The sequence below is a fragment of the Macaca thibetana genome, chromosome 2 (genome assembly GCF_024542745.1).
Source record: "Macaca thibetana thibetana isolate TM-01 chromosome 2, ASM2454274v1, whole genome shotgun sequence".
NCBI lineage: Eukaryota > Metazoa > Chordata > Mammalia > Primates > Cercopithecidae > Macaca > Macaca thibetana.
Genome location: NC_065579.1, coordinates 80,716,066 through 81,004,423, shown reverse-complemented (window position 1 = coordinate 81,004,423; position 288,358 = coordinate 80,716,066). Strand labels below are relative to the sequence as shown.

The 288,358-nt window shown below is 40.4% G+C and overlaps 1 protein-coding gene and 1 non-coding gene across 10 annotated transcripts; both read left to right on the top strand.

Moving 5' to 3' along the window:
- Positions 1-77,427: 77,427 nt before the first annotated feature.
- Positions 77,428-261,379, top strand: TBL1XR1 (TBL1X/Y related 1). Of its 9 annotated transcripts, none has more exons than XM_050778293.1 (16): positions 77,791-77,813; positions 181,489-181,564; positions 216,343-216,445; positions 227,483-227,628; positions 229,643-229,865; positions 230,754-230,886; positions 231,231-231,372; positions 233,846-233,909; positions 233,998-234,095; positions 235,208-235,268; positions 243,167-243,288; positions 243,446-243,520; positions 247,348-247,475; positions 248,561-248,726; positions 255,624-255,725; positions 256,583-261,379. In XM_050778293.1, exons 3-16 carry the CDS (start codon positions 216,388-216,390, stop codon positions 256,607-256,609), a joined length of 1,545 nt encoding a protein of 514 aa, XP_050634250.1. In that variant the 5' UTR covers positions 77,791-77,813; positions 181,489-181,564; positions 216,343-216,387; the 3' UTR covers positions 256,610-261,379. The 9 variants fall into 9 exon arrangements, with proteins under 9 accessions (XP_050634255.1, XP_050634252.1, XP_050634250.1 ...); XM_050778292.1 differs by lacking the exon at positions 77,791-77,813 and adding an exon at positions 78,465-78,593; XM_050778294.1 differs by lacking the exon at positions 77,791-77,813 and adding an exon at positions 108,091-109,788.
- Positions 152,249-152,352, top strand: LOC126949412 (U6 spliceosomal RNA). Its single transcript, XR_007723718.1, has one exon. It is a non-coding gene; the product is annotated as a U6 spliceosomal RNA (small nuclear RNA).
- Positions 261,380-288,358: the final 26,979 nt, after the last annotated feature.

The following is a 288,358-nucleotide window of genomic DNA, read 5'->3' as shown; positions in this document are numbered from 1 at the left end:
GGGAGCTCAAGAGTACAAAACATTTTCTGGAAGCAATGCTTTCTTTCTTTTTAGTAGGTTCATCAGGTAATCTGCTGGCGTGAAACTTACAGGCAGAAAACTTACATCCAACAAGGATAAAGGAGGCTTTAGAAATACATAGAGGAAATGGAGGGTCCAGGTAATGAAAGCTAGTTGCTATGGACTCAGTGAATGTACCTCCCTCCCTCCATCCTCTGTAATAATCCTGCTAAGGCCCTCGAGTGAATGAAAGTGAAACAATCTTATCATACCCAACAAAAACACAGGGAGGCAGGAATTTAATTTCAAGCCATCATTCTTCACCCTCACCAGGAAGAATAAATCAACATTTGACAACCCTATACTAACTTCATCCAAAGAACAGATGTTATTAACTGTATTTTCCGATTTGCTTAAATAACAAACAATAGTGAACTCATAGAGCATTTGCTATATACCATACAACGTTCTACATGATTTTCCCATATTAACTCAGAAGTTTGAGTTAAGGTAGGTATAATTATTATTCTCACTTTACAGACAAGGAAACAAAAGCACAAATATATTTTACATGCGTGTAAGTAGAGTAAATATATTTTGGTTAGCATAAAAAATGTCATCTTCTAGAGATTCTTTGTTGATGGTATGCTGAATGATAGTTGTTGATGAAGTGTGGTCACTCATCAGTTTTCTCTCACCTAAAATTACACTCCTCTGAAACGAACCTGCTTCTTTTTTTTTTTTTTTTTTTTTTTTTTTTTTTTTGAGATGGAGTCTCGCTCTGTCGCCCAGGCTGGAGTGCAGTGGCCGGATCTCGGCTCACTGCAAGCTCCGCCTCCCAGGTTCACACCATTCTGCTGCCTCAGCCTCCCGAGTAGCTGGGACTACAGGCGCCCGCCACCTTGCCCGGCTAATTTTTTGTATTTTTAGTAGAGAGGGGGTTTCACCATATTAGCCAGGATGGTCTCCATCTCCTGGCCTCATGATCCGCCCGTCTTGGCCTCCCAAAGTGCTGGGATTACAGGCTTGAGCCACCGCGCCCGGCCATGAACCTGCTTCTTTAGTGGGAAAAACTGTCTCCGGACACGGTGGCTCGAGCCTGTAATCCCACACTTTGGGACGCTTAGGCAGGCAGATCACCTGAGGTCGGGAATTCGAGACCAGCCTGACCATGTGGGTTTAGTAGAGACAGAAACCCTGTCTCTACTAAAAATACAAAATTAGCCAGGCATGGTAGCTCACGCCTGTAATCCCAGCTACTCAGGAGGCTGAGGCAGGAGAATCGCTTGAACCCAGAAGGTGGAGGTTGCGGTGAGCCAAGATCACGCCATTGCACTCCACCCTGGGCAACAAGAGCAAAACTCTGTCTCAAAAAAAATAAAAAACAAATAATAATAATAATACAAAAAATTAGCCAGGTGTGGTGGCCGGCACCTACAATTACAGCTCCTTGGGAGGCTGAGGCAGGAGAATCGCTTGAACCCAGGAGGCGGAGGTTGCAGTGAGCTGAGATCGCACCATTGCCCTCCAGCCTGGGTGACAGAGCCAGACTCCATTCCCTCCCCCCGCCCAAAAAAAAAAACCTGAAGTACTAATATCAATCTTTGTTTTAGGAAAAATGAGTATTTAAATATTTATCTTTCAAAATATGTACTTAATACAAATTAATAGTTAACCAAGAACCCCCCAAAAAAGGTTCATAGGATTTTAACCATTTTAGTTAGGAGAGAACTGTACTAATGGAATTTATGTGTACTCTGTTTAAATAATTTCAAAGATTTTTATAACTTTTTAGTGTCAAAGCAAAACTATTGTGTTGCATTGTCACATTGTTTTATGGTAGCTAAGTCTACCATTGAAATGTTGAAATAGTTTCGCTTGTCAATTCAAGGTTGAAGAGTCAGTACAGCTTCTCTTTTTTAAGTAATATTGTTTTTTGTCTATGCTATATGTGACCAAGATTTATAATTTTCTCTATCCTCACTTTCTTCTGCTTTGGGGTAGCAAAGTGATTAAAAACAAAACAAAACAAAGATGTGGGTGGGGTGTGGGCGCTGTGGCTCATGCCTGTAATTTCAACATTTTGGGAGGCTGAAGCGGGTGGATCACCTGAGGTCAGGAGTTCAAGACCAACCTGGCCAACATAGAGAGACCCTGTCTCTACTAAAAATACAAAAATCAGCAGGGCATGATGGCAGGTGCCTGTAACCCTAGCTACTCCGGAGGCTGAGGCGGGAAAATCACTTGAACCCAGGAGGCAGAGGTTGCAGTGAGCTGACATCTCACCATTGCACTCCAGCCTGGGTGACAGAGTGAGACTCTGTCTCAAAACGAAACAAACAAACAAAAAGAAACAAAGATGTTAACTAAATTTCTTAGCAATCTCCCATGGCAGATAAAATGATGTGAATGTCATTGGGTGGGACTTTTAGGAAATCTCTTTAAAAGAAGTATACTCTCAGCTAACAAATGTTTTCCATTGCCTTTTCTCTTCTGTCTTTGAGCGTGGACATGATGGCAGAGGTGGTGCAGGGAGCTTGTGTTCATGAGGCAATAAACACACACTAAGGATGGCTGAGTGGAAGCAGAGAAGGAGCCTGGATTGGGAGCCACCATGCCAGCCCTGAAATGCCTAGCTCCAGACACATAATGGGGAGAAAATAAAAGTCTTAATTTCTTTTTCTTTTTTTTCTTTTTGAAACGAAGTCTCGCTCTTGTCCCCCAGGCGGGAGTGCAATGGTGCAATCTCGGCTCACTGCAACCTCTGCCTCCCGGGTTCAAGCGATTCTCCTGCCTCAGCCTCCCGAGTAGCTGGGATTACAGGCACCTGCCACCACACCCGGCTAATTTTTGTATTTTTAGTAGAGATGGGGTTTCACCATGTTGGCCAGGCTGGTCTTGAACTCCTGACTTCAGGTGATCCGCCCGCCTTGGCCTTCCACAGTGCTGGGATTGCAGGCGTGAGCCACCGCACCTGGTCTAAAAGTCTTAATTTCTTTAAAATTCTGTTTTTCTGCCTTCTCTTACAGCCAAATGAAGTTTCTAAATTGAAGTGATTAGATAAATAGCAGCAGAGGCTATAGAGGTTTTTAGCATCTTGAAGCTTAAAAATTGGGATAGGTCGGGCCGGGCGCGGTGGCTCACACCTGTACCCCCAGCACTTTGGGAGGCCGAGGCAGGCGGATCACCAGGTCAGGATATCGAGACCATCCTGGCTAACACGGTGAAAACCCATCTCTACTACAAATACAAAAAATTAGCCGGATGTGGTAGCAGGCGCCCGTAGTCCCAGCTAGTTGGAAGGCAGGAGAATGGTGTGAGCCCGGGAGGCAGAGGTTGCAGTGAGCCAAGATCACACTACTGCACTCCAGCCTGGTTGACAGAGCAAGACACCATCTCAAAAAAATAAAAAATAAAAATCGGGATAGGTCTACAAAGTATGGTTAAACATTCTGTTCTACAGCCACGAGGTATTTTCAAACAGTATCTGAAATTAAATCATCTGTTGGCGAATCAGATCAATCATTCAAAAATAAGATTCAGTTACTAAGAAAAGAAAAAACACTAAATGCTACCATCCACTCTCCATTTATTTCAATAAAATTAATTTGGACAGAGAAAAGAAGACATGCACTGATTTTTTTCTTTGAAAATGGACAAGAAGTACATAAAGTATTTTGATATTTTTTAAATGATGAATTCTTGTGCTCAGATATATGCATATAGGTAGTATTGCTCATTCAGGTGAATGGGTTTTAACTTTAACAAAGGAAGCAGTAGAAACTTCTCAATTGTAGAATTGAAAAAAATATATAAAAAGTATTGGTAAGAAGGAGATTTTAGGCCATGCCAGTGTCTCATGCCTGTAATCCCAACATTTTGGGAGATCAAGGCAGGTGAATCACTTGAGCTCAGGAGCTCGAGACTAGCCTGAGCAACATGGTGAAACCTCATTTCTTCCAAAAATACAAAACATTAGCTGGGCATGGTGGTGTGACCCGGTGGTCCCAGCTACTCGGAAGGCTGAGGTGGGAGGATTGCTTAAGCCTGGGAGGCACAGGTTGTAGTGAACTGAGATCACGCCACTGCACTCCAGCCTAGGTGACAGAGTGAGAGCTCATCTCAAAAAAAAAAAAAAAAGAGAGAGAGAGAGATTTTAAAAATATATACAAATATATATTTCATACTAATGATAATAGCTATTATTTAAAATGTACCAATAATAAGCCAAGTTCGATAGTAGATCTTGGAGCGTGGAGGCAGGCCTTTTGACTTACTCCCAAATCTGGGCTTTATTTCTTTAAATCACTGGTGACAGCATAAGAATCCTGTATTTGAGGAAATGTATTCAGTGGATTCATTAATGTATTGCTGAGTTTCTTCTTCTCTTCTCCCCATATTTTCAAGAAAATCTTCATTCCAAAAAGTGATGAGATTTTGAGAGGCATTTTTATGCCACTAATAATTTTCTCAATGATAGGTCCTAACCACAACTCTATCATTTTCTATATCTGTATAACAAATTACCACAAACTTAGTGGCTTGAACAATACCCATTTATCACCTCAAACTTTCTGTAAGGTGAAAGTCTGGTGTGGCATACTGGGTTACCTGTTTGGGGCCTCACAAGGCTGAAATCAGGGTGTCAATCAAGCCACGTCCTCATCTCAAGATTAGGACTTTCTTCCAAGCTCCCTTACAGGGCTGGTAAAAGTTAAGTTCCTTGCAATATAGGACTGCAGTCATTTTCTGGCTGGCTGTTGACCCGGGTGTGCCCTCAAGTTCTTGAGATCACCCACACGTTCCAGCCATGTGCCCGCCTTCTCTCACAACCTGGCAGTTGGCTTGTCTTCAATCCCGCAGGAGAGTTCACTGATGCTTCACCTTCCTGGTTTTTTTTTTTTTAGACAGAGTCTCCTACTATCACCCAGCCTGGAGTGCAGTGGCACAATCTCAGCTCACTGCAACCTCCACCTCCTGGGTTAGAGCGATTCTCCTGCCTCAGCCTCCCGAGTAGCTGGGATTACAGGTGCGCACGGCCTACCTTCTTTTAAAGAGATCATTTGATTAAGCCAGGTCCTCCCGGGACCATCTCCCTTGCGATAAAGTCAGGGTGAACCAATTAGTAACCTCATCATGGGGATCTGTGGAATCACCAGCGATGAATCCATCACAGTCACTGTTCCCACTCACACTCCGGAGAAGGGGGTTTTAGAGGGCACGTGTATTAGGGGACAGAATGCTGGGGACCATCTCAAAATCCTTCCTAACCCAACAACCTAGAGCATTTTGTTGCTTGAAATTATCATGATTACTTTAAATTCACAGCCCTGAAGAGGGTGGCAATGCCCAGATTCTGACCTAATTATCAAGAAGTGTCATTATCAGCACCGCACTGTCACCACTGTTTTGAAGTTAGATATTCAACACTTGAGGATGTCAATTCCTTCAAACTAGAATAAAAACAGATGCACTGTTGCTACTGCATCCTTCTATATAGATGTCATAAGCAATGCACTTTCAGACCTCCGCCCTTGGGGCTGGCACCGACGAGTTTCCTCATCAGGCCAGTTCTGCTGCATGGTCTGGAACCGGCAGCAATGGTGGCAACTCTCTCATTAGGGTAGTGCTTCAGTATGGCTCTAGATCTTATTTATGGAGACTTAGCCATTTACTCCAGCCTTCTCAATTATCCCATCAACTACCTAACATCTTTTATTAAATCTATTTCAGCTAAAATTAGCCAGGGTGAACTCTGTTATTTGAAAACAAGAGCCTTGACCAATATAGTAATTAATAGCAGATGTGGTGATGGGCAACAGACCTTTCAAGCAATGCTCATGTGATGTGGTCAGGTTAAAAGGCAGCGAGGATCCAGACCACGGCAGCAGAGGAGAGAGCGTTACCTAAATGATCACTTGGCCATGTGGAATGAGGAGCCTATCAAAGACAAGCATTTCAGGGAGCAAATAATCATAGTTATACAAGAGACAAGAAGAAGAAGGCATGTGGAAGATTAAGCTGGATGCTTCTAATTGTTATGAGAACAAAAAGACAGTGGGATGGTTAATGTGATATGTCATTGGCTAGGCTACAGTTCCAATATATTTGGTCAAATGCTAGTCTGGATGTTACTGTGATAGGTTTTTTGGTTTTGTCTTTTGTTTTTGAGATAGAGTCTCACTCTGTCTCACCCAGGCTGGAGTGCAGTGGCACCATCTCAGCTCACTGCAACATCTGCTTCCCAGGTTCCAGCAATTCTCCTGCCTTGGCCTCCCAAGTAGCTGGGATTACAGGCACCTGCCACCACACCTGGCTAATTGTTTGTATTTTTAGTAGAGTTGGGGTTTTGCCATGTTGGCCAGGCTGGTATTGAACTCCTGACCTCAGGTGATCCTCCTGCCTCGGGCCTCCCAAAGTACTGGGATTACAGACGTGAGCCACCACACCCACCCTGTGATGGTATTTTTAAAGATGAGGTTAACGTTTAGATTGCTAAGCCTGTAAATGCGGCACTTTGGGAGGCCAAGGTGGGTGGATCACTTGAGGTCAGGAGTTCAAGATCAGCCTGATCAACATGGTGAAACCCTGTCCTTACCAAAAATACAAAAATTAGCTGGGTGTGGTGGCAGGGACCTGTAATCCCAGCTACTTGGGAGACTGAAGCAGGAGAACTGCTTGAACCTGGGAGGCAGAGGTTGCAGTGAGCCGAGATCGCGCCTTTGCACTTTAGCCTGGGTGACAAAGTGAAACTTTAAAAAAAAAAAAAAAAAGAGAGAGAGAGAGAGATGCCTATGATCAGGTAACTGAGAGGAAAAATATTCCAGGTAACTGGAATATTCCAGGTAATTTCCTCTCAGGTAACTGAGAGGAAAAAAAATAACTGTTGGCTCCATTGCACATAGCAACACTAAGAAGCACCCTATAGGAACGTCTGTGTTATAAAAGGTTTTTTTTGGTTGTTTTTTTTTTTTTGAGACAGAGTCTCGCTCTGTCTCCCAGGCTGGAGTGCAGTGGTGCGATCTCAGCTCAGTGTAACCTCTGCCCACTGTAACTTCCACCTCCCAGGCTCAAGAAATTCTCCTGCCTCAGCCTCCCAAGTAGCTGGGACTACAGGCGCGCACCACCACGCCCGGCCAAATTTTGTATTTTTAGTAAAGACAGGATTTCACCGTGTTAGTCAGGATGGTCTCAATCTCCTAACCTCGTGATCCGCCCGCCTCGGCCTCCCAAAGTGCTGGGATTACAGGCGTGAGCCACCGCGCCCGGCTATAGAAGTATTTCTCTACATCCATCATGTAGCAGCCATTTCTTTGTCACTTTTTAACGTAGCTCAATAACCCCACTTGCAGAAGTGGACTGCCATAGCATGCTAGTCCCACTCAGGGGTGACCTGATGGTCAGTGTAGAAAAATAAATATTCCCAACGGGCAGAACTTAAAACAGTACATCTCATAATCCATTTATCTGGAAAGAAACACGAGTTGCAGGTCAACATTAATTTGTAGCCAATAGCTAATAATTTCACTGGATAGTCAGGGACTTGGGAGGAATAACATTGGAGGATTGGTGATAAAGAGAACTGGAGCAAAACCCTCTCAGCCAAAGTCTAGAGTTGGAGAATAGTTGTGTCACATGTAAAGACCCATATAGATGGGCACTGTGCGAATAATTTTCAACAGATGGTTGAACAAGACCAATGACCGGATAAAAAAAAATGTGGTATATATACACCATGGAATACTATTCAGCCATAAAAAAAATAATCATAATGTATTTTGTAACAATTCGAATGGAGCTGGAGGCCACTATTCTAAAGTGAACTAGCTCAGGAATGGAAAACCAAATACCATATATTCTCACTTATAAGTTGGAGCTAAGCCATAGGTATGCAAAGGCATACAGACTGGTGTAATGGACTTTGGAGACTCAGAATGCAGAGGTTGGGAGATGGGTGAGGGATAAAAGACTTCATATAGGGGCTGGGCACGTTGGCTCACACCTTTAATCCCAGTACTTTGGGAAGTTGAGGCGGGCAGATCACCTGAGGTCAGGAGTTTCAGACCAGCCTGACCAACGTGGAGAAACCCCATCTCTACTAAGAATGCAAAATTAGCTGGGCATGGTGTCTTGCGCCTGTAATCCTGGCTACTTGAGAGGCTGAGGCAGGAGAGTCGCTTGAACTGGGGAGGCAGAGGTTGTGGTGAGTCGAGATAGCGCCATTGCACTCCAGCCTGGGCAACAAGAGCCAAACTCCGTCATGTGAGCCACCACGCCCGGCTGAAATCAATATAGTTTAGATACGGATTTGTCTACCTGGTCTACCAAGCTTCTGCCGGCAACACCATCTGTAGACTTACCAAGTGCTTTACTCACTGTCACTGCAATTTACATAACATTGCTTCTGACCAGGGATCTTACTGAATAGCAAAATATTAGGACAATGAGTTGAAGCATTTAGGATGCACTAAGATTTCTAACCAGAAGCAGTTGGCTTCATAAAACAGTGAAGTGACCTACTGAAGATTTAGTTTTGGTGCCTATTGGGAAATATCTTAGAAAGTTCAGACACCATCCTGTAGAATACAGTATATGCTAGAAAACAGCCACCAATATGTGGTGTTTTCTCTTCCATGGCCAAAACACATAAGCACTTCTTAGGAACTAAGAAGTGAAAATAGGAGTGACATTTCTCACTATTTCCTGAATGGCCCACTAACAAAATTTTTATTTCATATCCTTTGATACACAATGTGGCCACTGAATAATACATTCCTTTTTTTTTTTTTTTTTTTTTTTTTTTTTTTTGAGACAGGATATTGCTGTGTCACCCAAGCTGGAGTACAGCGGCACAATCACAGCTCACTGTAACCTGGAATTCCTGAGCACAAGTGATTGTCCCACTTCAGCCTCCCAGGTAGCTAGGACTACAGGTGCATGCCACCACACCTAGCTAATTTTTTAATTTTTTGTAGAGATGGAGATCTCACCATGTTGCCCAAGCTGGTCTTGAACTCCTGACCTCAAGTGATCCTCCTGCCTCAGCCTCCCAAAGTACTGGGATTGCAGTCACTCAGCTAGAATATTTCTTTTAACACAAGTTTTTCTGTAAGGTACTTCTTATTTAGTATTGCCATATCCATTCATAAACGTTGATGAAAACTAGAGGTTCCACATATAGGCAGGACTACTACAGGCTCAAATCCCAAGGAATGAAAGTTTGGGTTACTGCACACTAGATAAAGAACCCCAATTAGGTGAATCGATACTGATCTGAAGATAAAAGTAATATGGGGGCCGGGCGAGGTGACTCTTACACCTGTAATCCCAGCACTTTGAGAGGCCAAGGTGGGCAGATCACTCGAGGTCAGGAGTTTGAGACCAGCTTGACCAACCTGGTGAAACCCCGTCTCTACTGAAAATAGCAAAATTAGCCAGGTGTGGTGGCAGGCACCTGTAATCTCAGCTACTTAGGTGGCTGAGACAGGAGAATCACTCGAACCCGGGAGGCGGAGGTTGCAGTGAGCCAAGATGGCACCATTGCACTCCAGCCTGTGCAACAGAGCGAGACTCCGTCTCAAAAAAAAAAAGTAATATGGAATGGTTAGTTGATGAAGAAAGTTATAATCATCAACTAAAGATCATTTCCAGAAAATACAATGGATTTTCTGTTTTACCCTTGATTTATTTACTATGTTTTATGGTATTTATTTTATAATTTAGCCCACATATTATAAAATATCAAGGCAGAATTAAGAAAACATAATCATCACTACATATATTAGTCCTAGAAAAGATTTTACTCAATAAGAGTCTTAGAGTCTTCTTGCTTGTGGAGAGAATGAGGTTTTTTTGTTTCATGAGAGATTATCAGCTTGTTAGATAAGAACATAGTTTTTATTGCTATTTTTGTTGTAAGTTTGGAAAATAGATGTATATCCAGACAGAGTGAACTCTACGGGACATCTGTTTTTTGTGACTGCTGAAAATATCTTAAATACTCTTCTGGATTTCTTACTTTGTAAATCTCATTTTCCCCAGTTTGAATCCCCAAAACTATATTCTTACAGACTCTTGCAAATAGTGAAAGACATTATGTGGTTTCTGCTATGTGGGGAAATGGGGTCTGCACAGGGAATTCCTTTTTCGATGATGGGAAGGGCACCAGAGGTAGAGGTAGTGATGGAGCCTTCCTATTTAACCCTTGCTACATATTTGAGAGTGAAAGCAGGTGATAATTTCTTTTTTTTGGATACGGAGTTTTGCTCTTGTTGCCCAGGTTGGAGTGCAGTGGTGCAATCTCAGCTCACTGCAACCTCTGCCTTCCGGGTTCAAGTGATTCTTCTGCCTCAGCCTCCCAAGTAGCTGGGATTACAGGCATGCGCCACCACACCTGGCTAATTTTTGTATTTTTAGTAGAGACAGGTTTCACCATGTTGGTCAGGCTGGTCTCGAACTCCTGACCTCAAATGATCCGCCTGCCTTGGCCTACCAAAGTGCTGTCATTACAGGCATGATCCACTGCATCCAGCCTGCTATTAATAATTTCAAGGGCAAACCAGGACTGTACTAAACAGATGAGCCTCACAGTCACCTTAATAATACGATTTACTTACTACCATTTGCTGCTTAAATTAGTGAGAATAGACTTACTTGTTTTTTTTTGTTTGTTTTTTGTTTTGTTTGTTTTTGTTTTGAGACAGACTCTCACTCTGTTGCCCAGGCTGAAGTGCAGTGGTGTGATCTCAGCTCACAGCAACCTCCACTTCCCAGGTTCAAGCGATTCTCCTGCCTCAGCCTCCTGAGTAGCTGGGATTACAGATGTCTGCCACCACGCCCGGCTACTTTTTGTATTTTTAGTAGAGACGGGGTTTCACCATGTTGGTCAGGCTGGTCTCGAACTCCTGACCTCGTGATCCACCCACCTCGGCCTCCCAAAGTGCTGGGATTACAGGCGTGAGCCACGGCACCCGGCCAACTTACTTGTTTTTAACTAAAAACCTTAACCAACATAACTTAGGATTTTTAGTATTACAACATTATTTAACAATATAGGCTGAGTGCAGTGGCTCACACCTATAATCTCAGCACTTTGGGAGACCAAGATGGGAGGACTGCTTGGGGCCAGAAGTTTGAGACCAACCTGGGAAACATAGTAGGACATTGCCTCTATTAAAAATTTTAATGGCAAATTACTTTTGCACCAACCTGATATATAGGTGGATCATGTTTGCTTTGTTGTGCCTACGACACAGGAGAAAATATTCTATTCTACATATTTATAAAGCAAATTCAGATTAATTTAAATTCATAGAATCTATTATATCAATAATAGTTGACTTAATGTAGCCATATGCTTGTTGCCTAAAGAACCATGACTTACACTGATGTTATGTGTTGTTAATGAAGCCTACAAAATGGAAACAAAGTATCTCATAATGTTTTTACAAACGGATTCACTGACATATATATGAGTTGAGGTTGTTAAATAAAAGTATTAATAGGCCAGGCATGGTGCCTCCTGCCTGTAATCCCAGCACTTTGAAAGGCTGAGACAGGAGGATCATTTGAGCTCAGGAGTTCAAGACCAGCCTAGGCAACATAGTGAGACCCCATCTCTAAAAAAAAAAATTTTCTGGCCGGGCGCGGTGGCTCACGCCTGTAATCCCAGCACTTTGGGAGGCCAAGGCGGGCAGATCACGAAGTCAGGAGATCGAGACCATTCTGGTTAACATGGTGAAACCTCATCTCTACTAAAAATACAAAGAAAAAAAAACTAGTGGTGGCGGTTGCCTGTAATCCCAGCTAATCAGGAGGCTGAGGCAGGAGAATGGCGTGAACCTGGGAGGTGGAGCTTGCAGTGAGCTGAGATCGCGCCACTGTACCCCAGCCTGGGTAACAGAGCGAGACTTCGTCTCAAAAAAAAAAAAAAAATTTTCTTTTTTTAATTAGCTGGGGGTGGTGGTACACACCTGTGGTTCCAGCTACTTGGGAGGCTGAGGTGAGAGGATTGCTTATGCCTGGGAAGTTGAGGCTGCAATGAGCCACTACACTCTAGCCTGGGTGACAAAGTGAGACCGTGTCTTAAAAATATATACATATGGCCAGGCGCGGTGGCTCACGCCTGTGATCCCAGCACTTTGGGAGGCTGAGGTTGGTGGATCACAAGGTCAAGAGATCAAGACCATCCTGGCCAACATGGTGAAACCCCATCTCTGCAAAAAAAAATACAAAAATTAACTGGGCATGGTGGTGTGCACCTGTAGTCCCAGCTACTCGGGAGGCTGAGGCAGGAGAATTGCTTGAACCTGAGAAGCAGAGGTTACAGTGAGCCGAGATTGCGCCCCTGCACTCCAGCCTGGTGACAGAGTGAGATTTCGTCTCAAAAAAAAAAAAGAAAAATTTATATATTTATATATATATATACACACACACACACTCATATATATATGTATTACTAGAACAAAATTTATACTTTAAGAAATCTATAAGTTGACATGTATTAAAATTGTCATCATCTAATTTCTGTGCTGTAAATATAAATTATTTTGTGATATTTATATAGCTATATGTCTATTGTTCTTTGCTATAAATAAAAGCATCTGTCCTATAATACTATTAATGTCAGAAATCCAAGAAGAATTAAACATCAGTCTCATTTATCATTCCAATGTCTTCATTAAAACCACGTTATTGAAGACTTACTGGCACTTTACTTCCTCATTCAGCAATTCATATGGGCACTGTGCTAGTAGCTGATACTGTAATGAGCAAACAGACATGATCCTTTAGACATAATTGTGAGTCTAGTAGTCTCAGAAAAGAAATGCATTAATTAAATTATAATACAAATAAATATAACTACAAACAGTAATGAGTTCCCTGAGAAAAATGCTACATGCTCTGGGATCTAGATTATGTAGGGAGTCAGGGAAGAGCTTCTTGAGGATGTGGTATTAGAACTGAGACCTGAAAATGACTAAGCAATAACTAAGTGTTAGAATGTATTAAAGAGGCTGCTCTAGACATAGAGGAAAGCATGTAAACAGCCTGTGAAGCAAAACTGGGCATACGTTTTAGTTCAAGGCACTGAAAGGAGACTGTGTGGTCGCAGATGAGAGCAAGAGAGAGGGGGACAAGTGGGGGCTCTCGAGGCAGCTACCACTGCCACAGGGCACTACAGAGGCTTTGCCCAGGTCGTCTCTCCAGTCCTGGGGGATTGGATGGGTCAGTAACAACATTAAACACAATACCAAGAAGAGAAATTAGGTTCGGAGATGACAGACAGTGCAGGAATTCCATCAGAAAAAGTAAAAGCAAAGAGAGATGGAGAGGGAAATCCAAGCCAAAGTCCTTGTGCTACAGCCGAAAACTAGGAGTCCAGACACTAAAAACAGCAAAACCAAAGACGAACATGAAGTTTAGATCAAGCTGTCAAACCAAACATATCTATCTTTTTATTCTTTCTCTCCCAAATCCCTTTAGTCTACCAAAAAAAAAAAAAAGTTTAAATTTTCCTTTGGCTGGGTGCAGTAGCTCACGTCTGTAATCCCAGCACTTTGGGAGGCCAAAGCAGGTGGATTGCTTGAGCCCAGGAGTTCAAGACCAGCCTGGGCACACAGCAAAACCCTGTCTCTACAAAATATACAAAAAGTAGCCAGGCATGGTGGCAGGTGCCTGGAGTCCCAGCTACTGGGGAGGCTGAAGTGGGAGGATCACCTGAGCCCAGGGAGGTCAAGGCTGCAGTGAGCCATGATTTCGTGACTACATTCCAGCCAAGTTAATAGAGTGAAACCTTGTCTCAAAAAGAAAAGAAAAGAAGAGAGAGAGAGAGAGAGAAAGGAAAGGAAGGAAGGAAGGAAGGAAGGAAGGAAGGAAGGAAGGAAGGAAGGAAGGAAGAAAGAAAGAAAGAAAGAAAGAAAGAAAGAAGAAAGAAAGAAAGAAAGAAAGAAAGAAAGAAAGAAAGAAAGAAAGAAAGGAAGGAAGCCAGCCAGCCAGCCTGTAATCCCAGCACTTTGGGAGGCCGAGGCGGGCGGATCACAAGGTCAGGAGATCAAGACCACGGTGAAACCCCGTCTCTAATAAAAATACAAAAAATTAGCCGGGCGCGGTTGTGGGCTCCTGTAGTCCCAGCTACTCGGGAGGCTGAGGCAGGAGAATGGCGTGAACCCGGGAGGCGGAGCTTGCAGTGAGCCGAGATCACGCCACTGCACTCCAGCCTGGGCGACAGAGCGAGACTCCGTCTCAAAAAAAAAAAAAAAAAGAAAGAAAGAAAGAAAGAGAGAGAGAGAGAGAAAGGAAGGAAGGAAGGAAGAAAGAAAGAAGGAAAGAAAGAAAGAGAAAGAAAGAAAGAAAGAAAGAAAGAAAGAAAGAAAGAAAGAAAGAAAGAAAGAAAGAAAGAAAGAAAGAAAGAAAGAAAGAGAGAGAGAGAAAGGAAGAAAGAAAGAAAGAAACATTTCTCTTATAAAGGGTAATCTTATAAGGGGTAATTGTGCTTAAAAACAAACAAAAATGTACCATCATCTGACCAGAAATTTGAGGAAGAAACAAAGTGATGTGAAATTAAAGGGAAATAGCCAATAACTAAAAACAAAACAAAAGAAAAAACCCACCCAGTCTACAGCACACACAGAAGAGTATTTCAGCGAAGTTGTATTTTACAAACAAAAATTGTTTGTAATTTGCATTGACAAGGTATTTATTTTCCCTGCACTCTTTTGCACATTTAAAATGTTGTATATTCTGCATGTATTACACTGGGAATAGTTTCAGGAGGCCCAGCTGGGTCTGCTAGAGGGTTAGTACACCTGGAAAAACAACCCTGGGCAATTGATCTCCAATTCGCCTCTTCTGACAGTAAGCATTCAGGAATGTGCTAGGGTGGTCACGAGTTAGTTTGCATTTGGTGACCATTAGAAATGTAACCAAAGGATCCAGGACAGTTGAAAGTGATCAAGAAGGAGTAAAGCCTCTGAGACAATGGCAAGAAGAGCTCTTAAGGACCCCCAAGAGTTCTATCCGCTGGGCGCGGTCGCTCACGCCTGTAATCCCAGCACTTTGGTAGGCCAAGGAGAGTGGATCACCTGAGGTCTGGAGTTCGAGACCAGCCTGACCAACATGTGAAACCCCGTCTCTACTAAAAATACAAAAATTAGCTGGGCATGGCGGCACAATGCCTGTAGTCCCAGGCTGAGACAGGAGAATTGCTTGAACCTAGGAGGTGGAGGCTGCAGTGAGCCGAGATCGCGCCATCACATTCTAGCTGAGGGACAAGGGTGAGACTTAATCTCAGGAAAAAAAAAAAAAAGAGTTACATCCATCAACAGGTGGTACCGCCAGCAGCAAGACACCTCTGTGGGAGAGGGCAACCAGGTGACTGTCCCCTCCAACAGGGAGATTGCTGCTGTGCCTTTTGCTCCCCATAGCTGTCTGGATATAGTAACTTATATCTTTTCTATTTCCATTCAAGGTATTTGTGTTATTTACCTGGCACACTTCACTGTCTTCCAACTAACAAAATCATCTTTATGAAAATTTCACCATTACCTATTTTTAAAAATAAATGAATAGGCCAGGCATGATGGCTCATGCCTGTAATCCCAGTGCTTTGGGAGGCTGAGGCAGGCAGATCACTTGAGGTCAGGAGTTTGAGACCAGTATGGACAACATGGCAAAACCCATCTCTACTAAAACTACAAAAATTAGCCGGGTGCGGTGGCACACGCCTGTAATCCCAGCTACTTGGGAGACTGAAGCAGGAGAATCGCTTGAGCCCAGAGGCGGAGGTGGCACTGAGCCAAGATCACCACTATACTCCAGCCTGGGCAACAGAGCGAGACTATGTCTCAAAAATAAATAAATAAATAAATAAATAAATATCCTTGAAGAGTTCTTGAGAATAAGGCCACATGCCATAAGCATCCAGCACAACTGATTTTTCCTCAACATTGGAACAGTCTGATATTTCTTTGATTAAACACCTGATGAAATGTTTAGCTTATGTTTAGAAGCCATGCTATAGAAACACATCTATGTCTTTAATCATTACTGTCACACTAAATGTGGTGAATGCTTTTACTACAAGAGGCACATGCTCATTCTGGGACAAAGCTCACTGAGTTGAATGACAGGCAAAATCATCCACCATATTTTAAAACTTTTTTCTTTAAATGTTTACCCTATAATCTAATTGAATTCTAGAAAATTAAATAAGAGTATAATATACTTCAACTGTAAAAATAAGAGTCATAGGCCAGGAGTGGTGGCTCAAGCCTGTAATCCCAGCACTTTGGGCGGCCAAGGTAGGTGGATCACTTGAGGTCAGGAGTTTGAGACCAGCCAGGCCAACATGGTGAAACTCCCTCTCTACTAAAAAGTATAAAGGCCAGGCTCAGTGGCTCATGCCTGTAATCCCAGCACTCTGGGAGGCCGAGGTGGGTGGATCACAAGGTCAGGAGATCCAGACCACGGTGAAACCCCGTCTCTACTAAAAAATACAAAAAAATACAAAACAAAAAAAAAAAAAAATTAGCCGGGCGTGGTAGAGGGCGCCTGTAGTCCCAGCTACTCAGGAGGCTTAGGCAGGAGAATGGCGTGAATCCAGGAGGCGGAGCTTGCAGTGAGCCGAGATTGCGCCACTGCACTCCAGCCTGGGGGACAGAGCAAGACTCCATCTCAAAAAAAAAAAAAAAAGTATAAAAATTAGTGGGCAAGGTGGTGCACGCCTGGAGTCCCAGCTATTCAGGAGGCTGAGGCAGAAGAATCGCTTGAACCTGGGAGGTAGAGGTTGCAGTGAGCCGGGGTCACACCACTGCACTCCAGCCTGGGCGACAGAGCAAGACTCCATCTCTCCCAAAAAAGAACCATTCCAGGTATGCTCTAAGTTCAGAGGCAACAAAAATGAAAAGTAGAGTAGCTTTCACACAATTGTCAGAGTAATTCATTAAATTGTGAGTCTTAGATAAGCCATGTGAGTCAGAGTTTTTCCTCTTCCACTACAATTAGTAAAGGACAGCTACTGCTGCTTTTCCCCCCACCGCCCAAAGTGAACAAGCTGCCTGGAGTGTGAGTGTAATGAGTGTTGAGCTAGAGAAAGAAGGGGACTGAAGTGACTGCAGACCTCCACAGTGAGGAAAGGAAGAAAAGGGAAAAGGAGAGGAGATAAATCAGGCACTCATCTCTAGGATAAACCTTTAAGATACTAGGCTGGGTGCTGTGGTTCACACCTGTAATCCTAGCACTTTGGGAGGCCGAGACAGAAGCTCAGGAGTTCGAGACCAGCACGGGCAACATAGCAAGACCTCATCTCGCTAAAAACAAAGATTTTAAAAATTAGCTGGGTATGGTGGCACACACCTGTAGTCCCAGCTACTATGGAGGCTAAGGTGAGAGGATCACTTGAGCCCAGGAGATCGAGACTACAGGGAGCTATGATCGCACCACTGCACTCCAGTCTGAAGTGGAGTGCAAGAGACAGAGACCCTGTCTCACAAAACAAACAAACAAACAAAAACCACTAGGGTTTCTAGCTTTCTCTCTTGAAATACTTGTTATAGGTGAACCTCTCACCATATCATGAGGACACTCAATTAGCTATGTAGAGTAATCCCTGTGGAGAAGAACTAACTCCTTTCACCAGTAATGGGCCCCATTTTGCCAGACATGTGAGTTGAGCAACTCAGAAGCACTTTTTCCAGCCGCAATAAAGCCTTCAGATGACTGCAATCTTTTTTTTTTTTTCTTCTTGAGACGGAGTCTTGCTCTGTCACCCAGGCTGGAGTGCAGTGGTGCCATCTCAGCTCACTGCAAGCTCCGCCTCCTGGGTTCAGGTCATTCTCCTGCCTCAGCCTCCTGAGTAGCTCAGACTACAGGTACCTGCCACCATGCCCAGCTAATATTTTTGTATTTTTTTTAGTAGAGACGGGGTTTCACCATGTTATCCAGGATGGTCTCGATCTCCTGACCTCATAATCCACCCACCTTGGCCTCCCAAAGTGCTGGGATTACAGGCGTGAGTCACTGCGCCTGGCCGATGACTGCAATCTTGACTGCAATCTTGTGATAGACCCCAAGATACAAATGCTCAGTTAAGCCACTTGCAATTTCCTGACCCCATAAAAGCTGTGATTTTTTTAAAAATGTCTATTGTGGCTGGGCAAGTGGCTCATGCCTGTAATCCCAGCAGTTTGGGAGGCTGAGGCAGGAAGATTGCTTAAGCCCGGGAGTTTGAGACCAGACTGGGAAAGATGGCAAGACCTCATCTTTACAAAAAATTGTTAAAATTAGCCAGGCATGGTGGCACACACCTGTAGTCCCGGCTACTCAGGAAACTGAGGCGTAAGGATCCCTTGAGCCTAGGAGTTCAAGGCTGCAGTGAGCTGTGATTGTACCAGTGCACTGCTTCCTGGGCAACAGAGCAAGACTCCATTTCTTAAAAAAAAAAAAAAAAAAAAGTCCATTGTTGTTTTCAGCCACTAAATTTTTATCTAATTTGTTATCCAGCAGTAGATAACTAATACATATTTTGAAGCTTACACTTTATTTTACGGAAATAATCTTAAGTATTATGGGCAGCTAGCTAAATAATCCTTCTAAGGCTGTTGTCTTTATGTCTGGCATTGCAACTTGAAGTCTGCAGGAAAGCTGTTGGAAAAAAAATACTGGGGTGCGGGGTGTAAGGACTAATTGGAACTCACAATTACAATCTGGATGAACTAGAAGTTAGACCAGTCACTCTGCACCTCCAAAGTTAATGAAGAGTTTTCTGCAAAAGAAGTTGGCACCCGGGCCGGGCATGGTGGTTCATAACTGTAATCCAAGCACTTTGGGAGGCTGAGGCAGGTGGATCACCTGAGGTCAGGAGTTCAAGACCAGCCTGACCAACACGGAGAAACCCTGTCTCTACTAAAAATACAAAATTAGCCAGGCGTGGTGGCACATACCTGTAATCCCAGCTACTTGGGAGGCTGAGGCAGGAGAATCGTTTGAACCTGGGAGGCAGAGGTTGTGGTGAGCCGAGATCACGCCATTGCACTCCAGCCTGGGCAACAAGGGTGAAACTCCATCTCAAAAGAAAGAAGGAAAGAAGGAAAGAAGGAAAGGAAAGGAAAGGAAAGGAAAGGAAGGAAGGAAGGAAGGAAGGAAGGAAGGAAGGAAGGAGGGAGGGAGGGAGGGAGGGGGAGGGAGGGAGGGAGGGAGGGAGGGAGGGAGGGAGGGAAGGAAGGAAGGAAGGAAGGAAGGAAGGAAGGAAGGAAGGAAGGAAGGAAGGAAGGAAGGAAGGAAGGGAGAAAAAAAGAGAAAGAAAGTTTCACAATGGTACAGAGTTAATTCATAAAGAAGACATAACAAAACCAAATGTGTATGCATCTCAGAAATCCACTATTATAGTCACATTATAGTCAATATATAGTCAATTATAGTCACTATAATCCACATTATAGTCAATGTCAACACTTCTAGCTCACTTGTGGTGTAACAAGTAGGAAGTAAGCAATGATAAAGGATAGGTATATAGTAAAGACAGAGAAGACTTGAACAACAGAATTAATCACCATGACAAAGTTAAACATTATACCCAACGACTGCGGAACAGGCATTCTTTATAAGGGCTTATGGTATGTTCACCACAAAAGAGCTTATACTGGGCCACAAGACACATCTCAATAAATGTTAAAAGAAATGAAATCACACAAAGTATGTTCTCTGACCACAGTGGAATTAAACTGTAAAATAACAACAAAAACATATGTGGAATATTCCCAAATATTTGGAAATTAAATAACATACTTCCAGATAACTTAGGGGTCAAAGAAGAAATTGCAAGGGAAAAGAGAGAGGTATTTAAACTGAATTATAATAAAAGCACAGTATATCAAACCGTTTAGGATGTAGCTAAATCAGTGAGCAGGAGCCAGGTGCGGTAGCTCATGCCTGTAATCGCACAACTTTGGGAGGCTGAAGTGGGAGGATTATTTAAGGCCCAGAGTTTGAGACCAGCCTGGGTAACCCCATCTCTACCAAAAAAAAAATAAATAAATAAATAAAGTAAAATTAATGACAAAGGAGAAATGTACAGTTTTAAGTATATTAAAAAGTGAGGTTTTGGCCGGGCGCGGTGGCTCAAGCCTGTAATCCCAGCACTTTGGGAGGCCGAGACGGGCGGATCACGAGGTCAGGAGATCGAGATCATCCTGGCTAACACAGTGAAACCCCGTCTCTACTAAAAAATACAAAAAACTAGCCAGGCGAGGTGGCGGGCGCCTGTAGTCCCAGCTACTCGGGAGGCTGAGGCAGGAGAATGGCGTGAACCCGGGAGACGGAGCTTGCAGTGAGCCGAGATCCGGCCACTGCACTCCAGCCTGGGCGACAGAGCGAGACTCCGTCTCCAGAAAAAAAAAAAAAAAAAAAAAAAAAAAAAAGTGAGGTTTTATAACAATAATTCAATATTCCACCTTATGAAGTTAAAAAAAGAAGACGAAATGAAACTTAAAAGAGAGAAAATAAGTCAAGCGCAGTGGCTCATGCCTGTAATCCCAGTACTTTAGGAGGCTAAGGGGGTAGGATTACTTGAGACCAGGAATTCGAGACCAACCTAGACAACATAGCGAGACCCTGTCTCTATGAAAACAAAACAAACAAACAAAAAATGCAAAAATTAGCCAGCCATGGTGGCACATCCCTGTAGTCCCAGCTACTCAGGAAGCTGAGGCATGAGGACACTTAAGCCCGGGAGGTCAAGGCTGCAGTGAGCCTTGATTTGCCACTGCACTCAAGCCTGTGTGATAGGGTGAGATACCACCTCTAAAAAAAAAGAGAGAGTCCAGGAGCAGTGGCTCACGCCTGTAATCCCAGCACTTTGGGAGGCCAAGGTGGGCAGATCACCTGAGGTCGGGAGTTCAAGATCACCTGACCAACATGGAAAAATCTCATCTCTATGAAAAATACAAAATTAGCCGGGCGTGGTGGTGCATGCCTGTAATCCCAGCTACTTGGGAGGCTAAGGCAGGAGAATCACTTGAACCTGGGAGGCAGAGGTTGCGGTGAACTGAGATTACACCATTGCACTCCAGCCTGGGCAACGAGAATGAAACTCCATCTCAAAAAATAAAAATAAGAACAGATATCAATGAACTAGAAAACAGAAAAATATTTTTTTTAAATCCACAAAACCAAATGCTGGAATTTAAAGAAATCAGTAAAAGTAATGAACTCATGAATGGACTAGAGAGAGAGGGGAGGAGAGAGAAGAGAGGAGACAGGTTGTGACATTGGAAATGAAAGACTGGACATTACTACAAATCCTACAGACATTTAAAGGATAATAACAGAATACTGTGAAAATCAGTATGCCTATAAATTTGACAACCTAGAGGAAATGGAAAAATTCCTTGAAGAAAACAAACTGCCAAAACCAATACAGGAAGATAGAAGAAAACTGAATACACCTTTTATCTATTAAAGAAATTAAATTTGTAACACAAAACCTTCCCACAAACAGAACTCTTGAGCCCAAATGACTTTACTGGCGAATTCTATCAAACACTTAAGGAAGAAATAATACTAATCTTACAGAACTCTCATCTTATAAACATTACTATTATTTAATCCTCCCACTCATTTTATAAGCATTACCATGATACCAAAACCAGATAAAATATTACTCAAACAGAAAACAATATTCCTTATGAATATAAACACAAAACCTATAGCTAAGAAGTACATTTCAAAATTGCAAAGAAATACAAGTGACGTTTATACAATGAATACAATATTTAAAAATTGAAAATTAGGTTGCAGAACATAGGAAAACTATGATCTTATCAGTAGATGTAAAATAAGAACTGACAAAATTCAATACCTATTCACAATTTTAAAATAATAATTCAGTAAACTGGGAAAAGAAGGTAACTTCTTAAATTTGATAAGAACATTTGTAAAAGCCCCCAGGTAACATATTAAACTTAATGATAAAAGATGGATTGTTCTCTCCAGTTTGTAAAAAAGGCTAAGATGACAATTCTTAAATTTCTAGTCGACAGTGTACTGGGGGTTCTCGCTTGGTAATAAAATAAGGCAAAGAAAATAAAAAAGCATATGGATTGAAAAGGAGTAGGTAAAACTGCCAATTTGCAGATGACACAATCAGGTATTTAGGAAATCTGAAGGAATATTTTTTAAAATTAATAGAACTCGTAAGTTAATTTGGCAAAATAGCAAAATACAGGTTGATATACTAAATTCATGTGTATTTATACATACTAGCAACAAGTAATTGGAAAATAAAAAGTAAATAAAACCATTTCAAATGGCACAAAACACATAAAATAACTTAAAAGTGTCGGTGGGGTGCAGTGGCTCACGCCTGTAATCCCAGCACTTTGGGAGGCCGAGGCGGGCGGATCACGAGGTCAGGAGATCAAGACCATCCTGGCTAACAAGGTGAAACCCCGTCTCTACTAAAAATACAAAAAACAATTAGCCAGGCGTGGTGGCGAGAGCCTGTAGTCCCAGCTACTCGGGAGGCTGAGGCAGGAGAATGGCGTGAACCCAGGAGGCGGAGCTTGCAGTGAGCTGAGATCGGGCCACTGCACTCCAGCCTGGGGAACAGAGTGAGACTCCGTCTCAAAAAAAACAAAAACAAACCAAGAAAAAACTTAAAAGTATTTGTAAGACCTATATACTGAAAACTATAAAACATTGTGGAAAGGAGATTAGAGAAATCCTAAATAAATGGAGAGGTACACCATGTTCATGACTTGCAAGATTAAATATTGTTTTTTTTGGGTTTTTTTGTTTTTTTTTTTTTTTGAGACGGAGTCTTGCTCTGTCGCCCAGGCTGGAGTGCAGTGGCCGGATCTCAGCTCACTGCAAGCTCCGCCTCCTGGGTTCCTGCCATTCTCCTGTCTCAGCCTCCCGAGTAGCTGGGACTACAGGCGCCCGCCACCTCGCCCGGCTAGTTTTTTTGTATTTTTTTTAGTAGAGACGGGGTTTCACCGTGTTAGCCAAGATGGTCTCGATCTCCTGACCTCGTGATCTGCCCGTCTCAGCCTCCCAAAGTGCTGGGAAAAATATTGTTATGATGTTAATTTTCTCAAAGTTACTTACAGATTTAAAGCAATCTCAATCAAAACCTGAGATGTTTTTGCATAAATTGATAAGCTGATAGGACTAATACCACCTGATTTCAAGACCTACTACAAAGCAAAAGGAGCTGGGTGCGGCGGCTCACGCCTGTAAACCCAGCACTTTGGGAGGCTGAGGTGGGCAGATCAATGAGGTCAAGAGTTCGAGACCAGCCTGGCCAACATGGTGAAACCCCATCTCTACTAAAAACAAAAAATTAGTTGGGCATGGTGGCATGTGCCTGTAATTCCAGCTACTAGAGAGGCTGAGGCAGTAGAATCACTTGAACCCAGAAGGCGGAGATTGCAGTGAGCAGAAATCACATCACTCACTGCATTCCAGCCTGGGTGACAAACAGCAAAACTCCATCTCAAACACAAACAAACAAAAAGACCACAGAGCAAAAGTCTAATATTGGTGTAAAGATGGGCGTATGGGATTAATGAATCAAAATCAAAATGGAAAGTCCAGAAACAGACCCATAAATACATAGTCAGTTATCTTTTTTACAAAGATGCCAAAGTAATTCAAAAGAGAAAGGTCAGTTTGTCTTTTCAACAAAATTGCTGAAACAACTGAATATCCACATCTCCAAGCAACTGGGGGGAAAAGAACCTTGAATAATCTCTCACATAATACACAAAAAGCACTAACCAGCCGGGCATAGTGGCTCACGCCTATAATCCCAGCACTTTGGGAGGCCAAGGCGGGCAGATCACGAGGTCAGGAGATCGAGACCATCCTGGCTAACACAGTGAAACCCCGTCTCTATTAAAAATATAAAAAATTAGCCGGGCGTGGTGGCGGGCGCCTGTAGTCCTAGCTACTCGGGAGGCTGAGGCAGGATAATGGCATGAACCCAGGAGGCGGAACTTGCCGTGAGCTGAGATCACGCCACTGCACTCCAGCCTGGGTGACAGAGCGAGACTCTGTCAAAAAAAAAAAAAAAAAAAAAAAAAAAAGCACTAACCATTAAAAAATTATAAATTGTACTTCATCAAAATTGAATTTTTCTATTTTTTAAAAGACACTACTTTTTCAAAAACACAAAAACAAAAAAACACTATAAAAGTGAAGCCACAGACAGGGAAAAACTATTTGCAGCACAAATAAAGGACTTGCAACCAAGATCTTTACAAATCAATAAAAAGAAGACAAATAACTCAATTTGAGAATGGGCAAAAGATTTGAACAGGCAAACAGGAAAATATATGAATGACCTCAAAGCACTTGGACATATTAGAGAAGTGCATGTTTAAAACATATTGAAATACATGCCCACTAAAAAGGGGAATTTTTTGTTCGTTTGTTTTGAGATGGAGTTTCGCTCTCATTGCCCAGGCTGGAGTGCAATGGTGCTATCTCAGCTCACGGCAACTTCCACCTCCTGGGTTCAAGTGATTCTCCTGCCTCAGCTTCCCAAGTAGCTGGGATTACAGGTGCACACCACCACACCAGCTAATTTTTGTATTTTTAGTAGTGACGGAGTTATACCATGTTGACCAGGCTGGTCTTGATCTCCTGACCTCAGGTGATCCACCTGCCTCAGCCTTCCAAAGTGCTGGGATTATAGGCGTGAGCCACCGTGCCCGGCCGGTCAAAATTTTTTTAAATTTTTTCCTTAACTGCCCCTTGTGGAGCAGGGCTAAGTCATGGGCAGTGTGCTCAGGGTAGCTAAAATGGCCAAAATTTAAAAGCCTAACAATAACAAATGTTAATGTCCATCAACTGATAAGGTGATCAGCAAATTGTGGTATATCCATGTAATGAAATATTACTCAGAAATAAAAAGGAACAAACTGGCCTCCACTTGGGAGGCAGAGATTGCAGTGAGCCCAAACTGCATCATTGCACTCTAGCCTGGGCAAAAAGAGCAGAACTCTGTCTCAAAAAAAAAAAAAAAAAAAAAAAAAAAAAAAAAAGGAACAAACTACTGCTATATGCAATAGCACGGATGATTCACACAGATAGTATGGTAGTATGGTTAGCAAAAAAAGCAAGACACAAAAGACTACATATGATATGATCTACTTATATGAAGTCCTAGAAAATGTAAAGCTAATCTGTGGTAATAAATGTCACTGCTCAATGGTTTGGAAGATGGAGGAGGATTGATTGCACCAAGGCAAAAGGAAACTTTGAAGTTGATAAAATGTTCTATATCTTGTTCAGAGTGGTTGTTATATGGGCATATACATTTGTCAAAATCCATCTAACTATGTACTTAAAATATAACTATTTTACTGTGTGCACATTATGCCTCCATAAAGCTGATTTGTTTAAAATAAAACTCTCATCTTACAAGTGAAAAAAATGTGTCTCTGAAATTCAATAGGTGGGATAAATATAGAATGGACTCAGTAGGAGATCAAATCAGTTAACTAAAATACCCAAAGTAATATTTCTTAGCCAAAAAAGAATACTTGATTAGCAATATCAAGTATTACAGAACAGTTGAATACTTCAGATAATTAAAAAGATTCCATTAATATGGAACTCTAGAAAGGAGTTAATAGGAGCTCTAGAAAGAGGAAACAGAAATAAAGAATAGGGAATTTTTTAGAAGAAAAGTACAATTTCCCAGAACTGAAGAAAGTCAGTGAGCTTCACACTCCAAGTACCACTGGTTGCAAATAAAGCAGAACAAATGAAAAGACAATTTTTTTTTTGAGACAGAGTTTTTTTCTGTTGCCCAGGCTGGAGTGCAGGGGCATGATCTTGGCTCACTGCAACCTCCACCTCCTGAGTTCAAATGAATCTCCTGCCTCAACCTCCCAAGCAGCTGGGATTACAGGAGCGCACCATCACACCTGGATAATTTTTGTATTTTTAATAGAGACAGGGTTTTGCCATGTTGGCCAGGCTGGTCTCGGACTCCTGACCCCAAGTGATCTGCTCGCCTTGGCCTCCCAAAGTGCTGGTATTACAGGCGTGAGCCACCGTGCCCAGTGGAAAAAAAAAAATTGTTTTTAACCAACAGAAATGCTGGTGAAATTTCAGGATCCTCAGGAAAACCAGAAAATTCTAGACACAGTTTACAAAGGAACAAGGACTTGACTGGAATCAGATTTTATATTGACAGCATTGATTTTCGGAAGATAAGCAATGTCTTCAGTATTTTAAGATTAAAAAAAAACATGATTTGAAGTCTAATTTTTTTTTCTTTTAATTTTTATTTTTAGAGATAGTCTTGCTGACCAGACTGGCCTCAAACTTCTGGGCTCAAGCGATCCCCCTGCTCAGCCTACCGAGTACCTGCAACTACAGGCGTGTTCCACTGTACCTGGCTGAAGTCTAAAATTTTGAATCAAGTCTAAGCAGCATTTATTTATGATGGTAGAATAAAGATGTTTTCAGACATACAAAATCTTTCCATCTCCACTTGGTTTACTGCCACCTGATCTCTCTGCTTCTGGTCTTGTCTCAGCCCATACTCTCTCCGCTTTGCAGCTGGATGATCTTTTTGTCAGGCAAATTGCATCATTAACTCCTCAAGGAATTTACTTTCCACACTGGCTCCAGGCACTCTTTTTTCACACCAGCTACTTCTGGTCGCACGCGAGCCCTTCCTTCTCCACCCTTTCTCTCTGGGTTATGGTCTCTGAGTCTCTAGAAGGTACCATGGTCCCTTCTGATTCCCTCTGCAAAAGATGCTGTTCTGGCTCATTCTTCATCTTCCTTCAGGTCTTAGTCTTGATGTTATTTCCACAGAAAAGTATTCCACGCGCCCCCACTCCCATTCGCATCACTCCATCAGATTAGGTTTAACCCCTTTGTTAGTGACCCTAATAGCACCTGTACTTTTTACTTATAATTATAGTAATTGTATTATACAGCTATAATTTGTATAATTATTTGTTTTATGTCTTTTTTCTCAATAGGCAGTAAGCTCGTTTAACCTACAGCTCTGTGGGTGAGAATGCTGTCTATCTGTTCCCAATATCTAATTTCTTTTTCTTTTTCGTGTGTGTGTATGTGTGTGTTTGACAAGTGCTCACTGTCACCCAGGCTGGAGTGCGATAGCACAATCATAGCTCCATGCAGCCTCAAGCTCCTGGGCTCAAGCAATCCTCCAGCTTCAGCCTCCTGAGCAGCAAGGACTACAGGTATGAGCCATCATGTTCAGGAAATTTCACATTTTTTTAATAGAGATGAGGTCTCCCTATGTTGTCCAGGCTGGGCTTGAACTCCTGGGCTCAAGGGATCTTCCTGCCTTGTCCTCCCAAAGTGCTGGGATTATGGACATGAGCCACTGTGCCCAGCCCAGCCTCAATATCTGCTTTCCACTTCTCCAGTAACAGACTGGATTTTCCAGTCTCTCTTGGCTACGTGACTAAGTGCTAGCTAATGAGGTGTGAGCAGAAGCAACATGTACAACTTGTGGGTTGTTCTATTAAAGGAAGCAGGTTTGATCTTTACTTCTCCACTTCTCCTTCCTGCTGGCTAGTTAACCATTATAAACCTTACTAAAGTAGACTGGGCACAGTGGCTCATGCCTGTAATCCCAGCACTTCAGGAGGCCAGGGCCGGTAGATTACCCAAGCTCAGGAGTTTGAGATCAGCCTGGCCAACATGGCGAAACCCCGTCTCTACTAAAAATACAAAAATCAGCTGGGTGTTGTGGCAGGCACCTGTAATCTCAGCTACTCGGGAGGCTGAGGCAGGAGAATCGCTTGAACCTAGGAGGTTGCAGTGAGCCGAGATCATGCCACTGCACTCCAGCCTGGGTGATAGAGCAAGACTCTGTCTCAAAAAAACAACATCAACAACAAAAAGAAACCTTACTAAGGTCAATGCCTTAAGGATGGATAATCAATAAGGCAGGAACAAGTATCTCTGACCAAAGGGCCACCTCATACCCATCCTAGAATAATATTCTTGAACTATTACATGAGTTTCAAAAAGAAAAATACTCCAGATTATATTGCCAGAGCCCAGCCTCCCTCCTGAAAAATAGTACCCTTATCCCCAAAGAAAGAACTCTAGAATCACCTCTCATATCACTGATGGTTCTTTATATGCTTTTTCCTTTCATTCACGGGTACTATAAATATTTATTATATTCAATGATCTATTTATATAACCTTTCAATTTTTTATTATCCAGTTAGCTGGATGCCCTCTATAAGACCTGCTGCTTCCATGTTATCAATCTTAAATTATAATGGGGAAAGAAGACATACCCACAAAATGCCTTCTTACACTTGGAGTCCTAAAGGTGTCCTTTTCCAAGGAGAGATGGGCCATCCATGCTGAAACAAGCAAAATACAAGTCAGTATGGAAAGTTTCTTATTGTATCTTGAGTTTCAAGGGGGACTGGTAAGGACAACTTCACACGTACTTTAGGTGGCCAGTTGCACAAATAGAATTATGTACGGAACATTGCACTGGCCTCTTAAGTGATCTACCTGTTTCCACTATGAGCCCCTCAAATCTGTCTGCCAGAAAGATCTTTCTAAAATGCAAAGGATCAAGTTGCTTAAAATCTTCTTTTTTGGGGGGCCGGGGGGTGGGGGACCGAGTTTCACTCTCGTTGCCCAGGCTGGAGTGCAATGGCTCCATCTTGGCTCACCACAACCTCTGCCTCCTGGGTTCAAGCAATTCTCCTGCCTCAGCCTCCCGAGTAGCTGGGATTACAGGCGTGTGCCCCCACACTCGGCTGATTTTTATATTTTTGGTAGAGACGGGGTTTTGCCATGTTGGCCAGGCTGGTCTTGAACTTCCGACCTCAGGTGATCTGCTCACCTTGGCCTCCCAAAGTGCGGGGATTATAGGCATGAACCACTGCGCCCGGACTTTTTTCTTTTTTTCTTTTTTTTTTTGAGACGGAGTCGTGCTCTGTTGCCCAGGCTGGAGTGCAGTTGTGCCATCTCAGCTCACAACAACCTCCGCCTAGTCGGTTCAAGCGATTCTTTTGCCTCAGCCTCCCGAGTAGCTGGGACTACAGGCGTGCACCACCACGCCAAGCTAATTTTTGTTTTTTTGTTTTGTTTTGTTTTGCTTTTGAGATGGAGTCTCGCTTTGTCACCCAGGCTGGAGTGCAGTGGCACAATCTTGGCTTACTGCAACCTCTGCCTCTCGAGTTCACGCCATTCTCCTGCCTCAGCCTTGCGAGTAGCTGGAACTACAGGCACCCACCACCACGTCCAGCTAATTTTTCGTATTTTTAGTAGAGACAGGGTTTCACCGTGTTAGCCAGGATGCTCTCGATCTCTTGACCTCATGATCCACCCGCCTCGGCCTCCCAAAGTGCTAGGATTACAGGTGTAAGCCACCGCATCCAGCTAATTTTTGTATTTTAAGTACAGACGGGATTTCACTATGTTGGCCAGCTGGTCTTGAACTCCTGACCTCGTGATCTGCCCCCCTCGGCCTCCCAAAGTGCTGGGATTACAGGTGTGAGCCACTGTGCCTGGGCCCCCCACTTAAAATCTTTCATTGGATTTCCACTGCTCTTGGGAAAACACCAAAATCCTCCCTGTGGCCTGAGAGCCCCCTTGAGACCCTAAGCTTCCTATGCCTCCCTCTCTTGTGCTCACTGAGTGCCTCTCACATTTGTCTTTCTTCAGTTCCTTCCAAACTACTATCTTCTTCCTTTTGAAGAGCCTTTACAAAGGTTATTTCTTTTGCTTGAAATAGTCTTTCTTTCTCATGCCTCTCTCAATTTATTTAACTCCTACTCAAATGTCACATTTTTAGGGAAGTAAGCCTCTTCAGACTTATTTGCATTCCCCATCATGTACATTTATATGATTACACTTTTTCATAGAACTTTTACAGTCGTAATTTTCTGTGTATTTGTAAGCATATTTGATTCAGGTATGGCCACAAGGCTCATGACAGGAAGGACCATGTCTGTTTTGCTCACAATTGTCTCTTATGCTTATGAGGGGATTTAATAAATATTGGTTGAATAAAATGAATAAATGAATGAATGAAATATAATTTGTAAGGTAAGGATAAAAGGCCTGTTCTTAGAGCCTGGAATTTTCTTCATTGTTTGAGCCTGATGAAGTAACATGAATTGGGAAATGCATTAAGGATTTCTGGAATTTTTTTTTGGAGGGGGACGGGGTTTCACTCTTATTGCCCAGGCTGGAGTGCAGTGGCACGATCTCAGCTCACGGCAACCTCCGCCTCCCAGGTTTAAGCAATTCTCCTGCCTCAGCCTCCTGAGTAGCTGGGATGAGAGGTGCCCGACACCACGCCCAGCTATTTTTTTCGTATTTTTAGTAGAGATGAGGTTTCACTATGTTGGCCAGGCTGGTCTCGAACTTCTGACCTCAGGCAATCTACAGCCTCGGCCTCCCAAAGTGCTAGGACTACAGGCATGAGCAACTGCACCCAGCCGATTTCTGGAATTTGATTGTTGAGCCTGAAATGTATGTTTATAAGGCTCCATTTCTCTTTCCTTCTTTCTGTCTTCCTTTCTTTCTTTCTCTCTTTCTTTCTTTCTGTCTTTCTTTTCTGAGATGGAGCTTGCTCTGTCACCCAGGCTGGAGGGCAGTGGTGCAGTCTCGGCTCATTGCAACCTCTGCCTCTCGGGTTCAAGCGATCCTCCTGCCTCAGCCTCCCAAGTAACTGGGATTACAGGCATGTGCCACCACTCCCAGTTGATTTTTGTATTTTTAGTAGAGATGAGGCTTCACCATATTGTCCAGGCTGGTCTCAAACTCCTGACCTCAAGTGATCTGCCCACCTTGGCCTCCCAAAGTGCTGAGATTACAGGCATGAGCCACCATGCCTAGCCATCAGGCTCCATTTCTATTTGTAACTACCAACTAGAAACAATATGAAAGAGCAGTGGCCCTATAAAAATGTTAGCCAAGGCCGGGTGCGGTGGCTCACGCCTGTAATCCCAGCACTTTGGGAGGCCGAGACGGGCGGATCACAAGGTCAGGAGATCGAGACCATCCTGGCTAACACGGTGAAACCCCGTCTCTACTAAAAGTACAAAAAACTAGCCGGGCGAGGTGGCGGGCGCCTGTAGTCCCAGCTACTCGGGAGGCTGAGGCAGGAGAATGGCGCGAACCCGGGAGGCGGAGCTTGTAGTGAGCCGAGTTGGCGCCACTGCACTCCAGCCTGGGTGACAGAGCAAAAGACTCCGTCTCAAAAAACAAAAAAAAAAAATGTTAGCCAAATGCCTACTTGTGTACATACTATCCTGGAGTACAAACTCAAGTGTGGCAAAAGAGAGGGAGAGGCTTACATGAGGACAGATAGCATAGTATGGTGGTTACGAGCTCAGCCTTTGGAACCCAACTCTCTGGTTTTGAATCTCCGCCCCATTGTTTATGAGCTATTATTCTTAGGGAGTTTCCTGTTTTCTCTGTGCCTCAGTTTTCCCAGCTACAACATGGAGCTAAACAGTGCCTCATAGGCTTATGAGAATTCAGTCATTTCACATTAGCAAAGTGCTTCGAAGATTTCCTGCAAGAGGACAAGCGCTACATAAGTGTGAAATAAATAACACACACTTCATGGGCGTTGCTGTTCCCGGAGAGGTAAAAATATATTAGTAGTCACAATAGTCAAGTACTACATATATAAATGCCACTTCAGAGGGTATAGGTCAGGCCTACTCCCTTCTCACCATCCTCAATCCATTGTCTTGGGTTAAGGAATTGTGTCACCAAGACTTTCTTGTTAGATACACATGTTTTCCGGGAGCTCTAAACAGGGAGCTATTACCACAGCTTCAGCAAGGTCTAAGCGTAAGGTCTAGGATGATTCATTTCAATATACAGAAGTCAGAAAGAAGTAGTTCATTTACGGCCAGGCGCGGCAGCTCACGCCTGTAATTTGGGAGGCCAAGGCAGGCAGATCACGAGGTCAGGTGTGCGAGACCAGCCTGGCCAGCATGGTGAAACACCGTCTCTACTAAAAATACAAAAAATTAGCCGGGCGTAGTGGCGCGTGCACTGTAATCCCAGCTACTCGAGAGGCTGAGGCAGGAGAATCACTTGAACTCAGGGAGCAGAGGTTGTGGTGAGTGGAGATTGTGCCATTGCACTCCAGCCTGGGCGACAAAGCATGACTCTCTCAAAAAATAGTAATAATAATAAATAAGAAGTAGTTCATTTAATCTAACAAATATTTACTGAGAATTTCTGAGACTGGCTAGCTGTTTGCCATTTGCCATGTTCTTGCCCTCCTGGGCACACTGCTGGCTTGCACAGCCCAGGTGCCTTGAATCTAGGAAGGGACTATGAAGAGCTCTCTCCAGTGCGTTGTGAGCAGGGCGATGGGAGGCACTCGCGGGCCATGGCAGTTGACAGGTGTGCTTTCTACATCCACTGTCTTTTGTCCCTTATCTGAGGCTCTGCTGGAGGGCTCTGACGTCCTGAGTATTGCAAAGACTTCGGAAAGGTCGCTAAATGACTGCACAGAGCAGAGCTTCCACCTCCCCTAATTCCAATCTGAGGTTTCTCTGTTATCTGAGTTTAAATTGGAGCCTAGGTGTCGTTTTAATGGGGCTTCATCACCAAGCAGCGCAATGAATGGTATTACTCTGTGTTTACAATTAGCTTTGGGCTGGGCATGGTGGCTCATGCCTATAATCCCAGCACTTTGGGAGGCCAAGGCGGGCAGATTGCTTGAGCACTCATGGCAAAACCTCGTCTGTACAAAAAATTAAACAAAAATAGCTGGAGTGGTGATGCATGCCTGTAGTCCTAGCTGCTTGAGAGGCTAGGTGGAAGAATTGAATCACCTGAGCCCGAGAGGCTGAGGCTGCTATGAGCTATGGTTGTGCCATTGCACTCCAGCCTGGACAACACAGTGAGACCCTGTCTCAAAATAAACAAAAGACCAGGCATGGTGGTGGGCACCTGTAATCGCAGCTACTCTGGAGGCTGAGTCAGGATAATCACTTGAACCCGGGAGGCTTGAACCTAGACAGGGCTGGGATTACAGGCACGTGCCACGAAACCCAGCTAATTTTTGTATTTTTAGTAGAGACGGGGTTTTGCTTTGTTGGCCAGGCCGGTCTCAAACTCCTGACCTCAAGCGATCCTCCTGCCTTGGCCTCCCAAAGTGCTGGGATTACAGGCGTGAGCCACCATGCCTGACTGACTCACTATATTTCAAAGGTCCTTTTCTCAAAGACATACCAAAAACACACACACAATTACTACCACACAACTTCTTCCACACCCCCAGGATTCCGGGAGAAAGGAGCAAAGCTGGCATGGTTTCTGTCTGCTCCATTCACTTGAGAAGGAAGGTCTCTGCACTTTGGGGGAATTACGGTAGTTTCCCCTCACAAAAGGGGGAGAACTTTTGGTTTATGGCTTTTTAACTTCATGACAGTTTTCTCTTTCCCTGTGGAAAGAAAATTAAATCCTATCTCTTCCACTCCAACCCCTCAAATAGTAAATTGAGGCTATCAAGACAATTCCAATTCTAGGTTTCTTTTTGCTATAAGGGCTTAAATTGGAGCCCTTGAGTATACTTTCTTTGCTGAGAAGTATTACGAATTATTTCATATCTAACACTAGCTTTGTTATTGAGGCTATAGATAAATGACTCTCAGCAACAGCAACCTTTGGGACCTCTGTTCTGGAATATCACATTTGTAGTAAAGTACAACCTAGAAAACAACTCAGCACCTTAAAAGCCTTCTAAAATGGCTTGATTTTATTGTATTACTAATCCTGGGCCAAAGAGTTTATTGCATCAGATGATACAAATTAGAATGCGCGGCAGAAGAGAATACTGTGCAAGGATAATCATCCATTACTGGGCTGATATTTGATAGAAAGTGTTAATTCATTTTCATTGTTAAGTATTCATTGAAAATGCAGATACTATCATGATAGTATGATCTTTGAATCAAGGGCTCAGATTTTTGTTAGAATCTCATGATTAAACATGTCTTAACTGATAGATTGAAATAATAAAGCTTGTTTCACTTAAGGTAATATGTTTTCTGGTCTCAAATCCTTGTTTCCTCCTTTTGTCCTTTAAGCATTAATAAGTATAATCTGGCCGGGCGCGGTGGCTCATGCCTGTAATCCCAGCACTTTGGGACCCTGAGGTGGGCGGATCAATTGAGGTCAAGAGTTCGAGACCAGTCTGGTCAACATGGTGAAACCCCATCTATACTAAAAATACAAAAATTAGCTGGGCATGGGGGCAGGCGCCTGTAGTCCCAGATATTCAGGAGGCTGAGGCAGGAGAATCACTTGAACCCAGGAGGGCAGAGGTTGCAGTAAGCCAAGAAGATCAGTGCAGCCTGGCGACAGAGTGAGACTCTCTGTCTCAAAAAAAAAAAAAAGAAAAAAGATATCATCTTCATTTTATGATAACAATAAAGAAAATTAAATTCCATTACTATTTATTTTTTAAATTAGGCATAGATTCTAAGTTTCCACTCTGAATCACTAACTTTGTTCTTTTTCCATGGAGGTGTAAAGATTAATAAGGGGCCGGAAGCAGTGGCTCAGGCCTGTAATCCCAGCACTTTAGGAGGCTGAAGCAGGTGGGTCACTTGAGGCCAAGAGTTTGAGACCAGCCTGGGCAACATGGCGAAAACTTGTCTCTACTGAAAATATAAAAATTAGCCAGGCATTGGTGGTACACACCTGTAATCCCAGCTACTTGGGAGGCTGAGTCAGGAGAATCACTTGAACCCGGGAAGCGGAGGTTGCAGTGAGCCGAGATCGCACCACTGTACTCCAGCCTGGGCTACAGAATGAGACTCCATCTCAAGAAAGAAAAAAAGAAAAAAAAAAGTTAATAAGGAACTGAAGAGAGTTAGAAATATCTTATTTGTACTTATTTAAGAATGAAAAATGAAAATACTACATATGCTTTCTAAGCCTAGCTCCATTGAACTGATGCTCGAAAGCAGAGGTCTTAGATAAACCTTGTGTTCTAAATTAGTATTGGTTGACTGGCTGTACCTTTGAATCAGTGTATTATATTTCACTTTCCAAAAAACAGCTGCATTTTAATAAGCCTTTTATGTTAGTATGTTCCCCATAGAGAGTTAGACCTGCCAAGTGTGTGTGTATTTTTCTAGCATCTATAAGACTATCTGAAATAAAATCGTAGATTTTAGGAACTACAAGTTACTTGGAACTTTTCAATTGTAATCTAGGCAGCTTATTTGCCATTTGTCCTGTGCATCTGCTTGAACAACAAGAAAAATTTCAATCAGACTTTGAAAAAGAATAAAATGTAATTTTTAAAACCAACACTTTATTAAATTGGACAACAGGTAAATCAATAAGTAGCAGAAAGACTATTTTATTATCTTGGTTTTAATTGCTTCTTAAAAATGGTTCAAGAGTTTTCTATTTATTTATTTATTTTTTGGGGACAGAGTCTTGCTCTGTTGCCCACGCTGGAGTGCAGTGGCGGCATCTTGGCTCACTGCAGCCCCTGCCTCTCAGGTTCAAGTGATTCTCCTGCCTCAGCCTCCCGAGTAGCTGGGATTACAGGCATGCCCTGCCATGCCCTGGTATACCCTGCTATCTGTTTTGCATTTTTATTAGAGAGGGGGTTTCACCAAGTTGGCCAGGCTCGTCTTGAACTCCTGACCTCAGGTGATTCACCCGCCTCAGCCTCCCAAAGTGCTGGGATTACAGGCAAGAGTTTTGGTTTTGTTTTTTGTTTTTGTTTTTTTTTTTTGAGATGGAGTTCCACACTCGTTGCCTAGGCTGGAGTGCAATAGTGCTCTCTCCACTGCAACCTCCGCCTCTAGGGTTCAAGCAATTCTCCTGCCTCAGCCTCCCAAGTAGCAGGGATTACAATCATGCGCCACTGTGCCCGGCTAATTTTTTTGTATTTTTAGTAGAGTGGGGGTTTCACCATGTTGGCCAGGCTGGTCTTGAACTCCTGACCTCAGGTGATCCATCCGCCATGGCCTCCCAAAGTGCTGGGATTACAGGCGTGAGTCACTGCTCTTGGCCCAGAGTTTTGTTTTTAATTAATGTATTGTTTTTTAATCTCTCTGTTTTTCCTACACCTTTTTTTTTTTTTTTTTTTTTTTTTAGACTGAGCCTTACTTCATCACCTAGGCTGGAGTGCAGTGGTGCAACCTTGGCTCACTGCAACCTCCACCTCCTGGGTTCAAGCAATTCTCGTGCCTCAGCCTCTTGAGGATTACAGGCCTCTGGGATTACAGGCATGTGCCACCATGCCCTGCTAAATTTTTGTATTTTCATTTTAGTAAAGACGGGGTTTCACCATGTTGGTCAGGCTCGTCTCGAACTCCTGACCTTGTGATCCACCCGCCTCGGCCTCCCAAAGTGCTGGGATTACAGACATGAGCACAGTTTTTCCTGTACTATTAAACACAAACTTCCTGGACCACAGGGAAGACCATAGGGGATTTAAGGGAGTGGAAAGGGGAGCATAAAAGATGAATGAGCTCCAGTAGGAGAGGCCTTGGGGGCAACTGGGGCTAGTGGGTTCCCGTCTGCAATGCACTGGAAGCACTCAGGGAGTTTTTGAAAATGCAGAGTCTCGAGTCCTACTACGGAGATTTAGACTCAAAAGTTGTAAGTCATGACCCAAAACATATATTAAATTTCTCTGGTAATTCTGATGATCATCTGACCTGTTGCACCTCCATTTTAGTTCAGTTCTTCCACTCTACAGGGCAAATGACCGGAAATGGCTTTCACAAAATTAATTAGTAATCAGAATTGAGGTTGGAATCCAAGTATCCATATGCCTCGGATTCCCTTATCCATATTCCTTCAACGTTACCATACTCGAGAGAGAGAGTAATGAAGGGCCAACAGGCTGAACACTGAGAAATGCAGAGGACCTGATGGGGGCGGTGGCTCACGCCTGTAATCTCAGCACTTTGAGAGGCTGAGGCGGATGGATCACGAGGTCAAGAGATCGAGACCATCCTGGCCAACATGGTGAAACCCCGTCTCTACTAAAAATACAAAAATTAGCCGGGCGTGGTGGCCAGCGCCTGTAGTCCCAGCTACTCAGGAGACTGAGGCGGGAGAATCACTTGAACCCGGGAGGCAGAGATTGCAGTGAGCCAAGATTGCACCACTGCACTCCAGTTTGGGTGAGAGAGCGAGACTCCATCTCAAAAGAAAAAAAAAAAGAAAGAAATACAGAGGACCTACCTACGTGCCTTTACTTTGAATAGTCCTGATAGCCTGTTCTGAAGAATCTGACTCAGCAATTCCACTGGGATATTTACGGTAGTGAAAATTGGAAACAACTTAATTGACCAACAATACGGATACTGAATATATAAATTATAGAACATAGTTATGGTACAAGGGAAAAACATGTGGCCATTAAGAATGATGATACAGATGTATACTTTTAGCATGAAAATATAGTCACAATACATATACACACAGAGGAAAAATTTCTGAAGTATATACATCAAAATATTGACAGCGGGTTTCTCTGGGTAATTGAGATCATAGGAATTTTTTCAAAAGTTTACTAACCATATTTCACATATTTTCACAACAAATAATCAACACATACACACAACACATTCACATATGAAACCAGAGGTTTTTTTGGTTTTGGCAATTTGTTACAGTTCATTGATTCTTTGTTGAACCAAATACCAACCCAAACAAGAATAAAGATGATGAGAAGGTTACAGGTCTTTTCCCTTACATGCTTTTCTGTGAGCTCTTAAGGGTTTCATAAAACTGAAATAAAATTATGCACCATGTCTATATTTGAATTGATTGTATATTTGTTGAATGTCTGTGCTTATGTGAAGACTCTTCCTAGCATATAAATGTGAGTATCATAATAAATGTTCATTTTTCTTTCCCTTAGGGATTTGATTAGTGGTTTCAGAGGACATGGAACAGAGGGCTACAATAATAAAAAGGTATAGCAGTTTTTTGTAAGAGGAAAGGAGTGAGATTCTGAAATTGACCCAATATTAGATCTACAGCTCTACCAAAGATCTTACTGTCTACTGTGCTTATTAATAATTTAGCTATAGTGCTACACAAAGGAAGTGGTTTGTATTTACTGAGAAAATACTGAAACCTCCATTGAAGATAAGGTTATATGGTCTAGCAATAAAAATGTGTGTATGTGCAATATATTACTATATTTTCCGAGTTGACTGCAGCCCTAGTAAGTCAAAGGTGGTTATTTCTTCTGTGAGACAGGGTTGTGATGGAAAGAACATTTGATCATTTTATGATTTTAATCTTGTCTCTGCTACTGACTAGTTCTGTGATCTTGGGTAACAGCAACATGTAAAGTTCAGGGTTCAAAACAAATCTGGCTCTCTCTATAGAAAGTGCTCCATTTAGATATGTGCATACCTATACAAGTTTAAGTACATATGTATATATGCAATATTTAGCCACAAGCTAAATATACAAAGTTCTTATATTCATATACCGGCCAGGCGTGATGGCTCACGCCTGTAATCCCAGCACTTTGGGAGGCCGAGGTGCGTGGATCACCTGAGGTCAGGAGTTCAAGACCAGCCTGGCCAACAGGGCAAAACCCCTTCTCTACTAAAAATACAAAAATCAGCTGGGTGTGGTGGCAGGCACCTGTGATTCCAGCTACTTGGGAGGCTGAGGCAAGAGACTTGCTTGAACCCAGGGGGCGGAGGTTGCAGTGAGCCAAGATCACGCCACTGTACTCCAGTCTGGGTGACAGAGTGAAACTCCATCTCAAATATATATATACACATATACTAAGAATTTCAGAGTCCATGATCTAGATGTTATTTTTTAAAGGCCATCTAAAAATAGAATATCTTTAATTAGGTTAGAGCCCTGGAACATTAAAAGTTAAACATTAAAAATATAGGAATGGTCCAGGCTCAGTATCTCATGCCTGTAATCCCAGAACTTTGAGAGGCCGAGACAGGCAGATCACCTGAGGTCAGGAGTTCGAGACCAGCATGGCCAACATGGTGAAACCCCGTCTCTACTAAAAATACAAAAACTAGGCCGGGCGCGGTGGCTCAAGCCTGTAATCCCAGCACTTTGGGAGGCCGAGACGGGCGGATCACGAGGTCAGGAGATCGAGACCATCCTGGCTAACACGGTGAAACACCGTCTCTACTAAAAAATACAAAAAACTAGCCGGGCGAGGTGGCGGGCGCCTGTAGTCCCAGCTACTTGGGAGGCTGAGGCAGGAGAATGGCGTGAACCCGGGAGGCGGAGCTTGCAGTGAGCTGAGATCCGGCCACTGCACTCCAGCCTGGGTGACAGAGCAAGACTCCGTCTCAAAAAAAAAAAAAAACAAAAACCAGCTGGGCACAGTGGTGCATGCCTGTAATCCCAGCTAGTTGGGAGGCTGAAGCAGGCTAATTGCTTGAACCTGGGAGTGGAGGTTGCAGTGAGCTGAGATGATGCCACTGCACTCCAGCCTGGATGACAGTACAAGACTCCATCTCAAAAAAAAATAATAATTATTTTATATACATATATATGTGTGTGTGTGTATATATATATATATATAGAGAGAGAGAGAGAGAGAGAGAGGAATGACAGCACAAGGTGCTTTTTATAATACCTGCTTCTTCCTGCCTTAGAACTATTTTGCTAGTTTTCTAATGGTGAGGACACCCATGCTGAAGCATGAGGCAAATTACTAAGCTGGACTGTTGTGCAGTGACGTTGGCTTTATGTTTTTGGAGTATAGTTCTATCTACCTCTAACACACCTGGGTGTATTCTAGTCCCATGGTTGCAATAGTGATAATAACTAGCATTTGTTTAGTGCTTATTGCTTGTCAAGCCCTGTGGTAAATATTTTACATGCATCAACTCATGTACTCTTAATTGTATTGATTAGGAAATGAAGCACTGAAAGGTTAATTGACTTGCCTAAATTTACTCAGCCAGTAAGAGGCAGAGCCAAGATTCAAATGTAGATCATCTGACTCCAAAGCCACACCCTTCTCCACTCCCTGCACAGCCTTATCTATGAGATCCCTGCCAAGTTCTATGAGGAGACAGGTCAGGTCTCTCATACTCACATCTTATTCACAGAGCCTGGTTCTGGGTTTATGCACAATTAACATCCCTAAATAATGAATAAATGATATTGGTATTTCTCAGATCAGTTGCAAGATACTTTGCCAATGACTTGTTTCAAATGGTAAAGGATCAAAGTTTGTAAACTGTCAACCAAAAAATAAAATAGCAGAATCAAGGTTGACTGGGAAATTGAGTCATACTTTACTCATTTGCCTTCTGATGTGGTAATAAACAAGCAAAATATGTTGGTGGCTTAGCAGGAAAGAGTTTATTTCTCACTTACACCAAGTCCTCTGAGCAGGTCAGCAGGTCACCTGTCCTCCTTACAGTGTCTTGATACACAGGCGCCTTTGTCCGAAGGCAAGAGTTCAGAAAAGAAGCTTTAAGATCAGGTGGGGCTCCACTCCTCAGCCTGAAATGACATGTCAATGATGCATTGTTTCCACTCAGAACTTACTGGCCAGAATTAGTCACAACTAACTAAGCATGGGATCTGAGAAGTGCAGTCTTCCATGTGCCCTAGGACGAGAGGAGAACTAGACATGGATAAGCCCTAATGGCGGCTTCTATAGAGAGAGAGGAATGGATACTTCATGGGTGCTGGGATTATTCTTGACATTAGAAAGGCCTATTGAAGTGTGTCACCCATTGACCAGTGTTGCCTTCAGAGTAGGAGACAAAGAGAGAGGAGAGGGAGGGATAATTTAAAATGTGCAGGGAAGGCTGGGTGCCGTGGCTCACGCCTGTAATCCCAGCACTTTGGGAGGCCAAGATGGGTAGATCGCTTGAGGTCAGGAGTTCAAAACCAGGTTGGTCAACATGGTGAAACTCCATCTCGACTAAAAATACAAAAATTAGCCAGGCATGGTGGCGTGTGCTTGTAATTCCAGCTACTTGGAAGGCTGAGGTAGGAGAATCGCTTGAACCCAGGAGGTGGAGGTTGGAGTGAGCCTAGATCATGCCACTGTACTCCAGCCTGAATGACAGAGTGAGACTCTGTCTCAAAAAAAGAAAAAGAAAAACATTTGCAGGGAAAAGTTGTTACCATACTACCTTTCTGCTCATGAGCAGAAACTTGCAGTTTGTCATACACACATGCAGAATGAAGAAAATTACCTCATCATGTACAAACAAAATATTTTAGAAGGGGTAAAGAGCCAAATATAAAAAGAAACCTATAAAGGTATTTTCTAACACAGAGAAAAGCATGATTATTACCTTAGGCTAGGGAAGCCCATCTTAAGCAACACAAAGTATAAAACCTATAGAGAAAAAAAGAGTGTTGTTTTTCTTTTTTTGAGACAGAGTCGCGCAGGCTGGATACAGTGGTGCCATCTCAGCTCACTGCAAGTTCCGCCTCCCGGTTTCAAGTAATTCTCCCGCCTCAGCTTCCACAGTAGCTGGGATTACAGGCACATGCCACCACAACCAGCTAATTTTTGTATTTTTGGTAGAGACCAGGTTTCACCATGTTGGTCAGGCTGGTCTCAAACTCCTGACCTCATGATCCACCTGCCTCGGCCTCCCCAAGTACTGGGATTACAGGCATGAGCCACCGCACCTGGCCTAAAAGAGTGATTTTTTTTTTTTTTTTTTTTTTGAGACGGAGTCTCGCTCTGTCGCCCAGGCTGGAGTGCAGTGGCACCATCTTGGCTCACTGCAAGCTCTGCCTCCCGGGCCCACGCCATTCTCCTGCCTCAGCCTCCCGGGTAGCTGGGACCACAGGTGCCCGCCACCACGCCCGGCTAATTTTTTGTATTTTTAGTAGAGACGAGGTTTCACCGTGTTAGCCAGGAAGGTCTCGATCTCCTGACCTTGTGATCCGCCCGCCTCAGCCTCCCAAAGTGCTGGGATTACAGGCGTGAGCCACCACGCCCGGCTGATTTTTTTTAACTATATGAAAATTAAAGCTTATCTTTGACAGAAGACACCACAAAGTTGAAAGACAATTGATATACTGGGAGAATATATTTGCAACTTGTTCAACGGAAAAAAATAATTAATGTTCAAAATACGTAAGGAACCCTAAACATTAAAAAAGACCAAAAAAGGCCAGGCACGGTAGCTCACGCCTGTAATTCCAACATTTTGGGAGGTTGAGGTGGGCGGATCACCTGAGTTGGGGAGTTTGAGACCAGCCTGGACAACATGGTGAAAACCTGTCTCTACTAGAAATACAAAAATTAGCCGGGCGTGGTGGCGGGTGCCTGCAATCCCAGCTACTAGGGAGGCTGAGGCAGGAGAATCGCTTGAATCCGGGAGGCGGAGGTTGCAGTGAGCTGAGATCGCGCCATTGCACTCCAGCCTGAGCGACAGTGCGAGACTCCATCTCAAAAAAAAAAAAAAAAACAAAAGACCAAAAAAAAAAAAAAAAAAAAAAAACCCAAAAATCAATGCTCTACAGAGGAAATACCAAAGGCCAATTAGCTTACAAAGAGATGCTTTACCTCAGTAATAAGAAAAAAAAAAAAAAAATTAAAACAGCAATGAAATAGATGGCAAAAACCAAAATGATTAATAGGAGTCTAAGAAACACCATACAGAATTATACCAGGCCCGGCATGGTGGCTCACGCCTGTAATCCCAGCACTTTGGGAGGCCAAGGCGGGCGGATCATGAGGTCAGGAGTACGAGACTAGCCTGACCAACATAGTGAAACCCAGTCTCTCCTAAAAGTACAAAAATTAGCCGGGAGTGGTGGCGCACACCTATAGTCCCAGTTACTTGGGAGATTGAGGCAGGGAGAATCACTTGAACCCAGGAGGCAGAGGTTGCAGTGAGCCGAGATCGCGCCATTGTACTCCAGCCTGGGTGACAGAGAGGGACTCTGTCTCAAAAAAAAAAAAAAAATTAAATTAATAATTAGACCTTCCCTTACAGTGTTGGTGAGAATATAGATGGCAGTGCCTCTTTCTGAGGGCTACTTGGCAGTAGTTCTTTTTTTTTTTTTTTTTTTTTTTTTTTTTTTTTTTTTGAGACGGAGTCTCGCTCTGTCACCCAGGCTGGAGTGCTGTGGCCGGATCTCAGCTCGCTGCAAGCTCCGCCTCCCGGGTTCCCGCCATTCTCCTGCCTCAGCCTCCCGAGTAGCCGGGACTACAGGCGCCCGCCACCTCGCCCGGCTAGTTTTTTTTTTTTTTTGTATTTTTTAGTAGAGACGGGGTTTCACCGTGTTAGCCAGGATGGTCTCGATCTCCTGACCTCGTGATCCGCCCATCTCGGCCTCCCAAAGTGCTGGGATTACAGGCTTGAGCCACCGCGCCCGGCGGCAGTAGTTCTTAAGATGCATATTCTCTTTAACCCAGCTCTAGCTTTTTATCTTACAGAAATTTGTATGTACACAAAAATGTATGGGCAGGATATTCATTGAAGCATTATTCATAGTAGGAAAAAATGAAAAAACAGCCTAAATGCTCAGCAATAGTGGAGTGTGAACTAAATTATAGTGCATCTATGCCATAGACTCTTACACAAAGCAGTAAAAAAGAATGAGAGGGATATAATTAGAAACTTCAGGAAAAACAAAAGCAAAACTCCATAAGAAAAGGTATGATGCTAATATTTTTAAACGTGCCATGATTTTGAGCAATTGGTAGATCGGAACAGGGAGAATTCATTGTATTCATTCTTTTGACTATTACCAGTGTTGTCATATTGGAACAATAGAGCAGGAAATAACATCACAAGGTTTATCTCTGCAGTGAATAATATTTACATAGTCATGATAACTTAAATGCTATTTATTACTTTTCATCTTTTAGAATCAACCTATAGTCTGAACACAGTGGCTCTAGCGCTTTGGGAGGCTGAGGCAGGCAGATCACTTGAGCTCAGGAGTTTGAGACCAGCCTGGGCAACATAGTGAGACCTCATCTCCACCAAAAATTAAAAATAAAATTTAGCCGGGGGTGATAGTGTGTGCCTGTAGTCCCAGCTACTCAGGAGGCCAAGGTGGAAGGATTGCTTGAGCCCAGGAGATTGAGACCACAGTGAGCCATGATTGCACCACTTCACTTTAGCCTGGGTGACAGAATGAGACCCTGTCTCAAAAACAAAAACAAAAACAAAACAAGAATCAACCTATAAAACCTTAACCACTTAAGGTTTAAAATATCCAAAATGTTGGTTGGGTGCAGTGGCTCACATCTGTAATCCCAGCACTTTGGGAGGACAAGGCGGGCGGATCACAAGGTCAGGAGATCGAGACCATCCTGGCTAACACGGTGAAACCCCGTCTCTACTAAAAATACAAAAATTAGCCAGGTGTGGTGGCGGGTGCCTGTAATCCAGCACTTTCAGGGGCCGAGGCAGGCAGATCATCTAAGGTTGGGAGTTCGAGACCAGCCTGACCAACATGGCGAAACCCAGTCTCTACTAAAACTACAAAAATTAGCCGGGCATAGTGGCACGTGCCTGTAATCCCAGCTACTCGGGAGGTTTAAACAAGAGAATCGCTTAAACTCGGTAGGCGGAGGTTGCGGTGAGCCAAGATTGCGCCATTGCACTCCAGCCTGGGCAACAAGAGCAAAACTCCGTCTCAAAAAAAAAAAATTGTTATCAACCATAACAATAATGCAGTAAAAGTAACACTGGCATAATGCAGTGGGCTAGGAAGCAAGATGGCTTTGTGTAAGGATGTGCCAGATAGTGCTTACCAGGGAAGATACAGAGGGAGCAAATAATAGATTAGAGTAGAACTCAGCTCTCATTAATACATTTGTATGCCTTGACATTCTCCTTTATCTTTATTTGACATTGTAAGGAATAGCACAGAAACTTAGAGGACATTAAGGTGTTTTTAGGGTTTAATTTTCTTTTTTTTTTTTTTGAGACAGGGTCTCACTCTGTCAACCAGGCTGGAGTGCAGTGGCATGGTCTTGGCTCACTGCAACCTCCTCCAGGATTCAAGCAATTCTCCTACCTCAGCCTCTTGAGTAGCTGGGATTACAGGTGCCTGCCACCATATCCAGCTAATTTTTTTTTTTTTTTTTTTTTTTTTTTTTTTTTGAGACGGAGTCTCGCTCTGTCGCCCAGCCCAGGCTGGAGTGCAGTGGCGCAATCTCGGCTCACTGCAAGCTCCGCCTCCCGGGTTCACGCCATTCTCCTGCCTCAGCCTCCTGAGTAGCTGGGACTACAGGCGCCCACAACCGCGCCCGGCTAATTTTTTGTATTTTTAGTAGAGACGGGGTTTCACCGTGGTCTCGATCTCCTGACCTTGTGATCCGCCCGCCTCGGCCTCCCAAAGTGCTGGGATTACAGGCGTGAGCCACCGCGCCTGGCCTTTTTTTTTTTTTTTGTATTTTTAGTAGAGACAGGGTTTCACCATATTGGTCAGGCTGGTCTCGAACTCCCGACCTCAAGTGATCCACCTGCCTTGGTCTCCCAAAGTGCTGGGATTAAAGGCATAAGCCACCGTACCCAGCCTAAGGTGTTTTTAAATAGTAAATAGGTAGTTGACTATCAGATCAAATGTTTTTCCTTTTTTAATGCTACCACTTTTAGCTATGACTCAAGACAATTGGCTTTTTGGTAAGGATAATAATATATTATAATTGGGGCTTAGAGATTATATTAGATAATTAAGTGCTCTTTAAATCATATTAGCATAATGTTACTTTTCTGTTTTTCTCATTTGGTATTATATTAAATATTATAGAAATTTCAAATGTGTTACTTTAATAGATATTGATCTGAATGGGGAAATTAAAGAGGGACACTGGATTCTTTATATAGATACACTTGGGAACATTTTAAAAATATATTTTAATGATGATCCTACTCTATACACCTAAAATGGAAAATAGACAGGATTTTCCAGATAATTAGATTAAAAAATACATTCACATGTATATCAAGATATTTAGGTCTTTGAGGGCTTTTTTTTTTTTTTTTTTTTGATACGGAGTCTCACTCCATCTCCCGGGCTGGAGTGCAGTGGTGCGATCTCGGCTCACTGCAACCTCTGCCTCCTGGGTTCAAGCAATTCTCTTGCCTCAGCCTCCAGAGTAGCTGGGATTACAGGCGCGTGCCACCACGCCTGGATAATTTTTGTATTTTTAGAAGAGACAGGGTTTCACCATGTTGGTCAGGATGGTCTTGATCTCTTGACCTCGTGATCTGCCCGCCTCGGCCTCCCAAAGGCTGGGGTTACAGCTGTGAGCCACTGAGCCTGGCCCTCTTTTACTTAAAAACTAGAAATTTGGCCAGGTGCTTCCTAGCATCTGGAGGCTGCTAGAGACTCTGCTGACTTCAAGGGCTGCCCATCACCAGCAACAAGGGAAAAAGCCAATAGTGGTTGCCATCTCTCTTCTGCCTTCCAAATCTCTCACCAGTATATCTGATTGGCAGAACTCAAGCTATGTCTGAAACTGTGCTGGCAAGGGAGCATGAGAAATGTTCCCAGGTTTCCAGCCCCTGCAAAACAGGGGAGATAAAAGAGTGTAAAATGTGCCAGATGCCGATAGACGATATCTGGTTCACTTGTGTATTAACAAATCAATAAGAGTAGCTCTGTTTGACTACAATAGAAACATTAAATATGTATAAAGAAGACTGATTATTGGTTAAAGAGAGTTGGAGAAAGGGGGAAGGAAGGGAGAGAGAGAAAGCTAAACCTATAGATGGAATAGATTAACAGGTAATTACTAGAGATCTATTATGACCTTAAAGCAGGAAAATTACAACATTAAAAGCAGTCCTTCAGGACAGTGAGATAATAGATTTTGTGTTTGTGTGGTGTTGGAATGGAAAAAAAGAGGAAGTAGAGAAATCTTTTAAGAGACAATTTTAGGAATCCACCAGTGAGAGGCTACTAAGATTAGCGTAAAAGTGGTAAAGCCAGGCGCGGTGGCTCACGCCTGTAATCCCAGCACTTTGGGAGGCTGAGGTGGGCAGATCACGACGTCAGGAGTTCGAGACCAGCCTGGCCAACATAGTGAAACCCTGTCTGTACTAAAAATGTAAAAATTAGCCAGGCATGGTGGCAGACGCCTGTAATCCCAGCTACTTGGGAGGCTGAGGCAGGAGAATCGCTTGAACTCGGGAGGCAGAGGTTGCAGTGAGCCAAGATCAAACCATTGTACTCCAGCCCGGGCGGCAGAGTGAGACTCCATCTCAAAACAAAGTGCTAAGAGTGGAGACCAATGGGCATATGTGAGAGATACAGCCCCTAGGTCCAGAAAAAGAAACTTGTCCCTAGAATATTCTAGTGTCTATCATCTGTAGCCACATTCTCTGACTGATCTGTGGCTCCAACTTCAGTCTCCCGGGGAGCAGCAAGCCAGCTATGCAGAGCTGGCCCAATCACATCTCACAGCCTCTCCAATCAGCTCCATCAGCAAATCATCTTTTCCTGATAAAGAGCCCGGGTCTGCTTCTGCATTTTTATCTCCTTTCCAACTTCTTTGGAGTAATTACACTAACTATGGAAATGAGGTAAGGTGACCCTAGGAATTCATCAGGTTCCCCTCTTGCCCATTGCCTAAAGTAGAGCGACAAACTCCTTTGTCGCACTCCAACATTCTTACAATGAACTCCATCTTCTACTCCAACCCAACTGGAACACGACTTCAGTCATGCTGATCTTACCATTTCCTGCATTCACTCATTCATTCATTCACATGCTCTTCAATCAACAAATACTTATTGAGGAGCTACTCTGCACCAGGCCCTGCTGAGGATTTAGAAGTTAAACAGCAGAACGATAACAAAAAATCCCTGCATTATGGAGCTTACCTTCTAGTATAGAGTGTGTTAGGAGGTTAAGTGCAGGGCTTGAGTCTAGGAGTTTGAGACCAACCTGGGAAAATAGTGAGACTATGTCTCAAAAAAAAAAAAAAAAAAATTAGTGGGATATAATGGCACATGCCTATAGTCCTACCTACTAGGGAGGCTGAGGTGGGAGGGTTGCTTGAGCCCAGGAGTTCAAGGTTACAGTGAGCTATGATTGTACCACCACACTCCAACTTAGTGACAGTGAGATCTTGTCTTTCAAAAAAAAAAGAAGAAGAAGGTAAGTGCAGGGAAGAAAAATGCTATAATGCCATCTTCATCTTCATGGAGTTACTTCTCTCTCTCTGTTTTTTTTTCTTTGGTTGTTGTTCTTGTTAGCTTCCAAACCCAATCTTCTTCTCAACATTCAGAGCATATTTTCTTTGTATTCTGTGCCTTGCGTAACCCCTTCGGCACCACAACCCATCCTGTTCAATGCCTCTTATTGTCTGTCGTATCTCTGTGTGCTATTCATGACACAACACTCCCCTCTTCCAAAAAGGGTTGTATAGAATCAATGTGGTCACATGTAAACATAGGAGCTCGAGAATTTTTCTTGTAAATGTTCAGTGAGATCATGACTTCTGTAGCAAGAATCTAATTGATGTATCTGGAGTAATAAAGTAAAACTTGGAAACAAAAGATAAAGTGACTAATATTAGAAATTCAGGGTTAGGACGGGAGGCGGAGGTTGCAGTGAGCTGAAATCATGCTACTGCACTCCAGCCTGGGCAACACAGTGAGACTCTGTCAAAGAAGGAAAGGAAAGGAAAGGAATGGAAAGGAAGGGGAAGGGGAAGGAAGGGAAGGGAAGGGAAAGGAAGAAGGAAGGAAGGAAACGAAGGAAGGAAAGAAAGAAAGAGAGGGTTAGGAAAGTGAAGAGATAGGGTCAAAGCCGAATTGGGACAGATTTATAAGAGATGAAGAGGCCTTTTTAATGAAACCATAGAGACAGGAGAAAAAAGTGATAGAAGGATTTATCTGGAGGAGAATATTTTGAGAGCAACATTGTGAGTGGAATACTTAAAAGAAAGAACATGAGGATGTAGATAGGGAAGAGGTGGAGCAACATCTGAAGGAAAAGAAAACACAGTTCTGTTTATAATAGTGTCCCATGGGTCACTTGAGGTCAGGAGTTCAAGACCAGCCTGGCCAACATAGTGAAACCCCATCTCTACTAAAAATACAAAAATTAGCCAGGTGTGGTGGCATGCATCTGTAATCCCAGCTACTCAAGAGGCTGAGGCATAAGAATCTCTTGAACCAGGGATGCAAAGGTTGCGGTGAGCCGAAATCGTGCCACTGCACTCCAGCCTGGGTGACACAGCAATACTCTGTCTCAAGAAAAAATAATAATAATAATAGCATCCTAAGGAGCTGAATATTTATGACCAGGGCAAAGCTAATCAGAGACATCCTTTGGACCAATTCTCAGATTTGGTTGATGAGAAAAATCCACTGGTGTGTTTTTAGGAAACAAACTCCTACCTCTACCTCTAAACCAACTGAGTCAGACTCCCCAGAGGAAAATCTAAGGAATTTATGTTTTTATTTAATACATATTCTAAGTGATCCTTTTTTTTTTTGAGACGGAGTCTCACTCTGTTGCCCTGGTGCCATCTCGGCTCACTGCAGGCTCCGCCTCCTGGGTTCACGCCATTCTCCTGCCTCAGCCTCCCGAGTAGCTGGGACTACAGGCGCCGCCACCACGCCCGGCTAGTTTTTTGTATTTTTTAGTAGAGACGGGGTTTCACCGTGTTAGCCAGAATGGTCTCGATCTCCTGACCTCATGATCCGCCCGTCTAAGTGATTCTTTTGATTGGCAAACACGGCTTAACAAAGCTTATGGCATTGGGTATCAGATTTCACTATCTTTTTTTTTGGAGACAGAGTCCTGCTCTGTCACCTATGCTGGAGTACAGTGGCACGATATTGGCTCACTGCAGCCTCCATCTCCCGGGTTCGAGCAATTCTCCTGCCTTAGCCTCCCGAGTAGCTGGGATTACAGCGGTACACCGCCATACCCGGCTAATTTTTCTATTTTTACTAGAGACAGGTTTTCACTATGTTAGCCAGGCTGGCCTTGAACTCCTGTCCTCAAGTGATCCGTCCACCTCGGCCTTCCAAAGTGCTAGGATTACAGGCAGGAGCCACCATACTCAGTCAGATTCTAGTGTCAAGTCCCTGCCAATTTATACAATGGACCCTCAAATAACACAGGTTTGAACTGCCCTGGCCCACTTATATGTATTTTTTTCAATCAAGCATCAATTAAAAATACAGTATTCCCAGGATGCGAAACCCACATATATGGAGAGCCAGATCCCTGGCGTATACCAAGGGATGACTGTATTTGGAAGTTGTGGTTGATGCTATTGGTTGACTGACCCAACACTCATTTCAAACTCCCTTGCCATTTTCACTATCCAGTCTGGAATAGCCAAATACTCACTTTCCCAGATACCTTTGCTGCTAGGCATGTCCATGTGACACATATTTGTCAATTAGAGGTAAGTTGAAGTTTCCTGGAGGCTTCTGAGAATGCTTGTGTTTTCTTGGTGTAATAGAGTGATGTAGGCCGAATGCAGTCGTTCACGCCTTTAATCCCAGCACTTTGGAGGCTGAGGCAGAAGGATCTCTTGAGGTCAGGAGTTTGAGACCACCTGACCAACAGGTGAAGCCCTGTCTCTATTAAAAATACAAAATAGCCAGGCGTGGGACGCACACCTGTAATCCCAGCTACTCGCGGGGCTGAGGCAGGAGAATTGCCTGAACCCAGGAGGCGGAGGTTGCAGTGAGCCAATATGGTGCCACTGTATTCCATCCTGGGTGACAGAGAGAGACTCTTTAAAAAAAAAAAAAAATAAACACCCAGTGATTCGGGAGGCTGACAAAGGTGGATCACCTGAGGTCAGGAGTTTGAGACCAGCCCGGCCAACATGGTGAAACCCCGTCTCAACTAAAAATACAAAAACTAGCCGGGCACGTTGGCAGGTGCCTGTAATCGCTGCTACTCGGGAGGCTTAGGTGGGAAAATCGCTTAAACCTGGGAGGTGGTGATTGCAGTGAGCTGAGATCACACCATTGCACTCCAGCCTGGGCAACCAGAGCGAGACTCCATCTCAAAAAAAAAAAAAGAGTGATGTGACTGACAGCACCCTATGCGTTATTCCTGGCTTGAAGGTAGGTATAGTGCCTCTCTAACCACAGCAACGAGGTAAGAGTGAAGAAAACAGTACAAAGGATGAGTCAAGAAAGACATTACCCTAATATTGTGAATATAGATTGCTAGAAGTAGGAGTAGGAGGAAGAGGAGGAGGAAGAAGAGCAACAACAACTCTATTTTTTTTTTTGAGACGGAGTCTTTGCTCTGTCGCCCAGGCTGGAGTGCAGTGGCGCCAACTCGGCTCACTACAAGCTCCGCCTCCTGGGTTTACGCCATTCTCCTGCCTCAGCCTCCCGAGTAGCTGGGACTACAGGCGCCCGCCACCTCGCCCGGCTGGTTTTTTGTACTTTTAGTAGAGACGGGGTTTCACCGTGTCAGCCAGGATGGTCTCGATCTCCTGACCTTGTGATCCGCCCGTCTCGGCCTCCCAAAGTGCTGGGATTACAGGCGTGAGCCACCGCGCCCGGCCAACAACTCTATTTTTTAAAGCCATTTAAAAAATTGGTTTTCCCGCCGGGCGTGCTGGCTCACACCTGTAATCCCAGCACTTTGGGAGGCCAAGGCGGGCAGATCACCTGAGGTGTGAAGTTTGAGACCATCCTGACCAACATGGAGAAAACCTGTCTCTACTAAAAATACGAAATTAGCTGGGTGTGGTGGCCTGTAAACCCAGCTGCTCTGGAGGCTAAGCCAGGAGAATTGCTTGAACCCAGGAGGCGGAGGTTGCGGTAAGCCGGAGATCGCGCCATTGCACTCCAGCCCGGGCAACAACAGCGAAACTCCGTCTCAAAAAAAAAAAAAAAAAAAAAAAAAAAAAAGATTTTGTGCTAGCCAGTGATGTCACCTGTGCTTTTAGACACCAGGAAATTAGATTTTAAGAAGCTGAAGGGGAAGGGCGCGGTGGCTCACACCTGTAATCACAGTAATTTTGGAAGACTGAGGTGGATGGGTTACCTGAGGTCAGGAGTTGGAGACCAGCATAGCCAACATGGTGAAACCCCATCCCTACTGAAAATACAAAAATTAGCCGGGCACGGTGGCGTGCACCTGTAATCCCAGCAACTCGGAAGGCTAAAACAGGAGAATTGCTTAAACCCTGTAGGAGGAGGTTGCAGTGAGCGGAGATTGTGCCATTGCACTGCAGCCTGGGTGACAGCAAGACTCCAACTCAAAAAATAAATAAAATAAATTGAAGGGAAAAATAAGTCAGATGCTAAATAAATAAATAAAATAAATTGAAGGGAAAAATAAGTCAAAGGTCTAAAATTCTACAGGAAGGATTATCTTAAAAGCCTTTAAAAAGCGACATTTTCAAATCAACAAATATTTATTGATCACTACTACCAGGGGCTGTAATTCTCACAAGGAATAATCTGTGGAGGGCGGAAAAGGAGATGAGCACTCAGGTACCCAGCTACAATTTACTGAACATCTACTGTGAGAAACAATATGATTCATAATGTATTATAATATTTATAATATTTACAAATACTCTGCAAGGAACGTGTTACCTCCAGTTAACAAAGAGATTAAATGTTTAGACTGGTTAAGTAAATTGCTCAAAGACTCACAGCTCATGAGGAAATCAGAGCTCCAGCCCCATTCTTCTTGCATTATTGAATCTGCCTGGTAAGGCAAAAAGGGAAGTTTGCTCTGTTCTGCTTCTCCCATATGTACTCAAGAACATCAAGAGTTCATTTGTATCTATTTGTCCCCTAAAACAGGCAACTATTAACAGCTGACTGCAAAGGAATAAAATTGGTTTCATCTTTGAAACTGAGAATATCTGCTAAACTTTGTAGGAGAACCAATTAATTGAATGAAAGGCTTACCATCATCATCCCTTCTATATTTAAAATCTCCTGAACTGTCAGGAACTGGTCTCGGCCCGTCTCGGCCTCCCAAAGTGCTGGGATTACAGGCTTGAGCCACCGCGCCCGGCCAGATCAATTTTTTAATGTTGAAAATAACTTAGTTGTACAATGTGTTTAGAAGCTTAAAATATTGGCTGGGCACAGGGGCTTACGCCTATACTCCCAGCACTTTGGGAGGCCGAGGTGGGTGGATCACAAGGTCAGGAGTTTGAGACCAGCCTGGCCTACATGGTGAAACCCTGTCTCTACTAAAAATACAAAAATAAGCCAGGCATGGTGGCGTGCGCCTGTAATCCCAGCTACTCGGGAGGCTGAGGCAGGAGAGTTGCTTGAACCCAGGAGGCAGAGTTTGTGGTGAGGCGACATTGTGCCACTGCACTTCAGCCTGGGCGACAGAGCAAGACTCCGTCTCAAAAAAACAAGCTTAAAACGTTTTTTGGTTTTTGTTATGTTTTGTTTTTGAGACAGGGTCTTGCTGTCGCCCAGTCTGGAGTGCAGTGGCTCAATTCTCCCACCTAAATAGCTGGAACTACAGGCGCACATCACCATGCCCAGCTAATTTTTTAATTTTTTGTAGAGACAGGGGTCTCCCTAAGTTGCCCAGGCTGGTGTCAAACTCCTGGGCTCAAGCGATCCTCCAGCTTTGGCCTCCCAAAATGCTGAGCTTACAGACATGAGCCACTGTGCCTGCCCTAGTAGTTTAAAATGTTAAGTAGATACAATTATAATCTAAGAGTTTTTCTTTAAACATTTAATAAGTTACACAATAGATTAAAATGGTTATTTAAAACTAAATAAAACTGAAGACCTTATCAATTATATACTGATGAGCTTTGGCATATACATATACATATGAATACATATATATTCAATTTGAGTGAATATATGTTAAGCATATATATTTATATATGTTAAACATCTGCTTTCTTCTCAATAGTAAATTCTTTTTTGTTTTTTTTTTTTGAGACAGAGTCTTGCTCTGTCACCCAGGCTGGAGTGCAGTGGCACGATCTCAGCTCACTGCAACCTCCACCTCCTGGGTTCAAGCCATTCTCCTGGCTCAGCCTCCCCAGTAGCTGGGATTACAGGTATGCACTACTGCGCCCAGCTAATTTTTGTATTTTTAGTAGAGACAGGGTTTCACCATGTTGGCCAGACTGGTTTTGAACTCCTGACCTTGTGATCTGCCCGCCTCAGCCTCCCAAAATGCTGGGATAGCAGGCATGAGCCACCATGCCTGGCCTGTTAGTTAATTCTTGACTGAATTATTGGAATATTAAATTTCAAATCCACATTTACCTATCTAAATTCAACTCACATGTTTTAGTTAAAAATAATAAAGCCAATGAGGTCACAAGATGGGAGTGGTCTAGGAATTAAGTCTTCAGAAATTCACTGCCTCTGGTACTTGAGGTAGCAGCACAGGAGGTAGTTTTAGTCAAAGAAGTTCATTGCACTGAAAGAACCACATAGTTAACCATACCCTATTTCCTGTATATTTCTGGATGGTGAAAATATCCAATAAACTGAACATGAAGATTATATTATAACAACTTTTATTGTATACAACACTTGCTTTCTTGAAAGTTGTCCTTGCTTTCCTGAAAGTTATCCATGCTTTCCTTTCAGTGGCAAAACAAAACAAAAGACTATGTTTAGAAGTAAATAATGGTGAAATTTGGTCCATTCACATCTCTCCCTACACGGAAAATTTTGAGAAACTCATAACACATCTTTAATCAGTTATTTGCTTTGTACAGAGACACATGTAGTACAGAGACACATGTATATAGAATTCTTCAAAATTCTCTTGTTACCTGCAGGGCTGCCTTGCTGTTGGGGTGGACCCAGAACAAGCAGTGTGATGAAGGTTGCAATGGGGCTGGGATCCAGCCGGCTCCCTCTGGCCAAGCCCTGATTTCTGGTCCAAGAGGAGGAAGGTGTACTTGGTTCTAATCAGTCCACGTAGAGGACTGGCTGTGTTGCCTGAGGCTCTCTAGGGCTCTGCTCTCATGAATAAGGATGAAGGAAGTAGCCTACAAAAAGACTTTCTTACAGGGGCATGGGGCCTATGGGCTTTGGCCCTCATGGGCTTTGTACATTTTTTTTTGAGACGGAGTCTCACTCTGTTGCCTAGGCTGGAGTGCAGTGGCATGATCTCAGCTCACTGTAACCTCTGCCTCCTGGGTTCAAGCAATTATCTCCCTCAGCCTCCCAAGTAGGTGGGATTACAGGTGCCTGCCACTATGCCCGGCTGATTTTTTTGTATTAGAGACGGGGTTTCACCATCTTGGCCAGACTGGTCTTGAACTCCTGACCTCATGATCCATCTGCCTTGGGCTCCAAAAGTGCTGGGATTACAGGCATGAGCCACCTTGCCCAGCCTAGTACATTCTTTTTTTGAGATGGAGTCTTGCTCTGTCACCCGGGCTGGAGTGCAGTGGCACAATCTCGACTCACTGCAACCTTTACCTCCTGAGTTCAAGCAATCCTCCTGCCTCAGCCTCCAAAGTAGCTGGGATTACAGGCATGCAGTACCACACCCAGCTATTTTTTGTATTTTTAGGGTTTCACTATGTTGGTCAGGCTGGTCTTGAACTCCTGACTGCAGGTGATCCACCTGCCTCGGCCTCCCAAAGTGCTGGGACTACAGGTGTGAGCTGCCACTCCCAGCTTCTGTACATTTTTTTTTTTTTTTTTTTTGAGACGGAGTTTCACTCTTTTTGCCCAGGTTGGAGCGCAATGGTGCGATCTCAGCTCACCACAACCTCCACCCCCCACGTTCAAGCGATTCTCCTGCTTCAGCCTCCTGAGTAGCTGGGATTACAGGCATGTGCCACCATGCCCGGTTAATTTTGTATTCTTAGAAAAGAGGAGGTTTCTCCATGTTGGTCAGGCTGGTCTCGAACTCCCGACCTCAGGTGATCTACCCATCTCAGCCTCCCAAAGGACTGTGATTACAGGCATGAGCCACTGCACCCAGCCCTTTTGTACATTTTTGAACGCACAGATCTAAGACTACAGAGAGCAGGGCCGTAGCATGTGTGTTTTGCTAAAGAGAGTGGGATGGAGTGTAATCAAGTACTAGCTATGCTTGCACACTTCTCAGCCAGTGAGCACTGATACAATTCTGCTGGCCCTCAAAGAACATAACCTTATTTGTCAATCAAAAATCTGGCCTCAATCGGGCACGGTGGCTCACACCTGTAATCCTAGCACTTTAGGAGGCCAAGGCAGGCAGAAAACCTGAGGTAGGGGAAGTCGAGACAAGCCTGACCAACATGGAGAAACTTTGTCTCTACAAAAAATACAAAACTAGCTGGGTGTGGTGGTTCATGCCTGTAATCCCCGCTACTTGAGAGGCTGAGACAGGAGAATTGCTTGAACCCGGGAGGTGGAGGGTGTGAGTTGAGATCGTACCATTGCACTCCAGCCTGGGCAACAAGAGCAAAGCTCCATCTCAAAAAAAAAAAAAAAAGAAAGAAAGAAAGAAAAAAGAAAAAAAATCTGGCCTCAAATAGAACCCTGGCCAATAATATTTTATGGCTCTGATGGGAAAAATATTTAATAATTTGTACTCTTCACAACTCCTTATAATCCCTCTTGACCCTAATTACTGCCTGAACTAGAATCCCAGGGTGTGAAAAAGTGAAGGATCCTTTGAGATCAAGCCCATCATCCTCTCGCCTTCTGCGTGACAGAACTGTGGCCACTTTGTGCTTTCTTCCCCACTTAATTCTTCTGATATCTGTTCACATTTTGCATCATTCACAACCTCCTGAGCAAGAAAATATGAGCAAGAAAATCTTGTTCCCTGAAGATCTTGCTCTGCATAGCTCCCAGCCCAAACTAAAGAGTATAAGAGAAAGAAAATAAGAAACCTACACGCTTTGAGAACTTAAAGTATTGTTGTCATTCATTATATATTATTTGTACACCACACAAACCTTTTGTTTCATTAGTAAAAAATATTTCTTTGAGAGTAAGGGTTGTGTTTTTAAAATTATCTTTTAATATACATGGAATGTAGTACAGTATCATGAATGCCCAGGAGTTTAATAAATTGTTTGTTGGTGATGAGCAGGTCTATTCCCTGGCCTACCAGGAATATCCCACATAATCATCCCAGACAGATGAGAATCCATCCTTGCTGTTAAAGATCTCCAGGGAGAGAGAATCTAAACCTTCTTCCATAACTCATTTCAGTGTCTAATAAGCCTTAGTGTCTGCTGGAAGATTCTTCCCAAGAAGGTGGCATTTAGGAATGCTACATAGTAAATGCTAGAAGGCACTGGAGCCAGTCACTTGGATTACTACTAGGAACTACCCTGGGAGGAGGGAGAAGTGTGGGAGCCTAGGTGGGTGCTGCTGGGGAAGGCAGTCAGATGAGGAAGAAAAAGGGCAGAAGTAGGTTTCTTTCCTGCTCAGAGAAAATGGCATCATACACACTTAGTAGTAGAGTTGTCCAGTGTTAATAGGATTTGAGATGGGCAGTAGTCAGAAAGCTGTAGAGTTGGGAGAGCTCTATAATGGTGGAAGGCAAGTCTGCCATTGGCTCCCCAGCTTTTTATACCCCTCCCTGAAGCAGTCTCCCTATGAAGATAAAATTGCTGTTACTATTCTATTCCCCATTATTATTTCATGGACACCAGGGTTTTCTGTTAATAGAAAAGGAATCCACAGGCCAGATGAGGTGGCTCACGCCTGTAATCCCAGCACTTTGGGAGGCCAAGTTGGGTGGATCCCCTGAGATCAGGAGTTCAAGATCAGCCTGACCAACATGGTGAAACCCTATCTCTACTAAAAATACAAAAAAATGAGCCGGGTGTGATGGCGGGCGCCTGTAATCCCAGCTACTCAGGAGGTTGAGGCAGGAGAATCTCTTGAATCTGGGAGGCGGAGGTTGCAGTGAGTTGAGATCGTGCCATTGCACTCCAGCCTGGGCAAGAGCAAAACTCTGTCGTGGGGTGGGGGGCGGAGGGGGGGAGGAATCTGCATAGCCTAGCTGTGCAAAAAGTGATCTGAATACTTCCTCTGCAAGGATGCATGTGCAGGAGTGTGCATGCACACACATGTGTGTGAAGAAGGTTGGCTGGCGTGCGCCCCCACACCCAGTTAATTTTTGTTAGAGTGACAGGAGGTGAATAAAGGAAGGGTTAGTAGGAAACTTGCAACCTCTCTGGTCAAAGCAGACACAGACAAGGGATTCTGATTAGGGCTGAAAATCAGACCTGAGGTTCAAAGAGAGGAACTGCAAATTCAGTGAAAGCCTAGAAGAGGAAGGGGGAAGGCCAAGTGCAGGGAGAATAAGTGAGGAAGTACAGGCCAGAGAAAGTAGGACTGTTCAGATATCTGCACTGGAAGAGGTGACACGAAGTTTTGTCTCCAGGAAAATAGGTTGGCAAGATCCAGTTCAGAAGTAGGCTTCAGCCCTCTGGTTAGGATATAGGACAGGGCTTCCAACCACCCTCTGTCCATGTGCTTCCTGGACTACAGGAAGGGCAACAGGAATGCTGTGATCAGGGAATCTAGGTAGAAGGAAGGCAGGGGAGGTGGTCCGGCCTCCCTACTGGGGCTTAGGATGAAATGTAACTGGATGGAGTAAGTACTGCTGGATAGATTTGAGGAAATATTTAGATTGGGAACAACCAAAACAAGTTTCTTTTTTTTTTTTTTTTGAGACTGAGTCTGGCTCTGTCGCCCAGGCTGGAGTGCAGTGGCCGGATCTCAGCTCACTGCAAGCTCCGCCTCCCGGGTTTACGCCATTCTCCTGCCTCAGCCTCCCGAGTAGCTGGGACCACAGGCGCCCGCCACTTCGCCTGGCTAGTTTTTTGTATTTTTTAGTAGAGACGGTGTTTCACCGTGTTAGCCAGGATGGTCTTGATCTCCTGACCTCGTGATCCGCCCGTCTCGGCCTCCCAAAGTGCTGGGATTACAGGCTTGAGCCACCACGCCCGGCCAAAAACAAGTTTCAAATTCTGTTAGGCCCTGATGGTTTGGAGGAGAAAACACAGCCTGCAACAAGCTGGAAGCTTGCTTTGAGGTAGCTGAGAGCAGGGGAAGATTGGGCACATAAGGCCAGCAGAAGGGATTGGTACCTCAGTGACCACCAAGAAATTAGTCACTTAGGAGAACTAGGTCATTTTGGGTGAAGAATGACCTGGTTCATCATACCTTAGTGTATCTTTCTCGAGATCCCCACAAAATCAGAGAGCATTTGATTGGAGAAGGGTGGGAAGCAGTGGATTTCAAAAACTAGGATAATACATCAAGCCCTAGTGATGTGAAGAACGTGGAGAGGAAGTGTAGGTGGAAGCGAGTGAGTCATAAACAGTGGTTTGTGAACCTTCTAAAGACTGTCGACCACTTGGAATAGAACAAAGGCTGTGTACTGTTTCAACCCTTATTTCATATTGGCCCCCGCAAGTCATATTCTATAGCTCTGCAGGAACCTGATGTTATTTTGCCCAAATTCTAAATGATTTATTTTATGAATGCTGAATCACAAAACTATGGTTGAAGAAAAGAACCTCCACATAAAAGAAATGAATCCCGGCAGGGCATGGTGGCTCACGCCTATAATCCCAGCACTTCGGGAGGCTGAGGCAGGTGGATCACAAGGTTAGGAGATCGAGACCATCCTGGCTAACACGGTGAAACCCTGTCTCTACTAAAAATATAAAAAATTAGCCGGGCGTGGTGGCGGGTGCCTGTAGTCCCAGCTACTCGGGAGGCTGAGGCAGAAGAATGGCATGAACCCAGGAGGTGGAGCTTGCAGTGAGCTTAGATCACGCCACTGCACTCCAGTCTGGGAGACACAGCGAGACTCCATCTCAAAAAAAAAAAAAAAAAAAAAGAAAGAAAAGAAATGAATCCCTAACCTGTACCCTACATTTTTATTTTTCTTCCTCTTGTGTGTACCTATGTGTGTGTGTGTGTGTGTGTGTGTGTGTGTACTATTGATTAGGATCTATTCCAGATATCAGCATTTTCTTTAAAACACAAGGTTTTTTTGTTTGTTTTTTTTTGAGACGGAGTGTCACTCTGTCGTCCAGGCTGGAGTTCAGTTGGCATGATTTCAAGTCACTGCAACCTCTGCATCCCAGGCACTTCTCCTGCCTCAGCTTCCCGTGTAGCTGGGATTACAAGCATCCACCACCATGCCCAGCTAATTTTTGTATTTTTAGCAGAGATGAGGTTTTACCATGTTGGCCAGGCTAATCTCAAACTCCTGACCTCAGATGATCTACCCACCTTGGCCTCCCAAAGTGCTGGGATTACAGGCATGAGCCACCATGCCCGGCAAACCACAAGTTTTGAGAAACTTTTAGGTCAAAAACTTGAATTCAAATCCAAAGCCGGGCAGAGCCCTAAATACCATTCCTACTTTTCTTGGCAAAGAAATTTTCAAATTTCTCTGGCATATTTCTGTGAAAAGTAATACAATACAATTTATTAAACTTTTTGGTTATAGTGGTCCTTTTGTTAACATCTGCTTATATGCTATTATGTGCCTCGTTTCGATCAAATCAAGCTCATTGGAGGTGTTTATCAAATGCAAGCCTGACCTGTCTCTGCCGATACAGTATTGAACTTTCCTTAACACTTAACTAGCTCAAATATTTCCTCTATAAATCCAGAATATAGGTATATAGATTTTTAAGTTAAGACTATTCACTGTAGAAAACAATGTTTTGACGAGGTACAGTGGCTCACACCTGTAATTCCAGCACTTTGGAAGGCCAAGGCAGGAAGATCATTTGAGCCAGGAGTTTGAGACCAGCCTTGGCAACATGGAGAAACTCCGCCTCTACAAAACAAACAAAAAAAATTAGCCAGGCTTGGTGGCATGTACCTGTAGTCCCAGCTATTTGAGAGGCTGAGGTTGGAGGATCACCTGAGCCTGGGGAGGTGGAGGCTGCAGTGAGCCATGATTGCGCCTCTGCACTCCAGCCTGAGGGACACAGTGAGATTCTGTCTCAAGAAAAAAAAGACAAAAAAGAAAGAAAAGAAAACAATGCTTTACCACGTGTTAATTTAGGCTAAAGAAATTGCTAGGGTACGGGGATGGATCTTACTCATTACTAATATTCTAATCTCACATTAAAAAAGAAACCTAACAGGCTGGGCGCGGTGGCTCACGCCTGTAATCACAACACTTTGAGAGGCCGAGGCGGGTGGATCACAAGGTCAAGAGATCGAGACCATCCTGACCAACATGGTGAAACCCCGTCTCTACTAAAAATACAAAAATTAGCTGGGAGTGGTGGTGGACACCTGTAGTTCCAGCTACTCAGAAGGCTGAGGCAGGAGAATCACTTGAACCCGGAAGGCGGAGGCTGCAGTGAGCTGACATCACGCCACTGCACTCCAACCTGGTGACAGAGTGAGACACCGTCTCAAAATTAGTAAATAAAGAAATATATAAATAAATAAAATTAAAATTTTAAAAAAATTATAGTAAAAGGAATCCTAGGCCGGGCACAGTGGCTCACTCCTGTAATCCGAGCACTTTGGGAGGCCAAGGCGGGAGGATCACCTGAGGTTGGGAGTTCGAGACCAGCCTGACCAATATGGAGAAACCTCGTCTCTACTAAAAATACAAAATTAGCCCGGTGCGGTGGCGGGTGCCTGTAATCCCAGCTACTCGGGAGGCTGAGGCAGGAGAATCGCTTGAACCTGAGAGGCGGAAGTTGCAGTGAGCCAAAATCATGCCATTGAACTCCAGCCTGGGCAACAAGAGTGAAACTCCGTCTCAAAAAAAAAAAAAGAAAGAAAAAAGAAAACTCTTTTGTCCTTTGTCTTACACCAATAACCTTCCCCTGTATTCCGTTACAAGTGGCCTCTCTGACACGTTAACTCACATTAAATGTATTGTAAAGTTCTTTTTTTTTTTTTTTTTTTTTTTTTTTTTTTTTGAGACAGAGTTTCACTCTTGTTGCCCAGGCTAGAGTGTAATGGCGCAATCTTGGCTCACTGCAATCTCCGCCTCCCGGGTTCAAGTGATTCTCCTGCCTCAGCCTCCCGAGTAGCTGGGATTACAGGCGTGTGCCATCATGCTGGGCTAATTTTTGTATTTTTAGTAGAGACGGGGTTTCTCCATGTTGGTCAGGCTGGTCTTGAACTCCTGACCTCAGGTGATCCACCCACCTCAGCCTCCCAAAGTGCTGGGATTATAGGCGTGAACCACTGCACCCGGCCTTAATGTACTGTAAAGTTCTAATAAGTATTTGGAAGTCATGGCTTTCTGTCAATTCTCAGGTAAAGAAGTGTTTTATAAGTTCCCTCCCCTCCTCTCACCTCCTGGCCTTAAAGCCATTTATTTTTGTTTTTTTGTTTTTTTTTAGAGGGAGTCTCGCGCTGTCGCCCAGGCTGGAAGGCAGTGGCCGGATCTCAGCTCACTGCAAGCTCCGCCTCCCGGGTTTGCGCCATTCTCCTGCCTCAGCCTCCCGAGTAGCTGGGACTACAGGCACCCGCCACCTCGCCCGGCTAGTTTTTTGTATTTTTTAGTAGAGATGGGGTTTCACCGTGTTAGCCAGGATGGTCTCGATCTCCTGACCTCGTGATCCGCCCGTCTCGGCCTCCCAAAGTGCTGGGATTACAGGCTTGAGCCACCGTGCCCGGCAAGCCATTTATTTTTGTTATTTAAGAATAGCTTTAGGGCTTAGTAGCTCAAATTTAAGGTGGGAAGAGAAGACTTTGGCCAGGCTGGTCTTGAACTCCTGACCTTAGATGATCTGCCCGCCTGACCTCAAAAAGTACTGGGATTACAGGCGTGAGTGAGCCACCACGCCCGGTTTTACAACTGTGTATTCTTATTGCAAAGCCAGGCTCTGTAAAGATGGCATTTTATCTGAGAGTCAGGTTTACCAACAGGTAAAATTCTTCTTACTGAGGGCAAGCTCTTCCCAAAGACATTGAGATAATCCATTTTTGGCTACTAAGAGAGAGGTTGCTACTCCATTTTCCCTGGAATAGAGTAATGCTGGGTTTCATTGCTCTTCAATATTGTCTTGGACATCAGTTCCCAAATGGAATGTGGCATGAAACATAATTCTTGCAGAGTTGCTCATGCGTGCAGCTATGTGTGGCATAAAAATCCCCAGAGCAAACCTTCAGGTCGCCAAATAGTGTTAGTCCTAAAGTACCTCAGTGGAACATACCTCAAATTTTATGAAGCATCACCACAATCAGAACTTTATGCCCCTTTCCTCATCTGACTGCCTCTCTCATTGCTTGGGAGGCCCTACTTCAAGTTAAATGGCCAGCACTACAAGGGAGGGCAGGATTAGACTCAGGTAAAGTGGGGAGGTTTACAGATTATTTCTTTAGGGCAGAAATCAGCAACTCTAACCCATAGGCCAAATCCAATGGAAGCTGGAGCTCCAAATAACGTATATTTTTTAAATGGATGGGGGAAGGGGAAGAGGGAGACAACAGAGAACGTGGCCTACAGAGCTTCAAATAGTTACCATCTGGCCCTTTACAGTAAAAGTTTGCTGGCCCCAGCTTCTGAGCCCTCACACCTCCCTTTCTCTGCCTCACGCCTCTTTAACCCCTCTTCATGCTCTCAGCTCCTGGTTTATTTACTCCACAATTAGAGGGAATCCTCCTACCCAAAGGCAAACCCATTGAACTGACAGCCTTTTCCCAGCTAGAGGGAGGGGCCGCTGTTCTGGTTCTTCTCCTTTTCCCCTGCTCACTTTCCCCTGACTATGGGGCCATGGAACAGAGCTGCCCTTCCCCAGGCACCCAGGCAGTGGGTATTGCAGTTCTCAGTGCCTGGGGGAAGGGGTTCCCATCAGCCAGGGGCTTCTGGAGACTCTTGTGTACCCTCTGCAAAAACATTGGAGAGCTCTGCTCCTTGGGTGAACCCCTTTGGGTTATGACACCTGTGGTCCTAAGAGAGGATTTATAAGAACTCTGGGCTCACCTTCGTGACCCATAATGCTCTCTGGATGCCAGCCCTTCATCGGTTTTCCTTCTCCCTTGCCAGGTTTGGATTTGTTTGTAGTATAGAGTGGTAGTTAAACGCATGACCTCATCTAACTAGAAAAATATCCACCTCTGACATTTACTAGCTAAGGAACCTTTGTCGTTTAATCCATGTGGGTTGGGTTTCCTCATCTGTGGAGAGGAGATAATAGTAGTCCCTACTTCATGGCCAGGTGTGGTAGTTCACACCTGTAATCCCTGCACGTTGGGAGGCCAAGGCGGGCGAATCACCTGAGGTCGAGAGTTCAAGACCAGCCGGACCAACATGGAGAAACCCCGTCTCTACTAAAAATACAAAATTAGCTGGGGGTGGTAGTGCATGCCTGTAATCCCAGCTACTCGGGAGGCTGAGGCAGGAGAATAGCTTGCACCTGGGAGGCAGAGGTTGTGGTGAGCTGAGATCTTGTCATTTTATTCCAGCCTGGGCAACAAGAGCAAAACTCTGTCTCAAAAAAAAAAAAAACAAAACAAAAAAAACAAAAAAGTCCCTGCTCCAGGCTGCCTTGAGGTTTACATGAGTTAATCTGCATGAAAGTGTTTTGAACAAGTCCTAACACATAGTAAGTACTCAAGACAGTGCTAGCTCTCACTATTGTTTGGGGTTTTGAGGTTAAGCTGTGTCCTGGCTGGTCTTGGCCCAGCTCTCCATATCCTTAGGCTATTATATAGCTCGAGGGGAGGTGAGCTCTCAAACTGAAGCCAGGCCACCCAATAAGGTAGGCAGAACTGTGAAACAGATGAAATGTTAGGAGAGGCTTCCACTTCCCCTACTCTTTGTGTCTTCCTGCAGAGAATAATGACTAAAAACACCTTGCTTTTGTATGGAGGTTATGATCTGCTTTCACAAACATTTAATTTGACACATGCAACAGCCCCAGTACATAGACATTACACGGCAGGCAACTGCAAATGTTGACTGAGGGAAATGAACTGTGGGCTGCCAATTTGCTGTATGATTAGGTGTGGGGTACCCTCTGCTCTCTGTTCTGATTGGTTGCATGGCATACAGAACTAGTCAGTAAGTATTTTGACGATCCACTCTGGAAATATGTTGTTAATGTTGTGCCTACTTTATCAGTGTGGAAACTGCGTTTCTCAGCCATTTGATGCCTAAGAACACACAACAGTGAAGGTAGTGTATCTAAAACCCAGTTTCTCTGGCCTATAATCTATCCCTGTGGCTGTTACACCTATTGCTAAATATGCACAAAATCAAGTTTGTTTTGTTCAGTGGCAATAATTAACTCAGTACTGGCATGCACTGTCTTCCTAGTTTGTTGCTCAATGAAGACCCACAATATTAGAAGGCTATCTAGGCCGGGCGCGGTGGCTCAAGCCTGTAATCCCAGCACTTTGGGAGGCCGAGATGGGCGGATCACGAGGTCAGGAGATCGAGACCATCCTGGCTAACACGGTGAAACCCCGTCTCTACTAAGAAATACAAAAAAAAACTAGCCGGGCGAGGTGGCGGGCGCCTGTAGTCCCAGCTACTCGGGAGGCTGAGGCCGGAGAATGGCATGAACCCGGGAGGCGGAGCTTGCAGTGAGCTGAGATCCGGCCACTGCACTCCAGCCTGGGCTACAGAGCGAGACTCCGTCTCAAAAAAAAAAAAAAAAAAAGAAGGCTATCTATAAAGGGGAGTGTCTTTGTTTTGTGTTGCTGTAACAGAACACCGGAAACTGGGTAATTTATAAAGAAAAGAGGTTAATTTAGCTCAGGATTCTGCAGGCTGGGAAATTCAAGAAGCATGGTGCCAGCATTTGCTGTTGAGGACTTTCATGCTGCATCATAACGTGGAGAAACGTCAAAGGGAAGTGGACACGGGGGAAGAAGTAAAGCCCTGACGGGCATCTTTCTTTATAAAAACCTGTTCTTGAGAGAACTACTCCATTCCTCTCTCGAGAGAGAGCAAAAACTCACTCACTGCCCGCAGAACAACGCAGAGCCATTCATCAGGAATCTACCCCGAAGAGCCAAGCACCTCCCACTAGACACCACTTTCCAACACAACCCATTGTGGATCAAATTTATAAACATGAGTTCTGGTGTGGACAAACCATATTCAAACCATAGCAAAGAGAATGCTCTTATGCCCAGGAAGAGCTCTCTGCAGTCTTTGCAGGTTCCCCCTTTCCTCAGAGAACAAGTGATTTACAAGATTATAGGAAGGATGTGAGCGAGTACAAGTGCTCAGCAACTTTCCCTCTCTTTTTGAAGGAGCCTTGTCTCAGGACACATACTTTCTCTTGCCTTCTGCCCCTAGATAAGCAGTTTCCCTGGGAGGGAAGGGCTGCCTATGGCTAGGTAGGACAAGTTTAGTGGGAGGGAACTACCAGAAAGTCCAGCTGGGCATGGTGGCTCATGCCTGTAATTCCAGAGCTTTAAGGGGCTGAGGTGGGCAGATCGTTTGAGCAGGAGTTCGAGACCAGCCTGGGCAACAAAGCAAGATCCCATCTCTACAAAAAAATACAAAAATTAGATGGGTGTGGTGGTGCATGCCTGTAGTCCCACCTACTTGGGAGGCTGAGGTGGGAGAGTTTCTTGAGCCCAGAAGGCAGAGGTTGCAGTGAGCCGAGATCACGGCACTGAATTCCATCCTGAGTTACAGAATGAGACCCTTTCTCAAAACCAGGAAAAAAAAAAAAAAAAAAAGTCCATTTGGTTGCATATCCAAACTTTGATCTAAAAAAAAATTAAACACAAAAGATCAAGCAATAAAATAAAAACATTTTACCAAATAGAGACACAATTTACCAAACTGTGTTCCACAGAATGCAATCTTTGCATGATCTTGAAAGGCATGTCTTTAAGAAGTGTTCAATAGGCTGATAAGATTTTTATTTATTTTTATTTTTTTGAGACGGAGTTTCACTCTTGTTGTCCAGGCTGGACTGCAATGGCGTGATCTCAGCTCACCGCAACCTCCGCCTCCAGAGTTCAAGGATTCTCCTGTCTTAGCTTTGTGGCTGATAAGAGTTTTACAAAGCAAGATTTATCAGTCTTTTATATGCTAAAAAGCAGTACAGACCTCTAGAAGGTGAATTTAACATTTATTAGCAGGATGTGGTGGTGCACAATCCCTGGGTGTTGTGGCCTGTAATCTCAGCTATGCAGGAGGCTAAGGCAGGAGAATTGCTTGAACCCAGGAGGTGGAGGTTGCAGTGAGCCAAGATTGCACCACTGTACTCCAGCCTGGGCGACAAGAGGGAAACTTTGTCTTCAAAAACAACAACAAGGAAAATAAAAACATGTGACATTTCCCAAACATCCTTAATGTTAGAACCCTTTACTTCCAGAGGCACAGACTATGTGCCCATTATGAGTGGAACACAGTTTGGGAAATGCTGACATAAGAAAATGATAGTTGTTAGAATGGCTGTTACCTGACCAACAGATATTTGGGACAATCTCAGAAAGTGTATTTGGCTCACTTTCTAGAAGCTATAATAATATTGGGGGTGCGGTGGGGGTGGTTGGAATTGCAGAGCCAGCCACAGACATGAGCAATATACAATTAATTTATATAAGAACTGAAGGAGGGGCCGGGCGCGGTGGCTCAAGCCTGTAATCCCAGCACTTTGGGAGGCCGAGACGGGCGGATCACGAGGTCAGGAGATCGAGACCATCCTGGCTAACACGGTGAAACCCCGTCTCTACTAAAAATACAAAAAACTAGCCGGGCGAGGTGGCGAGCACCTGTAGTCCCAGCTACTCGGGAGGCTGAGGCAGGAGAATGGCGTGAACCCGGGAGGCGGAGCTTGCAGTGAGCTGAGATCCGGCCACTGCACTCCAGCCCGGGCGACAGAGCGAGACTCCGTCTCAAAAAAAAAAAAAAAAAAAAAAAAAAAGAACTGAAGGAGGAAAACATTTTTCAAGAGGAAAACAATACAAAGATTCAGGATAAAATGGAGTACTATACAAGTTGAGCTCAGTCACATGTCTCAGCAATCTGGTAGAAGGGGTGCAAGTTCATATCATTTCCAAGCGGTGCACCCTGAATCTGTGGGCCTGAACTGTGGCAAGACCATCCCATGTGAAGGCAGGACCTTAGTGTTCCCACTGGCTGGCATAAGGAGGGTTCAGCACCTCTTAGCAGCTTTGAGAAAACTGCCCTGATGTCTGCATCTCCAGCCAGAACCACTCAGGTAATAAGCTACTCAGTCCACTGGAAAGGTGTCTGCTATAATCTGAATGTGTGTAGCCTCCCAAAATCCATATGTTGAAATACTAATCCCCAAGGTGATGATATTAAGACTTGGAGCTGGCCGGGCGCGGTGGCTCAAGCCTGTAATCCCAGCACTTTGGGAGGCCGAGACGGGCGGATCACAAGGTCAGGAGATCGAGACCATCCTCGCTAACACGGTGAAACCCCGTCTCTACTAAAAAATGCAAAAAAACTAGCCGGGCGGGTTGGCGGGCGCCTGTAGTCCCAGCTACTCGGGAGGCTGAGGTAGGAGAATGGCGTAAACCTGGGAGGTGGAGCTTGCAGTGAGCTGAGATCCGGCCACTGCACCCCAGCCTGGGCGACAGAGCAAGACTCCGTCTCAAAAAAAAAAAAAAAAAAAAAAAGACTTGGAGCTCTTTGGGGAGCTCTCATGAATGGGATTAGTGCCTTTATAAAAGAGGCACGAGGGAGATTGCTTGCCCCTTTTATCATGTGAGGACACAGCAGAAAGGTGCCATCTATTAACCAGGAAATAGGCCCTGACTAGGCCCCGAATCTGCCAGTGCCTTGATCTTTGACCTCACAGCCTCCAGAACTAGAAGAAATAAATTTCTGTTATATAGAAGTCACCTAGTTTATGTGCTTTGTGATAGCACTCCCAACTGACTAAGACAGCAACTCAGCTCACCTGGGCCAGCAGAATTATTTATTTAAGGCATTAGGATTTTTTTTTAGCCTTAGGAGAGCATAAAGTCAAAGAGAGAAAACAAATCAAACCCATCATCTTACTGTATTTACTTATTTGTTTGTTTATTTGTCAGACAGGGTCTCTCTGCACCCAGGCTGGAGCATAGTGGCGCAAACATGGCTCACTATAACCTCGACCTCCCGGCTCCATTGATCCTCCCACCTCAGGCTCCCCAGTAGCTGGGACTACAGGCATGCACCACCACAGCCAGCTAATTTTAGTATTTTTTTGTAGAGATGGGATTTTGTCATGTTGCCCAGGCTGGTCTTGAATTCCTGGGCTCAAGTGATCTGCCCGCCTTGGCCTCTCAAAGTGCTGGGATTACAGGTGTAAGCCACTGTGTATGGCCACTACTGTTTTCACTTATGTTTAGAAATACTTGTGCATATTTGTATTTGGTATTTTAACTATTTGTGATCTTTTACATAATTTGACATTTTGGGATTTCTAACAAGTTATCCTTGTGAAACCGGTTTTAAACACCGAAGTGAGAACTGTAATTTAGATTCGTCATTTTACGTGAAAATATATGAGAATTTTATGAAATCTGTAAACATTTTTGTAATGTTCAAGAGAACTTGATTCATAATATTTTATAATTTATCATATTTATGAGCATTACTTAACTACTTGTGATTCTTTTGTTTGTTGAGCAACTGAAGTATTTTAAAAAGACTGAATACATTAAATGAATTAATGTAGTTTAATAATTCAAGGAAATTTCATTAACCAAATTGCAAACATTCTCTTAAAAAAGACAGTTAGATTTGTATCCTGAATTTCAAAGCTCAAAGGAAAACTAGGTTTTCAAATTTGTAATAAATGAAATGGAATTACTATATATTGTCTTCTTTGCCCACAAAACCTGTCTTCAAGAATACCCTATACCGGCTGGGTGCAGTGGTTCATACCTGTTATCCCAGCACTTTGGGAGGCCAATGTGGGTAGATCACCTGAGCTCAGGAGTTCAAGACCAGCCTGGCCCACATGGTGAAACCCTGTCTCTACCAAAAATACAAAAAAATTAGCCGGGTGTGGTGGTGTGTGCCTGTAGTCCCAGCTACTCAGGAGAATGAGGCAGGATAATTGTTTGAACCCAAAAGGATGAAGGTGCAGTGACCCGAGATCATGCCACTGTACTCCAGCCTTGGCGACAGAGTGAGACTGCCTCCGGCCCCCACCCACCACACACAGAATACCCTATACCTGGGCCGGGCACGGTGGCTCACACCTGTAATCCCAGCATGTTGGGAGGCTGAGGCAGACAGATCACCTGAGGTCAGGAGTTTGAGACCAGCCTGGCCAACATGGTGAAATCTTGTCTCTACTAAAAATGCAAAAATTAGCTGGGTGTGGTGGCAGGCACCTGTAATCTCAGCTACTCGGGAGGCTGAGGCAGGAGACTTGCTTGTACCAGAGGGGGCGGAGGTTGCAGTGAGCCGAGAATATGCCACCGTACTCCAGCCTGGGCAACAAGAGCGAAATTCCATCTCACACACACAAAAAAAGAATACCCTATACCTAAATTGCCATGAGGCAGCAGGGGTAGTGATGGTGAGAGGGGTAGGGAGTGAGTGAGATAAAGGTCTTCCTTTCGTAATCAGTAGATACACTAATAGTATCAAAGCATACAACAGATGGAATCCAACAGATTGATTGTAACTATGCCTGCATTCAGCAAACATTTTTCTAGATTCTAGCTTAAGATATGTGGGTCATATAAATGTGATTAAGATGTGGTTCTTCTCCTCAAACAGTTTCTCCTTTTTTCCATTTTGCATTTCTCTGCTCTTCTCATTCATTGAAGTACTTTTTAGCAAACACTTGAATTTTCCTGCCTTGATCTGCTTATTTTTATTCATTGGAAAAGCAGATACTACACTTGGCCTTGAGTTCAAATCCTTGTTTTGCCATTTGCAGCATGACCTTAGACAAACCATGTGTTCTTATTACTTCAGTTTCTTCATCAATCAAATAAAGATAATAATATTATTTACCTGTTATGGACTACATGTTTGTGCTTCTCCAGAATTCATATATGGAAACATTAGCCCCAAATGGTATGGTATTAGGAGGTGGGGCCTTCAGAAGGTAATTAGATCAGAGCCTACATGATGGGATTAGTAATCTTGTAAGAAGAGGCATGAGAGAGCTTGCTTCCTGTCTTTCTGTTTTACACCACTTTCATATAGCAAGAAAATGGTCAGCAGCACCCAGGAAGAGGCCCTCACCATAACTTGATCATGCTGGCATTTCGCTATCAGACTTCCCAATTTCCAGAACTGTGAGAAATAAATGTGTGTTTTTTTGTTTTGTTTTTGTTTGTTTGGTTTTTTGAGACGGAGTTTTGCTCTTGTTGCCCAGGCTAGAGTGCAATGGCGCGATCTCAGCTCACTGCAACTGCCGCCTCCTGGGTTCAAGCACTTCTCCTGCCTCAGCCTCCCACGTAGCTGGGATTACGGGCATGCACCACCATGCCCAGCTCATTTTTGTATTTTTAGTAGAGATGGGGTTTCACCATGTTGGCCAGGCTGGTCTCAAACTCCTGACCTCAGGTGATCCGTCCGCCTGGGCCTCCCAAAGTGCTGGGATTACAGGTGTGAGCCACTGCGCCTGGTCAAGTGTTTGTTCTTTAAGCCACCGAGTCTATGGTATTTTTGTTACAGCAATCTAAATTGACTGAGGCATTACCTTTTCAGGTTGTTGAGAAAATTAGAGACAATTACATATTAATATGCCTTGAAAAGGGTTGACAACATGCTTAATAAATGGTAGCAAATAACATTATGTGGTGGCTCACGCCTGTAATCCCAGCACTTTGGGAGGCCGAGGCGGGTGGATCACGAGGTCAGGAGATTGAGACCATCCTGGCTAACACAGTGAAACACCGTCTCTACTAAAAATACAAAAAATTAGCCGGGCGTGGTGGCAGGTGCCTGTAGACCCAGCTACTCGGGAGGCTGAGGCTGGAGAATGGCGGGAACCCAGGAAGCAGAGCTTGCAGTGAGCCAAGATGGTGCCACTGCACCTCCAGCCTGGGTGACAGAGCAAGACTCCATCACAAAACAAAACAAAACAAAACAAAACAAAACAAAAGCATTATCTATGGTTTCCGTCAATGTCCTTATGGTTAGAAAGTCAGCTTATGCTGACCCATGATTTCATATGTTTAGGCTTTTTACTACATCAAGAGCAGAAGAGCACTGGAAAGAAAACATTTGAGGTAGGAGACAACTGAGGTGACAGAGAACTCAATGCTTTTTTACTTATATTCACTCTCTAGGTGATTGCATCCAGGTCCATGATTTCAAATATCACTGCTTTACTAATAAGTCTCAAAGTTTTATCTCCTGTTCCAGTAGCACCTCTGAACATCTGGCCACCTATTTAACATCATCATGAGGATGTATAATGGGCGCACCAAATGCTAAAACAAAACTCTTGATAGTCGCCTCATAAACTAGGTCTTCTTCTACCTTTCCCATCTCAGTAAATGGCAATTCCATTCTTCTACTTGTTTGGTCTAAAATCTTGGAATAATTTTGTTGTTGTTCTTTGTTTTTGAGATGGAGTTTCGCTCTTGTCACGCAGGCTGGAGTGCAATGGCGCGATCTTGGCTCACTGCAACCTCTGCCTCCCAGGTTCCCGCCATTCTCCAGCCTCAGCCTCCTGAGTAGCCAGGGTTACAAACGTGTGCCATGACACCTGACTAATTTTTTTGTATTATTAGTAGAGATGGGGTTTCACCATGTTGACCAGGCTGGTCTCGAAATCCGGACCTCAGGTGATCCACCTGCCTTAGCCTTCCAAAGTGCTGGGATTATTACTTGTGTGAGCCACTGTGCAGGGTCCCCACTTAAGCTTTTTAAAGTGTTGGGATTACAGGCGTGAGCCACCACACCCAGCCTCAGTTGGTCCTTTAAAATGAAAGGTGGTTCAAGTCACTTCTTTGCTCAAAGCCTCCCGGTGGCTTTCTATGACTTGAGAAGAAAAAGGCATCTTACTCCAGAATGCCAGTCACATAAGATAATACCCTTTTACCTTGTTTAAGCCATTTATATATATATTTTTTTACAGCGGTCAAACAATAGCCTAATACAGACCTATTTTTGAAAGTCTGTCTGTGCTCCCAACCCTCACCCAATGTGGGACTGGAATGTAAGCCTCATGAAGAGTAGGGGCTGTTTTTGGTTCACTGAAACAGTGCCTGGCACACTACACATTCAATCAACACTGAATGAATGAGGAGCAAAACCATCAACATAATACTAGGCCTTGAGTGCTTCCCTGAGGAAGTATGTGGCTGGTCAGTATAAGTAAGTGATTATACAGTAACATGCTGTGTGTGTGGTTGGTTTTCTGTTTTGACTGAATCACAATCGCAGGATACAACCTGCTATTTTCATTATCTGAGAGGCATAAATACTTGTAAGATAGTTGTATGTTTCTTTTGTAATTTAAATGAAGACTCTCAAGTAAAGTTTATTGTTGTCATAGAAGCATGGAAAACTGTGACAAGGTTCACACTGATGAGGAAAGGTCACAAGCAACATGCTATGCATTGAAGGAGAAAAGCAGCTTGTGTACTGAGATCTCGAGATGTGTGGTTGGCATGTGCCTCATCTCGGAAGAACCACAAAGAATTGCACAAGGTAAGTCAAAATGAAACGGAAACATCACAGGGTATCAGCAAGACGCCTGGGGGTAAACGCTACAGATGTAAAGCCACTGAATTCCAGGGTGAGTAAAGAATATAAAATGAGTTACAGCACTAGGAGAATATTTTGGGTATCAAATGTCTTTTTTATACAGTTAAGTTTGTTTTAAATACTTTATGTAGATGAGCTAATGTAAACAATTTAAAACATCATGATGATTTAAAAGTACATATAGTAATGAGACCCTGTAGTCCTGGGATTGAACAGCTTAACTTTAAAAAATATTTCATGTCTTGAGCGATGAAAGTTGCAAAGGTGTAGGCTATCTTGCCATGCCATACCCCTTTGGGAAAATATTACTGAAATAAAACAAGTCAGGATTTGTTTAGCCATTTTATAATACATATGTAACTTCTGATAACAGTTACTGGTATGAAATTTCTCTTCATTAAGTAATTAGCTAGAAAGTTCAAGAGATAACTTTTTTTTTTTTTTTTTTGAATCAGAGTCTCGCTCTGTCTCCCAGGCTGGAGTGCAGGGGCGCAATCTCGGTTCACTGCAACCTTCCCCTCCAGGGTTCAAGTGATTCTCCTGCCTCAGCCTCCCAAGTAGCTGGGATTATAGGCACCCGCCACCACGCCCGACTAACATTTTGCGTTTTTAGTACAGATGAAGTTTCATCATGTTGGCCAGGCTGGTCTTGAACTCCTGACCTCGTGATCCGCCGGCCTCAGCCTCCCAAAGTGCTAGGATTACAGGTGTGAGCCACGGCACCCAGTAGAGAACTTCTTAATGTGCTCCTTTGCTTTGCAATTTGTTAATAACACAGTAATCTCTCCTTTCTAGAAACACATTAACATTTAATTCAAAGTGTAATGGGAGTTTTAGATTAGGACACAGTATTGAATATTAGTAACAACAGTTCCTTCTTTGTCCTTTCCTCATCCAGTGAGTCTAATCATTGCTTGTATTTTGGTGCAGCCCTGATCCTTTATGCTGGATATGTTGGGACAGCTAGAGGGTGATGGGACAATACATGTGATCTCTGAGTGATGGTTTATTTCTCTGAGTATTTAACGTTGAAGCCACACTGTTGTTTCAGATAGTTTCCAGAATATAAAATCAAAGGGATCAAAATGTGATGTGATTTAAAACCCCCTTTGCTGGAGGAATCAAGGCCTTTCCACATTTGGGTGCCCCCATTTTTTCTGTTTGTTTGTTTAAAAGCACTCCAGGTCGCTGGGCACGGTGGCTCACACCTGCAATCCCAACACTGGGAGGCTGAGGCGGGTAGATCACCTGAGGTCAGGAGTTTGAGACCAGCCTGACCAACACGGAGAAACCCCATCTCTGCTAAAAATACAAAATTAGCCGGGCGTGGTGGCACACGCCTGTAATCCCAACTACTCGGGAGGCTGAGGCAGAAGAATCACTTGAACCCGGGAGGCGGAGGTTGCAGTGAGCCGAGATTCTGCCATTGCACTCCAACCTGGGTGACAAGAGCGAAACGTCGTCTCAAAGAAAAAAAAAGTACTCCTGCTCTCTCTTCAATTAGTGTGATCCAACAGTGGTGAGTAAAGTACATTTTACTGCAATGAATTTATAAGTCCCCAGACTCGATGATCTTCATATTAAAATGCAGTCATTTATGCACAGAAATGTCTTGTAAACTATAGGGATATAAACAAATGCATGGATTATTATCATTGTTAGGAGGCTCAACTAACGCTGAACAACTTTAGGAGGCAGCTTGGTGTAGGGTATAAGAACTTCAGGCTGGAAGGCCTGATCCTATGAACCTGAAGGAGGGTGTCTCCTCCCTTGTGGAATAAGGGATAGAGGTCATTTAGGGGAAGGAGAAAGCGTGGGGTAGGCAGCTTTGAATATGACGCTTAAGAACTGTATGGCTGAGAAGTCCTCATTCACTGAAAGTGGGGTTTGATTTTACGGTCACTGCTGTATGGAGAAGACCCGCCCGTGGTAGCACAATATGAAACTTAAAAAATAATCTAAGCCAATAGATAGATATGTTTCATTGAGTGGCTCCACCGAGATAGTTTATTTATTGAAGACAGGGTATGTTTAGTGATATCTATGCCATTAATCAATTAAAAAAAAAAAAAAAAAGGAAGATACTATACTCTTCTCAATTCTGAAATAAAGTCTTCTGAAAGGTGTTAGTTTTGAGGTAAACAAGCCTCAGCTTTAGAAGCCTATTGAAATGCAAAACTTGCTTTGTGCGGTTTCCCTGTACACTCTGCATAGTGTTTTGGAAACCTGCAGTTATCTAAATTCCCATCGGGTGACATTGTTTAATCCAACATTCCCACTTTCATACATCAAAATAGCTCTAAGGCCACACCACTGATATGCTTTGAACTCTCTTTCTGGTGGTTGGAAGGGAGTTTCCAATCCCACTCCCTTTCCTCTGATGGTTTTCCTGCTCCCTGCCCCACTAGGTCATTCAGGAAAGGCCTCTGGCAGCTCCCCCAAGCAAGGGCTCCTGGGGGAAAGAGACATTGACCTTAGCCAAGAAACCACCTGTCTAATCACTGAACGTTTTAGGCCACCAGGAGTCCACACTGGTGCAAGTTACAAGTAGTGTGTGTGTGTGTCGCAAAACTTTAGGCTTCTGATACTGAGAGGAAATGATAGTCGCTTTAAAGTGATCGCTACATCTATTTTCAAATATTGTGATGAGAGCAGGAAAACAGTACCCTTCACCTTTAAGAAAAAGCTGCAAATATTATTTTGCTTTGAAGGCAGTAATAACCGAAATAACAAAAAGGTTTCAAGTCGTATCTTAATTAAAAGGGTGGCTGCTTCTCCAGTCCTGAGCTTATACAGAGCTCTAAGAAGCGCCCCACCCCATCTTTCTGAAAGTCTTAGAAAGATTACCACCCCATTTGCTTTAAAACCTGAAGTGCCTCCCTTCTTTAAAAACGACCCCCCTCAATCATACTGCCCACATTATCACTTATCAAAGGTACACTTTATAAACAGCCTTGCTGTGCTTCACACATGCAAAAAGTATACAAAGTGGATAAACTTCTACTGTGGATGCCACCGTGGAGGTATATGTTTAGTAAACATTTAGTTACATTATTTTATTTTTGTGAAATAAGAACTGATCGACCAAACCTTTCAAACAGACCCACCAGATGATAAATACCACCATATGCTTGATTCACAGTACATTTGGGCATAAACACTTCAATTACAGCTTTGTGTTTAGTATCAAAAATCCTTTCTTGTGTGCGTGTTTTCTCTCCAGATCCCGTGCTCTGGATCACATTTTGAAAGTCGCTTAATACAGATAAAGCACCTTTCCAGGTACGCTTCCGAGAACCATATGTATTTACGCACACAAAGGTGTGCACAGAGATTTTCACAAACAAATGTCCATATGATGCCGCGCCGCGCTCCCGCACATGCCCGCCGCGTGTGCGCCCAGCCCCCAGCGCCGCCGGGCCGCCCCCCGGACACGCGGAAGCCCGCGGCCTCCTTGGGAAACTTCGCCAGCGGCTCCACCCCGGCCACCGCGCGGGCCTCCCCGCCCCCACCCGTCTCGGGCCCAGCGGCCCACACCCGAGCACACTCAGGCCAGCCCGCGGCGGTGGGGGCGGGGCGGGCGGCCCGGGGCCCCGAGGCGCCTTTGAGTGCCCGCGGGGCTCGCCTGATTTTTAAAAAGAATGCGCCGCACAGCCCAGCCCCCAGCGCCGCCGGAGCGGGCCGGGAGGGAGAGGAGCGCGGCCGCTGGAGCCCCCCCCGCCGCGCCGCCGCCGCCACCGCCTCCCCGCGTCCGCGGCGCCCCTCCCCCGCCGGCCCCTCCCCCGCGCGCCCGCCCGCTCGCCCCCCCGCCCGGCGCAGGCCGCTCGGGTTTGTTTTGCTGCGCGGCCGCCGCCGCCGCCGCCGCGGGCCTCGCGAGCTCATTTGTGCCTGGCTGGTCCCCATTCCTCTCTCCCTAGTGTTGAGTGTCTGAGCCGTTGGCTGCTCCGAACCGTTTGGCTCTTTCCCTTAGTAACAGCTTTTACCTTCTGCCTCAATTCCTCTCCCCGCTCGCGCCCTTCCCCCGCGCGCCGCCTCCCCCCGCCGCCGGCCGCGTGCGCCCCCGCCCCTCCCCCAGCGGCGGGAGCACCTCCGCTCGCCACCTGGGGACCCGCGCCGCGCTCCCCGCCCCCGCCCTCCCGGCGCCCATCCCCCGCGCCCTCCGCTCGCTGGGGTTATAATTGCCTCTCACCCCCCGGAGGGGTTATTTTGGGGGTGGTTGGAGGCGGTGGCGGCGGCGGCGAGGAGGGGAATTTCCTAGTGCCTCCATTCCCGGGAGGGGGGAGCGGCGTTGGAGGCCACCGTTTCCAGGTAAGCGCTGGGGGCCGGACCCTGGAGTGGGGGCGGTCGCGGGCCTGGGCGGGGGGCGCGGGCCAGAGGCGGCCGGGGGCGCTGGGCCGCGGGGGATGGGCGCGAGTGGAACATGCATTTTTCAACTTGGCCCTTGGGGGAACTGGGCTTGCGTGGGGGGAGGGAAGGCAGGGAGGGCACTTGGGGCGCCCCCATCCCCCCGTTTTCCTCTCTCAGGTTTCTTTGAAATGCTCACGTGCCTGCCCACCCCCTACCCTTTCCTGGTCTCGGGGGATCCTCACCCTAATTATGTTGTCCCCGAAAATGTGCACCTCGGCCTTCTCCCCCTCTTCCTCCCTTCGTGCATTTACACCCCCTTTTTGTGCGTGTGTGTATGGGGGGGGGGAGGTTTTAGGAAAGGATTTGCAGCAAATTGAATCAAGGAGCCATCATGAGGCCGACTCCTTTATAGCCTATTTTTAGCAGAGGAGAAGGAGCTTTTCGGTGTATGCTATTTTGTGAAACCTCGGGCGGCAATGGAAATCTCCCCTCCCCAGGCGCGTCCCCGGCCCGGGCGCGGCGACCCCGGCCGGCGTGCTAGGGGCTGCGGGCGGCTGTTGGGGCCGCGCGTCCGGGGCGGGGGCGCCGGCAGGGGGAGGGGCGCGCGGCAGCCAGGCCTTGCTCCGGGACGTGTTTATTTGTAACTTAGTGCTTTCTATCGTCTTAAGGAGGTATTTGGTGGAGATTCTTTGAAGTTGGGTTCAGGAGTGTAGAATTGGCAAAGTTATTGTCAGCTTCCTGGTAAGTTTTGGGTGGCACAGAGTCACGTTATTTTCTGACAGTGTAAAGGCCACGTTGTGAGGGTGGTTTCTCGGTAACTTCCTCTTTGCAACCGATTTAATTTTTTGGACAGAAGCAGACTTTTATTTAAGTGGAATATTAATCTTAAATGGCAGCTCGAGGGAAGCCATCCATGCGTTAACGTGTTCAGTATTTTTGGAAGTTCTTAATTTGCTGAAACAGGCATCACTTCGCAGTGGTAACCGGGATTAAATTTAGGTTGTGAAAATGGTGTGTTTCATGTAAAATTTGGGTTGTGGCTTTGAAAAAATGCTCTCTTTGTTGGATTGTCTTAAGTGTCTCTAAGATAATTTGGTGATTACAAATAAGAAATGTTGGAAACTAGTTAGAAATTAGGTGTTCTCAATGTCTGGAGTTTACTTAAAATCTTGGACTGTGCAGGCACCGGGGGTGAAGAGTTTTAGTACCTATGTGATTTGCAGTTGACTTAGGAAAGTTTACTGTTCACTTTCTTGTTTTCCAAACAGGAACCGTATGCTGATCTAAACAAACTTGTTAATAAAATGTAGTGGGTGAAAATGACAGGTTATTTTTAGTCTGAATTTTAAGACTGAATGGTTTCTCCACCCCCCACCTCATGTAATTAAGTGATCTTCTTCCCCCTCCTTTTTTTCCTAAAGGCTCCTTCTCCAGTTTGGATAATAATAAGGCCCTCGTGGTGTCTTCATCCACTTACCTGAAACAACTTGGAATAAATAATTTTGATTACACGTTGAAGATAACAATGAGTGACTGTTTGGGTTTTCCAGTGTGATTCATTTTCATTTTTGTTAAAATAAGACCCATGCTACATTGATGTATTTTAGTAATGCTGACTTCCTGGGATTGTATGTTCTCACCATTTTAATAAGTTTATAGTCTGAGGCACCTTTGTCTCCCCGAAAACATGGTGTATGTTGGGTGGTGTCCTGGGAGTTGATGGCAAGCTTCCCAAATTGTTGAGAGTTCTAGAAATAGTTAGCATTTACCTGTGGGGGAGGGGCTGCAGGAAGAAACTATGCCTGAGAGCAGTTAGGCGTGTGATGTGTGATTAGGCTTCTTGCTATTAAATCCGGGTTTTCTTGTTTGGAATATTTTTTTTTTCAGCCCTATCCTGCACTGAGATGTACGTAATCACAATCATTAAATTCATAAGTAACTATTTTTTGACGTTTGAGTTGTTAGAATCAGACCTGCAGTACAGAAAAAATACTGAACTGTATGTGGGATGAAAACTACGTGCCTGGGAAAAGTTTTTCTTAGTGTTAAGGAACTCAATAAAGTGACATGTTAATGGCATAAAAATTGTTGCAAAGCTCACCGTAAGTTTATAAGACATTTTTCTTTTAACATATACCAGCTTTGGGTATTAATGTGGGAGACACTGGTGGTAAATGGAGTGGCCCCTTGCAGAGATGATGTTTTTGCGTTGGTTGCTTCAAAGAAGTGTTAAGCATTTTAATACGTACGTCCAAGAATCTTTTTGATATTTGTATTCTCGACACCTAATTAAAGGTTTTGCATGATTATCATGACACCAGTCTCCCGAAAGAACTAGAGCTAACTGCTTCCTGTGTTCTAGGAGCCTTTCAAGCTCACATGTAGAAAGGGCAGAAGATAATATGAACATAGGGGTTACTGATAAAAGGAAATATATTAATAGACCTTTTGAACATCAACCTGTTGATTAAATCCATCAGTGCAGTATACATACAACCTTGTCAGACAAGTAGGTGACAAAGGAATCTCCCTTGTTTGTACAATTTGTAGCAGTACTGTTACAAAGAATTTCTGACCTGACACATTTTGATGAAGTTGGTTGAAATAGTTTGTTGGGTTTGTTCAATTTTGGTGTCATTTATATAAAAAGAATAGAGAAGAATGAATGGTAGGAAGTCAGGGGAGAGGTATGGCAGAAACATTGGCATTCACTAAAACTTGTATTTTTCTAGTGCATGTGAATTGGACTCATTTCACAACATTTACAGTATAAGTCACTGAAATGCGAAAAAGGAAAGCAGCTAACATGAGACATTTATACTTTATGCTCAGACATTCTAATGGTAGAGGAGGGCTAGGACCCTAGAGCTGTGTAGTAAAGAATTGTTGAGTATGGTTCAGTTTAGGTGCCACCAAGGTGGTATCTCATGCTCTGCCACCAATAGAAACCTGAAGTTAAAAAGAAAGGACTCTGTGAGAGAGCTGATACTGGAGAGATTTGGCTGTTTACCCCTCTGGGATTGGGTTCGGTAAGAGTGCAATTGATTGCCCTGTTACCACAGAGCCAGAGGAGAGGGACTAGGTGCTCAGGGCTATGCTCTAGGAGGTGTGAGATGCTTTCTATGCCGTTTATACATACCCAGGCTGATCCTATGAGGTAGGTAGTGTTGGGCTTTTTTTGTGGATGATGAAACAGAGGTGCAAAGAAGTTAATTCACTTGTTCAAGGCCACAAAATGATTAAATGAACACTAGGATTCAAACCTGGGTCTGTCTTAGATGACTGAATCTGCGGAATTTTTCCCAGCTGTTTTGTTAGTCTTGATCTGTGTAGATATCCTTCCAAAACCTTGTGTTTCTGATCAAGTTTATGATCTATAGTTGAGCATCTGTACTAACTGGGTCAGGTGATTGCATGGTTAAATGAAATTCATAGAACTCATATCATTGTGTTGAACTCCCTAGCACTATTTAATAAGATGCAGTCCTACTGGGCACGGTGGCTCATGCCTGTAATCCCAGCACTTTGGAAGGCTGAGGCGGGCAGATCACGAGGTCAAGAGATCGAGACCATCTTGGCCAACATGGTGAAACCCCGTCTTCTACGTCTCTACTAAAAATACAAAAATTAGCCAGGCATGGTGGCGGGTGCCAATAGTCCCAGCTACTCGGGAGCCTGAGGTGGGAGAATCTGGGAGAACCTGGGAGGTGGAGGTTGCAGTGAGCCAAGATCACGCTACTGCACTCCACCCTGGGCGATAGAGGGAGACACCCTCTCAAAAACAAACAAAAAACTAGTGTAGGAAAAATCATTGAAATCTTTGTGTTGTAGCATAGTGGTTACAGTGAGTTCAAACTCAGGCTCTATCCCTTACTAGCTGTGATGTTGGGGTAGTAGCTCCTCATGCGTTTTATTTATTTTTTTAAATTTTTATTATATTTTATTTTTTTGAGATGGAGTTTTACTCTGTTGCCCAGGCTGGAGTGCAGTGGTGCGATCTTGGCTCATTGCAGCCTCCACCTCCTGGGGTCAGGTAATTCTCCTGCCTCAGCCTCCTGAGTAGCTGGGATTACAGGTGTCCGCCACCACTCCTGGCTAATTTTTGTATCTTTAGTAGAGGTGGAGTTTCACCATGTTGGCCAGGCTGGTCTTGAACTCCTGACCTCATGTTCCACCTGCCTCGGCCTTCCAAAGTGCTGGGATTACAGTCGTGAGCCACCACGCCAGGCAAACTCTTTAAATAAAAAGGGAACTCTTTCAAGGCTTGGGTCCCGCAGAACCTAGGGTTTGCCTTTTAGGCTGTAGTGATTACTTTGAGTAGGTGGTTTTATTTTATTTTTTCTGACCTTTTACCTGTGTGTTCTTTTCCATATTGTCAGCTGCTGTCAAGATAGTTGTCCTTGGAAGTTCTGTTCCTCTATGAGCCTTGTCTTATGTTCACTTCCCATTTTTAACCATACTTAATTTAGCACTACTGTTTACTAATCGTCAAAGTTCTATGTATCAGGACTACACAGGTACTTTGACAAGTACTGTGACAGTCTGAGTGCTGATGCCCTGAATTTAACAGTGAGAAAATTGAGGCTTAGGTAGTGGGGGACAGAGCAGGAATTTAGTCCCAGTTTGTGTGAATTCTAGGCCAGTGTTGTTACCTAGCAGTCTGTCTTCTCAATGAATGAATGGTTGTAGGTCTGGATTATTAAGTTTTTATTTGGTTGCCCTGAGCAACCTTTCTTACTCATTTTATCTTCTGTAACTACTGACAGTGTAATTTATTTAAAGTACTGGTTTCATCTTGTCAGTTCCCCTGCTGGAGAACCCATAATGGATTCTCTTTGCCAACTGGGCTGAATTTATATGCTTCAGTCTGGCTTTTAAGAAGGTTCCATTCTACCTATTCAGCTTTATTTCCCACTCTTCCCCAACTGGAATTCTTGCCGGCCTCTCAAATACTGTAGTTTTTGCCGTAGTCACTACTTTGCTTTTGTGCATGCTGTTCTTCCCTTTGTCCTTCTTACAGCCTAGTTTCAGTCCCCCTTCTTCCATGAATCCTTTTCTGGCCATCCTGACTCAGGATATTTCTTCTCTGAGATTCCATTGCATTTAGTGAAGATCACAAATCCCATAACTGTTTATTTTTTTGTTGCCCCAACTACAATGTTACATTTCTTGAAGGGATGGACCTTTTTCCTTCTAGCATTTGGCAGAGTTCTTAATACCATTTTCGTGTTAAAATGGGTTGTGAGGGCCTGTGTTAAAATGGGAGCAGCGACAGCCCTCTTCCAATGTCATGTGGCAGCATCTTCTTTTTGAGTTAGACCTTAAAAGATTTAGGTGTACTATAGTCACATTTAACTGTTCATTTGAATTTAATGCTGCCAGAGTTGCAAAGGAAGAAAAACTTGCTCTTAGTTCTTAGAGTTGATGAACATGGATGGTTTTGGCTGGGCACGGTGGCTCATGCCTGTAATCCCTGCACTTTGGGAGGCCCAGGCGGGTGGATCACTTGAGGTCGGGAGTTTGAGACCAGCCTGGCTAACATAAAACACGTCTCGGCCGGGCGCGGTGGCTCACGCCTGTAATCCTAGCACTTCGGGAGGCGGAGGCGGGTGGATCACCTGAGGTCAGGAGTTTGAGACCAGCCTGATCAACATGGAGAAACCTCATCTCTACGAAAAATACAAAATTAGCCAGGCGTGGTAGCACATGCCTTTAATCCCAGCTACTCAGGAGGCTGAGGCAGGAGAATTTCTTGAACCCAGGAGACAGAGGTTGCAGTGAGCCGAGATCGTGCAATTGCACTCTAGCCTGGGCAACAGGAGCAAAACTCTGTCTCAAAAAAGCAACTACAACAACAACAACAAAACACGTCTCTACTAAAAATACAAAAAATTAGCTGGGAGTGGTGGCGCATGCCTGTCATCCCAGCTACTCAGGAGGCTGAGGCAGGAGACTCACTTGAACCTGGGAAGCGGAAGTTGCAGTGAGCTGACGTCGTGCCACTGTACTCCAGCCTGGCCAACAAGAGCAAAAACACGGTCTCAAAAAAAAAAAAAAAAAAAAAAAAAGAAAATGGATGGTTTTGCCCTTTTAATTCTGGAATAGTAGCCACAGTATTGGGGGAAAACCTAGTCTAGTTAGGAATTGTGTCACAGTAAGTTGACTATCTGGTTATATATGTGTCAGGTAGTCAGGTATAATGATGCTTAAGATTTTGTACTTTTTTTTTTTTTTTTTGAGACAGAGTTTCACTCTTGTTGCCCAGGTTGGAGCGCAAGGGCACATTCTTGGCTCACCGAAACCTCCGCCTCCCAGGTTTAAGCGATTCTCCTGCCTCAGCCTCCTGAGTAGCTGGGATTACAGGCATCCGCTTACACGTCCAGCTAGGACTTTATTTTCTTAATCTGTTAGATTTTTTTCCCTCCTTATTTCCTCAGTAGTGTACCTAAGTTAAGATAGTGTTTTTAGATCTCACGGTTTTACAGCATTCTGACTGCACTGGAGTTTCATTTGAACCATTACTATTAATATTAACATTTAGTATAGGGCATATGTATTATACAATGTAAATGAGTTTAATTTACCAAAAGAATGTCTCTTAACCATCTCCCTTCAGTAAGTTTTTATGATAAGACTGTGCTGTATTGGTTCCAGCTAACCAGGGTAATTGACTATAAAGGCAACTAATTTGATGTTACATCCTTTTGAAGTTTTAATTTTTTTTTTTTTTTTTTTTTTTTTTGAGATGGAGTCTTGCTCTGTCGTCCAGGCTGAATGCAATCTCAGCTCACTACAGTCTCCGCCCCCCAGATTCAAGCAATTCTCCTGCCTCAGCCTCCCAAATAGCAGGGATTACAGGTGCCAGCCACCACGCCTGGCTAATTTTTTTGTAATTTTAGTAGAGATGGGGTTTTACCATGTTGGCTAGGCTGGTCTCGAACTCCTGACCTCAGGTAATCCACCCACCTTGGCCTCCCAAAGTGCTGGGACTATAGGCGTGTGCCACCATGCCCAGCTAATTTTTGTATTTTTAGTAGAGATGGGATATCACCTTGTTGGCCAGGCTGGTCTTAAACTCTGGGTCTCGTGATCTGCCCGCCTCGGCTTCCCAGAGTGCACCCGGCCTGAAATTGTTATTTTTTATTTTTTGAGACAAAGGCTCACTATGTTGCCTAAGCTGGAGTGCAGTGGCATCATCTTGGCTCACTGCAACCTCCACCGCCTGGGTTCAAGCGATTCTACTGCCTCAGTCTCCTGAGTAGCTGGGACTACAGGAACGTGCCACCCATGCCGGGCTAACTTTTTTATATTTTCAGTATAGATAGGGTTTCATTATGTTGGCCAGGCTGGTCTCCAACCCCTGACCTGGTGATCCACCCACCTCGGCCTCCCCAAGTGCTGGGATTACAGGTGTGAGCCACCGCACCTGGCCAAAATTTTTAATATTTATGTATGGAATGTAAGCTTTTCAGCATGATTTTCAATCAAACAAAATGAGTTAGATTGAAAGCTCTGCTTTCTGAGAGCTTAGATTTATAACTCGGAATTAATACAGACTGTAAGGGTCACGCTGAAAGGTTAATACATTTTAGTAAACATGGAGTATCCAGATTCAGGAGATCTTTATGAAATGAATAGGTTTGAGGGATGAGGGAGGAGGAATACCTGTTGAACATTTAAACTGGGAAGCTTGCCACCTATTTTCCCCTTTATCGAAGGTTTTAGGAGGTAGAATTTAAAAACAGAAAAGGGAACAAGAGTCAGAGATGGTCATTCCAGTATCTTAATAGAGTAATTTCTTTTTTTTTTTTTTGATGGAGGTTTGCTCTTGTTTCCCAGGCTGGAGTACAGTGGTGCAATTTCAGCTCACTGCAACCTCTGCCTTCCAGATTCAAGCAGTTCTCCTGCCTCAGCCTCCCAAGTAGCTGGGATTACAGGCATGTGCCACCATGCCCACCTAATTTTGTATTTTTAGTAGAGATGGAATTTCGCCATGTTGGCCAGGCTGGTTTGAACCTCTGACCTCAGGTGATCCACCTGCCTTGGCCTCCCAAAGTGCTGGTGGGATTACAGGCGTGAGCCACTGTGCCCGACCAGTAATTCTTTTTTATATGAAATTGTACTCTGGGCTGGGCGCGGTGGCTCACGCCTGTAATCCCAGCACTTTGGGAGGCCGAGTGGGCGGATCACGAGGTCAGGAGGAGTTCGAGACCAGCCTGACCAACATGGTGAAACCCCATTTCTACTAAAAATACAAATATTAGCCGGGCGTGGTGGCACGTGCCTGTAATCCCAAATACTCAGCAGGCTGTGGCAGGAGAATAGCCTGAACCCAGGAGGTGGAGGTTGCCGTGAGCGGAGATCGTGCCACTGCATTCCTGCCTGGGCAATAAAGCGTGAGACTTCCATCTCACACACACAAAAAGGAAATTGTACTCTGGAGTTTCAAGCTTTTTTTTTTTTTTTTTTTTTTTTTTTTTTAGTGTTTAAAATTTTTGATTACCTTAAAATGGTGGATTTTTTTTTTTTAAACTTTTTAACAAACTAGATTATCAGTCTATTTGAGATCTTCAGTATTTTGTCTGAGATCTGATATGGAATCAATAAGTGCTTTTTTTCCTGATACCTTTTGTGTTTCTCTTTTCTTTTCATTGTGTCTTTTTCAGCATAGTGGAGAGCAGGACATTGTAAAGAGACAATCAGTGACTCAGTTTTTGAGTGGATGCTTTTGTTTTTTGTTCTTAGTTTGCATCTGCTTGAATGGGGTAGCATTTTAACATGGGTCTAATATTAAGCAAACAAGTATTTTTAAACCAATTCTTTGTAAAGCTAGGGTTACATGAGCTTCTATAAATGTGTATTAAGATGATCAGATGAAATGTTACCTGAAGTTCTCTTATTTGTGCATATACTTGAATGAGTATACTCGATACTTCAGTTTCTTAAGATTCTAGGATTCTTTTGTTTTTTGTTTTTTGTTTTTTTTTGTTTTTTTTTTGAGATGGAGTCTTTCTCTGTTGTCCAGGCTGGAGTGCAATAGCACAATCTTGGCTCACTGCAACCTCTGCCTCCCGGGTTCAAGCGATTCTCCCTGCCTCAGTCTCCTGAGCAGCTGGGATTACAGGTGCCCACCACCACACCTGCCTAATTTTTGTATTTTTAGTAGAGATAGGGTTTTGCCATGTTGGCCAGGCTAATCTCTAACTCCTGACTTTTTAAGTGATCTGCCAGCCTCAGCCTCCCAAAGTGCTGGGATTACAGGCGTGAGCCACCGTGCCTGGCCAGGATTTCAATTTTATAAGTTTTAGGGGGATCTACGTGGAAAATTTTTTTAGAGTATTTAAGTACTAAAAATCTACAGCCTTTCATAGAATAATAGTCTGGAAAGTATGTGACATGAGCATAAGCAAACACCTTGCCAGTTGGGGTATAGTAATAGCATATTTTGGTGGTTACCTTCAATTGTGAATAGAACACAGTTTCAGGTTAGGGAGAGGTGTTTTATTCTTTTCCTTTAATTTGAATAGGCTCATTGGGAAGAGTATACACTAATCTTGTTACAGTTTTGTTTAGTGGCTATCATATGTCATTAAACTCACAGTATAAGGCAATTGACTCATCTGCTTTGGGTTTCTGAAATAAGGTAATGAGAATAGATAATGAATTTCTTTATCCTTTTTTTCCTTTTTTTGCAATTACCTTTTTATGGGGTAGAACTTATTAAAAATAAGGATTTTAGGATACTATTTATAGCTGTAGCAGTGTTCCTTGGTATTCATTCATATAAAAATGTAACATGATACATGCTTAAGATTTTTCCCCTAGTAAAATGTTGGGTTTTCTTTAAATTACTGTACTTTGTCCTCTTTAGTAACTGATATACATTCGTAAAATTATAGACCGGGGTCAGGAGTACAGTCTGTTACTGTATTGTGTTCTTGTGCCAGAAAACCCCAGGTGTATCATGGGAATACATCTTTGACCTTGGACTTTCGTGAGTCCTGCTAGCAGAGGTCACTAGTATTGACACCTGGTGAGAGATGCCTTTGCGTGAATTGTTCTTTTATTTATTTATTTATTTGTTTGTTTGTTTATTTGAGGCAGGGTCTTGCTCTGTCACCCAGGCTGGAATGCAGTGGTGTGAACATGACTCACTTTAGCCTCCAACTCCTGGGCTTAAGCAGTCCTCCCACCTCAGCCTCCTGAGTAGCTAGGACTACAGATAAGCAGCACCATGCCCAGCCAATTTATTTATTTTTAATTTTTTGTAGAGACAGGATCTCACTATGTTGCCCAGGCTGGTCTTGCACTCCTGGGCTCAAGCAGTCCTCCTGCCTCCCAAAGTGTTGGGATTATTGGTGTAAGCTGCTGCACCCAGCCAATGCTTCTTTTATATATTTATTTAGATTTGGTGTTTGATTTTTTGCTAATATTTAAAGGACCTTCTCAAAGATACTTTTAAATGAAAAGACAAAGGGTCAGAAAATACCGTATGGTTGGCTGCTGTTTGTTTGTTTGTTTGTTTGGAGACAGTCTCTGTCACCCAGATCTGGAGTGCATTGGTATGATCTCAGATCACGATGACCTCTGCCTCTTAGGTCCAAGTGGTGCTCCTGCCTCAGCCTCCCAAGTAGCTCGATTACAGGCTTGTGCCACCATGCTCGGCTAATTTTTTTGTACTTAAGTAGAAACGAGGTTTCGCCATGTTGGCCAGGCTGGTCTTGAACTTCTGACCTCAAGTGATCCACTCTCCTCAGCCTCCCAGAGTGCTGGAATTAGTGGCGTGAGCCACTGCCCCTGGCTGGTTGGCTGCTATTTTAACTTAAGGGATAGAAGACTGGAAAGGACACAAGCAATACAGTGTGTATGAGTATGTGTGTGTTTATATATGCTTGTCATGTGCTTAGAGTGACTAGAAAGCTGTGAAAGAGACTAATAACAATGGTGTTGGGGTGGGCAGATTATGTAGTCACATGTGGGAGAGACTTATTTTCATGTGTGACTTTTTGAACTGTTTATGTTTGTATTATTTTGAAAAAATAATAATTGAAAAATCGAGGCATCTGGTTAAGCTTTAAAAATCTTTATTTCTTTGGATTTGGATAGGATGGTCAAAAGAAAGGGGAAAACGATGTTAATTTCTCTTGTGCTTTTCAGTCAGTCCTTAAAGAGCTGAAACTGTTTATTTCTTTTTTTTTTTTTTTTTTTTTTTTGAGACGGAGTCTCGCTCTGTGGCCCAGGCTGGAGTGCAGTGGCGCGATCTCAGCTCACTGCAAGCCCTGCCTCCCAGGTTCACGCCATTCTCCTGCCTCAGACTCCTGAGTAGCTGGGACTACAGGTGCCCGCCACCTCGCCCGGCTAGTTTTTTGTATTTTTTAGTAGAGACGGGGTTTCACCGTGTTAGCCAGGATGGTCTCGATCTCCTGACCTCGTGATCCGCCCGTCTCGGCCTCCCAAAGTGCTGGGATTACAGGCTTGAGCCACCGCGCCCGGCCCGAAACTGTTTATTTCTGTAAACACTTATTTTCATTTTTCAGAGTTGGTGGCAGAATTAGAGTAGTTGTATGATTAACAAGTGTTGTTTCTGTTTCATGACTGGATCATTAGACCAGTGGTGAACCAGTGATTTTTTTTTTTTTGAAACGGAGTCTTGCTCTGTGGCCCAGGCTGGAGCTCAGTGGTGCGATCTCGGCTCACTGCAAGCTCCGCCTCCCGGGTTCACGCCGTTCTCCTGCCTCAGCCTCTTGAGTAGCTGGGACTACAGGCACCCACCACCGCGCCCGGCTAATTTTTTGTATTTTTAGCAGAGACGGGGTTTCACCGTGGTCTCGATCTCCTGACCTTGTGATCCTCCCACCTCGGCCTCCCAAAGTGTTGGGATTACAGGCGTGAGCCACTGCGCCCTGCCGGATTATTTTTTTTTTTAAGCCACAGTCTTGCTCTGTCTTATCCAGTCTGGAGTGCGGTGGTGCAGTCTTGGCTTACTGCAGCCTCTGCCTCCAAGGTTCAAGTGATTCTCCTGTCTCAGCCTCCCAAGTAGCTGAGACTACAGATGTGTGCCACCATACCTGGCTAATTTTGTATTTTTAGTGCAGACGGGATTTCACCATATTGGACAAGCTGGTCTTGAACTCCTGACCTAAGGTGATCCACTGGCCTTGGCCTCCCAAAGTGCTGAGATTACAGGCGTGAGCCACTGTGCCTGGGAAACTGGTGAATTTTGAACCCTATCCAAGCCTGATACTTAGAAAATAATTTAGTGCAAACTTTAGGAGATTTTGGTTATCCAGAAGTACATACATTTTGTTTTATTTCAAAGGTATTGCTTTGCCAAGGATTTGGACATTAGGTGAATATCGGGGTTCTCATAGTAGTTGATTTTAATAATTATAGTATTTGGCACAATGGAATTTGTGGAACTATGGCTTCTGATACTGCACAGATCCTCTCATGACTTACTTAGATGTATGTGTTATTGATGTCAAGGTGACAGACAGATACATTCGATTTTGATGCTATTTTTGGTTGCAGTTGGTGTCATTGGTAATTGTGTCACTTGCAGCTTTTCATTGGCTATTTAGTTTACCAGTAAAGGGGCTTGCCTTCTAGTTGTGCTTATTTTCAACTTCAGCTGGAGCAACCTTAGAGAAAGGGAGCACCTGTTTTTGTGCACAGAACTCTGCTCTACTGTGACTTGACACTAGCCTTCCTTTGAGGGCAGTGGCGTGGCCCTCTTCTCAGCAGTAACAGGAGACTAGGTAGGAGAATCTTAGTCTCATTTTTGGCAGTGAATTCTCAGTATGTTACTGTGGTGAAGAGCTGGTCTCGAACTCCTGACTTCAGGTGAACCACTTGCCTCGGCCTCCCGAAGTGCTGGGATTACAGGCGTGAGCCACTGCTCCTGGCTGATTAGATGTTTCAAGAAAAAAAAAAAAGAAAAAGATTTGTACCTTTCTTAAAAATAAAGTTTTTTGGCCGGGTGCAGTGGCTCATGCCTGTAATCCCAGCACTTTGGAAGGCTGAGGTGGGTGGATCACCTGAGGTCAGGAGTTTGAGAAAAAAATTCACAGGATGTGGTGGCGGGCGCCTGTAATCCCAGCTATGGAGGCTGAGGCAGGAGAATCACTTGAACCTGGGAGGCGAAGGTTGCACTGAGCCAAGATGGTGCCACTGCACTCCAGTCTGGGTGAAAGAGTGAAACTCCGTCTCAAAAAAATTTTTGCTTTCTGGAGTGGAATCCCTACTTTTCTCCAGGCAACACTGCTCTGGTTGACAACTGACAACTGCTTTGATCAGTCACTTCAAATATATATGTTAAATTTTATACAAACGTTAACATAGATTCTCACTAAAAATCCATATGGCACGACACAGGGTATGTATACATGCAAAAATAACTGAAAGGTTTTCAGGAACTTATGCATACATATTTTCTATACTCTTCATTTAAAAACATGCTTTTATAAACCTGAATGAATTTTATTACTTTTATTCAGTGAATTTAGAAAATACTCGTTCAAAGGAGTATAGAATTGTATTTTTCTACTTTTATGGATTTAGAGTCAGTACTCGATGAGAAACATCGATGTTCTGAATGATAGAGCATGGATGAGTTACATTTATTGGTGCTAATGTCTTTAGGTCGTATTCTGAAGCTTTATGAGGATTCTGAAGTTCTGGTGCCTCGATTTTGTAAGGCATACATAAGAAGTAAGATACAAATGATAAGGAATTTTGATTGCTCTTAAAGGTAAATTTAGTTTTGGAGGGAAAAATCTGAACAGCTGTGGCTTAGGAACCCTGAATGCTTCTTATAAAGGACGGTAATTAGAAACAGAAGAATGACCATTATATAAAGTTTCTTACATCCCATTAGAGAAGAAGTTTGGATAATTACATTGTTAAAAAAATTTACATGCTGTAACATGTTGCCTGCATGAAGTTACACTATTTGATTGAAGATTAAGCATTAAGCCTCTTTCCGTGACAGTCTTAAAATTAACATCCTCGCCTGTGGTGACCACTAGTCATCTGTTTCTAGCACAAGCCTCTCCTTGATTGAGAGTTATTTGTTGCCTCATTTCACTAGGCAGATCCTTCCTTGAAGACAGGTGTCTGTCACCCATCTTGACCCTCAGCATCTGGTACAGTGCCTGGCACTCTTTAGCCTTTCCCTTGTTGAGTTGAATCCCATGAGGCTCTGACTGAGGTATAGGTTTGCTAGTACAGTAGACTCTTGTTGCTTTTGTGGGTGATTCACATATGCAAAACTGGAAAGGAGATACATCCAGTTTCACAAATTAATGGTGCTTTGGACTTACTGTGTTCCTGCTGTCAGAGTTTTCTTCTTCTTCTTTTTTTTTTTTTGAGACGGAGTCTTGCTCTGTTGCCCAGGCTGGAGTGCAGTGATACGATCTCAGCTCACTGCAAGCTCTGCCTCCTGGGTTCACGCCATCCTCCTGCCTCAGCCTCCCAAGTAGCTGGGACTACAGGCACCTGCCACCACGCCTGGCTGATTTTTTTTGTATATTTAGTAGAGACGGGGTTTCACTGTGCTAGCCAGGGTTGTCTTGCATTCGTGACCTCGTGATCCACCCGGCTCGGCCTCCCAAAGTGCTGGAATTACAGGCGTGAGCCACCACTCCCAGCTGAATTTTTTCTTTTTTTGAGACAGGATCTTACTCTGTCACCCAGGCTGGAGGGCAGTGGCACAGTCATGGCTCACTGAAGTCCTGACCTCCCTGGGCTCAGGTGATCCTCTCACCTCAGCCTCCTGTCTGGGACTACAGGTACATGCCACCATTCCCGGCTCATTTTTGTGTGTTTTGGTAGCGATGGGGTCTCACTATGTTGCCCAGACTGGTCTTGAACTCCTGGGCTCAAGTGATCCACCTGCTGTGGCTTCCCAAACTGGTGGGATAACAGGCATGAGCCAGCGGGACTGGCTGTGCTGTAAGAATTTTGAGGGTCTACCCTGCTGTTTGGTTTTTGTCATCTGCAGAATCCTATTGGCTTGATAACAGTATAGTACTTGCTAGGAGAAACAAGGAATATACTCAAAATGTGGGTAAAAGATTCAAAGACCTTGCTTGGCCTGACCGTAGCAGTTAAACCTGAATTGGGGTGTTGTTTGGACTTGCCCACTTCTTCCTAATATTTATGTACTCTGCAGTCTCTTTAGACCCTTCATCATGTGTTTCCTTTGTTTTTTTTTTTTTCCCTAACTTGAACCCTTACTTTTACCTGATACTGAAATATGATTCTTGCCTGACTTTTTTTCTGATTCATGGTCTTGAATACCCAGTCCATACATCTACTGTTGCCCTTCTCTTTGACTGTGGTTTTCCCTCAGAGGTCAAAGGATGTGTACACTCTGTGCCCTTTGTCTCTTTAAACCAGTTGCACAAGTGATTCTGCGGCTCAGATTGGTTCTTTCCGACCTCCTCCTCTCCTGATCTGCTAGCATGGAATCTATCACGATCTAGTATAGGGACATCTTGTATTTTCCTATGTTTTCTTTTTTTTTTTTTTTGAGACGGAGTCTTGCTCTGTCACCCAGACTGGGGTGCAGTGGCCGGATCTCAGCTCATTGCAAGCTCCACCTCCTGGGTTTACGCCATTCTCCTGCCTCAGGCTGCCGAGTAGCTGGGATTACAGGCGTCCGCCACCTCGCCCGGGTAGTTTTTTTGTACTTTTTAGTAGAGATGGGGTTTCACCGTGTTCGCCAGGATGGTCTCGATCTCCTGACCTCGTGATCCGCCCGTCTCGGCCTCCCAAAGTGCTGGGATTACAGGCTTGAGCCACCGCACCCGGCCATTTCCCTGTTTTCTACTGTTGAATGTAGGCTGGCAGGGGTGTTAGGTTTTTTTTTTTTTTTTTTTTTTTTTTAAGGCAAAGTTTGGCTCTGTCACTCAGGCTGGAGTGCAGTGGCGTGCTCTTGGCTCACTGTAACCTCCACCTCCCAAGTTCAGGCGATTCTCGTGCCTCAGCCTCCTGAGTTGCTGGGATTACAGGAGTGTGACACCACGCTTGGCTAATTTTTGTATTACTAGTAGGGATGGGGTTTCACCATGTTGGCCAGGCTGGTCTGGAACACCTGGCCTCAAGCGATCCACCCACCTTGGCCTCCCAGAGTGCTGAGATTACACCTACGCCAGTTCAGGTTTTCATTTAATGACAATGAGTTGTGATAAGACAGAGTTGGAAAATATAGGAGGTTCAGTGTTGGAAGAAATAGGAGTAGGTGATGGCAACACTGAGTTGTCAGAGTGAGCTGGGGCAACATTCTCTACTTCTAGCTAACTGATGAAAATATCCAGGATAGCAGGTCTGGGGCCCAGTGCCATGGGTCATGCCTCTAATCCTAGCACTTGGTTGGATCACCTGAGGTCAGGAGTTCAAGATGAGGCTGGCCAACATGTTGAAACCCCGTCTCCACTAAAAATACAAAAAAATGCTGGGCGCGGTGGCTCAAGCCTGTAATCCCAGCACTTTGGGAGGCCGAGACGGGCAGATCACGAGGTCAGGAGATCGAGACCATCCTGGCTAACACGGTGAAACCCCTTCTCTACTAAGAAATACGAAAAACTAGCTGGGCGAGGTGGCAGGCGCGTATAGTCCCAGCTACTCGGGAGGCTGAGGCAGGAGAATCCCTTGAACCCAGGAGGTGGAGGTTGCAGTGAGCCGATATCACGCCATCGCACTCCAGCCTGGTCAACGAGAGCAAAGCTCCGTCTCAAAAAAAAAAAAAAATATCCAAGGTAATCTGAGATCTTGGATATTTAGAGACATATGATTGTGATGAGGGATCTTGGTAGATTTGATTCTGTTATCATTTGGAACTTTCCAGAGTAAAGGATGACGCCTTTGTCTTTGAGCCACTTTCTAGAAACCAGAATTTATTGTCAGAGAATATAGGATTTTCTTTTTTAAAACTTTGAACTTAAAATGATTGCAACAATATTTTAGCGATATTCTAAAAAATATTTAAAAATATAAGTTTTAGAAATTCGTTAGCAGATGAAAAAAACTCCAATGATAGTAACATTTAAATGAGTAACGTTTTCGTTTTCCTCTGAATGTTGTTAAAACAGACAAGGTACTATTAAATGGGGGGGGGAATGAACGTATTATGTGCTTTTCCCTTTTTTACCCTTTATCTACTTGTCTGTAGATTAAAGTAGGTATTTTTTTTTTTTGAGACAGCTTCTCGCTCTGCCGCCCAGGCTGGAGTGCAGTGGCCGGATCTCAGCTCACTGCAAGCTCCACCTCCCGGGTTTACGCCATTCTCCTGCCTCAGCCTCCCGAGTAGTTGGGACTACAGGCGCCCACCACCTTGCCAGGCTAGTTTTTTTTTTTTTTTTTTTTTAGTAGAGACAGGGTTTCACTGTGTTAGCCAGGATGGTCTGGATCTCCTGACCTCGTGATCCGCCCGCCTCGGCCTCCCAAAGTGCTGGGATTACAGGCTTGAGCCACCGCGCCCGGCCCTAAAGTAGGTATTTTAATCTTTTGTATCTCTGGGCTCTGTTTCTTGTAGTGGGTAGCTTTTTTTGTTATTTGTTTTGTTTTGAGACAGAGCAGGCTGGAGTACAGTGGTGCGATCTCAGCTCACTGCAACCTACGCCTCCGGAGTTCAGGCAATTCCCCTGCTCTAGTAGCTGGGATTACAGGCACGTGCCACCATGCCCGGGTAATTTTTTGTATTTTAGTAGAGATGGGGTTTCACCATGTTGGTCAGGATGGTCTCGAATTCCTGACCCTCGTGATTGCCTGCCTTGGGCTCCCAAAGTGCTGGGATTACAGACATGAGCCACCCCGCCCAGCCTGTAGTGGGTGTGTTTTCTAATTCGTTGCTACTCTACTTGGTTTGTTCTCTTTTTTGTGTCAGCTATGCTGGTGAATCTGGCTGCCTTATTTATCTAGCCTCATTTGCGTTTCTTGCGTTTTCTTCCAATGACTCGTGTATTTTGCTAGTAGATGTATTGGTTGGTTGGCTCCTTTGTTCTGACAAATCAACATAGAAGTGACTTGTTACAGTGAGAACTGGTAATGACAGGAACCATAACAGCATACTAATGGTCTTTGATAAATATGGTGAATGCACATGGTAGAATAATTTAAAGGTCTTGGTTGGAAGCCCTCCCAAGAGTAGTTTGCAAGTTTGAGGTCGGGTTTAGGAATAACTTCTGCAACCTTTAGCTTCACTCCTGGGAGAAACTTTGGATACATTTTACTTGCCTCTCTTGAGCTTCAGTTCCCATATTTGCAAAATGCCATGATTTATCTCTTAAGAATTTAGTTAGAATAAAATAGATACCATAAGTTAAAAGAATACTTGGTTGTGCTCCAACGTGTGTCTGTATCCGGAATAGGCTCATATGTAATTGGTAAATAGGAGAATTATGTCAGTACAACAAGGACATTGCTCTGATTCATATGTGATTTTCCCCAACATATTCATGTTTTGCATCAGGTAACAATAGTCGAGCTCAAAGTGCATTAAGAGCTGAATGAAGCCATGGTGGCCACTTATGAATTCTTCCTGTTGGCCTAATTTGGCCATGTTTTTAGTCTTTGAAGTTTTTGGAAGGGCTTATTGTGCGATTCTCCCCCATCTCTTCGCAACTCCAAGTATGTGTGTGTGTGTGTGTGTGTGTGTGTGTGTGTGTGTGTGAGAGAGATGGAATTTTGCTCTTATTGCCCAGGCTGGAGTGTAATGGCATGATCTCGGCTCACTGCAACCTCAGCCTCCCAGGTTCAAGCAGTTCTCCTGCCTCCGCCTCCCGAGTAGCTGGGATTACAGGCACCTGCCATCATGCTCAGCCAAGTTTTGTATTTTTAGTAGAGACGGGGTTTCACTGTGTTAGCCAGGATGGTCTCGATCTCCTGATCTCAGGTGATCCACCAGCCTCGGCCTCCCAAAGTGCTGGGGTTATAGGTGTGAGCCACTGCACCTGGCTGGTAATCATGTTATAAAAGAAACCACAGCAGTTCCATGGGTGAAGAATATTTATACTGTACCCAATTTGATCCTGAAACCTTTTCAACAACTTGTCTTAAAATATTGACCCATCTCCTTTATTTTTCCAATCGATGGCTGGATTGCTGTATAATTAGGGGTTCTCCATGTTGGTCAAGCTGGTCTCGAACTCCTGACTTCAGGTGATCCGCCTGCCTTGGTCTCCCAAAGTGCCGGGATTACCCGCTTAGTAACTTTTCACCCGAAAGTTGTATCGTTATTAGGAACTTAATATTAAACATTTTTATTCACATTGCTTTTGTTAATATTTTGGTTTCAAAGTGGCGTAGGGATGGTCTTCCTTTTCTTTTTTCTCATAAAATGCCTGTTACTTTTAGCATATGACCCTATAAAGTGAAATTTACCGAGAATGCATATACTGTTTTATAGAATGCGCAGAAGAAACATTTATACTTATTTTAAAAATCTGGTACTACTTTAGATGCCCAGTAAGTGTCATTTTTTTCTCTTTCCCCTTCCTCTAAGGGTTTTTGATCACACTCAGTATAAAGTTCAAACATCTTAGCCTATGAGGGTCCCTCCTCCCCAACCTCTGCTGTGTGATCTGGCCCCTGGCCACCTCACAAACCTTATCTTGTTTCACCTTGTTCACCGTGCCCAGCTCTTCCAGCTCCACACCCACTGAACAAGCTTATTCCTGTCTCAGCGTCTTAATTGCTTTGTTCTTTGCCTCATACTCTTCTGCCCTGAGATTATTATATAGCTGATTCTTTTATGTCATTCACTCTCAGTTCCAATGCCAACATCTCAGAGAGGTTACACTGAAATTACTGCCCACCCACGGCAGTTTTCAGCCATAAGACCCTTATTCTCCACGTTGCAGTTTTGTCTTTCTGAAGTAACTTTGATCATCGTTTTTTTTTTAAACTGCCCTCCAGAATTTAAACTGCATGAGAACAGGGATGGGCTCTACTTTATGTGTCATTCTGTCTGCAGCTACCTAGAACAGGACCTAGCAGGTTCGTAATAAATACTTGAGAGGATTGTTGTCTTAGATGTGTTTTCATGATTAGCTGGTAGTCTTAAATTGGTTCATCCTTATAATTAGAATACTGGAAATAATTTATTAAAAGGTCAACATATAGGGGCGGGTCAGAAGAGGTGGTACTAAATGTTTAAATTTGGAAGCTCAGGGACGTATGTGAGTGCTGTACTTAAAGATGACAGTCGAGTCAAATAATAGCAAAAACAGGTAAATGGATAATTGATGGACCAGTCTGAAAATGTGCTTTGTACTGATACTCATAAATGAGAAGTTAATGTTTTATTTTTATTTATTTTTATTTTTTTGAGTCTCACTCTGTCGCCTAGGCTGGAATGCAATGGCACGACCTCAGATCACTGCAACCTCTGCCTCCTGGGTTCAAGTGATTCTCCTTCCTCAGCCTCTTAAGTAGCTGGGATTATGGGCGCGTGTCACCATACTCAGTTAATTTTTGTGTTTTTAGTAGAGATGGGGTTTCACCATGTTGGTCAGGCTGGTCTCGAGCTCCTGACCTCGTGATCCTCCTGCCTTGGCCTCCCCAAGTGCATGGGTCAGAACTCCTTTAGTTGTATGATAGAAACCTCATGCAAATTTTTGGCTTAAGTTAAAAAGGGGATTCATTGGCATTGGCATATGGAATCCAAAAGTGGACTGAATGATTGGGAAGATCATTGAGTCAGCTGGGATTTAGGAGCAACCAGAACCAGACCCATTTGGATGCTACCAGTAATCTCTGTCAACAGCCCTGCTTTTTTCCTTTTTTTTTTTTTTTTTTGGGACGGAGTCTCGCTCTGTCGCCCAGGCTGGAGTGCAGTGGCCAGATCTCAGCTCACTGCAAGCTCCGCCTCCCGGGTTCTCGCCATTCTCCTGCCTCAGCCTCCCGAGTAGCTGGGACCACAGGCGCTGCCACCTCGCCCGGCTAATTTTTTGTGTTTTTAGTAGAGACGGGGTTTTGCCGTGTTAGCCAGGATGGTCTCGATCTCCTGACCTTGTGATCCGCCCGTCTCGGCCTCCCAAAGTGCTGGGATTACAGGCTTGAGCCACCGCGCCCGGCCGCTTTTTTCCATTTTTTAAAAACTGAGATGACTTCCCTTTGTTGCCCATGCTGGAGTATAGTGGTGTGATCACTGCTCACTGCAGCCTTGACCTCCTGGGCTCAAGGAATCCTCCCACCTCAACCTCCTCAGTAGCTGGGACTACAGATGTGCCCCACCATAGCCATCTAATTTTTTTATTTTGAGACGGAGTTTTTCTCTTGTTGCCCAGGCTGGAGTGCAATGGCGCAATCTCCACTCACTGCAACCTCCGCCTCCCAGGTTCAAGCGACTTTCCTGCCTCAGCCTCCCAAATAGCTGGGATTACAGGCATGCACCACCACGCCTGGCTGATTTTTTTGTGTTTTTAGTAGAGATGGGGTTTCTCCATGTTGACCAGGCTGGTCTCGAACTCCTGACCTCAGGTGATCTATCCGCCTTGGCCTCCCAAAGTGCTGGGATGAGCCAACGTGTCCGGCCCTCATTTTTTTTTTTGGAGACAAAGTCTTGCTTTCTTGCCCAGATTTGAGTGCAGTGGCGTGATCTTGGCTTGCCGTAACCTCCACCTCCCGGGGTTCAAGTGATTCTCCTACTTCTGCCTCTCATGTACCTGGGACTACAGGTGAGCACCACTACGCCTGGCTAACGCTTGTGTTTTCAGTACAGACAGTGTTTCACCATTTTGGCCCGGCTGGTCTTGAACTTCTGTCCTCGGGTGATCCGCCTGCTTCCCAAGTGCTGGGATTACAGGTGTGAGCCACCTCGCCTGGCGGAATTTGCCTTCTCAAAATGATATACACAGTAAAAAATTTGATGCTATTCATTTTGATTTGCTTTTTAACATTCTGCTAATTTTACAAGCTAATGGGAACTGACATTTGAAGGCCTTTGTTAGGAAATTATCAACAGATTCATTATACAAATTTAGGTTATGTTTTAATCTCTGAGGAATATAATAACCACCTCCATCCTAATCAAACTTTTTTTTTTTTTTTTTTTTTAGATGGAGTCTCACTTTGTCACCCAGGCTGGAGTGCAGTGGTGTGATGTCAACTCACTGTAACCCCTGCCTCAACCTCCCAAGTAGCTGGGACTACAGGTGTGTGCCACTGTGCCTGGTTAATTTTTGTATACTTAGTAGAGACAGGGTTTCACCACGTTGGCCAGGCTGGTCTTGAACTCCTGACTTCAGGTGATTCACCCGCCTCGGCCTCCCAAAGTGCTGGGATTACAGTTGTGAGCCACCGTGCCCAGCCATAATCAAACATTTAAATAATATTATCAGTTAAGAAAATTAACCGGTGGCTCGCACATGTATTCCCAGCACTTTGGGAGGCCGAGGTGGGTGGATCCCCTGAGGTCAGGAGTTCGGGACCAGCCTGGCCAACATGGTGAAATCCCATCTCTATTAAAAATACAAACATTAGCCAGGCGTGGTGGCTCAAGCCTGTAATCCCAGCTACTCGGGAGGCTCAGACAGGAGAATTGCCTGAGCCGAGGAGGCGGAGGTGTCGCAGTGAGCCAATCGCACCACTGCACTCCAGCCTGGGCGACAGAGCAAGACTCTATCTCAAAAACAAAAAACAAGAAAATTAGCAAGTTACATATTCTGAACAAGTTACTATTTTAATACTGCATCAGGTCACCAAAATAAGTAAATGGGTTGCCATGTAGAATAAACCTTTTATGACTTAAGAGATGTGTTTCTGGATTTCAGTTGCTTCATCTTTAACACATTGTGTTGAATCTCTGAGAGGTTTTTTCTGGACCTAATGCTCTTTAACCCTATTATTGCATATATAATTAAAAAATTAAGTGTGTTCACCCAAATTACAGGGAGTATGTACAATACTGATCTCTGCCTGCACTGGTTATTCTTAAAACATTTGCGTTTTCCAGGCACCTTGTCAATTTTGAATACATTAGTCTTAAAATATTTTTTAGATATCTGAAGAGGAAACTTGTATTTTATTCATTAAACTTGCGAGTTCAGGTGAATTTGTTACATTCTGTTTCATGGAAGAGATCATTAAAATAATATCACCAAACACATTTTTGAGAATGATTTTTTTCCTTTAAAATCTTTATTTTCATGGTGTGATTCCTGAATGTCAAAGCCAATTCTTCAGCAGCTAAGCTCTTATTTTGCTTTGTCTTAGAAATTGTGTACTAAAAATGTTTGTTAAGTACTATGAGAAAATGTTACTTACATTTATAATCTTTTAAATATTAAAATAAGTTTCAGGAGCTGCTTATATTAAGTGCTAATTGAGAACCAGTGTACATTAAAATAATTTACCATAAAAAATAAGACGAGAAGAAGGCAAGTATCAGGGAGTAAAGATGCCAAACAGCTTTGTCTTTTCTGGCAAACAGTTTGGTTTATGTCTAGCATACAGTTTTTAAGTTGGTAAGTGATGAGAAGGAGCTAGAAATTGGTAAGCAGGGCTCATATCATAAAGTGGCTTCTTTGCTGTGCCTAAGGACATTCCTCTGACAGTAAAGGGAACTAGCGAAGGATTTTAAACAGAACGGCAGGATTATGTTTCAGCCTTGGATATGTAGTATGTGAAGGATGAGATGAGGGTTTGGGAGGGAAGGGCCTTAGCTCTGGACAGGGGAGAAAGTTGAGCTGGTGGTAGTGTAATAGGTGTGAACGACACCAGTAATTCTTGGAGTATTGCAAACTAGTTCATGTTTCTGAATTCAGCAAAAAAAGCAATTGGAGATTCACAAGAGAATGGTATTGAAAACAGCTAAGCATCCGGGTCTCCTTTCTGACTTGCTACTGCTTCTTTTTTTTCTGGGGAACAGGAGTAGGAAGATTGGGAGTTTGTTGGGATGGGGAATTAATTTGCTTCTGAATAACTAATGGACAAAAGCTAAAGCAGGAGGGTGTGCAATGGGGAAGTTGCTATTGAGAATGAAGCATCCTTTCTCATAATAACCTTTTTTTTTTTTTTTGAGACAGAGTCTCACTCTGTCACCCAGGCTGGAGTGCAGTGCCGTGATCTCAGCTCACTGCAAGCTCCGCCTCCTGGGTTCATGCCATTCTCTTGCCTCAGCCTCCCCAGTAGCTGGGACTACAGGCGCCCACCACCATGCCCGGCTAATTTTTTTGTATTTTTAGTAGAGACGGGGTTTCACTGTGTTAGCCAGGATGGTCTCGATTTCCTGACCTCGTGATCCGTCCGCCTCGGCCTCCCAAAGTGCTGGGATTACAGGCGTGAGGCACTGCACCCGGCCTGTCATCATAATAACCTTAACCAAGGGATAAGTTAATTAAGTTGGATGCTTATTTGAGAATAGTCACGTGAAAAATCAATTGGTATAAGTAGTTCATGAAGTTGCTAGTGGATGTAATTTTTGAATTTCAGGTTAGTCCCTTTTTCATATATTTTGACAACATTTCTTTTTTTTTTTTTTTTTTTTTGAAACGGAGTCTCGCTCTGTTCCCCTGGCTGGAGTGCAGTGGCGCGATCTCGGCTCACTGCAAGCTCCGCCTCCTGGGTTCCCGCCATTCTCCTGCCTCAGCCTCCCAAGTAGCTGGGACTACAGGTGCCTGCAACCGCGCCCGGCTAATTTTTTGTATTTTTGGTAGAGACGGGGTTTCACCGTCGTCTCGATCTCCTGACCTTGTGATCCGCCCACCTCGACCTCCCAAAGTGCTGGGATTACAGGCGTGAGCCACCGCGCCCGGCTTTATTTTGGCAACATTTCTAAAGATTTTACGTTAATATAAAAGTCATTAGAATCTCTTTGATAACATTGGAGTGTTAATCTGGATTAAATAATGTATAATTGATTATAGTTTAAAAATACTAACATTTGAAATAATTTTAGACTTAACAAAGTTGCAAAATATTACAAAGTTGCAGTGTACCCTCACTTTGCTTCCTCAGTGTTATAGTCTTACCTAACCATGGTGTATTTATCAAACCTAAGAAATGAATATTGATATAATACTAAACGATTAGGTTTTATTTCGATTTCCCTAGTTTTTTTCCACGAATGTCTTTTTTTCTGTTCCAGTAGCCAATCCAGGTTCTCATGTTGCATTTGTCTCCTTAGTCTCCTCTGACCTGTAACAGTTTCTCAGTCTTTCCCCTTTTTCATGACCTGGACAATTTTAAAGGGTTCTGGTTTGTCTCATATTTATAATGATTATACTGAGGTTATGGGTAGAACACCATAGAGTTGATGTGCCTGTCTCATCACATCGTACCAAACAGGGGGCACTTATTGGTAAATCTTAATCTTGGTGATGTTAATTTTATCTCTTGGTTAAGATAATGTGTGCCAAGTTCCTTCGCTCTGAAATTACTGTTTTTCGCTTCTCAGCCTGCTCATTAGTGAGTCTACTAATCTAGCCCTCATGCAAGGCAAAGGGACGTTAAGTTCTACATGCTAGAGGGAAAGCATTGAAAAATTTGTGGACATATGTTAAAATCACCATGGTAATTAAGAAATATAGTGTTGTGTTTTGTTTGAAATGGAGTTTTGCTCTTGTTGCCCAGGCTGGAGTGCAGTGGCGCGATCTTGGCTCACTGCAACCTCCGCCTCCCAGGTTCAAGCGATTCTCCTGTCTCAGACTGTGGAGTAGCTGGGATTACAGGCATGCACCACCCCGCCTGGCTAATTTTGTGTGTTTTAGTAGATACGAGGTTTCTCCATGTTGGTCAGGCTGGTCTCAAACTCCTGACCTCAGGTGATCCGCCCGTCTCGGCCTCCCAAAGTGCTGGGATTACAGGTGTGAGCCACCGCGCCCCGTCGAAGACATATGTTAAAACCACCATGGTAATTAAGAAATACTTTGGGGAGATACTTTGAGGCTGTGAAGATAGCCATTTTTTCCTTGAAAGTTTTATCCAATAATTTTGGCATTCATCAGTGGATCTCGTCTGTAGCAATACTTACTATGGCTGTTCTCTTCTCTTTTCTCTTCTCTTCTCTTCTCTTCTCTTCTCTTCTCTTTTCTCTCTTCTCTTTCTCCTCTCTTTCTTGAGATGAGGGTCTTGCCTTGTCACTCAGGCAGGAGTGCAGGGGCGCTGTCATGGCTCACTAACCTTCAGCTCCTGGGCTCATGCGATCCTCCTGCCTTGGCCTCTCAAAATGCTGGGATTAGAGGCATGAACCACTGCATCTGGCCGATGACTGTGGTTTTCTAATGGTGTGATTTTTCTAGTTTCCTTATTCCTTTTTACATGCATTAATTGGATTTTCTTTTCTTTACAGGAGATTTGTTCCTTTTCTCCTGTTTGTTTACTTATTTATTCACTCATTCCATGATTTATGTCAGTGTGGACTTGTGGATATTTTTGTTCTTTGGTTTATAATATTTTTTTTTTGAGACGGGAGTTTCGCTTTGTCTCCCAGGCTGGAGTGCAGTGGCGTGATCTTGGCTCACTGCAGCCTCTGCCTCCCGGGTTCAAGTGATTCTCCTGCTTCAGCCTCCCAAGTAGTTGGGATTACAGGTGTGTGCCACCACGCCCAGTTAATTTTTTGTATTTTTAGTAGAGACAGGGTTTCACCATGTTAGCCAGGTTGGTCTCGATCTCCTGACCTATCTGCCTGCCTCGGCCTCCCAAAGTGCTGGGATTACAGGTGTGAGCCATTGCGTCCGACCATTCTTTGGGTTATAATTTTTTTTTATTTTTTTTGAGACGGAATGTCGCTCTGTCGCCCAGGCTGGAGTGCAGTGGCGCCATCTCGGCTCACTGCAAGCTCTGCCTCCCGCGTACACGCCATTCTCCTGCCTCAGCCTCCCGAGTAGCTGGTACTACAGGCACCCACCACCACGCCTGGCTAATTTTTCTTGTGTTTTTAGTAGAGATGGGGTTTCAATGTGTTAACCAGGATGGTCTTGATCTCCTGACCTCGTGATCCACCCGCCTCGGCCTCCCAAAGTGCTAGTGTGAGCCACTGCACCCGGCCAACAGCAAACTTTTATTCTAATTCAGGAGGTTGTGTCTTCATATGGATTTTATGTATGTATATATGTATTTATTTATTGAGATGGAGTTTCACTCTCGTTCCTCAGGCTGGAGTGCAGTGGCGCGATCTCAGTTCAATGCAACCTCTGTCTCCTGGGTTCAAGCAGTTCTCCTGCCTCAGCCTCCTGAGTAGCTGGGATTACAGGCATGTGCCACCACACCTGGCTAATTTTGTAGTTTGAGTAGAGATGGGGTTTCTCCATGTTGGTCAGGTGTGTCTCGAACTTCTGACCTCAGGTGATCTGCTTGCCTCGGCCTTCCAAAGTGCTGGGATTATAGGCATGAGCCACTGCGCCTGGCCTGGATTTTATAAGGTATCAGTATTTGCTTGTATGTGATGGTATAATAGTTTTTTCTTAAGGCTTTTGAACCACAGTTATTTACTCAGTGGGCTTCAAAAAGGTGTTTGCTACATGCCAGCATTGTTAGAACTAGGGATCCAGGGGCAGGTAAGACATGATCATTGGCTTGGCACAGTGGCTCATGCCTGCAATCCCAGCACTTTGGGAGGCTGAGGTGGGTGGATAGCTTAAGCTCGGGAGTTTGAGACCAGCTTGGGCAACATGGTGAGACCTCGTCTCAACAAAAAATACAAAAATTAGCTGGGCATGGTGGTGCATACCTGTATTTCCAGCTACTTGGTGGGCAGAGACAGGAAGATTGCTTGAGCTGGGGAAGTGGAGACTGCAGTGAGCTGAGATCACAACACTGTACTCCAACCCGAGTGACACAGTGAGACCCTGCCTCAAAACAACAACAACAAAAAAAACCCATTGATCTCAAGGACTTCAGAATGTAGATGTGAGAAAGACCTTTTCCCCTGCCCTGATTCTGTTTCATTGAGTGCCTATTATGTGTCAGGCACTGTGCCATGTCAACAGGAAATAATAAGAGCTGGGTAAGCATACTACAGGCTGTTTTTAGGAGCACACGGGACGGGTTATTAACCCAGTGTTGTGCCAGGTGGAGTGTAGAGCAAATCTTGAAAGATGACTAGATCATTGCTAGATATGGGGATGTGGAGGGGTGGGGGAAGAAGGACATTCCAAAAAGAGGAATATCAATGGAAAGACAGCCAGGGGTAGTAATTTGTGAGTTAGGTCTAGAGGTAAGTGTTTGTGTGTGGGACGGTTGGTGTGGGAGTTGGAGGTAGTGATGACAGGATCTCAGGTCATGAGAGGCTTGTGGATAAGCCAAAGCTTTGGAAAGTTGAGGGACCTAGTGAAGGAATTTCAGTGGAACTGCAGTGTAATCAGATAATCTTGGCAGCACCTTGGGGGATTGAGGAGGCTCTTGTCATGATAGAGGTGAGAAGTGGAAGTCTTAACTAGGAACAGTGAAACAGTGGTTCTCGACTTGTGTGCATTAGAATCACCTGGAGGGCTTGTTAAAACACAGACTGCTCAGCCCTGCCCCCCAATTTCTGATTCAGCAGGTCCTAGACTGGGACCTGAGAATGTGCATTTTCAGCAGTTTCCCAGGTGATGCTGAAACTGCTGATATAAGGAGTATTTTGGAGCCGCTGGGTGCGATAAAGGGAGTGAATTAGGCGGAAGGATTTAAGTAAGTGGTCATTGTGGATCTCTTCATCTCCTGATCTGTTTGTTGGCAGTGCTTGTGCATCATTTTCGGTCTTCATCTCATTTATATCTTTTAGAGCTGCTGACTTTTTTGACCAGTGAAGAAAGAGGGAGGGATTAATGTTTGGAAACATTTATATGGGTATGTGTGCAATTTGTCCTGTGTATTACCTTTGGAAAAATTGCACCACTCCATTACTGGAAATCTTTGTCATTTCTCTGCTGAGCTTCAGTTATAACATTGGTTTTGTATACATGTAGTGCATAGTTTACAAAATGTTCTAATATGGTAGCATTATTTTGAATAGTTTCTTATTCTGTATATCTGTCATGATCATGCTTTTCTTAGCTTTGACTCTTTAGTGTCTCCTGGAACCCTTGTGATCGTAACTGAAATGTAAATTTTATTGTTTTTTATAACTGTGAATCTTAACATAATGAAATAGTGCTTTTTAAAAAGCAGAGATAATTGTAAAATTCAAAGATTTATCCACTTTTGTGGATGTAAGGTGATTATAATTTATTTCTCCTTTAGGCTAATGATTACAAAAGGTATAAATTCTAGATTTAAAGTCTAAAGAATTTATCCATGGAGTTTGGTCTTCGCTGATGTTGGAACATATTGAAGTGATAAATCCCCACTTTACTGCTATTGATTAATGAACAACATTAAGAAAATAATAAAATGTAATTACTGTTACCACCTTAACAACTGAAATGGAGTTTTCATTTTTGTAAATATGTGGTCAAGCTTTAGAGATTCAATAATCCTAAAATAATAAGAAAAAAAGTCAATCACTTCATTTAAGATGATTGACCTAGAGGGTAGTTGGATTGCTAAGGTAAAGTAAGGATGAGCCAACATTTGTTCCCCCTCTCCAAATCTGTATTTTCCTATTATGGAAAACCATAAAATGGCTAAAGATTTCAATGAAGTGAATACTTTAATTGTAAATCAAATAATGCAGCTTTTGGGTTTAATAAGTAAATGTAATTCAGAAGTGATGGGCTTTTTATTTTAATACTTAAATATTTTGTAAAGTATGTGTTTATTGTAGCATTAAATGTATACAAGTTTGTAGAGAGAAAAGTTCAGTATGTTCATTATGTTCACATCCTTTCATGAACACCAACTGAAGCAGTAACAATTGATTGTGAAATATGGTGTGTTTGGAGTCTTTAGAAAATGGTTCATGGCTGGGCGTGGTAGCTCAAGCCCGTAATCCCAGCACTTTGGGAGGCCCAGGTGGGCGGATCACTTCAGGTCAGGAGTTCAAGATCCAGCCTGGCCAATATGGTGAAACGCCACCTCTACTAAAAATTAAAAAAATTAGCTGGGTGTGGTGGCGGGTGCCTGTAATCCCTGCTATTCAGAGACTGAGGCAGGAGAATTGCTTGAACACGGGAGGCGGAGGTTGCAGTGAGCTGAGTTTGGACCACTGCACTCCAGTCTGGGCAACAAGAGCAAAACTCCGTCTCCAAAAAAAAAAAAAAAGGGTTTATATATTTCCGTGTTTTCTTTTTTTTTTTCTTTCTTTTATTTTTTTTGAGACGGAGTCTCGATCTGTTGCCCAGGCTGGAGTGCAGTGGCGCGATCTCGGCTCACTGCCAGCTCCGCCTCCCGGGTTCACGCCATTCTCCTGCCTCAGCCTCCCGAGTAGCTGGGACTACAGCTGCCTACCACCAGGCCCGCCTAATTTTTTGTATTTTTAGTAGAGACAGGGTTTCACCGTGTTAGCCAGGATGGTCTCGATCTCCTGACCTCATGATCCACCCGCCTCGGCCTCCCAAAGTGCTGGGATTACAGGCGTGAGCCACCACGCCCGGCCTCCGTGTTTTCTTTTTAACTTGAAGTAGTAATATATATCTTAGAATTTTGTGTGCCTAAATGAACACTTTAATTAAAAAAGGATTCATAAGTTATTTTTAATTTACCTATGACAGAAACCTAGTTTCTGTTATATAACATGGCCTGATTTCTATTGTTTATATATTTATCTCATTACATGGAAGAATTTAGCTTAACTGAAAAGATGCTGAAAGTTTTTGGTTATTTCCCATTTATTATTTGAAAGTCCAGAGTAGTAATTATAAAACTTGTATTGGAGTTTTTGTCCTATAACACTTTAAGAGACCTAATCTTTTTTTTTTTTTTTTTTTTTTTTTTTTGGGGACGGAGTTTTGTTCTTGTTGCCCAGGCTATAGTGCAATGGCGTGATCTCGGCTCACTGCAACCTCCACCTCCTGTGTTCAAGAGATTCTCCTGTCTCAGCCTCCTGAGTATCTGGGATTACAGGCATACACCCCCACACCTGGCTAATTTTTTATTTTTAGTAGAGATAGGGTTTCTCCATGTTGGTCAGGCTGGTCTCGAACTCCTGGCCTTAGGTTATCCACCTGCCTTGGCCTCCCAAAGTGCTGGGATTACATGTGTAATCCCAGCAGTGACCCACTGCGCTGGGCCTAAGAGACTTAATTTTTAAAGAGCAGTTTTAGGTTCACAATAAAATTGAGAGAAAGACACAGAGGTTTCCCATACGCTCTGCCTAGTGTCCCCCATTATCAACATGCTGCACCAGAGTGGTACATTGGTTACAGTTGATGAACCTAAGTTGATATCTTTATCACCCAAAGTCCATAGTTTACATTAGATTTTACTCTTGGTGTTGTACATTCTGTGTGTTTGAAAAATGTATAACGACATTTGCATCTAGCCTTATAGTAGAGAGGATTTTCATTGCCCTAAACATTTTTTGTGCTTCACCTATTCATCCCTTCCCCTACTTCCTGGCAACCTTCTGGCTGCCTCCATAATTTTGCCTTTTCCAGAATGTCATATAATTGGAATCATGCAGTATGTAGCCTTTTAGATTGACTTCTTTCATGTAGTAATATGCATTTAAGGTTCCTCCATGTCCTTTCATGGTTTGATAGCTCATTTCTTTTTAGTGTAGAATAATATTCCATTGTCTGCATGTACCAAGCTTATTTATCAACTTTGACGTACTGAAGGGCGTCTTGATTACTTCCAAGTTTTGGCAGTTATAGATAAAGCTATTATAGACATCCATGTACCGGTTTTTGTGTGGACATAAGATTTAAATTTGTTGGGTAGATACCAAGGAATGTGTTTGCTGGATTGTATGGTAAGAGTATGTTTAGTTTTCGTAAGAAAGCGTTAAACTGTCTTCCACGGTGGCTGTGCCGTTTTGCAGTTGCACCAGCAATGAATGAGAGTCCTCTTGCTCCACATCCTCACCAGCATCTGGTGTTTTCAGTGTTCCAGGTTTTGACGACTCTAATAGGTGTGTAGTGATACTTCATTATTGTTTAAATTTGCACTCCCCTGTTGGTGTATGTAGTAAGTCCATTCTCACATTGCTATAAACAACAGCCTAAAACCGGGTAATTTATATAGAAAAGAGGTTTAGTTGACTCACAGTTATGCATGACTGGGGAGGCCTCAGGAAACTTACAATCATGGCAGAAGGGGAAGCAGGCACTTCTAACATGGCAGCAGACAAGAGAGTGTGAAGGAGGAGGAGGAGGAAGAACCCCATATAAAACCATCAGATTTCGTGAGAACTCACCATCATCAGAACAGGATGGGGGACGCTGTCCCCATGATCCATTCACCTCCCACGAGGTCCTTCCTTCAACACCTGGGGATTACAAGATGAGATTTGAATGGGAACACAAAGCCAAACCATATCAGTATATGATGTGGAACATCTTTTCACATGCATATTTACATATGTATGTGTTCTTTGAATAAGGTTTCTGTTTAATGTTCTTGGCCTATTTTTAAAATAGGATTGTATGTTTCCTTATTGGTGAGTTTTTAAGAGTTTTTAATATATTTTTCCTTTATTGTATTTTATTTATCTCATTATTATTGTTACTATTTTTAGAGATGGGAGTTTCACCATGTTGCCCAAGCTGGTCTCAAACTCCTGAGCTCAGCTGATCCACCTGCCTTGGCCTCCCAAAGTGCTGGGATTACAGGTGTGACCAGGTGTGCCTGGCCTATGATCCATTTTTTTTGGACAGGCTCTGTTGCCCAGGCTGGAGTGCAGTGAGGTTGTCTTGGCTTCCTGCAACCTCCACCTCCCAGCCTCAAGCAATTCTCCCGCCTCAGCCTCCTGAGTAGCTGGGTCTACAGGGGCATACCACCATGCCCAGCTAATTTTTTGTAGAGATAGGCTTTTGCCATGTTGCCCAGGTTGGTCTTGAACTCCTGGCCTCAAGTGATCCTCTTACTCAGCCTCCCAAAGTGGTGGGATTACAGGTGTGAGCCACTGAACTTGGCTCTGTGATCCATTTTGAGTTAGTTTTCGTGAAGAGTGTGAGGGCTGAGTCTAGATTGTTTTTTGCATGTGGATATTTAGTTATTCCAGCACTATTTGTTGAATAGACTGTCTTTGCTCCATTGTATTGTCTTTGTTACTTTGTCAGAGATCCGTTTTCTATGTGTAGATGTATTCTGGGCTATTTTGTTTCACTGATCTATTTGTTCTTTCACTAATACCATATTGTCTTGATAACTGTAGCTTTTTAGGAAGTCTTGAGGTCAAGTAGGGCAAATCTTTTCACTTTGTTCTTCTCTCCTTCAAAACTTCATATAAACCTAAGACTTAAGTTTGTTGATATCCACAAAATTTGCTGGGATTTTGATTGAGATTGTGTTGAATTTGTAGATCAAGTTGGGAAAAAATGGCATCTTGACAGTATTGGGTCTTTTATCCAAGGAAATGGAATATTTCTCCATTTATTTAGTTCTTTGATTTATTTCATCAGACTTTTATAGTATTTTTCATATAGATCTTATCCATATTTTGTTAGATTTGTACCTAAGTAATGTAAATGGTTGTGTGTTTTTCACTTCAAATTGGAAAGCGATTGACTTTTGTGTATTAACCTTGTATCTTGCAAGCTTACTGTAATTGCTTATTAGTTCCTGGAGTTTTTTTTTTTTTTGTCAGTTCTTTCAGATTTTCTGTGTAGACAATCATGTCATCTGTGAACAAAGATAGTTTTAGTTCTTCCTTCCCATTCTGTACCTTTTCTTATTGTATTAGCTAGAACCCATAACAAATTTTTAGATACTAAAAGGAAGGAAGGCATTAAGGTTAACTAAAATGTACATTTGCCACTGTAAAAAAAATTTAAAAAATCTTCAACGAACAAAAATATGTGTAAAAATATTTTAAAGTAAATATATATTTTTTCCTACAATGCTGTAGAGTATTTAAAATTTTTAGGGGTACCATAGTCTTATAGTTCATAATCTCTATTCAGCCCAGCTCCAGAAGATGTGAAAAATGTCATTGAAATTTTGATAGAGATTTCATTGACTCTGCAGATCACTTTGGGTAGTATGGACATTTTAACAATATTCTTTCAGTTCATGAACATGAGACATCTTTCCATTTATTTGTATAATCTCTTTCTATTTGTTTCTTCAAAAATTTAGAAGTAGGCCAGGCGCAGTGGCTCACGCCTGTAATCCCAACACTTCGGAAGGCTGAGGCGGGTGGATTGTGAGATTTGGGAGTTTGAGACCAGCCTGGCCAAGATGGTGAGACCAGCCTGGCCAAGATGGTGAGACCCCGTCTCTACTAAAAATACAAAAATTAGCCAGCAGTGGTGGCAGGCGCTTGTAATCCCAGCTACTCGGGAGGCTGGGACAGGAGAATCGCTTGAACCTGGGAGATGGAGGTTGCAGTGAGCCACCATTGTGCCGTTGCACTCCAGCCTGGGAGACAGGCGAAACTCTGTCTCAAGAAAAAAAAAAAAGTAACTGAAAATAGGAAGTGATGTATAAATTAAGCTATTCAAGTTTTAACAATTTAGGGGCCATTCGAAGGTCTTTGCAGGAGGGAATACTCCGATAGCAAACATTGTGGTAGTTGTAAACATGAACAGTTTTTCATGTCAAGTCAGGGAGTCCTAACCAAGCCACAATAATGAATTTTACTCAGCTCTGGAACAAGAATTTTGAAATGTTACGTTAGCTGTTTCACAGTATGTTGCTGAGTGTATGCATGTACAAGATTGGTGTTAAAAAGGGTGTATAATCTGCTTGGCTTTCTCTGTTGTTGATTTGCTGCTAATAATTCTCTGGTTGAAGAAAAATATTTCCTTTTCAGGAACATATTGGAAATATATTTGAGGTGAGTAAAGGTGTATATTCTTTTTGTGCTTGGGTAAGAAGTACTGAGTTTTTACTGTTTAATTGTAATAACATAAATTTACTGATACATTTTGCATGTTTATGTGTATACCTATGTGTATAGAAAGTGATACATAAGAATTGAAGCTGATTACTGCTTCAGAAAAGATTTGTTGGCTAGGTAATATATTCACGTTGTTCAAAATTCGTAAGTATTCTCTCCCCTACTGCTAGCCACCAAGTTACTTTCCTAGAGCCAACCACTGTTATCAGTTTTCTTTGTATCCTTCCAGTTATTTTATATATATATAAAAGTAATTAAGTGTATACTTTGCACCCTCTCCCCAGTATTGTTTTAAACACAAATAATAGGGTACTAGTCACTTTGATGTGTTTTGCTATTTTTGCTTTATATATTTTACGTCTTCTCACATCTACACAGAGCTTGCTTGCTTTTTTTTTTTTTTTCCACAGGCACCCGCCACCATGCCCAACTAATTTTTTTGTATTTTGAATAGAGACGGGGTTTCCCCATGTTGGCGGGGCTGGTCTCGAACTCCTGGCCTCAAGTGATCCACCCGCCTTGGCCTCCCAAAGTGCTGAGATTACAAGTGTGAGCCATTGTGCCTGGCCTCTTTTTTTTCTTTTAAATGGCTGCAAGACATTTTACTGTATTTGGTACTCCATAGTTTAACTAGTCCCTTTGTTGATGGATATTCAGGTTGCTTCAGTCTGTGGCTGTGGCAATGTTGAGTGAATAACCTTGGTGCATATACCATTCCCTATGCATAAAAGGATATCTGTATGATAAACAAATACTTGGAATTGCGGGGTCAAAGGATATGTGCATTTGTAAATAATTAGGGTAGCGACTGCCAGACTGACTTCACGAAAGAGGCTGTACCAGTTTATATTCCTGCTCTCAATGTGTCTCTGCCCACATTCTTGCCAACATAGTGTTACCAAATGTTTTGCTCTTTGATAATCTGCTAGTGAAGGTATTACTTTAGTATCTGTCTTTTGTTTTGTTTTTTGAGACGGAGTCTTGCTCTGTCGCCCAGGCTGGAGTGCAGTGGCACGATCGTAGCTCACTGCAAGCTCCGCCTCCCGGGTTCACGCCATTCTCCTGCCTCAGCCGCCCGAGTAGCTGGGACTACAGGCGCCCGCCACCACGCCTGGCTAATTTTTTTGTATTTTTAGTAGAGACGGGGCTTCACCATGTTAGCCAGGATGGTCTTGATCTCCTGACCTCGTGATCTGCCCGCGTTGGCCTCCCAAAGTGCAGGGCTTACAGGCTTGAGCCATCGCGCCCAGCCTAGTGTCTGTCTTTCTAATTTCTTTTTTGTTTTGAATAAGATTGAGCATCTTTTTGTATATTTAAGTTATTTCTTCTTAGTGGACCATTTTATTTTGGGCTCTTCCGCTTTCTTATTGTGCTGTAATTTACATAAGGCAAAGTACACACTTGCAGATGTATAACTCAGTAAACTTTCTTTTAGTTGAGGTATGATTCACTTTCAATAAAATGAACAGATGTTAAGTGTACTGTTTTGATGAGTTTTCACAGCTTTATCTGACCATGTAACCCACCCCAGTCAAGATTTAGAACATTTCCATCACTCAGAAATTTCCTCAGGCCCCCATTTTGTTTTTCCTTATCTCCATCTTAGGCAATCAGTTTTCTAATTTCTGTTACCATAAATTAGTTGTGCCTGTGATTTTTTTTTTTTTTTTTTTTTTTTTTTGAGACGGAGTCTCGCTCTGTCTCCCGAGCTGGAGTGCAGTGGCCGGATCTCAGCTCACTGCAAGCTCCGCCTTCCAGGTTCACGCCATTCTCCTGCCTCAGCCTCCCGAGTAGCTGGGACTACAGGCACCCGCCACCTCGCCCGGCTAGTTTTTTGTATTTTTTAGTAGAGACGGGGTTTCACCATGTTCGCCAGGATGGTCTCGATCTCCTGACCTCGTGATCCGCCCGTCTCGACCTCCCAAAGTGCTGGGATTACAGGCTTGAGCCACCGCGCCCGGCCTGTGCCTGTGATTTTTTAAAATTAAAACATATTATCCACCCATGTAACTACCAACAAAATTGAGACATGGAACATTTCATGCCTTCCAGCAGGCAGGCTCCTTTGTCCTTTCTCCCAGTCAGTATCTTGCCCACCAAAGGTAACCACTATATTGACCTGTGTTCACTAGAGACTAGTCATGTAAATCTGTGCTTCATCATTGTATCAAGCAGTAGTTTCTTTTCATTGATACACATGTGCAAATGTGATACTACTACTGTCTATTTTACTCTTTGGACAGATATGTGGAGTTTTCAACATTGGGCTGTTCTGAATAAAACTGCTGGGAACATTCTAAAGCACTTAACATCTTTTTGGTGTATTAGAAATGGAATTGATAATAGGATGTAGATATATGTTTAACTTTAGAAACTGCTATAACCATTCCTCAAAGTGATTGTGCCAGTCTATACTTCGCTAGCAATGTTTGTGAGTTCTAGTTGCTCTATGTTTTTGCCAACACTTAATATTTGTTAGTTCTTTTTTAGTTTCAGCTGAGTGGGAGTGTGTGGTATCTCACACACTCCCCAAGGTTATAATTTGAATTTCCTTGGTGACAAATGATGTTGAGAATATTTTCCTGTGCTTATTGTTGATACATGATTCTTAACTGGGTGATGGGTCTAAGGATTTTCTTTTTTATTTATTTTTATTATTTTTTTTGAGACAGACTCTCACTGTACCCTCTGCCTTCCAGGTTCAAGTGATCCTCCTGCATCAGCCTCCCGAGTAGCTGGGATTACAACCCACCATCATGCCTGGCTAATTTTTCTATTTTATTTTGCAGAGATGGGGTTTCACCGAGTTGGCCAGGCTGGTCTCAAACTGCTGACCTCAGGTGATCCACCCACCTCAGCCTCCGAATGTGCTAGGATTACAGGTGTGAGCCACTGTGCCTGGTCAATTATTGCCTTTTATGTAGGGCTTGACATTCTTAGTGCTGAGTTCAGAATCTTTTACTTGCATTTTATTCACTGAAAAGTGGAATTAACCTAACTGGCTCACAAGGTAAATAAAAATGTGAGATGTGTGTGGGAAATAACCTGTTTGCTGACTGCTTGTAGAAGTCTTTTCTTCAGTCAGGGTTTTGGGGAAAAGAACTTAGGGGGCATGTAGACTAGCTAAAAGAAAAACATGGAAAAGAAGTCAAGGACTGGTGCAGGGGTTATCTAAGATAATAGGCAAAACGGTCAGAGAAACAGGAAAACAAATTAGACTATAACAAATGGAATATATGTTGTTAAGTATTTACTAAATTTCCAAAACAGAAACACAGCAAACCTAGCTGTGTTTGTATACTTTTGTGTATCTAAGATTAACTGGCTTTGTTTTAGCACTTAATATATATTAATTTTTTTACATTTCTAGAGAGCGTTTTAGATATTTATTTAATTAATTAATTTATTTATTTATTTTGAGATGGAGTCTTGCTCAGTCGCCCAGGCTGGAGTGCGGTGGCGTGATTTCGGCTCACTTGCAAGCTCCACCTCCCGGGTTCACGCCATTCTCCTGCCTCAGCCTCCCAAGTAGCTGGGACTACAGGCACCCGCCACCACGCCTGGCCAATTTTTTTGTATTTTTAGTAGAGACTGGGCTTCACCATGTTAGCCAGGATGGTCTCAATCTTCTGACCTCGTGATCTGCCCGTCTCAGCCTCCCAAAGTGCTGAGATTACAGACGTGAGCCACCGTGCCCGGCCTATTTTTTTTTTTTTTTTTTTGAGACAGTTTCACTCTGTCACCCAGGCTTGAGTGCAGTGGCGGGATCTCAGCTCACTACAACCTCTTTCCTCTGGGCTCAAGCAGTCCTCGCACCTCAGCCTCCCAAGGAGCTGGGACCTCAGGTATGCACTACCATGCTTGGCTAATTTTTGTATTTTTAGTAGTGATGTAGTGTCACCATGTTGGCCAGGCTGGTCTCAAACTCCTGACCTCAGGTGATCTACCCTCCTCAGTCTCCCAAAGTGCGTGGATTACAGGTGTGAACCACCACACCTGGGCTAGAATGTTTTAGCTTTTTATAAACATGTTTTATAATTTAGGACTGAGTTTCAAATAATAAAAAATAATTGAGAGCTTGACGAAAAAGAATTTATTGCACAGTATCCCGTCAAACCCAGTGCAAGTAATATATCCTGTAATTGGAAGCAGAATGGGAACTATGGAAGTTCTATGAAGATTGTCTAGATTCTTTTTTTTTTTTTTTTTGAGATGGAGTCTCGCTCTGTCGTCCAGGCTGGAGTGCAGTGGTGCGATCTGTAAACTCCACCTCCCGGGTTCCCGCCATTCTCCTGCCTCAGCCTCCTGAGCAGCTGGGATGTCCGGCTAATTTTTTGTGTTTTTAGTAGAGAAGGGGTTTCACCGTGTTAGCCAGGATGGTCTCGATGGTGACATCATGATCCGCCCGCCTTGGCCTCCCAAAGTTCTGGGATTACAGGAGTGAGCCACCACGCCAGGCTGGATACTTCTTGCACGCCCAGCTGGATACTACTTACATTGTTTGCAAAGCAGCTAAATAAGGCTTCCAACAGCTCTTTAATTTACTTGTTATTTGTCTGAGCTTCTTGAGAAAGTACTGTTATTTTGTTCCCTCTTGCTCCATTTTTCCCACTCTTTATTGGATTAAGTAATGTTCTCAGGGTTACATGCAAGTCTAGCTCTCTAGCCTTGCTCTTCACCACTACTTTATATTAAGTTAAATGAAACTATGAGGTTAAATGCATTAATGTGGTGGTATTAACGACCTTACCTATTAATATAGCTTAAAAGTTTTTTAAACAAATAGACATCCTAAATTTTACTGCAAAAAACGTAACATCCTTACGAAGATGCAAAACTAGTGTCTTGAAACACAGGGGCCAGCATTGCTTCACTTGGAAACAGTGGCCATCATTAGTCTTTGCTAAGCCCTGTGCGTCAGGTGGCAGCAGGGACATTACTTACTTAGAGAGGACTTTCGTAAGAGCTGGTACTTCGTAACACTTAATGCTGATTATAATTATTTACTTGGATGACTTTTTTTCTTTTCCTACCTAATTTTTGCACACTGACATCTTTAATGCTTCAGAGGGGTGCTATAAATTTGGTGCTTATTTTAAGAAAGAAGAGAGAATGGATATAAAAACTCATGCTGCTGAAAATGTGATGAGAATTTTGTGTCTTGGTTTTTCAAGTAGTTATTTTGACCAACCTTGTCATTTATATGTGTATAAATTATATATATGGACTTTTATATAGTATTTTAAATAAATCATACAGTTCTCACAACAGCATTGAATGTGCTTTATTTTAAAATAGAGGGCCCTGGCCGGGCGCGGTGGCTCAAGCCTGTAATCCCAGCACTTTGGGAGGCCGAGGCGGGCGGATCACAAGGTCAGGAGATCGAGACCACAGTGAAACCCCGTCTCTACTAAAAATACAAAAAATTAGCCGGGCGCGGTGGCGGGCGCCTGTAGTCCTAGCTACTCAGGAGGCTGAGGCAGGAGAATGGCGTGAACCCGGGAGGCGGAGCTTGCAGTGAGCCGAGATCGCGCCACTGCACTCCAGCCTGGGCAACAGCGTAAGACTCCGTCTCAAAAAAAAAAAAAAAAAAAATAGAGGGCCCTTATTTTATAAAATGTATACTCCAATTGTGCTATAAGTGGTAATTTACTTACCATTTTTAAGGTAATCTTTTTAGCATTAGAAAATTGATATAATTTCAAGTAGCTGCTTCATTCAGTATTGGAAGTGAGCTATTTACTTTCCTCAGCAGCAGGAGAATCAGCCTCAGCTTTTTAAGCCTACAGTAGAAACTGATTTCTGTCTCTTTTTTTAACCCGTTGAGAAAATCCAACTGAGTTCCACATAAGTAAAAATCATCTTTACCACTGCAGGAATTAAAAATAAAACATCTTCTTGTTCTTTTTACATTTTAGGAGAATTAAAACTTTCAATAGGGTATCTCTGTATTGAGGCTCTTTTAATGCTAATAATTTTAGAGACCGTATTGTATTTACTATAGCTTAGTTTTAGAGGTGGGAAAATATGTCCATTTAGTGGCCTTAGTAGTTTAATGTGCTCCCCAGGATGGATGTTTTCTCTTCTTGATTTATATTGTTTATAGAATGATATCTCTTTAATATTACTTGAGGGGCTGGGGAGGTTAGGTTAATTTCTTGGGTTTATATAGCCTTAGGGCTGTTAGTAGTGTCCAATTTTCTTTAATCTAGAGGTGCTCAACCAGAATCCCTAAAGCCCCACAGATGATTTTCTAATCATATCTATATGCAGGTCTGTCAGCTTCTTAGCTCCTCCTGGTTACTGCTGCTGAAATGTCTCCTGGGAGCAGCACCATAGCAACAGGATTTTCAGGATCTAATATATAATATGAAATTTAGGAATATACTATAGGGATGAATGGCTTTTCTGTCAGTTGTAGCCTTGTTTTAAATTCCTATATTGGCCGGACGTGGTGGCTCACGCGTGTAATCCCAGCACTTTGGGAGGCCGAGGCGGGCGAATCATGAGATCAGGAATTCGAGACCAGTCTGGCCAACATGGTGAAACCCTGTGTCTACTAAAAATACAAAAATTAGCTGGGCATAGTGGTTCGCACCTGTAACCCCAACTACTGGGGAGGCTGAGGCAGGAGAATGACTTGAACCCAGGAGGGTGGAGGTTGCAGTGAACCAAGATTGTGCCACTGCACTCCAGCCTGGGCGACAGAGCAAGACTCTGTCTCAAAAAAAAAAAAAAAAAAAAAAAAAAAAAAAAATCATATATTTACAGTGGAATTTGCGGGAGTTTGTGTGTTTTTTTTTTTTTTTTTTTTTTTTTTTTTTAAAGAAATAATGTTGTAAAAAGTATCCAGTTCTCTCGTGGTAAATGCTTTTTATTTCTGTAGTCATATAGATTGTTTTACTGAAAACTTCCGTGGTGGGACTTTAAGATATATGAGATAGGTAAGTTGGAAAACTGTGAGGCTATGAGCAAGTTGAGGGGGTGGGGGGTGAAACAACGAAAATAAAATACAAGGATAGTATTTATGATCTTTAAGCAAACTTCATTGGGCTATACTTTAAATATGATAAATGCATTGATTTGAAGTGTATTTGAATAATATACAGATGTGTATACCTGTGCAACTCCCACAATTTAAGACAAAGGTCATGTTTAAAACTGGAAAAGCTCACTTGTTCCCAATTGCAGTTAGTCCCCTTTGGCACCCCCATCCCAGGAAACCGCTAATTTGCTTTCTAACAGTACAGATTAGTTTTGCTTCTTGAGAAATTTCATATGAATGGAATTCCATTCTATTTTGTGGTAGGGAGAATAAAGACCCATCTAAGACATCCATACTCTAATTCCCCGAACCTGTGGTTATTTAACCTTCCATGGCAAAAGAGCCTTGCATTAAGAGCCTTGATGCAGAGAGTATTGTCAAGGCAATCCTCATTTAAACAAACGAGGTAACCTATAACTCAGAGTGTTCGGAATTGAGTAAATGTGCCCTTTCTTTATGTTAAGTTCAGAATTTTATAGTACTATATGCTGAATCATGCCAGCAAGTCTAATCTCATCATACAGATCCTTAAAATCTGTAGTGAGAGGGTGATAGGACTAATGACTGCTGAAGAATGGTCAGAGATGCACACAGTTGTTGGCTTGGAAGATGGAGGACGAGGCCCTGAGCCAAGGGAATGCTGGTGCCTCTAGAGTCTAGGAAAGTCAAAAGACACGAATCTCTTTAGGAGCCTCTGGAGAGGAATTTTTTTTTTCCCTTTTTGTTTTTTGAGATAGGGTCTCATTCTGTCACTCGGGCTGGAGTACAGTGACACAGTCACAGCCCACTCCAGCTTTGACCTCATGGGCTCAAGCAGTCCTCTTGCCTCAGCCTCCCAAAGTGGGATTACAGGTGTGAGACACTGTGCCTGGCCCGGAGAGGAGTGATTACACCAGTTTACACCTTCATTTTAGCCCAGTGAGACCTGTGTCAGACTTGCAACTTACAGAACTACAGATTAACAAATTGTGTTGTTTTAAGCTACTACGTTTATGGTAATTCATCACCTAGCAAGCATAGAAAGTAATACATACAGTGTGTATTTTGTGCTTGACTCCTCCCTCCTTGAATTGCCATTTTGTTGTGTGGATGTAGCACAATTTTTTGTCCATTCCCAGTTGATGGATATTTGTGTTGCTTCCAGCTTTGAGCTATATTCTAGTGTATAGTAGTATATGGAAACTAGTGTTTCCTTGTGTTTTAGTTTTTACTTCTTGAGGACATTCATACATCTTTTTGTGAACTGTTCAAATATTTTGCTCCTTTGAAAATTTGGGTCATATGTCCTCATATAATTGTAGTGGTGTTCTTTTTTATATTCTAGGTACAAGTGTTTTGTTAGAATTATATATATATATATGTGTGTGTATATATATGTGCGTATATATATATAAATATGGGATTTATATATAAACAAGGGATTTTCCTGCCTCAGCCTCCCCAGTAGCTGGGATTACAGGCGCCAGCCACCACACCCGGCTCATTTTTGTATTTTTAGTAGAGATGGGGGTTTTGCCATGTTGGCCAGGCTGGTCTCAAACTCCTGACCTCAGGTGATCCGCCCTTCTTGGCCTCCCAAAGTGGCTGGAATTACATAGATTTCTTCTTCAGTATATGTTTTGATATTTCATTCTTTTCATGACCCCCCCTTTTTTTTTGTGGAGTAGAAGTTTTACATTTTCATGTATTCTAGGGTTTTTTTTTTTTTAATGGTTTCTGCTTTTTTTGTTATAAGAAAGTTTATCCTGTATTTCTATTTAGAAGTTTTAGAGTGTTAGCTTTTAGATTAAAAAATGTTTTTTTTTTTTTTTTTTTTTTTTTTGAGACGGAGTTTCGCTCTTGTTGCCCAGGCTGGAGTGCAATAGTGCGATCTCGGCTCACTGCAACCTCTGCCTCCCGGGTTCAGGCGATTCTCCTGCCTCAGACTCCCGAGTAGCTGGGATTACAGGCATGCGCCACCACGCCTGGCTAATTTTGTAATTTTAATGGAGACTGGGTTTCTCCATGTTGGTCAGGCTGGTCTCGAACTCCTGACCTCAGGTGATCCGCCCTCCTCCCAGAGTGCAGGGATTACAGGCATGAGCCACTGCACCCAGTCAAAATTGATTTAATTTTTGCATATGGTATTAGGTAAAAGTTGAAGTTCATTTGTTTTCCATGTGACTATTCAATTGTTTTCATACCATTTGTTGGAAAAAAGATAAAAACTATATTCCTTTTGGAAGTCCTTAGTATCCTTTAAGATCAGATTTTGTTGTATATTCACATTATCTATAGACAATGACTATTCTTTTTTTGTAATTCATACACCTTTCGTTTTCCAAATTAAATTTCTTTCATAGATACAGAACAATATAGATTAAAAAAAATATTTTCTTGAGTCATTTTTGGTAATTCATGTCTTTGAAAGGAGTTTTGTTTCTTAAAGAATTTATTAGCTTAATATTCTTTCAATTAATTTGGAGTCTGTGGCTATGTTGTTTTATTTTTCATAATTCACAATATAAATTTTGATCAGTTTAGTGAGGTATCCATTTTATTGACTTGTTCAAAAGACAGTTTTCTTTCAGTGCTTTTTCAGTATTGGTGTGTCTTTTCTATTGCATTGATATTAGTGCTTTATTAGTTTAATTTGCCCTTTTTCTAGCTTCTTAAACTTAGATCAGTGATTTCAAATTCCAGTTTTTTTGTGAAATAGTGCACTTAAAGTGTTGCTTTAGCTGCATTTTACTATGTTTGATACGCTTTTTTCACATAATTCAGAATGATTTTTAGTTTTCATTTTGATTTCTTCTTTGAGCCTTTGTTTACTTTAGGAATATGTATCTGGTTTCAAATATTTGGTAACTTTATATGGGACTTTTCTTTGTAGCCAGAGAAAATATTCTGTGATTTAAATCATTTAGATTTGCATCTGTTTTGTACTCTGCATGTGATCTCTTCTGTTAATGTTTTATTTGCACTTAAAAGATTTTCTATTGTTTTTATTGGATGTTGTTTTCTGTAAATACAAGTCCAATTTGTCAAGCGTTGTTTAGATCTTCTGTGTTACTACTTTTTAGTTTTATTATTTACAGAGAGAAGGGTGTTAATTTCCAACTCTAAATATAGTTTACCTATTTCTTTTTTAAAAAGTTCTGTTGGCCAGGCATAGTGGCTCATCCCTGTAATCCCAGCACTACGGGAGGCTGAGGCGGGCATATCATGAGGTTAGGAGTTTGAGACCAGCCTGCCAACATGATGAAACCCTGTTTCTACTAAAGAAACAAAAATTAGCTGGGCATGGTGGCGGGCGCCTGTAATCCCAGCTACTCAGGAAGCTGAGGCTGGAGAATTGCTTGAACCTGGGAGATAGAAGTTGCAGTGAGCTGAGATTGTGCGATTGCACTGCAGCCTGGGGAACAACAGTAAAACTCCTTCTTTAAAAAAACAAAACAAAACAGTTCTGTCAATTTTTAGATTGCAGATTTCCAAATTAAGGTGTTAGGTACACGCATTTAGAATTTTTATGTTATCTTGATGGATTAACCACTTTATCATTAAGAAATGTTCCTCTTAATCCTTGCTCTAGAGTACCTTGTTTGATATTAATGTATTAATAATCAGATTACACCTAGAGCTTCCTTGTGCTTAATTTTATCATGAGATACGTTTTCCATTTTTTATTTTTCTTTCCTTTTTTTTTTTTTTTTGGAGACAGAGTCTCTCTCTGTTGCTCAGGCTGGAGTGCAGTGGTGCGATCTCCACTCACTGCAAGCTCCGCCTCCAGGGTTCACTCCATTCTCTTGCCTCAGCCTCCCCAGTAGCTGGGACTACAGGTGCCCCCCACTGCACCCGGCTAATTTTTGTATTTTTAGTAGAGATGGGGTTTCACTGTGTTAGCTAGGATGGTGTCGATCTCCTGACCTCATGATCCGCCCGTCTCAGCCTCCTAAAGTGCTGGGATTACAGGCGTGAGCCACCGCGCCCGGCCTCCATTTTTTATTTTTCATTGGTTTTCATAGTTAACATGGGATTATTTTAAACAGAATATAGTTGGGTTTTTGTTTGTTTTTAAATCCAGGCTGATAATGGGATTTAGATAATTTGCATTTAACATAATTACTAATGTGGTTGAATTTATACCATATTGATATTTGTTTTCTATTTGTCTTATCTGTTCTTTTTATTTCTTGCCGCCTTGATTAGCACTCCATATTATTTCTACTTGTGTCTTATTAGCCATATACCTTTTTGTTTACCTTTTTGAGACAGAGTTTTGCTCTTGTTGCCCGGGCTGGAGTGCAGTGGCGCCATCTTGGCTCACTGTAGCCTCCGCCTCCCGGGTTCAAGTGATTCTCCTGCCTCAGCCTCCAGAGTAGCTGGGATTACAGGCACGTGCCACCACGCCCAGCCAATTTTTTTAGTAGGGGGTTTCATCATGTTGGCCAGGCTGGTCTCAAACTCCTGACCTCAGGTGATCCACCCGTGCTGGCCTTCCAAAGTGCTGGGATTACAGGCGTGAGCCACTGTGCCCAGCCCTTAATGGCATACTTTTTCCATTCTGTGTTCAAGTAAAATTGTAGCATTTCACATATTGTGTTAGATTTTTTATAGTATGCATCTATTTCTCCCTTTTATGTACTATTTTTGCTGTACATTTTGTATGCTATAAACACTGGATATTATTTTTACTTTAAACAGTTAATTACCCTTTAGAGGAATTTTTGAAATGAAAAGTCTTATATGTGCATGAATATTTACTAGTTCTGGCACTCCACATGCCTTTGGGAAGATCGAGGTTTTCCTCATGTATCTGCTGTTTTCTTTCTGCTGAATAACTTCCTTTAACACTTCTTCTAGTCAGGTCTCTTGGTGAGGAATTGCATCAACTTTAGTTTGTCTGGTAGAGTCTTTGTTTCCCCCTTCATTTTCAAGGATATATTCACTGGGTGTAGAATTATGTGTTATCTTTTTACTTGAGCACTTTATTTTATTTTATTTATTTTTTTTGAGACACTATTTCACTCTGTTGCCCAGGTTAGAGGGCAGTGGTGCGATTTGGGCTCACTGCAGCCTCCACCTCCCAGGTGATTCTTGTGCCTCAGCCTTCCCAGTAGCTGGGATTACAGGTGCACGCCACCACGCCCAGCTAGTTTTTGTATTTTTAGTAGAAATGGGGTCTCACCATGTTTGTCAGGCTGATCTCCAACTCCTAACCTCAAGTGATCCACAAACAGTGTGGTTCTGTTGGGTAGTGCCAGCTTAATAGGAATGTGAGCTAGAATTGCAAAAAAATCTAAGCAGGCTTTTAGGAAAGCTGTGCGGAAAATGGAAAAAGAGCAAAGGGAGATAGAAGCAATAATAAAGTAATTAGGGATAATCAAGAACAAAGTGAATGGGCTATCAAATTCTGAGATCTCTCTGAGAATGATGGTTAGAGAAATCTATATAGAAAATAAATAATATATGGAGATATGTAGAACCCAGGGACAACATTACTTGAGTAGTGAGGAATAAATATGACAGCTATCTGCAAAAAGCTAAGCAAAAGGGTGGGGCAGCCGAGCACAATGGCTCACGCCTGTAACCCCAGCATTTTGGGAGGCCGAGGTGGGCAGAGCATGAGGTCAGCAGTTCGAGACAAGCCTGGCCAAAATGGCGAAACCCCATCTCTATTAAAAATGCAAAAGTTAGCCGGTCGTGGTGGCGGGCACCTGTAATCCCAGCTTAAACCCAGGAGGCAGTGGTTGCAGTGAGCCAAGATCGCGCCATTGTACTCCAGCCTTGGCAACAAGAGCAAGAGACTCTGTCCAAAAAAAAAAAAAAAAAAAAAAAAGGTAGGCCTTAAATTAGTCAAGTACTTACTTGGCCCTGGGGAAACTAATGAGAAGATAGCTCTGGGAGTGAACAGTAAAAAGCATAATCTAAAGTGAATGTAGCAACTTAAAATGTTCTGTGGTCTGAAAAAGAAGGGTGACAGCTGGGAGCATCTTTGGAAGAAGTTTTCAACATAGCCAGGCTGAGTAATCTAAACTTTTAATTTGCTCTGATCATAATTTATTTCTCATTCACTCATACTGTTACCCATTTGAATCAACTTGGAACAAATTGTATTTAGTAGCTGTATTTAGGACAAAAGAGTACAGTTTCTAATGGGATTTTTTTTTTTGAGACGAAATCTTGATCTTGTCCCCCAGGCTGGTGTGCGATGGCGCGCTCTCGGCTCACTGCAACCTCCACCTCCCAGGTTCAAGTAATTCTCCTGCCTCATCCTCCTGAGTAACTGGGATTACAGGTGCCTGCCACCACGCCCAGCTGATTTTTGTATTTTTAGTAGAGACAGGGTTTCACCATGGTGGCCAGGCTGGTCTCGAACTTCTGACCTCAGGTGATCTGCCCACCTCGGGCTGGGATTACAGGTGTGAGCCACCGTGTCCAACCGGGAAAATTCTTTCTATCCTTGGGTAATGAAAAATTACTCTGAGATTTCACAGTGGCTGAGACAGAGAATATACCTCAGGTGTTCTGGAGTACAGCTGGTTTCACACTCAGCCTGTTTGTCATTTTATTGTGTAAACCAGTGGTCCTCACCCTTTTTGGCACCAGGGACCAGTTTTATGAAAGACAGTTTTTCCACGGACAGAGGGTAGGGGGGTGGTTTCATTAGGCATTAGAGTCTCATAAGGAGCATACAGTCTAGGTCCCTCAAATGCGCAGTTCACAATAGGGTTCACGCTCCTGTGAGAATCTAATGCTGCAACTGATCTGATAGGAGATGGAACTCAGGTGGTAATGCTGGCCCCACTGCCATGGACTGGTACTCGCAGCTTCAGCCGGGGGTTGGGGACCCCTGGTGTAAACCATCACCAACTAAGAAAATCAACTGCAACTGTTTTAAATACTGCTTTTGATACACCCTGGTAATGTTAAGCTATGCTGAAACATAAATACTTGAAAAATACTTTATGAGGAGAGGTGGTTCATTGTGAAAAATGTGTGGCTCTGAGAATCATAGATTTGGCTTTCTTCCCAGCTTTGCTTTTATATACCACGGTGACCCTTCACAAGTGACTCAGCCTTCTCTTCACCACAGCGGTGCCATCTGTAAAATAAAGGAGTTGAACAGCATGTTTAAAGTGTCGTCTTCTGTGATTCTGTGGGTTTTTGTTTGTTTTATTATTACTAGCTTTTCTGTGCTACCTGAGAAACAAGTATATTACATATAATTAAACCTTATTTGCAAGAAAGAATGTTTTAAGTTGTCAACAACTCACCTTCCAATACACTGAGGTCCAATCTCAGATTCTCACACGTTCCAGTTTGTGTCTTAATTTTTAAATGAAGGTAAAATAAAAAGCTTTGTGACTGTTTCTTCTTGATAATTAATACCTCACTCTATTACCTTCCCAGCTTACCTTAACTGGAATTATGTCAGCATCCTTAGATAATTACTTTCTGTTAGCGCCTTCTCAGCTGTGTGGCACCTAAACAGAGGCCTATACAGGACATTTTTCCACACAGAAGGTCATTTTGGGAGTTGAGAATAGTCAGGTAGAGCTGGGAATACAACCAAGAAATGGGAAGACAAATTTTACCACATTAAACTATGTGACATGGAAAAACAGTACCTGAATCTGAGGTAGAGACATTATACTTTGTTTTGTTTTCCTAGGTAACTCAGTCTGTAGTTGCTGAAAGAGGAGGAAAGGATTGGACACTGGTCAGTTTTCAATTTTAGTGACCTGATAGCTTTTGATCTCTGGATTTCGGCATGCATGAAGGCATCTATCCTGCTAGGAGCATTTCATAGCAGCTGCGCATTCCTGTCGTCTGGCTTATTTTGCTGAGTTTTAAGGATTTGAGGACTCTGTACTCTGTTAAAATATCAGCCTCTTTGACACCACACTGTTTGTTCCTCTGTTGTATTCTTGAATACCATTCCATGCGTCTCTTTAAGGCCAGTTAGTTAATTTAAAAAAATCTTTCTTACTGCTGGGCTTTTCAGTTTCTGGGAAAGACAAATGATTAGGAGGGTGCATTTGGCTCTTGGTTGACAACATCTTGATTGTTCTGAAAACAACCCTTTTTGACACTAAATTCTAGTTTGATACTCTTGTTTGGAATCAGATAAGAGAAAAAAACGGGACTTTGGGGTTTAATTATTGAGTAAATTTTATAGTACGCTACATATGGCATGTTCTCAAAGTAGATAATCTGGGATGATAAATATATTAATATCCACTTTCAGATTTGTTTAAATTGACATTTCCTTAGAATAATTTTAGAGCAGAGGTCAGCACACTGTTTATGTAAAGGATTAAGGGTTAGATGGTAGATACTTTAGGCATGTACTGTTAAGAAGCAGCCATGGATAGTATGTAAATGAATAGGCACGGCTGTGTTCCAATATCATTTTATTTGTGATACATTGAAGTTTGTATGATTTTCACAGTCCCGTTGTGCCCCCTCTGCCCCCCCCAACCATTTAAAAATGTAAAAATTATTCTTAGCTTGTGGGCCATACAAAAGCAGGTTGGATTTGGCCCATGGGCTATCATTTGTCAACTCCTGTTTCAGAGCAGTGGTGATGAGTTTTGTTTCAGTTGCTTGCTTGTACTATTTAAGTGATTAATTGTAGAATTAGTATAATATAAAATTAGTTAAAAAGCTTTAAAATATAGGTAGCCTATTAGTAAATTAGCCATTTTAAACCCCAGTTTTCTTATATGTAAAATGAGAATAAGTTTTATAAAATATGTTCTTCATTATAAACAACAGAATTTGTTTATATAGCCAGAATATAAACCCTGGCTACTGTAATCAGAGTAGGGAGTATTAAATATTATTAAAGAATATTAGGTGGTTCACAGAGTCATTGGGGAGTGCTAGAGATACAGATTTAAGTCCAAGCTTCTGGGAACATTGCCAGAAACCATGCTGCAGAACTAGATTTGAGAAAGCCAGGGACACTGAACACTAAATACGCACTCAGTTTGATTGAAGATGCTACTGTCATTGTCTCTGGTGGTGTTCCATTGACAGGTACTCTGCCTTGCAATCAGTGGGAAATGACTAGCATTGGCCGTTGCCATCATCAAAAGCCAGATGTGTCTGCTGTCTTGGAACTGAGCAAGGAATGGAAGCTCTGCTCATTGCTTCCTTCCAAATCAAGGTCTCCTGGAGTTTTTTTTTTTTTTTTTTTTTTTTTGAGGGAGTTTTGCTTTTGTTGCCCAGGCTGGAGTGCAATGGCGCGATCTCGGCTCACCACAGCCTCTGCCTCCTGGGTTCAAGTGATTCTCCTGCCTCAGTCTCCTGAGTAGCTGGGATTACAGGTGCCTGCCACCATACCTGGCTAATTTTGTATTTTTAGTAGAGATGGGGTTTCTCCGTGTTTGCTAGGCTGGTCTCAAACTCCTGACCTCAGGTGATCCACCCGCCTTGGCCTCCCAAAGTGTAGGGATTACAGGCGTGAGCCAGTGCACCCAGCCAATTTTTATTATTTTTATTTTTTTCTCGAGTCTTGCTCTGTTGCCCAGGCTGGAGTGCAATGGCGCGATCTCGGCTCACTATCATCTCTGCCTTCTGGGTTCAAGCGATTCTCCTGCCTCAGCCTTCCGAGTAGCTTTGAATACAGGTGTGTGGCACCATGCCTGGCTAATTTTTTGTATTTTTAGTAGAGACAGGGTTTCACCATATTGGTCAGGCTGGTCTCGAACTCCTGACTTCGTTATCCACCTGCCTTGGCCTCCCAAAGTGCTGGGGTTACAGGCGTGAGCCACCGTTCCTGCTGGAAGTTTATTTTTGAGATCAAAGAGTATGCCATGTCTTTAGCCATAAGGGAAGCTGGGAATTTTACATTCTAATTTCTAGTTTAGAGAGTAAGTAGATTTTAGAATGTGGAAATATCCACAAATTAAAAAGTTGTTTTCAAACTTTTGATGGATGTCCACAGCAGTAAATACTTAACTGTCACCTATCAGCATGTATACCTCCTTTTGTACTTAAACTTCCAGCATCCTTAACTAGCTGTCATCTAAAAAATGTACAATTTATAAAAAGTTTGTGTTCTATTCTAAATTGGTGAGAGTTGGTTATTTAGTTCCTAAAATTGATTCTTCATTCAGAACAAAAAAATGATAACTAATGAACTTGTTTCCAAGGTAGCCAGAATAAGGTTGTTGACAAAAGCTGAGTGTCTGTTTCACAGAGCAGAGATAACTTTCTTAATGGTGGAAAGATTCTGAGTGTTATCATCTTGCTACCAGGTAGCTCTGTCCCCTGTGAAATGTGGTACTGTTCGGTGTGGAGGGGAGAGGACCTCAAAAGTTAATTGTTGCTTATAGTAGATCACATTATTCAAAAACAGTTGCTTCCCTTCTTTGCTGACTTCTCCCTACAGGACCTCTTACTTATGGGAGGAGTACTTGCTTGTTCCTGTGGACATCAGAATTGGCCATGGAACTTGATTTGGCCACTGGAAGATGAGTAGAAATGATTATTTGTCATATCTAAGCTGAAGCCTTATTAGGAGCCATTGCATGAATGATTTTTGCTTATTTTCCTCTGCCCCAAGAAAAACGGGCCCGATAAAGGCTATTTCTTTTGCCAGATTCCAGAATGAAGAAGATACCTGTAGCCAACCTGTAGCTGACAGCAAAAATGAGAAATACGTTTTGCGCTGTCTGTCGAAGCCAAGACCTTTCAGAGTTAAAACTAATTTAATAATCATAAGTACTTACTTTCACTGTGTTGACATTTGCACTTTGCCTCAACAATGATGTTTTGGAAAACTTGCTGGTTAGGAAAAAATCAGTGCAGTTTCTTCAAACTATGTTCTGCGCCACCATCACCACATACTTACAGTAAATAAAGTTTTACTTGGTGGGGCATGGTGGCTCATCCCTGTAATCCCAGCACTTTGAGAGGCTGAGGCAGGAGAATCACTTGAGCACAGGAGTTTGAGACCAGCCTGGGCAACATAGGGAAACCTCGTCTCTGTAAAAAAAAAAAAAACAAAAATATTAGCTGGGCTTGGTGGCACGTGCCTGTAGTCCCAGCTACTTAGGAGGCTGAACTGGGGTGATCACTTAAGCCCAGGAGGTTGAGGCTGCAGTGAGCCAAAATCACGCCATTGCACTCCAGCCTGGGTGATAGAGTAAGACTACATCTCTTAAAAAAAAAAAAAAAAAAGTCTTAAGAATGTTCTTGATGAAGCAGTAAAAAGTATTAATCTAAAAAAATCATTATCTGAACTGAATCTTTTTAATGGTCTTTGTGATGAAATGGGAAATGTTCATAAAATACTTATGAATGCAAAAGTATGATGGTTTCAGAGGGAAAACTCGTGGGCATTATTTGAGTTATGAGCAAAACCAGCCTCTTTAATTTTCGCTTGAAACAGTGACTCACTATGGTGATTCTGACATGAGCATTTGAAAGATATTTTCTCAAAGTGAGCTTCTACTTTAAGGAAAACAATGGATGGTATTTGTTGCCAGTGATAAAATCAGATTTCACGTGAAAGTTTGAGTTTTGGAAAATTATTAGACATTGTGAGCTTGATAGCTTCCTGTTATTTAGACTTTTTCTGATGATCTTGGTAAAAGTAGTAGTGAATACAATTTTTTTTATTTTTTTGAGATGGAGTCTTGCTTAGCTGCCCAGGCTGGAGTGCAGTGGCATGATCTTGGCTCTCCACAACCTCCGCCTCCTGGATTCGAGACCAGCCTGGCCAACATGGTGAAACCCCATCCCTACTAAAAATACAAAAAATTACCTGTGCATGGTGGTGGATGCCTGTAGTACCAGCTGCTCGGGAGCCTGAGGCAGGAGAATCGCTTGAACCCGGGAGGCGGAGGTTGCAGTGAGCCAAGATCGCGCCGTTGCACTCCAGCCTGGGCAACAAGAACAAAACTCCCATCTCAAAACAAACAAAATAAATCATATGAAAGCCAGAAAACTGACTTAACCTGAGGCAGTATAGTGAAGATGTACTGCTGTACAAGCCAAATGAAAGCAAATTGCTTCTGAAATTGTGTTTGTAGAGATAGAAAAACCTTTGCCAGAATTGTAGCAGCATACCGGGTACTGGGCTAAGCAGATCACATTTGAATACCAGCTCTTCCTTGTAGTCATTAAGATTAAAACACAGTCATCCTTTAAAAATATTTGTTTTCTGTATTAGCCAGACAATTGTATTAAGTAAGTATCTGCTAGGAATTGCAATCCTTGCATCTTTCAGTTCTTTGACAATTCTTTCAGGAATGCAAATTACTTTTGTTTGGAGGGAGAGCTCCTAGGATCTCAGTCAGACTTCCTGGTAAAAACTACCTGATAAAAACTACCCTGCAGCTCCACCTGTCATGGCATCAATATGGGAATTTTGTCAGTTGGAAAACTAAGACTGCCCTTTGCAACTATATGTTCAACACCTGGAGAAGATAACCAATAAATTGGAAGGGTTAATCTACTGTGATAAATGGACTTTTGACCAAAACTTTATTATTTGACCACTGTCATTCCTCTTTCTGACAAATATGCCACATTGGTGCTATCTAGGTCTTTTGGAGATTTAAGAGTTAGCTTTTATAGTCCCAGAAAGGTCTGGGTGTTTCACTTTTCAAGTGCATGGTTACCTTAATAAGTGGCTGTTGATCTTTGAGGAAAGCCAAGAGGGAAATCACAGTACTTGTGATGTAATTATAGAGCTTTGTGTAAAGGGTACCTTGCCTTACTGCTTTCATTCTAGAGGCTCTGCGAACTTTGAGAGGCTGTTATTTTTCTGTCTTGGTGGCTTATGTCCCCCTTGTCAGGTCTCTGTATTCCATACATACTTGTTTAACCCAGAGTAGGAGGTAGCAGACTTTTTCTATAGGGGGCCAAACAATGCAGTGCTGTCGTTGTAGTGCTAAAGCAGCCATAGATAGTACATAAATGAGCTTTTCTGTTCCGTTAAAACTTTATTTACTAAAACACAGTGGGTCAGATTTGCCTCCGCTTGTAGTTTTCATACCTCTGGTGCAGATCACGTAGGATTATAGTGGAATGTCTTTATGTTACGGTTTTAGGGACTTTCCAAGGTTCCTGCAGACAAACCAGTTTGATAACCACTAGGTTCCTGTTCTTTAAGCTTGCCTGGTACCACTTGAAGTTATAATTAAACAGTCAACAAAATCAGACTGTGCATTTGAGTTTTGGTTTTAAAGCTTTAGAGCAGGGGTTGGGAAACTGCAGTCTGCAGGCCAAATGTGGCCAACCTGTTTTTTTGTTACCCACAAGTTAAAAATATTTTCCACAATTTAAAATAATTGAATAAAGAAGATAAAGATTATTTTGTGACAAGTTAAAAGTTATATGAAATTCAAATTTTCATGTATAAAGTTTTATTGGAATACAGCCACATTGATTAATTTGTGTATAGATTATGGCTGCTTGCTTTTTTTTTTTTTTTTTTTTTTTTTTTTTGATGGAGCCTGGCTCTGTTGCCCAGGCTGGAGTGCAGTGGAGCAATCTCGGCTCACTGCAAGCTCCGCCTCCCAGGTTGATGCCATTGTCCTGCCTCAGCCTCCCGAGTATCTGGGACTGCAGGCCCCCGCCACCACACTCAGCTAATTTTTATTTTTTAATTTATTTTTTGGTGTGTGTTTTTAGTAGAGACGGGTTTCACTGTGTTAGTCAGGATGGTCTTGATCTCCTGACTTCATGATCCGTGCGCCTTGGCCTCCCAAAGTGCTGGGATTACAGGCGTGACGCGCCTGGCCAGGTTATGGCTGTTTTCACCTCACAACTACACAGTTGAATAGTTGCAACGGAGACCTTTGGCCTTGGAAAAATTGCTCTCTGGCCCTTTACAGAAAAGTTTTCTAAACTTTGCTTTACAGGATGGAGAACAATTCTTTAATGTTGTACTTAGTAACTGCCTCTTTCTTTGTCAGTGCCATGAGTCAAAAATTTATGCTGAGAATATGTCACTTTGTGTTTTTTTTGAGACAGAGTTTCGCTCTTGTTTCCCAGGCTGGAGTGCAATGGTGTGATCTCGGCTCACTGCAGCTTCCGCCTCCCAGGTTCAAGCGATTTTCATTCCCCAGCCTCCTGAATAGCTGGGATTGCAGGCATATACCACGATGCCCAGCTAATTTTGTATTTTTAGTAGAGATGGGATTTCTCCATGTTGGTCAGGCTGATCTTGAACTCCGTACTTCAGGTGATCCACCTGCCTCCCAAAGTGCTGGGATTACAGGCATAAACCACCATGCCCGGCCTGAATATGTCACTTTCTTAACTCCAACACCGTTAAAACAGTCATCCCCACCCCACTGCCCTCGTATATCTGTGGCATGACCTTCATGGTTTTCTACCAGTATTACTTGGTCCCCAAAGCCTTGTTTTCTTTAGTCACTTCATTGCAGATGGCCACAGTTGATAATTTTGTTAGAGCCTGAATGGACTATCAGAGACCCATCTTATATTACTAACTGTACCCTCACTGAATTGAAACCTAAACAATTGGATAATATTCTCAGATTCCCATTACCTTGAAAGTTTGCTCATTTATCTACTTCATAGGGTAGTTGTATTTTTTTTTTTTTTTTGAGACGGAGTCTTGCTCTGTCGCCTGGGCTGGAGTGCAGTGGCTGAATCTCAGCTCACTGCAAGCTCCATCTTCCGGGTTTACGCCATTCTCCTGCCTCAGCCTCCCGAGTAGCTGGGACTACAGGCGCCCGCCACCTCACCTGGCTAGTTTTTTTTTTTTTTTTTTTTTTTGTATTTTTTAGTAGAGACGGGGTTTCACCGTGTTAGCCAGGATGGTCTCGATCTCCTGACCTCGTGATCCGCCTGTCTCAGCCTCCCAAAGTGCTGGGATTACAGGCTTGAGCCACCGCTCCCGGCCAGGTAGTTGTATTTTTAATGAGATAAATATTATCTAGTATTTTACTCAGTTTTTGCTGTGCACAGGCACTGAGCTAAGTACTTTTCACACATAACAAAAAATTTAATTTCAAAGATTAGCTGATAATTAAAGTGGTTGACATAAATTAATATCTTTTGCCTGTAATATTCCTTCCCTTTTTTTTTGACTTGTAGATTTTCATTATTCACTGTAGTTATGTTCTTTATAGTTAGTTGCCTCGAACACTGAATTAGCAAATACTGAGCCATCGCTCCTATGGGAATATACAGGGTTAAGTTCCTGTAGGCCTTGGTCATAACATTTTTGTCAGCTGGTCAGTAGTAACTTTGTGTGTTTCTGTTTAAAGATACCTTACTAATATATATTTTGTTGATTGATTAATAATGCATTTAGAGTCAGCAGTACTAAAACTCATATGAACAAAGCTTATTTCCCACACATATTTTCTCCACAGCCTTCTTGCGCTTAGCAATACTAGATAGCCCTAAGCATAGTGATAAAGTGCTATTTTAAATAGTGAAATGACCAGCAGAAAGCACAAACATTAACAAATGTGGCACTAAATAGACCACACAGAGGACATTTGTTTACAATATGATGGCTGAAACAAGGCAGAATGCTGTCTTTTTTGTCTTCAGGTGGGTAAGTGTGCAATGGTCACCTCAAATTCTTCACCATTTTATGCATGTTCGCATATGACTGCAAAAGTGCTGCAAGTATTAATTTTGGTGCAAGCAGGCAAATTCATAAATGTGAAATCCATGAATTGGTGAGGATTGACTGTATTTCCGTTAATGCCACTAATTTATTATTGTAAATTTATTTTTAAATTTTTATTTCACTTGCTTCTTAAACTTATTTTAATTGTAAATAGACATAAAAATTTACTATATTAATTGTTAAAAAATGTATAGTTCAATAGTGTTAAGTAAATTCCTACTGAGGTAGGAGATGGGACTCGACTCCAGAGGTGTGGCTTGGACTTTGCACCAGATTGAAGACTAACTGAAGCAGAGACCAGGTGAAAACACCTCTCCATAAAGACATGCCCCCCAGTGTCATGTCAGTTTATCATTGCCATGGCAACCCCTGGAAGTTTCTGTCCCTTTCCATAACAATGACCCAGAAGTTACCATACTTCTAGAAATTTCCGCAGAACCTATTCTTTAATTTGCATGTAATTAAAAGTAGGTATAAATGTGACTGCAGAACTGCCCCTCATCTGGCACTCTGGTCACACTGCTTATGGGGGAGGCCTGCTCTGCAAGGAGCAGAACCTCTGCTGCTGCTTCCACAAAAGTTGCTGTCAAACACCACCGGTTCACCCTGAATTCTTTCCTGGCTGAAGCCAAGAACCCTCCGGGGCTAAGCCCCAATTTTGCCTCTTGTCTACCGTGCACCACAGTCAGTCTCCAGTGTTCTTCATCCTGCAAAACTGAAACTCTGCCCATTAGGCAACTTCTCATTCCTGTCGCCTCTAGCCACTGGCAACCACTATTCTTATTTTCTGTCTTTATGAATTTGAGTATTATAGGTACCTTATGTAAGTGGAATCATGTAGTGTTTGTCTTTTTATGAACTACCTTGATATACTTAGCATAATAGCCTCACAGTCATCTATATTGTAGCATGTGTCAGAATTTCCTTGCTTTTTAAGGCTAATATTTCATTGTATGTGTAAACCATGTTTTTTTAATCTGTTAATGGACACTTTGGTTGCTTCCGACTTTCTGCTGTTGTGAATAGTGCTGCTGTGAACACGGGTGTACAAATACCTCTTTTGAGATCCTGCTTTTTTTTGGTCCACTAACAGTTTATCTTTTATATGCCATACATACACATTGTAAAAATGAGTGAAGCAACCAAATGGAACAGATGTACACTGTAAAGTGATATGTTGAAAGTTCTTAGTTTGAGCTCATTCTATTCACCAAATACAGCTGTTGTTAAGACTTCAATATGTAACCTTTCAAATGTGTTTTTATGCATTTTCAGTGTACATAAAAATGTGAAAAAATTTAATACAATTTATATGTAGTTTAATAACACTTGAGATCATAAGCATACTGTTCTGTTGATAACCTAATACGTAGTGTTATTCATGTAAATACAAATGTATTTTGTTCTTAGCTTCTACCTGGTATCCTGACTGTGTACCATAACGTTTTAGAAATCAAAATCAGTTTTTAAATTATTTAAAAGTAATGCATTCATGCAGCAGAATCTCCAAACAGGATAGAATGGTATGAAGAAAACTAAGACTTTTTCCCCTATCTCCAAGTTTTCTAGAGGCAGCCACTGTTAATAGTTATTTCTTGCTTGCTTTATTTTAAATGATAAATTATACTAAAGAGTCTGTTAACTATGGGACACATTTCATTTGAAAGCTTTGAGAAAATTAGTGCATTTATTCTTACTTACATTTTCTTTTTCAATTTAAATATATTATTTTTACAGGATAAGGATTAGAGCAGGGATGTCCAATCATTTGGCTCCCCTGGGCCACAATGGAGTAGGAACAATTGTCTTGGGCTATATATAATATGCACTAATGATAGCTGATGAACTAGAAAACAAAATTGCAAAAAAATCTCATAATGTTTTAAGAAAGTTTATGTGGGTTGGACAAGCTTGGATTAGCGATTGCAACTATGTGGTTTTGAACCTACTTTTTTCCTATAGGATGATTTTTAAAATTGAAAAACAGAATTATTGTTATGACTGTTACTCACTTATGAGGAAGGAAGTAATACTGTCATTTAACTTGCTATTAAAGGAGAATCTCCCACTGTCAGTGACAAGGGTATACCTCTTATTTTCTTTTTCACTTGTTACTTCTGGTTCATACTAAGATGCCACTGTTTGTTCCATGTCATGTTGTGTTTTCTTGGATTCCTTTTTTGTTTTGCTGCTTTACCTTTTCAGTTTTTTCATATAAGTAAAATTTCAGTTCTTGAATGTCTGAAAATGCTTTTATTTTTGACTCAGTGGCAAATCTGACTTGACAGCAATGCTTTCAACCTTTTTCATGTCGTAAATTGATAGAAAATGGTAATATTTGTGTGGTGGATGAGACTGCTTGTTGCAAAGGCCTCTGGATGCTCAACTGGTAACCTGTTGGCAGCACACATGTTGGGGAAGCTTTGAGTTATAGGAATATACTTTCAAGATATTTTCTTCTTTTTTTGAGATGGAGTCTCACTCTGTCACCCAGGCTGGAGTACAGTGGCGCCATCTTGGCTCACTGCAGCTTCCGCCTCCGAGTTCAGGTGATTCTTTTGCCTCAGCCTCCTGAGTAGCTGGGACTACAGGTGTGTGTCTACTTTTTGTATTTTTAATAGAGTCGTGGTTTCACCATTGGCCAGGCTGGTCTTGAACTCCTGACTTGGTGATCTGTCCACCTTGGCCTCCCAAAGTGCTGGGATTGCAGGCGTGAGCCACCACACCTGGCTGTTTCAAGGTATTTTTCTTGTAGAACTTGGTGGACACTGCTGTATTGTCTTCTCGCACCCGTTATTTCTGATTAGAAGATGAGTGTTAAGGTGATCCTAGTTTTGTTCTGGAAGCTTTCTTGGCATTCTGAAATTTTACTGGCGAGAATCCCGTTATAGGTATTTTTCTTTTTTTTTAGTGTTACTCTGTAGTTTTCAGTTTGACAACTGAATCATTCTTCAACTCTTCGAAAGTTTAGCTTGCCCCTCCATCTCTCTCTGTTCTTCACTTTTGGATGTCTTACGTTGTAAGTGGATGTTGGACTCTCTGGATTGTCACATTTTCGTTTTTTTCTTACTATATTTTTGTTTTTTTGCTTTACTTTCTGGGAAATGTTTATATTCTAGGCAAATTAATTTGGTGTTTAGTTATGTCCCATTTTGTTACACAGTTGAGTTTCTTAATGCTTTAGTTTTTTTTTTTTTTTTTTTTGAGATGGAGTCTTGCTCTCTTACCCAAGCTGGAGTGCAGTGGTGTGATCTCAGCTCACTGCAACCTCCCGTCCTGAGTTCAAGCGATTCTCCTGCCTCAGCCTCCCAAGTAGCTGTGGCTACAGGCGCACGCCAGCACTCCCAGCTAATTTTTGTATTGTCTTTTTTCTTTTAGTAGAGACAGGGTTTCAGCATGTTGACCAGGCTGGTCTCGAACTTCTGACCTCAGGTGATCTGCCTGCCTTGGCCTCTCAAAGTGCTGGGATTATAGGCGTGAGACACCACTGCTGGCCAATGCTTTACTAATTTTACAGCCATTGCTATATGTTCTCTTCTTAAATGTGGCCAAAGTTTTGTTTTATTTTGTTTTGTTTTGTTTTTAAATCTTGCAGTGTGTTTTTTGAGTCCCTGTGAGGACATTAATGAGAATTAAAATATGTTTGTCTGTTCCATGATTTCTGTATGTTCCTCTTACACCTTTTATACTATTAGGTTTTGGCAAACTTTTGGTACATCTTGGTTAGTGTTGTTAAAGTATGTTTCTGTTGCAGTATGTGTAATGGTTCTTTTTCTATGAGGCTTCTCTCTTGAATAGTAGTTTTGGTGACCAGTTCTGTGAAAGGGGGTCAGGTATGGACCAGCAGTGCTCCTTCTAGGGAGTATGGATGAGGAGTCAGCAGGCACATGCTTGGGTTACTGTGGTATCTTCAGTACTTCCAAGGAGCAGTGCTTTGGTATATTTCACTGAAATGATGAGAGATCCCTTCCTCTTTCCCTCCTTTTTCTCCCTTTTTGCTTCCAGCTCATTTTATTTTTCTCTCAGCATTAGAGGTCTGGTGTTGCCTTCATCTTTCTGTTGTACTGTTCTCTCCTGCCTGGCTGCTCTCATAGAAAGCCTTACCGGGCAACGATGCCTATGTTTTTTTCCTCCCAGACAGGATCTTGCTCTGTCACCCAGGCTGGAGTACAGTGATGTGATCATGGCTTACTGCAGCCTCAACCTCCCAGGCTCAAGTGATCCTCTCGCCTCAGCCTCCCAAGTAGCTGGGATCACAGGAGTGTGCCACCACGCCAACTAATTTTTTTTACTTTTTATAGAGATGGAGGTCATACCATGTTGCCCAGGCTGGCCTCACACTCCTGGGCTCAATTAGTCCTCCCACCTCGGCCTCTTAAAGTGCTGGAATTGCAGGTGTTGGCCACTGCATCCAGCCAGTACCCACTTTTTATAGAGATTCTTTCTCTGGCTTTATCCTTACCTTTAAGAGCTACCACCCATCAACATCTCTGTTCACAGGGTCAGAGGATGGGTTCGTCTCTCCAGAATGTGGGTAATGCAGTGCCCTGATGAAGTACCATCGTTGTTTCCTTCTCCTTGTAGTTGTGATTAGTATATAACTTGGAACTTCTTTAGTGCGGCCTTGAAAAGACTTTCTTGTCTTATACGTGGGTTTTTATCTCGTCAGTCTGTTCTACTTTCAACCTGACCAAAATTCTTTAGAATTTATCATCATCCAGTGACGTCTACTCGCTTTGCAACAGTGCTGTTGTTTCATTTTATCTTTGAGACAGGGTCTTGCTCTGTCATGCAGGCTGGAGTACAGTGGCATGATCATGACTCACTGCAGCCCCAACTTCAGGCTCAGTTGATCCTTCTACCTTAGCCTCCCTAGTAGCTGGGACTACAGGTACTACCACCATTCATGGCTAATTTTTGTATTTTTTTTTGTAGAGACAGGGTTTTGCCATGTTGCCCAGGCTGTTCTCGAACTCTTGGACTCAAGTGGTCCACCTGCCTCAGTCTCCCAAAGTGCTGGGATGATAGACCTGAGCCAAGGACCCTGGCCCGTTACTTCATTCCCTTCATTTTGCATGGGGCCTTGGGAAGGAGGAGCAATAGATACCTTTGTCTGCCTTAAACTGTAATTGGCTCATTTATGACTGCAAATGTTCCCAAACATGTCTCTCTTAAAAAAAGTTTGATTTTGTTTATTTTTAATTAATTAACTAATTCATGTATTTATTTTGAGACAGAGTCTTGAGTTCTATTACCCAGTGGAGTGCAGTGGTATGATAACAGCTCACTGCATCCTCAACTTCATGGGCTTAATCAATTGATCTTCCTGCCTCAGCCTCCAAAGTAACGGGGACTGCAGGCACATGCCACCACGCCCTGCTAATTTTTGTAATTTTTGTAGAGATGAGGTTTTGCCATGTTGCCCAGGCTGGTCTCAAATTCCTGGGCTCAAGCAGTCCACCCATCTTTGCATCCTAAAGTGCTGGGTTACAGGCACAAGCCACCATGCCATGCCCGGCCATGTCTTTTTCTTAATGTACATTACTTCTTTAGTATGTGGTTGCCTTAGAAGAATTAATCAGTCATCTTCCCCCAACCCCTATAACATATTAATTTTAATGTATGCCATAAGGCTTAGAGCTGTTTTCTGGGCTTACGGCCTGTTACAGAAGTAAACATGCATAGTCATTGTCATATTGCTTGCTGTCACTTGCTGAGTGCTTTTTATGTATATAAGGTTATACATGTGAGTGAGGTCATCTTTTTTTAAAGACAGTATATGTTGGAAGATATTTATCTAATCACTCATGAAAATGGTCAGAAAACTGATAAAATTGAGTAATTATCTTTAGTGAAGCATAGTAAAGCTTTTTGAAACATTTTTGAAAAGGATTTAGTAAAAGCCCTGAGGGAAGAGAGTGAAAGACAGGACCAGCCAGTTCGTTTTTCTTCTTTGCTGTATTAAGGATGTACACTGTAGTTTTAGGGCACACTTTAGCAGGGGAGAAATATGGTACTTATGTTCCAAATGTTTTACACAGCACCTTTTAAACCCTGTTTATTTTTGATAATGTGTAGGACATTAATGATAGATTTTACTACTCAAATGTTTTAAACATCAGGATTTTGATTAAAAATTGAGAGGATGTCCAGGCATGGTGGCTCATGCCCGTAATCCCAGCACTTTGGGAGGCCGAGGAGGGTGGATCACTTGAGGTCAGGAGTTCGAGACCAGCCTGGCCAACGTGGTGAAACCCTGTTTCTATGAAAAATACAGAAATTAGCTGGGTGTAGTGGCTGACGCCTGCCTGTAATCCCAGCTACTTGGGAGGCTGAGGCAGGAGAATCATTTGAATCCGAGAGATGGAGGTTGCAGTGAGCCGAGATCCACACTTTTGCACTCGTGCCTGGGCAATAGAAGAAAAAAATAAATACATAAATAAAATTGAGAGGATATGTCAGTACTTACAACAGTAAGGCAGTGCTTATGTCTGTGGCTTTTGGACTTTTGGACTGTGATTCACAGTAAGATACATATCTCTGCCTTGTACATATACGTATATAAAACTGAAATTAGTTTCATGAAACAGTATTTGCCCTTCATGTGATGCACTCATATTGCATTCATTAAAAAAGGATATGGCTCACTAAATTTATTTTATGATCCACAAACTGATTGTGACCTGCAGTTTGAAAACCACTGATTTTAGATACTGATCTGTTGGAATAAAGGGAAGATGGAGCGATTTGGATTCCAGTAGATCTTGGTTCTTCTAGCTTAACAGTTTTAGGTAATTTCCTTATTTGGAAGGAATAGAAAGCACTCGGGTTAATCCCAGAAGGCCAATTCCAGCCCTCTGGGATTAACCTCCAGAGTGCTTTTTATTTACATGGTTTTTTAAAAAAACCTTCCGCCTGAATGTAAATGCCAGTAGAGCAGGAATCTTGTCTTTGTTGGAAGATGTCAGTGATTTCATTACAGTTGCTTATTTTTGCGGCTGTTAGCTGAAAATACCATCTTGTTAGCTTGGCTGTGATCACTAGAAATATATACAAAGTGAGGCCTTGTGTGGTGGCTCACGCCTGTTATCCCAGCAGTTTTGGAGGCCGAGGCGGGTGGATTACCTGAGGTCTGGAGTTCGAGACCAGTCTGGCCAACATGGTGAAACTCCATCTCTACTAAAAATACAAAAAGTAGCTGGGCGTGGTGGCGCACCTGTAATCCCAGCTACTCAGGAGACAGAGGCAGGAGAACCACTTGAACCCGGGAGGCGGAGGTTGCAGTGAGCCGAGATCGCACCACTGCACTCCAACCTGAGTAACAGAGCAAGACTCTGTCTCCAAAAAAAAAAAATATATATATATATATATATATATGTACACACACACACACACACACTGCCTTGCAGTGCCAGGAGTGATACAGATAGATATTTAATAATTAGAAGCCTTTTATTATCGTCATTATTTTTAATATATACCAGTTACTAGATTAAGTAGGCTCTGAGATTCAACTTTATTCTTGTTTTTAGAGAGACAACATGCTATTACTATAGAGACATACAGACATAACTGCCATACAGGGTGAGGTGGATGTTAGTAGAGTATGTAAGAGGTATTGTAACCTAAAGGAGGAAGTCAGGGTAGGGAAATTACAGATGTATTCCATATTTAAAAATTTTAAGGAACAGAATCTCTTAAATTACCACCAGCTAAATGGGGTATTTCTTTAAGGAAGCATAAGGGGGAAAGACCATAATTATCTTAAAGCTGCAAAGCCAAGTGTTTTAGGAAATTGTAGTACTGTTTTGCCTATAACTGATTGTTTTCACTTTCTGGCTTCATGGATAATTGGCATGTGTTCTAGAATGTAGCACATTCTTAGGGACTGAATTATCATGTATTCCCCTTAGTAGCGACAGTACTAGGCTTCCAAATCTAGTATTCTGCCATAATTCTGTTTTCTCTCTTTCTCCCTGCTCCGAATAGACCAGGCTTTCCTCTGATTTATGGTTCCTGTTTGTTGCTATGTGACTTGTGCTGACCTCTTTCACAGTCTTGGTTCCTTGACTCCAGGTTTTTTGTTTGCAAGCAACAGAAATAGTCTAGTTATCTGAAGCAAAAAAAGGGAAAGATGGAGAAGTTCATTGAATTAACGAAAAACAGAGGAATAAAGAATCTAGGTCATGGACATCACAGTGGGCTGATTTGGCAGTGGTTAAGAATCAGTTTGAATTATTTTCCTGTATAATTTCTCTCTCTTTACATTCACATATCTAGGAGGCTGTCTGATTTGGCTAGCTGGAGTTACGTTCCAGGCCTTTGCCCGGGGAATAAAACGGCACTGTGACTGAAAATTCCAAGACTGTGCAGAAGAAACTATGTAGTTTCTCTAAAGCAAAAGCAGAAGACTAAAAACATTAGACGTCCAATATATAGCGTTAACAAGGAGTGTTACTTTTTTTTTTTTTTCCTTTTTTTGAGGCAGGAGTCTCACTCTGTTGCCCAGGCTGGAGTGCAGTAGCACGATCTTGGCTCACTGCAACCTCTGTCTCACCCTGCCTAGTAGCTGGGATTACAGGCGTGTGCCACCACGCCTAGCTAATTTTTGTATTTTTAGCAGAGATGGGGTTTCACCATGTTGGCCAGGCTGGTCTCGAACTCCTGACCTCAAATGATCCATCCGCCTCTGCCTCCCAAAGTGTTGGGATTACAGGTGTGAGCCACCATGCCTAGTGCATAGAGTGTTACTTCTGTGCATATATGTGTATATGATGTAGAATAATATGTAATGTTACTTCTGTGTGTGTGTGTATGAGTGTAAAAAGTGAGCAGAACTTTGATGCAATGTGCAGTGAAAGCTCAGGGTGTATATCTTGAAACTATGTCATATTGTGGGGGGCGGGTGGTAAATACAGATAATGTCAACCCACGGATTTTGGATTCATTTATTTATTTTATTTATTTATTTTTTGAGACATAGTTTTGCTCTTGTTGCCCAGGCTGGAGTGCAGTGGTGTGATCTCAGCTCACTACAGCCTCTGCTTCCCAGGTTCAAGCTATTCTCCTGCCTCAGCCTCCTGAGTAGCTGGGATTGCAGATGTGCCCCACCATGCCTGGCTAATTTTTTGTATTTTTAGTAGAGACAGGGTTTGGCCATGCTGGCCAGACTGGTCTCAAACTTCTGACAGGTAATCCTCCTGCCTTGGCCTCCGAAAGTGCTGGGATTACAGGCATGAGGCACTGCGCCTGACCAATTCATTTATTTTAAGTAGTGAAATTACTTAATATCTCAGAACATTCTTTCTGGAGGTAGTGTATGTATGGAGGTGAGGGTGAAGGGCTGTGTGAACAGATACAGGCAGCAAGAACAGTAAGAAAGCTATTGGGTTGAAATCTGAATTTATAAGGCTCTGTGTGATCTGCCACTGCCTACCTCTGATTTAATTTCCTACCGTTTGTTTGTTGCTTGCCACTCTGTAGCCACCCTTACTTTTGTGGGAGTCACACTTGTTTCTTGCCTTAGAGCCTATGCAGTTGCTGTGGTTCACTCTGCTTAGAATTCTCTTAACTTCTGGTTGTCACTTTGTTGGATTCTTGTCGTTTGTACCTCATTTCATGTTCCCCATCTCTTTCCTGGCCATGTTCTCTAATCCCATTTTGCCTCTATGGCTTTTCGCTATCATATCATTTGATTTTATTTTTTTAACCACAGTTATTACAATCTGTTAACCTTTTTTTTCATCTCTGTTAGCAGTGACAGACAAGGTTTGATTGCTAAGGAAAACTCACATGATCCAAAGTAACAGTGCTCATCAATCTGTGGTTTATTGCTGAAAAACGATACTTAAAGCAAGTGCTTTCAAGTTAGGTTGCACATCACAAGCAAAGGGTGCCTCCCATCAATGGACCTGAAGAGGCTGAGTGTGAGGTTCAGTTGTAGGGCCATATGGTTATCTTTCTTTCTTGGATCAGGGTCACTGATGTATGCAGAGAATACCTTGGAACCAGGGATCCCACAGTGGAGTCTCAGTGGGGCTTATATTCCTGCTGGCCACATAGGCATATTTTTGCTGCATAACCAGCCTTAATGGCAGAAACCTCTAGGGGCTCACCAAAACCAGGTGCAAACTATCAGTCTCACTGTTAACAGTAAACAATGCTGACAAGACGGTACAGACAGGCCATAGCTCATGGGATTCATGGTTTCAGAGCAACATTATCTATTTATTTATTTATTTTTTTTGAGACGGAGTCTCACTTTGTAGCCCAGGCTGGAGTGCAGTGGCCGGATCTCAGCTCACTGCAAGCTCCGCCTCCCGGGTTCACGCCATTCTCCGGCCTCAGCCTCCCGAGTAGCTGGGACTACAGGCGCTGCCACCTCGCCCGGCTATTTTTTGTATTTCTTAGTAGAGACGGGGTTTCACCGTGTTAGCCAGGATGGTCTCGATCTCCTGACCTCGTGATCCGCCCATCTCGGCCTCCCAAAGTGCTGGGATTACAGGCTTGAGCCACCGCGCCCGGCCAGAGCAACATTATTAATCAGTATGTTTCATGCTTTGACCAGGTATGAGTGCCACGCCAATACCTCTCTTATTTCAGGGATATACACAGGACAATTCCAGCCTTCTGGGAGTGCTTTTTGTTTCCTTTTTTTTTTTTTTTTAAACTTCCACTAGAATGTAAATGCCAGTAGAGCAGGAATCTTGTCTTTGTTGGAAGATGTGATGATTTTGTTAATGTGTTTAAGATTTGACAAAGGATATTCAGGGCCGGGCGTGGTGGCTCATGCCTGTGATCCCAGCACTTTGGGAGACCAAGGGGAGTGGATCACTTGAGGCCAGGAGGTCGAGACCAGCCTGGCCAACATGGTGAAACCCTGTCTCTACTGAGAGTACAAAAGTTAGCCGGGCATGGTGGTTCATGCCTGTAATTCCAACTACTTGGGAAGCTGAGGCGAGAGAATCACTTGAACCCGAGAAGCGGAGGTTGCAGTGAGCCGAACCAAGATTGTGCCACTGCACTCCAGCCTGGGCAACGGAGTGAGACTGTCTCAAAAAAAAAAAAAAAAAAAACTCCGGGCGCGGTGGCTCAAGCCTGTAATCCCATCACTTTGGGAGGCCGAGATGGGCGGATCACGAGGTCAGGAGATCGAGACCATCCTGGCTAACACGGTGAAACCCCGTCTCTACTAAAAAATACAAAAAACTAGCTGGGCGAGGTGGCGGGCGCCTGTAGTCCCAGCTACTCGGGAGGCTGAGGCAGGAGAATGGCGTGAACCCAGGAGGCGGACCTTGCAGTGAGCTGAGATCCGGCCACCGCACTCCAGCCCGGGAGACAGAGCGAGACTCCGTCTCAAAAAAAAAAGAGGATATTCAGAATGACAAAGTGTTTTTTCCATTTAGGGTTTTTTTTTTTTTTTTTTTTTTCTCTTTTTCTCAACTTTTAGGTGTGGGGATAAGTATCTTTGGAAGACTAGGCACTTTATGCAGTGTTGGGCTCAGGCAGCAGTGAGTGTTAAGGAATGGGTATAAAAGTGAGTGTGATTCTGTTCCCCATCTTGCTATTTCTTTATTTTTCTTGGACTCTCTCTTAGGGGTCTTTATGATTAGGCAAATACCTTTTGACTTTCTGTGTGTTTGTTGCTATGTGTCTTTGAACGAAGAGTTAGGCATTCAATATGTTCTTTTTGAAGTGTCTCCTACACCTGACATGGATTCCCCTGATTTGCTGAAGAAATTCTCAATATATTCTCTGAAACCTAGTTTCTGTTGCCATTGTGCTACTGACTGCGTGATAAGCCTCAGTAAGTTTAAAGAATTTTGTTTTTTTGAGACGGAGTCTCACTCTGTCACCCAGGCTGGAGTGCAGTGGCGCGATCTCGGCTCACTGCAGGCTCCGCCTCCCGGGTTCATGCCATTCTGCCTCAGCCTCCCGAGTAGCTGGGACTACAGGCGCCCGCCACCGCTCCCAGCTAATTTTTTTCTTTTTTCTTTTTAGGAGAGATGGAGTTTAACATTTTTTATTATTTTAGAGACAGGGTCTTGCTAGGTTGCCCAGCCTGGTCTTGAACTCCCTTGTCTCAAACAAATCCTCTTACCTCAGCCTCACAAGCAGCTGGGACTATAGATGCAAGCCTCTGTGCCCGGCTCAGTAATGTAACCAATTTCACGGTACCTCTAAACCCCAAATATGGTGGCCTTTTTTTTTTCCCCCAAAGCATTTCTAGATGGATCTTTTCTGAGGAGTTAATTGTTTTAGACTGGACTCTGATCATCCCTTTACAGGTCTATTTTCGCCTCCCTTTCAGGTAATTATTTTTTTAACTTGTTTTGAACACTTGAGCATTTTATATGGTTCAAAACTTAAAATGTACAGAAGTGTATACAGCAAAAAACCTTTCCACATCTGTCCCCTAGTCACTTGGCTCACCTCTCTGGAGTGACAGGTATTATTAGTTTTTTATGTGTCCTTCCAGAGATGATGTTACTATATACAAAAAAGTATGTAACATGCTCTCTCCCAGCATATTTCCCAAAAACTTTGTAGAGCATTATATGCACTGCTTTTATTGCCTGACCTTCCTGGTGATCATTCTCAAATCGGTATCTGAAGAGGTTCTTCATTTTTTTTTTTTTTTTTACGGAATACTATTTTATTGTAATATCACCAGGCCCCTGTTGATGGAGAATTTGTTGTTTCTTTTTCTAATGCAACAATGAATAGCATTGTATATAAGTTATTTTGCACGTGTGCAAACATTTTGATGAATAAGTTCCCCACAGTAGAATTTCAGGGTCAAAGGATATGTGCATATTTATTTTATTTATTTATTCTTTTTCTGTTTTTTTTTTTTTTGAGATGGAGTCTTGTTCTTTTGCCCAGGCTGGAGCACAGTGGCGTAATCTCGGCTCACTGCAACCTCCGACTCCTGGGTTCAAGCGATTCTCCAGCCTCGGCCTCCCGAGTAGCTTGGACTACAGGCGCGCACCACTACGCCCAGCTGATTTTTGTATTTTGAGTAGAGACGGGGGTTCAGCATATTGGCCAGGCTGGTGTTGAACTTCCGTCCTCAGGTGATCTGCCCGCTTCGGCCTCCCAAAGTGCTGGGATTACAGGCGTGAGCCACTGCACTGCATTTTTAAATTTCACTGCCAGGTTGTCTCCATGGAGGTTGTGGTTATTGATACTCCTACCACCAGTGTGTATTATAACACTACAGAGTGTTATAAAGCTTTTTATCTTTGCGAAACTGGTAGATAAAGAATGATATCTTCTATTTTTTTTAAAGATATGCTTTTCATTATGATATGCAGAATACATTAAAAGGTACAGAATACAGATGGTGAAGTTCACAAATTGGACACACCTGTGTAACCACTACACCAGTCATTACTCTATCCCCAGCCTCTGGAAAGGTAACCATTATCCTGACTTAAAGTATCTATTCATTATTCTTGTATTTCATATAATCATACAGTATGTGCTCTTGTTTGTGGCTTTTTTTTCTCAGCATTATAAGAGATTTATTTTGCTGAGATTCATCCAAATTGTATCAGAAGTTCTCAGTGAAATCAATTTGCATTTCTCTTGCAGGGAGGTTGAGCACTTTTTAATGTTTTAAGCCTTAAAATTTTTATTTTCTATAAGCTGTTTAAATTTTGTATCCTTGAATGGGAAATCATTTTCTTATGGATCTTGTTACATGTAAAGGAAGCTGATTGTCTTGGATATGAGTTGTAGTTGTTTTCTTCATCTAGTCCTGCCTCTTGATTTTGCATATGATAGTTCTTACCATAAAGGATTTAAAAAAAAATTGTAATATTATTTTTTGTGACCATTTACATTTTTTCTCAGTTACTTGTTTTCTCCTGTGGGCCTACTGTCTTTTGAGCATCCCATAGCCCTTGTTAGATTACACTTTAATGTCATTAAAGTGCAAAAACCATCTCTAAAAATGACTGCTGAACATGAAATTTGCATCGTGTATAAATGGAGTTATAGAAGAAATAGCTGATGGGGAGAATGTTGCGAGTCTTCATATGCAGCTGGAGAAGCTTAGTGAAGGCGAATTTGTGGACATAAATGTACATTATGTCCAAGTGGTTGTGATGACAAAGACGATGGCCTCATAGGAAGTGTCACTGGCCAAAAACTCTCAGAGATATTTCAAGACATTGAAAATGCAAGGATAAAATGTTAGAAGCTTTAGAGAATTGTGAAAATGCCCCCAAGAAATTTCCCCAAGAAATAGAAAAGATGTTTGCACTGTCATAAGTGACCAAGTGCAGTGGCTCAGGCTGGGTACAGTGGCTCACGCCTGTAATCCCAGCACTTTGGGAGGACGAGGTGGGCAGATTGCTTGAGCTCAGGAGTTCTCAACCAGCCTGGGCAGCATGGCACAACCCCATCTCTACTAAAAATACAAACATTAACCGGGCGTGGTGGGATGCGTCTGTTGTCCTAGCTACTTGGGGGACTGAGGTGAGAGGATTGCTTGAGCTTGGGAGATTCAGGCTGCAGGGAGTTGTGTTTGTGCCACTGCACTCCAGCCTGGATGACAGAGCAAGACCCTGTCTCCAAAAAAGAGGAAAAGATGCTTGCTCTCTGTGTCATAAGTTATATGAGAAGAAAAGTTGCTATTCAAAGTTCTCGATAAGCTATTTACCAAGAAATAAAACAATTCACGTCGGTTCTAGTGTTTTAGATTACAGTGTACTAAAAGAATGATTTTTTTTTCCCCTTTTTTTCCTGAGATGGAGTCTTGTTCTGTCACCCAGCTTGAAGTGCAGTGGTGTGATCTTGGCTTACTGCAACCTCTACCTCCTGGGTTTAGGTGATTCTCCTGCCTCAGCCTCCTGAGCAGCCAGGACCACAGGTGTGCACCACCACGCCCAGCTAATTTTTGTATTTTAGTAGAGATGGGGGTTCACCATGTTGGCCAGGCTGGTCTCGAACTCCTGACCTCAAGTCTTCGGCCTGCTTCAGACTCCCAAAGTGCTGTGATTACAGGTGTGAGCCACCACGCCCGGCCCGTTTTACAATATTTTGATTATACATTGATAACTGATAGTAAACATTTTTAATATCTTGATGAAATTTTTAAAAGTAATGGAACAATTCACACTGATGAAGATCACCTTGTTCAGTTTCAAATCTTGGTGATTTTTACAGTCCCACACTACCATCCAAAGTGTGAACTGCCGGTATATGTTTAAACAAAAAACCTCCCAAACTCCTTGAAGTGACTTAATAGTGTTTCAGGCAGTGATTTCTTCGTTGTCTTTTCTAACCTTCAGGTCCATCAAAGATTAACTAGAACTGCGTGTTTGGTATGCTTTTCTTGTACTTAGGACTTGAGTTTCTGGAGCTGCTATAGATCTCAGTTCTTCCCTAAATTGCCAGGTGTTGATACTAGTAGTCTAATGAGCTATGTGAAGAATAGTACACAAGATAGCAAGTAACAACAATGATTGCAATTCAAAGTATTTCTTGAGCACCTGCTGTATACCGGGTACTGTGTTTTTAGGTTTTGGAGATAAATAACATTAGGTCCTCTGTGTTTTTTTTTTTTCCTTCACACTCTATAAAAGGGCAGACAGATTAAAGGATAGTAGAAGGAGTTATATCATAGAATTTTTAATGATACTGAGAATTACAGATAATTTTAAACACTTTTAACATGTTGCAATTCTGTGCTGTTTCATATGGTGTTGGAGATACCATAAAAGAAATTACTCAAGGGACTTGGTGGGAACTAGATATACAAGTTGAGCTTCTGTATGTAGGTCAGGTGGCAGTCTGTTGAGATATATACCATAACACAAAGGGTTTTTTAATGTAAATGATACATTATGGAAAGAATTATACTTGGGCTGCAGGTTCTACGCTGATTATAATCTATGGCAGATTACTCTTTAAAACAATCAAACTTTTGTATTGTTGAGTGCATTTTATGAGAAGAGAACTATAGGTTAGTTCACCAACTGAAGAGTTACACTGTTTTTGCCGAAACTGGGTTTTGCTGAAACTGCCTTTCTAATGTTCTTCTTCCTTAAGCCTAAACTTACGTGGTTAAATATTACAATGGAACATTATGTACAGTCTTTGAAAAGGATTTGATTTGGACATTTCTTTGTAAAAGCTTGACTTGTGCCCCCCCTTTTTTTTTTGCTGAAAATGGGGGATGAAATCAAGGCTATATTGATTTTAATTATTTACTACAGACATATTTATCAACTATTTATGGAGAGCCAGTGCCAAGAATTCTGAGGGATATGAAAATGCCTATCAGTAGGCTACCATGGAACTTAGGTTAGTAGGTGAGAAAGTCTTGAATGTGAATAGCTAAACAAGTAATAAAAGTTGGCAGTGTTTAATGGGTGTTACAAGTGATGACTTAGGTTCAAAGGAATAAGCAGTTGTTTCTAGCTGGAGGAATCAGAAGGCTTCATGGATGCAGGACTTGAAAGGCATCTTATGGGCGTATTAGTAGAAGATATACTAATTGCAGCAGACAACACTGGGAAAGTCCTGATGATTTAAAGCTTCTCTGATGTATCTTACATAACTGATGTTTGGCAAATGATGTTTAACAAATGATTGGATTGTTAATATTACCAGTTTTTGGTATTAAAAAGAATATTGTTGTGATAGATGATTCAGGAGAGTATTGTAGTTCTCAAAACGTGATCCTTGGCAGCATCAGCATCTCCTGATAACTTGTTGGAAATGCAGATTCTTGGCTGCATCCCATATTTAGCCGTTGAGTCAGAAAGTGGTGTGGGTTCCAGCACCCTGTGCTTTAACAGGTCTTATTTTGATAGAGGCATTTCTACTTAATGACTATCTTTTTAAAAATGCGGTAACTGATGCTCACTTTGGCAGCACATATGTTAAAATTGGAATGATACAAAGATTAGCATGGCCCCTGCACAAGGATGACACACAATTTTACGAAGGTTTCATATTTTTCATTACACACTGCATGCCTATATCAGAATGTCTTGTGTACTTCATAAATATATACACCTACTGTGTACTTCAAAAAATTAAAAACAAAATTAAAAGAAATGTATGTATCAACTTCATTGGCTAGTAATGATTAATAGCCCATTCCATAATTTGATTAAAAGTCATTCCTTAGTTTACTATTTGAAGTATAAAATCTTCGTTAGTTTGGAGGGTAATTTTTTTACTTGGAAATTTGAAAACCTGGAAATTGAATAAATTAGTGAGCTATTTTAATTGTCTTGTCAGTGAATCATAAAGAAAATTGCCAGCACTTCTCCATGGCACATCAAGTATACTGGCTGTTGCCTTCTAGAATTAAAAAGTGATTATTGTAGTCATTGGTGTGTGTGTGTATATATATATATTTTCATATATATGAAACATGTCCTGATGTATTTTTTTATTGTGAAATAAGACACTTGTCAGTTTTACACTAAATTTTTTAAATATCCTATTAATTCATTATTTCTAATGAAATGCTAATAATTGAGGAACTGCCAGACTGTCTTCCAAAGGACTGCATCATTTTGCATTTCCACCAGCAGTGAATGAGGGTTTCAGTTTCTCATCTTTCTCATATCCTTGTCAACCCTTACAACCGTTCTTTTGGTGACTGCCATCCTAATGGGTGTGAAGTAGTACCTCATTGTAATTTTGTTTTGCACTTCTCTGATAGCTGGTGATGTTGAGGATATTTTCATATTCTTATTGGCCATTTGTATTTTACTCTTTGGGTTATCTGTTCAGATTTCAAAATTGACTTTATATTGAATTGTAGTATTCATGTATTCTGGATGCAAATGATATGATTCATATCTGTGATATGATTTACGAAACTTTTGTCCTGTTTTGTGGGTTATCTTCACTTTCTTGATGGTGTCTTTTGAAATGAAAACATTTTACATTTTTATGATCTCAGTTTATTGTTTTTTTCTTTTGTTTCTTGTACTTCTGGTGGTATATCTGTGAAACTGTTGCCTAATCCAAGGTCGTAAAGATTGACCTGTATGTTTTCTTTGAAGTGTTTCAGAGTTTTAACTTTTAGTTCTATAACCCAGTGTGTGGTAATTTTTTAGATGGTGTGAAGTGGGTTCTAAATTCATTTCTTTTGCATTTAGCAGTCGTAACACCATTTGTCAGTCTCAGTTACAGTGACAGATTTTTATGAGTTTTTATCTAGACTTTCTAGATTTGAGTTTTACTACTCTCATTGCATTGTCAATTAAGAGAATAAATTTATTAAGTATTGAAGAAAAAGGTGCTGTGAGTAAAGCACTGTGTTCCCTTTTAGGAGTCTTTAAGGAGAAACTGGATAGGTTTTTGAAATTGATAGGTCACAGATTTTAAAAATGAGAATGAGAGAATGGAAGAAAGGCCTTCTAGTAGCTAAAGATTTTCATTTCAAGCTGAGGAATTTGTTTATTTAGCCCTATAGCATGTAAGAAATAGTTATAGTCAGACATATTTAAATTATAGAGAAGAATGATTTTTCAAATAACTACTAATAGAACTGTCTAATAACTTGGTAAAGTAGTGCCAATGATTGGAGGAGCTCAAGTGAAGTTGAATGATGGGTCATTAAAAGTACAGAAATGATTTCTGCATTGAAAACAAAGGTTGTTTACAGAGTTCTGGGATTTCTAGTTAGTCTTGTGACTATGCTAGGAATTCCAGTTTCTTTCACATTTGTGAAGGTTTTCTGCTTGGGATCCATCCTTCCACAGAATTCTGTCAAGTTATTGGAAGGAAAGTGAGGGAAAACAGGAGGTTATTGTCTTGAAGGATTAAATGATAGAAATACTCCAGTTTTTGATTAGCTAACGTTATTATGCCTTACGCTGAAAATTGGTCTCATCACTTGATCTAGTTCTTTTCAGTTTCTTTAGTTCTTTGTTCTCTAAGTAACACAGTGAAGAGTGAGAATGAGAGACTGTAGCAACAATGACTGTTGAAATAAGAACTAAACATTAAAGTATCTGTCTAACACCAAATTTGTGCATTGTTGTGGTTTGTAGATTGTGAATTGAAGAAAGCTGCGTGAATTTTAGGAAAATGTAAATCGTGATAGTGTAAATGGAATTTGTCATTCTTTCATGAAAATAAAGTTAACTTTACTGATTCAGGGAATTATGTTCTTATTTTGTAAACGATCCACTTGAAGAGTAGATGGTTCAGAATGTACTCAGGAGAAAACGTGCTAGTGCATATTTGTCCTTTTGTGATGGGTATGTTTGAATCATATGTTTTAAGGTTTGGAAAAATCTGATTATATAATCTGATTGAGGCAAATGAATGATATCAGTCACCTGGTTTTCAGGGAGAATAATTTGAGAATCTTTTAGCTATAAGGCTCTCAAACTTCAAAGTAAAATATTAATCAAAGCAGAATGGGAAGCGTGAGAAAATTAGATATATTTTTTCTTTGAAGTGAGAATTTTGGAATAATCTTTTAAGTAGGAAAACCTTTTTGAGCTTAGCTTCTTCCATGTTTAAAATATTTATCTTGTTTGCCCAATTGTAGGGGTTTTCTCTGTTACAGATTTGAGCATAGTCTGAATCTCCTTGGTTGGAAATAATTGGCTCGAAACAAAAGCTTCTTAACAGTGATGTTGGTGTAGCTATGTATGCCCAATGAGTGATGTAAATCAATTAATATGAAGATGTTATATAACTTTTTAAGACTTGAATTTTAAACTTTTGTTAATGTATATACTTTATTATTAAGAAGGTAAATACTGTTTTAGTATGATACAAGTTCTCCCTTGAAGTTACTGTACATTTTTAAAAAAACTATTACAATATACTAATCAAGATTTTCTTTTTGTCTGTTTTTGAATGGACCTCTTAAAGATTGCTGCTGTTCACAGGTTTCTCTGCAGGATTCTTACAGGAGTTAGTAAAAGACTTCTATTTCCCCTCCTCTCAATTAAAAGACACAAGACACATATGTGTGACACAAGACAAAATGTGGGTACAATATTGTTAGTGATGTTTGGTTTTCTGTGGCTGACTTTTTTCATAATGTTTAACAGTTCTATTACTTGAATTTACAGAGGGATTAATTGTGCTAAAAAGTACCTCCATATTCAACTGTAATAAGCCACATTATTAAAACACTTTCGGAGTTGGAAGATAAATAGACAGTTGATGCTAATTGTTTGGTATTTGTGGATGAGCCTGAAACGACTAATATTAATCACGAGTCCTTTCTGCACTTATGTGTGCTTTGATTTGCAGCTATATCCACTGTTGTTTAAAGAACCTGTTGCTCTTTGCAACTGCCTTATTTAGCCCTATCTGCTAGAAGCCATTGATCCAAGAACTCTGCTTTTCCTCACACTCGACTTTAATAGCATTATGAAAGCCCAGTAAAATTGAATTTCCAGCAGTGTGGCTTCAGTGTTGGACTTGCAGTATTTTACGTCAGATATCTTCTAGTGCGCAGGAGGCCAACTTAGTATAGAGTAAAATTTGACATCTGTGTTAGAGGCAGGTCTCATGATAATTTTAAGGGATTTGGGTTATTTGCAGTTTTCGGGGTACATGCTGAACTTCTTGATGCTCTTCTCTTAGTTCTATTACATCTCCTCTTCTACAACCCCAGTCAGGTGTGACATTCTTAACTGAATTCCTAGATGCTTTGACACAGCCTTACAGTGTTTTTATCTGTCTTATATAACTTGTATTAGAGGAGGAGGGAATATTTTAATTGTTAACCTACTCTATAGTACCTAACGGAATGTATTCCGTTTAGTAAGCACAGTCTTAAGTAATAAGTAAATTTAACAGTAATGTTCAGAAGCAGCATTTTGGTGAATTAATCAACATTGTACAAGTATACCTTAAGTATACTTTGAATTAATAGAATAAAACATTACTTATTAATACTTTAGATTTCAACACTTCATGGTTTCACCTTCACATCAGTTAATTGGAATGCTGGGATCATCCTAAATGTATTTATTTGTAGGATTGGGATGAGGGTTATTCTTGCATTGTGATTCTTTCAATCCCATTCTCTCTAGGACTTCTAGTAATTCTAGGTTTCCAGTAATTAATGGCTCTTTTTATTGGAAGTTTCATGGATTTTGTTTTTAACATCTTTAGGTAAGAACATTGTAAACCACTTGTAGTATCTAAAAGGTGTGTCAGACCTGAAGGTAGCCTTAATGGAAGCAGGCTTGCCTTCCCTAAACCTCACAAGGAACAGCCTCGATGGGATTGTGAGTTTCATTTCCCATGTGCCAAAAAGAGGTGGAGCTCAGAGCCAGTGATGAAAGGTGCTACATAATCCTTTTAGACTAAAAAATTTATGCTAATTACCAGATAAGACCTTTTCCCTCAGGGAGTTTAGTATTTAACGAGAAAGTTAATGCAGGTAATTTGTAATCTGCATGAATTTAGTCTGGCTAAAAAAATTTGCACATTGTTTGGAAGGGAGGCTAATGTTTGAAAGAAAGACGTGTATGAAGTCAAATTGGGACTTATCTCTAGAGGAGATAGCCTGTGAGTAGGCTATGGAAGGGAAAAAAAACATTGACATCCAGCAAAATTTCTCTATGAAGGACTTTATTTTTAAACTTTTATTATGGCAAATTTGAAAATAATAGAAGAATAATAAAATGAATTATTGTATCCTTTTGCTTAGCTTCAACAGTTATCTGCATACATTGAATTTAGTTGTCATGTTTCTTGAGACTTTAATCTGGCATAGTTCCTCAGCCTTGTCTTTTATGACATTGATGGTTTTAAAGAACATTCCTCAGTTTATGTTTGTTTCCTGAGGACAAGATTTATATTATGTTTAACTGTGATTTTAAAGGAATGAAAATGATAGAATTCTATGACAAGCTGTAGATTATAATGGAACTAATTCTGGACCAAGAATCAGTAGTCCTGAGTCCTGGCTCTTAGAAAGGAATTGTAATATTCAGTATTTAAAGAATGTAGACTTTGGATTAGTGACACTCAGCTATTAAATCTCAGCTCTTTTGGGTAGCTGTTGTGAATAATTGTATAAATTTAAGCAAATTGATTAACATTTTGGGGCCATTTATAAAATATGACCATCAAATTCCTGCCTTTTCAAGTTGTTGGGAGTAAATGAGATAACACGAAGTACAGAGATGCTACACTGTGTGATAGTGATTAAAATACTGTAAATTTGAGCTGGTCCAAAGGTAGTGAGTTACCTCAATTGATTTATGTAATCAGTAACAGATCAAACTTGTTCTACTCTCTTCCCCCACTTTTCACTATTGCACTTGACTAGTCTAAAAATAAGACATAGTACATTTGGAAAAGAGGAAAATCAGTGAGTTAAAGCTGCCAAAAGGAAGTTCCAGTGGAAAAGGTTGCACATGACCTTTGATTTTAAGGATGGATTGACTTTGGATAAAATATCTAGGTGTGGAGAATCCATGGGAAAATCTTAAGTGTAAGGGGATATAGTCAGATTAGTGTGGGAAATAATGTTAGAGTGAGGAAGTTAGAAGAATCTTGGGAGTTAGAGTTTGAAGGTCTGGGTTGTAGTCCAGCCTTTGCCATTAGCTGGTTGTATGATTTGGAGTAAGTTATTTAACCTGCTTAGACCTTGCTCTGTAACACTATAAAATGACTGGTAGGTTTTCAACATTCTCTAGGGAAGAGAAACATCCTGGTAAGACAGAGTAGTAAGGGAAAGCTTTTATCAGGAAGGAGGTCATCTGCATCTTGAAAGGTAGGTAGCCTCTAGATAGGAGAAGAGGAAAAGGGGAAGCCATTAGAAGAAGAATGCCGAATTAAAGAAGGCACAACTGGAGGTAAATACCTATTGTATCACAGGGAGGAGTGCATGTTTGAAAGTAAAGAGAAGTTAAGGTTATCGATTCTGTGCTCCAGAAGTAGGCTCTATATAGTTACGTTTGCTGTTTAGAGTTGATGCAGTTGGAAAATGGCCCTCTTATTTAAATAAAGGTTGATGAGACACCTGCTAGAGTATAACTAGATTCACCGTATGCAGTATTTTTGGATGAGCGAGTCCCCAAGGGCTTTCTGTTAGTGAAAGGAGGATATCCCAACTCTCTTCTCCCTGAAATTTGAAGTAACTAATACCAAGGGCAGCGGTTGCATTACAATAAAATGACCGTATCGAAAATGGGTGAGGTTAGTATAGACCACTAATTCAATACACAGGGCCAAGAACTCTTTGGAATGTTTCTTCATGTCATGTGGTTGATTCTGGAGCTTCTGGAGACCACACCATACAAGTATGCCAGTTGATCATGGAAGAACATTAAATGGTCACAGTATGATCTAAAATAATCTGCAAAATTGGTAATTGGTGCTGGGATCACCAATGGTAATTGGGTAATTAGACTGGGATCCAGACCAGCAGTGTATCACAATGTAGTGAATGGTCATTGTTTATTCAGCAAATTTCAACAATTTCTGTCATGGAGCAGTTAAGAAACAAAGACAATAACCATTCTATGTAGGTTTCTCTGCCTCAGAATTCAAAACCCCCTTTGCCCCAGCCTTCATGTCTATTTCCTTATCTAAACAAAATCAAAAGAAGCCCTAATTATATAGGAATCCAGCCATCGACTGGAAAAATAAAGGAGATGGGACCATATTTTATGACAAGTTGTTGAAAAGGTTCCAGGATCAAATTAGGTAGGGTGTAAATATTCTTCACCTGTGGAACTGCTGTGGTTTCTTTTCTTTTAAAACCTGATTATCAGCCAGGTGCAGTGGCTCACACCTGTAATCCCAGCGCTTTGGGAGGCCGAGGCGGGTGGATCATCTGAGATCAGGAGTTGGAGACCAGCCTGGCCAACGCAGTGAAACCCCATCCCTACTAAAAATACAAAAACTAGCCGGGTGTGGCAGCGGGTGCCTGTAATCCCAGCTACTCGTGATGCTGAGGCAGGAGAAGTGCTTGAACCTGGGAGGCAGAGGTTACAGTGAGCCGAGATCATGCCACTGCACTCCAGCCTGGGGTACAAGAGTGAAACTCCGCCTCAAAACAAAACAAAACAAAACAAAAACAAAAATCAAAAACAAAAAAACCCCTGATTATCCAGGTGTTTCTTTGTTTTTATGAGCTTATACTTTCTGTAAGTCCCATTTTTCTTGAGTTATTATGTGGAGTTGCTGTCTGGTTTGCAGACAATATGCCTGAATGGTTATAATGCTAAATCGTAAGTATCTCTTGATTTTATAAAAGTTCAGTTTGAGAAATTGAAAAAATAAGACACTTGCTATATATAATACTGTATTCATTTTGTCTGTATTCCTCCACTAAAATGTAAACTTCAAGGTGATTTCTTGATTGTTGTTCTTAGCACCTGAAATGGAGCATGGCAAATAGTATACATTCAGTAACTAGTTACTAAATAAATGAAGAACTATGATATTTGACAGCTTTACATGCAACTAAGCCTAATAAAGAAGAGAATTCACAAATAGATTCTCTTTAAAGTCTTCCTAATTTTTTTTTTTTTAATTTCCTTTCTTCTTCCTTCCGTTATGGGCTTTGTTTTGATCAGTGAGAGGGTGAGTGTGAGAAGCTGCATTTTAATTTTTCAGGAATCTAGTCATGCCTTTGGATAAAAATACCATGGTCACACTTTTAGCTGTGATGAGAAAAGGGCCTCATTAGGTCGTTTTGAGTCATTAGGCTCAATGTTAAAGCTCCTCAGCGATGAGGGCTTGAAAGACGTATAATTAATGTTTGTTCACAGTGCCTGTCTTTAAATAGGCTCTTAAATGAGTGAATGAATGAATCTTCAAGAACACTTTAGAGACTTTGAAAAGATTGGATGATTTTGAAATAACAGACTCTGGGGTCTGGACCTTCTATATTGGTGCGGAATAGAACTAGTTTCTTAGAATGTAGGTAGTCATTGCTTGAGCTTTCCACGAATGTATCCTGAGTTTCTGGCTGAGAAGAGTGGATAAAATAAGTGAGGTGAAGAAAGAAAGTCACAATTCATACACTACCTATAAAACATTTATAAAAGGCCATTGGCCCTAGATTCCTGGTTTCTAATTTCTTACTATCTGCCATAGACTCCCGGTTTCTGATTTCTTACTACCTTGCATAGTATAAAAATAGCAAATTGAGGGGGTCAGAATATTCAGTGGTTATTGGTTGACATTTTTTCCTTTTTCCTTCCCATTGAACCCATTCTACTCTTTAATACTGCTTCTTTGCCCTTGGAAAGAAATAGCCAGTTTTACTTTATATTTCTCCCAAGCAATGGCATAGAAGTAGAGTTTATTATTTATTTATTTATTTATTTTTTTGGAGACGGAGTCTCGCTCTGTCACCCAGGCTGGAGTGCAGTGGCCGGATCTCAGCTCACTGCAAGCTCCGCCTCCCGGGTCTACGCCATTCTCCTGCCTCAGCCTCCCGAGTAGCTGGGACTACAGGCGCCCGCCACCTCGCCCGGCTAGTTTTTTGTATTTTTTAGTAGAGACGGGGTTTCACTGTGTTAGCCAGGATGGTCTCGATCTCCTGACCTCGTGATCCGCCCATCTCGGCCTCCCAAAGTGCTGGGATTACAGGCTTGAGCCACCGCGCCCGGCCAGAAGTAGAGTTTATTAAAGCTCTAAGTAAGAGTGGTTGAATTCTTTCAAATTAGAAGAGTAGTCACTGTACTAGTGGAATTTGAAGTCAGACTGAATCGAAGTGTTGACATCTTCATTACTGCACTAGAAAAGATGCATATTAATAGAATTTATAGAGCACATTAGATTTGCCTGTATAGCAAACAATCTGGGAGACCTGAGAGCTTATGCTGCCTATAAGGAACTCTGCTGAATGAGAAACTGGTATTTTCTATGACTGTTTTAAAATTATTTTGATGTCATATCTAAAAGGGAAATTTTAGACTATGCAGATAATTCAGCAATCTGCATGACTTTCAATACCAAAATAAAGGTACTATTTTAAAATACTGTATAATTATGGAGCAGGCTTAATGGAAGCCTTATTAAATTTACCCATTATTTGCTGTTGCTGAAAATATCTTTCCCAGGAATTCAGTGTTGCTATTCTAGGCAATAGTTTCATTGCTTCGCAGCTACTATTTGGAAGACAGGGAACAGGAATAATAATACTAGACTGATGTTTGTTTAAATAATGTACATTTGATTAATCTAATACCCACTATAGATTATTGCTTGTGATGTTAAAAATGGGCATCATTTCTTCGAAGCCATAATCTTGACCCATTCCTGCAAATTCTTTTTTCTCCCCTCTCTTTTATATTCAGTATTTATTCTAGAATTGTTACCCCGTTTCAGAATGCCAATAGCAGTGTGTTTAGAAACAAGGTCATGTTGTTTTTATAAAACAAACTGTGTAATGTTCATAAGCACACAAAAGAAAGCATTCTGGACTTTCATACTGGGTGGATTAAACCTATATTTGAAAATACATAGACAGCTTCATTATAATGACATTTAAGGGACATCTGTATTATTTCAGATTTTATTCCCGCCAGTGTTGGGATGCCAGTAGAGCACATTTGTCTTTCCAGCATCTTGGGGTCAGACTCATAATGAAGAGTATCCCTGCTTATTCTAATTTTCTGAAGTAGTCTGTTCAGTTTTCCAGCATTCTACTTAGTTATTTATAGATCAGTGAAGGAAAAATAACCGTAAGCCTTTCTCAGTCAACTTCAGGCTATTGATGCCTCTTTTTCTTTTATGTAGTTCTCCTTTGCCTTCCCAGTTACTCTATTTGACCTGGAATAATCAACAGGATCAAAATAAAACCTTGCACCTGAAAAGAGCAAAACTTAGAATGTGTTTTAAAAGCAAAGGTTGTATTTTTAAAATTTTGCATTTGTTACAGAGTACCATTGTATTAAAATGAGCTTCAAGTGTTTTACTAAGATGTGGTCATTATGAAAATGTGTTTAGGTAATACGGTATTTCACAGTGAAGTGTGGTTGTTAAATAATTGTTCATAGTTCTCATTCTTTACCATTGGAACAAAAATTATACTTCCAGTATTCTGAACTTTACAAATGGTTTGCGTTAGGCTAACATTTATCTTAATTTTTCTTGAAATTTATTTTATGGAGGAGTGGAAAACCATCTATGCATCTATTTTATCTATTTATTGTCATTGATTACCTGTAGAGTAAGGTCTTCAAGGTCTTCATTTTAGCCACTATCCCTTATGTTCTCCAGTCATTGTTCTGGGCATTCAAGTTACACAGCTGGATAAGGCATCTTTCAAGATACATACCTTCTAGTGAAGGGAGACAGGCATATAAAATGAATATCCACAGTTGTTAGTAAAGCTTAGGTAGGATGTGAGTGATCTAAAATTTAGCCAGAGGATACAGCATATCCAAAGTCTGCTAATGTGTGAGAAGTTTGGGAAACTGAAAACATACACATGTCAAGTTGCACCCTAGAAATGGAAGGTCATGGTGCTTAGTGCTTAGTTAGAGGAAATGAGGGAGGAGAAGGAGCCGTATCTCTAGTTTGGCTGACAAGTTGGGTGAAAATGGAGCTGTACACTAAGATAGGAAACACGAGAAGAGGAACAAGTTTGGAGTGGGAGATGAATTAAATTTATACATAGAAAATTTGAAATGCATTGTATGCCATGGGTTGGGGGAAGAATGATGATGTCCAATTGGTTTCACATAACTAAAATATTATTTTAAACAAATTGTGAGACAGGAAGTTACTGTTTTTCAAAATTCCGTTGTCCTTAGTGTGATGAATTCCATCAGGTATGCCTCGGTTGAAAAATGGCTACTGCTGCAGGAGGCATCATATTTAAGCAGGAAGAAGTGCTGCATCTGTTCTTTATTTTCAGGAAAGCAAAAGCCTCCCCCAGCCTCCTTATCCCCTCCCTAGCGGACTTCTCCTGAGGTCTTACCAGCCGGAACTGTTCAGTGTGGCTGCCTCTGGCTGCAAGAAAGGTTAGGAAAGCGAGTATTTATCTGGACATGTTGCTGCTTTGAAGAAATTAGAATTATGTTAGCAAGGAGGCTGAAGGCATCTAAAGAGTTGTTATTTTAATGAATAGTTAACTAAGCAGTACCTCAACAAAGAAACCCTTTATTACCTCTTGCTTCACAACTAAAAAAACAAAAGCTTTATTTTTATATGTCAAATGACGTTCAATTATAAATTTTGGGATGCAGTAAAAACAATTTGGGCTTTAGACCTCAAAGTTGCAGGGGAAGAGAGGAATAAGGAATGCGGATAGTGTGATTGAAGAGGGTTCAGTAGGCAGCATAGAGAGATTTGGGAAGAGTTGACTAAAGTGTGGTTGTGGCGGACCAAGGAGGCAGAGGAAAGAGGTGTGACTCTCAGGCTTTTGGTTGGGTAACGAATAGCAGTAAGCAGCACAATGTGACTACGGTAATGACTAGTGCTTTTGTGCCTTTCAAGACTTTTTGGTAAACTTCCAAAAGGAGGAAGATAATGTATTTTAAAATTTCAGTCTCTCTTATAAATACTGATTATATAAATTAGGTAAATTTGACCTGAATGATCAGATGAAGTTCCTGATTTTTATATGTATCAGTTTTTTTTAACAGTTGAATCCATATAGTATTGCAAGAAGTAGTTAGTTGTATGAGAAACACTATAGGTCAAAAGTATTTGGAATCTGGGTCAGGTAGATGGTTAAAAAGTGTACTTAATTCATTGGTTGATGGCCTTACATCGTACTCTGGTGGGGGCCCAAGATCCTTACTGTATGGACTCCATCCTGCCCGTGGCACTGTAGCAGTAAGACAGTATGGATGTAGACCACCTCACTCCTCCATACAGTGATACTTTAATTAAAAATCATTATTATTATTATTATTATTTATTTTCAAAGTGACAAGGTCTTACTCTGTTGCCCAAGCTGGAGTGTAGAGGTGTCATCATGGCTCACTGCAACCTCAAACTCCTGGGCTCAAGGGGTCCTCCTGCCTCAGCCTCCCGGGTAGCTGGGACTACAAGTGCATGCTACCCTGCCCAGCTAATTAAAAACAGTTTTTTTTTTAATAGAGATAGGGTCTTGCTGTGTTCCCCAGACTTGTCTTGAACTCCTGGGCTTAAGCGATCTTTCCATCTCAGCCTCCCAAACCACTGGGATTACAGGTGTGAGCTACCGTGCCTGGCCAAACTTTTTTTTCTTTCTTTCTTTTTTTAACCTTTTCAATTTTAAAAAAGGGACAGAGAACACTGTGTTTTTATCATGTACACCACAATCTTTTGAAATTCATAATGGGTGTGGTGGCTCACACTATAATCCCAGCACTTTAGGAGGCCAAGGCAGGAGGATCTCTTGAGCCCAGGAGTTCAAGACTAGCCTGGACAACATTGTGAGGACCCGTCTCTACAAAAAGTTGAAAGTTAGCTGGGCTTGCTGTCACACACTTAACAGTTTCAGCTACTTGGGGGCTGAGGCAAGAGGATCTTTTGAACTTGGAGTTGAGGAGGTGGAGTTCAAGGCTGCAGTGAGCTATGATTATGCTGCTGTACTCCATCTTAGGCAACAAAGCACATATATATATATGTGATATGGGTCTTGCTTTGTTGCCCAGGATGGTGTGTGTGTGTGTGTGTGTGTGTGTTGTGTATGGTGAAATCTAGTGAATTAATAAATGCATTACCTCATAGTTACCATTTTTGTGGTAAGAGCATATAACATCTACTCTACATTTTTCAAGAATTATGTCATTTTTAACTCTAGTCATCTTGCTGTATGATTGATCTCTTGAAGTTTATTCTTCCTAACAATAATTATGTATTCTTTGACCACTAATTCTCCAGCTTTTCCCTCCTTACTACCCCCACCTCTACTACTATTTCTACTCTCTACTTTTATATGATCAACTTTTTTATATTGCACTGGGTAAGATCATGTGATAGTTGTCTTTCTGTGCCTGGCTTGTTCACTTAACCTGATGTCATCCATGTTGTCATATATGGCAGGATTTTATTTTTAATGGCTGAATAGTATTCCATTTGTGTATATGTACTCCATTTTCTTTATTCATCTTTTTTTGAGACGGGGTCTTACTCTGTCACCCAGGCTGGAGTACAGTGCCATGGTCTCGGGTCACTGCAGCCTCTGCCTACCAGGCTCAAGGGATCCTCCCACTATAGCCTCCTGAGTAGCTGGGACTACAGGCACGTGCCACCATGCCTGACTGATTTCTGTAGAGACGGGGTTTCACCATGTTGCCCAGGCTGGTCTCAAACTCCTGGACTCAAGCCATCCGCCTGCCTCGGCCTCTCAAAGTGCTGGGATGCTGACGTGAGCCACTCTGCCAGGCCCCATTCATCTGTTGCTGGACACTTACTTCATATCTTAGCTATTGGGAATAGTGCTGTGATGAACACGGAAGTGCAGACATCTCTTCAAAATAGTAGTGATTTCACTTTCTTTGGGTATTTACCCAGTAGTGGGATTACTATATCATATGGTGGTTATTTCTGTTTTTAACTTTTTTAGAAACCTTCATATTATTTTCAGTAATGGCTGTACTGGTTAAATTCCCACCAAGTGCGTAAGGATTCATTTTTCTCCATATTCTCACCAGCACTTCTTGTCTTTTGTCCTTTTGGTAATGCTTATACTGACTGGGGTGAGATGATATTTCATTGTAGTTTTGATTTTCCTGATGATTAGTGATATCGAACATTCTTTCATATACCTGTTGATATTCACATGTCTTTTGAGAAATGTCTATTCAGGTCTTTTGCCATTTATTTATTTTTATTTAATTTTTAAATTATAGAGATGGGGTCTCCATATGTTGCCCAGGTTAGTCTCAAACTCCTGGGCTCAAACGATTCTCCAGCCTTTACCTTCTAAAATGTTAAGATTACAGGCATGAGCCACTGTGCCTGGCCATTTTGCCCATTTTAAATATTAGGTTATTTGATTTTTTGTATTGAGTTGTCTAAGTTCTTTTGGATATTATTTACCAGATATATAATTTGCAAATATTTTCTCCTGTAGGTTATTGTTTTTCTTTGTTTATTTCTTTGCTGTGCAGAAGCTTTTGGTTTTGTGTAATACCACTTGTCTGTTTTTGCTTTCGTTGCTTGTGCTTTTTGAGGTCCTATCCAAAAAAAAAAAAAAAGTCCTTGCCCAGACTGCTGTCAGGAAGCGTTCTCCTGGGTTTTCTTTTAGTAATTTCCTAGTTTTTACACTTAAGTCTTTAATCCTTCTTTTTTTTTTTGTTTAATTTTTGTATATGGTAGAAGATAAGGGTCTACTTTCATTCTTCTACATGTGAATATTCAGTTTCCCCAAAACCATTTATTGAAGATACTGCTCTTTCTCCACTGCGTATTATTGGCACCTTTGTCAAAAATCAGTTGGCTGTAAATGTGTGGATTTACTTTTTTTTTTTTGAGACGGAGTCTCGCTCTGTCGCCCAGGCTGGAGTGCAGTGGCCGGATCTCAGTTCACTGCAAGCTCTGCCTCCCGGGTTCACGCCATTCTCCTGCCTCAGCCTCCGGAGTAGCTGGGACTACAGGCGCCCACCACCTCGCCCGGCTAGTTTTTTGTATTTTTTTAGTAGAGATGGGGTTTCACCGTGTTAGCCAGGATGGTCTCGATCTCCTGACCTCATGATCCGCCCGTCTCGGCCTCCCAAAGTGCTGGGATTACAGGCTTGAGCCACCGCGCCCGGCCTGGATTTACTTTTGGGCTCTCTCTATGGTATTCCATTAGTGTTTATGTGTGTGTGTAAGTGTGTGTGTTTTGAGACAGAGTTTTGCTTCATCATCCAGGCTGCAGTGGCACGATCTCAGCTCACAGCATCCTCCGCCTCTGCCTCCCAGGTTCAAGCGATTCTCCTGCCTCAGCCTCCCAAGTACTGGGACTCCAGGCACATGGTACCACGCCCGACTAATTTTTGTATTTTTAGTAGAGACGGGGTTTCACTATGTTGGCCAGGCTGGTTTTGAACTCCTGACCTCGTGATCTGCCTGCCTCAGCCTCCCAGAGTGTTGGGATTACAGGTGTGAGCCACCGTGCCCGGCAGGTCTTTGAGGACTTTCACAAAAAGTATGCTCATACTTTTCTTTTTCTTGAAAAGTAGAAATTTTGCTGGGCGCCTGGTTACTTGTTTTTAAAACAGGGACAATAATATGTACTGTACAAAATCGTCAGATTTAAATGATACTGAATGTGCCAGCAATGTAGAGTTTAATATTAATACTCATTTTGTCACCTCTGATAAGAACATTTAACCACTTTTGGTCTCAGTCTCTATGCATAAAACAAAGGGGATTGAATGAATGAGACAGCTTTTCTTTAACTGTCCTATGATCAAAACAAGTTTTCCATGTTATTTAAAAGATACTTTAGGCCAGGTACCGTGGCTTATGCCTGTAATCCCAGCACTTTGGGAGGCTGAGGTGGGTGGATCACCTGAGGAGAGGGGTTCTAGACCAGCCTGGCCAATATGGCAAAACCCCGTCTCTTCTAAAAATACAAAAATTAGCTGATCATAGTGGCATACGCCTGTAATCCCAGCTACTCAGGAAGCTGAGGTGGGAGAATCGCCTGAACCCGGGAGACAGAGGTTTTAGTGAGCTGAGATCGTACCAGTGTACTTCAGCCTGGGCAACAGAGTGAGACTCCCTCTTAAAAAAAAAAAAAAAAGATACTACGATACTTTAATTTGATTTTGTATCTGTGTTGTCTTATTTCTCAGAAGGCAGGGCCTAGTTCTTATTTTTTAAAAGGCTTCAAAGGATCTTAGCATTCAATCCAGTAAACCCAGTCATTGCTTGTTGGCATTGAGTCTTAGGAGGCTTAAGTTGTAGGCCTAAGACCATTGGTACCCTAGAGGCAAAGTTGGGATGAGGACCCAGGTGCACTGTGAGTAAAAGGTTCCCCAAACCCTTTCTCTTTCTGTGAGTAAATGACGTTGGTTTAATGTTTAGCTCTGACTCATCTGAAATCTAAAGTGGAATGTTGGCAACATTAACAGCCACCATATAGGGTATGGCAAAGAGATTCCTGACATGTGAACTGCATCTGGTTCGGGAAGGTGTGGTGCATTCTTAAAACTGTGCATATCCTTGGTGGATTGAGTGCCCTGGAAGATACGTCCAGGAGATGCTTATAAGATGATAGTGGGCCTGGTGCAGTGGCTCGCGCCTATAATCCCAGCACATAGGGTGGCCTAGACGGGCAAATAACTTGAGGTCAGGAGTTCAAGACCAGCCTGGCCAACATGGTGAAACCCGGCCTCAACCAATCCTCCCATCTATTTTGTCTCTACTAAAAATACCAAAATTAGCCTGGCATGGTGGCATGTATCTGTAGTTCCAGCTACTCGGGAGGCTGAGGCAGGTGAATCGCAGGAGGCAGAGGTTGCAGTGAGCGGAGATAGCGCCACTTGCACTCCAGTCTGGGCAACAGAGCAAGGCTCTGTCTTTAAAAAAAAAAAAAAATCGTAGTGGCTTCTCAGTGGAACTTAGGTTTGTCTAACCTAGGGTAACTTTTGCAGTGTCTGTGGATTCTTCTTTGCATACCCACCTGGGTAATGATACGATGATGGTGGTGATAGTAGGGAGAGGTGCAAAGACAGTAGCTCCTGGATTGCATGTCCTCCTCCTGTTGTGTGACTGGTGTGATACTACCCTGCTAGCCTTTCCTGTCCTGTAGCTTTCTCGATGAACACATGCCAGGTGTGGCCTACTTAGGTTTTTGTGAATTTGTCTGGTTGAGTCTGAGTTGTTAGAGCAGTTCTTTTCAATGGATTGATTTGCTTGACGTGAGATCAAGGGGGTGAAAATCATACACAACACATTTTCATCCTCTTTGTGTGAAAAATACTTTCCTCTTCTGGACCCTATCTGGAAGAAGTATTCCTTAGACAATTTCTGGCTTCTTTTCTCTCATGAAGAGGAGGTAAGATTTTGCCCTCATACTTTTCTGCTTCCCAAAATATCCCTCCCTGTTCTCATTAAGTTCTGACCACTCCTTCCTCTCATCTCATTTAATTCTTACTCATATCTAGAATTGTGCTGTAGGTACAATAGTAGGCACAAGTCATAGACATACTGTCATTTATTCCTGTACTTTTGCAATAGAAGGTATTGAAAAAATACAGCTCAGTGTCTTTATGGTTCTAGCTTTATGCATTTTCACAAGCATTTCTCCTTTGCCTCCTCTTTGTCTTCTGCTGAAGAATAGTGAACACAGTATGGGAAAAAAACCATAAACAAAACCAAGACCAGGGGTTCTTAAGCATTTTAAGAAGTTCTGGTTTGTGTTTTGTTATTTTTACCTAGTCAGGCATTTTAAATTCCTAGTGGTGGGTATATAGCCCTAGATACATTTAAGTATTTGCTGGATATTTACAAATTGAGTCTGTTGCCTAAACTGTAGAAGGGCTTAAGTCATTAGATTTTCTATTTTGGTGACATTTTTCTGTTTTTCTGTATCATGTGTCTTAGAAAAACTTGGAAGTTCTTTGCTGTTAATTTTGTAAGAATGTGTGTATGAAAATATTTTGACTCAGTAGACTCTGGGCAACAGTTAAGAATTTCTTTGATTTGGCATATTTTCTCTTCAGCATTTGATAGCTTTTATGATGGCCTCCATATACAACCTGTCATTTATAATGCCTGATAGGTCTCCTAGGAATTGTAGCTTCACAATATATAGGAGGCATCAGGCACAAATAGATACTGCAGAGAAAAAATTAGAGTAATTAAAACAATGATGTATTTTGTGAATAAGAAAGTGTTCTAGGTGTGGCTTCCAGTAGTAAGCTGACAACACCAAGATATAAGGCACATCTTCATACATCATTGCCTGTACACAGAACATCGAGCATACAGGATAGCTTCCTGAGTATCTTGCTGTCTCTCAATTGAAATACAAACCAACTCTGGCTCTGACCATCCTACTTTAATATTGCAACCCAGGGGTTCCTCTTTCCCTTTCTCTTCCCCCCAGCTTCCGAATCCCTTTACCTTGCTTGGACTTTTTCTTTTTTCATAGCATTTATGATTGTACCATTACACCTGTTAATCAAAAATCTGCTGGAATTTAAACTGTGAGAGGGCAGGGGTCTTTGTTTTATTTACTGATGTATTTTAGTAAGTTTTGTTCCTAGTGTTGGTGAATTAATAGTAACTTGATGTAAAGGGCTAACTTTTAATGTTAACAATCTCTAGTAGAAAGGTTAATTACAATTTGTTTTTTCTTCCTTCTTCCTTTCTTTCCTCGCCTCTTCTTTCTTCCCATAGTTCTGTTGTCTGCTGCAGGACAAATCTTACAATCATTCCAAAATACAAAAACAGAACAACCTTCTATTTAATCTTGGAGATGAACATAGACTTTAAATTACATTTCTTCCCATTCTCTTAAAGGAGAGTCAAGCTTTCTTCATAGTTTGTATTTTCTTGAGTAACTAATGCATTTCTAATGGTGAGAGTTCATTTAGTGTGCAGATTCTTTGTTGCTGATTGAATCTTTGGTTGCTTTGATACTCAATTTATGTTCGATTAAAAAATTGGGAAAAGGTATAAATTGACAATTTTAAATGTAATTTTGTTTATAGATTTGTTAACTTGTTTTTAAAAATTAATTACGAATATACAATTTACTTGTGTTTTTCCCCGCATTTATCTGTGAATTATATTACGATTTAGGATTGTTAGAAAATGTGAAAAGAAAACATGTTTGATGATAACATTTTCGTCCCTATTATAGAAGGGATTTTTGGTATCCAGATATCCTTATCCCATCAAAAAGCTAAATTACAAGCTCATTTTCTGTTAATTTTTAAGATGGGCATAACATTTCTTCTCATCACTACTTGGTGAACATTAGGTAGTATTGCCACAACTTATGGCCAGTGTTTTCTCTTTCCTCCTTCCTTCCATTTGCTCTGGCAAAGAGGATGCATTGCCAGGACCGCTGTCTGCTATCCCAGTGTCTTTATTGTCTGTTTCTTTGTTGTTTGCATTAAAAAAAAAATAGTTACTGTTGGTATTCTTTAAACTCATGGAAATCCATAATTCAAACAATTTTTTTGCTTAGGGAGTTGATTCTTTTTGTTGTCTTTTAATACTATACTATTTTTAACCTTTTTGCCCCCTTTTAAACTGTACATGCAGTTATAATTAACTGATATTTATTAGTATTATTTCTATGCAAAAATGCCTTTAGGCATTCAATAGGATTATAAATCCTAGTTTATTTTCTTTACAATAAGCCAAACACTATGTTCATACTTGTTATCAAGCTGTCTAATACACTATATAGATGAAGACACTGCTTGCTTACGGTTGTATGGGTATGATGTGAAAGAGCTGAGTTTTTAAACAGAACAGAAAGCCTTATTCTTTCCATTCTTACCCCACTGTCTTTTAAGTTTCCGAAGATGGCAGAGGAATGTTGAAGTTTAATGCTTAATATTTTCTTGTTGAACTTCATTATTATATATAGTGCCACATAAGATACTATGTTTGAATTCCTTAGAAAATTTCCTTTTCATAGAATGGTTATATATTTTTAGTGGGCAGTGTTTAAATAGTGTTTTTGCTTGGTCCATTGACTTATTTGATTAAAAAAAAAAGTGTTTACCTCATTTAACCTAAAAGCTTCTTGGCTTTATCCTGAATCTGTAGAAATTTGGATGGTTCTGGTTATTGCTTTAGAGTCAATAAACTATGACCTGTGAAGCGTATCTGGTGTGTTATCTTTTTTTTTTTTTAATAAATTTTTATTAGAAAGAGTAATGCCCATTCATTTTTTAATGTATTGTCTATGGCTACTTTGCTCCGTTATAGCAGAGTTGAGTACCAGTGACAGAGACCAAATGGCCTGCAAAATAAAAAAATATCTACTTACTGGCCATAGTTTGCCTTAGACCGTTGCGTGCTAATGGCTGAGAAGATGGAGTAGTTGTAATCAGATAATCTCAGTTGGTGTTTTATTATCATAACTTGGGTGGTGGGCAGAGAGGGGAGCAGTTTTCTGTATTGAAATAAATATATTGTGTGTATATATATATATATATATATATATATACTGTGTTTTTGTTGTTGTTGTTGTTGTTTTTTTTTTTTTTTTTTTTTTTTTTTTTTTGAGACGGAGTCTCGCTGTGTCGCCCAGGCTGGAGTGCAGTGGCCGGATCTCAGCTCACTGCAAGCTCTGCCTCCCGGGTTTTTACGCCATTCTCCTGCCTCAGCCTCCCGAGTAGCCGGGACTATAGGCGCCCGCCACCTCGCCCGGCTAGTTTTTTGTATTTTTTAGTAGAGACAGGGTTTCACCGTGTTAGCCAGGATGGTCTCGAACTCCTGACCTCGTGATCCGCCCGTCTCGGCCTCCCAAAGTGCTGGGATTACAGGCTTGAGCCACCGCGCCCGGCCTATATAATGTTAAGAAAGGTAGTTTCCTTTCTTTCATGATCCCCGGGTGGTGTTGTATCTGTGTGTGTGTGTGAACCAGAAGTGGCTCCTGAATGGGTCACGAAGATAACACAGCTTGTGTTTGCTGGTTCAAATGTATCATTTTAAGCTTGGTGAGCAAGTTGAATTGAAAGCATTTTGGCAAACCAACACCGGATGAGAACTTGGCATTCTCCAGAATTAAGAATATTCCACTAAAAAAAAAAACCCATACAACCTTGATTTCATAAAGGAATGTATTTTTGGCAGCTGTTTTGATTGGAATGTGGTAGTTAAATGAACAATTCGTTTTAATTTACCGAAGGAAAAGCATTTGCTGATATTGTCTAGATTATGCCAACTTTCAAAATACGAAATCAGAGAAACTAAGTTTAAAGCCTTTTTTCGCATGAATCTGTAAGGAAATGTTTTTAGTGAGGACACATAAGACTCTTTGAGTTCATCAGTAGTGGATAAGTAGAAATGTAACATTTCAGAATCCTGAACCTAACATCTAGTTTAATGTAAGTATATGTTTTTTCTTTGTGTCCAGTGTACTTCAGAATGACCTTTTCAGTTTAGTAATTATCTGCTGACTTGTTTTTTTTTTTTTTTTTTTAAAGAGGCCTATTGCGTTCTGTTACAAAGTAAATATTGAAGATGTTTAGTTGTGAAGTGTGTTTGAAGAACTGCTTCATTGAGAAGGTGTTCACTGTCACTGCGAGGTTATGCTACTCAGGATGACTGCTATGTTTGGGCATACTCCAAATCTGTTGTAATTTAGAAGTTTTATAAATGATAATTTTTTTTTGTTGTTGTTGTTAGTAGTAATGCTGTTGTGTTAACTCACAAAAAGACATAATGTAACTGGACTCAGTAGCCTTACAGGACAGCAGAATCTGAATGGGCAGTTTGTGTCCTGCACAGAGGTAGACAGCCAAGGGAGAAGTGGGCACTGCAGTCCAGGCCATGCTGTTTCCCTGTTAATAGGCTGTCTTCACAGAGGAAGGAGCTTCCTTCATAACAAATTATTTATATTATTTAATATGTATTACGTCTTTTTCCTATGCTGGGCACTGATTAGCACTTTTTATTCCAGTCTCCTCACTTATTTTACAGATGAAAAAGCCAAGGCACTGAGAGAGGTTATCTAGTTACTTAGGTCATCTAGTTACTAAGAGTCAGAGCCAGGGAGTCCCAACCCCTGTGTGGCTCCACAATTCCAGGCTCTTAACCTCCGATACCATATGGCTTCCTTTTTGTAATTTATTCTGCTAGAGTCTAATTTGCACAAAGGTACCGCAGAAGCTTGTGCTGGTGCTGATAATTACACTTGAGTGCTAAGTTAGAAAGGGATGAGGCGCACATAGAACAAACTTCAGCTTATTTGCCTATGTGCCCACTAGAACTTCCTTGATGAATCACATATCCAGGTTTTGTTTGAACATTGTCACTGATTTGTGCAATGGTTTTGTTTTCTCTTATATTGAATAGGAAAAAAATACCTTTCTATAACTTCTGCCTACTACTTAAAATTTTGTCACATTTAGCTGAGGCTCATTTGGGCTTTATGTATTTTTATGCATTTTCTTCTTCTTTTTTTTGTTATGTTTTGTAGTCTTTTTAGCCCTCTTTCTGTTTATGGTGTCTTCATTATCATTGTCCTTACTTTTCTGTTCATTTTTGGGAGACAGATTGAGTTTATCTTTTGTTTGTCATCATTAATCTTAAAATTAGATTAATAAAGAACTTAGTCTCACATAGTATTAACATATTTCTCCCTCTAGTTCTGAACACTTCTCACTTTGCAATCTAGTATTTGAAAGAAGTGACTCTCCTGCCTTAGATTAATAATTAGAACCTGACTAGTAAAATTTTCCATCCTGTCCCCTCCCCTGTCACACACCCCCCCCCCCCCCCCAGTGGTTCTCAGTCCCCATTGGAATCGTACACATGCGCACACACACCCACACACTGACACCCATACGCCCAGTGGTTCTCAACCACCATTGAAACCCCCCAGGGTTGGTGGGGAGGATTTTAAATGCAAGTGATGTAGGTCCTACCCTAGACCAATTACATCTGAGTGAGGGGCTCACCACGTCATAGTTAGGTTCTAATCTGGGGCATTTCTGTAGGACAGAGTTAATCAAAGACTTAGTCTTCTTGGCAGAGCTGCTGTTATTTTTACTGGAAATGTGTTGTTCAACTGAATGATTTTTGTGTTGTAGCCTAATTAGCTATTCAAATTTGTAATACCTTGAATCAGATATTCAAACCTTAGGAAGAGTGAGAAATCTAGTAAGATGTAGGAATGTCATTTTTCTCTTCTAACTTAAGTGCCAGTGTACCCACCTGTGTGGTCTTAGGCAACAAAGCTTCATTTTTTTTTTTACCCCCATGTATTATTTCTTAGATCCTCATTGCTATTTCTGCTGGTCCCCTACCCCGCCCCCCACACTTGTTTCTTTCTTCCAAACTACTTTTTTAACAAAGGGTTTAGCAGCTGTCAAACTTCGTGTAAACAAGAAAACAGTGTCATATCTGTGGTATTTCAAAGGCACTGTAAATTACACCATTAATAACTTATTTTGGAGAAAACAGTTATATTTACACATTAATGCTGTACTCACTTAAAAAAAAGTAACTTAAAATGATCCATACATTTTTATATTAGTTTTCAAGTATCCATAAATTTGGAGTGTAAGCCTTTTCTCATGTTCAGCATCCCTATCACTGAAGGTTTGTGAACTGGAAGCTTTCGATGTGTAGGTGTTAGTGCCAAAATAATAAACTTGACTTATATTAGCATTATAAACTGTTCAAAACAACCTTTAATTTTAAGAACTCTGTGGGTCATTGTAAGAGAGTTTTTGCTATTTTTAATTGCATTGCTTACCCAGTGATAGACAAATTTAGAAACACTTGATAGTTTTTTTGTTTTATTCTTGCACAATAGTTTATTTTTGTATAATCTTAACATAAAATTCAATTACATGTGATGTTACCGGTGAAACTAACTCAACTAAGGTAACAATTAGGTGATTAGACACCAGTGTATGTTTAAATCGTCTTCTCTTTATGTGAGTATGTGATCTTGAGAATAGCTTATTTTAAAAAATGGAGTCAGATAACTTTTGAATCAGTTTTCCCCAAATTGCTTAAGTAACAAATGGAAATGAAAACATAGGCAGTAATTGCAAAGCTGTGCATGATCTGACAGTGAGTCTGATCTCAGAGTCACTTAAGATATCCCTGCTGTTATAGCTCCTTCTGCTTTTCACCTGCCTTACCTTCTGGCTGTCTGGAATATTATCTGTATGTGTAAATTCCATGGGAAATGAGGATGGGGTGAGGACAGTGGAGGATATAATGCTTAAAGGCTTTGATGTATGCGTAGTATGTTGTTGGAGATAACATACTAACATTCCTTTTTGTAAAACGGATTAAGAAGATTCAGTTGAAACTCTGATTTACAAATATGTATTAATCTTTTCATTAGGAGGTAGTACTGTTTTTGTTTTTTCTTAATTGTGCCTTCAATCATGTGCTAAGCAATTTAATTTGAACTTTTTCTGTGATTTTTCCTGGGAGTTAATTTAATAAAAATCTTTCTAAGCAGAGTCAGTTCTGGTAGGATTCTCATGTATTTCTCTCTCTCTCTTCTTTCTTTCTCCTTTTTGTGTGTGTGTGTGTGTTTTGTTTTGTTTTTTTGGGAGACAGAGTCTCGCTGTATCACCCAGGCTGGAATGCAGTGGTGTGATCTCAGCTCACTGCAACCTCTGCCTCCTGGGTTCAAGTGATTCTCCTGCGTCAGCCTCCTGAGTAGCTGGAATTACAGGCATCTGCCACCACACTTGGCTAATTTTTGTATTTTCCCTAAAGATGAGGTTTCTCCATGTTCACCAGGCTGGTCTTAACCTTCTGACCTCAAGTGATCCACCCAAACCTTCTGACCTCAAGTGATCTCCCTGCCTTGGCCTTCCAAAGTGCCGGGATTATATTTTTCTCTTAATTCATGGGATGACTTTCCCAAATTCTGTACGCTAAAAAATTTTTTTAAAACTTTTTTTTATAAAGGATACCAGATATACTTCCTTGAACTTGTTACTGACCAGTAGGTTCTAGATTAGAGTGTTGCTACCTTAAGTAAGTATTTATTGTGTTTGTACCTTTGTCTAGGAAAAGGGCCCATAATGTCCATTAGCTTTTCAAAGTTATCTATAAATTAAATAAATTTACTTCTAGACACTGCAGTGTAGTATTTTTGAAGAGCAGTCAAAATATATAATTTGCTGTTCTAGAATTTTTGCATCTTAAAAAAATCTTCCTAATTATGCGTAGGTGGCAGATCTTAGAAGATGTCTGCTAAGTCAACAGTGTCTTTCTATGCTAAAAGCCTTATTTAAAATTAATCATTTACTTTAGATAAAATGCTTTGAAATACATTTTTGGAAGCAAAGCTTTTTGTTTGGAGACAAAACACAAACCCTGCAGCCATTTATTTTATTACAAGAAGTAGAGTAAATAGATTCAGTTTATGTAGTACACAAAGGAGGTGATAGTTTTTACACCAATAATGTGATTGATCATGTACTAATTGAGCTTTTTGTTAATGATAGAAGATCAACCTTTATTGGTCACCTTCTGGAAGTGGTATTAAAATTATTGGTATAACCAGGTTCTCTCAAGCATTTTCTTTTTTTTTTTTTTGTTTTTGTTTTTGTTTTTTGAGACGGAGTCTCGCTCTGTCGCCCAGGCTGGAGTGCAGTGGCGCGATCTCAGCTCACTGCAAGCTCCGCCTCCTGGGTTTACGCCATTCTCCTGCCTCAGCCTCCTGAGTAGCTGGGACTACAGGCGCCCGCCACCGCGCCCGGCTAATTTTTTGTATTTTTAGTAGAGACGGGGTTTCACTGTGGTCTCGATCTCCTGACCTTGTGATCCGCCCGCCTCGGCCTCCCAAAGTGCTGGGATTACAGGCGTGAGCCACCGCGCCCGGCCAAGCATTTTCAAAATAACAATCCACTGCTGAGTTTTTCCTTCCCAGTGTGATTTATTTGTGCAGTAATTCAGTCTCTACTGCATTTTATTTTCAAATATGTGTAAATTCATTCCTCAATATCTAGATATTTTAACATTTTATCAACATGTATATCTTAAGAACCATGTATGTTCAAGGCACTATTCTTAGTTCTGTTGGGAGACAGCAAGATGATTACATCAGTCTTGGGTCTCCAGAAATTTGATCAGAGAGGCATGATGAAAGAATAAGGCACTATGCAGTTGTGGAAAGGGAGATATGTTAGGCTGGGGCTCATTTTTCTCTCTCTGGATGGTGGGGTGGATAATTAATGGAGGAAGCTGATTTGGCCTGATCTTTGAAGGAGGGATATTGTGAGCAGAACCATAGTCAGAAGGACATTTCTGGTGAGGAATGAGGAATGTCATGGCAGCCAAAGAGTGCAGATAAGAGAGTCACAGTGATCTGCTGTGATGAGATTTGAGAATGTTGAGTAAAAGTAGAAACGTAGATAAGACAGGATATGCCTGTTTTGGACTTGAATTCCTTTAATACAAATAGTTTGAATACACATTGTCAGATTATGTTAAATGCACCTTAAGTTTTGTAATTCCTTTGTAAAGTATATCACTATATCTTTTAAAATTTAGATATTTATTTTAATTATGAGATGTGCTTTATAAATGCATTGCATGATGGCCAGGACATAGGTCAATGAGTTGACTAGGAAAACATCTTAAGAGAGAAAAAATATGGCCCTGCATATGTTTCTAGAAATTTTCCAGATTAAATTGCATGTGCAATTGGTATACCATTTTTCATGTATTTATTCATCCTTCAAATCCTAGAATCACTTTTTAACGATGTCATCAACTATTAAATCACTATTGTGGTCTTTCTTCTTAAAAGACTTGTAGTATTAATAGGAAAAGCTAAATGAATGAATGAAGACAAAGGTAGAGAAAAAAATTGCATCTAAAACCAAAATTGTAAGAAACAAGAACATGGCAGAGCCAATACTTAAACTACAAGAATGAACTCTTCACTTACTATGATCTAATCATTTAATAGATGTATGAAAAAATTAGCCATTATCATGGCTGGGCATGGTGGCTCACGCCTGTAATCCCAGCACTTTGGGAGGCTGAGGTGGGCGGATCACCCAAGGTCGAGACCAGCCTGACCAACATGGAGAAACCCTGTCTCTACTAAAAAATACAGAATTAGCCGGCCATGGTGGTGCGTGCCTGTAGTCCCAGTTACTCAGGAGGCTGAGGCAGGAGAATCGCTTGAATCTGGGAGCCGAAGGTTACAGTAAGCTGAAATTGTGCCATTGCACTCCAGCCTGGGGGACAGAGCGAGACTCCATTTCAAAAAAAAGAAAGAAAGAAAGAAAGAAAATGGCAGAGCCAATACTTAAACTATGAGAATGAACTCTTCACTTGCTATTATCTAATCATTTTATAGATGTCTGAAAAAATTAGTGATTATCAAGAAAGGTATTTGAAATGTAGATTATTCCACGGGGCGCAGTGGCTCACTCCTGTAATCCCAGCACTTTGGGAGGCCGAGACGTGTGAATCGCTTGAGGTCAGGAGTTCGAGACCAGTCTGGCCAACATGGTGAAAACCCGTCTCTACTAAAAATACCAAAATTAGCCAGGTGTGGTGACTTGTACCTGTAGTCCCAGCTACTCGGGTGGCTGAGACCAGGAGAATCACTTGAACGCAGGAGGCGGAGTTTGCAGTGAGCTGATATTGTGCCACGGCACTTCAGCCTGGGTGACAGAGTGAGACTCTGTCTCAAAAAAAAAAAAAAAAAAAAGTGCAATATTCACTATTGGTATTGATGAGCTTTGCTCTACGATTAAGTTTTACCTTAAGATACTAGCTAATGATGTAAAACTATCATTAAGACATTAAGGATGTAGAATGTTATGAACAAAAATATAGCACTGTAAGTACATTGTTTATCTGCCTTTTACTTATAATGGGAATTTTTTTTGTTTGGGACAGAGTCTCTATCACACAGACTGAAATGCAGGGGCATGGCCATCTCGGCTCACTGCAGCCTCCGCCTCCCAGGCTCAAGCAACTCTCGTGCCCCAGCCTCCCGAGTAGCTGGGACCACGACCTGTGCGCCACCATGCCTGATTTTTTGTATATTTGGGAGAGATGAGGTTTTGCCATGCTGCCCAGGCTGGTTTCGAACTCCTGAGTTCAAGCGGCCCGCCTCGGCATCCTGAAGTGTTAGGATTACAGGCGTGAGTCACTGTGCCTGACCTCTTATATGTGTTTTAAAATATAAGTAGTACATGTTAATTATAAATAAATTGAATGCATGTATGCAAAAATTTTTGTGACAAAAGTGCTCTGTTGATTTTTAGATAACAAGCAGCCTTATATAACTTTAGCTCAAAAATTGACAAAAACTTTATTTTGAAATAATCGATGTTCATAACAAACGACCTTGAGGTAAACAGATTCTAGTGGTATCTAGACATGATGTCTAAAGAACATTTCCTCAGTCCATGCTAGAAAAGACCTATCAAGTAGCTCACAAGTGCCTCTAGGCAACAAACCTTGGGGGCTCACGCCTATGCCCTGTTTTGAAGCCACAGGGATTGGTGGGATAGTGTAAGTGGCATAATCATCATTTACTTAGTTATCTTCTTAACTTTACCTAATTGGTGTAGGAGCTAAACCTCCCATATATTATAGTAAACTCCTTTCTGTGGTGTCAGCTTGATTTTACTCTTTACGAAATTGTACTCCATGACGGAAACTGTACTGGTCAGTGTTCCAACTAAGCGTCTGCTCTGACATGGTATGTGAAGTATAACTTTTTGGTTTTTTTGAGACGAAGTCTTGCTATTGTCCCCCAGGCTGGAGTGCAATGGCGTGGTCTTGGCTCACTGCAACCTCCGCCTTCTGGGTTCAAGCAATTCTCTTGCCTCAGCCTCCCGAGTAGCTGGGATTACAGGCGCCAGCCACCACGCACGGCTGATTTTTGTATTTTTAGTAGAGACAGGGTTTCACCATGTTGGCCAGGCTGGTCTCGAATTCCTGACCTCAGGTGATCCGCCTGCCTCGGCCTTCCAAAGTGCTGGGATTACAGGCGTGAGCCACCGCGCCCGGCCATGAAGTATAACTTTTTTATTTACACAGAGGGTTTATGGAATATAATATGCCCTGACTTAGCAATTGAGAAAACTGGATAAGCCCTATAAAATACGTAAAGTCTAAAGAGATCAAAATTAGTAAGTTTTGATTGAAATTGTTTCTAAACCAATGACATATTTTTCTTTATTATTAAACAGAATATAGAATGCAAGTTTATGTCATTCTTGGTGGCCCATGGTTTTAGATTATGAACATACTAATTGGACCTTAATACAGTAATATTTACGCAAGTTGAGTTGAATTGTGGTGAGACCACTTGTGTGCAGGTTAATCTCTTTGAGTCTCATTTTATTCACTATGCCAACCTCTTATGAACATTCTAAAGACTTGCCAAGTATTAAGCACTCAAAAGTTGCTGCTGTTGTTTATGATAACAATTACTTGAGGGAGAAAGAAATTCACTGGTGGGGACTTTAAAGAATATTTCAAACATGTAACATTTGGTATGGAAAATCTTTTAAACTGAATGTGTTTTAGGGCACATTGAATACTTTACTTTCCTTTTCCTCAGCATCAACAACAGCAACTTGTGATTGGCGGTGACCGGATATTCAGTTGCACATCCCCACATCAATGCACTGCCAATGGTAAGACTCTCCAGCTCCCAATGTCAGAGTGTTTATTATTCTCTTGTTTTTAGAATCTTTTGCGAATTTTGAAAGTTTCTCACAATTTGACAAAATACATGTGTTCCCAAGCTAAGTAAGTGTTTTTTTGTTTTTTTGTTTTTAATTTTTATTCTTTTTAAATATATGTAATTTAAGTTACTTAAAAGTAACTTTTGAATATTTGGTAAAGGAAAAATTGCAACTTTTGAAAATTTCTCTTTTCTTTTCTTTCTTTTTCTTCCTGTTTTGAGATGGAGTTTCACTCTTGTCACCCAGACTGGAGTGCAATGGTGTGATCTCGGCTCACTGTAACCTCCACCTCCCGGGTTAAAGAGATTATCCTGCCTCAGCCTCCCAAGTAGCTGGGATTACAGACATGCGCCACCACGCCCAGCTAATTTTTTGTAGTTTTAGTAGGAGACAGGGTTTCACCATGTTGGCCAGACTGGTCTCAAACCCCTGACCTCAGGTGATCCGCCCGCCTGAGCTTCCCAAAGTGCTGGGATTACAGGTGCAAGCCACCGTGTCCAGCTGAAGATTTCTGTGTTCTGTACTTTTAAAAACAGCTACAGTCATCAGGATGAAAAATATTGTTATATCGTGATGGTCTTGTGTTTTGTCAAATGAACTATATTTTGTGAATAGTACTTTCTTGTTAGAAATGCAACAGTGGCATTTTGCTCTTCTATTTTTGTCCATCATTTCACTAAAATAGATTGTTTTTGTGTATTGCATTTATCTTAATATTTTTTAGTTATGTGCATTTAAATGGCTAGGATTCTACTATTGTAATTAATCATTTTAAGGAGAGTCATTCTTACCTATTTGAGAGGATTTTTAAGAAGTCTTTCACTGTAGAATATAAATGGCAATCATTTGATATAGCAGAAAGACTACTGGACTCTGAGAGCTGGCATTTGCTTTATTTCCTGAATATACTATGAATCTTTGACTTTTGGCAGGTACTCTTGTAAATCTTAGATGATGGAATTGGACTTAATTTCTAAGGTTTATTCTAGCTGTATGTCAAGTGCTTATCATTGTTAACTAGAAGTCAGAGTGATTCTCTCTTAAAAAATAATTTCTTACCAAAATAATATTGTTGTTTATTTTGGGGATCAATAAATAGAAGAGAAATGAATTTTTACTTTTTTTAAGAATTAAATAATAACATCTTACATTTATAAATATTTTCTGGAGTTCATTACCAACAATTTTATTTTTACTAAATTAGGGAGGCAGAGAAACTGATTGAGGTTTATAGAATTTGGTGGGAAATGATGTATCATTCTGAAAGAAAAACTATTAAAAGTTGAGAACCAGAATAAGTGGGTAAGATATTTGTGAAAATATTCCCAGAAATAATTCCTATTGGAGATGGATTGTTTTCAGTATGTTGATAGGAGGAGGATTTTCTCTGTCTAAACTCTTCTGAATTCCTGTTGGGAAAAAAAGGTTGACCTCTTCCATTCCCTGTTCTTTTCCTCTCTCTGCATCCTCCTCACCCTCCTCCCTTTCCTCTCCTTCTCTCTCCTTTTTCTTTTCTCTCTCAGGGGTTGATAGGAAATGTTGAAGAAAATAACATATTCCCCACCCCCCAAGCCAAGCTTTACCTAGCACAAAGGATGACATGTTTTTTTGTTAATTTATAAAGCACTTGCTGGGGTCTTTGGGTTGCTCTGGTGACTCATTAACCACTAAATCTGCTGTTTCCCAGGGAGCGCTAGAGTTTCTCATGAAAGAAATACATCCATGGTAAATCAACTTTGGTATTTGGAGTGTCTGCTCTTGACTTTTTGTTCACATGAAGTTTTTGTTCAAATGAAGTTCACATTTGAAACCTGTTACTCTTCTTTGTTGTCGGATCCTTAGTATTTGTGGCACGTCTCCCTTGGCAATCAGACCAGTTGGGTATCTGAGATACAGGTGCCTATCCTTAAGTGAAAGTTTTTATGTGCTATTCACAGACTGGTTTTATAACTGCTCATAGACTGCATTGTAAATTAGATCATCCCAAACATGTTTGTCAGTTTTTTTGAAAATCTCTGAAATCATTTTAATATCATCACAGAAGTTTGTGTTTGCATGTGTGTGTATGTATATATGTATGTATGTTAGTGTGTGTGAGAGATGAAGTAGACCAAGATTACAGCAAACTTGCTGACAGTCTAGCTAAGGACACTGAAGCCATTTCTATATATTTGGCCAGATGTGCTAGTAAATTTATAGGTATTGGTTCAAAAATGGTGTGGTTTTCCCATGACCCTCAGAAATGCGATAACATTCTGGGTTGAACCTGTGCTGTGTAGTATGTCATATTTATTTTCTCTGAAAATGCCAGAATGCTTAGTGGGATTATATACAGTTACCTCTACCACCTCCCTACCTACCCTCAACAGTGTTTTTTTTCTTTTAAAATTTAAAAAAGTTGATATATAGTAGTTGTACTTATTGTACGGTGCATGCTTTGATGCTTGTATAGATATAAAATGATCAAGTTAGGATAAATGGGATATCCATCTCCTCAAACATTTTTATTTCCCTTGTTGATCATTGTTCTTGTTAAAATAATATGAGGGATTCATAACATCCTTTTTTGCCTTCACCCTTCTTTTACCTAGACACAGGTAATTTTAAATATAATCGCACCTTATGGCCAGGTGCAGTGGCTCATGCCTGTAATACCAGCACTTTGGGGAGGCCGAGGCAGGTGGATCACTTGAGAGATCAGAAGTTCGAGACCAGCCTGGCCAACGTGGTGAAACCCCATCTCTACTAAAAATACAAAAATTAGCCAGGCGTGGTGGCGTACACCTTTAATCTCAGCTGCTTGGGAGGCTGAGGCAAGAGAATCCCTTGAACCCGGGAGGCATAGGTTGCAGTAAGCCACTGCACTCCAGTCTGGCTGACTGAGACACCATCTCAAAAAAAAATTTTTTTTTTTGCACCTTAAATCATGATTTATAGCTGCTTTCCTGTATCAAATGTTTCATAACTACTTTTTTGTAATTATCTCATATTGCATTAGTAGGACCCATTGGCCAGCAGGTGTATATTATTATTTTGACTTTTTATTTATTATTTTTTGAGACAGTCTCACCCTGTTGCCCAGGCTGAAGTGCAGTGGCGTGATCTGTGCTCACTGCAAAACCAAAACTGTATACCCATTAAACAGCACCCACCCTCTCCCACCCCCCTGCAAGTTCCCAACACCCCACTCTCCTCCCAGCCCGTCCTCTGGCAACAACCCTTTTATTTGTTTCTGATTTTGCTAGATACGTCATATAGGTAGCACCATATAGTATTTGTCTTTTTGAGATTGGCTGCTTTTGTTTAACATGATGATCTGTATTGTAACCTGTGACATTATTTCCTTGTCTTTTTTAAGGCAAAATGAAATTCCATTGTATGTACATACCACATTTTCTTTTTTTTTTTTTGTATGTTTTTTTAATTTCAATCGGTTTTTGGGGAATAGGTGGTGGTTGGTTACGTGGATAAGTTCTTTAGTGGTGATTTCTGAGATTTTGGTGTACTCATCACTGGAGCAGTGTATACTGTGCCCAAAGTATAGTCTTTCATCCCTCTCCATCCCCCACCCTTTCCCCCAGTCCACAAAGTCCATTGTATATTCTTATGCCGTTGCGTCCTCCTCATTGCTTAGCTCCCACTTATGAGTGAGAACATGCAATGTTGTGGTTTTCATTCCTGAGTTACTTCACTTAGAATAATGGTCTCTCATTCCATCCAGGTTGCTATGAATGCCATTATTCCATTCCTTCTTATGACTGAATAGTATTCCATGGTGTATATACACATACCACAATTTCTTTATCCACTTGTTGATTGATGGGCTGTTTCCATAGTTTTGTAGTTGCAAATTGTGCTGCTATAATCATGCGTGTGCAAGTATCTGTTTCGTATAATGACTTCTTTTTCTCTGGGTAGATAGCCAGTAGTGGGATTACTTGATCAAATGGTAGTTCTACTTTTAGTTCTTTAAGGAATCTCCACACTGATGTCCTTAGTGGTTGTACTAGTTTACATTCCCACCAGCAGTGTAAGTGTTCCCTTTTCACCACATCCATGCCAACGTCTATTATTTTTTCATTTTTTGATTACAGCCATTCTTGCAGGAGTAAGGTGGCATCACATTGTGGTTTTGATTTGCATTTCTCTTATTTTTAGTGATACTGAGTATTTTTTCATGCGTTTGTTGGTCATTTGTATTTCTTCTTTTGAGAATTGTCTATTCATGTCCTTAGCCCACTTTTTTTTTAATGGGATTATTTGTTTTTTTCTTGCTGCTTTGAGTTCCTTGTAGATTCTGGATCTACAGAATCTTTGTTGGATGCATGGATTGTGGAGATTTTCTCTCACTCTGTTTTCTCTGCTGATTGTTTCTTTTGCCGTGCAGAAGCTTTTTAGTTAATAATTAAGTCCCATCTTAATTTATCTTTGTTTTTGTTGCATTTGCTTTGGGGTTCTTGGTCATGAAGTTGTTGCCCAAGCTAGTGTCTAGAAGGGTTTTTTCAATGTTATCTTCTAGAATTTTTATGGGTTCAGGTGTTAGATTTAACTCTTGGATCCATCTTGAGTTGATTTTTGTGTAAGGTGAGAAATGAGGATACAGTTTCCTTCTTCTATGTGTGGCTTGCCAGTTCTCCCAGCACCATTCATTGAATAGGGTGTCCTATCCCCACTTTGTGTTTTTGTTTGCTTGGTCGAAGATCAGTTGACTGTAAGTATTTGGCTTTATTTTTGGGTTCCCTATTCTGTTCCATTGGCCTATATGCCCATTTTTATACCAGTACCATGCTGCTTTGGTGACTGTGGCCTTATAGTATAGTTTGAGGTCAGGTAATGTTTATGACTCCAAATTGGTTATTTTGGCTTAGTCTTGCTTTGGCTATGTGGGCTCTTCTCTGATTCCATAGGATTTTAGGACTGTTTTTTGTATTTCTGTGAAGAATGTTGGCAGTATTTTGATGGGAATTGCATTGAATTTGTAGATTGCTTTTGGCAGTATGGTCATTTTCAAAATACTGATTCTACCCATCCATGAACTTGGGATGTGTTTCTGTTTGTGTCATCTGTGATTCCTTTCAGCAGTGTTTTTTAGTTTTCCTTGTAGAGGTCTTTCATCTCCTTGGTTAGCTATATTCCTAAGTATTTTATTTTATTTTTGCAGCTATTACAATAGCTGTAAAAGGGAGTTCTTGATTTGATTCTCCACTTGGTCACTGTTGATGTGTATATTAATTTTGTATCTTGAAACTTTGCTGAATTCATTTTATCACTTCTAGGAGCTTTTTGGAGGAGTCTTTAGGGTTTTCTAGGTATACAATCATATTATCAGCAAACAGCAACAGTTTGCCTTCCTCTTCACCGATTTGGATGCCCTTGATGTCTTTTCTTGTCTGATTGCTCTGGCTAGGACTTCCAGTAAGTACTGTGTTGAATGGAAGTCAGACCATATTTTCTTTATCCATTCATTTGTTGGTAGACATTTGGGTTGCTTCTACCTTTTGGCTATTATGAATAGTCTTGCTTTGAACATGGATGTGCAAATCTCTTTGACATGTTGATTTCAACTCTTTTTAGAACTGGAATTCTTTTTGGGATCTCAGAACAGGGATTGCTGGATCATATGGTAATTCTAGGGTTCCCCCCTGCCCCCTTGAAAAAGTTCTGTACTCTTTCCAGAGCAGCAGCACCATTTTACATCCCTACCAACAGTACAACAGGGTTCTACACACTGGACATTTGCTGTTTGTTTGCTAGTGACTATCCTAATGGATGTGAGATGTTGACAATAATTTAACACTACCAACTGTCTACTTAGCTTTGATTTTTCTGAACTACTCCTAATATGTTTTTACAGAATCAACAAAATTTATACATTATGTTTGGTTACTGGGTATAGCTTATGCTTCTACCTATTTTTTCCCTTTTATTTGTCCTGTGAAGTTTTCTACATTCTGTATTTTATTTATTGGATTCCTATAGTATAAGGTTAATCTTTTCCTTATATTGGTGGTTGTAGCTAACGGCTTCATCTAATTAATTAAGATTAATCTAATCTTAATTTAGGTTTTTTTCCTTTATTATTTTGAGAGGTAGGGGTGGCAGAATATTTCACAGGTGGTGCTAAATATAGATGGAATACCTCTAATCTGAAATGCTCCAACATCTGAAATCTTTTGAGCACTAACACAGCACTCAAAGGAAATGCTCATTGGAGCATTTTGGATTTCACATTTTCAGATTGGGAGTGCTAAACTGTTACACTGCAGATATTTCAAAATCTGAAAAACTTGTGGTCCCAATCATTTTAGATAAAGGACACTCACTGTATGCTTGCATAAAGAAGCACCTAATGTTTGTTTTTTATTCCTGACAGTAGGCGACATTAATGATCATTCCTAGAACCATTATTTCCATGAGGGCAAAGAAAATGTTGATATTATCAAGCTTTTATTATATGTAACATTTCTATAAAGAGAAACTTTCCCTAACAGATATTTCATTACTCTGTGGCACAGATTGCACAAAGGCATATGAAATGCATGATTCTTTCCTTTATTTACCAGTTTTCAAAGTACTGAGTTGTTTCCTGGAAGCCTTTCTAGGGTTCTTGAATACCTTTCTAAGTAACAAGTGAGGATTTTTTTGAGTTATTGTGAGCTTGTGGATTTAAGCATTTGATATGTTTTATTGCACTGTAGTTTGTATTCTTATTGATGTCATTCCCTTGGCCAAAAGAGCCTTTTCAAGTTTACTTCTGAGTCTTTTTTGATGTGACTCTAGTATTCTCTCTCTGGTAACTTCCTTGCTTTCTGACAAAACAAGATGTTGGCCAAAGCTCATCTTGTACGTGTCCTTTGTTGGTCCTCAGATCAGCTATGTCTCTAAGAAGTCCTGATTCCTTTTAGTGAAAAATAATATTTATATATTTATGTTATATAATATGCAATAGTTAATATGTAAACATAATAGAAAGTAATATATTAAACAAAAAGTATAAAAAGAGTACATGTACTTTAAAAGTACTTTAAGTACATGTAAATATAAAAATAAACATAATATAAAATTATACATATTTTTACATTTATAAATGTATATTTAACCAGTATGAGTAGTGACTATCGTTTTCATTTTTCTTTTTTTGTCCACGTCTCAGTGGGATTACAGCTAAGTATTACGTTTTAAAGTAAGTCCTCATGTGTAATCCGCCCCCTGCCCACCACCAGTTTGATACATAGTTGGGTCAACTTGTCCTTTCTCTCCCCTATCTCCCCAATTCCTGCTCCCCTTCCCCTTTTCTTCTTCTCTTCCCCTCTCCCTCTTTTCTTTTTCTCTCTTTTCTCCTTTTCTTTTCAACACTGTCATTCAGTCACCCAGGTAGGAGTGCAGTGGCGTGATTGTGGTTCACTGCAGCCCTGCCCTTCTGGGCTCAATTGATTCTCCCACCTCCACCTCCCAAAGTAGCTGGGACCACAAGTGCGTGCCACCATGCCTGGCTAATTTTTTTACTGTTATGTTATGTTATGTTATGTTATGTTATGTTATGTTATGTTATGTTATGTTATTTTGAGGCGGAGTCTCGCTCTGTCGCCCAGCTGGAGTGCAGTGGTGCCATTTTGGCTCACTGCAACCTCCACCTCAATCGTTCAAGCAATTCTCCTGCCTCAGCCTCCTGAGTAACTGGGACTACAGGTGCATGCCGCCATGCCCAGCTAATTTTTGCATTTTTAATAGAGATGGGGTTTCACCATTTTGTTCAGGATGGTCTCTTTCCTGACCTCGTGATCTACCCGCCTCAGTCTCCCAAAGTGTTTGGATTACGGGCATGAGCTACCGCACCTGGCCAACTTTTTTTTTTTTTTAAAGTAGAAACAGTGTCTCCCTGTGTTGCCCAGGCTGGTCTTGAACTCCTGGGCTCAAGCAATCCTCCTGGCCTCAATCTGCTAAAGTGCTGGGATTACAGGCCTGAGCCACTGTGCCGAAGCCAGGCCAATTTGTTTCATTTTATTTTTAGTATTTAGAATTTAAAATATTTGTTTTAATTTTGTTTTATAATCCTAGGAAACATACCACTTCAAAGTGAGATACATTCTTCCTCCTTTTGTAAGTAACCAAGTTACTTACAAAAATCAAACTATTTTTTATTTATCTTGCTCAAATGTAAACACATACATATGTATTCTTAAATATTCTGGAGATCACTTTATAGCAGGACGTAGATATAGTCTTTTTTTTTTTTTTTTTTGAGACGGAGTCTCGCTCTGTCGCCCAGGCTGGAGTGCAGTGACCGGATCTCAGCTCACTGCAAGCTCCGCCTCCCGGGTTCACGCCATTCTCCTGCCTCAGCCTCCCGAGTAGCTGAGACTACAGGCGCCCGCCACCTCGCCCGGCTAGCTTTTTGTATTTTTTAGTAGAGACGGGGTTTCACCCTGTTAGCCAGGATGGGATGTAGTCTTTATTCATTGTTTTACAGCTGCATTCTACTCTGTTACACAGATAGCTATTTCAAGAGTGGAAGTTTTTAGATAGCATGAAATGTGGGTGTCAATTTGCCAAATTCCCTTCTGTAAAGCATTATGCCATCTTATGTTCCTTCCAGCAATATATGAGGTTCCCTTTTTCCCTTTGATACGTATTTGTCTTTTAATCTGATAGGTTAGAAATAGTATTTCACTATGGTTCTAATTTGCATATTTTCATTTATTTTATAGTTGTTTGCTAGTTTATTTTGGAACTGTTTGCATATCTTTTTCTTTGAACTGTTCCAAAGATAGATTCTTATTTTGCAGAAAAGTCTACCAACTATATTGATCAATCCGTTGAGCCCTTCTATTTCCTCTTGTTCTGATTGTATAGTCATCCCACAACTTCTAAAAATTAATTTGGTTTAACAACAGGACTCTTCCACAAAGAATGGAATGATGCTGAGCAGTTCTCGTAGGTTTGATTCCTGAGGAACCAGACCCTTGATTATAACCCTTTGTTGGAAAGGTGGATCTACAAAGTTCCTGTGGGGAAGCCAGAAAGGGAAAAGGAGGCTGATACCAAGTGCCTGAAAGACTAATATTTTTGTGCAATTGGACTCAAATCATGTGGCAGCCTCGGGGGACAGTGTAGAACATGTCTGTTTTTCCACCCAAGGGGCAAGGAACCTGGGTTACTTTGTCACCTAACCCCCATTCCTTAGTCAGCGAGTTAGGCTTTGAAGAGGGCAGGGCAGCAGCTCCTGACCTGCTGTTTGGCCTCAGGGTGCTTTGCAGTAAAAAACTACCCAGCTGCTCAGGAAAGTTGAGTGATGAGGGAATGTGGGCTGGGCCTTGCCGGCCTCTTCTGCATCAATGAATATTCTAGTCTACTGCCAGTTACATTTCTCAGTGTAATTAGTAAATCACCTCTTTCACTCATAAACTGCCCTGCTGTATTTTGTTAACATCTCTTATCTCATAACTTGATTATTCTTAACCGAAAGAAGTTATGACTTGCCAGACTGAAGACAAGACCTCAAGGAGTTGTGACCCTGCCAACAGGTTGCTGCCAGGAAAGAGTGTGGTGCATAGCGAGGAGTCAGTGATTATTACCTAGTTATAAATGTAGCATCCGTAAATTAATTGGTTCTATTTACTGTAGGAAAGTTTATTGTTACTATTTTCATTTTTAATCTTTTACCATCATGATTCGGAAGTGGCATTATTAAATGTGAAGAAAGAACAACATTGTCACATGATATCGTGTGAACCATTTTCATTTCGTTGAGAATGTATGCCTGTCATTAGAGGCTGAAATAACTGACCCTAAAATGGAAGCCGTGAAAGACTATGGTATCATGTGAAAGGCAGAGAAAGCTTGGATTTTTACATGGATTTAATCTTTATACAGGTTGAGCATTGGTTATCCTAAACACTTGGGACCATAGTATTTCAGATTTCATATTTAGTTGGATTTCGGAATATTTGCATATCTGTAATGAGATATCTTGGGGATAGGATCCAAGTCTAAACACAAAGTTCATTTATGTTTTATATACTCCTTATATATATAGCCTGAGGGCAATTTTATACAGTATTTTAAATAATTTTGTGCATGAACCAGAATTTTGACTGTGACTTGTCGTATGAGATCAAGTGTGGAATCTTCTGCTTGTGGCGTTATATCACTGCTCCAAAAATTGCAGATATTGGAACATTCTGGATTTTGGATTTTTGGATTGGGGTGCTCAATTTATATTAACTGTAATATTAGGGAATTAGTTCACTATTAATGGTGAATTAGTATTTTTATTTTACAACATTTTTCATGTTTCAAATAATTTTGATGTCCTTTCTATAAATTCTCAGTGTAGGCACTATTCAACCAGGAATAAAATACTAGCTCTCTTATCTCGAGAAACACAGAGTAGTGTGAGAGCAACGGCATACACCCACAATAGAGGGATAGATGTTTAACACGGTAATGTTAAAACAAAAGGTGTCCTATCACTGAATATTATCTGGCTGACTTTTAAGTTTCCTAATTTTCTTCGGGTGTACTATATTAAATTTGGTCTGACTAGATTTGGACTATTCGTGGTTGGACAGCATGGTCCAATATAACCATAAAATTGGAAACCGAAGGCCATTTCTTATTTCAGTGGTATATTGAAGCCATTTGAAGACTTCCCCCCTTCCCGTTCTTTTTTCTTTTCATTCATCCATCCATCCAGTGGATAATATTGCATGATTTAAACAAAAATTTTTGCTTGAGAGACAAATTAACATAATAAAGTTAGTTTGTAAAGGACAGGAACTTCTAGTTTTATACAGGTTCTATTGGTTTGCTTCTTCAACTTCTGTCCTGTTTCTTAAGCCAGTTAATTTTAGTTATATCTTTTCATTTTAATCCTGGTTCATAGGAACAGATATCCTTCCCCATGCCTATTTTCTCTCTTTTCCTGTGATTTACTAGCACCCGTAAGGAGGGTCTTTAAAACAAAAAGGTTGGAATGCTAAAGTTCTTCCTTCACAATCTTCTATATATTAGGCATTCATTTCCTGTCAGGTGTTTATTTGGATCATTTTTTATTGCAACCTGATATTTTTAAAAAAGTGACTTAGAGCCTAAGGGCTTGTGATTATAGAACAGATTACATAGAGGTACTTTAAACGTGTAAGGGAAAAATGCCCAAAACCGTTTTGATTAGTTTAATTTTTTTTTTTTTTAAGTAAATGAGTGAATGAAAATCAACCCCAAAATGGAAGGGTTAGTATAGTTGACCCTTGAACAACACAGGTGTGGACTATGTGGGTTCACTTTTACTTGGTTTTTTAAAAATAAAAATTAGATCTAGTATGCCTGCCTTTCCTGCCTGTCCTTCCACCTCTTCTACCTCTCCCACCCCTCAGACAGCAAAACCAACTTCTCCTCAGCCTTGTGAAGAGGATGAGGACCTTCGGAATGATTCACTTCCATTTAATGAATGGTAAATATATTTTCCTTACGATTTTTTAAATAACCTTTTCTCTAACTTCTTTTATTGTAAGAATACAGTATCTAATACCTACAGCATGTAAGATGTGTGTGTTTTCGTTATTAGTAAGGCTTCTGGTCATAACTAGGTTGTTAGTAGTTAGGTTTTTGGGAGGTCAGAAGTTATATGTGGATTTTTGATTGGCTGGGTTGACACCCTTAACTCCTGCTTTGGACAAGGGTCAACTGTATATGTTCTGTCATAGAGAGGTAGTTATCTTACTTAAATATTGCTGTAACCATGTAAAGTTGTTAGTATCTGTTTTATTGGTGAGAAATCCATTATTTTTCTTAAAAACAATTGTGTGTTCTAATTATAGTAGAGAGATGAAAATTTATTTCAGAAAACAGACTTCCATTGCTCCAACCCTATGCCATGTAACAGGGCAGACGCTTTCATTACCACCTGAACATACAGCTTGTGTATGTATGTATGTAAGACAGACTACCCATATTGAGACACCTTGGCCCTTGTTTGCTATTGGCTCCCCTCCCCCACCATTTCACTTCTATACTTAGACTTATCCAATATGGTAACCACTGGAAATACGTAGCTGTTGAACACTTGGAAATATGACTAGTCAGAATTGAGATGTGCTGTAAATGTAAAATGCATGCTGGATTTTGAAGACTTAATTTTTTTGTTTTTTAAGTAAAATATCTCAAATTATTGATTATAAGAAATTATAATATTCCAGATATATTTGGTTACATAAAATAATATTAGAATAAATTCTGCCTGTTTCTTAACTTTTTCATGTGGCTACTAGATAATTTAAAACTTACGTGTGTGGACTTGGCCAGTGCTAATATCTGGGGAGACTGGAATGACTTTTTGAGGGTCCCTAAAATTAGATATTGGGACTATGTTACAAAGCTAAGTAAGTTCTATTGAGTTTAATCCTCATTTTACAAATGAAGAAATAATGTTTAGAGAAGTGATTCCATTACAGAACCAAGACTTGAACTGTGCACTCCAGCATTCTTTTAAATTTTGTGTAACCAGATTGTATAGAGGTGAATCATGAGAGTTTTCAGTGGACCTCAGGCACCCATAGAATAATAGGGTTGAAAGCATCTTGATAATGACAGGTTTCTAGATTTTTTTCATTACTTTTGAGAGCTAAAGGCGTTTGTTGTTTTGGGAAAATTTTCTTTTATTAAAACGTAGAATTTTATTATCATCTATGTTGTAATCTCTTATTCAGGAAGATCAAATTTTTGCTATCATTTTTCTATACTTCCTATTGTCTTAGAATTTTTTCCCATATTTTTTCAATCATAAAGTTTCCATTTGGTTCTTTTTTTATAGTGTCTACTTCTGAGAACTTGTCTTTCGTGTCCCTTCACGGACATCTTTGAGAATTCTGACACCTGGATCATCTCAGGATTAATATCTGTTATTTTCTTTTCCTTTGAGAATGATCAGATTTTCTTTATCTGTACCATCCCTAGAGAATGTTGTTGTTTTTAAATGAAAGCAGGCAATTAACATCCATAGGCTCAGACTCCCAAATTCTGTGGCACCTGTGGGCAGTGGTTCCAACATCGGTTCAGTTTTCAAAGTCTTTGCTAAGCTACTTTGAGTCTGCTTCCTGAATGAGCCTCTGAGGAGTTAGTATGGAACCTGAAGGTGATTTGTGCCTTCAGTTCTCAAGACCTTTGTAGTGCTTCTTTAGGTATGTTCCACATGCACATCTTGGGATGAATTTGGAACTTGTGTTGGTTCATAGGAAGAATTACAGGATCCACTTCTCCAGTTCTCTCTTAGGGATTTTTTCTTATGCTCTTCAGTTCCTGGAGGCCTCATTTCTGGTTTAGTTTGGCTTTTTTGATTGAAAGAAACTGGCTCAATCTAGCTGGTAAGCGTTGCGAGGAACACCAAAAAAGTAGGCCAATTATAGTGTTGAACAAGTGTGCTCAGAAGAATAGTAGAGTTATAATTCCACAAATGGAGTAGGGGCTCCTATGGAACAAAACCTCCCACAAATAGTAACTACAATCTCTGGACAAGATATGAAAAACAAACATTATGAGGACACCCTAGAACAAACCTGAAACAAGTAGAAGCCAGACTGGATTGGAGTCTTATGAGAATGGCGTTGGAGTTTCCTGTTATTGACAGATCTTTGCCTGGGGACAAGTTCCCTTTGGCAGAGGTACTAGAGAATTGTTCAGAACTAACGCTGCACTGCAGAGTAATGTAGTCCAGCACGGGGAAGGAGGAAATCCAGGAAGAAAATACTCATAGAGGTGGAGTACCAAATTTGGTTTATAAACTCTGCTAAAATATGGGGTTGACCCCTAAGCTGGAAACCATTCAGGTGTCTATAAACCAAGAAAATGGATTATCAAGTTGTTGTATGTGTACAATGGAATACTACTAAGCAATAGGAAGGAACCAAGGCGTTGATGTCTGCAGCAACTTGGATTAATCTCTAAAACATTATGCTGACTGAATGTAGTCTTACACAAAACAAGCCATCATATGTGATTCTATATATATGATGTCCTAAAACCATACAGACCTCATCTATTGTGCATGTGGGGTAGGGCAGGCAAAACGAAGTTATGAAGGGGAAAGATGAAGAGGTTGGCAGGTGGTAGGAATGAGTGGTGAGGAAGGGGATTAAGTGGGGAAGTGCATGTGGCAGCTTTCTAAGGTGTTGGCAATGTTCTGTGTTCCGTTAGGGATTTACGTTACTCAGGTACATAACATTTGTCAAAACTTACTGAATGGTATAGCCGGTATAAGTCCATTGTATTTTGTGTAAGTCCTTTCTTCTTTTCCCTTCCCTTCCCCCTTCCCTCCCTTCCCTTCCCCCTTTCCCTTCCCTTCCCCCTTTCCCTTCCCTTCCCCCTTCTCTTCCCTTCCCACTTCCCTTCCCTTCCCCCTTCCCCCTTCCCCCTTCCCCCTTCCCCCTTCCCCCTTCCCTTTCTCCTTCCCTTCCCTTCCCTTTCTCCTTCCCTTCCCTTCCCTCTCTCCTTTCCTCTCCCTTCTCCTCTCCCTTCTCTATTCCTTTCCATTCCTTTCCGTTCCTCCCCCCATCCCCCCCCTTTTTTTTTGAGATGGAGTCTCACCCTGTCACCCAGACTGGAGTGCAATGGGGCAGTCTCGGTTCACTGCAACCTCCACTTCCCGGGTTCAAATGATTCTCCTGCCTCAGCCTCCCGAGTAGCTGGGATTATGCCTAGCTAATTTTTGTATTTTTAGTAAAGATGGGGTTTCACCATGTTGACCAGGTTAGTCTCGAACTCCTGACCTCGTGATCCGCCTGCCTCAGCTTCCCAAAGTGCTGGGATTACAGGCATGAGCCACTGTGCTCGGCCAAGTTTTTCCTTAAAAAAAAAAATAAAAAATAAAGAAAAAACATTACTTGATGGGCAAGTTGCAGTATTTATCGAAGTATACTGATGACTGCAAGTTCTTTGAATAGATGTATTAAAACAAATATGAGGAAATGTTAATTTTAAATTGTAGGTGGTAGCTGTGTGGATATTGTTTTCATTTTTTTCTATATGTTTGAAAATTTTCATAGTAAAATGTTAAGAAAAAATGGAGACCAGTGGATGGTATTTCTCGAAGTCAGATTCCTGTTAATATGTTGTTGTTTTTTAATGGCATTCATCAAAATTCATTTCTTTAAATTTGAAAATAGTTTGAAGAGCTCATTGGTAACATTTTTCTGCTTGTGCATTAAGCTCTGACCTGCTTATGATGCAGAAGGATAGAGAAATATGAATAAATAAAAGCACAAGACAAAACACACATACTAACTTGATCATTTCAAAATGATGTAGCAAAGGCTGCTTAAGGTCATTTCTAATACCTACATTTGGAGGGGATGGATATGCAATTAGACTATGCTCAGATTCAAGTATGATTAATGGGAGATGGAATTCATGGAATTGCTAATTTCGAACACGTTTTCGAAAATGCTATGGGAGGAAATTATTTTATTTATTTATTTAGAGACGGAGTCTTGCTCTGTCATCGCCCAGGCTGGAGTGCAGTGGCACAATCTTGGCTCACTGCAATCTCCACCTCCCAGGTTCATGCCATTCTCCTGCCTCAGCCTCCCGAGTAGCTGGGACTACAGGTGCCCGCCACCACGCCTGGCTAATTTTTTGTATTTTTAGTAGAGATGGGGTGTCACCATGTTAGCCAGGATGGTCTGATCTCTTGACGTCATGATCCACCCACCTCGGCCTCCTGAAGTACTGGGATTACAGGCATGAGCCCCCGCGCCCGGCCACGGGAGGAAATTATTAAGAGTTTGTTTCCACTCTCTTAATTGACCAATAGTCATTTGTGGAGTATGGCTTAGGACACTTTTTTAAGTGTGTTGTATTTATTTAAAAAAAAAATGCTGTATGATTTTTATGGTGGAATTATTAGCGAGATTGGATTGATTAGAATTTATTTTAAAATATAATCTCTTTGGAGGCCGAGACAGATGGATCATGAGGTCAGGAGATCGAGACTATCCTGGCTAACACCGTGAAACCCCGTCTCTACTAAAAACACAAAAAATTAGCTGGTGTGGTGGCGGGCGCCTGTAGTCCCAGCTACTTGGGAGGCTGAGGCAGGAGGATGGCGTCAACCTGGGAGGCGGAGCTTGCAGTGAGCCGAGATCGTGCCACTGCACTCCAGCTTGGACGACACAGTGAGACTGTCTCAAAAAAAATACACACACACACACACACACACACACACACACACACATACATACATATATATACAATATATATAAAATCTCTATCTTAGAAATTTAGTAATGGTCTGTTAGGGAGTTGTTGGATTAAAAAGCACTGTGACAGGATTTTATGGTTCTTTCATAAAGTTTTGAGATACAAGTATAGTCGTATTAAAATTCAGTACTGTAACATCCAATGTTATGTATAAATGTTATAAATACTGGTTCATTTTCTGGCGCTGTTAATTTGCTGTTAGGAAAGTTATTCTAATAGCCTCAATTTTTAAATATATATATCAGATTAAATTGTGAGTGGGGATGAGAGAAAAGTAAAATATTGATATTAAAATATAATTTGTAATTACAAGATATAAGATTTTAAAATTTATTTCACTTTCTCTCTGGTTTTTTTTTGGAAGCACTTCAATTTTAAATTCATTTTAGAACATAACATGAAATTACTTGATGTTATAATGATTTGATATTTCTCTAGAAACCAAAAATTTGGACTTCATTTTTGGTCTTTTGTCTTTTTATCACTCCAAATGTATTGCAGTAATTTTTTTGTTTAAATCACCATTTGTATATATTATATATTATATATTGTATATATAATATATATTATATATACTATATATATTATATATACTATATATATTATATATATTATATTATATATATATTATATATTATATATATAATATATTGTATATGTATATATTATAACTTTATCAAAGTAAAACTGCCTAGCCCTAGTCATTTTGTTGTAAGAATTCTATATTACTGTTATCTAAATGAAGCATTTTGGTCTTTGAGAAAATCGTGTTGTGTGCTAACTTTGGAGATGGTAGAATTACAATTGTGTGTTTATGCCTTCTAGATAGAAATTCAGTGGTGAACAGTCGAGTGGGTTTCACACTGTGTACCAGCTAGTTATTTAAACATCAAATTCTCCTTAACTTCTAATTTTAGTACCAATGTCTTCCTAGAGGAGAATATGTTACCCAAACAGAAACAATAGTTCAGTTAGACTTAATTTTTTGCAGGAGCTCATTTACATCTATGTAATACTGACTAAAGACTATAATGTATAATACTGTATGTATTATACATAGTAATATATATACTATATTATACAGTACTGTAATTATACTGAATAAAGACAATACTATTGTAACAGAGATGAGGTCTTGTTATGTTGCCCAGGCTGGTGTAGAACTCCTGGGCTCAAGTGATCCTTCTCTCTCAGCCTGCCAGAGTGCTGGTATTAAAGGTGTGAGGCACCACAACCCACCTGTTATTAAATATCTGAATGTTTAAGTCTCTCTGAAAAAAATGATGGACAAGGTGAGGTAGATGGATAAAATTGCTTTAAACAGCTCATGATCAAAATGGAACCCTAAAGAGTTATCTGTATATCATTGCGATTTCTGTTATTTGCCATCATAATACCAAAATCAAAATGAAAAATACATTTAATGTAAATGAAAGTTTTGCTTCAAAGATTTCTATCTCAGAAATACATTGATGTTACATCCATCTTAAGACTGGCCAAGAACAAGAGAGAAATCTTATTAATGATTCTGAATGTTGTGTTAGGAGGTACTGTGTATTGCCAAGGTGAAATGTTCAAATGACTAAGTAGTGGACTTGCATGTATGCCAAGTTATTTTATAATCACTTTAGGTAATTTGCATTTAAGAAAAACTTTAAAAAACAAGGTTTTTCCATTGCATGTTTCATCATATCTTTACATCCTTTAAAAGTAGATTTTTTAAGAGCTTCTTGATTGTAGAGATATGTTTACTGGTTCTCATATCCTTGAAGTGTTAAGTCTGCCAGGTAAGAATCTTAGCATCAACATAAGCAATGAAGTATAAAGGAATAAAGAAATATAAAGTAGAACATCAGTTGATCTTTGAACTTTAAGCTAGTTGTTAAATTTGTCAGACCCTGGAGAATTTCCTAGAACCAGGCAGTTAATTATATTTAGGAAATTAGTTAGAAAACCACAGATTTTGAGGTAGCCAGGACCTATTGTTACCGATAGATGTTTGATTTCTTTCAGTATAGAAAACTTAAACATGGAGACACTGTTTTTTAAAAAATGTTTCTGTGTGTCACTAAAAAAAAACTTTTTTTTTCCTTTCAGTTAGCTTTATTGTCAGAAGGAGAAGCCAGATTCTACTTTGAGAGAACCAGAAAAAAATATTATGAGTAGGGAAAATATGCTCATCAACACAGAAGGATATCACAAGCATACTTATTGTTTTATTGCATGTTAAATTTAAATAGTTTAATTTACTCTAATCATTTTTCTTGTCATTTTATTCTTTGTTCAGTTATTTAATCCGGGACAGTTATGGGCACTTTATCACTTAAAGTAAGTACGAGCTCAGAGGTGTGCTATTTTCTAGATTTACTTGGGCAGCCTGGCCAAAGGTGAATTAGGTCTTTTCGGGCCATAATTTGGGTTACTCATTACTAATTCAGCTTAGATGATAATGATTAAGCCTGATCATGGTACTGAGGCTGATAAATTCTAAAAACCTTTCTAGTAGTTAAAAGATAGAAAGCAGTTGCTTTTTGCAATTTAAAATTTTATGTCCTTTTTATTGAGGACATAATTATGTCCTTATGAAAATTATTTTCAACCTTGTTCCCTACTGCTGTTTCCAGTGTTAACAGTTAAACCTTACTGTTAACAAACATCTTACATTTGATTGATTCTTCCTAAATTCATCTTTAGGATCACTCAGTGTTAAAGCTAGAGGGGCCCTTTCATATTATCTAATTCAGTACCCCCATTTTACAGAAGAGGAAACTGAGGCCTTAGACTAGAACAAAGGTCTCCTGACTCAGTCCAGGACTCTTTCTGTTACATCTTGCTGCCTGATATTTGTCTTTATGGAACTCAGCAACATCACATACAGGGTGAGCTTTTTTTTTTTTTTTTTTTTTTTTTTTTTTTTTTAAATGAACACATAAAGTGATTTGCTACCCTCATTAATTACTAGTCCTCATTCTTGTTTATGAATGTTGCCTGTCAAATAATTTTGCATTTGTGAAAGATCAGGAAAATACAAAATCTAACAGCTTAATGAAAATCAACACTTTTTTTTTTCTTTTTTTGAGATGGAGTTTCGCTCTTGTTGCCCAAGCTGGAGTGCAATGGTGTGATCTCGGCTCACTGCAACCTTCACTTCCTGGGTTCAAGCGATTCTCCTGCCTCAGCTTCCTGAGTAGCTGGGATTACAGGCGCACACCACCACATCTGTCTAAGTTTTGTATTTTTAATAGAGACTGGGTTTCACCATATTGGCCAGTCTGGTCTTGAACTCCTGACCTCAGGTGATATGCCCACCTCAGCTTCCCAAAAGTGTTGGGATTACAGCTGTGAGCCACCACACCCAGCCCTACATATTCATTTTTTTAAAAATCTGTTGCTGGCCAGGCATGGTGGCTCACGTCTGTAATCCCACCATTTATTATGGCTCAGGTGGATGACTGCTCTAGACCAGGAACTTGAGACAAGCCTGGGCAACACAGCATGACCCTGTCTCTACAGAAAATAATTATAACATTATTTTTGTAATTAAGGTGCACACGCCTGTAGTCCTAGCTATTTGGATGTATGAGGCAGGGGAATCCCTTGTGCCCAGGAGTTTGAGGTTGCAGTGAGCTTTGATCGCATGACTGCACTCCAGCCTGGGCCACAGAGTGAGATCCTGTCTCTTAAAAAGAAATAAAAAATCTGTGGCTTTATGTCGCTGAAATAACCATGGTATCAAACTTTGTAATTTTAGGGTAAACTAAGGCACCAAGGCTTAACTGCTGTGAATGCTGGATAAATTAGTTGAGTTGGACAGAGTACCACTGTCATAATCACACAGACACTTTACATCACATAGATAAATATTAAGGTTTTTGGAATTTTTTATTTAGTTTAAGTATTCATCAGCCATTTTAAAGCATCCCTTGTCACCTGTCAGTTAACTAATTGTGATTCAGATGAACTAAATCAGGGATCTATGATAGAAATATTTATTTGACTATAGTTTTCCTGGAAAGATATCTGTGTGAAGACTTGTAGATACTGTTTTATTTTTTATTTTTAGTTACCTATTTTTTTTGAGATGGAGTCTCGCTCTGTCGCCCAAGCTGGAGTGCAGTGGCACGATCTTGGCTCACTGCAACCTCTGCCTCCCAAATTCAAGCAGTTCTCCTGCCTCAGCCTCCCAAGTAGCTGGGACTATAGGCACTTGCCACCATGCCTGGCTAATTTTGTATTTTTAGGAGAGACGGGATTTCACTGTGTTAGCTAGGATGGTCTCGATCTCCTGACCTCGTGATCCGCCTGCCTTGGCCTCCCAAAGTGCTGCGATTATAGGCATGAGCCACCGTGCCTAGCTGACATTGTTTTATTTTAATCAAGGCAAAAATTGTATGTAAATACTGCTTGACTTATACTTTATTTTTTTGAGATGGGGTCTCACTCTTTCGCCCCAGCTGGAGTGCAGTGGTGGTATAATCATACCTCACTGTAGCCTCAAACTCCTGGGCCCATGTGATCCTCCCACATCATCCTCCCCAGTAGCTGGAACTTCAGGTGCATGCCACCGTACCTGACTAATTAAAACCAATTTTTTTTTTGGGGGTAGATACTGGGTCTCCCTATGTTGCCCAGAGCTCAAGTGATCCTCCCGCCTCGGCCCCCCAAAGTGCTGGAATGATGAGTGTGAACCATGCACTCAGCCGGATTATGTTTTATATGCTGGAGCATGAGAGCTATGTTTTATTATTTATGAAAGCTTAAAAATATATTTGAATAATGTTTTAGGTGCCTTATAAGATACAGGCTGCTGATTTGTTTTGTTTTGTTAAAAAAGGCAAAAGATTTATTCATTCCGAAGAGAAACCAGAGCATGACAGAGTGCTTTTTAAATGCTTATAATCTGGTAGTGGTTGAAAAAATATGCATATTAAAAGGTGACATCATAATAATGTTAACACTTAATAGGTTATAAGTGGCTTTTGCATGCATTCCCACCTGTGAGGTGTGTAGATTAGGTTTTATTCTCTTTCACAGTTGAAGAAACTGGGGCTCCGGGAAGTTAAAATGACTTGATATAATGTCTTAATGTCAAAAGCCAGTAGCATTAAAAGGAAAATGTCAGCGTTCTGACTTCTGGTCTAATAATCTTTTTACTGTTGTCCAGTTTTGAGAAGAGTAATAAAACTGCACTTAGGGATACAGGAGGAAAGTAGCCAGACATCTTTAATGTTGATATTTGAATAGGTATCATAAAGATACAATATTTGAAGAAGAATAGACGAATTTCAACAAGTGCAGTTGAAACAGAACTAAAAGCAAAAAAGTGGAAGTTTGTGGGACATGTTAGAATGATACCAATATACTCACTTGAAGAGTAAAGTGCATTTAAAGGTGGTACTGTATGGCTAGATAGGTACTTTGGAACCATAGAATGGAGAACTTAGGAGACTCTTAGGCTATTGTAATAATACAGGTGATAGGTACTGTAGAAAGAAAGACATGGCTGTAATAGGTGTTGGATACATTTTAGAATGTACAGAGTTTTAAAGCCTCATTTGTATTATGTGAATATAAGTTTTCCCTTTCCTCAAGGACTCCATCTCACCAAAATCCCTAATTTTCAGGTGAGATGTAAAGTAAAAGTTAAGTATTTTTCCTTTCTGAAAATGTTGTTTTATGATGGATTTAACATAATTTCTTACCTGCTTTATATTTATAAAAAGTTTCAAGTTAATAATACTAATAAAACTATTATTATAAGACTAACAAAAGCAGTTTAAAATTTCTTTGTGGTTCTTTTCTGTCCTTAGATTATATTCCCTAGAGATGGGTGCAGCGAAAGCACTCTTGTAAGGTTTGTTTTCTTTGTTAGTAGACAGTTTTACTGTTTTACAGTATTAGAAGGTTCTTTGTCATTCATTTTGTATGCAGACAAGGTGGGTTGACTGGGACTGTCTTCCAGTTGTCTGCTCATTTGGAGAGCCAAACTGTTGAAGGAGGCCCCATACAGGACATGCTCACTGAGCAAGAGAGCTGGCAGACACTTGTAATGTCTCTTAAATCTTCTGATTGGATATAGTGTGTATCACATCTTCTGGAATTCCACTGGCCAAATTATGTCACATAGCCGAGGTCCATGTTGCCAGGAGGGGGATGAATAACTCTATTGCAGGGAAAAAGAGCGCTTGAATTCTGAACCAGTAATACCTTCAGCCTCCTCCAGCCACTAAAATTGGTTGTTCCCATGTGTCAGTGCCATCATAGTTACCGTTATTAGTGTTAGTTTTGTTCTTGTTTTAAGGGGATTCTCTGATAACCAAGGTAGACAGATGACTGGAGGTAAGAGGAAAAGGCTTTTGTTACCCTTGTCTATACCTGTCTTCTGCAGCATGGAAGGGGCAAATGATGGAATCTGTATGTGTCATCCCAGGCTTTCTCAGCTTAGTGTAACTATTATAGATTGAATTGTATCCCCCTAAATTCATAAGTTGGAGTCCTAACCTCCAGTACCTCGGAATATAATCTTACTTGGAAATAGGGTCCTTATAGAGATACTCAAGTTAAAATGGGATCATTTAGGTAGATCATAATACCTTATGATTGGAGTCCTTATGAAAAAATGAAAATTTGGGCACATACAGAGGGAAAATAGTATGAAGACACAGGGAGAACATGGCGAAGTGACTAGAGTGATGCATCTACAAGCCAAGCTCTATGTTCTGAGTTTGTCCCTCCAGAATTTATGTTGAAACCTGATCTCCATTGCAGTGGTATTAAGAGGTGGGGCTTTTTTGGAAGTAATTAAGACATAAGGGCTTTACCGTCAATGAATAGAATTGTGACCTTATAAAAGAAGTTGAAGGGAACCCCCAGGCTCCTTACACAGTATGAGGAGGACACAGCCAGAAGGCACCATCTGTGAAGCAGAGAGCCTTCACTAGGCACTATATCTGCTGGCACCTTGATCTTGGGCTTCACAGCCTCCAGAACTGTGAGAAAAAACTTCCATCTGAGGTGTTTTGTTTTGTTTTGTTTTTCAGTAGCCCCAGTGTACTAAGACACCAAGGAAGCTAGGAGAGAGGACTGGAACAGACACCTCCTTAGCACCTTCAGAGGGGATGTGGCCCTGCGAACACCTTGATTTTGGACTTCTATAAGACAATAAATTTCTGTTCTAAGCCTCTTAGTTTATTGTCACGCTAATTTAGAACTTTGCTAGAAAGCACCTTTAAATAGAAGTTTGGCAGCCAAGGCAGGAAGAAATGAGCTTGAGGTTAGCCTATTTTTTTAACCTTTATTGCATAAATGAGTAGTCTAGCTGCTAAATAGATGCAGGAGGAGGGGTCTGTCTGTCTAGATTGAGAAACATACCTTCAAATCTGTTATCTTTTTCAGCCTGAAAAAGTGAACTATACTTGAGTTAGTTCTGTCTAAGCTGGAAATCTGTATTGGACCACACAACACTAAGTTTTATAGTTGATGAGTAGGGAAGTTTCAAAAGCTAGTAGATATTATGAATTTTTTCCCCACAAAGATATGTTGAGGTGCCAACTCCTAGTACCTGTGAATGTGACTTATTTGGAATGGAAATAAGATCTTTGTAAATCACGTTAAGATGATGTTATTAGCATGGGCCCTATTCCAGTATGACTGGTGTTTTTATAAAAAGAGGGAAATTTGGACACAGACAACACACAAAGAGGAGAATGCCATGTAAAGACTTAGACACAAAGCAAGTTGGCCATGTGAAGATGGAGGCAGAGACCGGAATTTTGCTGCTACAAGCCAAGGAATGCTGGGTGCTACAGAAGCTGGAAGATGGATAGAATGACCCTCTTTTAGAGACATTGGAGGGATCGTAGCACTGCCAACACAGTTTACTTCGGGCTTCTAGCCATAGAACTATGAGACAATTAGTTTCTGTTGTAATTTTAAGTGGCCCAGTTTGTTGTAGCTATCACAGTAGCTCTGGGAAACTGATGCAGAAGGACGTGGATTTTGAGAGTACTTTGTGGTCTTTGGGCCTGTTTCTCTTACATCGTTACGTTTTGTACAGGTTATCAGAATATATTTAGTTGGATAAACCACAAATTCCTAAACTGTGTTGTGTACAGTGTTCACCTTCACATTTTAAAAATATTAAGGTACTTACTATTACTCAAGTTTGAGAAAGATTGAGTTAAAATGTATTTATGTCTTTATTGTGATATAAGTAAGTTCCTTGGAAAGCAAAACATTAAGCTATTATTCATTAACATTTTGTTATATTAGGTTCAGCCTGTCACCTAACTGGCTTTAAGGAATGAAATATACTTGGTGGCGGTGAGGGTTGGGAGGTAGTGTAGAAAACTTGGAATATAAGTCTGTTCGAAGAGGGCAGTGGGCTCCATTGATGTTAGAATGTGGGGGATCAGATTTCGGGCTCGGGAGAAGGTGGGGATGAGGAAGTTGTCAAGGCAGGGAGTTTAATTAGTGAAATAGTGCTAAATTTTGAGGTGGTTGGTAAGGAAAAGGTTGATCTAGGGAAAGGGTTGGTAGAAGCATAGGGGAGAGCTGTGCTTAGTCACGTTTTCCCCTAGGCTTAGGCCTCTTCTTGGCAAAGAGGTTGATCATGGCTCATATGCAATGATTTTGGAAAGAAGAAAAGCCCTATCATCTTATGCTTGAGTGTCTTCTAATATATACACAGCAATTATTGATATGGTCAGGAATAGCAGTGTAAGTGTAAACTAGTTTCTTGGTATTATTAAACACACATGCCTCTCTATTCTCTAGCTCTTTCACTCCCTACATCTCCTCTCTTCTTACGTGTCCTCAAGGTACACAGGGACGGATATGGAAACTGTACCAGGTATAACTTGGAAATCTGGCTATAAAGAATTTCAGATTTTTTGCCCAGCTAGCCCTGCTCCCTTTATTCCTTATGTAGCAAACAAGTTGAGTATATAATAAATCAATTCTCCAGTACCAAAGCACTGCATTCTTCGTTGCTATGTATGTGGTAAAGAATGCTACCCCATGTTTGGAGTCTGGAATGTGTTTTCTTGGGAATTAAATGCTGCAAGAGAGAGACTAGTTTCCAGTTTTGGTTAGAAGGAAAGGGATTGCAACCCTTTGACACCTTCTACAATACTAGTGATGAGTCTAGGCAAAACACACAAAAACATGCTGAATCCCACCAGAAGGAAAGACAGTGTGTTGCGGTAGCAGCTTCCACACTCCTCTACACCTTCTCCTAGTCAAGTTTGGTAGCAAATGGAGTGAGTTTGGCTATGAAGCCTACTCTTCACAGTATTTATTGTTTCTTTATATTAGGGACAGAGTCTGGCTCTGTCGCTCAGGCTGGAATGCAGGCGCGATCTCAGCTCACTGCAAGCTCCGCCTCCCAGGTTCGCGCCATTCTTCTGCCTCAGCCTCCAGAGTAGCTGGGACTACAGGTGCCCGCCACCATGTCCTGCTAATTTTTTTGTGTTTTTAGTAGAGGTGGGGTTTCACCGTATTAACCAGGATGGTCTCTATCTCTTGACCTCGTGATCCGCCCACCTCAGCCTCCCAAAGTGCTGGGATTACAGGCGTGAGCCACTGCGCACGGTGGATTTCTATAATGTTACAGTGTTGAGGGCCTAGAACAGTGGCAGGTGTGTAGTGTAGTACTCAGTAAAACATTTGTTACATGCAGGATGGAAAAACTAAATTTAAGTAAAATGATTGAATCTTTACAAATAGAAGTCCATTTATAGAAGTGTAGTCTCAGAAAATTTATAATTTTAATTCCTCTAATATGTTTTGGAGTTAGTAGATGCCATGTGTTATATCAAAACTAGAACTTTGGTACGCTGATGTTTATGGCTTTTTATTTTATTATTATTTTTTGAGACAGATTCTCGCTCTGTCGCCCAGGCTGGAGTGCAGTGGTGCAATCTTGGCTCACTGCAAGCTCTGCTTCCCGGGTTCACGTGTGTATGGCTCTTAAGTACCTTTTTTGTTTATTAAGTATAAATGTATTGAATAATATGTATTCCAACATGAACACAACAGAAACCAAACTAAAGATTTAGGTTGTGTTAAAATATGACCGATACTGTGGGCTAAGGTCTCAAACATTTTGGTCTTAAGGCCTTGTTACAATCTTAATTTATTGATGGTCTCAAAGAGCTTTTGTTTACGTTATAGTTATCAATATTAACTGTATCAGATATTAAAATGGAAATTTTGTATTACTTACTAATGCTTTTTTTTTTTTTTTTTTTTTTTTGGAAATCCAACTCTCTTTGTCACCCAGGTTGGAGTGCAGTGGTCCTATCTTGGCTCACTGTAACCTCCATCTCCCGGGTTCAAGCAATTCTCCTGCCCCAACCTGCCAGGTAGCTGGGATTACTGATGCATGCCACCACACCCGGGTAATTTTTGTATTTTTAGTAGAGACAGAGTTTCACCATGTTGGCCAGCCTGGTCTCCAACTCCTGACCTCAAGTGATCCACCCACCTCAGCTTCCCAAAGTGCTGGGATTGCAGGCGTGAGCCACTGCACCTGGCCATGTATTCTTTAAAGTCGGTTTCATTTTATTCATTTGCAAGAAAATGTCTGCCAAATCCCCAGTCTGAATAACTATATTGTCGTTTCTTCTCTGAAGTATAAACGTTGTTCCATGAAAAAAGTGACTAGTGTAACTTGCAGTTCAAACAATTGCAGTGCTGTTTTTTGAGACAACCATTATTTTAGTATGCAACAGAAGTGCTCTATGTTTACTTAGCACTTTGTTACATAGCATATTAAAAAGATGCGTATTTGAACATTAAGATTTTCATAATATTACTTTTTCTGCTTCATTCAAGGATATTCTTCAGGGATTTTTTTTGTTTGTTTTGAGTCCATAGTGGTGAAAAATACAATGACTACTAGTAATACCATCAGGTCTTGATTCGTAATACTAAGGTGTGAGCAGTTTTACCCACTATTGCTTTGTAACATTGGTGGTAACATTGGTGCAAATGCCAATGGAGTGAAAAATGCAAGTAATATCCTAGTAATACTATAAAAATAATTTTGACCTCACAGATCCCTTAAAAAGTCTTGGGAACTCCAGGGGTCTATAGATCCCAATTACTATGCTAAATAAAAAGTTGATCACATTTTGTCATGAGTATAACAAAATACCATATCTGATTTTAAGTTTTGAACACCTTGAACAGCCTTAACAGTAAAGTACATTGCTATGTGTCTTTTAAGAAAGAATCTTCTAAGAAGATACTATTTTATTGAGAAATATTAAGAGTTAACTTTGCAGTTAGAGACTGTAACTTGACTGGGTAGGGCACTTACAGTAGGGCCTCAGTGTGGTTATGGAGTGATGTAGTTCTCCTCTCCCCAGTCCATGTGCCATGTGGGCTTTTTTGTTGCTTGGTTTTTAAATAGTACATTTTATATGACAGTACTGCCAACTGTTTTCTCTCACCCTGTGAAACTGACCTATGAGACTTTCATGGTGGATTTCTCCTAGTTTTCAATAAAAGTTGGAAACCTGCTCCAATTTATGTCAATTATCTTTACTCCATTTTCTTTTCCCTTTTCCTTCTTGGTTTACTTAGCTGAGTTGTGTGTGAGTGCACATATGTATGTATCAATCTGTTAACTGAGTACTAAAGTTAGTTTGTGTCTTATTCATTTGATTTGAGCAAGCATTTGTTGCCCTATGGGGGATGGATGTTGATCTCTTTACAGTTTATTTTTTTTTTAAACTATACCTCGATTCTTGATGTGTATCAATCACATATTTCTGCTGCCTGAACAATCTTTTGGACATTTTTACTCTTGACCTTCCAGAGAATTGACTGAGTGTAACCAATCCATGGACACATGTTTTGATTTACTTACTAGTCTGAGTTACTTAGGATTTTTTTTCCCTCATGAGGAACCAAGGAATAACCACATCTTCTTTCTAATATACTGTTTCATAAGCATTGCTATGGGTAGTATTTATTACTCTGGCCTCCTTTTCTCTTTGTTCTTCCCATACTATTTGAGTTTTAAACAGAGTTCCCATCTATTCAGGTGATTAACTGGCAATTAACTGTCCTTGAAAAGCTTTAGCATGTGTTCCACTCTTTAAGATTCTCAGAACATGTCTGTTCCAAAGCCAGAATGAGAAGTTTTAGTTGAGAAAGTTTCATTAGCTTTCTACTGTAATACTGATTCCTATTCAGACAAACTCAGTTTTTTATGCTAGTGAGAAGGACTGACTTCTTTATTTTAGTTTATTTTTATTTTTGTTTTTATTTTCATTTTTGAGACAGAGCCTCACTCAACTGCCCACGCTGGAGTGCAGTGATGCGATCTCAGCTCACTGCAGCTACCGTCTCCTGGGTTCAGGTGATTCTCCCATCTCAGCATCCCAAGTAACTGGGATTACAGGCACCCGGCATCATGCCCAGCTAATTTTTGTATTTTAGCAGAGGTGGGGTTTCACCATGTTGGCCAAACTGGTCTTGATCTGACCCCAGGTGATCCACCCACCTCGGCCTCCCGAAGTGTTAGGGTTACAGGTGTGAGCCACCGCAACCAGCTGATTTTTATTTTTTATGTCTGACTTTCCGATTCATTCCCAGACTGACATTGCTTTACCTTAAGTTCTGTGACTGATTACTGCTCAATTGTTGAAATCCCAGCGCTTTGGGAGGCCAAGGTGGGCAGATCACGAGGTCAGGAGATCGAGACCATCCTGGCTAAAATGGTGAAACCCTTTCTCTACTAAATACAAAAAATTAGCTGGGCGTGGTGGCGGGTACCTGTAGTCCCAGCTACTCGGGAGTCCTCAGTTACTGAGCCAGGAGAATGGCAAGAACCCGGGCAGCGGAGCTTGCAGTGAGCCGAGATCGCGCTGCTGCACTCCAGCCTGGGTGACAGAGCAAAACTCCATCTCAAAAAAAAAAAAAAGAAAAAGAAAAAGAAAGAAAAAAAGAGAAGAAAATGTGTACCAGAAGTAGTATGACCTGTCTTCTTATCTCTTAGTGTTTTCGTTTCTTGTCCTTCTTTGTTTCCCTGTTGATGTACCTTGTCGGTAATTTATTCAGTTATTCTACACACATTATTTCCTAGGATAATGTATTTTTATGTTTTAGAAGGATCTTAGTTATAATCTGTGTAAATAATCACTTTTATACATTTAGGAAGCTGGAGTCAATGTCTGGGCAATAAGGCAGCTCATCAGAGGTCTTTTGTGTATAAAAAGAAATAAATTTGTAGCTATTGACACTTGGACTTAAATCAAAGTTGACTCATATAATGGATGCTAGTTTACTGCTCTCAAGCCTCAAGAGCTTTGTTGAGACTTTTAAAAATTGCCTAATTGAGATTATGAGTCAGTGTTTCCCTATCATCAAATAAACAACAAATATTCTTGTTTTTTTAAAAAGTATTTTGTGAAAACCATTCTTACCTGTGGGCTGTACAAAAATAGGTGACAGGTTGGATTTGACATACAGGCTGTAGTTTGCAGATCCCTGGCTTAGATCACAATGGAAACCAATTTGATACTAGAAGTCTCAGTTAACTAATGAATAATTGATTTGGTGTGTTGCCTGCCTGCCTGCCTGCCTGCCTGCCTGCCTGCCTGCCTGCCTGCCTTCCTGCCTTCCTGCCTTCCTGCCTTCCTGCCTTCCTGCCTTCCTGCCTTCCTCCCTCCCTCCCTCCCTTCCTCCCCTTCCTCCCCTTCCTCCCCTTCCTCCCCTTCCTCCCCTTCCTCTCCTTCCTCTCCTTCCTCTCTTTCCTGCTTTTCCTTCTTTTCTTTCTTGTCTCTTTCTTCCCTCTTTCGCCCAGGCTGGACTGCAGTGGCACGATCTCGGCTCACTGCAGCCTCCACCTCCCAGGTTCAGGCAATTCTTGTTCCTCAGCCTCCCGAGTAGGTGGGATTACAGGCCCGTGCCACCACGCCTGGGTAATTTTTTTGTATTTTTTTTGTGGAGATGGGGTTTCATCATGTTGATCAGGCTGGTCGCAAACTTCTGACCTCAGGTGATCTGCCCGCCTTGGCCTCCCAGAGTGCTGGGATTTGTAGGCGTGAGCCACCATGCCCAGATGGTGTACTGTTTTTTAATGTCTTTATATGTTGGTATTTATAAAGGTTGATAGGTCCTAATAAACATCGTGTGCAATAGGTACTTAAATATTTCTTAATGAGATGAGCTTACTCTTTTCCCCTTTCCTAATTCTTGGAGATGTCTGTCTGAGATCTGACTCTGTTTTTGGTCTTCTAATGTATTTTTTAGGTCTATAAAAACGCTTTCTTAAAAATTACTTCATGACCTCATACTCTCGCGTGGCTTGCAAGGTTCCTGTATACAACTCTATAACTTAAACTGACTCAAGTCTTTGAAATTTAGAAGTGGAGGAGACTGTCTGATTCAATTTTCTCATTTTATAGATGACACAGAGACCCAGAAAATTCACATCACTTGTCTAAAATCATATAGGCCATCCGAGATGTTATTTTTAATTTACATCTGAGCTCTGGATTCCAATGAAAAAGAGAAGGAAAAGTAATTTAAGTTTGTCACTTCTAAGTTATAATTATGCTTAAGTTTTGGACTAAATTATGTTTGTAAGATAAAGTAATTTCGATTACACATTTGACTTTGGAGCGTGCAAAGGGTGACCAGATCTCTTAAAAATGTGCTATAGGTAGGAGATTTAAGAAGATAATCTTCTTTCTTTCTATCCATAACTCTTTCATCGTGTTTTTTTTAGTCATTTAAATTTAAAATAATGTAATTGGGGATCACAGTTGGGCCCTGGCTTCAAGAATGGGATCAGAAAAGAATATGCTGTCTGTCATGATTGAGGGTGACGTTTAAGGTAGTATTTAATGTGTAGAAGGACTAGGAGAGGATTAAATATTTGGAGCAGTAGTTGTACAGCGAGTATATGCTGAACTCAGTTTTGTGATGCTGAAAATGCTGTACGTATTCAGTTCACTGAATGAGTCATAGCTGGATTGCCTCAGTAGTCCTGTGTTTTTGTAATATTTGCTGAATTATTGTCTATAAAGTTATGCAGTTAGATGATATTTCATGGTGAACATTTACAATATTAAGTGAAGTTTTGAATATAGCCACCAATTGGCTAAATATTAAGGCTAATTTTGTGTTTGCTTTTGGCTACTTTGATACAGCTGTGGTTTAAGTAGTTGATTGTCTATAAGTGATTGGAATTTTAAATAAAAGCTTTTATGAGTATACAGGCGATTTCTGAGAGGAGGAAAGTTACAAAGATCTAATTTTTGGGAGGATCTCAATTACTATTTAAGAATGAGTAAATATGATCAGGTAGAAGATACAAATAAATGCTTTGTGAATTTATGAAGTGTCTATTTTGAATATCCTGTTTATTTAATAACCCATAAGCTTTTTGAGGGCAGGACTTCATTTATACATAATATACTCTTCATCAGGCCTGATACCTGGGTGGTAAAGTATAAAGATTGGATGAGTGTCTCAGGGCTGTTTTGTGACCTAGTTTAAAGACAGTTGTTCTAAAAGATACCATAATGGAGGAATTATAGTGGTAAGTCTTCTTGTGTACCCATTGAGATCCAATTCCTAGTATCTAGTACTCATGCAGGCAGGTGAAGACTACATCACATTCTAGAGCATTCATCTGGCTATATAAATAAACCATAATGGACAAGTTCTGCAAAGCATTATTTAGTCCACTAATGAAGTAGTGGCATTTTCTCTGATTTCACTCTTTGGCACATAGGCTTTTACGTTGTTTTACAAGTAGGCCTTTCAAGGTCTTTTTCCTTTAAAAAACTTACTTTTAATTGCCAGAAACTGATATAGCACTATAATCAATTAAATAATCAGTTTATAGCAGTTTGGACAGATAACTTTCCTGCTCTCATTCAGTATTTATTATGACTTAAAAATATACCAGCAGTATATATTTATTGAAATTTTTATATGCAATAATTTATCATTTTGATTTGTATTTTTCTTTGCCCTGGAATGCATTAGGTGGTGTTGAAGCATCACTTATTACTAGTTTCAGCTGGGAAATTGATGGCCTTTGCTAATCAGAACCAGCATTGTGAAAAACCTTTGCAGGCGTCCAAGTTTTGGACTGAATGATATTAGGGGAGAAGAATACTTACTCTATTTTCTTTGTCAGTCTATCTCACTTGGATTCCACCTAGCCCATCTCATTTTGGGAAATCCAAAAAATAAAATAGTTGCTAATTGTTACCTGTGACAAACATATTCATGATAGATCAAATTATGATTTAATTTCTTGTAATTGTATCATGGTTGGGGTTGGATGTTTTGTTTTTAAAGTCATTCAGTTCAGCGTGCCTTCAGAATTGAGTGAGTGCCTGCTGTGTGTGTTGAGCACAATACTGCACCTTACTGGTGATTAGGCTAAAGTTGAGCAAGGTGTCCTCCAGAGCGTTCACCATCTAGTGTACTATAGTACTTCTAGACCAGTGCCCTGGGCCAGTATCCTCAAAGGAGTATTTGCCTTATCACTACATTAAGCATGTAGTAAACATTCAGGTTATATAAAATTAATTGTACTCTTTGAATTAACTTTTTTGTTGAAGAGGGTACCTTTTCTTTGGATGAAGATGTTATAGTTGTCACTCTTCCTTGGTGGTTTCCCATCTCAGTAATTGACAGTACCAGCCATTCACTTGTCCAGAGAGAAACCTTTGATTCTTTCCTTTTCCTCAACTATGCCTCAACTGTGCATCCAGTCAGTTACCATTGAGTCTACCGCCTCAATATTTTTGGAACCCCAGTGTTCCTCTGTGACAGTCCAGGAGTTAGTCTTCTCCTGGATTACTGCAGTATCTTCCTAATTTGGCTCCCTAATTCCCCCTACTCCAATCTAGCTTCTTTATAGTCTGTGCTTCTCCCTGCTCTTCCTGAAACTGTTTAATGGATTTATTTTCTCTTAGTGCCACCTTGAAGGTCGTCCTGAATATAGTTTCTGCCTGCATGTCAAGCCTTACTCGCCTCTGTCCTCACTCAGCCCTTCCACACCTGCTGCAGCTCATGGGATGCTTCTGTTCACTCCCTCCCTTCCCCGAGCACCCTTGTTTTCAGGCCCCTCCTTTAGTCTGAAGACCAAGGACGCTTCTTCTAGGTATATTCCTAGACTGCTAACTTTAGTTAGGGCTTCTTCTGTGTGTGTCCACTAGAAAATTGTCATTGCCTCCCATTTGTCTGTCTCCCTGTGAGATACAAGCTTGATGGGTAGTACTTAGTCACCACTTTCTCCACAATTTAGGGCAGTAGCAGTTTGTCACATAGTAGCCTACTCAAATGCTTGTTAATTTGTGATTTTTTTTTTTAATCTGTTAACTACTTCATAAAGAAACCCATGATGTCACAGGACAACCAGTATACTTCCACTTTAGATATTTCTTTATACTGAATAGATGTGAATATATCATTTTAAAAGAGGAATCGGCAAACTACATTGTGGACCAAATCTAGCTCTCTCTCCTTTTATAAGGATCACAAGAAGGGTCTTTACATTTTTATAAGTGCTTAGGGAAAAAAAACCAAAAGAAGAAGAATACTTTATGATACAATATTATGAAATTCAGATTTCAGTGTCCATAAGTTGAGTTTCATCGGAACACAGCCATATTCGTTTATTTACATATTGTATGTTGCTGCTTTTGTACCACACAGCGGAGTTGAGTAATTGTGACAGACTGTATGGTTGATAAAGCCTGGAATTTATTGTCTGGCTCTTTATATAAAAGTTTCCTGACCTCTCCTTTAAATCATTTCTGTGACTTGAGAACAAATTCAGATATATTTATCTATATTAAATATACTTGAGTCATGCCTCAGTTATTCCCCCACTTCATGTTCAGGATTTAAGTATGTCCAGTAAGAGAGCATCATTTGAGTTTTGGGAACTGTATTCCAGCCTATCTCATACATACCTAGAGCTTTTTGAGCCTTGAACATTACAGATGTTGAGAAAATAGAGACTTCATATCCTCCCAAGTTTCATAGACAAAACTGGAGTGGGTAACTCATGGTTCTTCCCCACCCAATGGTCTTTTCCCAAGTAACTAATATTCTTTTTTAACGAAATCAGTCTTCTTGCAAATAACTAACATTTTTTATTTTTAAAATTCACTTCTTTTTACAGTTAAGGATAAAAATTGAGCAACTTTTTATGCTACTTGATAAAATCATTAAAATATTATGCTAAAGCCCTTTTAAAAAGGTTGTTTTATTTTTGCCAGTATGTTACTTTGAAGAAAAATAGCACCAGCCATGTTTTGGTTGTATTATCATTTTACGAACTATTGGAAGTAACTTTGTCAGGGTTTATTGTTAGGCAATGTAGAACCTTTGTTTTACATCATTTAATAAAATCAAATGGTTTTTACAACATTGTTTACATCTTGTTTAAAAATATTTTACTGAGAAAATAATTAACTTTGTTTTATTTTTAGGGTTATATCCTGTGTTGTGACCTCATGGTTTAAGTGGGAATAAAGATGAGTATAAGCAGTGATGAGGTCAACTTCTTGGTATATAGATACTTGCAAGAGTCAGGTGAGTACTTTTATAAAGTAAATAGGCCTCAAATTATTTTAATATTCTCAAAATAATCTTTTATGCATTTGAAATTTGTATCAGTCCAAACCGTTGAACTTTGTATGTTTCCTTAATGTCTGGACTGCCATTTTAAAGCTATGTTTTACTGCATGGTTTAACTCTCTGACTCTTTCAAATATGTTGGAAACAAGGCAATTATTTGTAACAGTTCGGCTTTCACTGTTCAAAGACCATTTTTAAAATTTGTTATGAGGTGAGATTATTGCATATGTTTAGTAGGAACGTAAAAACTTTTAGCCACCATCAGTTTGATAATGTGTATCCAGAATCCTCAATTAAATGTTGTTGGTCCTAATTGTAGTTCGTATTTTGGAAATTAAATTAACAGTATTTTCCTAGAATGCTTTCAAAATTATTATCCGAATTGATTAAGTGTATCCTTGTTCTGAATTGTTACTATTGTAATGGGAGTAATTATAAATAGAAATCATTGAAAGCAACTAATATTAAATCAATCAGTGATCTTCCAAGTTTTATTGATAGATAGAAGGAATACTGCAAGGGAAAATGTGGATGGGTTAAGCAAAAATTTAAAAGTAGAAGAGGGAACACGGTTGGGTATGGGTGGAGGTATAGGATGATGAGAAAGGTTAATTGCAATGGAAGTGCCGATTGCTACTAAAAAATGAAAGCATTTGGTGGTTTCAAATGTCATGGTCTAGAGATTGAATTTTAGAAATTATACTGTAAAGTTACTGTAATGTTTTAGTAAGGTGAGGTGCCCCGTAAAAAGATAACTTTGGTGGTCGAGTGTGAGGGAGGATGGAAGGATGAAGTAGAGGTCTGAGCTTGTAGAATATTGAGCCCCCAGTTTATGGTTTTGAGACTTGAATCATTTTTCTTGTGTGGCATAGTTAGTTGTCCTTTCCTATGCAAGGAATACAAACATGGCTTTCGATCTGAGAGCCTGTTGCTTGCTGAGATTTTCCCAGTTGTTCTTCGGTGCTGAGCATTTTTTGGGGGTAGAGGTTTTTCTCTTCCCAAGATGAGCACTGCTGCTCTCTGAGGTGTAACAGCTGTGAAAGTGATGTCCAGAAGGACAGGGAGGGAAAGAGAGATTAGTATCCAAGCCCACAGAGAATAATTTATAATGATGCTTCGAAGTTAATAGCTCTTGTTTTGTTTTCTTTGTTTAAACTGGTAGACTGGTACTGAAGGCAGATCTAAAAGACGACTTCCAAAGAATGTTTTGAATAAGATAAAATGATTAATAAAGTGAAAAAGTAGTAACTAGTGATTGTTACATATGTAACCTGTAAACAAGTTTAACAATTGCAAATACTTGTGTTTGAAAATTGTTATGTGGTACTTTCAACCAAAATGGAAAAAAGTTTTTTGGTTAGAGCAAACTCTGCTTTCTGCTTTTAAATTTGATCACCTTTTAAGCCAGAGCTTTGAGACTTTTGGACACTGGAGCAAAAACCATGTGAAGGATCAGTAGATGGGAAATATATTGTAAAGGCTTGTTGCTGTATGGTAAAGACAACTATTTAGGTTGAACCATATAAAGTTACTGCTTTTGGAAGTTAGAAATAGTTGAATAGCTCAGCAGTACCTTGTGGTGGTGTTATTGAGAGCACTCATATTTTTCCTTTTCTAAACAAAAGTCCACAAATTGATACTTGATGTTACTGTAAGAAAACAGTAAAAAGGAGCAATAAAATAATATTCTCGTTTAATTTCTGAATAAGTAGATTAAATATTATCAAAAGTGTGTTTTTGTTTTGTTTTGTTTTGTTTTTGAGGTGGAGTTTCGCTCTTGTTGCTCAGGCACCTCCTGGATTCAAGTGCTTCTCCTGCCTCAGCCTCCCGAGTAGCTGGGATTCCAGGCATGCACCACCACACCTGGCTAATTTTGTATTTTTAGTAGAGACGGAGTTTCTCCGTGTTGGTCAGGCTGATCCCAAACTCCCGACCTCAGGTGATCTGCCAGCCTCGGCCTCACACAGTGCTGGGATTACAGGCGTGAGCCACAACACCTGGCCCAAAAGTCTTCTTCAACTTGCTTTTCTTCTTAGAGAAAAAATCCTTCTAAATTCCATATTTTAAGGTGTTTTATATTGAAATAAACATAAAGCAAAAATTTTAAAAAATTTGTATGGTAGACTGATATATCAAGTTCTCCATGATTGTTTAGTATGTTCTTAGGTGTGCTTTGTATATTCTTTACAAAGTTTTAGACTTTACAATGTAGTGGCGATGCTAAATCACATTTCTAAAAATGTGAACACCAGTCCCTCAGTAAAAATTGTAACTTCGTATTTACATTATGATTTATAGGGAAAAATCAGACTCAACTGATGACATTTTGACTTATGGCAGTTTTCCCAGTACTGCAACTTGCCGTAAATTTAAGAACTGCTTATGTAAGAGTTCTGAAGTTTGATCCTCTGACTACCTGCATCAGAGTCACACTGAGTGGGGCCTGGGAATCTGCATTTTACAAATGCCCCAGGTGATTCTTTTGGCTTAATAAAGTTTGAAAGCCACTGGTCTATATTAGTTGTAGGACAATTAGAACTTGACAAGAAAATTGACAACAGGTATTTAGCATATTCACAATATCGTGACAGAAAAATTATGCTGAGTATTCAAGATAAAGTAGAAAGCATGGAGTGTACACCTGCTGCAGTCTGGGCTATGAGAGCATATCCTAAAGAGGGGGCTGCCACCCAAAGTGTTTATTTGTGTTTGTGGGTCAGGTGGAATCATGAGGTAGCAGAAATAATGAGGCATTTTTATGTCTTAAAGGATGCCATGAGATACTTATTTGAAATTGCATCCAGAAATAGGATACGGAAGAGAGTTTGAGAATGTTATAGTTCTGTGAACTCAGCACAGGGTTCAGACAGAACCCAGAATCTCACCCATAACAAATGCTCATAGTAGCTTTAGATCTGGGCACTTGCCACTTATTCCGAAAGCTTTTTCTTGGTTCTGATCTCCAATTATACTAAAATATGACTATTTTTTGCAATAGATCCTAATTCAGAATCATCAAGTACAGTAATGTCTTCTCTGGGTTGTTTTGGGGATTTGTCATATTTGTCACCACAACCTACAAATGATATACTTATTGAGAATTAGTCATTCAATATCTAAGAAATACGATATAAATTACTCTTAGCTTATAACTATGTTTCTTGAAAGATCTAAAGTAATACTGAACAAACTGGAATCTTTATACTGCTGCTTTCCCTGCAGTAGAGCACTGAATTGGATTAGGAGATAGCAGAAAAGGAACATCGTGGCCAAGGAAGGATTTGTGCAGAGAGATTCAAAGGACTGGTTTGTGAAGACTTCCAAAAAGGAAAAATAAAATTTCCCCCTGGCCTGTCTTATTATCTAAAGACTGTCCAAAAACACGTTGTGAAAGTTTTTATGTTTTGATAAATACGTGGTTTAGTAATACTGTTTTTCTATAAGAACTTTTAACATTTGTTCTCTGCATATTGTTCAGTGTTGACTGTGGTATCTATCTCCAGAGGGAAAATCACTTAAATTGTTTTAAATGTTTTTTACTGTTGTCAATACTAGAAGATAGTATCTGTTGAAAGTTTCCTTCCTCCTCCAAAATTACATAAATTCTCAGATTCATTTTTTTTCACTTACAAAATATGTTGCTGTGGAGAAGGGATTTACATTGTGATATTCAGCCTCAAATATTTGATGGACTTCTCTGTTTTAAATAAGCCATCCTTCGGACTCATCAAAACTAAAGAAAAATATATTTATTGTGGGGTTTTTATTAACTATTGTAACTTTTTATTTTTTGCAATTTTATCACTAGAAAGTTCACCCTATGCAAATTTCTTTGGTCCTCACCATTCTGCCTGTTTATGAAGTAGACTTCCCTATTCAACAAATATTTCCTAGGGAATAAAATGATTTTTTTCTTTTTAGAAATGACTTGAAAATTGAGCATATTTGATATAGTACTGTAAGTAATGATTAACTTGATTCCAAAGTATTGTTCCTTTAATTAGTGTTTGCCCAAGGGCATTAATTTCATTGCCCTAATAACTTATCTAGCAACCATATGCAGATAAATACTTAGTGGTACATGCTAAGTTGCATAAAGTAGAACCTGATACAGTGTTAATTTTAGAGGCACTAAGGTGGTTTGGACCTTTTAATCTCTCCCCTACCTTTTGCGTCACCATCAACTTCTGTGGTTATTTGCAGTTGTGGTTTTTTTTTTTTTTCCTGAAGAAATAGTTTCTGGCAATTATTTTTGAACTTTCTGACACCTGTCTTTCTTACAAGAAAACCTCTTTTCTATAAGAAGATGTCATTTTATCTTGCTTCAGTTGTATATTTGCTTTAGGGAAAGAATTATTGATACTAGATTTAACTATTACATGTCTAAGAGCTCTATAACTTCTCCATTTATGTTGTACTTGACTGTTGGAAGCTGTGAAACAGTCACATCTTATAATTGAAAGACTAACTGGAATTGCAAAATCAAAATGTCCTTATTGCTAAAATGAGTAACTTTCTAGATAGTGATTCTGAATATTATTACTTTTAAAAAATTTATTTAAAAAATAACTGATGTTGCATACTGTCTCCATTTATAGGAAAGATGATATATAAAAGGAAATATATACAATCTGTATTAAGGGTTCTCTAGAGGGACAGAACTAATAGGATATGTGTATATATGAAAGGAAGTTCATCAAGGAGAATTGACTCACACAATCACACGGTAAAGTCCCACATAGGCCGTCTGCAAGTTGAGGGGCATGGAGGCCAGTGGTGGATCAGTCTGAGTCCCAAAACCTCAAAAGGAGGGAAGCCGACAGTGCAGCCTTCCATCTGTGGCCAAAGGCCCGAGAACCCCTGGTAAACCACTGGTGTAAGTCCAAGAGTCCAAAAGCTGAAGAACTTGGAATCTGATGTTCGAGGTCAGGAAGCATCCAGCACAAGAGAAAGATGAAGGCTGGAAGACTCAGCAAGTCTAGTCTTTCCTATGTTCTTCTGCCTGCTTTATCCTAGTTGTGCTGGCAGCTGATTAGATGATGCCCACCCAGATTGAGGGTGAGTCTGCCTCTCCCAGTCCACTGACTCAAATGTTCATCTCCTTTGGCAGTACTCTCACAATTTTATCACGGAACAAGTTTGTATCCTTCAATCCAGTCAAGTTGACACTCAGTATTAACCAGGATGATATATAAGAAGGATGATACCTGTAGGCTTCAAGAGTTTGGTTTATGAAGGTTCTCCTTATCTCTCTTGCACCCTAGCTCCCTCCATTTTTTCCCCCTAACTTTTTCAATGGGATTTTCTGTCTCCTTAGAAATAAAGGCCTTGTACCATACCATTTTTTTTTGAGATGGTGATTATTACTTCAAATGTTGTATTTGTTTGTAAGATCACAAGTCAGAACCATAGACAATTATTTTTTAATTTAGACAACGTGATCACAGTAGGCACAAACTAACCTTTATGTATAACATTAAAGCTCTGACCTGTACTGCCATGTAACGTATAGCTCTTTCTTTCATTTTTTTTGTTTTATTGTAGCAGTTTCACATTAGCCCTGTAATGGCTAATGAATATTACAGTGCAGTTTCTTTGTTGACTCAGATAAATGTAACTGGGCCGTTCTGTCCTGCGTACCTTATGCCCAGTGCCATTTATAAACAGACATTACCAGTGGATTCAATGGAGTCAGGTTAAAGTGGTTATCAGTAATGTGCTTCTAGGCATGAAGAACTGCACTGAAGAGAGCTCAGCGTCTGGTATGTCCACCTTCAGTCTGCCTTTCAGTTTTTATTAGTAGATGACCAGCTACAGAAGTGCAAGTAGGTATATAGTTTTGTTTTATAATCAAATGTAATATAGAATAACCTTGATTTTACACACATGGTTGTATCCATGACTAATTAACAATAAACAGCAAGCAGTTGTCATAAATGCTGATAATTACAATTCTGTTTCTTTCCCCAAATAAGTTTTTCTCCTCTTTTTGTAAGCTGAATTACCATTTTTTGCTGACGCAGGAAATTCATATTACACAGTCCTGCTAACACACCTATCAAAGGACAATGGCCCTTTAATAGTTGTCAAACAGAGAATTTGTTCAATGTTAATTAGCATTTTTTTGTTTGTTTTTTAGGACTAGCCAGCATAGCGAGAGTATAAGGAAACATGTAAATTGCTTTTGGCATTATTAATTTGTATAATTTTTTTGGAAAGCAATTTGGCAGTGATGAAAACCTTCTTTAAAATGCTTATATCCCCTTCAGCGTTTGAGGGAATCCATCCTAAGGAGAGAGAGAGAAAAAAAAAACACACTGTACATGGCAAAAGCCTATACATATAGATATTTGAGGTAAGATTCTTTTAAAATAGTGATCATTGGAAAAGTTCAAAGGTACAGCTATGACATGAATAATTTACTGGCTGAGTATTACGATGCTATTTAAATTATTTCAGAAAGTATTATTTATTTAAAATGTTCATAGTTACATGTATTTTTAAGGGCAAAATTAGGGCATGAAATTGTATGGCTAGTGTATAAGTACTAGGTCTAGCTCTTCAATGACAAAGATCCCCTGTGTCATTTTTTTCCCCATCCTGTTTACCTTTTCTAATATCTGGATCTGTAGGGCAGAGTTGGAGTCAAGGAAGCATTGGATGATGAGAACATGAGTATAATTTTGCTAGGTTTTTCTGACTTGAAGCTTAAATAGGACCTTAGATCAATCAGATGTTCATTTCAGATGCAGTATGTTGTGGTCATATTTAAGCTTTGCCTTTTTCACCAGTTTGTCTCATCTAGTCATCCTGTACCATAACCTTGGTGTTCAGGGTCCATTTCCTTATTCTTGTATTGCCTATTTGCAAGGTAGAGTTGGCAGGCTCTATACGACTAACTCTCCTTTGAGAACACAGTCCCTAACATTCTTACAGAAAGCACTTCCTGAAACAAACAATCTATAGAAAATGGCTGTTTTGTGATCTCATGCGTGCCACCCCACTCCCTACCAGCTGCCGTTGCTTGTCTCTGTCACTGAATGACTATATACTTCATGTGTTTCAGCCTTATTTCTTTCTGGAGTCTCTCTTTTACTCCCTAAATCTCAATACCCTAGTCAGTGTTTAGAGTACTTGATTACAGAGGCACTATCAGATTTGCTCTTACCCTTGGAAAGAAGGGATGCTATTTTAGATGGTCATGCCGGATTCTAACATTTAACAGATTTAGGTGGTCTCTTTTGCCTCCTATTATATAAATCAAAAGCTGTCCCTGGAAAAAGCCTTTTCTGCATGTATATTTACAGATAAATGGAAATAGCTTCTGGCACGAAACTAGTTCAAGTTTTAGATTTTTCCAAGGAAGACTTAAGTCATATGCTTTTTCTGGAGTCACAGATTTTTTTTGATGTGCCAAAATACGTTATAGTATAATTGCATTCTAATTTAAAAAATGTTTATTGAGTACTTGTTGACTCAGGTAATGTGCTAGTTTCCCAGAATTAAAGGATTACTAGACATAAACCCTTTTATCAGGATCCCAGTCTAGTAGTCACACAAAGGCAAACAACCATAGCCACAGAGGTGATAACCAGTGTGGTAAGTGCCACACGTAAAGAAATTTTAGGATCAGCATAGGAGAGACTGATTAGCCCTGGTATAGTGAAAGAGGATTTCACTTCCATTCGATAGGAGAAAGGGCAAAGGAGCATATAAGGCTCAGAGGCGTGATATATAACACAGTATATTCAAATTATATCTATTTGCCACCACTTGAATTTATGGTGTAATGGGAGTGAGACTGGGGGGTGTGTAGTATTGAGATGAGACTGGAGAAACAGAAGAGCCAGATTACAAAAACAACTGTGTGCCATAGTTAGGCGTTTGACCTTTATTATGAAGGCCAAGGGAATCATTGAAAATTCTCAAGCAAGAAGTGATATGACCAGTTTTTTGTTTTACAAGTAATAGTCTAGCTGTAGCTTGGCATATGTACTGAATTGAGGAGGAGAGGAAAGAAATGTATATAGCAAAGTGTAATGGGGACTAAACACAGATCTAGCAGAAAAGGTAAGGTGATGAGCATATACAGATGGTAGAGTGGTAGGATTTGGAGTAGGATGGTAGGATTTGGTAAATTGTCAAATGCCAGGGACCGAGAAAGAACAGGGAGTTAGGAATGACTATGACTTTCAGGTGTAGTGAAATGAGATCAGAGGTTTCTAAGGAAAAGTAGTTTTAGGGAGGGGAAGAAGAAAAGTAATTTCAAACATCATAATTTTAAACTGCTATGTAATGCCATGGCTAGAAATAAATAAAATATTCTAGTTGAAAATAACATTTAAGCAGAGCGTTTAAGTGTGGAACTTCTCTAGGGTAAACATTAATGAGAAGTGCCAAAACAATGCTAATGACTACTTCGGGGATGTTTTGTTGCTATTTGAGAGCCACCGTAAGTACATCTGCAGTACCTTGAGATGCATGTAAGCACCTGTGATAGTTTTTCTCCTGGTCTGACAGAACAAATTCAAGATATCTGCAACATTCCAGCCAGAAATTGGCACAGTTCCACCTGCAACTCTTAGGCTATTCTTGGACGTATTATTACTTTAAACTTAAACTCTATAAGCTAATTAAATAGAGTCTAAATTGAACAATTTTGACTATTTAAATTGCAGCCATGAATAAAGTGTACAGAAGTCATGTACTTCAAACAAATTTATAAGCATTACATAAGTCAAGACACTTTGAAAACCTTGGCAGTAAATATGGCAGTAAGATGGCTCATTGTTTCATGCACTGTGTAACCACTTTCCAGGACCCTGAGTTGAAAACAAAAGTCGTCTTTTACTTTCTGTCAGGAAACAGGAGCTCACTCTCTCCCTTAGCTTTATCCTTGACCATATTTTAACTGTTCAAGAGGAGTAGTAGAGTCTCTGAATGAATTTGAATCTGTACTTTCTCGTTTATTAGTTGTGTTTTTCCATTAGATTATAAAATAATAAACTTACATGTTTGTGCACAGTATCTAGCGTATGGTATAGGCCCTCCATAAATGATGTCTTCTGTCTCAAAGTTTTCTTAAATCTCTTAAGGTGCTTGGCTGTTTAGCTGTTTTTACTATGGATGATTTACTGTGAATTTATTCAGGGAGGGGGTATATAATTGAAAACAGGAATCTCCAACCTCACTGCTTAAGGATTTTACTGCTGTGTCTCTCATTGTTTCTCCCCATCCTCCCTCATCCTTATTCTGTTTTCTATCTTGGTGATCTGAAATCTACTCATATTCGGGTAGTTGTGGGTTTCTTGATAGGGACAAATCAAAACGGTGCTTCTCCACCCCCCGCCCCATTGGTATCTTTCTTAGCTATCTCGGTGAGTTCAGATTAAGGTGAAAATTATAAATGCATTTAATTATGATCTTGCCTATGGGCAAAATCAGGGGCTAAAATCAAGGTCTTAGAGGGAACATTTTTCCACTTACCTTTTCCACTGTGGGTTAGATGTTGTAAACATAATGGGTTAGGTGTTCCAAAGAGGGAAGGTGGGGGTTATAAGGAAAATCAACTTAGGTGTACTTTGACTATCAAATAACCAAATTTTCCTAGCCACATGCTGTTTGTGAGCCCACAGTATTTTATACTAGACTGTTTATCAGTACCACAAGGAATATAAGAGTGGAAGCAAAAAATCCAAAAAAGACATGTACTAAACACTGAAAAACTAGACAGTCTAGCCAACAGAGGTACTATATAGATTAAATCAGTTTAACCAAGACCCAAAATAAGCCCATATTTATTTCCTTTATTTAGTATAAGTGTTTATTAATATTCTGTATTACATGTACAATTTAATTGAATTGTTTAATATACTTTATAAAAATTACTACTTTAATGATAAATCGTGGTTATAATTTCACTAAATAACCATCCTTGGTTTATCAGCTTATTAGAATTTTACCTTTGAATTTTGACTAGATATGCACAAAAAGCAAGGCCAGCATAAAGAGATTTTTATTAAGTAAGTGCTTTGGTTTGAAGTATTTCAGGTTAAAACTAAGTAATTGCTAATGGAGACCTATAAACCAGATATTCATTTGCTAGCTGTTCATTTCTTAACTATTTCATATAGATGAGTTATTACTAAGTGGCAAAGAATTGGTATTTTTTAAAGCACTTAATTCATACATAAAATGGTATTTAACCATTATGATTTTTTACTATTTAAATTTATTTTTAATTAGTTTTTATTAGTTTTCCTAAGTAGTTTCAAAGAGCTCCAAAATACTGAATTTATCAGATGTTTGACAGTTTATATGTAGAAATTTAAATACTTCAGATTTTACCTGAGTGCTAGATTGCTTTAAAGACATTATTGAATTATAACTACATAGTAGTTAACAATTACATGAAGTAAATGAAGATCATTCAGAATGAATGAATTCCTATTTAAAGCATATTATGTGTACTATTTTTGAGAAATGCTGAATACTTGAACTGGGATGGAAGAAAATTTGAAATAAAGTTCCTTAATTCTAGATGTAAAAAATATTAAAATATACTACAGAAATATTAAATGTAACAATCTATCTTGGCCTGATTTATCTTAAGTGAAACAGTTGAATTACATGATTTCCAAAGACTTGTTTTACCTTTTAAGTTTGACGCTTTTTGTTAAGAAAAGTTGTGTACTATGACTACATTTTAGAAAATTTGAAGCTATATAATCAAGTATTTACTAGAAATTTTAAAGAGTGCATTAAGTAATTAAGAGAAAAAGAAAATATGTAAAGGCTGACATGTTTGCACGCGCGCGCGCGCACACACACACACACACACACACACACACACACACACGACCTTAGCATACTGGTCTGGGATTTTAAATGGGTAGAATGGGATTTCGTAAGATTATAGTGATCTTTTTTGTGTGTCATTTAGCATGTTGCCACTAGGAAAATAAATTCTCATGCCTTTTCTTTTGTTTTTAGGATTTTCTCATTCAGCATTTACCTTTGGTATAGAAAGCCATATCAGTCAGTCCAATATAAATGGTGCCCTCGTCCCACCTGCTGCATTGATTTCTATCATCCAGAAAGGTCTACAGTATGTAGAAGCAGAAGTTAGTATTAATGAGGTAAGGAAGACTTACTTCAAGTACTAATTTTTACTCTTAAATATGCCGTTAAGTCAGCTGTCTTGCTTGCTTATTCAGTATTCTGACTTTAGCTTCACAGGGGTAACAAAAGTGCAGACAGTTCATCCCTAATGTAGTAGTCAGGTTGCACCGGCAAGGTGTTGGCGCCTAGTAGTTTGTTTGCCTTCATCTGTTTTTATAAGTAAACACTAAGAAATAATTTTTATTAATAGCATTGTGCTGTGGAATGCTAAGATCATAATTATTGGCCTGAAAATTGTAAATTCTCACATTATTTGAATACACCCTAATTTAAACCAGTTTATAGTTGAAGCCAACTCTGGATGGTACTGCCGATCTAAGGACTACATGTGAGTAGTTTGTTTGGCTTAGGTGTCAGCATACTGTGGCCCATTAGCCAAATGCTGCTCTCTGTTTTAGTAAATAAAATTTGATTGGAACACAGCCACACTCATTTACATATTGTCTATGGCTACTTTTGGCAGAATAGTGGTTGTGACAGAGACCTTATGGCCTGCAAAGCCTAAATTAATATTTACTGTCTACTCTTTTACAGGAAAAAGTTGTAAACTATACCCCCGGTCTAGTTTAAAATGTTGTTTTTGGTTTTGGTTTTGTTTTGGGTGTGTGACGGAGTCTTGCTCTGTTGCCCAGGCTGGAGTGCAGTGGTGCGATCTCGGCTCCCTGCAGCCTCCGCCTCTTGGGTTCAAGCTATTCTCCTGCCTCAGCCTCCTGAGCAGCTGGGATTACAGGCACCCATCACCACGCCCAGCTAATTTTTGTATTTCTGTAGAGACGGGGTTTCCCCATGTTGTCCAGGCTGGTCTTGACTCCTGACCTCAGGTAATCTGCCCACCTCGGCCTCCCAAAATGCGGATTACAGACGTGATCCACCATGCCCAGCCTAGTTTAAAATTTTTGTGTATAGTGTGGAGCTTTTCCCATTACTTTTATTTCAGAGATTAACATGTTCCACTTTTGCGAGTATTTTTTAAACTGAAGTATCCATGATTTCTGTATCAATGATTATTACTAGAGTTAGAAATTACATAATATACTAAAATGGATTTTTTTGTTTCCTCAGCTCTTTGAGTGAAAATCCACTAACACAAAACTAAATTTTTTCTTACAACGTGTGTAAATTTGACACAGCGCTTATTCCACAGTGTATCTGTGTTGGGTTTAGTATCTTTATAAAATTATCTGTAAGTTAAAATACTTTCTCCCGTTCCTCAAATACTGTGTTACAATTGCAGTTCAGAAACACTGCAAAAACGTGCAGTGTTTTTGCAGCTCACATTACCCTACCATGACACTGTCGATTGTCACTGGTACGCGTTTACCAGTTTAAGTGAACGAGACTTCACAAATGCATGCTCCCAGCAAATTTGTACTCTTTGTGTTTCTGACTTGCTCTGTGTTTGTGTCTCTTCTTGTGCTTACTTGGAGAACTCTTTATTAGGAACTTCCTAATATCAATAAGTGGAGCTTTGGAAATTTCAACAACTCCCTAATATTCAAGAGCACTATAGCTCATGAAGTCTATTTCTGCTTTAATATTTGAATCAAATCACAAGAAACTTTTTAACTCAAAGTTTTTAGTTTTTTAAAAGAGGTATTTACTATAATGGGGCACCAGGCCTTTGATCATTCTATGACCTATTCCATATTGTTTGTTGCTTTGACTAACAGAATTTCAGAATCTAATTAATAAACCTTTTTATCAGCTCGGCCTGCATCTTTCAGCTCTATCTGTACAGCTCTATACTGTAATAATAGTGTGAACTAAATAAAAAGGAAAATTTAAGCAGTCATTTCCAGTTGCTGCTTGTAGTTTCTTTATTCCGTCGGGACTTCTTATATGAATTCAGAAAGTTCCTCAAAATGTTTTTCTAGGAATGAAGATTTTCATTTCATTTCTGATTTTGTATAAATACAAATAACTTTAAATATTGCCTTTGATTTTTCTTCTCTCACAATTTTCCAAATCCAGGATGGTACCTTGTTTGATGGTCGACCAATAGAGTCTCTGTCCCTGATAGATGCCGTAATGCCTGATGTAGTACAAACAAGACAACAAGCTTATAGAGATAAGCTTGCACAGCAACAGGCAGCAGCTGCTGCAGCTGCCGCAGCTGCAGCCAGCCAACAAGGATCTGCAAAAAATGGAGAAAACACAGCAAATGGGGAAGAGAATGGAGCACATACTATAGCAAGTGAGCTCAGACAAGAATTTTTTTTTTTTAATTACGTGGTTTATTTTTTAAACTTTTAATTCGGGGTACATGTGCAGATTTGTTAAATAGAGGAACTCATGTCACAGGGGTTTGTTGTACAGACTATTTCAAATCACCCATTGGGTACTAAGCCTAGTGCCCAATAGTTATTTTTTCTGATCCTTCTCTTCCACCCTCCATCCCCCAGGAAGGTCCCAGGAGATAAGAATTTTTAAAAATTTATTCTCAGAGGAAATATATTTGCTTTAACAGAATGTCCATCTTCTATGCCGAAATAATTTCATCTATTACTTGCACCAACTTGTTTTCTTAACTTGTATCACACAGTTCAGATTTTTATTCCTGAAGCTCCAAAAAGCTAGATTTACTTTTATTTTCTTTTTAAAATATCTAGAAGCCCTTTTCCCATCATTAAATGAATTTTTGTATCTACATTTGATTTCTAAATGAAATTGTAATACTAGTTATCAACAAATACCATAGCGCTCTGACATTGAGATAAAAGGCAAGTCATGTTATATGAATGATATCAGCAACCCCTACTGGCAGAAACTCAGAATAGTACTGGTAGACTTTATGTTTAGTTCAAACCATTTTATCGTTTTATCCATGTTTAGGTCTAATCATTTAAAGTCTGCATCCCACCCCCACCCCCATCCCTCTTAAAAAAAAAAGTATGGTCAATACTTAATTAAAGGTACCAATTTATTTTCTATGTGACTAAGACTGTGTAGTCATGTTCAGCTTAACTTGATAATGTTAACCCTGTATGTGATAAAGGAAGGTATTTGCTAGTTAAGAATTCACCCATCCGCCATATTGTAATACTGCCTAACTGGAATTGCTTACTTGTTTTTCACGATGCAGATAATCATACTGATATGATGGAAGTGGATGGGGATGTTGAAATCCCTCCTAATAAAGCAGTTGTGTTGCGGGGCCATGAATCTGAAGTTTTCATCTGTGCCTGGAACCCTGTTAGTGATCTCCTAGCATCAGGGTGTGTTTCTCAAAGTGATACTAAAATGGCTTTTACAAATATCTTACTGAGCATTTTATAAACATATGCATTATTCAGGTTTTCTGTTGTTGCTTATTTGTGGCCATTTTGTCTCTGTAAATGTTTTATTCCTTCATGAAGTAATTGTAGAATTTTTAATTAAACTTACTGTTTCGAGAACACTTGGGGGTCCCAATGTGTAGAATGGGAAAAATACTGGAAATGAAAATCTGTGATAGTTTAGTTTTTATTTGCCTTATTAATATTCAGATGTAAATATGTTGCCTTGATTCTGATAGTTGAGAATGTCATGAGGATTTAAAATACATTGCATAATTTTATAGGTCTGGAGACTCAACAGCAAGAATATGGAATCTTAGTGAGAACAGCACCAGTGGCTCTACACAGTTAGTACTTAGACATTGTATACGAGAAGGAGGGCAAGATGTTCCAAGCAACAAGGATGTCACATCTCTAGATTGGAATGTGAGTATCACTATATCCATGATGGATATAATTACTAGTATACCTAACCCTCAGAGCCTCAGACTCATGGCAGGGTTTGTCTATTTGTTCAGAATTTGGGGTTTTATTAACTAGTAACAACAAACTGGGAGTGGTCACCTGCCAGCCCTCTCCTCCACTGTGGTGTTAAAGACACAAACTTGCCTTAGACCAGGGTACAATGTCCAGCTCTTTAGTGTATCCTGCAGCATCTCCTTGGTTAAATTGTTACTGTTTACTCTGTACTTCGTTTTCCTTAAATGTCAAGTAGATCTGTGAAAATGGTACCTAAATATTTGAGATAATAGGCAAAAATTCTTACCATAATAACAAACAACATACTAAATCCGTAACAACCGAGTTCTTAGTTGGGGGATAAAAGAATTCTATGTAGCAGAAAACATGTTCTTGTTTTTCTCTTTGTTCTGTGAACTGTTACAACTTTATTACCAATTTCCTTTTAGGGATCATTAGTCTAGATAATGTCTAAATTTTATTCCCACTGTAGGAATCTTCTAATTCTCTGTTTCTATGTATGATTCAACATCTTTCAGGACAACTTGACTACTCTGACTTACAAAAAACTTTCACTTCATTGTTGATAAATTGTCATCGTTTAGTTGTAAATAATATCTCTTACCTCACCCTGCTAGCCCCCGCCACGCCCCCAAACCTCTTAGATATATTTCAGCATTGCAAAGAATATCTCACGATAGTAGTTCTTCTTCAGCAAATGAATGTTCTTTTCTCTTCTATTTAACAACTTTTGTGGGCTTTCTAAAGGATCTTCTAATTCTTTTCCCAAGGAATGAGATCTATCTTTAAAATCATTATTCCCACTAAAGTTCTCAGTTTCTGTGACATGTTTTTTCAGAAATCATAACTGGGTATTTTTAGCATTTTCTTCCAAAATTGCCAGCAGCATGTTTACTCTTCCCCTCCGTATGACAATTCTAAAAATTCTAAAGGGGTTTAGCACATTGTAGTATTATTTACTTGTAGGATCAAGATAGAATTATTTTCTTAATATAGGCCCTTATTGTATCTTAGTTCAGACATCTTATAGCTTTCTTATGCTACCTGGCCCACTGGTCATGTTAATTTAATGAAATTTACAGTTTACACTGAAAAGGATGGTTAATGAATGAATATTGGTTTGTTCAGCTTGGTAGTTCTGAACTGCATTTTATAGTTTTGAAAAGTGTGGGCTTTTTGAAAATGTGTTAATCACGGTGAGCTTGGAAAACATCATCCTCGATTAATGATTCTTTTTCATGGCTAAAGCAAGAGAGCCTGTGAGATTTCTCATCTTTAAAGTATTCTTTTCCTAGTTGAGCAGTTCATGAACTAAAACATTTAGGGACTGATAGTTTAGAGGAAACTTAACATTGTGTAGAATCTGGAAATAAGCTTTTACTGTTGACTTCAACATGGCTCCCCTTCTTCTTCAGATAGAGCCCTAAGGGATTGCCATGTCTTAGCAGAACTGAGTCTGCAGTTCCCAGAACCAGCATTTGTTTTTGTTTGTCACTTAGCCATACTCCTAAAATGGCTTGAGAGATGTGAAATAGGTGATCTTGTTTTGAATGCCCTTACCAAAACCCATCAAGAATATGTCAAGTAATGCAGGATTTCATTCTCCAGTAATGTTTAGTCATTCTAGCAATAGTCTGTTTACTATAATCTGTAACTTTTGCGTTTGCATAGAGTTAGTTAGATCTGTCCTGTTATTACACCATTCATCCAGGCAAGGCGCATAGCAAGGGAATATAAGTTGAGAGAAATTTATATGGACTTTTCCTCCGGTAAAGTAGGCAGTTATACTTACTTCATTAACTATAAAGTCAGCCTGCGCTCTTTTCTGGCTCTTTTGCTTGTGTTGCTCTTTTTATTGGCAAATATTTCGTAGTGGGAAGGGATTAATAATAGAAAGGAACATTCAAATGTTTAAGAATCTGATCATTTGAAACAATGATATTGTTTGGATCATACACACACACTTTGTTTTAGACAGTAAAGGATTTAGAGGAATGGCCATATAAAACCTTCTAATCACATTTTAAAGTTTTCCTTTTTTTACTTCTAATAAATCATTCTAAGATTATGAATTTGATGTTCGCCCCAATCCACCACCCTACCTTCATTCTTAGTTGTGTGAGTCTGTGAGACTACTTTGGGCATGCATGAGGCGGGATGATGTAGATCCTGGTCCAGAGCTATTACTGTCAGTTGTTGAGCTTTGGATATAAGGCCCCCGTACAACACTAGCTTCACAACAGTGAAAGGGTTTCATAGGCCTTTAGTGGCACTCACAAGTAGGCAAAACTGGCAAGTTTTGAAGCAGAGAATGTCTTCATTCTCTTCTGTACCTGGGATTTAAACATGAGATACTTCAACAATTAAATTATAAACCGTATCTAGATTATATAATTAAAGAAATGTTTTTCTCTGGCAGAGTGAAGGTACACTTCTAGCAACTGGTTCCTATGATGGGTTTGCCAGAATATGGACTAAAGATGGTAAATGAAGCATTTTCCTTTTTATTTTGTTGTTGATCTGAAGTTAGAAAATTTAAAGTAATGTTACTGTTTTTCTTTTGAATTTTAGGTAACCTTGCTAGCACCTTAGGGCAGCATAAAGGCCCTATATTTGCATTAAAATGGAATAAGAAAGGAAATTTCATCCTAAGTGCTGGAGTAGACAAGGTAAAAGCTCATTAAGTTCTGTAAAGGTGAATGTATTACAGGGTTTAATTGAAAGCAGTGTTTTGTCTTAGCTGCCAATCACATAAACATTCCTATTTGGGAAATTCAAATATGAATTTATGATAGAAATACTTTCTTAGGTCTATCAGCTCTTTCCTGAATCTACTTATCAAAATGTTTTTATCCTTTTATCTGTGTGAACACTTTTAATTTTAGCTGGAATTTGAGCCATAACCAATGTCATACCTCCTGCACTTTTTGCTTCCCTTCTGCGGTTTCTAGTTAGTCTCACCAGTGAACATGGCTCTGGAGTGAATCCATGGGAAATTCTAGAGCTGGTCTGTTAGCCAACTCCTGGTACTTAAGTGAAGCTAATATGAAATGCAGGATCTGTCTAGTCTTCATCTAACTTGGCTGGTGAATATAGATGAATTGGAAATACGACCTTCTTCCTCCTAAATAAGGGTTTAAGATTATCTTAATCCAGGAAGGGACATGATAATAATTGAGTGTAGTGTCAAAACAGGGAAGTGAAGAGAAACTGGTTCACTCCTTATATTCAGAGAGCAATAAAAAAAGTGGCAAAAGGGGAAGAAAAGTGAAGTAGGCTGGGAAGGAGAGAGATTGAGTCCTGTTGATAGTCACTGCCACTATACAATACTTGAGGTTCTTGCTTTAAGTATTGCCAAAATTCAAAGCTGCCTTTTTGTGTAAATATGAGCCTTTAAAATCTTTCAATATTGAGAACTGATTGCATTGTTAACCAAAAACTTGCTCTCTTAGTAAACATCTATACGAATCTTACTTTAATGTACTATTGCAATGGAGTTTTTAAAGCAAAATCTAATACAATGCCTCATGCTTTGTAGATTGCCAATAATTGTTATTTGAAGTAAGTTGACCGAGCAGAATCAACAGGGAAAAACCAAACTACTTAATAGTCGTTTGCTCCGAAAGTGGAGTATAGCCTTGTGGTACTATTTGGGATAAAGTGTTTAAAATTAAATCCACTCTGACATTGCATATTGCTTTAATACAGTTAGGCATATAATTTACGCATCTATGATAAACTTCTTTGCATGAGTTTATTTTTCTTTTCCTTTTACTCTCAGACTACAATCATTTGGGATGCACATACTGGTGAAGCCAAGCAACAGTTTCCTTTTCATTCAGGTAAATTTCTTATAATTTACGTGAAAGCTGGAGCTTGCTTCTGTTTTTCTAACAAAACTTCTAACAGCATATAATTTATTTTAAATGTTGAAATATCAAGTATCAGTCTTGTTACTAGTCCTTTCGAGAGTTGATGTTCCATGACTTTCAGACTCTTAATTGTCAGAGGATCATCAAACGTTTCTGTGAAATGCACCATAAATAAAGCATTTGCAGCCTGGTGCAATTAGGGGTGGCATTATTTAATGGAAAGAACATAGATTTTTGAATCAGAAAATCTAAGTTTGAATGTCAGTTCCACTCCACTTAAGAAGCATTAAGACTGAGAGTCACTTAACCTTTCTGAGCCTCCTTTTCACTATCTGTGAATGAGGGATAATAATAATAATAATAATGCCTATTTGTTATGGGGATAAGACTAAATGATATACATGAAAATACTGCATAGACTCCTGTAGGTTTAGGTATTGTCATTTTCTCATTTTGGATCGAGGTACCTGAGCATCTGTCTACCTGAAGTGAACAATAGACTTTCCCAATGTTATTGGAATGTTGGTGGCTTAGATGGATTTCTCTTTTAAGAAATACTCACGCCTGTAATCCCAGCACTTTGGGAGGCCGAGGTGGGCGGATCACAAGGTCAGGAGATCGAGACCATGGTGAAACCCCGTCTCTACTAAAAATAGAAAAAATTAGCCGGGCGCAGGGGCGGGCGCCTGTAGTCCCAGCTACTCGGGAGGCTGAGGCAGGAGAATGGCGTGAACCCGGGAGGCGGAGCTTGCAGTGAGCCGAGATCGCGCCACTGCACTCCAGCCTGGGCGACAGAGCGAGACTCCGTCTCAAAAAAAAAAAAAAAAAAAAAAAAAAGAAATACTCAGTCTGGTACTTTTATCTGATTAATCCGACCTCGAAAATAGTGCTCCGTCCTGCATGATATACAGCCACACACCCAGACATTCAGCTTGAGTAGAGAGCCAGGCATATTTTTGTGCCTGCGCTCCATTTCAGTCTAGAACCTTTGCACCACTTTTCAGTGAGTTTCCTGACTGCAGGAACTAAATGATGTTAAACTGGAACAAGATACCCAGTGGTTTTAGTATTACCTGATTTAGCTGTCTCTCTGATTTTGTTGTGCTGGAAAAAATTTTAATTTGGAGACTGACTAAAATAATAACCCTGGTTCTTCTCAAATCTTTGATGACATCCTTTTACAAACAGCCAGTGGCACAGCATCAACTTTAAACTGGAAATTTGCAACTTCAGGCATTTTGCTTTTTTTCATTCTTTGTTTAGTGTGCCTAAACAAGCAAAATAAGGTGCAAAATGATTTTTCTGTAGTATCTGAATAAGTTTGCAAACATCGTTAAACAATTCCACTTGATGAACGCTCACCACTCAAATAAGCATTTACACACATTTTTGTTCACCTGTTGTACTTCCTTTTCACCTTTGCTTCTAGTTTTCAGAATTCTGTCAGGCTTCTGGCTGTTAATCATAAAAATTTCTCATACATCCTAGGAGTAATGTAAAGTTGAAGTATGTTTATGGTACTGTTGCTGGGTACCATATGATTAGTACCAACTTTGTGTTGGAGATGATGCTCTTTCTGTCCCCTTTAGTCCTGACTACAACCTGATGAGGTACATAGTATGAAAGTATTTTTATGAATAAATAAGCTTCAGTTTACCCATCGTATTCTTTCTTACCATACTTTTGTTTTTAAAAACAGTTTTATTGAGGCACAGTTGACATAAAATGAACTGTATATATTTTACTTGAACAATTTGATGTATTTTGACCTATGTATACACCATTGAAACTATTACCACACTCAGGATGATGAATATATCTGTTAACCTTCAGACATTTCTTGTTGTCCCTTAGTAATACCTCTCTCCCATCCCCAGAGATTAGATTACATTATATGATTGGAATCATAAAGTACATACTCTTTTTTGGTCTGTCTTCATTCATTCTGCATAATTTTTAATTCCTGCAATATACAAAATATATCTTATTCAACTGTTTATATTATCAGTAAGGCATCTAATCAACAGCTGGCTATTAGTTGGTAAGATTTTGGGGATTCAAAAAGCTATATGCAGATTTCCAACTGCACAGGGGGCTGGTGCTCCTAACCCTCACATTATTCAAAGATTAATTGTATCATATGTTCAAAAAGCTAAGTAGAGACAGAGAAGATGTCATTAAACTTCTAGAGGCAAAAACAACATGTGAGATGAAAAATGCCCCGATAGGATAAACCACAGATTTGATGCTGCAGAAGAAATGATTTACGACCTTGGAGGCTGCATAGAATCTATCCAAAAACAGAGAACATAGACTGGAAAAGAGGGTGGGGACAGAGCATCAATGAGTTGTGATACAACTTTGGACAGACTAATACCTAAGTAGTCAGAATCTTAGGTAAAAAGGTAGGGAAGAGGGGCAGAAAATAAAATGAAGTATTTAGCCCATTTAAAATATCACCTCAAGGTAGATGGTGACCAGTTAAAGGTGTGCACTGTAAATCCTGAAACCACCACTAAAAATAAAGAATTACAGGTAAGAACCCACCAAAGGAGAAGAAAATGTCATCATAAAAAATATCCAATTAATCCAGATGGAGGTAGAAATACAAAAAGAGGAAGAACGGAAGAGATAAACAGAAATACAGTAAATTTAAATGTAACCTTATGACAAAGCAAATTAAGTGTAAATGGCCTAAATATTAAAAGGCAGAGATTGTGAGATTAAATCAACAAGCAAGACTCAACTATATGCTGCCTATGTAAAACAGACTTCAAATAGAAAAACATCAATAGACTGAAAATAAAATGATGTGAAAATGTATACCATGCCATCACTAATCAAGAGACAGCTGAAATGGCTACGTTAATAGACAAACTAGATTTCAAAGCTCAGAAGAATTACAGGGAAGAAGGAGGTTATTAATACAATGTTAAACAGTCAATTCAAAACATTTTAAAATGACAATGCATTTAATAACACTTTCAAAATGTATGAAGCAAAAAATGATGGAGCTTCAAAGGAAATAGAAATTATGGGGCTTCCAATTACTGTTGAATATTTCAATATTCTTCTCTCAATAATTGATGGAATGAGAAGACAGGAAGAAGGAATTAAGTTTGTAAACGATTTGAAGATTATCTAGTAACTTGACCAACTAAATGACATTTATAACAACAATGAAATTAAATTAGAAATCAGTATTAGAAACATCTCTGGAAGAGCCCAAATACCCAGGAACCCACACTTTTAAATAACTCATGGGCCAAAGAAGAAATCAAAATTAAGTTAGAAAGTTTTATATTTGACTGCAGATTTTATGAATTAATAATATATTAAAATCCATTGAATTGTATACTTTAAACAGGTGAATTGGTATGTGAATTATATGTCAATAAAGCTTTTTAAAAATGAAGTCAGTAATAAATGCATCCTTCTTCGCTCATAAGTTTATTCCTTCTCTTTTAAAATTACGGAGGCTACATGGGTTAATGAAAGTAAATCAGAACAGGGGTGGATTAGACAAAAATTTTAACTTTAGCTCCAAGATTTTAAAACATTGTATAATTGGGAAAATTAAGTTTTCTGAGCCTCTTAACGTGTAAAATGAGACCGCTGTTAGTGAACACACCTGTCTCACTTGTCAGGTACATAAAATTTTTTTTTTAAATGTTAGAACTTTCTTTCTAAAAAGCTTGTACTATCAAGACTCATTTTAGGAATAAATATAAAATAAAGAGGTATGTGTTCTTTGATTATATCAATCTGTAAGCACTGTATTTTATGAGGCAGGCATATCACAGAAGCATTAATCACACAGCTTACGTTGCAACATTTCCTACATCTCAACAATCTTGATTTGGTTATGTAGTTTGTTTTTTTGTTTGTTTTCTTTTTATGAACCTAATAGCTTATTTGTTTTAATGCTGTTTTTTTGTTGTTGTTGTTTATTTTAGCCTCCTCTCTAACATTTTGCAGGCTGCCCTGTATAAAATTAACACCTCTGGAACATCCTGACGGATATTTGGCCTTCTTAATAACATTTTAGTGTATCTTTAACTGTCTTCTAAATCAATTAGATTTTTCAGGCTTCCTTCCCTTCCCCATTTTTTGCACTTGTTAACAATAGAAAGATTATTTACCAAAGAAACACTAAAATTTTTAGAATTGTATTTTAAGTAATAACATTTAATGTTAAAATGAAAGTGCATAGTAGTTACTGAATTAGCTTCCATGGAGGAAAATGGAGTGTAAACCAAACAGACACTCCAAGAAAGGGAATTTAATACAAAGAAATAGTTGCAAAGGTGTTGGGAAGAGTGAAAAACTAAGGAATAGGAGGTAACCCAGAGACTAATTGAAGGAAGTCTAAGACTCTAGAGGAGAAGGCAGGACGTGATTGTCCCGTAGGGACTGGGATGTAGAGGATAGGCTGCCTGGCAATACTCAACACCCAGTCTGAAATGATGGCAATCGTGCCTGTCGTCTTACTACTCCTGACTTTGGACTCCTCACTTTGAATTCCTGACAATGTCTTACATTGTATGAACCCACGTGGAAACCACTAGGCACAGGAACCTGGGAAATAACTTACAATAGCCCTCCTGGGTTTCTCATCCTAGCAGGGCAGAGTACAGAAAGGAACGAATGAGAGTTGACTGCCAAATGAACAGGACAGTCATCCACATTGCTGTCAGAAATGGTGATACACACAAACAGAGGCAGAGTTCACACATCATGCTGATAAAGTTGGCACATATTTTTGTTTGCTAGTTGATTTAGGTTGGGTTCTCCCAAAAGGCAGGCCCTGTGCCAAACATTTGAGTGACGTGACTTATTGCGGAAAACCTCTTAGGAGAAATAAGTGAAGAAATATGGGAAGCAGGATGGGGGAGTGGGAAGAAGCCAAGGAAGGAAGTGATCGCTGGTGAAGAAAGGCCCAGTCTCAGCCTGGTGCAGAGGGGAGCTTGCACCTCACGTTTTTCTTACATTGAACCAAGGATGCCAGGTCTTTAGATCTCCCCTCCCTCCCTCCTTCCCCAAAACATACACAACACCAGCTTGGATACACGTCTTCTAGGGAGGACGCAGCAGCAGAGCAAGGCAGTTCTGTGAAGTTTGTCCCTGGCAGCCTTTAGCAGTGAAGCACCCAGCTGGGAATTGTACACAGCACAGGCAAAAGGGCTTATGGGCAGGAAAACCAAACATCAGCTAAAGCAGTGCTGCTTCATGACTAGTATAAAAGTGCAGCTTACAACGTACTCAGCCTGACAGCTCTGAAGTGTGGTTTTTGATTGTGTTTACTTTGTTGGGAATTCTCATAATTTGAAATTTTGTATAAAAGGTGAATTCATGTTAATAATTTCATATGGCACTGCGTTTGTTAAAAAGTTGACTGAGGGAGGGTTAAATGTTTTAAATATAGTTATTCGAAATTTCATATACCCTCCATAGTAAGTTCCCATTAAATATTTTCTTTCCAATCTATTTCCTTTATGAACTTAATCCAAGTGGTGTCCTGATACCTAGTTTTTCATTATAGAAATATACCCAAAACTATTTTAATGTCTGGTCATATTACTACAATTAGCTTCTTTGTTCTTTAGTACATAGTACTTTTAGATTTGGGGCTTACCTGATTTGTCTTTCGCCAGGCAATGAAATCAGTTTCTCTTTCCTGTTATCCTTTGTCTTTTTTAAAAAAAAAGTCTCCATATAGTTCTGATTAAAATTTCCTTTCTGAGTTCTAAATGCTTTAAATCTTCTTTTTGCATTCTTTTTACTTCTCCTATCCGTAGTTAACAAGTTCTTATGCATGACATATCTCTTGGCTTATAAGTTTAACTGCTGAAGCACCTGTTTATGTTTCATTTTTAACATAGCCAGTTACTGTTATACTTGGATATACGCAATGAGAGAGTTTGTGGCTTTGTTTTCCCTTTCCACAGACATCTCTAATCTCCTTTATTAAATGCTTTGTATTTCTACTAATTAATATACATAGCTAAACTTTTTGTTTTTGTTTTTTGAGACAAAGTTGCCCAGGCTGGAGTGCAGTGGTGCAGTCCTGGCTCACTGCAGCCTCGATCTCCCCAGGTCAAGCAGTCCTGCCTCAGCCTTCCAATAGCTGGGACTGTAGGCATGGACCCACTACACCTGCTTAATTTTTTATTTTATTTTATTTTTTAGAAATGAGGTCCCACTCTCTTGCCCAGGCTGGTCTCAAACACCTGGGCTCAGGTAATTCTCCTGCCTTCACTCCCAAAGTGCTGAGTCACACCTGGCCACACAGCTCAACTTTAACCCTCTTGTTTTTCTCCTTTAGTTTTTTCTTTAAATTAGGGTTGATAAACTTTCACTAAAGGACTTGAAAGTATTTTAGACATTGCAGGCCATAAGATCTCTGTTGCCACTAGTCAGCTCTGCCCTTGTAGTGAAAAAGCAGCCATAGATAATATGCAACTTAATGCATTTGTCTGGGTTTCAATAAAACTCTTATTTATGGACACTGAACTTTTAAATCTTACTTCTCATTTGTATGTCTTCCTTTGATCCCCTCCTCCACCCTTGCAATATAAAAGCCATTCTTGGCTCATGTGCCATAGTTTGCCAACCCCTGCTTTAAATGCAGTGTCTTTGATATACTTCTGTTGCTTAACCCAGTTACTCGCTTAACCCAGTTACTCACTATCATTACCGTCATCTGTGTTGCTAATTACGGAGATCCTTTGCACCTTGCAGCAGGGGAAAAGGATGTTCAATAATTTCAGAGCTAAACTCGGGCAAAGTATTAAATGCGAGCCTGGTTTGGGGCTTTGGAGGTTTTAAATTCATTGATTTTAAGGGGCATTTGCTTTTAACAGGTGTTTGACAAAAGTTGCTTAGAAGAAAATTATTTGGAAATCATATGCCGTATTACATTTGTTAGTTGAGTAGATAATAATGGGAATGATATATTCAGTATAACACTTGTCTGACTCTTGTAATTTACAAAGTACTTCCACATACATTACCTCACCTGGTCTTCACCATGTGTACTAAGGATAAAGATAGTACAAGTTTAGTATCCTTTATCTAAGTGTTTGGGACCATGATTGTGTTGCACTTTTTATTTATTTTTTTTCTGATTTTGGAATATTTGCATATACATAAGGCAATATCTTGGGGATGGGACCCAAGTCTGAACATGAAATTAATTTATGTTTTACATACACCTTATAGCCAGATGGTATCATTATATAGTATTTTCACTAGTTCTGTGCATGAAGTAAAGTTTGTATTAGGTATTTAATGTGTGGAATTTTCCACTTGTGGCATCATACTAGCATTCAAAAAGGTGGAGATTTTGCAGCATTGTGGATTTTGAATATTCAGATTGGGGTACTCAACTTGTGTGTTAATCCTCACTCTAGATGAGGATATATCATAAGAGGTTAAGTGACTTGCTTGTGTCCACTAATTAGGCAGTGACACAACCGAGGCTTCTTGTCCATTGAGCACTCACAGATTTTAGAAATGAAAAGCATGATATCTTCACGTTTAATTTTATCATTTTATAAAAGAGAACCCAAGACCCAGTGCTAGTAATTTACGGAACCAGCTCTCAGGGACCTTCATCTCCCGGTTACTAGGCCAGTGTACTTTCTTTTAGGGCCTGCCTCACCTAGAAATAACTAAATTGAAATTTGTTAATACTGTTAAATATTGATACCTTTATTTTAATTTTTTCTTAATATCTTAAAAAGTATAAAGTAAAATGTTTAAGTGCCTATTAGTGTATTTTATTAGTCAACAATGGTTCAAAGCTAAAACTCTTGGATTTTAGTACATGTGGAATAAACGCAAACCTTACATTTGTTCTTTTGCAGCACCAGCATTGGATGTTGATTGGCAGAGCAACAACACCTTTGCTTCTTGTAGTACAGATATGTGCATTCATGTCTGTAAATTAGGACAAGACAGACCTATTAAAACATTCCAAGGACATACGGTAAGGAACCTTTTTTCCACGTTACAGTGGTCGTGGTTAACAAGTAACGTTTCAGAATAGTTTTAAAACATACATAGTTTTAAAGTATGTATGTTTAATGTTCAAATAGCTACCCAGTCTATACAATGAAAATGTGAATATTTGCTGTTATTTTTAGAATGAAGTAAATGCTATCAAATGGGACCCAACTGGCAATCTCCTGGCCTCCTGTTCTGATGACATGACTTTAAAGGTAATTTGCTTAGTAGGGAGAAATGGGATGGGGTGTCACACACTATGATTGCTCTGACTGTTTTAAGATCATTTAGAATGTGTCTCTTACATTGAGTGTTTATGTCTGGATGAAAACTCCGACATTTTAAATGGCTAACCATTGGTTTTTAAGTTTTATACTTTCTTTTCTGAAATACATAAAACTATTTGAATGTAGCAAATTATATTAAAATGATGCCTTATGATACAATGGGACTTTTATGATACCCTGTTAGTTAGGGTTCTCCAGAGAGACAGAACCAATAAGAAGATGGATGGATGGATGGGTGGGTGGGTGGGTGTGTGGATAGATGGATGGATGGGAGATTTACTGTGAGAAATTATGTGAGAAATTTTTATTATGTGAGAAAAATTTATGTGAGAAATTATTTACTGCGAGAAATCATGGAGGCTGAGAAGTCCCACAGTCCACTGTCTACAAGCTGGAGGCCATGAAAGATGGAGGCGTGGTTCCATAGCCAGAGAAGGAGTGCCGATGGTGTAAGTCCCAGTCCAAGAGCAGAAGACCAGCATACCAACTCAACAGTCAGGCTGAGGCAGAGAATTCTCGCTTCCTTGGCGTTTTTAGAGCCTCACTGGACTGAGTGATGCCGCCCACCCCACCCCCACACTGGGGAGGGCAGCAGTCTGCTTTTCTCAGTCAGCTAAGTTAGCTCGTCTCAACTGGAAGTACCCTCAGACACGGCCGGAAATAATGTCTAACCAAATACCTGTACCCTGTGACTCAGTCAAGAAGACATAAAATTAGCCATCACCAATAGTAAGAAAGGTCGTGCTATAAATTGTCTTCACCATTAGAAAGTCATATGTTGATGCAATTAGAGGTTATTTGCAATTAAATTTATTTGCATATGTAAAGATTTGACTAATAAGTACTCAAGATCTTTGTAGCATTCGTGGATTTGATTGAACTTCTTTGCGTTGTATTAATTTGATTTTGCTGTGGTATGAATATATATTACCATTGCTGGAAAACTGATATATAGCAGAGAATCTCTCAGTGAGGGAGCTTAGTTGACATACGAGCATCCACATCTCAACATGGATCTCTGTTTTTCTTGTTGTATGACTAAAAGCAAAACTGCTATCTTGCACCTAAGCAGATCTAAGCACACCAGATTCCTCAGTTGGGGAAAAAAGCATTTTGAGGTAAAGAACAACCTAATACTTATTGCCAAAATAAATGAAGCTTTAAGCCCTCTCCTGCAACAGGTAACCTTCTACTGAAAACAGTTTTATCCTTGACTTTGCAGTACCAAGGACTGCAGATGTGATGGCACTTACAGATACGAAAATCTTGAGGGAAGACTGCTTTTCCTGCTACTATGACCAGATTAAATTTAACCTTGGGAAGCTTGTGAGGTTTTCTCCCTTAAGTATCTGCTATGTTTTTAGTTAGACAATTCTTAAGTCTGGGCTCCCTTACAAAATCGCTAATAGTAATACTTTTCTTAATGCTTTCATCTTTGGCTTTTCCTTATATGTACACGCATTAATGCTTACAACATGAAAAAATTTATTCTGAAATTGTGTGTGACACATTTGAGGAAATGACAGAAGGGTAATGTCCAGAGGGCCTTGTGCCACATATTGAGTTGAAGGTGGAGAAAAGCTAAAGCTAGAAATTGTCAGAGAGTTTTTCTTCATCCTAAGAATGTTTAAAGGTCATGAAGGATTTTAAAGCAAAAACTAGGGTGGATGGATAATGTGTAATGGACTGTTTTCTGAGGAGAGGGAATGCCAGATGGAATGAGGTGACGATGAGTCATGTGAGTGGAGGAGATAGGTGGGACTGATGCTTGGAGAACTGTAAGCTCAAGATTAAAAACTGGGAATTCTTAGCAGATAGGTGGTCGTTAAAATCCTTGGGCATGGCCGGGCCTGGTGGCTCACTGTTGGGGTTCAATCAGTCTGGTGGGAAAAATATTAGAGACAGTTATAGAAATAGACACAAATCTTCTTGGAAGGCTGAGAAGTAACTTCAGTAATCGATCTGGTTGAATGCAGCCTGGTTCCTTTACCTTGAGTTAAACAAATTAAAGTAGTAATAAAGAAAGGTAGAGTAGTTTACCTAGCTAGCTTGTTTACTTATATAATATTAAGACTAAGCTTTGATGTACCATGGGTGCTTAAGTGTGTTTTACTTGGGAAGTCCCCAATGTCAGTTACCTTCCAATGGTGTTGACTCAAGCCTGTATGAATTAATCTTACTGAATAAATGCGAGTCTCACCAGCTGATCAGGGCCATGGTTGCAACTGTTCACAGAACTCTCCAGGGAGTCTATAAGTGGCTCAGACACCCTCAGCTGGACTGGCAAAACAGAATATCTGTGTGTTAGTGTACTTTATTTATCCATTGCTGGGTCAGGGTCTCCGGGGACCCCAGCAGCTGGTACCCCTATGAGAGGCACGTTGCCACAGCTCATACCTGTAATTAAAGCACTTTGGGAGGCCGAGGTGGGTGGTTCACCTGAGGTCAGGAGCTCAAGACCAGGTTGGTCAACATGGTGAAACGCCATCTCTGCGAAAATACCAAATTTAGCCAAGCATGGTGGCAGGCGCCTGTAATCCCAACTACTTGGGAGACTGAGGCAGAAGAATCACGTGAACCTGGGGGATGGAGGTTGCAGCGAGCCAAGATAGTTCTGGGCGACAGAGTGAGACTTGATCTCCAAAAAAAAAAAAAAAAAAAAAAAAATTGGGGCAGGGACAAAACTGTGTGGGTAGTGCAGAGAGTGAGAAAAGAGGGGAGCTAAAAGAGTAAGTCTTCAGAAACTTAAATCACCAAATCAAGAGGAATGAGCTTTCCAAAGGAAACTGAGAAGGAATGACAAGTGGAAAAAGAAAGTACGTAGAGAAAATTATTTCAAGGGAGGTGAGAGTTGAGAGTGGCTATAGTATCAAATTCCATCAATTAGATCGAATGAAATCAGTTCTGAAAACATGTCGTTCAGATTTATTTTACTTGGGGTCGTAAATACACCAAAACACTGGGATGCTTCATTATCTTGTAATGGTCATGTCACGGAAATGTAAAGTTGAGCTAATTGTTTTCTTGGTTGGCTCTTGGGTTTGGGGTGTTGTATGTGTTTGTGTTAAGGAGATACTGTAGGACCTACCATGTCTTTATTGAGTGATTTTTTTTTTTTTCAGAAATACTCTTCGTGTTGATTTCTATTAATTTTTGCTCAAAAATAATAGACACTTGAAATCTATATACATAGGCATATTTTCATCTCAGGAAAGGCTTATTCTCTACTTTGACTACTTTTGTCTACTTTTTTCCCTACTTTTCGTCTTTTCATTTGAACTTTATTTCCTATGTTACTTTTTATGGTTCTCTGTGAGTCATCATTATTTGTAAGTTGGTTATTTATTTTCAGTTCTCCATTGTGAAATTTTCCTGATTCTAGAATTCTAAGAGCAGTTTATGATGTAGATCTTTTACTTAAAGGACAGTGTAAAAACTGGACCTTCAGCATTTTAGGATTTTTACCTTAACCAAAGTAATCTCAGAACTACTATAGTTAATTCAGTCTTCAAACTTCATAATAGTGAATATTTTTAAAGGGCTTAAAGCTAACTTTTTTTTTTTTTAACAGAGATGCAAATATTAAATATATTCTATTGCATTTCAGTTTCTTTGTAAATACTCTTTTCTATCATCGTTCTGGTTATATCACTCATATTTTAGACTGTCCATATAATATTTTAAGTGTCAAGATAATATTTTAAAGTACTAATTGTATGGAAAAATAATTATATACATTTTTCTTTTTTGTTTAGATATGGAGTATGAAACAAGACAATTGTGTCCATGATTTGCAAGCACATAATAAAGAAATTTATACTATCAAATGGAGTCCAACAGGACCAGGAACTAATAATCCAAATGCCAACCTTATGTTAGCAAGGTGATACTTCTGTTTTATTCCTCCTTTTATGAGTTTTCTACAAATACAACTTCTAATAAATATGACAGAAATTTAGGGAAGGTTTTATCAAGTGGAAACTTTTTTTTTCCTAATTGCAGTAGTTTTTGGTGTACAGGTGGTTTTGGGCTACAATAATAAATTCTTTAGTGGTGATTTCTGAGATTTTAGTGCACTGGTTTTGCAAGGAGTGTAGTGTACCCAGTGTGTAGTCTTTTATCCCTCACCCCTCTCTCAATCTCCCTACCCCTACCTCCAGTCCACAAAATTCATTATATCATTCTTATACCTTTGTATCCTCATAGCTTAGCTCCCACTTACAAGTCAGAACATGATATTTGATTTTCCATTCCCGAGTTATTTCACTTAGAATGATGGCCTCTAGCTCTATCCAAGTTGCTGCAAAAGACAATATTTCATTCCTTTTTATGGCTAAGTAGTATTCTATTGTGTAGGTATACCACATTTTCTTCATCCACTTGTTAGCTGATGGGCACTACGTTGGTTCCTTGAGGGGAATCTTTAAACACTGGGTTTTTTTATTTCAAGTTATAATGATATTTTATATTGAAATAATCAAATATTGACTGATACCAAATATTGATGAAAATCCAAGCAATTGAGGCATAGCAAAATAAAGTGTCTTTAGTATCTTTAGAAAAAAGACAAACGGAAAACTGTGGTCACTTCAGTGTTCAAAACCATGCGAAACAGGGATTATTTAGAGAGAAAAGGAATACAGTAAATGAACACATTTATGTTTTCTACTCCTGAACTTGGGAGATTCCTTTAAGGGTTTTTTTTGTTTTTGTTTTTTGTTTTTTTTTTCCTTGTTTAGCTTTTAATTTCTAGAACACTTGCTCTTCTTTCTGAATTTCATTTATTTATTATTTTCTTGTCACTGATTTGAAGCTCACAGAATATTCTTCCCAACAGTCCAATCGGTCTGCTTCTCATAAAGAATTTTGGCTATTTTAGATGTGGCTGAATATGGAGGTTGGGGTGGAGGCAAGGCTGGAGGAGTATTTCCTTACTTACAAATTAACTTTCTTTCCCTCCCTTTTCAGTGCATCCTTTGATTCTACTGTTAGGTTGTGGGATGTAGACCGAGGGATCTGCATCCATACCTTGACAAAACACCAAGAGCCTGTGTACAGTGTAGCTTTCAGTCCTGATGGCAGGTATCTGGCAAGTGGTTCTTTTGACAAATGTGTACACATCTGGAACACACAGGTATGTCTCCATTATTTAAATGGTCAGGTACTCTTAAATTTAGGTAGAAACATTTGCCTGTACACTTTCCCCCACCATTTGCTTGTCATTCCTCTTGTGGCATTAATTGAATTCTTGGTTTTAGAGTAAGATAGAAACCAATTGAAGTTATGTCTTTATGGAGACCGGAATTTTGAAATGGATTTAGATCGTTTGTTTTATTATTTATTATTGTATTCTTTTGTTTTTTTCCAACAGTTTTGTAGATATCAAATGTGAATGTTTAGGATGTATTTATTTACATAAATGACAGATTTTATTTTTCAAAATAGTTGTCTCTGAAGGAGCTATATATGAGCAGTAAACATCAAAGGACCAGATTTTGTGGCTGAATGCAATAATTTATAAGAAAGAAACTTACAGCTACGTTACCTTTTCAGGTAGTATGTATAGTGTTTCAGAGATTCTTAAAAGTGGAGAAAACAGCCTGTTGCTTTCAATTTTTTAAATCTTCTCAGTGTTTTAGTTTTTATGCTCTATGTACTGTACTTTTTTAATAGCAGTCACTGGACTCACCCCTCCTTTCAGTTATCAGATCTTTGTTAGATGTAGTGCACACATAATAAGTTATTACGGTCTATTTCTCTTTGTGTAGGTGTCCGCCACCATAGTTCATCTCACTAATTAATTTTCATAACTTATTTTGAAGATTTTAAAATTATTTTATACATTCATACAGTTCAGAATAAACCTCAAACCTTATATAAAGGTATACACTGAGAAACTTTGTTCCCATTTCTGTCTTCCTCTCCTGCTGGTACCAATTTTTCTTAGTTTTTATTTTTTCCTAACTTCTTTTTATGAATAAAAGCATTGTGCTTTTTTCATTTTACACTACCACTGACAATATAAAATAATGTTTCACCTCACAGTTCTATCCTTTGGTGATAAATGGTATTTCAGCATAGTTTTAAATTTGCATTTTCTTATGAATGACATTAGGAATTTTTTTTTATGTATTTAAGCATACTTGTTAATTTTTCTGTGACTGACCATGTTTTTTTCCATTCTTTTCAACTGGGTTATTCATTGTCTTTGATTTCTAGCAGGACTTTATGGACTAAAAACTAAACCCTTTGTAATGTGGTTGCAGATTTTTATAGTTGAACAAATGATTATTAAGCCTGAATCTTACATTACATTTTAATACAATTTTTAAATATTTATTTTTGTTTTTCTTTAAATAGAGACAGGATCTTTCTATGTTGCCGGGGCTGGCCTTGAACTCCTGGGCCCAAGGGATCCTCCCACCTCAGCTTCCCAAAGTGCTGGGATTACAGGCATGAGCCACCATGCTGGGGCTTCTAATAAAATTTTAGGCTGCATATGTTGGCTCACACCTGTAATCCCAGCACTTTGGGAGGCCAAGGTGGGCAGTTCTCTTGAGGTCAGGCTGGTCAACATGGTGAAACCCCATCTCTCCTAAAACTACAAAAATTAGCCAGCTGGTCAACATGGTGAAACCCCATCTCTCCTAAAACTACAAAAATTAGCCAGGCGTAATGACACAGTAGTCTCAGGTACTCGGGAGGTTGAGGCAGGAGAATCGCTTGAACCCAGAGGTGGGGGTTGCAGTGGGCCAAGATCGCACCACTACACTCCAGCCTGGGCAACAGAGTGAGACCCTGTCTAAAAAAATATATTAAAAATAATTAAATAAAAATGTTTTGCTTTAATTTTTATTATTACTTCCTTACCTCTACTCCTATATTTTCTGTCTTCATGAATATATGCCTGTGTTGGATATATTCTGTAACTATGATATATATGCTTTAAAAACTCTTTCCTAAATTTTAGTTTAACTTTGTGTTTGTGGGAAGACACTAATCATGCACCCAACTAACCTTTTTTTTTTTTTTTTTTAAAATATGAAGTCTCGCTCTTGTCCCCCAGGCTGGAGTGTGATGGCGCGATCTCGGCTCACTGCAACCTCCGCCTCCTGGGTTCCAGCGATTCTCCTGCCTCAGCCCCACGAGTAGCTGGGATTATAGGCATCTGCCACCACACCCAGCTAGTTTTGGTATTTTTAGTAGAGATGGGGTTTCACCATGTTGGCCAGACTGGTCCTGAACTCCTGACCTCAGGTGATCCACCCGCCTCGTCCTCCCAGTGTGCTGGGATTACAGGCATGAGCCACTGCACCCGGCCTCACCCAGCTAAACTTTTTAAACTGAACAACAGTTACAGAGCTGGTGAAAGTGAATCTAAATCTAAATAATATAATTTTGACATATTTTCAAGTTAGTATTTGTTGATTCTCACTTTTAATAATTATACATTTCAAACAGAAAATAATATAACACTCATATGCCTACTGCTCAGATTTAATTGATAAGAACATGTTGCCACACTGTTGTAAATCTCTTCCTTCCTATTTTTACCTGATAAAATGTTGTAGATACAGATAAAGTGTTCATCTCCATTTTCCTCTTCCTTCCTAGAGGCTATAGCAATCCTGAAGAGAGTGCCTGTCATTCGCATGATAAATGATATATACTACTATTTTCTGTGGTAAAATTGTAATTAATCATGCTGTTGTGAATTTTCTATTGTATATCTTTTCAAGCTAGTGTTTTTTACCACTTTTTTGAACTATCACATTAATACTTGTATTTCTAGAATGATGATTTATTTAGACAATTCCAGAGTGTTATATGAATATATTAATGTATTCATTATATATTATATACAATACATTAATATATTCATGTTATGAATATATTATATAATATATAATTAATATATTAATCTGTCCATAATATGAATATATTAATTTTCAAATTTAATTTCCTATTGGGGGATTTAAAAATATACAGCATTGGTGAAACATCTTTACACGTTTCCTTGTGCACATGAATGAAAGTTCCTTTTATGAGAATACTTTTATATATGTATGTATACACATACACCGGTGCATGGCATATCCTGTAAGTGGAAATCATGGCCCATAGGGTATATTTATGTGCTTGTGCCAAACTGCTCTTCAATGTGCATACACCCATTTACACTTCTAATTACAATATTTAGGATTTCCCATTTTCCTTTATCCTTAGGTTATCAGACTGGTAAACATTTTTCCAATTACATGGATATGAAGCATTTTTTTTTTAATTGCATTTTCTTGATTATCAATGAGTTTAAATATCTTTTCAAATAGTTATACAGCTGGACTTCAGCATTTTAATTCACCACCACCACCGTTTTTCAATTTTTTTATATTCTATACTGATTAGTGTTCATTATGCATTCTGGGTACTAATCCTTCCTGGTCATATGGATTTCAGTGATCTCCCAGTACCACCTTCTTTCATTTTCTTCATGTGGAGTGTTATCATGTACATGGTTTGTGGGGTTTTTTGGTTGTTGTTTTGTTTTCTCTTGAGATAGGGTCTCACTCTGTCACCTAGGCTGGAATGCAGTGGCAGAGCAAGGCTCGTTGCAGCCTTGACCTTCATGGGCTCAGGTAATCCTCCCACACCAGCCTTTCAAGTAGCTGGGATCACAGGTGCATGCCACCACACCCAGCTAATTTTTGTATTTTTTTTGTAGAGACCGGATTTCGCCATGTTGCCCAGTCTGGCCTCAACCCCCTAGGCTCAAGGAAGCCACCTGCCTTGACCTTCCAAAGTAATCCTGGGATTACAGGCATGAGGCACCATGCGCAGATCATGTGGAAGTTTTTAATGTTAATGTTTAGATGCTATTTATCTTTATCTTTTTAAAATTAATTATTTTTAGAGATGGGGGTCTTGCTGTGTTACCCAGGCTGGACTCCTGAGCTCAAGAGATCTTTCACCTCACCATCCTGTGTCTACTGGGTCTGCAGGCATATGCCTTGTGCCTGGCTGGATCTTTCTTTTTTAATGGCTTTTTTTTTTTTTTTTTTAATAGCTTAATTCATTTTTCCTTAGAGATATCACTGAGGCCTGATATTTTTTCATGAAGTATCTAAGTTTTATTCCTTTACATTAATGTTTTTAGCCCCTTTGGAACTGATTTTTATATATCGTGTGAGGTACAGATATTTCCATTTGGGCAGTCAGTTGTCTTAGCACCATTCATTGTCCCCTTTCTGTTTTCATAATGCCACTTATTTCTTTTTTTTTTTTTTTTTTGAGACGGAGTCTCGCTCTGCCGCCCAGGCTGGAGTGCAGTGGCCGGATCTCAGCTCACTGCAAGCTCCGCCTCCCGGGTTCACGCCATTCTCCTGCCTCAGCCTCTCGAGTAGCTGGGACTACAGGCGCCCGCCACCGCGCCCGGCTAGTTTTTTGTATTTTTTAGTAGAGACGGGGTTTCACCGTGTTAGCCAGGATGGTCTCGATCTCCTGACCTCGTGATCCGCCCGTCTCGGCCTCCCAAAGTGCTGGGATTACAGGCTTGAGCCACCGCGCCCGGCCAATGCCACTTATTTCATACACCCAGTTCATGTATATGCGATTTGTTTATACCTTCTTTGTTATTCCATTTGTATGTTTGCCTTATCTGAATCAATAGCACAGTTTTAACAATTCTCACTTTATAAATCCCTCTTGTTATTGTTCTTCAAAATTTTTTCTGTTCTTGCCACTTTAGTCATCCGTATTTCCAAAACAGCATACAATTTTGGGTTTTGTTTATAAGTGCCTTGAATTTATAGGTGAAATTAGGGAAAATTGTTACTGAGTTTTATCACCCATAAATATGTTATGCCTCCATTTATTTGTCTTTTATTCCTTCAGTGAAGTTTTATAATTTCTCTGAGGATCTTTTTTTCCTAATGTGTTTTGAGGTACCTTATGGTTTTTATGTTACTGTGAATGACCTCTTTTAAAAAATATATTCCTTTTATATACTAGGTGTTGCTCACATTTAGAACATTTTCAGTGAACTCATTTAGTCCGTTGTGACAAAATCAATTTTAATGAAATTTGGGCATAGAACTGTAGAGTGCTAATGGAACATACAACAAGACATTTAAGGGCATTTGACCAACTGTTGATACTATTTTGTTTTCACTATTGTGTACCAAAAGTCTTACTTTTTCAAAGTTTGAAAATAGTAAAATAGTGGATTTTCAGTGCAGGAGAAAGTTATTATCCTATTGTTATATATACATCTAGGTTTTTTGTTTTCCCCTTTCTTGCATGATGAATTGCCTAAGCATTTGATGAGTAAATTTTAGAAGTCTTGTGCCAGCATACATACAAATTTGAGGTAGATGCCGACGATCCAAGCCATTGGCCTTTTTAAATGTCTTAGCTCTGCCTTGTTGACCATAATGTTTTGGTTCATTATAGCCCAGTTCAAGCTTAGAGATTGGTAAGTGCTTTTAAAAGAAAGTTGTTTGTTTTTTTCATCTCAAGTTGACTGTAGATTGAATGTCTGTAGGTTGACTATAGATTTTATTTTTTTTTATACCTCAGCAAACTTTAGATTTTGTTGTTTCTACTTTTTTCTCTTCTCATTAACGTAGATATTTAAAGCCTGCTATACTTGAACTTAATCTCATAAATTATGAGAAATTTTAAGTAAACAAAGCAGTTGAGCCTTCCCAGCCTGATAATCGGTAGCAATATGTCAGTACCAGTGCATCTGTGATTCTGTGATTTGTGCCACGTTACCAGGCTAAATTTGAAGAGGAAAACTCGGTCAAACATTCTTCCAGCTTAGTTGTCATCTTGGATAGGCTGAATGGGAGATATTTGCAAGGTGCATGATTTGTTGCCATGTTGTTTTACGTAGATCTGCCACCTCTAGCTTGACTTCAGGTTACCATAAAGCTGCAGAGGTCACTTTTCTGATTTGTCGGGGCAGAACACCTGAAGCACATTTTTGAGTTTTCACAACAGGACCTCTGATCTTTGTCCTGCTATGTTGACTGGTTTCATAGAAGAATATGTTTTTGTACTGAGTTTTAATTCTTCAGTGGCAGCTGAATAATAAAATAACTTTGTTACATTTATGATTCAGCTTAATTAATGATGACATTGTTAGTATTCCTGCCTGTGTTTTTTGTTTAAACTTATAACATCTTTCAAGAATAGTGTACATATCTGGCTGGGAACTGTGGTGCATGCTTATAATCCCAACATTTTGGGAGGCTTGGGTGGGTGAATTGCTTGAGGACAAGAGTTCAAGACCAGCCTGGGCAACACGGTCAGACCTTGTCTCTACAAATAATTTTTTAAAAATCAGCTGGGCATGGTGGCATGCACCTGTAATCCTAGCTATTCAGGAGGTGGAGGCGGGAAGATCACTCTAGCCCAGGAGTTAGAAGGTGCGATGAGCTATGATTGCACAACTGCATCCAGCCTGGGTAACAGAACAAGACTCTGTCCAAAAAAATAAAAAAGGAACGTACATACATTATTTTAGCTTTTTTTATAATCCCCTAGCTTAGGAACTGGTCAGTAAATATAGAGTGAATAACAGAGTTACACTGGAATTCTCTTTATTAGTTTGTTATACTTCCTCTTTAAGAAGTTCTGTCAAAGAAATTCTGAATTTATTTTGTTTCTTTACATGTTAGCTAGACTCATGCGTCATTTAGCAACAACAAAAACTTATTTGATAGACTGAATGTTTACTTCTAGCTATTGTTGGCTATGTCAAAGAGACCAGATACCTTAGCCAAGAATGGTTATCAACACTGGAGAAACTGAATATGTGTGTGAGTAATCTTTTGAGAACAGGCTGGTATCATCTTTTTATAAAGGGATCGTATTACAGTTCTAGAATTTCAGAACTTATTTTGTATAGTTGAAGCTAAGTCCCTCCTTTGATTGCTAGAAATAAGGCCATGTAATATTTTTATTTCAGCATTTGGATTTATTATAATATGTATTATGATTTTTAAGATTTTGTTTTTCATTCTTTTAGACAGGTGCTCTAGTTCACAGCTATAGGGGAACAGGTGGAATTTTTGAAGTTTGCTGGAATGCAGCAGGAGACAAAGTTGGAGCCAGTGCATCAGATGGTTCAGTAAGTATAGTAAAGTGTTTCCAAAGAGGGTGTGGGTGGGTATTCACATCAGAATGCAGCTTATTGTTAGTGATACCAAAGTTTTTTTTTTTTTTTTTTTCTCAAAATAAATTTTAAGATATGATACTGATTTTTTTTTTTTTCCTGAGGCTGTAAACTTCTCATGTGCGTTGGATTTAAATAGTGTAAACCAAATTTAGGCTGTCCTTACCAAAAGAGTACCTTATAATCTAGAAATGGATAGTTATTTTTAATGTGAACCTTCATTTATGAAATTAGGTATACCAGAGTAACATTCTGAGAAGGATTGAAATTTTTAATGTGTATTTCTACCTTCTCCTCTTCACAGAAGAGTTTTTTTTTTTAGCTCAGGGAAGGCAGAACTAGAGGTGGTTCCTGTGTTGAGGAATGTGTGATACTGGAAGATTTTCAGAATGAGGTTGGCCAAGTCTTTACAACAATGCAAATATGGCTTCCAAAGCTGTAGAAGTAACAGAAGATGGGAAAGGGGTAGCTATTTACTGACGCTGTAGCTGAATATAATACGTGATATCTTTCATTAGGGTCCAATAGATAGGAAATGGTTGTTTTGAGCATTTTCTCCTACCTTTTTAATCAACAGAGTATTAAAAATCCTAGCCATGGTTCTTCCCCCATAGTTTGAGCTCATGGTTGTTCTCTTGACCTGCTTAAATCTAATTTCTGTCAGTTAACCGCTCGTTTCCATGATTATCATGCTTTACCAATTTTATAAACTTGGAACTAAGAAACATTTCAAATTGTCCTATAGAAAAGTTAAACATAAAATGTACAATAAAATTCTGAATACACTGGTTGATTATTCTAATTTCTTACAGGTTTGTGTATTAGACCTTCGGAAATAGCGCTACTAGTTGGAAGCCATGGACCGACTATGAATGTGTACATAGCCAAAATGACTGTCCCTGACCCATGTACTGCTATAGTCCCACTTGAACCATGGCCAGTCCACTACAGCCAAATCTAAAAGAAATATATACATAAGTGTATATACACAAAATTGCACCCTGAAGATGACAGAGTTTTGTCACAGCTTGTGAATTCTGTTCACCAAGTGCTGGAATCTAATCTGCTGTGCCCCTAAAATAGCATTTAGAAGTTTTGGATATGAAAAACAGAAGAGAGAAAAATATACATTATAAAAGCAGAACATACATGTACCAGTTTTTGGATACTAAATGACAGCCTTGTTTCTCCCCTTTGAATCAGCAGACACCATGGATTATATTCTTTTTTCCCTTCAGTAGTGAGCAGTTTGTATGTACAGAGAAAATGGACTTACAGAAACTTGCAGCAGTAGTTTGTTCTTGCTTTAAAATTTTGTTTTTGGTTTAGATTATGGATGCATGAAGTAAGGGAGTGAATCAGTTTCTTGTTTATATTTTTTTCACCTTTTAAACAACAAAAAATTCTTTAAAATATTTTAATGCATTCTTTTGAAGAGGTAGATGTTTGGTACATTTTATGGCTCCCAGAGCATATATTCAGTTGGTGCATGTTGTGGAAGGGGGAATTGGAAATTAAATGAAAACCTATGACTTTGGTCATGTCAATCTGTAAGACACATCAGTAAAAGGGTATTATGCTCTGTTGGTTTTGTTTTTTTGTTTTGCCTTTTTTTTTTTTTTTTTTTTTTTGTTTTGTTTTTTGGTGATGTGGCTTAAATGCAATAGTTTCTTTTTTGGGACATATTTCTGCCAATTAAAGACTAGAAGGGCACAATTTTTTATTTTAATTACCATAGAGAAGATACATTAAAAAAAAAAAAATCTTCTGATGTTTTGTAGCCATAACTAAATTATGGTAAAAGTGTGCACTATTGTGAAAAGGAGCAAAGTAGTTTTGGGTTTTTTGTTGTTTGTTTGTTTTGCTTTGTTTTTTAAGAGATTAAAATGTTTCTGGATAAGGATTAGCTTCTCAAAGTGTCCATCATTCTGTGTAGAAGCTTAAATATGTAAATGTAACCAACCTCCAGTATTAAAAATCTCTCATGTTGTTTTCTTTATACAAAGCAAGATAACGGCATATAACACTGCCATTACATGGCAAAATGTTTGCTACCTTAGTTTAAAAAACAATCTCAAACAAAAGACTTGCTTCAAGGTGTTTTTAAATAGCAGTGATTCAGAATTTTTTTTATGAAAATATAATTGCACTAACCTTCTTCCTGCTGCTCTGATTCTGCATTTGTGGTACTTGTGACTACGTTTTTTCAAATATAGATCGATTTAAGCTGCTAATTTTTTTTTTCAGTAATCACTACTATATCATGTCTTTTACTCTGTTTATAATATCAAGTATTTTCTTAAAGATATAGATATTAAATTAAACCTTGTGCTCATGCAAGTTAGAGTAACATATACAAATGATTGCATGAGGCCATGTTTATATGTGTGACTAATAAGGCTTGTCATGATTAACATAATCCAGGTATGTCATTTCTGAAGAGAATAGTCATCAAATTTATATCTCAAAGATTTTAATTAAGGAATTGCTTATTGTTGAGCTTAGCAAATTAATAACACTATTTCTGTCACTAATTATTTTGAGGCCTTTTAGTACTAAAATTTTAACCTGTGTTCTAAGTTTAGGTAGAAACTGATTTAATCCAAGTAATGCAGCTTTGATTTTCAGCATTTGTTGCTTTGCTATTTTTACAAAACAGCATTGATTGAAGCAAGTCTTCGTTTTACTAAGGTAGGGTAGCATTTGCTATTGGTAAAGAGAATAAATACACTTAATTTCACAATACATTGTTATATGTACCCCAGTTGTTGTTAGTGGGGACTATGATACTGTAATAATATTTTTAAAAATTTACATCCAGAGAGGCAGTCATTCACGATGGTTTTGTGCCAGCTCTTTTTAGGGTTTTGGATCACATTAGAGATATTTAGAACATATTACCATGTGACTTACGTAGGAAACCTAATATGCTGAATATCTGGCACTTGAATTCCTGCTTTTATTGCTGGAGGTCCACATCTGTGGTTGACCTCTGTTACTGTTTAAAAAAAATAAAAATAAAAAAAATCTGTGCAATAATTTTAAAATGTGCTCCCAGGAATAGACACAAATGTTTTGAGTATCTTTTAAGCTGCATTTTCCTTTAGCGATGCATTTGTCAATTGCACTGAATTTAAATCTGAAAGTCAGAGGTGATTATTGATAGTACTTTTGTATTTTGATATGGACAGTTTATTCATTTGCATACAGTTATTGACTTTTTCCCAGCTGATTAAAAGATAGTCAAGAAATTCTGCAATATAGCTGCCAAAATAGACAGCTACATTTTTATATTGTCATCTTTTCTGTTTTTTTTTTTTTTTTTTTTTTTTTTTTTTTTCTTTTTAGCTATTTTACTTAAGCATAGTAGCCACAATAGGACATATAAAAGATTATAAATACAGAGCTTTATTATCCTGACGTCTTGGGTCTTTTAAGTATACACTTTTCTGAAAGGTATCCATTTTGTAGGCTTGGGTTCTTCATGAGCATACGATTGTTTATTTTTGCTGCTGTTCTCAACATCATCATTGCCTGCTGATGTGCCACGATGCTGCTCCAATAGACAGAAATAAGATTGTCTCTAATTTGAGCAGTAACATGATTGCAAGAGACCAAGTTTCACAGCTTGTAAAGTTCTGTATTTGGGATTCTTGCTTATTTTTCCGCCTGTGTTTTTCTGAGAACTTATTCCTGATGATCAACTGAATCCAGTAGTTTTTCTATGCTATTTGTTGTTGTATAAGCTACTGTAAGAAACTTACAAGGAAATATAGAAAAGAAAACTTGAATGAATACTCATTGATTAAAATGGAATAAAGAAAGAGCAGCTGCCACTTTTAAACAACATAAAGGAATATCTTTTTTTTTTTTTTTTTTGCCTCCGTGTAGGAAATCCCATAAGTTCTTATATTTGTTCCAATTCCTATTTCCTGCCATTGACCAGGTAACATCATTGACTTTCAAATGACTTTTAGAAGTGGTAACTCTTAATTTCCTAATAGATGTTAGAGTGTATTGAATTCTGTTTTAATTATTCTCTAGGTAAGTATGTTTTAGGATTAAATACCTTTTACAGATACTGAAAGTGCCTCCTTTTGTGGTGTAAAAAACAAATTATGGTGCAAAAAGTTATCACTAGATTGAATTACATGAAGGTTTTTTGCTTTTTGACATAAGAAAATGTCAAGAGAAAGGCCAAAGATTTGTACTTTTTCACTTACAAAGCACTCCTTTTTCCCTTAAACTCCTTTCTGTCAAATTAGATTTAATGAGAGAGTACTATTTTTAAGGAGCTATCTGTTTATGTAGAATGATTTTGTTAAGAGTGATGTAAACTATTATTGAGTAGAGGCCTAAAGAGGACTGTGCATTTTTGCTATTTAAAGGAATCACAAATGATCATACTTAAGTGAGCAAAAATGACAAGTTTTACTAGATAAGTAGAGAAACAAATCTCAAATGCAGTGCTACAATTTTCATTATCTTAAGCACATTGTACATTTCTACAGAACCTGTGATTATTGTCGCATGCTAAGGATGGTACTTGCATATGGTGAATTACTGTTGACAGTTTCCGCAGAAATCCTATTTCAGTGGACCAACATTGTGGCATGGCAGCAAATGCCAACATTTTGTGGAATAGCAGCAAATCTACAAGAGACCCTGGTTGGTTTTTCGTTTTATTTTCTTTGTTTTTTTCCCCCCTCTCCTGAATCAGCAGGGATGGAAGGAGGGTAGGGAAGTTACGAATTACTCCTTCCAGTAGTAGCTCTGAAGTGTCACATTTAATATCAGTTTTTTTGAAACATGATTCTAGTTAAATGTAGAAGAGAGAAAAAAGAGGAAGTGTTCACTTTTTTAATACACTGATTTAGAAATTTGATGTCTTATATCAGTAGTTCTGAGGTATTGATAGCTTTCTTTATTTCTGCCTTTACGTTGACAGTGTTGAAGCAGGGTGAATTAACTAGGGCATATATTTTTGTTTTTAAGTAAGTTGTTTCATGATGTTTTCTTTGGAATTTCTGGATAAGTTCAGGAAAACATTCTGCATGTTGTATCTAGTCTGATGTACTTATCCATCTCATTACAAACAAAAACGCAGACTGCATTTTGTAGCTCTGTAATCCTTGAATACAGAAGTAAATTTTCTTCTTTCCTGACTTTGACATTGTAGCTATACTGTTTCCATTTTTATTTTTACAAATCCTTTGGGTCTAATTCTGTGAGCCTACCTATAGCACTGGATTAAAATGTCTGCATCATTTCTTTAGTTATCCAGTTAACTTTAAAACTGTTGTAAAAGTGTAAACCAGCCCATGACAGTTTTTTGTACATGTTAAAGAACTTCATTGTTCAGTTTTCATGATTATTGTATAAGGAAGACTGATATAGATGTTCTATGCTGTCCTGGACCATGTTAATTACACTTACGATGTATTTTGGTTCCACATCACAATGATTTGTCCCCAGTGACCCTTTTATCCTTTCTAGGCACATTTTTGTTGTTGTTGTTGTTGCAGTTCCCCTTTGCATTGTATTGCTTTGACAACTGTAATTTGAATCAGATCTGAAAGAGGTCCAGAATAAAATATATTTTGATATTATGTTGGCTGTGTACATATATAAAACCTTTGATATCTATGTAGTTTGTATAGCCTATTTACTAGTCAAGTAAAGAGAGAGGGATGGTATTCTTGTTTACAGTTTCTTGTTTACATTTTAATTGCTTTTACTTCTCCAGTGTTCTATTGTAGAATAAACCTTTTTGCTCCGAGTTAGCCTTCATAACCTATAACATGTTCATTCTCTCCCATACTGGTATTACTGATTATAACTGCCATCAGAACCCAAACCACTGTTTTTCATAAACATTTGTTTCCCAAGATATATACTTTAAAGTAAGCCCATAATAAAATTACAAATTTTACTATTTTTATTACTTCTTGCAGGAGATAAGATTTTTTTAAATGAAGGGGTTATTTACTATTTTTATTAAAGTATAATAGAGCATCTAATCAGCTAGGGGATTGTAATTTTTAATTCTTTTGAAAAATCAATATTGTATTTAAAAGACGTTATTTCACATAAACTAAAAGAGACCTTAGATACATTTGTTTGCTTAGCCACACGGTTGAGCACAAAACAATGTGTAGAGGTGTTGAAGATTAGGACAGGAGGCTCAGCTTCCTCAGTGACCTTTTTTTGCTTCACAACAAGCCAATTATAGTTGAATCATTTTCTCTCTTAGCTAGTTGTTATTACAAACTTTATAAGAAAAACAACTAGACACCTTCTAGTTTTAATTAATACCAACTCCTTTAGAGTTAGAGACTTTTTTTAAAAGAATCATTGAGCATATTTTCTCTTTCGTTTTTTAAGAACTTACACTCTCCAGGTCTTCTGTTTTTCCTGTTTATTTCCTTAAACAGAAATAAATGCAAGCATAGTTTTATGTTTTATTAGAAATAAGCCACTGCAGTTGTTAGAACTGACATGCTTTCATTTTCAAGGGGTTATCTTTTATTGCATGGCATAGATTGTTAATAATATCCCACATTGTATACTTTTCCAAAAAGGGTTGGATTCCTAAGGATTAGAATCCTTATAAACTTGAGGGAAAGCTGAAATTAATTCGAACAATAATAGAAGGGATTATTTTTAATTTCAGTTATACTTTACAATGAATTAGATTTATTACCTAGTATAATCCATAGCAGATCAGATCAAAGTTTACTGTTTTACCAATATATTCATTTGAAAAAACACAGTGGAGGAAAAGACACTAGAGATGGTAGTTTTATGGTGCTTTTCTCTACTGTACCTAAAGTGCTTTGTCATCAGTGAAATGTTAACCCTATGCTACTTTTTCTGCATGCTTCTTAAATGTCATCTCAATGATTAATTGTCCTAACTTGTAATATTTTTGTATTAAATTTTTTTAGGAGTTCCTTGTAATTTCTTTACAATTTAAAAATATATTAAACACAAAGTGTTTAGTAAAGTACAGAAGACAATTACTAATGTTTCTTGGTTGTTGGATTTGTATGACCCATTGGGCAGACAATTTATATTTTAGGAACCTAAGACCAGTGGGGTGGAATCTATACCAAAAAAGGTATCACAATCCTATTTTTTTTTAAAAAAACTTTCTAACATACTAATCTAATGTCAGAACGAGCTGCCTTAAGAGATGCTATGCTGCCAGAAAGCTCTAAAGCATAGGTTGGATGGCCACGGGGCCGGGCTACTTTGGAGAAAACAAGCACTGCCGGAGCACCTCAAATAGACTGTTGCATTAAAAAATCTAGTCACATTGAACGTCACAGTCAGAAATCAGACTTTTAAAAACAGGATCAGCTTCCAGGATCTCACATTCAATATAGGGGATTTTGAAAAATCTACACATTACTGAAACAAGACCTTTTCCGTAAGCTTTTATTGGTTTAATTTACATACACTTGCTGGACCGGGTCAATTATCTGATTTTCCAAGTTGGGTCCATGAGGAACAGTGCTTCCCCGTAGAGAGGGGGGAATAGCTAAAACTCCTAGCACAATGAAGAGCTGCCATTTGGGATGGCCTAGAGTCATCAGGTAATTCAGTTAAGTTTAATATGACATAAAACTTGTTGAAATACTTTAGTGTGTTGGGAATAAACTGAAGTTGGACAGATTTGTTGTTGAAGTAAATGAAGTCTGATAAATCAAGAGTCGGTTAGCGGTAAGTTCATTCTACTTCTTAAATGATGTTGGTTAACTTGGAGTGTGCATTAGAATCTTTCATGCCTTGTCCTACCCATTGACCAATATGGTAGCACAAGGTAAGTGTGTTTCTTTTCATATGCTTGTTTGGTTTTGTGTCATAGATAATGTGGGAGGCGGTTGTCACTGGCATGTGGTATATTTACTGTAGAGCACATGCTGGTTAAAGAATTTTAAATGCAAGGTATAAATAATAAATTTTCATTTTCAAACTCCCAACCAAGTCCTTAGTGGTATCTACTGTTAACAACTTGACATAAGTCCTTCTAAACATTTTCATTACATACTTTAAACAGAAAAATACAGATGAGATCGTAATCAGTGAATTCAGAAACTCACTTTTTCACAGAAATTATCAGGGAACATTGTCCTTTCCACTATGTATAAGTATTTCCCTAAGTATAAGTATTTCACTAAGTATAAGTATTATACTACAGTATAAGTATTTCCCTATACTGTAGATGCAGAATATACTGTATGGTTTAATAGAACATGAATTCTGCCTGACTACCTGGGATGAATCCAGACTAGCTGCTTAGCCTAAGGAGTTGCTGTCCTAGTTTTCTTGTCTGTAAAATGGGGATAATGATAGTTACTTATGTCATTGATGGGCTATGAGGATTACAAAGTTAGTATATCTGAAGCCCTTAGAGAATGGTGCCTGGTTGTATAAAGCACAGTATGTATTACCAAACATTTTTATTTCTAATGGTCAGATTTTATTGTACACCAAGATTTAGCCCCCTATAATGTAAATTTACTTTTTCACCGTTTACTATTACAAACAATGGAGCAATAAAATATTCATATTTACAGGACAAATACAACAGTCAATTCTGATGTACACCAGTTAATACACACTTCAAAGATTCTTTAAAACTCACTTGCCTTGGCCGGGCATGGTGGCTCACACCTGTAATCCCAGCAATTTGGGAAGCCGAGGTGGGTGGAGTACGAGGTCAAGAGTTCGAGACCAGCCTGACCAACATGATGAAACCCCGTCTCTACTGAAAATACAAAAATTAGCCAGGCTTGGTGGTGCCTGCCTGTAATTCCAGCTTCTCAGGAGGCGGAGGCAGGAGAATCACTTGACCCCGGGACGTGGAGGTTGCAGTGAGCCGAGATTGCACCATTGCACTCCAGCCTGGGTGACAGAGCGAGACTGTCTCAAAAACAGCAACAACAAAAAACAAACCTTGCCTTCCAGCCATTTTCTAGCACTAACAACATATTATTTCAAAAGGATCCACTTAAGAATTTGTAGAAGGGAGATTTTCTCTGAAGAATGCTTTGTATATTTACAGGAAAGAGAGTAGACCTGTAAGTAACAATCTGGGTTATGGGTTAGCAGAAAACAACTAAATTTTTAAGCCTATCTTCTTTAGCATTTAATGACTAAATACTAATGATGTGATGAAGATTTTGTTAAACATGGATGAAAATTTTTCGACTGTAGATTACGCACAATGTACAGCCTAAATCCAATTATAAACTCTATGGAACTACCAGACTTTTAATAGCACATGTTAATATTGCTAGAAGCCAGATTGCTGGTCTGTTTGCTAAATTAGCAGACATTTGTATTTTTTTGTAGGGCTTTTTAAATTTTAAGACCACTTTCACCCATTTTGCCTTTCCGAGTCCTGAGTCCTCTTTTTTTTTGATTCAGCAAATATTTGTTGAGTAATGTTTTCTAAGAAGTGTGTCTGGCACTGGGTGTATGGTAGTGAGGAAGAAAAAGGCTCTCTTCTTGTGAAATGTAACTACAACAGAAGATAGTTTATTAAGCGCTGCATCAAAAAGAATTGAGTTGAAGCCCGTTGGGCGCCGTGGCTCACGCTTATAATCCCAGGCCTAGCATGAGGCTGGCGGATCACCTTGGGTCAGGAGTTCGAGATCAGCCTGACCGACATGGAGAAACCCCATCTCTACTAAAAGTACAGAATTAGCTGGGCATGGTGGTGCATTTCTGTAATCCCAGCAGGATAGCTTGAACCTGAGGGGCGGAGGTTGCGGTGAGCCGAGATCACGCCATTGCACTCCAGCCTGGGCAACAAGAGCAACACTCCGTTTCAAAAAAACAAAAAAAAGAATGGGTTGAAGCATCTGAAGTTACTTTTTTCTGAGCCAGAAACTGCCAAACACAGTTTCAAATGGTTCAACCTAATCCCAGGTACTGTTTTTGCAAATGGCACGGGGTACCTAACAACTTGAGTTTTGATCCCTCACTCTATATCCCACAACACCCTCTTTGTGATCCACATTACAGTTGTAATTACATGTTTTATGTCTGTCTGCTAGTGGTCACTATTATAATTTTAATTAGTATGTATTTACATCTTCAGTTACTACTTTAAGCAGTGTCCTTTTTTTTTTTAAATACTTTTAAGTTCTAGGGTACATGTGCACAATGTGCAGGTTTGTTACATATGTATACATGTGTCATGTTGGTGTACTCCACCCATTAACTCGTCATTTACATTAGGTATATCTCCTAATGCTATTTCTCCCCACTACCCCCTCCCCACAATAGGACCCGGTGTGTAATGTTCCCCTTCCTGTGTCAAAGTGATCTCATTGTTCAATTCCCACCAATGAGTGAGAACATGCGGTATTTGGTTTTCTGTTCTTGCGATAGTTTGTTGAGAATGATGGTTTCCAGCTGCATCCATGTCCCTACAAAGGACATGAGCTCATCTTTTTTTATGGCTGCATAGTATTCCATGGTGTATATGTGCCACATTTTCTTAATCCAGTCTGTCACTGATGGACATTTGGGTTGATTCCAAGTCTTTGCTATTGTGAATAGTACCGCAATAAACATGTGTCTTTATAGCAGCATGACTTATAATCCTTTGGGTATATCCCCAGTAATGGGATGACTGGGTCAAATGGTATTTCTAGTTCTAGGTCCTTGAGGAATCGCCACACTGTTTTCCACAATGGTTGAACTAGTTTACAGTCCCACCAACAGTGTAAGTGTTCCTGTTTCTCCACATCCTCTCTAGCACCTGTTGTTTCCTGATTTTTTAATGATTGCTATTCTAACTGGCATGAGAGCGTATCTCATTGTGGTTTTGATTTGCATTTCTCTGATGGCGAGTGGTGATGAGCAGTTTTTGATGTGTCTGTTGGCTGCATGAATGTCTTCTTTTGAGAAGTGTCTGTTCATATCCTTTGCCCACTTTTTGATGGGGTTGTTTTTTTCTTGTAAATTTGATTGAGTTCTTTATAGGTTCTGGATATTAGCCCTTGGTCAGATGAGTAGATTGCAAAAAGTTTCTCCCATTCTGTAGGTTGCCTGTTCACTCTGATGGTAGTTTCTTTTGCTGTGTAGAAGCTCTTTAGTTTAATTAGATCCCATTTGTCAATTTTGGCTTTTGTTGCCATTACTTTTGGTGTTTTAGACATGAAGTCCTTGCCCATGCCTATGTCCTGAATGGTATTACCTAGGTTTTCTTCTAGGGTTTTTATGGTAGTAGGTCTAACATTTAAGTCTCTAATCCATCTTGAATTAATTTACATATAAGGAGTAAGGAAAGGATCCAGTTTCAGCTTTCTACTTATGGCTAGCCAATTTTCCCAGCACCATTTATTAAATAGGGAATCCTTTCCCCATTTCTTGTTTTTGTCAGGTTTGTCAAAGATCACATGGTTGTAGATATGTAGTATTATTTCTGAGGGCTCTGTTCTGTTCCATTGGTCTATATCTCTGTTTTGGTACCAGTACCATGCTGTTTTGGTTACTGTGGCCTTGTAGTATAGTTTGAAGTTAGGTAGCGTGATGCCTCCAGCTTTGTTCTTTTGGCTTAGGATTTTCTTGGCAATGCGGGCTCTTTTTTGGTTCCATATGAGCTTTAAAGCAGTTTTTTTTCCAATTCTGTGAAGAAAGTCATTGGTAGCTTAATGGGGAAGGCATTGAATCTATAAATTACCTTGGGCAGTATGGCCATTTTCACAATATTGATTCTTCCTATCCATGAGCGTGGTATGTTCTTCCATTTGTTTGTGTCCTTTTTTATTTCACTGAGCAGTGGTTTGTAGTTCTCCTTGAAGAGGTCCTTTACATCCCTTGTAAGTTGGATTCCTAGGTATTTTATTCTCTTTGAAGCTATTGTGAGTGGGAGTTCATTCATGATTTGGCTCTCTGTTTGTCTGTTACTGCTGTATAAGAATGCTTGTGATTTTGCACATTGATTTTGTATCCCGAGACTTTTCTGAAGTTGCTTATCAGCTTAAGGAGATTTTGGGCTGAGACAATGGGGTTTTCTAAATATACAATCATGTCATCTGCAAACAGGGACAATTTGACTTCTTCTTTTCCTAACTGAATACCCTTTATTTCTTTCTCTTGCCTGATTGCCCTAGCCAGAACTTCCAACACTATGTTGAATAGGAGTGGTGAGAAAGGGCATCCCTGTCTTGTGCCAGTTTTCAAAGGGAATGCTTCCAGTTTTTGCCCATTCAGTATGATATTGGCTGTGGGTTTGTCATAAATAGCTCTTATTATTTTGAGATACGTTCCATCAATACTGAATTTATTGAGAGGTTTTAGCATGAAGGGCTGTTGAATTTTGTCAAAGGCCTTTTCTGCATCTATTGAGATAATCATGTGTTTTTTGTCTTTGGTTCTGTTTATATGCTGGATTATGTTTATTGATTTGCATATGTTGAACCAGCCTTGCATCCCAGGAATGAAACCCACTTGATCATGGTGGATAAGCTTTTTGATGTACTGCTGGATTCAGTTTGCCAGTATTTTACTGAGGATTTTTGCATCGATGTTCATCAGGGATATTGGTCTAAAATTCTCTTTTTTTTGTTGTATCTCTACCAGGCTTTGGTATCAGAATGATGTTGGCCTCGTAAAATGAGTTAGGGAGGATTCCCTCTTTTTCTATTGATTGGAATAATTTCAGAAGGAATGGTACCAACTCCTCCTTGTACCTCTGGTAGAATTCAGCTGTGAATCCATCTGGTCCTAGACTTGTTTTGGTTGGTAGGCTATTAATTATTGCCTCAATTTCAGAGCCTGCTATTGGTCTATTCAGGGATTCAACTTCTTCCTGGTTTAGTCTTGGGAGAGTGTAAGTGTCCAGGCAATTATCCATTTCTTCTAGGTTTTCTCGTTTATTTGTGTAGAGGTGATTATAGTATTCTCTGATGGTAGTTTGTATTTCTGTGGGGTCAGTGGTGACATCCCCTTTATCATTTTTTATTGCGTCTATTTGATTCTTCTCTCTTTTCTTCTTTATTAGTCTTGCTAGCATTCTATCAGTTTTGTTGATCTTTTCAAAAAACCAACTCCTGGATTCATTGATTTTTTTGGAGGGTTTTTTGTGTCTCTATCTCCTTCAGTTCTGCTCTGATCTTAGTTATTTCTTGCCTTCTGCTAGCTTCTGAATGTGTTTGCTCTTGCTTCTCTAGTTCTTTTAATTGTGATGTTAGGGTGTCAATTTTAGATCTTTCCAGCTTTCTCTTGCGGGCATTTAGTGCTATAAATTTCCCTCTACACACTGCTTTAAGTGTGTCCCAGAGATTCTGGTATGTCGTATCTTTGTTCTCATTGGTTTCAAAGAACATCTTTATTTCTGCCTTCATTTCGTTATGTACCCAGTAGTCATTCAGGAGCAGGTTGTTCAGTTTCCATGTAGTTGAGCGGTTTTGATTGTCTTAGTCCTGAGTTCTAGTTTGATTGCACTGTGGTCTGAGAGACAGCTTGTTATAATTTCTGTTCTTTTACATTTGCTGAGGAGTGCTTTACTTCCAATTATGTGGTCAATTTTGGAATAAGTGTGATGTGCTGAGAAGAATGTATATTCTGTTGCTTTGGGGTGGAGAGTTCTGTAGATGTCTGTTAGGTCCGCTTGGTACAGAGTTGAGTTCAATTCCTGGATATCCTTGTTAACTTTCTGTCTCATTGATCTGTCTAATGTTGACAGTGGGGTGTTAAAGTCTCCCGTTATTATTGTATGGGAGTCTCTTTGTAAGTCTTTAAGGACATGCTTTATGAATCTGGGTGCTCCTGTATTGGCTGCGTATATATTTAGGATAATTAGCTCTTCCTGATGAATTGATCCCTTTACCATTATGTAATGTCTTTGTCTCTTTTGATCTTTGATGGTTTAAAGTCTGTTTTATCAGAGACTAGGATTGCAACCCCTGCTTTTTTTTGTTCTCCATTTGCTTGGTAGATCTTCCATCCCTTTATTTTGAGCCTATGTGTGTCTCTGCATGTGAGATGGGTGTCCTGAGTACAGCAAACTGATGGGTCTTGACTTTATCCAATTTGTCAGTGTGTGTCTTTTAATTGGACCATTTAGTACATTTACATTTAAGGTTAATATTGTTATGTGTGAACTTGATCCTGTCATTATGATATTAGCTGGTTATTTTGCTCGTTAGTTGATGCAGTTTCTTCCTAGCATCGATGGACTTTACATTTTGACATGTTTTTGCAATGGTTGGTACCTGTTGTTTCTTTCCATGTTTAGTGCTTCCTTCAGGGTCTCTTGTAGGGCAGGCCTGGTGGTGACAAAATCTCTAACCATCTGCTTGTCTGTAAAGGATTGTATTTCTCCTTCACTTATGAAACTTAGTTTGGCTGGATATGAAATTCTGGGTTTAAAATTATTTAAGAATGTTGAATATTGGCCCCCACTCTTCTCTGGCTTATAGAGTTTCTGCCGAGAGATCTGCTGTTAGTCTGATGAGCTTCCCTTTGTGGGTAACACGACCTTTCTCTCTGGCTGCCCTTAACATTTTTTCCTTCATTTCAAGTTTGGTGAATCTGACAATTAAGTGTCTTGGAGTTGCTCTTCTTGAGGAGTATCTTTGTGGCGTTCTCTGTATTTCCTGAATTTGAATGTTGGTCTGCCTTACTACGTTGGGGAAGTTCTCCTGGATGATATCCTGCAGAGTGTTTTCCAACTTGGTTCCATTTTCCCCGTCACTTTCAGGCACACCAATCAGACATAGATTTGGTCTTTTCACATAATCCCATATTTCTTGGAGGCTTTGTTCATTTCTCTTTTTTTTCTCTACACTTGTCGCTTCATTTCATTCATTTGATCTTCAATCACTGATACTCTTTCTTCCAGTTGATTGAGTCGGTTACTGAAGCTTGTGCATTTTTCACGTAGTTCTCGTGTTATACATTTCATCTCTATCAGTTCTTTTAAAGACTTCTCTACATTGGTTATACTAGTTAGCCATTCATCAAATCTTTTTTAAGGTTTTTAATTTCTTTACATAGTTCCTCCTTTAGCTCTGAGAAGTTTGATCAACTGAAGACTTCTTCTCTCAACTCGTCAAAGTCATTCTCCGTCCAGCTTTGTTCCGTTGCTGGTGATGAGCTGCGTTCCTTTGGAGGGGGCGATGAACTCTGATTTTTTGAATTTCCAGCTTTTCTGCACTGCTGTTTCCCCCATCTTTGTGGTTTTATCTGCCTTTGGTCTTTGATGATGGTGACGTACTGATGGGGTTTTGGTGTGGATGTCCTTTCTGTTTGTTAGTTTTCCTTCTAACAGTCAGGACCCTCAGCTGCAGGTCTGTTAGAGTTTGCTTGAGGTCTACTCCAGACCCTGTTTACCTGGGTATCAGCAGCGGAGGCTGCAGAAGATAGAATATTGCTGAACAGTGAGTGTTGCTGTCTGATTCTTGCTCTGGAAGCTTCGTCTCGGGTGTACCCAGCCGTGTGACGTGTCGGTCTGCACCTAGTGGAGGTGTCTCCCAGTTTGGCTACTCAGGGGTCAGGGACCCACTTGAGCAGGCAGTCTGTCCGTTCTCAGATCTCAACCTCCGTGCTGGGAGATCCACTGCTCTCTTCAAAGCTGTCAGTCAGGGACATTTACCTCTGCTGAGGTATGCCCTGTCCCCGGAGATGGAGTCTACAGAGGCAGGCAGGCCTGCTTGAGCTGTGGTGGGCTCCACCCAATTCGAGCTTACCTGTGGCTTTGTTTACCTACTTAAGCCTCAGCAATGGCCGGCACCCCTCCCCCGGCCTCGCTGCCGCCTTGTAGTTAGATCTCAGACTGTTGTGCTAGCAATGAGGGAGGCTCCATGGGCGTGTGACCCTCGGGGCCAGGTGTGGGATATAATCACCTGGTGTGCTGTTTGCTAAGACCCTTGGTAAAGTGCAGTATTAGGGTGGGAGTCACCCGATTTTCCAGGTGCTGTGTGTCTCAATTTCCTTTGGCTAGGAAATAGAATTCCCTTCCCCCTTGCCCTTTCCAGGTGAGGTGATGCCTCGCCCTGCTTCAGCTCTTGCTGGTCGGGCTGCCCCCACGGACCAGCACCAAGTATCCAACATGACCCAGTGAGATGAACCTGATACCTTGGTTGGAAATGCAGAAATCACCTGTCTTCTGTGTCGCTCACGCTGGGAGCTGGAGGCAGGAACTGTTCCTATTTGGCCATCTTGGGTGTGCCCCACCATTGATTTCTTAACCATGAAGGGTAAAGAAATGAAGCACTTCACGCTTCCTCTGAAGAGGTTCACTTTGATTTTTACTTTTTAAACTCAATTGGCGTATTTTTGCTATTACTGTTGTTAAATTCAGCAACTCAGATGTTGGAATACATTGTGCCAGCCACCATCCCTATCCTCAAACTCTCATCCCTGTGAAGTTTCCAAAGAAACAGTATGTTAATCAGAGTACCTCTTCGTTAATTAGCTACATGAGCCACTCCTGTCATGCTGTTCAACTCTCTAGAGAGAGGCTCGTTTGGTTTTGGATTTAGGGCTTTACCAATCAAAAGCGTAGCCCATTTAGCTTCATCTGGAAACTCTAGAAACCATCTCAGGTTTCATACAAGATCCTAATCAGAAGCTGCCTTGACAAGATCTCCCAGGGAATTGTATGCACATGAGAAGAACTAGTTTAACATCTAAGTCAAAATAGAGGATCTTCTGCTTCTCTCTCCTCCACATGTATCTTGAATTCCTTGAGACTAGCAACAAATCTTGAAACTACCATAAATAACAGTTCTTACTAGGGGTAAAGTAGAGGAAGAAGTCCCCAGAGGGAACACAGCTTACTGATTCCGACATGGGGTGGGAAAATGCCTAGAGTATTAAGTGGCTTTAAAGGGGTCTCATGAATGATAGTAATCTTGCCCATATTAATAATGTCACTATCAGCATCTAAGTCTCTGACCAACTGATCACATTAACCAGATGATCTTGGGTGAGATACCCTCTCTCTGCTTGTGTCCTTGACAGTAAATTGGAGATTCATAATTACCTGCCTCATATTGTGAAGAATAAATGAGACAATGCATATGTTTATTAGTCCCATGCTTAGTACATAGCAATGCATGTGATGTATAACCGTTTTCATCCCTGGTCGTGGAGGATGCTAGGATGACGTGAGGAGCAGAATGTCCCATTCCCTTGTGGTGGTCTGTAGCCACAACTGTTAATGCTCAGTTTTATATTGCAGTAAATTCATCACTGACTTTGAGATCACAGCTACTTCATTCCTGAGTTCTTCATTTGGAACCGTCTTTTTGTTGAATAGACTTCATTTTCAGATAGGGCTAGTGAGCTCTGCCTTCCTTGAATCCCTGCATATTTGAGACTTCTGGTCTTGCCTTACACAAAAATGAATACTTGACACAACTGTGTTATTTTGGGTCACATTTTCTTCCCCTTATAACTCAGGTGGTTAATACTGAAGTGTAAGTCAAGGACTCCCAACAGGAGAGTCAGTGGTATTCTACCCATGGCCTACTGAAGCAGAATGTAGGCAGAATGAAGAGCCGAAATCTGCACTTTATGCCTGCCCTCCGACGTTGCTAATGCGTGCTAATACTAGGGAGCCACTGCTGTGCTGTCCCGCTGTCTTCTGCCAGTCACTACTGCTGTGTAGATGTTTGAGCCCAACAGAGCTTTTTCCTCCACATAATTTTTTTATACCTAGATTGCCAAGGATTCTTTGGCCTTGAAATTCAGTAATTTCTCAGAATATGCCTAGGCATTGATCACTTCTGAAGCTGTCTAAAGCAGTAAAGCCTTTGTTTATGTTTTTTTTTTTTTTTTTTTTTAAATTCCTAAGAGCTTGCTTATAATTCTGAGTATGTCTTTGTTGTTGTTGTTGTTGTTGTTGCTGCTGTTGTTGTTTATCGGTTTTTCAGAGTCTCAGTCTGTCTCCCAGGCTGGAGTGCAGAGGTGTAATCTCTGCTCACTGCAACTTCTGCCTCCGGGGTTCAAGCAGTTATTCTGCCTCAGCCTTCCAAGTAGCTGGGACTAGAGGCCTGCGCCACGACGCCCGGCTAATTTTTGTGTTTTAATAGAGATGGGGTTTCACCATGTTGGCCAGGCTAGTCTCAAACTCCTGACCTCAAGCAATCCACCTGCCTCAACTTCCAAAAGTGCTGGTACTACAGGTGTAAGCCACCGTGCCCGGCCTCTGAGTATGTCTTTCAGTAACACTTTGTTGACCCTACTGCAGGCCCAGCTGAAGTGAGTAACCATGAATGCGCAGTGGCACCAAGTTGCACTATTGTGATTTTTTTCCCCCACTAGTGCTTGCGAGGCATGGGGAAGTGGATGTCTTAAATGGTCCCAAGACTAGCAGAAATCCTAGTTGTGGAGCATTTAACAGTCGACATTTTGCAAGGGAGGTACTCTTAAGTACTTTGTGGGATAGGAGGCAGTACCTCTAGTCAGTGAGGATATCCCTGGAATAGGTATGCATAATGTTTGTAAGTTCAAGTTTCTCGTCTGTCTGGAAGGATTTCCATGTCTAGAAGGAACCAGCTGTGGCCTAGCTGAAAGGCAAGGGCAGCTGGCTGAAGTCTGAACTTAAGTATGTCTAGCGTGTAGACTTCCTGGGTAAGACCGGAAGCTTTGCTGCAATGGGAGGGCCTATGAAAAGGGTTATAAAGTTAAGGATGCTCGAAGTTGAGATTTTTGTGGTGCTGGGTTGGTTTGTGGCATGCTGTTAGATAGAGGCAGCAGAGGGGTGGTCTTACAGGAATTGTGAATTTCCATAGCGGAGGAAGCCTTGTCTCTTCTCCACATTCAACCACATTCTTTGAAATTCATGGATCTCCTGTAAGGTTTCTTCTCCCTTTTATTCATGCATTTGCCTCTTCCTGGAGTACCTTCTCCCCTCTTCATTTGCCTCACCCTCAATCAAGTGAGTGTCTCAGACCAGTACCTTCCTACTTTTTGCCCACTTCTTTCTGTTTCTGCCTGCAATCTGAGCAAAGTGCCCATTTCCCCCTCAGCTCTGTTTGTAGAATTGCTTCTTGTGCTAGCTACTCTTTTTTTTTTTTTTTTTTTTTTTTTTTTTTTTTTTTTTTTTTTTTGGAGACACAGTCTCGCAATGTCACCCAGGCTGGAGTACAGTGGCACAATCTCAGCTCACTGCAAGCTCCGCCTTCCAGGTTCACACCATTCTTCTGCCTCAGCCTCCCGAGTAGCTGGGAGTACAGGCGTCCGCCACCACGCCTGGCTAAGTTTTTTGTATTTTTAGTAGAGACGGGGTTTCACGGGATGGTCTCGATGTCCTGAACTTGTGATCTGCCCATCTCAGCCTCCCAAAGTGCTGGGATTACAGGCGTGAGCCACCGCTCCCGGCCCAGCTACTCTTTATTTGAGTTTTCGAGGGGTGAAGACTGTCATACTTAACCTCTGGATCCCCAGAGCCTAGCACATTGCCTAGAAAATTGTAGATGTTTGATTAATTAATTTGAGGTGTTGCCAAGAAGGGGGAAGGTTGCTATCAAGGGGATGGATGATAAAACACCATATAATTAGGCACTCTTGGAAAGTACATTGTAAAAATGAGAAGGTGGCATACTGTAGTGAAAAAAAGCATCACTTTTTTTCTTAGGGATGTTAGCCTGAACAAGTTATTTGACAGCTGAACATCAATTTCTTATTAGTAAGAAAATATTTGTGTAAGATATCTTGCTTTTGAGATGGTTTTAAGGATTAGCAATTATGTAAATCCAGCACAGTGACTGAATAAATTAGCTTTTTATATATGGCGTGATGATTATTACTAGTTTTACGTTTATAAACATGCCAGAATAAACTTTTGACAGGGTGATTTGTTGAAAACAATTTGTTGTAATTGGATTTACAAAGCAGTACTATTATGGATAGGAATGTAGAAGTAGTTTATTGAACAAACCATTCTTAATTTTAAATTATTATTATGGAACATCTTTTTTGTTTTGTTTTGTTTTGTTTTGTTTTTTGAGACGGAGTCTCGCTCTGTCGCCCAGGCTGGAGTGCAGTGGCGCGATCTCGGCTCACTGCAAGCTCCGCCTCCTGGGTTTACGCCATTCTCCTGCCTCAGCCTCCTGAGTAGCTGGGACTACAGGCGCCCGCCACCGCGCCCGGCTAATTTTTTGTATTTTTAGTAGAGACGGGGTTTCACCGTGGTCTCGATCTCCTGACCTTGTGATCCGCCCGCCTCGGCCTCCCAAAGTGCTGGGATTACAGGCGTGAGCCACCGCGCCCGGCTGGAACATCTTAAAATATATAATTGTTTTTTGCATGCAACCTAGCTGAGTGATAATGGTGTGTGTGTGTGTGTGTGTGTGTGTGTGTGTGTGTGGTAATCAGTTCCTTTGTGTTACTTTATCTGCAGTCTTTTCCCTCTTGCCCTTAACATCTATCAATTGTTTTTTTTGTATTGTCAAGAATTAGAAAATGCTCTTTTAAAAGCAACTCTGTGCCAAACATCCATTTTGTAATCTATTATTTATAGAAAAACAGCAGAAACTGCATCAATATTAAGAACCAAGGTTTTAAAGGCATAGCATTTCACATTTTCTTTTGGCTCCTGTTTCAATTATCTCACGAGGCTTCAATTTTTAAAACATTAGTCAAGGTCAAAACAGCACTCTACTTTTCTGTTTGTGTTTGACCATTGTTTTTCTGGCATAGACCTTTTGTTCTACGTAATTCTTATTTCTTATGGTATTAATATGTGTTATAGAAAATTTCAAAGTAAAACCATTTGGAGTGTATGTGTCCACACACGTGTGTAAGAGAAAATTACAGGTGTAAATTTTTTCTAGCTTTGAGCAGAATTATTAGGTGCTACTAAATCTAGGCAAATAAGCCATTTCTGTGAGAAATAGGGCATTCTAGAGACAGCCTAGGTGGAGCAGGTAGCATAAGTGAGGAAGAAACTGAGATGTCACTGAGATGTTACAGTTATTATTGTAGCATAACCTAGCTAATACCGATTGATATACTCTCCATCCCAAAGCTGACCCACCAGGATGTTCTCTCCACATAATGTTCTATACAGCTACATAATGTTCCAGACACTTTACTATGCATTTATAAGCAAACCAATACGTTTTGTTTTAACATAAAAGAGATGATACTAAACATGTTTTTGTGTGACTTGATTTCATTTAGTGTATTGAAACAGTTTTCCATGTATTTATTTAAAAAGCTTTGAGCTCTAACATAAAATATACATTTAAATTGTGCAATTTCATGTGTTTTGGCATATGTATATGCCTGTGAAACAGTCACACTTAATGAACATATCTGTCTGTGAAACGATTACACTGAAGAAAATGAACATATCTTTGCCGGGCGAGGTGGCTCGTGCCTGTAATCCCAGCACTTTGGGAGGCCGAGGCAGGTGGATAATGAGGTCAGGAGATCGAGACCATCCTGGCCAACATGGTGAAACCCTGTCTCTCCTATGTACAAAAATTAGCTGAGCATGGTGGCAGGTGCCTGTAATCCCAGCTACTCAGGAGGCTGAGGCAGGAGAATCACTTGAACTCTAGGGAGTTGGAGGTTGTGGTGAACCAAGATCGCGCTACTGCACTCCATTCTGGTGACAGAGTGAGACGGAGTTTCGCTCTTGTTGCCCAGGCTGGAGTGCAATGGTGTCATCTCGGCTCACCACAACCTCTGCCTCCCTGGTTCAAGCGATCCTCCTGACTCAGCCTCCCCAGTAGCTGGGAGTACAGGCATATGCCACCACGCCTGGCTAATTTTGTATTTTTAGTACAGACAGGGTTTCTCCATGTTGGTCAGGCTGGTCTTGAACTCCCGACCTCAGGTGATCCGCCTGCCTCAGCCTCCCGAAGTGCTGGGATTGCAGGCATGAGCCAGCACGCCCGGCCAAAACCATATCTTTTATCTAGCTTTGAGCAGAATTCTTAGGTGCTACTTCACAGTCTGCTCAGTTCAGCCTCCATCCTTGACTCCCATCTGCCATAGAAGGCCCAGCCAGCGTCTCAGTCCTACTCCACTCCAGCACTATAGTTGTAGCAGTTTTCCTGCTCATCCACGTCTACCCTTTAGTAGAAAATAACCTATCAATCCAAACCTTTACATTATGTGTGGGGACGATTGCCACCTTATTTACAGCAATCTGTGTTCTAACACAAAATGATATCAAAAAAAAAATGTAGCATCCTCCACCTCAAGCCAGCTGGGCCTTATACTCATCACAATTGGCATTAATCAGCCACACCTAGCATTCCTTCACTTAATGTGGAGCAATAGACACTGGAGACTCGGAAGGCTGGGGGTGGGTGAGGGAGGAGAAATTACTTAATTACTTAATGAGTACAATGTTGGGGTGATTGTTACACTAAAACACCAGACTTTCTCACTACAAAATACATTCACACATCACAACTGCTCTTCTACCCCTTAAATTTATAAAAATAAACATATATATATGTCACCTTTAAAAGTTTCCTGTTGCGTTTTGGGAATGAATTCCTCTGTCCCAACCCTACCTGTCCTGCCTCACTGTTCTCAGACAACCACTGGTTTGCTTTCTGTCACTGTAGGTGGGTTGATGTTTTCCAGAACTTTATGAAAATGGAATCATAGTTTACTCTTCTGGGAGGGAACAGTCTGGCTTCTTTCACTCAGTGTAATTATTTGGAGATTGATCATGTTTCGTCCATCATTCCTTTTAGAAATGAACTACTGTTTGCTAAGTATTCTGTTGTATGGATGTACTGTAAATCATTTAACCAATAACCTGTTGATCAACTTTTGGATTGTTCCTACTTTTTGGGCCCTTACTGATAATGTTGCTGTAGATTCATGTACAGGTCTTATTTGTGTACAGGATATGCCCTTTCTTTCATTTCTCTTGGGTAAATACCGAGAAGGAAATACTATGTGTATGTTTATTTTCTGAAGAAACTTGTCAAACCCTTTTTTTGTGTGTGTGTGTGTGTGGAGATGGTTTTTTTGTCGCCCAGGCTGAGTGTGAAGGCACAGTTGCAGCCTCTACCTCCCCAGCTCAAGCGTTTCTCCCACCTCAGCCTCCTGAGTAGCTAAGACTACAGGCACGAGCCATCACACTCAGCTAATTTTTTTTTTTTGTACAGATGAAGTCTTGCTGTGTTGCCCAGGCTTGTCTAGAACTTCTGGACTCAAGCCTTCTGCCTCTTCCTCCTAAAGTGTTGGTATTATAGGCATGAGCCACTGCGCCCAGTCTTGCCAAATTGTTTTCTAAAGTTGTTGTACTACATACTATTTTACATTTTTCAACCAACAATATATGACAGTTCTTGTTGGTCTGTGTCCTCACCAACTTGGTATGATCAGTCTTGAGAAAAGCATGTCTGTTATAAATCTAAAATTATTCAAAGAGTTGCAAAGATAGTACAGTAAGTTCCCTTATGTCCTTTAGCCAACATCGCCTGATAGTAATAATGTTTGGTATACTGATCAAAACTAAGAAATTAACATTGGTGCAATACTTTTAACAAAGCTGGAATTTATTCAGATTTTTCCAGCTTCTCACCAATGTCCTTTTTCTGTCCCAGGATCCAGTTCAGAATATCACATTGCATGGGGTCATTATGTTTTCTTTGTCTCTTTTCCATTTGTGACACTCTCTCAGTCTCCTGTTTTTTATGTCCTTGTCAATTTTGAAGAAGTCTGGTCAAGTATTTTATAGAATGTCCCTCAAGTTATGTTTATCTGATGTTTTCTCATGTTCAGACAGGTGTTAGGGGTTTGAGGGAAGACTCAGACTTTAAATGTCCTTCTCATCACATCATTACAGGAGGTGCATAACATGGTTTATTATTGGTGACTTTGATCATTTGGCAAATGTAGTGTCTGCAGGATTTCTCCACTATAAAGTTACTGTTTTTCTTTTTCCATACTCTGTTCGTTAGAAGATGATTTTTGAATTCCAGCCCATATTCAAGGGAGAGAAATTGAGCTCTACCCGTTGAGGGTAAGCGTATCAAACATCTATGGATGTATGTTAAAACCACAACAGTAATTAATACATATTTTGGGAGGATAGTTTGAGGCTCTACAGATAACATGTTTCTCCTTCAAGCATGGCTCTCTAATTTTCACATTCATAAGTGAATGTTACCAACATCAATTATTACTGTGGAGTTTTAATCATAATTTTATATTTTCCTGTTCCCTTTTACATTTTTAGAGGCAGGTTTTGCTCAGTTGCCCAGGTTGTAGTGCAGGGGCACAACTGTAGCTCACTGTAGCCTCCAACTCCTGGACTCAAACGATCCTCCAGGCTCAGCCTCCTGTGTAGCTCAGACTACTGGCATGCACCACCATGATCTCCCTGTGTTGCTTAGGCTAGGCTGGTCTCCAACTCCTGGCCTTAAGCAATACTTCCACCTTGGCCTCTGAAAATGCTGGGATTACAAGTGTAAGCCTCTCTGTCTGGCTTTACATTTATTGTTTGTCATTCTTTCATAAGGAAGATTTATCCCCTCATTCATGTTTTTTCAGTCATTTATATCAATGCAAAGTTTGGGAATCCCCAAGGCCACCCTCACTTCTGACACCAGCTGCAAACTCTGGGGTCCCCAAGACTACCCTCCAGTTCCATACTTCTCTAGAAGTGTGTACAGAACTCAGCAAAGCCATTATACTCATGGTTATGGTTTCTTACAGCAAAAGGATACAGATTAAAATCACCCAAGGAAGGAGGCACAAAGGGCAAAGGCCAAGAGACACCAAGTGCAGAGTTTCCAGTTATCTTCTCCCAGTGGAGTTATGTGGGCAGTGCTTACCCCTCCTAGTAATTGTGTGGCAACACACATGGTACTGCCAAGTAGGGAAGCTCTTTCAAGCCTTGGCGTACACATTTTATTTGGGCTAGGTCACATATATGTGTGCATTTCCAGCCTCTCCTCAGGTCAGAGATTGAGCCTGATACCCAATGGCTTATGGTGGCCCTCGACAATTCACCTTGTTAACATAGATTACATGCCAGGTCCCAACCCCTCCAGGTAAAAAAAAAGACACTCTTATTGGGCAGGGTATTCAAGGGCTAAGAGGGTACTTCCCAGGAGCTGGAGGCAAAGGGTGAAACTTTCTTTAGGCAAGGCTAATTCTTTACTGAACTATCAGGATAGAGTCATGGATATTTATTTTTTTCTAGAGGTTAGAATCTCGTCCTAAAGTTAGGATACTTATTTTGCTGCTCACATTATAACTTCTTTAGCCATTGGGAATTCTTTCAGGTTGACTCCTGTATCCTTTTGCCATGCCACTGTCCTTTTTTAAAAGCACTTTGTTACTTTCTGGCATTTGAAAATATTCCATGCTCATCTAGTATTTTCCAGGCCTCAGTCATAGATAAGCCATTTCTTTAAAGACCTTAGATTCTTTAATTGGAGAATGGTATTTAGACACCAAGATCCAGGCTTTAGGTGTGTTCATTGCTCCTGAGGTATTGCTTCTAGGTCCCCTCATATATTTATGTATACTTATATATTTATGTATACTTGACCTATATATACTCACATATCTCTATTTCTCTATTTCATAAATATGCATTCTTGTGATATTGCAAACACTAATCCCATGCCACACAGTTCATTCTAGCCTTCCACCCGGCTTACCTGTCACTTCTTTCTTGTAACTTGGCTCTCATTTTCTACAGTTTATTATTTGTTCAACTCTAGTATACATTTAATATAGCTTCAGAGCTACTAACCTATGCTTGTGTCAAAAACAAATTTACTCCAACTGGAGTACAGTCTTTTTCATATAATACGAATTTTCTGTACTAGGCCATTCTTGCATTGCTATAAAGAAATACCTGAGACTGGGTAATTTATAAAGAAAAGAGCTTTAATTGGCTCATGATTCTGCAGGTTGTACAGGAAGCATGGTGCTCTGGCATCTGCCTAGCTTCTGGGAAGGCCTCAAGGAGCTTTAACTCATGGCAGAAAGTGAAGTGAGGCAGGCACTTCACATTGTGAAAGCAGGAGCAAGGCAGGGGTTGGGGGGAGGGACCCCACAGTTTTACACAACTAGATATCATGTGAACTGAGAGAGCTCATTTATCACCAAATTGATGGTACCAAGTCATTCATGATGGATCTGCCCCCATGAGCCAAACACTTCCCACTAGGCCCTACTTCCAACATTGGGGAATTACATTTCAATGTGAGATTTGGGCAGGGACAAATATACAAACTATTTCCTTCTGTCCCTGGCCCCCTTAAATCTCCTGTCTTTCTCACATCACAAAATACAATAATCTCTTCTCAGTCCCCTAAAGTCTGATTTCAACATTGACTCCAAAGTCCAAAGTCTCATCTGAAGATGAGTTCCTTCCACCTGTGACCCTGTAATAACTTATTTACTCCCAAGATACAAGATACAGTGGGGGTATAGGCATTGGGTAAACATTCCCATTCCAAAAGGGAGAAATTGGCAAAAAAAAAAAAGTGTTACAGTCCCCATGCAAGTTCAAAACCCATCAAAGCAGTCATTAAATCTTAAAGCTCCAAAATAGCCTCCTTTGACTCCAAGGCACACTGGTGCAAGAATTAGGCTCCCAAGGCCTTGAGCAGCTCAGCTCCTGTGGCCTTGTAGGGTTCAACCCCGCAGCTGCTGTCACAGGCTGAGTGCCTGAGGCTTTTCCAGGCAGAGGATCAAGCTGCCAGTGGATCTACCATTCTAGGGTCTGGATGATGGTGGCCCCTTTCCCACAGCTCCACTAGGTAGTACTCTAGTGCCACTTGGTGTGGAGACTCCAACCCCACGTTTCCTCCCCACACTACCCCAGTAGAGGTTCTCTGTGAGGGCTCTAACCCTGCAGCAGTCTTCTGCCTGCACCTCCATCCTTTCCCATACATTTTTTAAATTTAGGGGAAAGGTACCAAGCCTCCCTCACTCCTGCTCTCTGTGTGCCTACAGACTTAACACTATGTGAAAACTGCTAAGGTTTATGGCTTTCACCCTGTGAAGTGGTGCCCTAAGTTGCATCTGGACCTCTTTGAGTGCAGGCTGGAGCTGGAGTGGCCAGGATGTGGAAGCAGTGTTCTGAAGCTACACAGGGCAGTGGGGGTCCCAGGCCTAGCCAAGAAAACCATTCAGTCCTCCTAGCCCTCAGGGCCTATGATGGGAGGGCTGCCTGAGAGATCTCTGAAATGTGTTTAAGGCCTCTTCCCCATCGTCTTGGAAATTAGCACTTGGCTCCCTTTTATTTATGCCGATATCACTAGCAAGTGGTTGCTCCACAGCCTGCTTGAATTCCTCTGCTGAAAAAGATTTTTCTTTCTCTGCCATATGTCCAGGCTGCAAATTCTTCAAACTTTTATGCTCTGCTTCCCTTTTAAATATAGATTTCCACTTTTCATCATTTATTTGCTCCCACATGTGAGTATAGGCTGTTAGAAGCAGCCAGGCCACGCTTGAACACTTTGCTGCTAAGAAATTTCTTCTGCCATATACCTTAAATCATCACTCTGAAGTTTCAACTTCCACAGATTCCTAGAGCAGGGGCACAATGCAGCCAAGTTCTTTGGTAAGGAATAATGCGTGACCTTTGCCCCAGTTCCCAATAATTTCTGATTTCCATCTGAGACCTTGTCAGTCTGGACTTTACTGTCCATATCACTATCTGCATTTTGATCACAATCATTTAGCCAATTTCTAAGAAGTTTGAAACTTTCCCTCATCTTCCTGTCATTTGAGCCCTCCAAATTCTAACAACCTCTGCCCATTACCCAGTTCCAAACCAGTATTAAGTTACTTAGATTAGTGCCTTTTCTTCTCACCCCTTCAAAGAGGTTGTGTCATGTAATTGTAATGTAATTGAATTCATCCTTCAGTCTGGATTTCATTCTGACATTTTAGTTGAATTACTTTTTAATTCGCATGTAGTAAAATTTACTCTTTGTGGTATAGATTTTGATGGGTTTTGACAAATGCATACAGTCATTTACACATCAACCACCAAAATACCATAGAGAAATAGTTCCATCGCTGTAAAAATTCCTGTGTGTAGCCACTTTGTAATCATCACCACTCTTTCAACCCTCAAACAATCATTGGTCTATTTTCCACATAGTTTTGCCTTTTATATGTTGTCATATAAATGAGGCAATGTATAGTTTTTAAAGTCTGGCTTTTTTTCCATTTCTAAAATGGATTCATGATTCATTCATTTTGTTAGATGAGTCAAAATTTATTTTTATTGCTAATTACTTCTCCATTGTATGGGTATATCACAATTTATCTATTTACTTGTTGAACATTTTGGTAGTTTCCAGTATTTGGCAGTTATGGATAAGGTGGCTATAAATATTTATGCATAGGTTTTTGTGCAACCAAAAGTTTTCAGTTTACTTGGGTAAATGCATAGGAATGGGATTGAGAGGGAGGTTGTACAGTAGGTATAACTAACTTTATAGGAAACAGCCAAACTGGCAAAGTAGCAGTACCATGTTTTTCATTCTCATCACAATTTAATGGGAGTCTGTTGCTCCACATCCTTGATAATATTTGTAATTGTCAGGTTTTTTTAGTCCATTCTAATAGGTGTGTAGTGGTAGCTCAATGTGGTTTTAATTTGCATTTTCCTAATGATTAATAATGTTAAGTTTTCATGTCTTTACTTCCCAGCCATATATCTTCTATGGTGCAGTGTCTGTCCAGAACTTTTGCACATTTTTAAATCGGAGTTTTTTCTTTTCTCTTTTTATTGAGCTTTGATAGTTCTTTATATATTCTGGATACAAGTCCTTTATCAGATACTTTTGTTTTTGTTTGTTTGTTTTGTTTTTTTTGAGATGGAGTCTCAACTCTGTTGCTCAGGCTGATGTGCAGTGATGTGATCTTGGCTCCCTGCAACCTCTACCTCCTGGGTTCAAGTGATTATCCTGCCTCTGCCTCCCAAGAAGCTGGCACTACAGGCATGTGCCACCACGCCTGGCTAATTTTTGTGTTTTGGGTAGAAATTGGGTTTCACCATATTGACCAGGCTAGTCTCAAACCCCTGACCTCAAGTGATCCACCTGCCTCAGCCTCCCAAAGTGCTGGGATTACAGGTGTGAGCCACTGCACCCAGCCTGGTGTTTTTTAAATGGTGTTTTAAAAAATTATTTTATTTTATTTAGAGACAAGGTCTTGCTCTGTTACCCAGTCTGGTGTGCAGCAGAGTGGTCATAGCTCACTGCAACCTGGAAGGCAACACTTGCACATGAGTGATCCTCCTGCCTCAACCTCCTGAGTAGCTGGGACTACTGGTGCATGATACCACACCTGGCCAATTTTGTAATATTTTGTAGAACTGGGGTCTCACTATATTGCCCAGGCTGATCTTGAACTCCTGACCTCAAGCAATCCTCCTGCTGTGGCCTCCCAGGTTGCTGGGGTTACAGGTGTGACTCACCATGCCCAGCCTTAAAGGTGTCTTTCAAAGAGCTTAATTTTGATGTCCAGTTTATCATTTTTAAAGCAATCAACATTTGGTGTTATATCTAAAATATTTTGCCTAACCAAAGTTCACAAAAGTTTTCTCTTATGTGACTTATGGATTTCAGTTTTACTATTAGGTCTGGGATTCATTTTGAGTTAATTTGTGCATATGTTGCAAGATATGGCTCAAAGTTCATTTCTTTGCACCTGGATATCCAATTCTTCCAGCACCATTTGTTGAAGACTCCCTTCTCCACTGAATTGCCTTTGCACTTACTTTGTCAGATTTATACTTAAGTATTTTATATTTTTTAGTATAGGCAAATTACAATTCTAAAATTACAATTTCCAGTTTTTCACTGCTGGTACATAGAAATACAATTTATTTTTGTATATCGACCTTCTATTCTGCTGCCTTGCTAAATGTACTTATTTGTTCTGATAGCTCTTTTAGGGTTTCTTTTATTTAGTTAGTTAGTTATTTATTTTATTATGCTTTAAGTTCTAGGGTACATGTGCACAATTTGCAGTTTTGTTACATATGTATACATGTGCCATGTTGGTGTGCTGCACCCATTAACTCATCATTTACATTAGGTATTTCTTTTCTTTTGGAAGTTTCTATACAGATAATAATGTCATCTGTTGATAGACATGGTCTTATTTCTTTCTATAATCTGCATGACATTTAAAACACTTTTTTTTGGGGGGGTCATGTTGTACTGAATAGGACTTCTAGTATAATATTGCATGGAAACGGTCAGAGCTGATATCTTTATGTTTTTTTCTGATCCTGAAAGACAAACATTCATTCTTTTGCCATAAAGTATGATGTTACCTGTAAGTTTTCTCTAGATGCTTTTTGTGAAGTTGAGGAAATATTGTTTCTAGTTTGTTGAATATTTTATTACGGATAAATGTTGAATTATAAATGCTTTTCTAACATGCATCGAGATAATCATGTGGTTTTTCTTCTTTAGTCTGTTGATGTAGTGAAGTATATTGACTAATTTTTGAAAGTGGAACCAAGCTTATATTCCTGGGATAAACCCCACTTGGCCATGATGTACTGTCATTTTTATATGTTTCTGGATTAATTTGCTAATGTTTTGTTCCAGGTTCATGAGGAATGATGTGAAGTTTTATTTATTTACTTTGTAATGTCTTTGGTATCAGGATAGGCTGGCTTCACAAACTGACTTGGGTAGTGATCTTTCCCTTTTTTACCCTCTGGAGGGTTGTGTGTACCGTAATTAGTACTTTTTATTTTTCTTCTTCTTTTTTTTTTTTTTTTTTTTTTTTTGAGACGGAGTCTCGCTCTGTCACCCAGGCTGGAGTGCAGTGGCCGGATCTCAGCTCACTGCAAGCTCCGCCTCCCGGGTTCACGCCATTCTCCTGCCTCAGCCTCCCCAGTAGCTGGGACTACAGGCGCCCGCCACCTCGCCCGGCTAGTTTTTTGTATTTTTTAGTAGAGACGGGGTTTCACCGGGTTAGCCAGGATGGTCTCGATCTCCTGACCTTGTGATCCGCCCGTCTCGGCCTCCCAAAGTGCTGGGATTACAGGCTTGAGCCACCGCGCCCGGCCCTTCTTCTTCTTTTTTAGGACGGAGTCTTGCTCAGTCGCCCAGGCTGGAGTGCAGTGGCACGATCTCGGCTCACTGCAAGCTCCGCCTCCTGGGTTCAGCCATTCTCCTGCCTCAGCCTCCCAAGTAGCTGGGACTACAGGCGCCCGCCACTACGCCCGGCTATTTTTTTTGTATTTTTAGTAGAGACGGGGTTTCACCGTGTTAGCCAGGACGGTCTCGATCTCCTGACCTCGTGATCCGCCCGTCTCAGCCTCCCAAAGTGCTGGGATTACAGGCGTGAGCCACCGCGCCCGGCCTGTAATTAGTATTAGTTCTTCCTTAACTACTTGGGAGAAATCACTGATGAAGCCATCTCAGACTAGATTTTGTTCTGTTGGAATGTTTTTACCATGAATCTGTGTCTTTAGAAGATTTAGATTATTCATGTTTTCTATTCTTTCATAGTTTGTGCCTTTGAAGGAATTTGTCAGTTTGCCCAAGTTTCTGAATTTATGAGCTAAGGTTATTTGTAATATTAAAGACATTATCTTTTTAATGTCTTTAGGGTCTAATAGCTGCTTTTTCAATACGAAATTGGCATGGTGTCCTTCCAATATTGGTAATTCATGTCATCTCTTTAAAACATTTTTCAGACTGCTAGAGGTTTATTTATCCATTTTATTGCATTTTTCAAAGAACCAGCTTTTGGGTTATTTTCTCTATTGTTTTCTATTTTCAATTTGATTAAGTTTTTGGTCTTAATTATTTCATTTCTTCTGCTTGCTTTTGGTTACATTTGCATTTTTTTCTAGTTTCTTAAGGTTTTAGCTTCAATCTTTGATTGGAGGCTCTTTTTTTTTTTTTTTTTTGGTTTTGGTTTTAATGCTATAAGTTTCTTTTCTTTTCTTCCCCCCCGGCCCCCCCCCTTTTTTTTTTTAGATTGAATCTGCCTCTGTTGCCCAGGCTGGATTGCAGTGGTGTGATCTCAGCTCACTGCAACCTCCACCTCCTGGGTTCAAGCAATTCTCATGCCTCAGCCTCCTGAGTATTTAAGCGATTCTCATGCCTCAGCCTCATGGGTAGCTGGGACTACAGGAGTGCACCACTATGCCTGACTAATTTTTGTATTTTTAGTAGAGACAGGGTTATGCCATGTTGGCCAGGCTGGTCTTGAACTCTTGACCTCGGGTATCTGCCTGCCTTGGCCTCCCAAAATGCTGGAATTACAGATGTGAGCCATTGCACCCAGCCTACATTGCCTTCTAAAGACTGCTTTAGCTATATCATACAGATATTGATAAGTTGTGTTTTTATTTCCATTCAGTTTAAACATATTTTATAATTTTCTTTGTAACTTTTTGCCTAATGGCTCTTTTTGTAATGTGGTTTTTTTTCACATTTATATGTTTTTTTAATTTTTAAAATTTTGTTTAATTAAAAAAAAAAAAAAGAGACAGCATGGTACTGATATAAAAATAGGCATACAGACCAATGGAACAGAATAGAGAACCCAGAAATAAAACCCAAATACTTAACAGCCAACTGATCTTCCACAAAGCAAACAAAAACATGAAGTGGGGAAAGGACACCCTT

Bases quoted from the DNA above. Each gene is read 5' to 3' on its own strand.
- TBL1XR1 (XM_050778291.1), top strand. The intron at 181,565-227,482 runs GTAAGACTCTCC...TTTTGTTTTTAG, and splicing joins ACATCAATGCACTGCCAATG to GATTTTCTCATTCAGCATTT. The intron at 230,887-231,230 runs GTGTGTTTCTCA...ATAATTTTATAG, and splicing joins AGTGATCTCCTAGCATCAGG to GTCTGGAGACTCAACAGCAA.